Raw genomic sequence first — 288,358 nt, 5'->3', positions numbered from 1 at the left:
ATATTTTTGAAAATCAAAGCTAAGGACTGTCCAACATAAACAAGACAGGTTCGGGGTCAAGCTCATCTCTACATGTGTCCTTGTCACTCCTAGTGAAGACATCAGTCTGCAGCACACAAAATATCCACATGCACCGGCACCGAACTGCCCCCACATGTCAAACTATCCCTTTAAAAACAAGATCAGCAACAGGTCAGCAGTCAGGAAAGGCAAGTGTCCGTACGTGGGCAGGTATAAGGAAATATACTGAGTGGCTTATTAGGGGAATGAAGGACAGGTTGTGGGCAGGCGATGATCAGGCCACTGACAAACAGTGGGAAGAGCCGAGGACACCTGCAAACTGGGTAAGGAATGGAAGAGTCTGGACTGAAAGGGATAAAAATTAACAAGAATAATAAACTTGTCTATAAATATGGTAGGTAATTTGCACTGACTTCTCAGGCAATATGCAGATGATGCCATCTAAACGGTTTGTGCAGAGACTTCATAAAGGCTTGTATCAGGCTTCAGCCGGAGAGAAAGCTGCATGCTAATGTGCACACGCAACCACTTTCAATGTTGGACACAGGCACACAGGCCTTTCGGACAGTGGATGTGCAGAGTGTGTGTACACTGTGTAAAATCCATATGTGTGGACTAATAAATGGACCTGCTGAGGACAGTTACACAGTCCCCTTGTTGCCTCTCTCTGCGAGATAGCCTTGTTAAAAGCCACTGTGGAGGCTAAGTGGCAGGGTCATTTGCGACACACAGCTTTATAGACTGCTGTGAGGACACTTAAACTTTATTCAGTCCATGATGTAGCCTAGTTTTTAAATAATGTTCCCTGACTCACTGGGAAGATTGCACATGCAGCTCTTAAGTGAATCCTGAATTAAAGAAAGGCAAATGGATCTGAATGGTTTAGCAGGCTAGTAAGCTGCATTTTAAAAATCCTGGTAGTCACAAAGTGAAGATGCAGCAAAGACTCATTACCATGTGGAGTAAAATTTGCTCTGTGGATGCGGACCCATCCACCATGTGCTCTGATATTTTGCACATCTGTGCAAGCTAGAAACAGTGTGATCTGACCTGCAGAATGCTGCACTGATCATATGAACTGTATTGCTTTTAAAGGCTCTTTGCACGCTCCTCGTACCACTTAGCATCCGCCTTGCTATAGTGTTCTTCAGCATGACGCTAGCATTGTAAGGATGCTGTTCTGCACTGATCCTGTGGTGTGAGCTTCCTGTGCACAGGAGCTAGCAAAAAAAGAGCCTCTCCTTCAGGGATCAATAAACTGCACAGTTATTTTATCGCGCTATTATTAGCGATGCATCATTATAAGCATTTAATTAACAATTATCAAGGGAATTTTCGAGGATGACTTGTCGTGGCAGGTGAGAGTGCAGCGTCCTGCTGAAGGACACTGAGCGATTCGCTGCAGGAAACGAACCTGTGACTTTCTGGTTATGGCACCGTGTCTCTAACCACTGGGCGCTCCTGTTGGTCACAGATATCGCCTGTGGTCAGTCAGGAGCCTTGAGCTGATTCTCTGTAGAGCATTACTTGACCTGGCTGTTGGGAGAAAGGACAGACGTAAGCTTAAAATATCTCCCAGGCTTGACACAGCACTGCTCCAGCTGCACTCTGTAATTACCAGCAGTGTAATCAGCAGACTTGTTAATTTCCCCTGACTGACAGCCGCTGACGGCTCAATTGCAGAAAATGCACTGGTACAACTTCATAAGTAAATGGAACTGACGTCCTGAAGCATTCTTCAGCCAGGGAGGCTGCGCTTAGAAAAGTGCATACTGTTATGAGCACATGGAGACATACATCATCTTATATAACATGTTTACAGTGTCATGACAGCTGATGCTGAGAATGGAAGCACTCTCTGGTTCTGCAGAAGTATTGATTTAAGTGTAAACCAGGGCGAAGCGGTCCAGAATAGACATTCCACGGGAAAAGTAATTGGGGTGAACGAGCCAGCAGAACTGGCCAAGACAGATAGGTCACTTAATAAGTTGTTTATGGCAGCGATTTGACATGAAGCATGAGAGAAGAGGCGGTGCAGGGGTGCAACTCAAGCCTCGGCATAGCACAGGTGCAGCTGCTAAAATAGAGAACAAAAGAAAATGCTCAAGTGGAATAATTTATTTCTAAATATATAAGGCACGTATTTTTTGAGCGGAGCAAGGCTATATCTGACGTGGGCGCACCTTTAGAAATTTTTTAGAATCATAATGAATGCTACAGCATCAATTCACACTGAGGTTATTTCTCTCTTTCACTCTGCTCTAATAACTCTGCCGAGCCATCTAGGTTATTCATTTCTTTTCTCCTCCTCACTTCCACCTGGTGTCGGTCTGCTCTTCTATGGCCTTTCACTGAAAAGAACGTTTTTGGTAAAGTAAATCTTGTCATGCTTTTAAGTGAAATGCGAACATCTGCGTGCTAACGTGCTCATGGTGACAATGCCAGTGTGCTGATGTTATGCAGGTATGATGTATACCATGTTCAATGTTTTAGCCTTTTGTGTTAGCATGCTAACATTCGCTAATTAGCAGTAAATACAAAGTACAGGTGAGGCTCATGGGTGCTGGACGAATGGAAATTTTGACCTGATGATGGAGCTAGGTTAAAAGTTACAGGGTCCCCAAAGTTAGTTACGATTCATCCTGAAATGGAAATCCCTCCAATAGACATTTCATTCAAAACCATAGATGTCACCTAATGGTGGTGCTAATGAAATACTGAAGTAAGTCTGTATCTCTTTTAAATAGTTGTTGAGCTATATCAATCTGGACCAAAGTGGTGGACTGACTGAGCAGCTGCCAGCCTTAGATCCATGCCACTAGCATGATTAGAAATATAATGATAGGTCCAATATTTGGATGTTCGTTTTCTCTTTTTTTGATAAAGATACAAGAGAAATATTTATGGCTGTATAGTAATGGTAACAAAATATTATGCTGATAAAGGTTTGTTTTTTCTTTGTTCTTCCCTCAGCTGTCAAAGGGCAACAGCCAAGGGCATCAAGCATGAGCCTGCTTGATAATACACTTATCAACAGCCATGAACTTTAAATGGGCGAGGGGAGCGCATCCACTGAGGAGGCACCAGAAATGTTTCTCCATCACTCATGCCATTTTTATTTGGTTTAGGGTGTGTAAAACAAAACACAGACAAAAACCAGAATAAGTGATAAAAGTGATGAGGTCTGAATCTGTCTTGCAAGAACAGGTCCCCAAAGGCAGCGCTCAGACATGGAGACAGAGGTGGTGGGATATCAACAATGATGTTTTAATGACCAATTAAAGAATGTGCAACAGCTGATTTCAGATGATGAAACAGGTAAACAGGTAGGCACCAAGCAAGCAGAGCAAACTCTCACACTGACAGACAAATTTACCACGTTGCATAACAGATGATTCAACAAACACTGGCAGGAGTGGTGCTAATTTACAACAGGTGAGTCTTGATTGATGATCAAGTCAGGTGAGCTCAGGAGGTGAGCAGGTGGAGTGAGTGGGCGGAGCAGAACTGCTACCTGCAGAAGACACCCTCAAGACCCAAACGGGCAAAGGGAACCCAACACACGAGGAAATGAAAAGGGAGTGCAGGCAACTGATCCTAACACATCCGAAATACCAAAAAAATCAGCCTCTCACCCAGATCCTCAGATGTTGTATCTGGAATCTGCTGGAGCCCCTCCAGTTTGGAGTCACACTCCCAAAAGCTCCTATTACCACTGGGACCACTTTGGACTTCACCTTCCACATCTGTTCCAGATGTTCCTCCAGCCCCTTGTACTTCTCAGTCTTTGGTACCTTCTCTCTGTTGTTACTGTCCTTGTCAACCAACACAGCATTTGGTTGGTTAGCCAGCAGCTGCTTGTTAGTCTGGAACATGAGGTCTCAGAGGATCTTGGCTCTGTCGTCGTCAGATACTTTCAGCCCACTGGGACTTGGTCTAATCCATACTTGGCACAGATGTTCCTGTACACAGTCCCAATCACTTGGTTATACCTCTCAGTGTACACGGCCCCAGCTTGTATCTCACACCCTGCTATTATGTGCTGAACTGTCTCGGGGGCATCTTTGAACAGCCTGCACCTTCGGTCTTGTCTGGTGTGGTAGAAGACCCCTGCCTCTATCAGACCCTCGCGATCCCCAGGCTTAGACTCCTAATGCCTACCTCGAAACATGAGCAAGAGTAACTAAAGCCATGTCGGCTCAGATGTCCCTCAGATTAACAAGGTCTGCCTCAGATATTGGTGGACCAAGACATGCTTGTATGCTTTTTCCATCTTTGTGTTTTTTTCCTGTGTGTGTGTGTGTGTGTGTGTGTGTGTCTTTTTCCACCAGCAAATCCTTTTCTGCCTCACAGTCCACAGTCCGGTTTTTAAGCACCACTGTGGCCGTTACTATGTCTAATGTTATTGCTATAAAGGAGTTTGACATTTTAGAAACCACAATTATTCCCTTTCTTACCCAGAATTAGACAAAATGATTGACAACACTTGAGCCAGCAGGTGATTTGCTTAGCTAAGCATGCCTCAGGCTAGCTGTGTCAAGCCTAAGGTCCAAACTGTAAAAAAAATATTAATAATAATCTGCCATCATAACCTCTAAAGCTCACTATTTACAATTGGTGGAGAACTTTCTTCCTGTCAAGGGCTGTTTCAATTTTTATCCCTCAGGGGCCATCCTCAATGGGGCCCCCAGAATTTTTTTCACAGGGGTGGCACACACACTCTAACCTCTGCAATGGCTGGCGCTGCTTCTTTTCAGCGAGGCGTCTGATGTCAGATGGTAGCGATGATGATTAAGCTTTTGTTTACTTCTCTTGTCCTGAAACCTCTCGCCAAGTGCCTGAAGGAGTTTTCACACTCAGCAGCATATTCACAGATGTCGTAGCAGTTTTTGTTCTTGCAGAGTAGGACAATGCCCAGTGTTACTTCTTTCCAGTTGCACTTGCTTTAATTTCACGTTTGAGAGCAGAGAGCTGAGAAGCTTGCTGGAGCTCGAGGTTCTTGGCAATGTCCACCATGAAGTTTTAATAATTAAATTTAATCACACAGACACCTGCTATCAATGACTTCCCAAGTTTCCCTCCATCTCTATGAATTATTTCAGACAAATTGACACTTTAAAACAATTTTACTTTGTCCTTTGCCACAATTCTCATTCTGAGTGAGATTTCAGCTTCTTAGCTGTTAACTCGCACACCACAAATCTTGCCTGCAGAACACTGTCTCTGTCAGAATGTGGTTTTATGAAAGCTGCTTTTTGAGCATCCAGACTCCACCGAAGAAGAGTGATAACTTTTTGTCCTCGCAGCTGTTACGACTCAGGAAGTCAGTTTTTACTCTCGCTTGAGGTACATCTGCACTGAGAACACGGTAAGAATGGAGCTTGGTCCGTTGTGCACCATTTGCAAATGAGTAATGAAATGTTTCTGGCGGTTACAAACGTGAGTTAAGTACGTTATGTAGTGAACATTGTGAAACGGTTGCAGTTTGGTAGGGTTAGGGCACCAAAACGACTTGGTTAGGCTGAAGATCGTGGTTAAGCACAAGCTGAACAAAGACTAAAAGGGGAGCCCACATAGAGAGGAGGTTGGGGTTTGTTTTGACTACCATTATTTCTTTCTCCTTTCCACCTTTCTTACATATCTACAATACAATTCACATTTCTTTTGCATACTAATTGGGTTGAGTTCACATGTTCTCACCATGGAACACAGCCACAAACACGGCTCCCTTGCTTGCAGTCTTAATGCTAAGCTAAGCTAATTATCTTCTGGCCCAGGCTTTATATTTAATCGAGAGTGGCATTGAACTACTCTTTTAATATCTGACGCACACACACTGAAGCATCAAGCATCATGAACACACTTTGTCTTTGAACATGTGACACCTGTGACTTTGTGTATTTGTGTGTGTGTGTGTGTGTGTGTGTGTGTGTGTTTGGACAAACATTTCCATGGAAATGAACACCGCCGATGACCGACCAACCACATGACTGCGTTCATCATTGCGAGTGACGGAGGTGACATTTACGCTGTGACAGGAAATGTGATGAGCTATCAATCTCCCATGCATGTACATGTGCATATGCGCACACATGCTATGAATGACTGTGATGTTCTCCGCTGTTGGCCATACTTGACACAGGCTACACATTCGTGCGCAGCCGAGGAAGATTTGATCACCTTGAGGAAACCAGAACTGTACTGCTTTCCATCTGATGCGGAGTCCATCTATTTTGTTTTGGAGAAGCTCATCAATCAGTAAAACAGATGATAAAGAAATGAAACCATTTGAACAGTTCTACAAAACACTATAAATCCATTCCAGAAAAAGGAGGAAATACATTACTGGAGATTCATCACCTGATATATGAAAAAATGTAAAGGAGCCAGCCTTTGAAATAGTTGTCATTTTGTAAACTAAAACTCAGGAGGTTTCCTCCTTAGGTAATTATTTTTTATGATTAGTTTTAAATATTGGACAATAAATCACTTTTACAGGGTGGTAGTCATTGTTTCCGGATATTTTATTTTTGAAATAAGCTTGTCACGTTAAGCTTTGGGCACACATCCTGTGCCATACGCTGCAAATAGTGACGCTGCTTCCACTCATTTCCGTAAGAAATTCCATGAGGGAAATCTCAGGGAGCTACAGGGACCTACTACTGTGTTGAAGCTCTGCAGTAAGGTGATGATGCTTTAGTTGATTGCATGTTACTGATTCACACTGTAAATGAACTAAAACTAGACAGTGAGCCTTTAAGAATGTGTCTATAGGCCTTACAGGGGTTGCTGCATTTTATTATTAAGAGTAAATACTAATAAACATCGGGAAACATCCATCTATAATGTACAAGAAGTTGCTCCTTGTGACATTCCTACAGAGAATTATCACATTATCTGCAGTTTTTCTCAGCATTATGGAGCATTTTAGCATTTTTTTCAGCTAATTGCTCTGGTTTTACAGCCCGCAACTTTACTGTTTTAATTAACTCACAGCTGCAGCTGTTTTCAGCCGGAGAGCCACATATTCTCCTCACAACTCCAAATGAAGGCTGGGGTCGGATTGGCTATTGTTAGCTAACATGTTCAGCATGTGAACTGTGCGAGGTGACAAACGTTCTGTACTCCTTTCAGAAGCAAACTGACTTGCTCCTTTAGCCAATTTACGACAGATCTACAGAAACATTATTGCCGACTGTTTTCAAAGCAATGCCAATCATTTTTGAGACTGATTTCCTGCTTGAAGAGGATGCTTGAAAGAATTTCCCTGATCAAAAGCTGGCCTCGATAAATATTACACAGATCGGAATATTATTCCCCAAGCAGCCTGTTTTTGGTGAGCAGTGATCTTCATTCAGCAATGTAGATTTATTTCCTACCTTCCAGGCAGCTATTCATTTCTATTCATTTCAGTAAATGACCTTGCAGAAACTGGAACTTTCTTGATGTAGGAAATCAATCAGAGCAAAGAAGTTTTTTTTTTTTTTTTTTGGCAGATAGTGTTTTAGCTTTCTTCCTGCATCTGGGTAGCTGATACGAAGACTCGGCTCTCAGCAGCTGAACAGTGACCTTATTCAGCCAAAAACAAACAAAGAAAAAAAAAATCACATTCACATAATCCTTTCTTATAACATTGGTGGTTTATTCTGGGTTTGATATTCTGACAACTTGCTTCTGAATGCGATGCCGTTTGGCAGCTCTCAAATGTCACTTGAACACGCTGAGAAGGGAGGTTAATGCTGCGTACCACGTGACGACAACGTTACATCGACATAAAAGATGACTAAATATCCACTGTGACTAATTATCTCAAGCAAATTTTGAGTCTCTGCAAAAACAAAGCAACAAATGCAAGGATGAATTGATTACCCTTTAAACGATTATACAACTGTCAGTGTAACACTCAGATACGTGATTGTCAAGCATCCACCCTCAGACTCCCTCTCCGCTTCCAATATGAATAGATAATTATACTGCGTCATTCATCTTTTTGCAGGTTTGCAATGTTTTAAAGCTCATCCCACGTCCCTGACAGAGTGTGAGTCAGTGTGGCCCAGCGCTGTGTTACACAGAACCAAGCAACCCTTTCTTTTTCTGGTGTTGATTCAGGCCCTCTTGAGTATTTCAACATCTCAAACACTGACACAAAAGACACGGGAAAATCCATTTGTCATGTCCCTCACACTACAATTCATTATGGATGGTGCACTGAAGCACTACAAAAGCAGCAATTGCTTTAAAGGGTCCGCTTTTCAGTGTTTTCTGAGAAACCAATTTCAGAACATAATTAATCTTCAGGGAGAGATGTTTTGTGCTGGTTGGTAAAGGTGAAACTCTGTCCTTACTGTTGTGGAAAGTAATTGAGAATGGATGAAGCCTACAAAACAAAGAACTCAAAAACTGGCCTTTTCAGTTCACCGTACCTCCAAAACATTTGAGGACAGCACAGTGTCCTTGGCCAAAATAAATAAGATACAAAACAAAGCTAAGATGACATGGAAATATTCCAACTGGAATATTGTAAACGATAAAATTGGTGGAGCGTGGGTGGAAGTGAGGTGGGCTGAATGAAGCCTGGTTGCTGACCCCTAGCTGCTAGCTGTCACTCAAAGCAGCCAAGCCCATACTTACGCATAACTTTAAACCTGAATATCATTTAAATGAGTAACTTTTATAAAAATACAACCCTGTACAGGTGTAATAGGGAAATTATATTATACCTGGCTGTAAGCATGTTTATTTGTGATGTAAAGTTGGGCATTTTAATATGGGGGTCTATGGGGATTGACTCCCCTTTGGGGCCAGCCCCAAGTGGCCACTCGAGGAATTACAGTTTGTTTGCACTTCTGCATTCATTTTGTATCGCCAGAGGTTGCTGCTTGGACAAATGCCATCCACAAATACCTGGTACTAACACACACATGCACAAGATTTAACATCCTGCTATTGAATTAAAGCACAAGTCGAGATGGACATTTTTATAGAGTGCCTTCCTGGCCAGGCATGCCACTGATTCCTGGCGGCCAGCAGCACTTCAACTCGACTGAGGGGAAGGAACGTCTCTCAAGATCAAAATGGAGAGGATAAAAAAATAAGCAGAGTCACTGGAAAAGCACACACAGAAACTTGAAATTGAACTGAAATTGAAATTCATTTTTGCTTAGAAATTCAAATATATATCATTGATGTTTTATTCATATATGGCGAATGTATGGAGGCACATTTCCGCCAAGTCATGAAAAAAAGGATTCTGCAAGTCATTTTATTGAGAAACATTCTCAAAATAATGACTTAATAAGTAATGTAATGAGAAGTAATGACAATAATGAGAATGATTTTCATTCTTTTGAGAAACTTTCTCACTATAATGACTTAAAGGATCTTTTTCAAATCACATGGGCAGAAATGGGCTTCCATACAATTGTGTCCTCCAGGCGGCCTGAATTTGGTTGGTTGGTTCAGGGTGACGTTGTTGGTGTAGATCATTTGTTTGGTGCAATATCTGTGTTGGCAAGCGCTAAAATTTGCTATTACCACTTAAGCTCAGCCTAGCATAGCAACACAGGCAGCTAACACCTCCTTGTAATGCTGATCATGTCTGCAGATATGTAAAAAGAAAAGTTTTTATCCCCTCTGGAAAAACAAAACAATAGCTCCAGCATCATCATAGCTATACTTCATGACAGGAATAATGAGGACAGGGCAACTTTGACTTTGAAATGATTAGTCTTGAATATTCACCGTCTCTCACTGGTGCACACACTGTACAGAATGAGTCCTTTCCAGCCTGTTCAGTGTAAAAATTTAGTGACGGGGCCTGCAGGTGCTGAGCAGCACATTACGATGCAGAACACAGAAGTGGGGAAGATTAATGTCACTGTCCTGGCCCGTTAGACAAACACTCTCATTTCTGGATATTCTCTCATCCTCCCACTGATCAATTACCAACACCGCTGAGATCCAGGCTAAGTGCTGCTGCTGCTGCTGCTGTGTTTATCTGCCAGTGCAGTTACCAGAGTGTGAATCTGGAGGACATTTCTGACGGCTCAACACATTAAAAACACCCCGTAAGTTGGATTTTTATGTTGCTGTCAGGAAGTAAAATTTGCATCAGATTCAGCCGCTTCACGATTTATGTTCCGAACAAGCGGCTCTTCGAGGGGGCCTGTAGCGGCCATGTGGTCCGCCAAATGCGGCCGCAGAGATCAGACGGGGGCTCCAGAAAACTTGTGTCTGTGCGAGACAAATTGCCAAACAGACAGCAGGAGCAGGAGAGAGAGTGTATGATGAGAGGAGCGAGCGGAGGGGACGTGGGCCCATTCATCTCCTCGCTCCGAGCAGGCAGGTACAGAGGTATGGCAGCCTTACAAGGTCAATATTTTACTTTGGCTTGTGCGCTCTAATTAAATTACAGGCAACGTGCCCCAGGAGAGCACACAGAGATATAGCCCCTGCGACCCCCCCCAATCCCTCGCACAACTCCGCAAGCCAAACAATTTGTAGCACGGGCCGAGATGCTGGCGTGTTTAGTCATCACCACACGGCTGATTTGAAGCAATTTCAGCACGTTTCAGGAGACCAGGGGTGTGCTGAGGCACAGTGGAGCAGCTGGGTTGGAACTGGAGATAAGAGCTCTGTAAGAGTGAAATTCTGTCCCTGTCCAAATTGAAGTAGTTAAATAGACCAGGGCTGCTCACAAACCATGAGCTTAATGTGCAAACTTGTCTTCTGGCTGTGTTTTTTTTTTTTTTCTGATCTGACCTTGACCAACAAGTGTCTCATGCGACAAACAGTAATAGCCCATGCATGTCAACACGTGTTTGTCTTCAGAGGGGACATCAAGCTTCAGACAAGAGCTGTTGATGAGCCTGACTGACGTAAAATAATCTCCTTTGTTTATAGCAGGGCCCGAGGGGCAGGGACATGAAGCACTGACGGTCTGTCAGCCTGATTGTCACTAATAAGAGGAGCGATGTCACAAATCCACTGACTGTAGAATAATGACAGTTTGAATGAGAAACAGTTTGCATTTTTCATTTTTGTCGGTGAAAAATAAAACAACTGACATGTGCAATAATTTCAGTGCCACAGGACTAATTCCTGCTGAAAGGTAAAGTGAATCTTCTTTAAGAGAAATGAAAACATCCAGAAGGCAGAGGTTAGAATAAAGCAGCTCTGCCATTGGCTGAGCGCACCAGGAAGTCCAGCCGCCCGCTGCTGTCAGCTGACTGTGACGCAGGCGCCTCTCAGCTTCCCGAAAGTCAACAGCAACAGCGGAAAAGCTCAACATGGCTCCTAAACTTGAACTTCCGAACGCCGCGGCGATCTTCTGGCTGATGTTTCTCTCTCTGATCCCCGCGGCGGAGGCTTACGATGCGGGGGACGCGTTGGCGATGCTCCTGGGCACCGTCCTGACCGTGGTGGGTTTCTGCGCCTGTCTCGGCTGGTACGCGCGGAGGCGGAACGGACAGCTGTGAAAGAGACGACCGTGATCGTGCGCCTGTCCCGTTTTGTTATCATCCACCGCATTATTACCACCTCCATGAGCTCACACGGACCTTCTGGCACAAGGTTTGTGGAGGAGCGACTGGCGAGAAACGTGCCTTATTGGGATTAACGCGTCAAGCGCGATGGAAACCACGTGAGGGAAACATCCAGGAAGTCCAAAACCAGGAACTGTTGTTTGTTGCACTGCTGAGATTAAAGACCAAACCCTGTTGCCTTCAACATGAAAAGACTGCTGCACTTACCCTGCCCTCTCCTATGGATGCTTGCATTGCATATTGCGCATATTTTCCACGCTTTGGAGCGGTGTTCACTGTGATTTCCTGATGCGTTTGTGTCTGCAATGTGCAACACAGCATTGCCATTGTTATAGGCACAATATCTGAAGTGTGGTGACATGACTTGAGTGAAGCTGGTGCGATTTCCGCAGTTTAAGTATGTTACAGTGGCTTTGAGAATAATAAATTGATTCATCTGATGCTCTTCACAGCTCCAGGTTTGCGTGATATTTGAGTGATCTGCCGCACAGTCACATTTCCCCACTCGCCTCTCAGTTTGAGTGCTCTCCTGCCCAGACGTGGAACAGATCACCTGCGAACGGAACACTTGCAAACAATACACACAAAACGGTGGAGGAAGAAGTAGATCTTCGACTGTAAAAATACTCCATTACAAACAGAAGTTGTGCCGTCAAACACCTGCTTATTAAAAGCATAGAAGTATCATCAGTGATTTGCACATTCAGATTGTCAAACACTGCTGTATAAACTCTGCAAACATGTAACTTTTGTTGCTGGTCGAGGTGAAGATGAGTTTGATTATTTACATTACAGTCGGGTAGATTAGGGTCAGGCCCCTTCAGAGGGTCATATGATGAATCTGAGGAGTTGTGAGATGATTATAAAAGTTCTACACCAGCGTTTGGATTTCTTTTTTCATATATTAAGCATTCTGTGTGAAATATTGGAAATTATGACCCTTGAAGTTGTGAGGGGTCACAAGACAAAACGATTGGGATCTAGTTGAATCTTTTTTGTGTCTGAATCTGCAAACTAACCAGCTGTGAGATGAATCCAGTGGATTGTACATAATTCCAGCACTTGAATAAATCTACTCAGCTAATTCCACCACTGAAGCTAACAAAATATTTAGACTTTTTTAAAACCAATATTCTTTTAAAATGAAACTCTCACGTGTGCAGTAAAAAACTTTATCAGCTCATATAATTGAAGATTAAAAATCATTATATAACCCTGGGATGACGATACATCAAAATGTTTACAAGGTCTGTGCCAAAATGACGGATTGTTCATTAGAGAATATTGGGACATGCACAAAATCATGAAGGCCTTTGCTTTAATTTTGCTGGAGGGCAGTAACAGTTTCTCTTGGAGTAATCACTCAGTCTCTAGGTCACCACGTCTGGGATATTTGGTCTGGCTGCACACGTTAAGCTCTGAGCAACGTTCGTTTTTTAATCATAAAACATAGAAATCTGCACAGTTCACGTTGTTCACTACTGTCACAGTTCTAGAAACACATCTCCTACATGTATGATCATAATTCATTCATGCTTAATAGCACAAGTGGACATAAAGCAACCTTTCAGTGTGTGTGTGTGTGTGTGTGTGTGTGTGTGTGTGTGTGTGTGTGTCTGAATTCACTTGTTACACTGCTCATGACATCACGGCTCTTCATACATGTTTGAGAAATCAGATCCGATGAATTTCTCATGCTGCCCAGGCAGAGGGAACAACAGCGCGCAAAGTGCTTGTCAATTATGCATATACAGTACAGGGGAAGTCATTCTACCCTGAGGTGAACTAGGCTGCCTGATTTAACCCTTCGCTTTGTACATAATGGTCGACATTTCTGCAGAGTGAAACATGTATGAGCTCAGTGAAGGGCGGACAGAGAGCTATTGCACAGGGTATAAAAAAGGCTATAGCTGAATAAATGGAATGAGGGCACCATTAGCAAGCAGAAGGTGAGATACAATCAGCCTGCACTGAACCTCATTTAGTTTTTGTATAATTTAAATACTATTTGAATGATAGTGTGGTTTTAAAAAGAATAACAAACTTTAAAGAAGCAGGTCTCAATTAATGTGTAACAGTAAGGAGAACTATAAATATATCTGTTATTATCTGTTCTCTACGCAAAGCTGCTGTTTTTTTCTAAGTAATCCGTTACTCGTTACCGGGTGGAGCGATGAGTACTGCTGTAACGCGTTACCGGCCAGCGGCGGCCCCGTTGAGCACATGTTACCGTGAGAGAGAGGGAGCCGCTGCCGCCGCCGCCGCCGCTGCTGCTGCAACAAGAGACAAGACGCGTCTTGGATCACAAATAGGGATGCAGGGCGCATGCGCACTGGGCTCCGTTTACTGTAGGATATTCACCGTGGAGGAAAAAGGGGGCAGGCGACAAATGAAGCTTTTTAAAACAGCAAAAACCCGACTTGTGCATTGTAAATAAGGTCCGGGAGGAAAACGAAATCGGATTATCAACAGGTAGGATTTTGATTGATCTTGTGATCGGCTCTCTCTCTCTCGCTCGCTCTCTCTCTCTCTTTTCTTTTTTTCTTTTTTTTTTTTTTGGCCTTGTCTTGTGTGGCGGCTGCGATTCCGCGCAATTCATAGCGGGGACTTGGAAATTATTCTAGTCTAATGGACGCACGGATCCATCCAAGCGATCGGGACGCAAGGACGACGCTTTTAACCCGCCGTATGTTTTTTTGACCGAAACCCTCTCGGATTCACAAACGCGCGTAAAAAAAGAAATACTCGGCTGAGAATCGGGAGGACGCATTTAAAACACGTAAGTAGACCCACATACGCCAGCACCAGTGACAGCAGATATCACCACAGGCTACATGTAATTGTCCAAACAATTAAAAAAAAGGGGGGATGTCGAGCAGAACATCCCATAATATTACCACCAGCAGGCTTGTTATTGTCACTTCCAGCCATCCTTTCCAGTCCTGATAATCACACCCGCGCATTAACAAGCAGAATGATGTCGAAATGCGGCTTCAGTGTCAGTATTACAGTCTGTCCGCTCAACTCTTCCTAATGACTAATGTAAGAGATGATGTGGGGAATGGATGCTGGCTCAATGAACGCCCTAATGAGAACACTGCTTATTAACGTTAAGACCCGTAATCCAGTTAACCTTTAATCAGGCAAAAACACAGATGCTTTGTTGTGTACGCGCCCCGCCGTCGATTTTTCACAACGCACGAAGGCTGGGCGAGTTTATTCGGAGAGCCGTCCTCTGTTCTGCAGGGCGCAGGGTGTGATCAAGAAGAGCTTATTTTGGGCTGCAATTCTCTTCATGTTTCACAGTGCGCTGAAAATGTCCACATTAATCCCAAACCAAGCCTTTTTTTATAGAGGAGGGGTCTAACCCGGGTCTTTCCGAGAGAGACGGCAAAACAAAAAATGCGTCGTTTCTTAATGAAGGCTGGACTGCTTTTTTTTTTTTTGTGCCGTCAGTGCTTTTGTTCTGGGAATTCTCCATCACTGTAACAGATGAATGCTTTCGTCTCATCCAGCTCCACCACCGCCTGCGTGTCTGTCTGCGCGGAGACCAAGTCCTCCAGCTGAGGCAGAGCTCCGCACTGAGCCGCTCTCCAAACGTTCAAATGTAACGCAAATAAATAAATAAACAGAAGGCAGGCAGAGGCGAATTGCTGCTTTTCTCACATTCTGCCTTGTAGCATTGAAAACAATGCAGCTGTTGTTTGGGACTGAATGTTGATGGGTGGATGATATTTTTCAGGGATTTATTTTATTTATTTATTTTTTTAGGTGTGATGAGACAAAGGAACAAAGGATGCCTTAGAGGAGAGGTCGCCTATATGCCTGGAAACATCTTCAAAGCACACCGCCAAATGGATCTAACGCCTCCCCCCGCCACCTCTAGATCATGATACTTGGCTGAAGCTATTCCGCTATCTTTATGATCCCTCCTCCATCTATGGCGAACTATAGCCATGCAGGGGACCACACCATCTTGCAGAATGTCTCTCCTCTCGCCACGTTCCTCAAACTGACCTCTCTGGGTTTCATCATTGGAGTCGGTGTGGTTGGAAACCTCCTGATCTCCATCCTGCTGGTCAAAGACAAGAGCCTGCACAGAGCGCCCTACTACTTCCTGTTGGACCTGTGCGCCTCTGATATCCTCCGCTCCGCCATCTGCTTCCCCTTCGTCTTCACCTCGGTCAAGAATGGATCTGCCTGGACCTATGGCACGCTGACCTGTAAGGTGATCGCCTTTCTGGGGGTCCTCTCCTGTTTCCACACGGCGTTTATGCTGTTCTGCGTCAGTGTCACGCGCTACCTGGCCATCGCACATCACCGTTTCTACACCAAGAGGCTGACCTTCTGGACCTGTCTCGCCGTCATCTGCATGGTGTGGACGTTGTCAGTGGCTATGGCATTTCCGCCGGTGCTAGACGTGGGGACGTACTCTTTCATCCGCGAGGAGGACCAGTGCACGTTCCAGCACCGTTCCTTCAGGGCGAACGATTCGCTGGGCTTCATGCTCCTGCTGGCGCTCATCCTCCTGGCCACACAGCTGGTTTACCTCAAGCTCATCTTCTTCGTCCACGACCGTCGAAAGATGAAGCCTGTCCAGTTCGTGCCTGCCGTCAGCCAGAACTGGACCTTCCACGGGCCAGGCGCCAGCGGGCAGGCGGCGGCCAACTGGCTGGCGGGATTCGGTCGAGGCCCCACCCCGCCTACTTTGCTGGGCATCCGGCAGAACAGCAACGCTGCGGGCCGCAGGCGTCTGCTGGTATTGGATGAATTCAAAACAGAGAAGAGGATTAGTAGGATGTTCTACATCATGACGTTTTTCTTCCTGGCACTGTGGGGGCCCTATCTGGTCGCCTGCTACTGGCGGGTGTTTGCAAGGGGCCCCGTGGTCCCCGGGGGCTACCTGACGGCAGCCGTGTGGATGAGCTTTGCCCAGGCTGGGGTCAATCCTTTCATCTGCATCTTCTCCAACAGGGAGCTGCGGCGCTGCTTCAGCACCACACTCCTCTACTGCAGAAAATCCAGGTTACCAAGGGAACCCTACTGCGTTATATGAAGGTTTTTCCTGTGGGTTTTTTTCTCAACTATGTCTCTATTTCCCTGATTGATCTTGATCTGGGCTCGTTCCCATTGTACAGCGCACTCTCTCTCTTCTATCCCTCTTCTCTTCATCCTCCAGTTTTCCTCCTGTTCCTCCTTCTCCTAACCCTTCTTTTCAGAGGTGGAGGGTGGACTTCCAATCATGAGGCTCCGCCGGGGTGATTGAATACGAAACGCGTCAAACGTGGAGGCTGAAGGGGATGGGAATGCACAGGAGGTCTGGATCCCCCTCCTGTGTTTATGTTCTAGTAAACAGACGTTGTGGAAGGCCATGCCAATGCAGAGCAGCAAAAAGTTGAAAAGAGAAAAAAAAAGAAAAAAGAATTGACAAAACAATAAAAACAAAACCTCTTGCTTTGGATATTTTGAAGACGGTTATTCTGTGAGGTGTGAAATACGTACATATGAAAAGAAAAAGAAAAAAGAACAAAAAACAAAGAAATGATACCTCTCAAGGAATCACTGGAAATGTTTTACATTTAAAGAGTTGCACTAAAAAGAAGATGTAAAGATGCTTTTTTTGGTCAACAGTTGCCAGCTGCATTGCAAGGACAACTTTTTCTCCCACCCCCTCCCCTTTTTTTCCAAACTAAACAATGAATGCTTTAATTTGCAACAGACTACACAATCGCTGTAAGTAAAGCAAAACTTGGTGACTGTTGGAATACACCATCACAAGAGGATAAAATGGTTTTAATGTAAGTGATACCTTTTTCATTTACCGGGCGGGGGCTTAACGGTGGGGATTTACAATGTGTGGTTTTGAAGTTGCAACTTAAAACTAGAACTTATTTCTTGTAGTTTTACGATCCATATGTCCCTAGTGTCTGGCATTGTTATTTTCTTATCACCTTTTACAAAAAAAAAAAAGGGAAAAAAAAAGATGAAATGATGTTTGGATTTTAAAAAGAAGTTGCTTTTAAGAACAACCTTGTGCTTAAAAAAGACATTGAAGAAGTAGTTAAATGTTTCATCATATCCATGTACCTAAACACTATCATATTGTTACAGTATTGCTGATGCCACTCCAGGTGTTCTTGCCTTAATGGTTATGATATTGTCATGTTTCTTGGTTGTTGGGTTCTATTTTTTTTACTTTCATTCACTCCTAAAAAGTCATTTTTTTTAGATGCAAGGGGAGTTTTTTGTTTTAGTTTTTCTTTATCACATCAATGTGAAGTGCATGTCCATTTTTAAAAGCTGGTCCACTCCCATGAGCATCACAGGCCATACACTGAGCAGTCCATTTTTATTCCGCGATGGTTTGCTACACCCCACAGAGTGCTCAGAGCACAGGGAGTGTGTGTGTGTGTGTGTGTGTGTGCGTGCGTGTGTGTGTGCGCGTTTCAGGGCGTGCGTGCTGTGTGGATCAGACAACAGTCACTTCAAGACCAGAGCCTTAGTATGAAATCTTGCACAATTTGTAAAAAATGTAAAAGGAAAAAAAAAACAAAGAAAAAAAAGACATTTAAGGCACACCGTCTTGTTTCTACTTTCCCTACATTTGCTCTCTACTGATTGTTTTCAATGACTTACTTTTTTCTCTTGTGGCCATTTTAATATTTATTATGTATTCTTTTTTGTATATTATAGATAGATTGTGTGTAAGTATGTGAGTCTTTCATTTTGAAGTCCCGAATGTGAGTACAGTTTCAGTTAGGATTGCATTTGCTGAAAGTTAACTGTGTAATCTGTTGCTTTTTGAAAATAAAAAGTTTCCATTTTACAACATTTGTTTTTTATCCCTCTCATTGGGTGGACATCGTGCCACGCGTGGCCACGCTAAACAGCTGGACAGCACCTGCAGAGGCCCTCGGAATGGGCGCAGTCATGGTCGTGTTTTGCATGGTCAGGCGATTTACCAACATCTTCACCCCTGCAGGTTTAAAGATGCACATTTTTTACCTCGAAAATGTCTTTTCTCTCACCTGACCTCATGAAGCTTCATAAGAAAACGCCCAAAACAATCCACGCTGGGATAAAATCTTTACTTTGTGAGAAATATCTTCAAGCCGCTACTTTAATGTGCATATTTTGTACTCAAACAACGAATGGTTGGTGTTTCTACGAGGATTTTCTATGTGTCATTTATGGTCATGCTAGCAGGCTCTGTATGTGTGGAATGTGTCTTTTCTGGAACACAATCTTTTTCTGTCATTTGAGTCCTTGGGACAGCTCGTCGGAACAGAATGTATGCTAAACCTTGTCAGTGAATGTGAAGTGTGTTTGACATTTAATGGGCATAATCTCCATGAATATATCCATGGGCGCACTCACCCTTGCGGTTTTTCATTCCGTGTTAAAGGGGAATACCACTGAATTTCAGATGTAATATATGCGGCTCCCATGTGGAATCACGGCAGACCACTCTGGATTAATGAATACCCTGTAGCCACAAATGACATAGCGGTTTGTCCCTTTCCCTCACTTTTTAAGGTCACGCTGATGTGCAGCTGCACTGGAAATGAATTAGTGGGGGAAAAAAATGGAAATGAGAACTGCGGAAATGTGAACAAATGAATAAACATTCTCAAATGCGCACCCATTTAGGAGGAAGTTCGCCTCTTGCGCACTTCCATAAAACATAATATCACCAAAGTTTTCTAAAATTCTTCCTACCTTGCGTGAAAGGATTCATCGGCTCATTCAGGGATAAAGAATGGACAAATTTGCCAACATAAACAGTGGAATGTCAAAAAAACTTAAGCCGTTAGAGCTCCTCTTGAGTTTAACCCTCACGTTCATAAAAACCGTGAGGTCAGAGCACGCTTGCTCTTAAATTGAGTGGTATTTCTCTGGAAATGACTGTGATTGCCACAATGACAATGTTTGGAAGCTCATATGTGCATCTGCTAGAATAGAGTGTGAACTGAATAATACGTTTTGTAACTGACAGTTTTTTTTGTATGATTCATTGTAGCGTTTTGCTTTTTAACCACAAAAAACGTGTTCCGCTGTCGTATTTTACCCCCCCCCCCCCTCTCTAAAAATCATTTAATGAAGTAATGGCCTCAGCCTGTGTGCCTGAAAACACAAAATATGATGCTGAAATGGCTTGTAAACACTCCAGGTAATTGCATGCCGGGCTGCAGGTTCCGCTGATGAGAAATATCTATTAGGGATCCATTTTCATTACGAGGTTGGCAATTACTGTTTTATTTTGGACATTGATCATTCCAGTGTGGACCCAGAAGGGCCCAGTCAGATGTTGTGAAAGCATTTATTGAAATTTAAAGGAATGGTTAGATATCATGGTTTAGTTTTTAATCCTCTTCTTTCTTTTTGCCCATTATGCTGTCATGGAATCTGTACAATGCTTCTGAATGCTTGGGAAATAGATGGCAGTTGTTCGGATGGAACAAAAAAGCAACAAAAAAAGAGATTTTGTGGGGTTTAAACTTGAAACTGGGGCTGAAACTGTGCTATTTGAGAGCGGAGCGGGGGTGAATATCTCGCTTATGTATATTTTAGCCTCATTCAGCATATGCAAAAACCACAAACGGTGTCACTTGTGAGCGCTGGCCCATTTTCTCGCGTGTTCATTTGAGCGCCCCAGTAATTCTGTTTCCCTCCACGTCTGAGGCGAGACGACAGGCAGAGGTGGTCGGCTTGAAAGCGGTTCATTCTGGCAGACAAGCTCTCGCACTGAACTCCTGAGAAACATCGAGAAACATATTGTTCATAATCAAAGCAATTAGGGTGCTGTAGTCTACTGTACCATCTGACTGGGATTGGTTCTTTTGCACTCGTGTTTAGATCATGGAAGAAAGGGGGGGGGGGAAAAAGAAGCTGCTCTTTTTTGTGAGGCAATTATCCTGCTTTGCTGGAGATATTTTTCATTTAACGATCAGAAGACTTTTTCTATTGGATTTTGGCTGGCGATGAATCGCACAACCATCCCTAATTCCGTGTCACTCTCCTTGTATCTCAGTGGATTTGCGCACACAATTTCTGTTTTCTAATGGACTGCCAATGGGCTCTGAAAAAAAGCATCTCACCCTAGCCCTCATTTGCTGTCTATAATTTGAGTAAATACCATCTGTTGCCTGAGAAACATTGTTTTTTTCTAAAATGTGGGAGTGGGGGGGGGGGGCTTTGTGCACTCTTAAACATTTTCTATTTGTATAATGCACACCAAACCTTAATTAAAGTGCAGTAAGGGTCTGTGCCAAGAAGCACTCAGATATGAAAAGCTGCCTTGAATGGGATGGAGTGGACGACTCAATCTTCTGACAAGCTACTCAGGAAAAAAGGAAGAATTGCTTTCCGCCTCGGCGTCACCCTACTCTGCATATTTGTTTGATTGTGTGACCGCTTGAGGACGGAGCTGGAAATATAATGGTTCAATATGCTTTGCGTAATTTCTCCAGGGCATTCATCTTGTTTGCTGAAATGACATTTACTTACGTGGAGTTTTCCTTGGGATGTTTGGTCAAATGTTGTTGTTTTTTTTCCCCCCTCCATGCTCTTTGTGTGCGAATGTGCGTGTTTGTGCAGGAGTGTGGTTCAATGACCCCGTGACGGCGTGCGTGGACTTCGTGGCTGTTTTCGTGCATTGCAGCATGTTTGTCCTCACTTGTTCTGGGCTGCAGACTACATGGTTAACAGTCATCAAAGAGCAGAGCTGCAGTAGTTTCTCTCTAATCTCTCCGGTCTCTTTAATGGCTTTGCAGCGTCATGGCTAATGTGCCACAGCAAATTGGTAATGGTCAAATGAATGATAACGTGAGGATCACAAATGTGTGACTGTGTGTCTGTGTGTGTAGGTGTTGCCTTAAATTTCGCTATTTTTTGTTTGTTTTGTTGTTTTTGGCTGCTGTTAGTATTTAACTCAGTCCTGCGCTCTGTCCATTCACAACCCATTGTTTCCTTTATGAATGCCTGTCATTTTCCAAAGCTATTAGACAGAAGAGCAAGAGGCCTGCCTGTCACTAAAACATCTGGGACAATGTAAGCAAATCCTTTTACAAACAAGAGGTTTGTAATTTGGGCAAATGCACGTGCAGAATTTGACACAACACACATTTAGCCACTTCCCAGCTCATGTGAACAAAATCCAAACATGTGTGAACCCCCAGCTGCACATCCACACATGATAATGAAGAATAAGATGTTGTTCGGTAAAGATGCAGGAGGGTAGAAGGTCATAAAAGGCAGCGTAATGATGATTTCTATGCCCTGGAGGGAGGGGGGGTGGGCGGCCCCGGGGAAAAAAAATGTTGCTGCATTTATTGTCTGACAAGCTATTATAGGCAGCGCAGGCCTCTGAATACCAATGATCAACGGGAAGCCTGATAAAAATTTGCAAGTGGATAAAGATTCTTCCACATAATGTCCCAGCCTTCATGTCTTCATTTCCAAAAACCACCCCCTCACTCCTTCAGCCCCATCATGCAAATGCCTTATATAAAGAATATCCCTGCTTTAAATATTAACTGATTAAATTGCGGATGGAGCTTCAAAGGTTCCGTCCTGCATATTTAAACAGTATTTTTTTTCTCGCTCCTGTAATGTGAGATTCAGTGGTTGGATCATTTCTCTGGAAATTTGCTGGGAGCAAGTTTTTAGAAGGAGGACTTAGTTCTATCTTTGGCGTCACACCTGTGCGCACTGGAAGGCAGCTCTGGGCGACGCTGAGGTTTCTTCACATGTCCTGTGCATTAAATGTGACAGATGGCAGTTCATGGGATTATTTGGATGATGCTGTCTCTGCAGAATTGCTAGACTAAGGGTGCCATGTGGTAGACTTCTCTGAGAAATGTGGAAAGTATTTGTGCTGTTGTCGAACGAACAAGAATGCACCGTTTCGAGATTGCACTGTTTGGTTCTAGAAATGCTCTTTTTCCACTTTCTTGCCAAGAGTTAGATGAGAAGATTGATACCACTCTCATGTCTGTACTCTAAACATGACGCTACCACCAGCAGCTGGCTACATTAGCTTAGCACAAAGACTGGTAATAGGGGGAAATAGCTAGCCTGGCTCTGTCCAAAGGTAACAAAATCCACCTACAACCGCCTTTGAAGCTCACTTAGTATCTCATTTGTTTTATTTGCACAAAAACAATGGCTTATGTGGGGGACTATTTCTTGGCCCAGATGAGTAACTTCCTAGAGTCTCATGGTTGCCTAGCAACTAGTCCCAGCCAAGAAACAGTCCAGAATACAATGTGTTGGTTATTGAACTTTAGAGGCTGTGGTACTTGTGTTCTGTTACCTTTGGACAGAGCCAGGCTAGCTGTTTCCTCCTGTTCGCAGCCTTTATGCTAAGCTAAACTAACAGCTGCTTTCCGTTTGCTATACATGCATGAAAGCAGAATCAGTCTTCTCATCTAACTCTCAGCAAGAAAAGAAAGTGGCATATTTCCCAAAATGTCGAACCATTCCTTAAAGCTGAACAAAAACCTTGGTAACGGCTGCTCCGCTGCTACCGCTGTGTTGTGAAAATGCTGCGGGGTCACAAGTGGCTTGCATGTGTGTGGTTATTCCTGCAAACGTGGTTATCGTGGCTGCACAGCAACGGCAAAGAAAGCTTTGATATCTGTGGGCGCATTGTGTTGTGCAGAACAAACCTTGCAGGATTGAGCCGTTCACAGGAATGTACATGCATAATGTCATTACGCTGTGAATGGATGGTTTGGAGTCACAAAAACTGCCGCTGCAGTGTGTTTTGAGTACAGGTCAGGCTGTAAGCTTCTGTTTTTTTGCTCTTAAATCCTCTTGGTTGCGGTGGGAGTCAAGAGTAAACACGTCCCCTTCGCCGCTAAGACTCTGGATGAGTGACGGCGCCGCGGATAGATCACGATTGGTGGGTTAGTACTTAAGCACATGTACACCAAAGTTGGAATATGCGAGGAGAGAGTACTGGTCGGGAGTAATCCTCCAACAAGGATTACCCGTGTCTTTCATGCTAGATTAAAGGGTCCCATGATACCCTGCTGCGCCGTCCAAGTCCTGACGGGGAATCACTGCACTGGATGACAAATTATCAGCGTCATCATCTTTGTCATCTTTTGTTATCGTCGTCTGCTTGATAATGAGCGCGATTTGATTCGCTCTTGTGCGGGAATTCTTCAGTACTCCGGATTTGGGGAGGCTGACCAATCGCGAGCCAAGTGGTCTCTCGCAGTCTGTGTCTCTGTGCAAGCGTGTTGAGATAATCATCTTATCCACCAGGCGCTGCACACAGATGCACACACATGCACCCGGAGTCTGAAACGAGGAGATGTGGATGACGTACCTACAGTAGTCAGCAGAAAGGAAGAGAAATATTTGGGTCACATGGAAATTGAATAGAGTGTTGTGATAATTTGGGCTGCTGGTGGTGGTAAAACGCCTCTCCACCAATGAGCTAGGCCTTTTATTCCGCCTTTACTGTACTCAAATTAGAGCAAGCTTGTAGGATAAAACTGACAAAACTAGCAGGCACTGCAAACATTTTCCTAACAGCCTAAAATATTCAGAAGCTGCTATCTGGCTTATAGGGGCTTTCAGAGCATTATGATTCGCGGCAAGGAGGCTGAGGCGACCATATTCTCGTAGCGCTGCGTTTGCGGAGGGCAATCTGTCGTGATGAAAAGCCAAACATGTACGTTGTGGTGCCTATTTACAACATGCAACCAGCTGCTTACATCTGCTCGCAGCGGGACACATCTGCCCCCGGAGGAGCAAAGAAAATGAATATTAAAGAGACAGAAGCCAATTTTGATGTCCCTTTCAAGCTTGGATCCTTCGCCGTTTCCAGCTCTTGATAGCCCTGTTCCGAGGATGGCATCATTATTTATTTATTTATCCGGTTTTCTTGCGTCACGGCAATTGGGGAAAGTGTTTAGGGGTGTTTATACAGGCGATTTGTTCCCACTAATTCAGCATGTTTTGTGATGAATCCAAGGGCTTTTGGAAAAGGGAGGAGGGTGGGACGAGGGGGGGTGGGGGTGGGAGAGGGAGTTAATCCACTCGTTTTCTTGTGTTCCAGCCTGTTCAGCACATTCTCCCCCCCTCCCTCTCGCTCTAACTCCCTCCCTCCTTTATTTTTGGAAACATCTCATTCTCGTGAGTCAGGCCCGTCATGCTCGCAGAGGCTTGGTCTAGCGAGCTCCCGCCGCCGCCGCCTCCTCCTCCTCCTCCTCCTCCTCCTCTCTGCCCGCGTCTCTGCCGTTTAACGATGCTAGACGAGAAGAGAGGAGGAACAGAGCGGGGCTCTTCGCCTCCTCCCTCTCAGACCAGGAGGGAGAGGGGAGAACTAGCGCTTTGCGAGCTTTTAATTCACCGCATTCACGTAGTCGACAGGTAACGGGTGGATGTGTTCGCGGGCGGCGCTGCAATAACAGGCTGATATGGGCCTTGAGAAGGTGACGCGCAGCAATTTCTAACCTGAGACTGCTCATTTAAAACTTGCTGCGTTTATGCTCCATTTGGGGGGGGGGGGTCAATGTGATGATGCAACCACATTTTTGGCATCCATCTTAATTTGCAGGGCAGCGCTGATGGCCTCGCTGATTGATGACACCTGACTTGACTGATAGTTGTGTCACCTGCACTCCTGTTGTCCATTTGTTGTCTCCTCCGCATACATACATACATATTTACTCTTTTTTTAACAGCAGTGGCTCCGAAGGGACAGGCTCATTAGCATGTTTGCAATGCAGTGTCACTGCTTTGAAGAGTTTTCTCGCAAATGAGGCAGATCACTTCCAGGGAAATCTGCTAAATGAAGTTGCCTTGGAAACACCAAATTATACAACACTTACATCATCCTACTGGCTGAGTTTGGGCTCTGAAAACAGGATTAAACAGCTCCTTGAGATGGCCATTTTATTTTTATTTTTTTGCTTGTTTTGCGCTTCCCATCATGTGCAGAAGGGTGTATTTGACTCAGACAATGTTTCTGTTATCTTTTATTGCGTGTGGGAAAGGGATGATTCATCTTTTTGGTGCTAATTATAGAGATAACCTGCTGTAACAAATCAAACATTTTCTGCACCGCACACACACAAAAAATAATAATAACAGGGACTTTTGTTGTGTTGGATAAGGATTTAATTTGGCCACAGGCAAGAGAACAATGTTAAACCGTTATTTGAATGGGTTGATTTTTTTTTGCGGTTGCTGAGCTGTTGTTGCCTCTGCAAATAACCTTATGATCAAGAGAACGAGCCTCTATAGGTGAGCCTCTATTCCCCTTGGGACTCTTTATATAAACTTTCTATGGATGCATATCTGCAGGCATCATCCCGAAATCCGTGCTACACCCTCCAGGTGGTGCAGGAAGGGGAAATAAGTTGCATTTGTGTCAAAGTTTTCTGTGTGTTTTTCATTGCGATCACAAACCTCTAACGTGATGTTGTGGAACAAAGTGGTCCAGCAGCTTGCCTGGAAAATGTTTCTTTCTACTGTAAACATGGTCACCGCAGTGAAGAAGTAATTTTCTACCTTCTGTGCCCAATTTTCCTCATGAAGAATTGTATTTGTGACATAGATATAATAGCTTTCTTCTCAGACGCTGATTACACAGTTGGTTTTTGCACAATTCATAGGCTTACCGTTCTCTGGTTCACACACAGTGCATGCTGTATAAGTCAATGCTTCATAGCGTGGTTTATTGTGTATTTACCTTTGATGTGTGCTTAATTTGCATTATTCACAAACATCTATTTGCCGTGGTCTGTGGATCATAGATGGCAAAATCTACCACACGTTCGCTGCGGTGTGGTGCCCGCGCACTGAACAGCCCCTGATGCATTTTGCATTTTTGTATGGTGTTCGGAGAGCGGTGAAATAGTCTTGTAGCAGAAAAAAGCCCCAGAGCAAAAGCAGCGCGGAGCCATCGTCATTAGTCATCAACAGCGCATGGCCCCCTCAAAGCGCAGTGCTGTGAAAGTTTCCTTCTGAGTCACTGCAGCCATTCCTGCAGCCGCTCGGTCCCAGGCCTCTATGGGGCAAAATGCTTTCAGACACTTCGTGCAGTGCCACAGAAAAACCCGCAACCCGGATAAATCGCTGCAGTGCTAGATCTGCTTCGGTTGTTTACATGATGTGTGTGTGAACAGGGATCCAGGGTTGTAATGATATTCAGCTGATATTGATTGAATCAGCCTCTGCTTGTGTGAGCTGCCTTAGCACCTGAAATCGAATATACTGTGAATATTTCTCTTGTTTGTATGTGATACGCGGATTATTCTGGTTGTATGTTGCTGTTTTTTTTTAATTATGCAATTCTATAATTGGATTATATTGTAAATGTGGCCCATAAAAATGTTAAGTGCAGTCTCTGCAACCTTTTAAAATCCCAGCCACGCGATGCAGGCAGATATGAGCTGTCATCTGTTTTGACCTGCGCTGCCCCAGGATGAACATCCATTTATCAACATGATTTTTAAGGTTTAAGTACGGTGAACTGCAAGTCACCTCCCTTGTGATCTGTTTTTATAGCAAATGTATCATCCGCTTGAGTGTAAATTTTGTTCTGTCTCCCTGCTCAGCCTCTCCCAATCCACACCGCCCCGAGAAACACCAGAAGGGGGTCATTTTTGGTCTCTTGATGTAAGAAGATAAACCTTACATGGCTTTCCCCCAAATCTTAATAATGCATGAAGACACAGAGCTGTGAACTATATGATCATTCTGGCGGACCAGCTCTTCACGTCTCCCTCATTACTCCTTCAGTCTGAGATTAGTTCTTCGAAGATGCTGCTTTACAATTTTGCCCCAAGCTCAGGAGAGGAGCAGCTTAAAACAGCAAATGCTCAACCGCAGCTAAATCCTCTGCAGCCAGGCTGCACGGCCTTTCGTGTGTAACATTTATGAACTTTGCGTGATGTTTCAGGAACGACTCCTAAAAGGGTTTTCTTGCCAGGATTTCCTTCCCCCGCTTACATCTCACAGCTTCCTGGTTAGCACACGAGTTAGCATAGCAGCCACTTAACGCACTGGGAATGCATCTTTAAGCGATGAGATCACTCGTCTGTAATTACGCATTATATAACCCGTGTTACAGAGCCACGCATGCATGGACGGGTGTGTCATAAATAAAAGCACATCATTGCGCTGGGTATACATGTATAGCACTTGAAAGAGCATGCCTGGATAGACCACAGCCTCCTGACCTAAAATATGAAACATCTATAGGAAATAGATGGATTAATATACTTAATCATTACAGTCTTTTCATAGCTGGAAGTAAATACATGCATCTCTTTCTGACAGATCGGGTCAAGCTTCTTTGTGTCTGATATTATATTTTTCATTTGGTAATCAGTTACGCTGGCCTCTTAATGTGTAGGACCTATTGTGTGCTTCCCTCTCTGCCTAGGGATGCTGTAATGGTTGGTATTACAAAACACTGTGGCCATTATTTAAGGAAAATCATCCAGTGTTCATAAAAAATAAATTACAGACTGAACAAGCACAGTCATTATGTCAGCAATGACTCCCATCTTTGTTTTTTAATCATTTTTAACTTGTTGCTGTTATAAATCACAGCACAGTCATCTTATGTTTATTCAGCTTATTTCAACCTAAATCAGACCTGACGTCTATGGAGACCCAAGTAATTAATCACACAGACATACTTAATAAATATAGAATGAAATGATCACATGAATATATGTATAAGACTATAATGTAACACACAGTAAGAATTTATTTCAGTATTTTTTCCAGCAGTTTACATTCTGTGTCCTTTTTACAACGGCTGCTTTATTTCATAATGCCACTTTTCATGACTAAGCTTTCTGTCAATCAAGCTAAGTGATTGGCTGGCTGGCTGGCTGGCCTGACAGCAAGAGGACTGCAATAAAAATGACCTGCAAAAAGAAGAAAAGAATCCAGAAGAAATAACTTTTCATATGAGTTCAACTAATTTACCAGATTATCTCACAATTTCATGATTATCTTGGATATTTGTCTGTATTTACTCATATGATTATTTCATTCATTACATCTTTTTATTTCATGTTGAACACTTTGGGTCTCCATGATGTGAACACATACTGGTATATCCTACACCACCACAGTTCTACAGTGCTGCTAAAGTGTTTGTTAACTGATATTCATGCAGGGTATAAAATATATGGAGGCCATTAAAAGAGCAGACACAGCATGTCAGTCAAAAGAAGTAAGAAATATGCTCAAGTTAAAACATATCAGTGCAAGTCAACTGAAAATATCCAGGCTTCTTTTTGGTTGCAAATCTGCCATTTTGCCAGTGACAACATGCCGAATTTGATTTCATCCAGAACATAATGCAGGTCAAAATGTCAGGGTCAGTTGGTAACTGCCTGGATCAAAATGCATACATTTTGCATTATGGATCACAGCAAATTTTGCCCACCTCTGGATGAGGATCCAAGCAAAACCATGACATCTGCAATGCCCCTCAACACACCTTCTATTAAGCCTGTTCTTGGTGTGTATTTCTGCTCTTAACTCACTTAAAACTTACTAGAAATGAACAAGAATGACTTTTTTGTTTTCTGTCCTTATAGGTTTAAAAATAAATGAACTGAAATTTCTCTTCGTGACTTTGAAGCGTGATGAAGAATCCCACTATGGTTTAGAATTGCTGGACCATTTCAAACCGAGCGCAGCTACATTTCTTCCAAGAGGCCTTTTTTTATTAGCTCTTCCCTCGCCAGCTAACTGAGCTGTCTCCATGGGTGCAAAGAGGCGCTGCAGCCTCACTGCATCTCCAGGGTCAAGAGCTCTCCCTGGATAAATTAGATCAGAAATTCTGATCACTCACTCCAATTATTTCAGCGAACGCTGGGTCACATCGGGCCACGTAGCCTGCAAAAAGCCAATGTAAGATTCATTTCGGTGAAACTAAAAGGGAGAGCAGGGTGAACAACTGAAGATTGGCCTTTGTGTGGATTGTTATTTTTTTTACAAACCATGATCATCCTATACGCTTCTAGGAATTGGCCTTTTTTAACATGTTGTGTACTGTGCTGGTGGAGGCTAATGATGGCACTGCCAGCCAGCCGGTGCGTCTGTTTATGCTACAATGCGGTCAAGAGCGAGACGTTTCGTCGCTCAGTGTCAAGGTGGAATTGAAATTGCACATGATGCTGAACAAATTAGCTGAAAGCATTAGCAATTTGCGCGTTCCCTCTAATTGTTTCATATCGCGGACCATAATAAACATATTCCTGTGTAGAATTGCTGCATTCCAGCCATGTGCTTGGATAACAGAAACACGTGATGATCAGCAAAAGTTTCCCAAAGTGAAGTCAGCGGACTCGTATGTATGAGATTAGTTGGGAAGCATTACATAAAATACTGAGGGGTTGCGGTGTTAATATAATCAGTTCCATCAGCAGCTTTGCTCGGCAGCTGAGGGCTGTGGCGTGTCACTGATATGATTACCTACTCATCCAGAGCTCTGATCTCATTGTTCCCTGACATGGAGGTGACTGGATAATACATGCATAATAATGTGGGAGTGTCCTCAGATAAAGCCTCCGTGGTGGCAGTGAAAACATCTGAGAAACGTCTGATCTGGCGCATTAATTCATTTCATTTCACATACTTGCCACTGGACCTACAAAGAGGATTTATAACCAGTGTATGAGAGAGAAGTTGGTAGTTTGAATCCCTGAGGACATCTGGCTGGTTGAAGCGAATAAGCAGGTGTGTTTAAACCCTTAATGGCTAATATTCACCTAAGCAACACAATAAGCTTCTTTGGTCCACAAGGGACCTGTTTTTAAGCTAACAGCACCAAACAGGGGAAGTGCTGGTCTTGGCTCTTGTTGTTGCTTAGCAACAATTAAAAACCAGTTTGAAGCGTGCCATCTTTTTTGTTGAAATTCGAAATATTTTTATCTTCAAAGCACCACGCACTGTTGGAAATGCACAACAGCACATCCTTTCAATTGCACACATGAGATAAAGGGGTCAGCGTGGTGGAGACAGATTCCTCAGTGATGTGTAACCTAATTGTCCCAGTGGTGTTGTGCAGTGGCTAGTGAGAGACAAGTGCTGCTCAGCTGGGAAGCTTCCAGATACAAATATGCATTTGCATGGCCTATTGTTGCTGGAATTATGCCTGGCCTTGGTAAATCAGCCTAAGATGAGGGCAAAGGAACACATGTTGGTACAAATTGGTGTCACGCCAGTTCGAATTTGCAAACATTCCCACTTTGTTTCTCTGAGAGTGAGCTGAAACTGCGGAAAGATGAGTTAAACTTTTTATGGAAAATGATGAGCACTGATCTAAATCTGATCAACCTGCATAGCTGTGGCCTTTATATTCTACAAAGAAACACCCAAGTGAAACATATTCACCTACCTGTCACACTCTGGTAACAGAGGCAGCAACAGGCAGGTTTTTCGCCGCACTCTTGCTTGATTTTGCACCAAACTGAAACCTTTTGGGAAAACTTTCTCTCTACTAAACAGGTGTGTCAGGCAGCAGATCAGTAGCTGTATTTGTTTCACCAAGACAGACATGTGAAAAAACTCTAATAGCATACGTCATTCTAGTTTAATCAAAGGAACAGTGCATAGTAATGGGTCATTATAATGGTGATTATGGGTAATAACTTTAAACTTTGCTTTCATTAGCAGCTCTTGCACTTAAATTGGCCCATCTGGCTCAGTTGCATTGGAAAGCTAGCTCCCAGTAGAACGTCTCTACAGTGTTGCCTGCGTGTCACATCAGTTTTCCCCAAGCCAAGTCGAATAAACTGAGCTTAAAGAACCTTGACACAGAACCAGAGCTACACAGCTTTGGTTTATTCTACAGTATACTGTACAGGGATTGCACAGATAATGAACCCTGGGCTAAAAAGGGGGAGATTCCTCTCAAGGCGATTATACTTGCTTGCTTCTGTCTGGGAACACTGAAGTGGTTCAATGAGGCATCAGCACTGTCAGTTCATTCTATGCTTTCTGATTGTAAGCCATCTGCCCTTACTCGAACCCAATGAGCAAACACTGAAAATAAAGCCCATGCATAATTGAGTCATCTGGACTGAAATAACAAATAACCAATTCAATGAAAAAAAAAAAAAAATTCTCAGAGGAACTGCGAATGCGATCACGGAGCATGGACAAAGGGAGATGTCATGTTGGCTTTCGATGTGATAACTCTGGCTTTCAAAACATGGTGTGGAGCGAAACCAAATTATGTTTGTGACAATTCAGTCACAGGGCAGGGTAATCAAAGCAAGGAGAAAAGTGTTGGAGTAAATATGTGAATCTCAAAGGCCTCAGGGATGGTTTTCTGTTCATTTGCTACTGGGGTTTTCATTAGGAGAGTGGGGTTGATACTCAAGCAGGCAGTGGCTGATAATGCACATTGGCACATTGGCACACAATGGCTTTGAAAATGAAACTGTCAGGCTGAGGTAGTGTGCCGATCAGCGGGAGAGAGCTTGAGCATTTCTGACTAGTCTCATCTGGTTTCTCTCCCTCTCCATCTTTCTCTCCCCACCCCACCAGCCCACCCCCTCCTCAGACAGACATATTCTCATCTGCAGTCTCACTGCATTGTGTTGTGCAAGCTATAAGCTGAGGCTGCTTCAGTGTCTCTGTGGACTTTTCCTCTTCTGACTCTGCCTCACTTTCTCTTTTCTTGCTGGGCTGCCTCTCCAGCGTCAGGCCAGGTCCAGAAGCTGGCCTGTACTTCATGAGCACAAAGCGACCCATAGGCCTCCTCTGTCAGGGTTGTGTGATACATGCAAGTCTGGCCTCTTGTGATCTTGTTGCGTCCTGGTGTGTTGCCACTCTCATATCACTGGGGTTATCTATGCTTTTCATTTGGTCGTTTGGTATTTAGTTATGAGGCTCCCCATGTGACCCATTGCTCATCATTGTCCCCTTAATTAGTGTTGCTTCATCTCATCTGTTGCTAAGCTAACTGTTTTGATTTGTCATTACACAATATATGCACCTAACACTGCGAATGGTGCCAGATTTACCACTTGAAATGCTTCAGATGTAGATGTAGAAGCACGTTTAGCCATGCGATTTTATCTGCTCTAGCGAGCTAGCCAGCTAACATTAGCTCCACGCTCCATGAGTTGGTTGAGAATGCTAACGATGGATCTGGTGAGAACCTAGTTCCATTGTTGTCCAGTGACTTCAACATAAATTCAATCTGGAGCGTAACGCCCGCGTAACTTGACAACGCCTCCGTTTCAGAAGCGTTCTCCTGCTCCGTGGAGAATATGCTCTGAGTCCATTTCTGATCAATATGAACAGAGCAGATCAAGCCAGACAGGAAGCCAGACACAGGAATGGTGTAGAGAATCTGGTACATCTTCAAAATAAAACACCCTGTGCAGAATCGCGATCGCACATTAACAAAATAAGGCAGGTAATGCACCCCATGGAGGACGGAGATGAAAGGCGTTGTGTATACGACGTCACGGAGATGTGCCCGGCAGAACGTCTGCTTAAGACTATATGCCCCTGGCAAAAGGTCAGCATCTCCACCTGGGGATGATCCGCGTAGAAGACGTGGAAATAAAGTAGCAGCATTGCTCTCGCACTGCTTGTTAGCCGCAGCGTTGCAGTTCATTAGTTTGGGAAAAAGTAGCGCATTACAGTGTAGCAGGTCTAAATGTTATTCTGTTCTCACACAACCCTGTTTGGATGCTTAATCATGACAAGACGTGGACAGTTAGACTGGTTTTATGCTTCATTGTTCCTATTTTCACGGGCTATATTTCACTTTTACAAGGCTTTTATGATGAGGACTAACTGATGAGTTTGGCAATGTAACACTTCGTTGAGTAATGAGTTTGGCTAACAGAACAGCAAACATTACCCCACAGAGAGAGGCTTACAGTCCTGGACTTTTTTTACACATAAAAAAAAAAATATAGTCTTAGTAAGGCAGTTAGCTGGGGATGCTAATGTTTGCAGCTCATGTTAGAACAGCTAAACACAAATTACACTTTCACTTTGATACTATATATATATATATATATATATATATATATATATATATATATATATATATATCGCTCCTGGGCTGTTACGATGCAGGAAAGGGTTTTAGTGAATGGTCAATTCTGAAAGGAGGTTACTCAAAGAAAACTAAAATATTGCTGATTTTGAATTTGCATAGACTATATTTAAACAGACCTTGTTAAATGAATGTCCAACTACAAGCCTGAAGCCCGCCTTAGGGAAATACAGGCACAACTTTGAAAGCAGCACTTTAGTGAATTTTCTACATCCAGATATGAGAAGGAATTAATCCTGCATCCATAGCTGTGATGGTATTCACCACAGTGCAACACTATTCTGGTAAACTATACCTGCAGGCTCCAAAAAACCTTCCCTTGGCTTTTCAAACAAACCGTGCCTTTAAAGAGGCCTGTAAGGCTGCCTACACAGCTGTGTGATCCCGATCCGATCCATCGAGCGCAAAGAGGAAGCTGTTTGATTGTGGAGCAGGCTCCATCCATTCCCACCCTGACCACAGACACACAGGTTACAGTGTCCCTGTCTGCCTTATCTCCCGGTGCACCGGCTCGGCTTCAGACCCACGGCTCCGGCCCGGCCCCTGCTCAAGATAAAGCCCAAAATAGACCACTCTCGCTGACAGCGAGGCAGCGCTAGATAAGACTGTTGTGTCCACAGCTTTGAGCTAGAAATGGGGAGGGAGGGGAGGGAAGAGACGGTGTGCAGGAAAGACACCGTAAGCAAAACAGTGTTGTGGTGAATGCGGGGTTTTGTTGCCGGTGCTCGCCCTTTGACCCTCTTATTCAACCACAGATAAGAGAAGTCATGGTTATAGAAATGCGCAAATCTGTTTCCCCCACCTCTCTTCTCTCACAGTTGAGGCCATTGATTGTGCTTATTGACCCACGTAGTTGAAGCCCAAGCCAATTTGGTCATCATGGCTTACAGCGATAAGAAAATTACCTAGCACCGTGCGCACACCTATACGCGTGTGCGTGCGTGTGCTCGTGCTCGTATGTGTGCGCCCTTTAATGCTCGCCTATAGCTTATTATTCAGCCTCTGCCAGACGGCAAACTGCAAAAGTGCATCTAAAAAGGTTTTCCTCTGTTGGCATGCAGAGGCCAATCAATAGCTGTGTGTCTTAGTAAATTAGATCATGTAGACAAGAGGCAGTAGTCAGCAGAGCCATCCCAAAGTAACCCCTTGCCTGGTTAGTTCATTCTCCATTAGACAACGGCCTGGAGTAATTGAATTGGCCTGTACAATCTCAGGGCTTGGCCTTCGCTTTTTCGCCTTTGACAGCATATATTCAGGTCTGATAACTTTATACTCCAGCCAAGAGCCGATGTAGAAGTATTTTTATGTGTCTAGAGATAGTGTAGTGGTTAAAACCCTTACAACTGGAACCACAAGTGCCCTGGCTACCCTTAAGACAAAAAAAGAAAAAAAAACCTTGGAAAGGGGCCTGAATATGATGTTGCAAGAAAATAACCTTTATACAACCTTAATCTAAACACCTCCAAAGCCCGTTTATTCATGCATGTATCACCTTCTGTGATACATGCATGAATAAACGTGTTAAACGATTTGACAAATAAATGACAGACCTCGAGCTCTGTGGGCTGCCAAACTTCATGAGACATGTCTGTCTTCTCTTGTCCAATAAGTCGCTGTGGCAACGATAAGATGCGAGCAGATTATCTGCTCCGAGCCAATCAATGACCAAGCCGTGCGTCCATATAGAAAGAGCATTCGAGTCGGAGAAAGAGGGAGGGAGCGGGAGGGAAAGGAGCCCTCCCTCATATGGAAAATATGCACATGAAGAATTTTTTAAAAGGAGTGCTGATGAAGAGTTTTGGGGCCTCTCGGTTCACATACTTATTCACTAATATTAAGCATTCAAAGCACAGAGGCTAATTAGGACGCCATTAATATACCCCTGTCTGCTCCCCACCCCCCCGCCCCTCCAGCCTCATTATTCCATAACTTATGTATCTGTTGCTGGCAGGCCAAAAATGCCATTTATCCATTTTTTTATCCATTACATGGTGGTTACTCTACTGAAGTACTTAGATTTACATAATTACAGAAATGCAGGACAAGCACAGGCTTGAAAACTCTCCCTCTGAAACCTCATATTGTCCTATAATCAAACACTACACTACAACCTGTATTGCTACGGCATTGCAGCAAATGGTTTTATTTCTATCCTCGCATGCATTAATGCTGTTGTCAGTGCTTGCACCACATTCAAGCAGATCTCCCCTCTCCACCTGGCCCAGCGTAACTATAGTCCTCTCCAGGTTCACAACGACCAACTGCATGAGAGAGCGTTGGCGAGCAGAAGCTAACAGAAGTGTCTGAAGAACGTTTCTCGTCATCTTTCCCCTCGCAAACTTTTCAAGCTGCCAGCCTTTCAGTCAGGAGGACATGCACTGTTTATTTTTTTGTTCCACTCGTCTTTTTTTTCCCCCCTACTTGTGAGCGAGGCTTGTGTACTTGTAGTTGCACTGAGGTAGGGTTGATGCAAGCCCAGATGGAAAACAAGCGAGTGTTTCGTTAGGAGAAAGCATGATGAAGTATTCAGGCCTTTTTTTCTGTGGACTGAATCTGTGAGTGAAGCTTTGTGAGTGGGCTTTTTCATGGTCTAGCATGCAAGCTGCATTCCAACTTCGCATTTCCATCCATCCGTTTACATCTTGAGCTTCCTTTGCAGACAGTTGCAACAGTTACCTGCTGTTGTTTGGAAGTGGTCTTTAATTTCTAAACAAGGATTGCAAAGAGTTCCTGTCTATATCTTCTAACTTGCATGTTTCTACAGTATTTATCTTTCTAGCTCTTTACTCATCGTTGTCCCTAAAGATATAAATCAGTGTATCAAAGCACTAGAGTTGTTTGAACCCAAAAACCAAGGATCAGGTGGCCTATTTCTTTCTGTTATATAATCACATAGTGGAAATTTCCATCATGCAACATAATTGCTTCAGGAGTGTCCCATCACGCAGCTCTAAAACGGGAACAACAAAATCTGCTGTCTCAACATGCAAACCAGGGAAAAGTATGAGCTGAGTATTTTTCTTCGGCAACTGTGAGTGTATTTCTGCGACAAAAACATCCAGTGGTGTATGTGGCCATAATCCCATGTGACATGGGCAGTCAAGGGGAAGGGATTGGAGGGCTCGGAGAAAAAGACAGAGGATGGCAACTCTGAACAAGAGAGGGAGTGGGGGGGGGGCAGACAGAAAAAGAAAGAGAGACTTCCCCTGTCCTTTTTCCTTGCAGAAAGACACTTGTGTCGGATTCAAGCGAGTGCTCCCATTTATATCTCCCTTTAAAAGGCCCCTGAAAAGACGCACCAAGTCGAGGGCTCGGCCAAAATTCCTCTAATTTATTCCACTCTCCATTTGATCCACTTTGCTCAGTGGCAAGCCGCTACCTGAACTCGCAGAGACAGTTGGCCAAACACAGATTAAAGCGGAGCACCGCGAGGGAACACGGCTAATACTGGAGCCTCTCTCTGTCAAAGCGGCTGCGTGGGAGTTCGGTTTATCGCGTCTGGGAAAGTGGTTCAGTGTGTGCAGACAGCAAAGTGTGATGATGGAGCCGTGGTAGCTTGAGGTCAGGATAAGCACATACAGTATCATTTCGGATCCTCTCCAAAGCCTCCATATAGCCCAGCTGTCATACAGTAACTCTGTGGGAAGGAGCTGAGTTTGTTGCATTTATCATTCATAATTACCCCAAATTGTTGCTTTTCAGTAAAAAGAATTCACTTAGATCAAACACTTACCGCAATAATAAAATAAAATGTTATGGGTTTAATATTGATCTCTTTCTTTTGGCATTCTCTCCTTTGATTCTAGTTTTTCTCCCATTCCAGTATCTAATAATCCATTTTCTCTCCCTCTCGCCCTCAATCCTGCTGCCCTCCATCCTTTGGTCTCTCTTGCTGTCATCCTTTATACCTGAGCCACTCTTTTGTTTATCCCTCCACCCCCCCCCCCTCTTCTCCTTCCATTTCTCTTTGATAATGGCGTCCACAGTGCGGGAATCTGCCGCCATCCATTCCAAGCAGCAGGTAATGGATTGAGCATGGGACCTGATCTGGCTATGGATGAGCCAGCCCGTAGGTGTCTGAGTGGGCGTTCAAATGGATTCGGAGAAGCTCGCCTAGAATAACACACTTTGTCACCGCGAGCTTTGTCTTCACAGATCTTCCATGTTCACTGTCAGCGCCGCCCTCCCCCACCCCGCTCCACCCTATCCCAATCCCTCCCTTCAAAGACAAAAAAACTCTTTAAAACAAGACAGCGTTGTGCCAGCATCCCTCTGTCTGGCTGGTTAAGGGACATTTTGATATCGTCAGGATGCGTCTCCTTCTCCCAGCAATGTCGCACAAGCACACGGCCCCACTTCTCACTTTGATCTCCGCTTTTTAACAAAGGGACAAAGAAACAGATGAAGAGGATTGCAGAACTGACGCCAGTGTCACGCTGCTAATGCTGAAAATCATAAATTGTCCAAACAAGAATGTTCTCAGTGGTGATTCTGGCAGCTCATACATATTGTGCTGCAAGCGGTTGTGCGCCGTCACCGAGGAGCAGAGTAAATGACTCCGAAAACCACAGGGATGTTGCAATCTCCACAGAGTCCTTGCAGATACCTGGAAACCAATATAAACCAACATCTGGTAATGAATTATGGATGGAGATGAAATGCATGTACTCGTCCAGGCTCTCTACAGGGGATGTTATTTACAGTCTCATAGAAATACGCTTCCCATCATGGCTGGTGGAATTTGCTACATGACGCGTGGTATTGTGCGCTGTGATATACGGTTATGGATTCTTCTGAAGCCATAAAATACATAAACTGAGTTGATATGCTCTGAAGGAATATTTCTAGTCACATCCTAACATTTATAAAACTTGATTATGGCCTAATATATCTTTTTCTTCTAATATAACTGCATATGTTTATTTCCTCTGCGACAGGAGCCCAGGTAATTAAAATGTGTTTATCTGTTGGAATAACCTTTGTTGCCAGAAAAATATGGCCTCGTGCCAGACGGAGAAATATGTTTATGAGTACTTGTGTAGAGGTGTGTGCATGCATGCATGTTTACATATTTGCATATGGGTGTGCATACTGGCAGTGCTCCTAATTTGTGTGAGTGGGCATGTGTTGGAGCATGTGTGTGTGCGTGTGCATGTGTGTGTGTGTGTGTGTGAGAGGGAGAGATGATGGAAGCGCGGTGGCTCTGCCTGGAGGCAGCAGCCACCCCATTGTGGGGGGTGAACACGAGTCCAGACACCTGTTTTTCCCAAAATGAATTATGGAACGAAGCCAAGCGCGTGTTATTCTCCACACAACTGACAACAGAGGCCAAGGCCAAAGACCTGCGGAGAGACAGAATGAGGCTGGCATTACAGAGAATGCTGAACAATAAGACATCCAGAGGAAGAAGGCACGAAGGTTATGAGTCCTTGTTTACTTTAATAGACTCTCTTATAATGGGGAATGGAATTCTAATAGACTCTTGCATTGCGTACTTTGCTTTGTGGCTGATGCAACTCAATTAAAATTGCTGGAAGGCCATTTAAATCTTATGAAATATTCATTGTTTATAGGCGGCTCGGTTCAGACAACTCACGAAGCAAACATCATATTGATGACGGAGCTGTTGTTGTGATATATCATGAGTCATATATGCTTTGTTCCACGTTCGCTTTCCGACCTTTCCACAGCAGCCACCTTCAACATGAATACACACACACCTCCAGCACAACGCGATCGATGAATCAGCATCAGAGGATTTTCCAAACAAATTAGCTTCTGGCGGGAAAGTAGCATCACAACAGCCGCAGATTGGCTCTATCAGACTGACAGCTCACCTTTTCTTGTGTCATGCAGGGAGTGGATCCATTTATTTGGCATTATCTTTTCACACCTGCACCCTTCTGTTCATGTTCCTGTTGTCGTCTGATTTCCTAACTGTATTTGTACAGTCGCCTAACCTTGTCAGGCGGCAACGACTTGTGTAAAATTGAGCCACAGCTCCTGAAATGAACAGGAGAGAGAGAGAGACAGACAGAGAGAACATTTGGCTTTTACTGCAGTGTGTGGGCAGCTGTCGACTGCACCCATGCACTAACCTGTGCCCGTCGATGTCGCGCACACCACCCAAACGTTGTGTCAGCCTCCAAGATGCCACTCTGATAAGCTGGTGAACAGCGAGCCTTCTGTGCTGCAGAGGGTGTTTAGTCATTAAGTCTGATTTTTGGTCATTCCATTTTTCTTAGGACTTAGTACAATGCTCTGCGAAATGTGGTGTGATAGTCCCTCTTCTGACCATGTGATGACTCTGGAAATTTAGCTGATTTGCAAATCAGCTGTTTGAAATTACTGCATGCTCCTCACATGTCAAAGCGTTTTAAGAAATCTTGATTTGAGTGGAGACATACAATAGGCATCCACATAAACACACACCGTACACACATTTATTCACATATAAATCCTCCATAGAGACAACAGACCCTTCACTAAGCCCCGCCCCCCTTAGTTACTGTTGCTACGTGTCTACTGACCATAAGTGTAGGCCTACAACTGTGAAAACTGTGGCAGATTTACCACTCAAAATGTAAAATTTCACACAGAAGTAAACAGAAGCAGGTTTCTCATTTCTAACCGGAAACCACTGAACAGCTAAACTGTTGTTTAGCAGATTAAACTGATTTTATGGGTTGTATTTAGCTAGCTAATTCATGCTAATTCAACTTTGTGAGTTGGGTTAAAGAAACCAAACCAGGGTTGTTTCCAGCTGACTTAAAGCCCAGAAACTGACAATATAACAAATTGGTCTCATATTGAGAACAGACACAAAAGATATTTGCTTGGCTAACAAGCTTGTCTCTCATTCTGTTTTGAGCAACATTAGCTTGGTTTGGGGGCTAACGATTGAAAAATATTCTTGGACAGCAACACTGAGTTAGAAAACAGTGTGTTCCACTTTCACAAGAGAAAAGGGCTTTGACGATGAGGACTAACTGATATTTTTGGCAAATGTAGCGCTAGCTCTGGTAACAAGTTGGGCCCAAGTTGCTGAAGTAGGCTAAACTTTCCCAAACCGTAAAGAACAGGAACGATTGCTTAATTATACAGTAGCATCTTAGCTCTCAGACAGTCCAACTTGGGTTTTTCTCCTGTAACCCTAAAAAATACAGTAGTTAGCTTCAGTGTTGGGCAAGCTACTTGGAAAGTGTGGAGAGCTAAGCTACCAGCTATTTTATATTAAATGAAGCTACACTACACCGAAGCTCCCCCCAGAGAAATGAAGCAAGCTAAGCTACAGCAACATGCCAAAAGTAGTTTACTCCATCGAAGCAATTTTTTTGTTTGAACCAACTTCATTGCGAGTCAGTGCTATCTCAGTAATCAATAAAGCTGTCAGTCACACAGATTGGCAGGCGAAAAAGTTCAGTTGCTAATTAAACAATAAGCTGTGCTCTCTGCTCTCACTGCTCCAAACCAATATGGCAACAAGAGCAAACAAAGAACGTGCAGCACAGAAAAACAAAAAGCAGGTGTCGAGAGTGTGAGTATGTTCATCTGTGTGTGTGTGTGTGTGCGTGCGCACCTGTGCTTGCACAGGTATGCTCAATTTAGACTCAACTACAGGACAAAAAATAAATTTAATAACTCAAAAAATCCAGACTCGAGAATCAATTCCTCTTACCCTCTGCAATATACCCATCAAGTAAACTCCAGCTCAGGTGTCTGTGTTGCCCTGCAGCAGAGGCGTTGGAGGCATGAGCCCGGAGATTGGTGTCACCGTCATATGGAAGTGCTTCTGTCAGCTACGCTTATACGTCCGGGTCTGGCCGTGGTGTCACTTACTGATCCTTAGCAGTTTTATTTCAGACTGCGGCAGAAAACGCCACTGCGCTTGAGCTTCAGAAATGCATTGGAGGTAACGGTAGGTTGCTCCTATAGGTAGTAAGCAAAATTACAATCATCATTACAAAAATGGTGAGGAATGACAAACTTAAGACATGTATATTTTGAAGCGCGGCTTGTCATAGAAAGATTCCCCAAGCAGTCAAAGTGGATCACATCACTAATGGATCCCTGAGGATGTGGGTATGAAGTGATTTCTCTTTGCAACCATGCCAACTGCTGTATAGAGAGGGTTACACGGCGAGGATGTTAAGCTGTACCATCAGGAGAATGTCTGTGGGTGGATGCCTATGGATGCAGCGTGTGGTAACAGTATGGGATATGAAGCTCTTACTGAGTAAGCTTGGGGTCAATTTGCAGCAGATAATCTTGAGTGGAATGAATGATGATCCAGCGACTGGGTCTACATGTCAGGAGTCATAAACGATCAACACGTGACAGCTGTCTCAGTGAAACTGAAATGCATCGCAGGATTTTATCTTTAAAATGCACTGTCTACATGCTTTGTCACTTTATGACAGACATGTCTGATCCCGCCTGAGGTATGACCCAAGTGTTCAGGAGAATTTTGTTTTGTAGAGTAATTTGTTCCATCCAGGGTACAAGGATGTCAGGCTCTCAGGGAGGTGAGCGCTGTCCCTCTAAATACCATCGTTCACACCTGGAGGTCATAGGCTCCGCACTGTCTACTCAGAGCACATCACAAGGAGAGACGGCAGCTCAAAATACCATTAGTATTTCATCATTAAGTCTATTATATACGCAGAAATGTCAATTTGCATAGAGTGTCATGGCCAGCCGGAGGGTGGAGGAGCGTCTGTCTCCCTGCGTATTTGTCTGAAGACAGAAGTGGTTGACATACTCAGGAGGTGTGAATTTCCTACCCGTGATTAATCTAGCCCTTCCTGTGGCGGCAGCCTGCCATGAACGTTTCCTGGGCTCAATTTAAGTCTGATCAACACGTTCACTGTGAATGCCATCTGGTGATTCGATTCTGACAAATTACCCCAGTGTTGTGCTTGATGACGCCTCGAATCCAGCGTGTTTATTTTCCTTTGGTGGTTTTTCATTGTGTAAGTGGGGGGAAAATATTGACCCGCTGAGCCGACGGTAAAGTGAAACCGGATAGGAAGCAATGCTAAATAAGTTTGTCGCTCCCAGTTGCCCACTCCTGGAAGGATTTGCGCTTGATTTGAGGTGCCGATGGTGCTGAAACTTCACCAGCTTTGTAGCTCCTCACCTGAAGGTTTCCCCACCCGCACGAGTCAGGCTGGATTGGAGTTGCGCGACGAGGAGTGGTGCTGAGTTTCAGCCAGGCGAAGCCTCGAGTGGCACTGCTACGTCGGCCCCTGCCCGTGTCAAGCAGCACCAGCATCCGAGCCTTCGAGCCACCAAGTTCAGCCCTCCTCCCTTCTCATGTCGCTGTGCTCTTTGAAGAACGAGGAGTATTTGCCTCGCGGAGAAAAACGCTCTGAGGAAACATACAAACACGCGTGGGCAAGACCGTACGGATGCGCTCATATAGTTCACAAAGCGTGCATACACACAAAGATGCGCCCAGGCTGAGTAAATTGGCAGTGGTGTGCTTTCCAGGCAAAGCTGAAATGAGAATATTCTCTGTGCATTTGTGTACAGACCACAGTAACTTCACCGAAGGAAATCACCAATTGAGAAAGAAGGCACTGCTAGCATTGCATCCTGGTCCCTAACAAATGCCTGTGGGGAGTTAAAATGCAATATCTTTCGCTGTAATGATAAAACATTACAGACTGTGTGTGTGCATGGCTGTTAATTTTACCACCAACCCTCCGCACACCAGTCAGGCCACGCATGGTTGGCTTCCCGCTCCTCATGCATGGGCTACCTATGTTTAATTTCCACTCTCCTGCAGCACTGGCTGCCCTGCAAATCAATTATTAATGTCCACTGGCAGCAGCGGTAGTTCATTTTTGAAGCTCTGTATTTGTGTTGGTTGAAAAAAAGAAACCAACTGAGATAAGAAGGCATAAAGAGAGACAGAGAGAGAGGGGGGGGGGGGGCGAGGAGAGGCAATGCGAAGGGAGGCGATAGAAAATGAGAGGTTTGAGATGAGGGGAAGGGGGAGTCATCTGGGCTGTTTGTCATGCATGATAAACCAACACGGGGGGACAGGAGGGGAACTTCTGCTCATTTCAGCATAACACAGAGACGGCGGCAGAAGAGGTGACAGAGTGGCAGACGAGCGGGGAAGAGAAAGAGAGGTTACCCGAGAGGTAACCGAACAGGGGAGCAAACCCTGACATCCGCGTTATTAACGCCACACTCTGCTTCAGGTGGGCTCCTGCAGGTCAGGACAGAACACCTCCTCCACACACACGCCTCCCCTGCCTCCACCGCCTCTCTGAAGGGAAATGTTATATTTAGCTGAGACCAGTATTTTGTTTGTTCACTGGAAGCAACACTGCCCTTGGAAAGCAGCCAGAACACTGCAGCAAGGCCTCCTCTGCCTCCTCTGTCCCTCTCCTCTCCTCTTTCCCTCCGTCAACCTATTCTCTCTCCATCCCCCTTCTCCCTCCGATCCTCCTTTTCTCTGTCGTGAGCACAGCACGGCATAAACAAGTCCAGTGCCACAGCGAGAAGCCGGCAGAACAACCTCCTCCTGCAGCGCACGGGAGGAGGGCGGTGGGGGTGAGATTTATTGTAACGCTGTTCGGAGATGTTGACAAGAAAATTAAAAATTAAAAATGGTCTTTTCTCCTTTCCTAAAGCAGTTAGAGATCAGGAGGTTGCAGAAATGAAACACGGTTGTGGTGTTTTGTGTTGTTTTCTAATCAATAAGCTACATGACGCGTGCATTCCGTACTTGCTCGTGTCTTGAAAAACTTCAATGCAGAGGCGATCAAAACTTTTTTTTTTCTGCCGGAGCCGAAAATATTTTCAGCTGCTCTTGTTTTCCCTGTCTTGCGTTTTTTTTTTTTTTTTTTTTTTTAAATCTTTCTCTGATTCATCACCTCGGCAACAAAGTGATCGTGATGGGAGAGTGGGAGTCGTAATTTGGAGCGCTTGGTATAAAAGCTCAATATTATAAAAGAGCGTAAATGTGTTACTGACCTATATTCTCAGCCCGCATATAGAAACCCATCCTATGAACCAGATCCCTCCTGTATCAGCCCATCCATCTGCTGTAAGTCCTTCTCCCCAGAGCCCAGTGGGAGGTAATGCTGCGCTGTGACAGGTGGAGCCAGACTGTAACTTGATTCATGGATAAATTGTCTCAAAGTGATTCTCTGCGCCTCCCCGAATCTCCCTCAGGTATTGCGCCATGCGTACATATGTGTGTGTTTGCATGTGCCTCTGTGGGTCTGTGTGAGCGTCCACATGTGTGGCTTTGTCTCAGACACAAACCATCAACATAATTACATTCAGAACAAATGGCTCTGAACAGTGTCAGTCCCCATAACTGCAACCACTGTGATTCACAGTGAGATCGAGGTAAAATCCGCAAACAGCCGCACCAACATCTAGGTAAAGAGACTTCAAAGTGGGTCAGAAGAAACTTCAAATGTTCAACTTAATAACCTCAAAGATTCTTCAGAATACCTTTAGGCAAAAGTTTGTTTTTTGAAAAACATGTTGGTCTTTTCTTCCAACAGAATTCCCCAAACCAGGAGAGGTAAATATTGTGAATAGTGAAAGCATGAAATGATTCAATATTGGATTTATGTGACCATTAAATTTTTTATTTTCTTTTTTAACTTAGAGATGTAGCTTATCAAAGCTTTTTGGGACAGTCTTTACTGCAGTGTTCCAGCTTTAAACTGCGTCATGGTTAACTTTATAAGAACAGTCACTGAAGTGCACATCATTGGATTTCCCACATAACCGTTATCTGAAAGAAGTGACATCTTGTTTTATGAAGTAGCTGAAGTACAAAGTAATATCCCCACAGTAGCCGGTGTTAAATTATTGCAAACCTGGAATGAGAAATTAGCCAGATAATCAGACAAAATTACCATTTAATTTCACTTTACTTTTTCAATGTGATGTTGTCTTCGCATTGCAAATCAGTGAGAAGTGACAAACGTCCCGCCAACATTATTTTCAACACATTCTCCCTCCCAACTCGTCAAATACGTGTACACATATCCGCTTGATCAGGGCCCCTTGGTGTAATTTTTCAAGGTGCTGGGTACCCATTTAGTGTCATTTTTCAACATGCAGGACTCTGCGGTTAAATTCGCAATAATAAATATGCAACAGCTGGTTAGACTTTCAAAATAAAGCTTGCTACATGGTTGACGTGAAATGGTCATGGTTTTGGTTAAGAAAAGTATCTGTTACACACAGTAAGCTGCTTCACTTACAAAAGAAGTCAACCTTCACTTTTGGACGCAAACCCCATTCTCCTGAATGAAAGTCCTGTGCCCATCGCACTGCCTCACCTTCCCCCGAAGGCGGACTTTTCTCGTTTATACGATACTACGCCCTTTGATAGGTTGGGAGTGAGAACGGGCTGTCTGTGGGAGTCTATCGGACTACCTTTCACATTTAAAAATGACGCTGAAAGGGTACGTAGTGCCTTAAAAAGCGATGACAAGGGTGCATGTGTGTTGAGTTGGGAGTGAGGACGGGTTGCATTCACTGGTAGCTGAGGTAGTGGTAGCAAGTTCACAAAGAAATATGTCAATTTTAACATCCATTATCTTTGTATGTGTGCAACATGACAACTAAAACCACAAAGTGGGGAAGTTACAGCTTTTTGCTCATCCAAGACCACGTTATCATGGCGTGAAGCAGAGCTGCAGCTAACAATGATGTCCTCGGTCCCTGTGCTCTTGGAGGAGCCGGTTTTACCAACGTGAGGAGCAGTAGGCCAAAGAGCAAGTCATAAAACCAATTCACTTAAATCTGACTACTTGAAACGCTTTGAAACAAAACAGACCTTTATGCCGGGAAATAACTACAGTAACGCAAGGCAAACAAAGCTAAAGTTAGCGTGATTTGGACAAGCTAGCGCTTTGTAGCTCAGTTAAACAGTCTAATAACAGAGCTAAGAGCAGCTTCAGCAGCCAAAAACAGTGTACATCAAACATGGTCCTGCATTCGGTGCAAATGTGCAGAACCTAAAAACTCCTCAGTTCACAGGAATTAAGCGGGCGCATTATTTTTCATTCAAAACAGCAAATTTACAGGAAGATGGCGAGATCGCAGCTATGATTTATGCATCCATGGAAATTGCAGTATAGTCCAATATATCTTTTGTCTATTTCTTTATGGATTATCTAAGCCTCTAATTTCCAAGGTACGAACACAAAACTAAAAGGTGAATCCAGCCTACCTATAGCGATCCAAATACTTTACCTGTAAAGGTCAACTCATAAATTTACAGTTTCTTGAGGATAATTATCTCTAAACTGGATTTTTGTGGAAATCTCTAAAATTGTACATATTTGTCAGCTTCCTAGCACCTGTTTGATATGCATCTTTATATTTAACAGCAGAACATAGCTGGACTGTACTCTTATGAGTCAGTGTGCTACAAGGTCATACAGTGGATGAATATGGCTTTTTCATATTTTCATCCTGAACCTCCAGTGGACTGAATTTTAAAGCCCCGTCAAACAGGATCCTTCACACTGCAAAGGCATCTAATGATGAACTTTAATAAAGAACTTCTCACGGTGGGCATAAAGCTTCTTGCATTGGAACATCATTTGCATTTGAAGCTGCAGCACAGTTTCCTCAGGCTCGTCAGAACCACCTGCCACCGCTCTTCCCTGATGACTTCGAAGCACAATGGGGAATAAATGTTTGCAACAGCAAAGGCACTGTTTGAACACACAGGTTGATAATACTCAAATTACATGGACATAAACACACGCATCAGCAAAATATGTTACGTGCCTGGATCCAATATCTGGTCAGATGACTTCCCCTCAGTGGAAGAGCCAGTTGCGGAGTCAATGATGATGACTTGTACTTGGAAAGCAAATAAAACAGCTGGCAGGAGGACGGCATCATAGATAAAATGGACACATTTCTCTATAGCCACCATGCAAATGGAATCTCCTATTTATTAAAATGAGTGATGAGAATTTGATTTCACTTCCAGTCTCTGGCAGGATCTCGTGTATTTTTAACAGCACACATTCAGTGACACAGTGCCAGTCCCATATGTTCCACACATATAATCATTGAAAAGAAAGCCAGCAAAAACATTTGTCGCCATCTCCATCCTGTTCTCTTATCACTATTACTGACATAGAACATTTTCTGAACAGTTGGTAATTGAGTTTGGTGGACTTGTGGCCTCCAGTGCACACTCAATAGATGCAGTCCAAAACCATTATTCAGATTTTCTGGAAATGAACCATCTATGAACATGGCCAAAGGATAAAAAAAAATGGATTCAGAGCTTTTAAGGAAATTCCTCCCTCCCTCTCTCTTCCTCTTTTGGTTTCTTTTCAGAGAAAAAGAGCTGGCCTCAACCTACGAGCTGCAAGCTTGGTAGTTTGGTGGTGGTATGATGCTGCAGAGCCAACAGGATTTCACTGTGTCTCTTTAACCCAAATGTTTTTTGTTCTGCTGAACTCTGCCTGAGCATGCTGAGTTATTTCCTCTCCCTCAACCCCGGGGCACTGGCCAGCACTAAAGCAAATAGAAAGTCTAAAACTAGATGTGAGTGAGATGGCATAGCACTGCAGGCATGGACGAAGATGAATACACAAGCAGGTTAAAGCACATTTTTTGTACCTTGAGACCATTGTGGAGGCCTGAAATAGCTCTAATTCTTTATAATTATAGGCAAGTCTCTCCTAGTATACTTACAGTTAGTCATAAGCCATGTTTCCATCAATGTATGGAAGCATCACATTAGAAAATGTTGATTGAAACAGCAAAATTTAAGTCTTGTTCTGCTTTAACAACAGTTGACTCACATGACGGATCAGATGTTTGAGCTCCAAGAGAAGAAAAAGAAGATGTTTCAACAGAATAAACCATCTCCTCATTAATCCACAATCCACAAATCCAAATTTTCTACATTTTTGAGGTTCAACTGGCGTTCTTTTAATTTCGTCATCTTGCTGCACCCTCTTTTTCTGCTAACTTTTGCCACCACCCACTGTTTATCTTGATGAAACAACTCCTACAATGCGATGCATTTCGATGGAAACCCAAATACACACAGTGTGTTTCCACTTTACACATAGCTTTCTTTTAAAGGAATAGTTTGCTTCTTCACTTTTTGCAGAGAGTAAGATGAGAAGCTCAGTGCCAATAATGTTTGTCTAACTCTCGGCCAGTAATTATGCCTTTAACATGCAATAACAACACAGCTATCTCAACTGAGTCACAAGCCTTTGAATCAGCTTCTGGGTTTGTGGCTCGTTACGGATTTGAACGCAATGCAAAAAGAGATGCACACACGTGTACAGCCCACACACACATTATCGCACTCTTCTTTTTTTTCCTCAACTATGAGAAACAAGACTTGACATAACAACATCAGCCTGTGGTGGTGAAGGGAACGCGGAGCAGAACTGCTCCATCCTTTATGTCCGGGCTCTGTTCAGCTGGCTCTGGGGTCTTCCACCTAAACATGCTTATCGCAGTCAACAGACAGAAAAGACTGTGACACATGCTTTTGTCTCAGCCCACGTCCACCACTCCTACCACTCTCCCTCTCATCCCCCGCCCCCCTCCTTTTGAATTCACTTTTATTATCGCGGACGCTTCCAGAACAAACAAACGTGGTATCCACCAATTAGTGCTGTCAGCCCGTGCCCTCTGTGAACCTTCCCGTTTGCTATAAAATATATCTGCTTTAACAATGTGACAAGAAAGGGCTGGCATTCTGGAGCTGCCATGCTCGCCGCAAAAAATGCCCAGATCCAGAACATCAGTGCGGCAGCGTAGCCTGGGAAACGGCCCATGCCGTTCCTGAAGCTACACATGAGCCGCGATACCAGAACTTCAGGCTATCAGAGCTAAGGGATCTGGATTGAGCACTCGGGGAGTGGTTTGTTAGTTTGCCTGCTCCAGCCTGGTCCAGTGAGATCACTGCAGAGTGCCTGCCCTGAGACCGACTTAATGCAGCCTTCTGCAGTCTGAGACATGCAGCAGATCCTCTCCAGCATTATTGTTTCCTCCCCTTTCTGCCTCTCGCGGTTTACTCCTCACACACAGCTTTTAGAGCTGCAAATTTGATTAATGACATGCTAATACCGATTTCTATACATGTGTTTAATGTATGGCTCATTGTGCGCCGTCGTCATTAACAGAGTCTTGGTGTGCCACCTAACATACGAGTCAAGACTTCCTGTCCTCCCCCTAAATGAAGATGTATAATCACATATGGAAATTAAATGAAGGTTCTAACCCTTATCTGGCTGCTTCCCCCTAACACACTCATCAGGCATGCTACTGAGCTGTCTTCCCACAGTCTGCTGAGGAAAGCCATCTGATTTGATACCATGTTTTGGAAATTAGCTGCTTAAAAAAGACCATTATGCTTAAAAGGTTCCACAATTTTGATTAATTTGGTGTTATCCATCAATTTCTAAAAGCAAATCTCACCTTTTTTTCTAATTTTTGACAAAATCATACTGAATGTATCTAACAATGCAGGGGATTTTTATAATAGCCTCCTCTCTACCGCGCTGATTGATGACTCCTGAGACTAAACCTGCACTGTAGCTGACTTGCAGCATTTCCTTATGTACTGTACAGCCGTAGTTTGAGTTGTTTATGACTACCAGCTGGTATGTCTGCATTGGGACAGTTGGTCTATTTATCACTGTTTGCACGCAACAGAAAGGAAGCGGTTCATCATAATAAATGTGTAGACATAAAGCAAAATACTGCAAATTCATCGGAGAAAATCGTGCAGGAGCGACATAAAAATTGAAGGTGGCGGCAGAAGCAGCAGCAGGGTAGCGGTGATAGTCTGGTGGCTTGCGGGGTTCTGAGGGATGGCGTACATTTTTTGCTGTATTTGGTTAAACTCCCACAGTGTGAGCCCACCCACGGGCGAGTAAACAATCTTGAGGCATTTTGAAGTAATTATAATACTATTAGTACCATAACAATCTGGTGTGAGCAGCAGCTACATCAGAAGTGACAGAGAGCAGATGACCATTAGCGGTTGTCAGTTCTAATGCAGAGATCAGAACAATATCTCAACAGGGCCATGTGGCATCCTGTCCTCGTCTTTGTCCTGCTCTCTAGCACCTCAGATATGTAAGAGGGACCAGCAGCTTTGAAATAGTCTGCTGTCTAAATCTCTTACCATGCAGTAGCCATACCAGCATTGAAATGTGCTAAACTGGCGATAGTACATGGCTTTCCCTCTCAACCTTCTCTTCGTTTCAGGCTCATCTTTATCGCCATCACAGCTGGGCATAGCAGTCCTGCTTTCACTATATCTTCTCCTCAGCCCTTTCTCACTTCCCATCATGCTTCATTTCCCTCTTGATAGCCCCTACACACACTCCTCTGCATCGCAGTTATCCACTTTTGAAGCCATTGTCTCTGCCAATGTTGGGCTTATGTCCTATTTTACCCACGAGCCCCTACAGGAGGATTCTCGCATAAAGGACCCGCTTTTTCCGAGCGGATTATTCCTCCAGATATTCCTCAAAGTATCTGTATAGAATTAGAGTAGACGCCCATATGTGCCATACTCTCAGAAAAAGATATTCTCAAGTTCCCAGCAACACATGGCTGGTTTTGGTTCTGATGTGTTCCAGTTTTAATGCACGCCAGCAGGGAATCCAGCTTCCTCCATGTCTCTTCGTATATTCCTAGGCACTGCATTTAATCATGACTTATCGGAAGCCACAAATTCAAAATTATGAGCGAGAGTAGCCGGAGTCGCACCCTGCTCCACTAAGTCACCTAATTTCAATATCACACCACGAGAAAGAGCACAGTTTGACAGCCTCAGACAGTTCTTTATTGGGAACTGGGGCACTGCGGGGGGAGAAAAAGTGTATTTCTCCAAGCCATCTGTGGGTGAGTCATGACCAGAGTACATTACAGATTGATATGTCATTATCAAACACTGGCCTTCTGGCTGCGAAGAAGAAGAGAGGGATGGGCGGACGGGTGCCAGGGATGGAGAGAAACTAGGATGATGGAGGGGGTGAGGGCAGTTGGAAGGATGAAGAAGCGCAGAGGGGAAGCAGGAAAAGATGGAGCTCGGTAGAAAATTCTAAATTCGCCAGAGTTTTGGTCGCGGGGCCAAAATGCAGACAGCAGGATATCATTCAAATCCTTTTTATATCTGTGCCAACACATACGCGAGTTGTACTTTTCTCCATCGCTCATCTTGCCGCAAAAATAAACAGCCTCGGGCGAAATATTACTTGAAAAATATGATTACCTTTCTCATTATAAATTACTAATTGAAAAAGCAATTGCATTACTTTACTAATAACTCAACAGCGAAGCAATTAGTCAACGCAACATGCGACTTTCCACATTCATTTTGTTACTCAGCACAGCTCCATCAAAGGGCCCTTTAAACAACAGGCCTTTTTCACAGCAGACATTTATACTGGTCCCAGTAGGAAAACGCAGGTGCTACTAATAGCATTAACGATGGCTCTGCTGGATTCAAGTGTCCTCTGAAAGCAAAGCAATCAGGTGGAACTGAGCCACCCTCAGTGTTATTATTGACACCTGCGACATGTTTCCATGAAAAAGACACCGAAGCCTCACATGTTCCATCTTTAGCAAACGGAGAAAGAGAAAGTGTGATGTTGCCAGCCGACTGGCCATCAACAGCTTGCATTTGCTTTGCTCCATAAGCACTTTTCTCACAACAGCGATTCCTGAACGTAGGTTTAGCGGTGGCGAACATAACCAAGACTGAGGCTAAGAAGACAGAACATTACAGTTACCAAGAAGTGCATTTCCCCGCAATTTAAGCTTGCCAGCAACATTAATATTAAGACTGCATGTATTTTGCATTTTACTGCTGTTGATGTTTAAGTTTGAGGTCATTTTAATGACTTTATGCACTGTTGGGTTACAGCAATGCATCATATTCTATAAGATGACCGTATGTTTGCTGAGAGAGAGCTACGTATCTCATATCTCTCAGAAAAACAACGCTGTTTTCAGCTTTGTGACAATGATTTTCCAGCCAAATCCAGCGTGTTCAATAGTAAATAGTTCAAACTTGAGAAAGAAAGAAATGAAGAAACACTTCATCATTCAGTTTATCACATTGAAATTCAAAATCACCCAATTTGGAGATACATGGTTTCCACTGGACAGGGAGATTGCAATCTGGAAAGTAACAAGTAACTTCTAGCTGTCAGACAAATGTAGTTGAGTAAAAAATACAATATTTGCCTCTGAGATACAATAGAGTAGAAGTATAAAGTTGTTAATATATAGTATGTAAAAAATCTGAGGTACTTGTACAAGTACATTAGTCATAGCACAAAGCAGCTTTAAAAGAACTTTGTCTTTCATAAAAGTATACATTTCGTAAATTCATTAATTAAATCAGGAAATATCTAATCAAAGAAAGGGACCAAGGCAGAGGAAAAAATAAGAATCCTGCCAAGAGTTTGATGCCAATGTTCAGTACTGAGACAGTTTTTGATAAGCCTTTTTCAGCAGGTGCCCAAAAAATTGTTTACGATGAAGACCGTGCCAACCGCTGGAGATGAGGCAGCCGCGGGACCCCCGGCCGTTTGTGTGAACAAGTTTCATTGATAAATTCATAATGAAACTTTCATACCATTGCTCGTATCAGTCAGCGAGGCAGCATCTAATGCTTATATTACTTTTCACGGACGGGCTCGTGGAGCTTGCTGTTGCTGGTTCATTATACGGAGAGCTATCTCCACATAAAAAGCGAGAGAGCGGGGTCTGAATAAACACCGTGCTGGTTTTTACGACTGAAAACTCGGCAGCAGATGAACCGTGCCGGCGATGGCTCTGCCGGGAAATGTGGAGACGGAGGGAAACAAAAGGAGAGAGACGGCGCTGAATAATGGCGAGGCTCGGTTTTACTGTGTTTCACCCTTCCAGAAAAGACTTTTCACAAGGGGCTGTTAATGCCACCTCTCTTTCTCAAAGCACCCAAACACACACACACACACACCTTTTCAATTTTTATGCAGACACGAATTTGCTTTGTGCCTTTTTCTGAACGCTCCGACTCAGCAATACAGTCGAATGTAATATTCAAAGTACCTTCAGCGTATGAGGTAATACACCAAGCGTTCTATTTTAACTGCAGTTTCTTATTTGCTCACTGGGGTTGGACTTTGTAATAAATCCTCATATAGCTTCGGGGCTTGTCATATATTTTTCTTTCATTTCTTTGCTTTTCATTTCTTCCAGACGCCCCCATCCCTCTCTTTTCTCTCACACTCTGGCAAAATCCCTGTTCTCTTTCAAGTGCTCTGCTAATCTAGTTTAAGAGAAGTGATCTCGCCGTTGACACACAAAAAATGTTTCTTCCCTCTCTCGCTCTCCATCCTCCTCCTCCTGCCTTTTTTAAAAAAAAATCCCTCCGCCTCTTGTTATTAACGACGACTAAAACACATGCTTAATCACACAATATCACAACAACTGTTCCGAGAAGGTTTTTTCGTGATGGAAGGTTGCTGTGGCGACAGCTCGACAGGTCGCTCTCCCTCTCCGTCTGCGGTGATTGGCGTCCCTTTTCTAATGCCACTCGAAGCTCGGAAAAGAGAATGACTCAGGACAATTTCGCGTGTCGCTGCAAATGGCTGTGACAGCACATCCGAGCGTTTATGATGTGCTGGTGACTCAGGGGAGTTCGGAGAAAAGGAGGTCACGCGGAGGTCCAAAGGAGGCCTTCAGATTATGCATGTAGCACTTGGGTGAATGCGTGCAGCTGATATCAGTTCAAGCCGAAATTAGAATGACAGAGGCATTGATGGCTCAATGAAAGTCAAACTGTGTGGTTTTTAATCCGCAGGGCAGCGAATCAATCCCAGAGAGGAGCGCAGCAGTGAGAGCGCATGGAGAACATCTTGCGTTTGTTTACAACCCAATGTCTGTCTGCAGATCATAGCTACATAATGCATCAGACTGCACACGTCTCGTAATTTGGCTACTTTAAAATGCGAGTCCCTCTTATGAAATGATTACACTCGGTAGCCCGTTGCCAAGCCTAATTACCTTATTTAGCATTCTCTCTGAATCTCCATGATGTAAGGGCAGCCTACACTGAGCAGTGAGCATTTTCGTCTTGATGTCTATAATGACTTTCCGCAAAAAGTGGAAGAAAATTATGCACTATATGCATGTGTGTGAATATTTAGACTCAGCAAAGAGGACTGAACTCCCTTGATACAAGTCAACTTGTATTAATCTTGTTTTTAAAAGTAATCGCTCACTGACATGTCTGCTGCAAAGCACGTCTGGAATTCAGAGAATTACGCACAAGCTCATTTTCGTCAGCGCTGTAGGATCAGAGCAATGCTGATGGAAAAGCTGGACGGACGTATTAAACCTACGCACCTTTTGAGTAAATAGCTATTATTTGCCGTGTTTTTCAAATGCTAGCCTGATATTTCAGGATGTTACATTCCTGACGGTGTGTTTTACCTGAGAGTGCAAGCGCCTGGCTGTCAGCTCCTGCAGTCAGAAGGGCTGACATTAAATACATAAAGTAATACATTTGTGATCCTACCTGGGATATATAAAGTATCAAGCTGCCACAGAGTGTGGTGTTTACGCAACTGTCTATTACCAGGTGGCTGAGAAGTTCAGCATCTAGCTATGAACGAGTATCAAGTAGATTCAACATCACTTTTTGCACTTTTTCTCTAAATATTTCAACAAGATCGTGTAAACTGGGAGACTTATTCAGTGCGTACTGAGATTAAGATGATAATCGGCAGCAAAAGAAGATACAACTGTCCGCAAATGATGACTTTAATGGCATTTAACAGCATTGTTTACAGAATTGGGACCAGGTAATCGAATGATGTAGCTGTACATCAGTGGTCGTGTCTCAGGCTGAATAGCTCAGTTTATCAGTGATTTGATGGGACTTGATGTTGCATGGCTACAGCAGAGAGGACTATTTCTGGACCGGAGCAGATCACAGGTGCTGTCTACATTTCTGTCTAGGTTTTAGAGTTTGTGTGTGTGCTGGACTGTGCCAGGTACAGTATCAGGTGGTTGGTAAGCTCATTTTTGGAACTGGGCAATTGTGGTGAAAACTGCAATACGAGTTGCAATAAAAAAAAAAAGCAACTTTTAAAAAATGCATGCGACAATCAGCTTATGTAACGTCCAAGCTATAATTCATCACGCAGGCTGCTAAAAGGATGTGAGGATACATCATGTTGACTCGTCAAAGCAGGACAAGCAGGGGTGTACATTTATGATTGCTCAGTGTGTCAGTAACCTAATGACATCATCATTTCCCAAGTGCTCTGTTTTACACGTACACATGGGGTTTTGAAAAATCAGCACTTTAGAAGGCATTTTTAAAAAACTCTCTGTTTTAGTGACTGAAAATGTGGTTTTGCGTGTGAGCAAGAGGCCCAAACAGAGGATAAAGTTTGTTTTCAAATGTGTGTCTGTGGGGAAATGTCAGCACATAGCCTTGACCACGCCGAACCCTGAATATCTTGTTATGTGTTGTGTTTGCTGTGTTGCGCAAAAGGATAAATCTGATTCGTTCACGACGGCAGAGCTTGTGAAAAATTGCTAATGCTACAAGCAGCCAAGAGAGGCAGCTGCCGCCACGGCTGCAACATCAATATACAATATAAACCTTGAAATTTGAGATCCAAGCAGACACATTCAAGCTAATTTTGAGCAGGAAAAGATGTTTTTACACACATTGAATTGTGTATTGGTCTAAAAATCACCTGTATTAGAAAGAGATACCAAAGATGCTATTATTTGCAGTTCAATGTTTTATGTAACTTAAAAATATAAATCAGAGTTCGCTATTTCACATATCACAAAGTGTTTGACATTTCCCCAATAATAATCCATTGAGCAAAACACGTTTTAGAAATTATTTTCAGACCAATCAGGCGTGTCTCTTGTTCCCCCTGTGCTGCTACCACTGCTCTAATGGTGCATGAAAGTGCTCAACTCGCTCACCTATACGTTGCGTAAGCTCGTGCGTGCATGTGACCCATTTTGAAGCTGGAGAGAGAGCGAGCAAACGATCTGAAGAGCAAGATGCGAGGGAGAGGAGGAGTGACACAGAAATGGCAGGAGTGACACAATGAAGGAGAGAGAGACAGGGAGATGATGATGTGTGCTGCAAGTGTCTTCTGTGAGGCTGCACTCGGGGAAGTGAATCATCAGCTAGTGCACAGAAGGCGTCCAAACCCCAGCGCTCCCACTAGTTGCGGATGACACATTTACAGCAGCGTTTTCATGGCATTTCATTTGCACAGAAAACCAGCAATGCTAACGATAAAGTCCTGTTGTCTTCGGTCATTATGTTTGCAGATGATGTGTTCCAGTGGTTTGGTTGTTGCCACGCACAGACAGGGATCACGTTCAGCAACGGTCCTGAAAATGACGCCACCCTCGTCACACCGAGCAAATTCCCGCCGGTGTGTCAACACTTTGCCAGTTCTCTGTCTCTGAATATGATCAGCCATTGCTCAGTTATCGCACTTCAGATGATCGGCGAGCAGCATTTCCTGTAAGGTTTTGCCGAACTGTCGCACAACAGAACGAAGAGGCTACAGCCATGCTAGCAGCTCTGTGAGGCTGTGTGGAGGGACAGCCGAAAGCTAGCAACAGCATACTAACATCCTCACAGTGATATTGGTACCATGCTGATGTTTAGCAGGTATGATGTTTACCATGTTCGCCATTTTAGTCCTGCTTTTTAGCATGCTAGCATTTGCTAATTAGCACCAGGGCTGAAGCGATTAGGCTATGAATTAGTCACTCTACAAAAAATAATCAACTGTTATATACACACATAATCGAGTACACTGCCTTGTTGTAGCTTAACTAAAGATGAAGATGTTGAGCAAACAAAACAAGCTACCTGAAGGCATCACCTTCAGCTTCTGGGAAATTGTGATAACATGATGTAGTTTTTCTGAGGCTTTATTGACGAAACAGTTTTTTGATGAAATACTAATTGATAATTGTGGCGGCAGCCAACACAAAGCACAAGCACCAAACCAAAGTACTGGGCAAGTTGAAATTCTGACCTGATGATGGCGCTACAAGAAAAGTTAAGGAAGCATCAAAGTCATTTTGATTTATCCTCCAGGGACCATGAAAGTCTGGACAAGATTTTTCCTGGCAACCCATCCAACGGTTGTTGAAGTGTTTCAACCTGGTCCATTGTTGTTCTAGAGAGCCACTATTATGGCGAAAAATAAAAAGCTAAATCAAGATAGGCCAGATAGAATCACTCCTAGGCCAAAGGTAATAGTCAGACAAATGGTACCTCAACCAGCATTCATGCTGTAGCCTAAATTTCAGCAAATAACATTTGAGCCCAGCTCTCAGCCCCCTCTCCTCCTCCATCTCTGTTATCTAGGTTGGAGTCAGTGGGTTTTTGGCTGGCAGACCGGCCAACAGATGCTGATTTGTTAAACCTGAGAGAGCACAGTTAGACTCCTGAACGCTGCCCCATTCTCTGGCATATTTTCCTCTACAAGCCCACTTTGTGCCGGTGTGGGTGTGGAATATGGAGGGAAATCAAGTGACCAAATCTTTGCCTCAGATCCATCTGCCGAGGGGAGGCGAGCGCAACTGGACTGCGTTCACACTCGACAAACCGCTGACTAATCCAGGCCAATTACAACACAAGCACATTACAGCGCGGCGATAGAGATGGAAGTCGAATCCCCCATTTGTGAAACCGTGTGTGTTTAATGAACAATGCCATTATCATCAGCGCCGTTGATCACAGGCCGAGAATCCATTCGGTGGAGGTGCGCAGTCGACTTTACAGGAGCGTACAGCATTTCTCACAATGGCACAAACAGATTCATTATTCAAGTCTTAATTTCCCCCCCGTCGGCACAATTAATGAATCAGACTTTTCTTCGTCACAGCTCAGTGGGACTGAACAGGTCGGGTTATTAAAAAGTCATTGCCGCTTCACTTGGTGATCTCAGGCAAAGGACTAAATTAGATTGGTAATGTGTGATTGCCCTCAACTGGTCATTATATTCGAAGTTCATGTTCATGGGGGAGCAGAATGTCTGTACTTTTCAGGTGTGAGCTGTGTATCAAGATGAGAAATGTCCATAGAGAGCTACTTCTGTTCTTTTAAAAAACAACTTTCCCCCTTTCCCACTTTTTTTTTTTTTTTACACGAAATCCTGCTTCACCCAAACAATTTCCTCATATGCTGCAACCGTGACATGAAGAACGTCTTCTCCGGGCCTCTCATCTTCAGCGCTGGCATCGTGTCTGCACCGCTGACAGGGGATAAAGCAGCGTAATAGCTGTTTGAATTGATCCCCGCAAAATGGCACAACGTCTTGGCAGATGAGGCATTGTACTTGTCCCGCGAAGATGGTTTGCTTTTTGAGCAGGAAGTGACTGTGAGTGGTGGATTTCACTTCCTTTCAACATTAATCAGCGGAAGGGGGGGATTTATTTTTACATCCTCTCTGTGCGATACTGAGAGCTTCCTGTCCTTATATCCCATGAAATAAAAAAAAAGGCACAGGCCCTTATGAATAATGCTGTCGGCGAAGGAAAATTAGTATAATATTCTCAGATAGTGACTTTTTGTCTCCTCGTTCCTCTCCTCTCCTTGTCTCCCTCGTAATGTCCTTGCCATCTGATGAAACTTTATCTTTGAATCTGTTTAAAAGGAAAGGGCATTTCTCCTGAAGGAGAACAAAAAGTCAACAAGTCTTGCAGCCTTATCTGCTCATATCCCTCTGTTCTTTCTGTCTGTCCCTAATCAACCTCTCCCCTTCCTTTCTGCCTAACTCAAGTCACAGGCCTTTTTTTTTTCCCCGAAATTCATTTCAGCCTTGATGGATATACTAAGCACCGACGGCTTTTGATTTAGGCTTCTGATGCTGTCTGCCTCTCCTAACATCCACTTTGGGTGCAGCGCTCCATCACATTGATTTCTCTGAAGATGAGACTCTGATTGAAAAGACCTCTCCCGGCGGCCGAGGGCCCCCGCGTGTGTCTTGCGCTGTTACAGCATATGAAAGATGACGAGCCCGACCGCCTGGCTGGATAACGACGCGAGGCCAACAGCCGGCGCACCTTATACTGTACGACCTACATTTAAATATGACTCTTTCATGTAAAATGAGTTCTGTCTCTGTTCCTCTGAACCAAACTCTGCGCTGTCAGGACAAAGGATGCAGAAAAGTAATGTGCAATTAAATGACTATATCTGAGACATTTGCTCAGTGATGCTTACAAAGTCTCCTAGATAAAACCCCAAGTGACCCAAAGAGTGGATATACATTTTTTTTTTAAGCCTCTCTTGTAAGGCTTTTTAAATCACACCTCATGTTTTCACACAGGACTCTTTGTACATGGATGATAGACTGTATCCGCATGTTTTCCTCTAATGTTCTGCTGTGTTACAGGTAGCAAGTCACATAAACATAGGAAACCTGACAAATCTTGATCATTTTAAAGCTTCCTGATTGATCAGCAACTGAAAAGAGAATGGATAATGAAAATCCAGAGTGACATCGGCCCATAATTCATAGTAAAACAAAACAATTAGCCACCGTTTGAGAGCAACTTGATTACATCAAGTTCATTTTACTCACCAGGCTTAAAGACATGCATCAATATGTCAGAATTAAGTAACACCTTTCTTATCATATTGTATAACACTACAGTAATGCTAGCAAGGCAGTGGTTGAACGCTAATGTCAGCTGTTGTCAAACGGTACTTGTTTTACCTTGAAATATGGTCCCATATTCGCCATCCATGCTCTTTTCGGTTGCTGATCAATCAGGAAAATGGTAACGAGTTGTCAGAATCCCAACACCAATGCGGTGTCCAACCTGAAACACAGCAGCATGACATTATTCTTTTGATAACAGCATCTGAGCTTCCCACCATGAGCGTAACATCAGAGGAGAATGGCCGCCTTCTGAATGTGGTCCATGATTCTGCAGCACACGATTTACCCCCAATGCCAACGTTCACTGCCAAGGCAGGAAGCAGTGTGCTGTCTATATAATGAAGCAGAAGTGAAGGGTGTCGAGGTCGGGATGCTGGATGTGTGTAGTGCGTTTGACCTTCACAGCAGAGCCCAGAATACACATCCGATCTCACACCAAATGTTGTTTTTTAATCACAATCTTTCCAAAAGTCGTCACCTTCCCCATGCAGTAAAGTTTCTGGATACTGGCTTGGCATTAACACCAATGCAAATCAATATTCGGAGCTCAGGCTAGCCTCAGTGTGTGCACGCATGTTATGGTGCACGTGCATGAATTTCCCAGTCTTGTGCAGTCATGTTGTGTGGATGTGTGTCTGACATTAGAATGAAGGTAGCCTCTGCATAATTCAGATGAACCTGTCTCCTTTAGTCTCCAATATCCCTCTGTTCTCCCTCCTCTCTCTCTCACTGCTAACCCTCCCCACTTTGAATGTAACTCTCACTTTGTTTCTCTGTGTGCATTCTGTCTTTTTGTTTTCCCGAAGGTCTTTCAGCGCCCTCGCCTTCATGAGATCATAATATATCTGCAGCACCATTCGGGAGTTCTGATCAGGTGACATGCCCTTCTTCTTAATGATGGCTCATTATACCAGGCCTGTGCACGCACCACAGTTTTGGGAAATTATTTGATCACTGGATTCTTTAATTATGCATAAATGCAACGATGAGGCACTAATTAAATAAATGTGGTGACTTCTTCAGTGTATTACTTATCTTGTTCTTTCTGCAGAAATAAATGGATGTTAGAAGGCATTAACAGCAGCTCTAATGGCCTCTTGGTCATCATCAACAGAAAGCTTCATTTATAAGTAGCTGCCTTATCCTCATGAGGAAAGCTTCTCCTTGTGGGATGTTATCCTCTGCTCTTTATCTCAGTGGACAAGCATATATACACACACACTCTAGACCTTTTCTTTTGTGAATAAAGTTGCAACTGCTGGCGCATGTTCACAGTTCAGTAGATTTTTTTGTAGTCTTGGGACCAAAGGGACTACATTTCCAGGTTACCAACAGGCGCAGTACTGTAATACTGCATCCTTTATAAAAGGGCTTGGATTAGGATCAATCTATCAGCCCCACTCTTATTCTCTTTAAAAGCATCAGAGGCATACAAAGTTCTATAGCTGCACAAAAAAAGCCTTTCTGAAGAGGAAAACGATGTTGTTGTGCAGGATGCTGCACTCTTTAAAAGCACAATTGTTCTGCGTGGCACCATTTTTAACCATTTTCTCCTCATGGTAATGTGAACTGACAGTAGCTGGTGTCACTGAGTTGGCTGAAACATCAATATCAAAGCCATGCAGAAATCTGTCATACATAAATAGGGTTTCTTAACTGCACTGTGCCATCTGATTTGTATTACAGTATTATTTTGATTCCAGTATTTGCCTCCCCTGCCCATTTCTGTGTGTCAAAATTCATTTCTCTGGTCAATTAAAATTTAAAGATGCTTGCTTAGAACAAATGTATCATTGTACATGTCAGTGTTTACGTCGTGCTCTCGGTCATAAACATTGTATGAAAAGAGGGCTGTATGTGTAAGCAGTCGAGGGGGCGAAGCACTGTGTGTTCCCAGTTGTGCCTTATGTCACCATCTGATCAAAGCAGCACGCTCTCTCTGTCTCCCTCACATACACACACACATACATACACACACACACTCAGAAAAAAACAAGCATAAAAAAATGCACACACATGCATGCACTGGGTTGCTTTAGTATACCCTCAGGGGACTGAGTAATCCTGCTTCTTGATGTTCCCCTGATCGTTACATTTATCACATTGCATCAGTAGAAAATCCTAAATAAACCTTTTAACGGGCTTCTCCTCAGTAATGCAGTAAATAGGCTTCTTATCCTAGAGGCCAATGGGTTTATCTTGGTCTACAAAGCTCATGATACAGACTTTTGTGTAGCAAGTTGCAGAATTGGAGCAAGTAAAAGGTTTTTCAGCAGCATAAATAGTCCGAAATTTACAACAGTCACAAGCAGGAATTTTGCTCTTGTGGACTTTTTAGAGCCAGTTTCATCCAGATGTTAGGATTATTTCACTGTGATGGGTTTCAAAGCTTCATCCACAAAAATTAATTTCAGACAGTATGATTTTACAACAGAAGTCATGCAAAAAAAGACAACGTCCAGCTCCTCATGTAATCATGCAGTCATGCGTGACGTGTGTTGATTCATGAATATTGTATTGCCTTCAGAAATCCATGGGGTTTCATAATCAAAAACAATCATAATCATATTTTTTTTTAAATCTCAATTTGAAGAACCTTTGCATATATATACTTTGCAATCTGTCCAAAACTTGAGGCTCTCTGGCATAAACATTAATTATTTTTACTGTAGCAGTAGAAAGAGCACAGGTGTAATTAATAACACTGATTATTGCTGCATTTCACTGGCTACTGTGCCTCCTGGCTCACTGAGAGTCAGTATAGCAAAAAATTAGGAACTCCAATCAAAATCCTTCCTCACAATTACAGCACCTTTCTTTGATTATATATATATATATATATATATACTCTCTGATATGGTTTTATAATACACTCGGTATTTAATTTGGGGGTTTTAGTCTCATAAACTATCAAGATACAGGCTTTCTTTAAGTTCTGTCATCTCAGTGTGAACTTTCACCGGCTGTTGAAAGCCCACCTAACACCTAAAAGAGAATAGCTTTGTTCAGGAAGTTTCAGGCAGCTTATTAGGAGATGGCAAATGCAAACTGACAAGGTGAAAGGAACTTAAGTTTTTTGTTTGTTTGTTTAAAGACATAATAATGCTAAGACTGGTCAATGTTATATCAATGCTGCGCATTTTATTTTTCATATTATAACGTTTACACAAGTTTAAGAAATGGAAATTAACGGTGAAAATGAATTAAAGTAGCTTATCCCATACGCAGATATGTCTGCATTCATGTATTCATTTAATTGTAAATATTTTGTATTTGTATTTACATTTTTCTTTCACGTTTAGATGTTTTGGTCACGTGACGTTTTCGAGGACGACTGTGCAGTTTTATGACGATTGTCCCTGAAAAGCGAAACGCATTGTTTTGACACTCGCTAGACGCCGTACTTTGGAATCCGGAAGCAGAGCTGCTGTCACCCAAACAAACAACATGCAAGCAACATTTTGACGATAAAGGCATTACCTACCATTAATTTTCAAATCGCTCGCTCTGGCGTTTGTGGGAGGGGGAGCTCCTGCTTGTTGCGTTGACGGCCGAAGAGACAGCGGCGCGAAGCAGCGAGTTAGCTAACCGTCAACTCAGCTGCGGCTATGTAAGTTAGCAAACTTCCCGGCGGTGGTGCCACATCGTCACTAACTGACAGCAGGGCCGCAGTCAGTGTTATAATCTGTTGATATGTTGCCAAGCTTTTGACACGTTTATCTCGACTGTTTAGCTGCTTACCACTGAGTGTCAACCACATTATGATAATTAGATCTGGTAAATCATACTGTACCTTATTCTTAGCCATTATATCCTCCTGTCAATCGATTTTATAAGGTAAGAAACGTGTAAGTGGCAATAAAACTTTTTATAGACTAAGGAAGCTCACGTACGCATTAACTAATGAGTGTTTGGCGTTACTAAGTCCTCTGAACATGAGTAACTAAAAGATGCCTAACAAACGGATAATACACTGATATTTACTCATTTGAGTAACACTGCTGTTTGAATTGCTCACAGGGGTTGATTTTGGAGGATGACATCAAGAGGCCTCTGTTTGCAACCCTTCTGTGCAAGTCGAGAGAAGGCGACCGGTGGAAACTGACTGACTTCCACTGCGTTTGTACGAGTCGTTTTCAAGCCAGCCATGGCTCGGGAGGAAGAGGAAGAGGGGCTGACGGCGGATGGAGCCAAGGAGGTGGACATGTTTACATCAGTGCGCTGCCTGGGTTACCTGTCCAGCATCAACCTCCTCGTGGCGGTATGCGTTGGCATGTACGTACGCTGGGAGGTGACGAGCGAGCCAATGATTCTAGTCATCTTCATCCTCGGCCTCTTTGTCCTGGGGATAGCCAGCATCCTCCATTACTACTTTGCCATGGAGAAAGCCAGCCTCAGCCTGTTCCATTTGTGGTTTGGCTTCTTGCTCGGCCTTCTGTGCTTCCTCAACAGCCCCGCCTTGGATTCTAATGTCAAGGAACTGGTTGCCAACTATCTCCTCTTAGCCAGCGTAGTCATGAAAACAGTATGGGCTGTAACTGAGCGAATATGCAGCTCCATCCGTTACAAACCAACCTTGCTAACATCAGCTGAGCTGCTAGAGCTCCTGGGATTTGGCATTGCCAGCACTACCATGCTTCTCCACAAGTCAGTGGCCATAATAGGCTTGGTAGTGGCCCTGGGGGCTCTCATTGTGGACCTGAGGATGAAATCCCTTCTGGCTTTGCCCAACCTGGCCAGTTTTGCCTTGGTTACCTCTCTTGTGTTTTTCCAGGCCTTGGACATTACAGCCAACCCTTATGCCTTAGGCTGCTACCTGGGCAGGCAGCTGTGTGAGCCAGTGCTGGATGTGTACTTCAGTGGGCTGGGGTCCAGCGAGCGCTGGACACCAGTACTCTCCATGGGGAAGGTGTGGAGGAGGCTGTCCCTGCTGCCTCTGAGTCTGACTGAGCTGGCCTTCTTTGTCCTGGCTGCCCTAAAGGTACACTCAGCATTTTGCAAAAATTGTGTTGTCAGAAAATTGACATTTCCATTATGTGAGTCTTTCGGGCTTCTGTGTGACTTTAAGAATTTTTTCGCATTCACGACCCTTATGAAGCAGGTGTTCTTGAATAATGACACAGCATTTTGCATAGTTTAGACATGTAACTTAAGGCTGTTTTTAATGACACTTTTCTCTTGCCTTGCATAGCTTGGTCGCTTGGAGCTGTGGTATCTGGTGATCCCAGGCTTCTGCCTGTTTGGCCTTTTCTGGTCCATCTGCCACATCATTCTGCTGATCACAATATGGGGCTTCCACACCAAGTTGAGTGAGTGTCAGAACGCTTGGCGGGCCCAGCGATCCAGTAGCCGGAGTCTCGACCAAGTCATGGCCTCCAGGGGCATCCGACACTTCTGCCTCATTTCAGAGCGTCTGGTGTTCTTTAGTATGCTGTCAACGGTCATACTGGGAGCTGTGTCCTGGCAGGTAGGACACACAAGACAGATTACTGCTACTGAAGTCATATCAGAAATATTGCCATCATCAGAAATTATTATAGCCAGGTTTGTAAAGCATCTAAAGATAAAAGGTATACTTCTTCCTCTTGCAGCTCCAACACTTTCATGACAATGCCTCTATAAACATCACACACACCCATGTTACAAACTCTGGAGAGAGATGCTGGTGGCGGTGTGTCGTTCGTAGTTGCTCCCCAAGCTGAGGCGCTTCTGCTCTGATGCGGAACCAATTTAATTAGCACTTTAATATCCCTATCTACTTGCATAAAGAGCAGCAATAACTTATTTAGCCTTATTAGACGTTTACCCTGTAAGAGTCTCATGGGCCTGAGTCCTAATTTGAGATCTGCACATTGTTGATGCCAGTTGCAAATTTGCCTGAGAAAGTGGGAGCTGTCTGCACTCGCATATGAGGAAGTTAGCGTTAAGCTCTTCTTGTGTGTGTGTGTGTTTGTGTGTGTGTGTGTGTGTGTGTGTTTTACAGCTTTTTATTTGCCTGTGCTGTTGAAATACAGTAATATATGGTCAGCCACTTAAATCCACGCGCCTCTTGCGCACGCACACACACACACAATAACAGGAGCGTTGGTACAATCTAATGCAGTCTCAGCAATAAATGCAGCCTTTGTAAAATGAGGAATATTCAGAGAGGTGTTGATCCAACTCTATGTAAATGTTTAAGGGTGTTACATTGGATTCAGAAGAAAAAAAATAGTAAATATAAAAATAAAGGCAAATAAATTTGCCTGTTCAAAGACATTATTATCCATATTCTATGTATTATATCTTCCTTTCAAACGTGGAAGTGTGATTGACTGAAAAGCAGACTCACGCTTTTGTGCAACTGTATTGAAATGACTTCCCTAATCAGAAGTCGGCTTGTGAGTGCAGTGCTGTTAAGCGCCGAGCTGCTCATGAGCATCCCCCCAACTCTCAGACTTTGGGGTTGACTGCAGCAAATCGGTTATCACTCTGGGAGAACCACTTCTGGATTGCATTATAATTATAAAGTCTTCCTTTACACTGTGTTGTGCTTCCTTATTATATTATTTTATTATATTTATTTATTATTATACCACATTTAGGCCCTGGAGAATGTATTATTGTACATTTCAGGGGTATACGACTTCATGAAAGTTCAGTGAATGAGTGTAACACATTTTTCAACTTGGGCATACGCAAAGGCAGTTCAATATATTCTGCAAGCTCAAGCGTGGCTCCACTTAACCATGCAGGTATTGATTTGCATCCTCAGATACATTGCCGTGCTATGAAATCAAGGTGGCTTTTTGAGGACGCTAAATAGCATTGCATTATACCATCACAATGACTCAAGAAATTGATTGCACTTAAAGCAGTGCTCTGTAGCACAAGACCTGCTTTATGTCACTACATGGAGTTATGTATCAGTGTGTGAATATTGAGGGTATATGCAATTATGTGTGTGGTTAGTGGACTTTTAAGCATTAAAATCTAGAAAAAAGAAGCTTCAAGTAGGTGATGAATTAATACTTGTTTTTATCTTTGTTGTACACAACATCCCAACTTTTTTGTGATGGGGTTGTCCAGACTCGAGGCTACACAGAAAGTACAGCAATTATTCTTGCAGTGGATCCTTGTAATGTATGTTTAGTCTGCTGTCATACACTGATTTGTGTCTCCATTTAGTTTGGTCCTGTCATGTTTTGTCCTGCAATAATAACACCGTGTCAGTCACAAACTGTATCACTGTCTTGCAAAGTGTCACCATCAATTAAGTGCGTCTGATTGCTTCAGTCCAGGCTCTAAGTGGTGAGTAAAAGTGACTCTGATTCTTTTGCTTTTTTTGCAGCCCTCCAACGGTCTCTTTCTCAGCGCTCTGCTGGTGGTGCTGCCTTTGGAGTCTCTCACCCACGGCTTGTTCCACGAGCTGGGCAGCTGCCTGGGGGGGACCTGTGTTGGCTACGCCCTGGTCATACCTACTGCTTACTGCAGGTACTGGAGAGGAGACGCATGCATGCAGACTTCCACAGACAAACTTGCGTGGGCTTTAGCTAGAATTTGCAGAAGCAGCAAGTTGACAGCGTAGGTTTTAGGTGAATGCTGTGGCAGCAGGAATGCAGCAAAAGAGTGACGAGTGTGTTGGATGTATAATACAGTGAGAAGAGTATGACGTGCGAGTGTGACGGTGATTTGACATAAGCTGGGGTTTTTTTTGGTTGTTTTTTTTGAGTGCGTGCCAAAATTTCTCAAACTTAAGGCAACATCTTTGAATTGCTTGTTTTGTCTGAACCCAGAGATATTAAATTTATAATGGCACAAAACAGCAAGAAGCAGAGAGGAAAAAATCTGACATTTTTTACCTGATGAATGACTTGAACAATCAGTTTAATTTTCTTTTACTTAGGGCTGCAACTGCTGTTTAGTTTTTCTTGTAATCGCTTCATCATTAAATATATGAAATAATGGCCGTCACAATTTCATAAAGGTGTTGTCCTCAACCCAAAAATACATTTAATATTACGTAAGACAAAGAAAAGATAAATCATCACAAATAACAAGGTGCAACCAGAGGACATTTGGTGTTTTTGTTGAAAAAAATGACTTCAGCAACGAATCGATTGCAGATTAGTTTTCCGTCAGTCTACTAAGCACTTAATCTATTCATTGTTTCAACACTGCTCTTAATTAACTTCATTGTTTCAGTAGATTTTTTTTACATTTCATATTTATTTTAGGTCTCTGCCATGAATAGGTAAATGCACTCTTACTATAGTTGCAGCAGTTAAGCGTGACTTTGTTTGACAGTCTGCATACGCAACCAATCATAACCTACGCTGAGGCAAAACACACACAGGACTGACTTTGCCCCACGTCGAAGCCTTTCTTGGCTTCACAGGCGCTGGTAAATATGATCACTCATTCCAACTCCCTCCTCAGTTAACACAAAAACCAACTGGATAAATAGGCCAATAACTATGCATAAACATGCCGCTAATGTTTGGGCCCTTAAGGGATCATTCCTGTGCTCCCTCCGCAGCATACTAAGTTGCTCAGATGGAGCAGTTAGCCATTAGCTGCAGCTGCCTCTCGCAGTGCCCCTCTCAGTCGGCCAAGTGTTTTATTTTATAGTGAAATAGCCCAGTTAGTTTTGATGATGCCGACACGTCTTCTCAAAAACAGCTGAAGCTAGCCATCGGTTATAAGTTAGCGTTTTCATCTTCCTGAGCCCCTCAGAGGCGTTGAAATCCAGCCTCTGGAGAGCTTTGGCTGGTATACATATTTCTGACTACTCGCTGTATATTGAGTTTTAGTTTTCTAGCATTCAGATGGGATGCCAGGTACTGATGTTTAACTCTCCAGGTGATTTTGGATGCAGGCCCATGTCCTGTTGGAGCGCTCTGTATGCAAGGCTGCGTGTGCAGGGTCCATAGGGAGGACCGAGAGCATGATGAGAATGCAGCAGTGTATAATCGGCTGTTTGATGGCTGCAGATCATGTTTTCACAATGACAAGAGCCCCACAGGGAGATTAGAGAGATAGGGGTGAGAGGGGGAGGCGCGCAGGGTAAAACGGGGAGGGCGAGACGATGGTAAGAAAACACAAGGAGAGGACTGAGGTTGTGAGGGAGGGGCGGCGGTGAAAGCAGGGAAAAAAAGGGACGGCAAAGGAAGGAGAGGGATTGTGAAAGAGGGGAGGGACGGGTGGAGTTCTGAGAGAGCTGTGGAGAAAAGGACAGGATTTTTTTTTCAGGATGAAAGAGAGAGTCTAACGGGGGAAGATGTGCTCTGAATCTCAAACTAAAAGACTTGACTACTGTGGGCGCCGCCAGATCTGAAAAGATCAGACGGGTTCAGGTGAACGGCGAGCTCGTGAAGCCACGCAAAGGTCACAGCATGCCACTTTTTAACCGAGTGTAGTTTGTGTATGTTTTATATATTTGTAAATGTGGTCGCAGGCTGAAAACGCTGTTGTCTTTCCTTCAAAATATGAAGAAAATTGTTTGCTAAATTCTCAAAAAGCACACAGAAGAATGTGAAACGGAAGCTGAGCCAGCATAACACAAGGAGTGTCCACATGACATAAAGATAAACTTTCTCCTGATCTTGTCAAGTTGAGGTTGAAGGTGATAATATGGGCACAGGGTGTAATATAACGGCAGAGTGATACAGATGTCTATAAGAGTGAAGTATGACTTTGCCGTTCGCTTGGCCATGAATTACATCAAGTCCAGAGATGGATAGAAAATATATGACTACGCTGAATAGCTGCTAGCCTTGACCGTGTGTGTGTGTGTGTGTGGCCCCTTTGTGCTATCATCCACTTGTTATCATCAGGCAGGGCTTTGTGCCACATGCATCCACACGCTTTTCTAAAATCACTTTGCCCTCAGCTATCTTTAACCTCGATTCTTACTCTCATTTCTTGTCACCCCGCTCGATTCTCCTCTCTATACCCCCTCTTTTCTTGCCATTTTTTTTTTATCTTTCCTTTCATTCTTGACTCCCTTTACATCCCCAAGGCTAATGTCATTTCCTTCAGCAGTGATCCACCTCTCCTGCTCCTTCCATATCCTTTTCCCCCATCTCCTCTCATCCTCTGCTCCGTCTGCTCTCTCCCCGGTGCTGCAGACAGCTACTCCACCCTGGTATGTGTCAAACTATCAACTTCTCACTCACTCATCTCTCGTTTGCTTGCGCCCCGTCTCCCTCGCCTCCACCCCTGCTCCTAACAAGCCACCGAACTCGAGTCTCCCTCGGAGCAGACAAAAAGGAAGTCATCCTCACGCCCTCTCATCTCTCTCTTCTGTCCAGCGCTGACGGCCAGCCCACTCTCCTGCCACCTGAGCAGGTGCAGCAGCTGAACCTGCGCTCTACAGCCATGCTGAACAACATGCAGCGCCTCTTCTCCCACCACATGATCCAGACGTTCGGCTGCGACTACTCCACCAGCGGCGTCACGCTGGAGGCCCTGCATACGAAGCTGCGCAACTTTCTGGAGCTGCGTACAGAAGACGGGCCCCGTCATGACACCTATCTGATTTTCTACAGTGGGCACACACACAAAGGCACCGGCGCCTGGTCTCTGGCCGGTGAGAACCCCACATATTTCTCTTTATCATTCTTGGAAAATTCTCAGCCCTCCCAGTTAAATGGCCTCTCATTCATTTAATTTCTGTGAATGTATCTGGGATGCAATCTTGAAAAAAGCATGAAAATGACCAGTGTGTCCCTGATAGTTTTCATTTGACTGCAACACCACCACATGCTTACCATTCTCGGCACAGCAAAAGACAGGCAGTTTTATTCCTATAGAATGTTTTATTACAGTTACCCTCAAGTGCAGTAACATGAGATTGTGATAAATAAAATACAACACTGACAACTAGCCACCATCCAAAGGACACTGACAAACCATTCAACATCTAAAGTACATTTCTACCATCAGTAGACTTATTATTACAGTGATTGCGAACCAGGGGTTTGTTCCCCAGGCACTACTTCTGCAGTTGCCATGGCATTCGTGGAAAGACAGGAACTCATATATGAACTGGAGGCAGTAACAAAAATAATTGCAAGCTCGGCCACTCTCAGCTTCCGCAGCGCTGACGGTTCACTGAAGGGGGAAAAAATCCATTTGCTGTCTGTTAAAGAACAGCCGGTTTGAAACCAAGTTGGATGTTTGGAACATGATGGGTGGTGCTGATGGAGGAGTGCTTGAGTTCATCTGACAGGGCTGTGGAGGTACATAAAAGATGAAAAGGCTTGGGCACCATTCCATTATTATACGATAACAGTGGTATTAGGTGCCAAAATGCTGCTTTATTAATAAGCGTTAGGATTTATTATTGAACAATACACGTTCCAGGTGTCTTTCTTGACTCAAGATAGCGAGTGAACTAACTTTCATGTCGAACAAGAATGATTTATTTAGGCATTTTTAAAGATCTTTGCTGTTGCATTCGCAGCAGGTTTATCTGTGAAAGCTTTCCTGTGGGATGCTGACTGTCAGCATGTTGGCACAAGTGAAAGCAGCCACCAAAAATCACAACGCACAGCAAGTTGGACATCAGTTTTATCTGTTCAGAGTTGGCTAGTAGCTGTCACAGTTGAATACAACAAAACCTGAACACAGAAGTATTCATTGCAGAGCTGTTGTGTCGCATGGCGTTCGGCAGATACTGCATTCTCCCTGCAAACTGGATTTGCATTACGCTCTGACTTCCATTCTTTTCATTTCCGCTCGTCTCGGTCAATCGGAGTCCGATTTGCACAGATCAGACGAACGAGCCGAAAGAGTTGAGATGGACGCTGCGCAGAGGTCTGAGGAGAAGATCCTGTGAAAGTTGCACGAGCCTTCCCTCAACAGAAATGAGAATCGCAGCAGGTTAACACCGTGTCATTACTTGACACATTATCTCTGCGTGCTGCTGCAAACAAGGAGAAAAAAAAAATCCAAATGAAAAGATAATCACTTCCCTGTGTCACCATCCTGAAGGGATGGTTTCAGTCGCCGTTTAGTGGATAATTGTACACATTTTGGAAAAAAAACTGTGCTTGTTTTGGTAGAAATCCAAACTGGGCACAGTTGCTGATTTCAAGTCATATTTTCACTCTGATTCCTCCAGTTATGAAGATTTTTTGTGGCAGCGTTGTCCAGTCCTAAATTATATTGTCATTACTCTGTTGATCACTGTGGATACATGCAAATTGCTTTAGTAATGCAACAGCAGTTTCCCTAAATCGGCTTGTTGTAGATTTTCAGGCGTGTGGAAGGAGCCCAATTTCGTATCCAAATATAAATCACTCGCTCTGTGGCCAGCAGTAGGAGTCATTTTTCTCCTCAGCACTTATTTACTTTGCACTTTCCGACAATAAATGGTTATTTTGAAGTAATGGAAACGATTCGGTACATCTGTCGGCGAGATGCCACAGCCCTGATCTTTGTTTGTTGGATCCGCCATCTGGAAAACGGCATCTTTGTGCAATTTATGTGGTTGTGACAGACAGCCAGACAGTCCTGCAAGTGCCAGTTGACAGGTTTGATCCCTGAAAAGCCGCTGTGTCCATCAGCAGCCACGCGTCTTGTTGAAATGTCCTTGAGCATGACACTGAACCTGTAGCAGCTCGCCGCCACTCTGTATATCTCTGTAAGTGAGTTGGTGAAGAGTTTTAGCGCTAAACATAGCATAGAAAAAACAGGAATACAAATTTATCATTCTCCTTCCTTTTCTCCACGCTCACTTTCCTCCAACTCTTCCTCCTTGCTCACTTCTCTTTTCCTGTCCTTCTCTTCTCCATCCCACTGCTGCAGGAGGTGAGAGCCTCCACCTGGCCCAGTTGCTGGAGCTGTGGAAGGAGAAGAACGCCGGCCACTGCTCCCGTCTCATCCTCGTCCTGGACACTGAAAACTCCCTCCCCTGGGTGAAGGAGGTGCGCAGGATGGAGAGCGTCTATGTAGCCGTGCAGGGGGCCGAGCTGTCCACCGCCAGCGTGGACCCAGAGGCCGGAGACACCCCCTTCCTCGGGGACTTCACCTCCGAGTGGGTGGAGTTCAACTGCAACCCAGACAGCGACACCCAGTGGTCAGACAAGGGAAGGACCGTGATGGCCGTCTACGGCGTGTCCAAACGCTGGAGCGACTACACGCTCCACCTGCCCACTGGAAGTGACGTGGCCAAGCACTGGAAGACCCACTTTCCCAAGGCTACATATCCCATGGTTCACCTCTCCAACTGGTGCTGCGGCCTCAACCTTTTCTGGTTGTGTAGCATGTGTCTGCGCTGCTTCCGGAGGTGTAAACTGGCTTGGTTCCCCCCAGCTGTACTGGACACTGGGCAGGGCATTAAACTGGTACACTCTTAAAAAATGAGGGAAGTCGATTTTGACTCTGGTAGTTTGTGTTTTAACAGCTGGGTATGAAGTATCTATAGATCTGTAATACAATATTACCCAGAATGAGGGAGTGAAAGGCCAAATAAAATAAACTCTTGCATGCTTTTTATGGTTATCTCGAAAAAATGAGATATCACAATTAAAGCAGATAAAACCAAGTATATAACTATGTTTACTTAAAGAAGTGTGAGGGGAAGAAAGACCAAATTGTGTACTTCTCTATGTTTTTATATTCCGGGACTGTGCGTTCTTATGTTTTTTAATTCTATTTTTTCATTACAGCATAATTATTTCTTTTGAAAGGCCTTTTTTTTTTAAACAACATACATTTTTACAGCATCGTGCCTTAAAGTGCCTTGAAAATGGATTTGGGGGTCAGCTTTGATATGGATGGAAATGCATGCATGCACATATACCCTTCCCTTGCCTCTTATTTATATCCAGAGGATTAAGCTCACACTCGCAACATGAACTGTGTTAGCGGGGAGCGTCTCCCTCAAGCCTTTCAACCGCACAGACAGAAATTACGTTGCCGTGGGGATGAACTGGGTGACCCTCAGTGACAGGACGGTCCAACCGAGATGTCACCCTTGCTGTAGCATCTTTTCCTCATCACTTTCGAGCAGCTCAAATACTCATTTCTTCCTGGGTTTGACAAAGAAAGATGTGTCGGCTGTGAGACACGTTTTGTGCCTCATTCTGTTTATCTACATTTACATTAATTCAAGAAGAAGTAGTAATTTTGCGCCGCACAAACACAGTAAATTCGAGCTCAGTCGCTGTTGTCCTCAGCATGCTGTGAAACAGTGACTTCAAATGCAAATCGACAAATCAAGAAGATGCGTTTTATTGGTGCGCTGACCTGAGGAGGTTATCTTCGCCATCCTTTGTTTCCTACGTTATGTGCTGTGTTGGATCTCGTTCCCACACGTCCCTGGACTCTGGAGTGCTGCCTTAAAAGTTTTTGTTTCACTGTGATGTTTCCAGTAGGTCAAGTGGTGTTTTCCACACGTAATTCCCCATGTGCCTCATTTGAGTCATGCTTGAAAATGTCAAAATTAAACCCAATAAACTGACTGCTGTCTGTTGTAGTTTTTTGTGTAATGTAGGGAGAAAATGCGAATACATCTGAGTGGCCAGGCTCGTTCATCATGGCTGGCTTCACAGGCGCTGAACAAATACGGACTCTGGTCTGTGGAAACGCCAGCATCGCCTGGCAAATATTAGGATTGCGAGGCGAAGAAAAAAAACGAGAGAGGGCGTGAAGGGAAAATGAAACAATACATGACACAGTATCTCTGAGGGATTTGCTCAGTGAGCTTTCACCTCCGCTAGTCGCAGTGCCTGGCTGGACATGTGTCCAAGGCGCTGCTGGGTATTTCGCTGGCCTCCGAAATCTGGGCAGAGGCCCGGCTCGTGCCTGAAGGGCGCTGTTAGGCACAGAGCAAGGTTTGGGGAGACCTTGGAAAGATGAAAGCTGACATTAGAAACAACTTTTCACATCAGCTTTCATCCATAACGCACAACCGGCGCAGGGGAGGAAAAATGGCCTGAACCAGAGCAACCTTTCACCGCTCTTAACTCGCTCAGCTTAGGTGCTGTAAATATCAAACCATTAGGCAAGCATGAGCAAAAAGCTGAGTATTCACAGTGCAATTAGTGAAAAAGAGACAAGTACAAATGCTGTCTTGTGTGGGCGTCCCTTTCACCGCCGTAGCCTGCAAGCTGTGGTTATAGCTAAAGTCAGGGGCGCGTGTGTATATGGCGGGAATCATTTATGAGAATATTAGATTACGGGCCGGATTCATCTCCTAAACTGGATTAGGTAATAAAAGAGGCAGCCGCCTCTGAGGCCCGAGTGGATGTGCTGAGTCAGAGCCCGCCGCACACACTCGCGAACACGCACATGGGTATGTGCTCAGATGCGACAGCACACACCAATCCTCTGCTGCCTCTGAGCTCCCGGTTCTCCACAGCCGAGTCTCTCGTCTGTTGGTAATTACAGCCTGTCATGGGGCGTTACCTTCTAATACAGGCAAAGTGATGTGCCTGACGCTTGCCTGCAATTTATTTGGGGAAATAAATGTGCTTTTAAAGCGCAAGTTCAATCTTAGGGCAGGGACTGGTGCAGCAAATACATCAGCTGTTCCTCTCTTTTTGTTTATTTAAATCAGGCTGAAGGCACAGTGGGAGGTGTCCGCTTTATGTCTTTTTCTCGAGCACAATTTTAACCTCCTTCAACCATCTTTTGAGCTAGTTGTTTGGTTTTTAACCACTGGTCTATTCATTATTAGCTTAAAGAATGTCTGAACTCTGCAGGCAAGACTTGGTCTGATAAGTAATAATTGGCTTTTTAGTGGTTTTAAAGCTAAAACGAGCTTAGTTTGTTGCCATTTTTTTTCACTCCTGCACCTCAGTGACATCCAGCAGGCATTCATTCCCAGCTAAATGTACTGGAACCAGATATATACATAAATGCTGAATGTCCTCTTTTCTCCTCCCTTCCTGGAACAGAGGGAGTAATGGGATGAGAGATTACAGATTCAGCAGCACCGCCGGTCCAACTTTTTGTGCCCTGCGTTTCAGGAGGCCTGCTTGCTGTGGCTCGCAGTGTGTCCGACATTGAAATGTCAAAGCCATTATCTCAAATTACAAGGGCTGAGGATGCATTTAGTGGCCGTTTAACCGTGCAGCGCTCCCCACTATGCAGACAATCATTTGGAAGAGGCTGCCAAAACCTGCCTGTTCTCTGGCTTTTCTTTCATCGTGGCACTTTCTCTGAAACCCATATGGTCATTTAATATCAGATAGTATGCATCACACACTACATTATTTGGCAGGACCCTGCACGCCATTAACTTCCTGCCAGGACGATGGGAAAGAAAATGTGGCCGTTTTGGACCCGTATCTGCCTTCTGGGGAGAACAATGTTTGTTCGTGCTTCAAGGAATAGTTACTGAGACATCAGAGATTTTGGGAAATATTCACTTTCTTGCTGAGGGTTAGAAGAATAACATCACCCTTATGCATGTATGGCAAATATGCAAAACAAATAAGAGAACATGCAAATTAGTGAGCTTTAAAGGTGTTGGTTTACCTTCAGACAGAGCCATGCTTGCTTTTCTGCTTGTTTCCAATTAGCGCAAAGCTAAGCTAGCCAGCAGCCGGCTCCAGCCACAGTACGTATTGATCGTACAGACACATGAGTCTATCAATTTTCTCATCTAATTCTCTGCGGGAAAGCGAACAAGCATATTTCCAAAATAAAAATGATGAAGGCTTTTCCAACTGCAGCGTAGACCTGCTTTAACTGGAGGCCGAAAGTTTTTTATCCTCTCGGCATCCACTGCCAAGATAAGAATAACAGCTAGAATGTATAGATTTTCAAACTCGAGGCAGAGATGTGAGGAGATTATTCATGGTACAAGGACTGGAGTTACTCTGGGCGAGGATTTACAAGCTGATGCAGGGGGGTTGGGTGAAGCACACATAGTAGCCACAGTTATTAAACAGAGGCTTTCTTGTAAGCGAAGGTCAAGATTGTGGCAGGATAAAGGAAATATAAGTATTGTGTGGGCAGGCGTGTGGGCCTTCTTGTCTTATTGTCGTCTTGGCTCCATTAACACAGAAAAATCCCCTTACTGTCTTATCCAAATGAAGAAGAAAAACATGCTGAATATAGATGCACAACACTGGAAGCAGAACAGATGCAGAAGAAACGGAGGGCCCGCGACACCTGATCACACAATACAAGGAGCGAGTGGGACCTTTTCCAGGTGTGCCATCAGTATGGATTGCTGATTGTGATCTCGCCCTTAATCAAACGTCGCTGCTCTGGATATTGGCTCGTAAGCAGCCTAATATATTTAGTATGAGCCAGATGACGCCGATACGCTTGATTCAATTAAAAGTGTAAATCGGAGGCTAACAAGACTGTCAGCACCGTGGGATCGGAGGTTTGGTAATTAGCTTTTTTGTCACAGTTGGGTTGAGATGGGACAGGGCTAGGCGGAGCTAGGCTAGTGAAACAGATGAGTTTCCCTTTCTGATCTCACAACTGGGAGCACAGACATCTTCAAAGCTGGCTTCTCCCGCTCAGGGGAAATATCTTTTTGTGTCACCTGGGAGTTCGGTATGGATGGTTGAAAATCTGCAACACTGATTAGAGTTTTCTTAATATACTTGGAAGTAATGTCAAGAATAGTTCTGTACTCTCATAGTTCTCTTACCACGGTGTGAAATTTAGGGAAATTTGCTAATTCACTTTCTCGCCAAGAGTTAGACGAGAAGATCGATATCACCCTCATGTCTGTACGATGTTTATGAAACTGTGGCCTCTACCATCTTAACCTAGCTTAGCATAAAGCATTTTTGGTTTAGCACAGATAAAATAAACAACATAAAAGCGTACACGTTAACTATTGAGCTCTAGAAGTGCTTTTCTTTGTGTCTTAGAGCTAAGTTAGCTGTCTCCACCAGCTTCCAGGCTTTATGCTAAGCTAACAAGCTGCAGCTTCATCTGACTCGTGGCAAGAAAGTGAATCAATCTTATTCCTTTAAAGAAAAAGCTCGACATTTTGGGAAAGTCAGCCTTTGAGGTGGCGGTAGATGAATTTTGTTACCTATGGGGAAAGCCGGCCTTGCTGTTTCCCTGTGTTTCCAGGCGAAGCTGAGCTAACTGGCTCCTGCTACATCTTTACCTTACAGACGTGAGACTGGTTTTAATCTTCTCATTTAATCCTCTGCAAGAAAACGAATACGTGTATTTCCCAGAATGCCTAACTATTCCTTTGAATGCGCTTTTGATCGCTGGGTACCTGTACGTTTTGATCGAGGTAGGCGGACTGAGGTAGAGTGGAGTTCACACTTCACGCTTGAATGTCCTTGTGAAACCCTTTATTGAGCAGAATTTGAAGGCAGACCAGAGGTAGACCAGCTCCCTGTGCTGTCTCGCTACGACTCCCATCCTGCCTTGAAATTCTCTCCCCAGCTAATGCAGTGCTGATGCATGACTCACCTAAGCCCGCTCCTCCGATCTTCAGTCCGTCTGGCTGCCGGTAAGTGGGTTATGGAGCCGCACTGGGGGTCTCTTCTCAACCATGACATAACAACGCACTCAGGCACTGACTGGAGACATACCTGTTTACTGCCCCTAACAAGCAGTCAGCTGGCTTTAAGTGTGGCTCAGGCGCCGAGAAAGCTTGGCTTGAAGGGGGAATAAGGGATGGCTGCTTCACAAGATGATAGATTTACAAGAGGTCTTTTGCTCTACTGCATGTTTATCAGCTTGTGTTTACTTCTGCGCTCATAGGCGAGTGTTTGTCTGCGAGTCTGTGTGTGTGTGTGTGTGTGTGTGTGTGTGTGTGTGTGCGTGCAGCATTTTGCACATTCAGTTTCTATCATTTCAGTGCAAGAGACGTTCAGAATTTATGCCATGACCTTTACCCAGTGGCAGGGAAAATCCTAAAGGTGATTCGAGTGGAGTTTGTACTTAATAAGGGAATCCTATTGTGACAAGAGTCGAAGCCAAATCACTCCCAAAATTATGCACAATTTTGGACAAGGATTCATTATTGGTGCACATATGCTTGTCCCTAACCTGCTGGTTCTGTGATTGTGTGTGGACTTGCATGTGAGAGCGTCCAAAGACATGCACAATTTCTCTCTTTTTGCTCTGTGTGTGTGTGTGTGTGTGTGTGTGTGTGTGTGTGTGTGGTGTCAGCAGAACCCCAGGGGGTCTAGCACGAGCTCGTTTGATTGCAGCCTCACAGCTGGCCCACGATGCTAGCCAGCCAGGCTTCGAGCAAAGCGAAGAAAGAGAGAGGGAAGGGGAGGCAGAAATTTGAGGAATGGAAAGGAAATCGTGGAGAAAAGAGAAGGCAGCTCGTTCGGAGGAGAGAGGTGCAAGAAAAGTAGGGATGGGAGAAAGAGGCAGAGACAAAGAGGAAGGATGGATAACGATAGATGGAGGTGGGGTGAAGGCAGGCAGGTGCGCCCATGGCTGTGTGTCAGAGCGGAGCAGGCGGGAGGAAAGAGTACACCTGTCCTTCAGTGATCAAACACACTTGCATACACCCTTTAATGTGTTCCTCTACACATATTATTTGCATATAGACACATGTGCTGCGAGAAAAAAATGTTTGTCCACACAGATGGCATCGCCAGGGTTTGAGTGTGGGAGTTAAGCCCTGCTCAGCGTAACTGCTGCGGTCAGAGCCTGATGCTGTTGGGCAATTGGGCAACGGCATGGAATAGCCTAATTTAGAGGCAGATGACTGGATGTCCCTGAACAGAGGAAAAATAGACACAGAGAGGCAGGGAGCCACTGTGGAGACCAGGAGATTTTGTGTGCATGGGTGTTGGCATAAAGAGAAAAAAAAGTGAATTGCTGAAGAGAGAAAGAAGAAAATACTCTCATGCAGAGGCAAGAAAAACACACACACACAATCCCATTGAGGACCGCTGTCATCCATCGTTGTGTGCAGCGTGGGAACGTTCCAGACTCATCTGTTTTGTCTGGAGCGCGGCTGCTTCGAGGACAGAAATTCACTTAGAAAGGAGACTGAGGGAAGGGGGTTGAAGGAGGCGGAGCGGCAGGAGGGAGGAGAAGACAGTGAGGAAGAGAGGAAGCAAGACAAAGAGACAGATGAGAGGGAAAACAAAGAGGCAGGAAAGGAGACAGTGTTCTTTGGGCTGTCAGGTGATGTGTTGAGGGGCGAAGGAGAATCTGTTGCTGCACTTCTGGTCCAGCTGTTGCATTTGGATGAAAAATCCTGTTTTCAGTCACTCATCTGTATGTGTGCAGTGTTTATGCAAGTCAATTACATATGCATGTGTTTATTGAGGGTGAAAATGATTCTTAATGATGTCTTTGTCTTCAGGATCTTTAATCGTATCTATAATATAATAAGATTCAGAATCTAATAAGGCTCTAATAAGAATTAATGTGGTCTGAAATTGCATGACATTCAATATAAAATCAAACAGGCAGTTTTACTGTGACTGGGGCAATCTCATAGTAAGACAAGCAGAGGGTCACATGTTTGACAGAAATGTCACATTGACACAATGGATAATCAAACAGTGACAGTGAACTCCCCTCTGTGTATTTGCAGAAGGGTTTCAAACAGATAAGCAAAGATACACAGTTTGATATATTTAAAATTTTAATGCTGTAGTTCTACACTTTGGGAAATAAGTTTATTCGCTTTCTCGCCGAGCTAGCTGAGAAGATTGACGCCACTGTCATGTCTACATATGAACTTTGCTTCCAGAGACAATTAGCTTAGCCTAGCATAAAGGCTGAAAACGGGGGAACAACAATCCTGGCTCTGTCTAAAGCAAACCACTGTAAAACCACAGCTTGTAAATTTCATTATTCATGTATGGATTATAAAAAATTAAATATAACATGTTAATTATCTTTAGAGGTGCTGGTAGGGGGCTTGTAGGCTAGTTGTTTCCCCCTTCTTTCATTCATTATGCTCCAGCTAACACTGCATTCCAGTCGTGTTGTAATTACGAGCCTTCAATTGGAAAAAAAAAAGTTTATGTGAACTTTGTAATTCCAAGGTAGAAATTTCTGACAGCTACAATGTCTTCCACTTGGTGAAAAGAGCAAAATGGCTGCAAAGCTACGATCGCTAGCAGTTACATCTAAACAAAATATAACTTTAACAATAACACATTAAATTCAGCTGATACACTGTTTGTATCCATTTTCTTTTGTAAAGAAACCAGTCCAAATATTAAAGGAAAAATAATAGACCGAGTTAATTTCAGCGGTTTATCTGGTGTACCTTAAAGGCTAGCGGTGGGAGTAGCAGCATAAGCTAACAATCTCGCAGCTATAGCTACCTTCATCTTTACTGCACAGATGTGAGAGTGGTATTCAACCTTCAATCTTCAGTGTATTTTCTAAAATGCTGAACTTTTCTTTCAGGAAAAATTTGATTCATTCTCCAACTGGAACATAGACTGACAATTAAACGCCTTTCTCCTCAGCTACGCTAATATTTCAGCATCCAGATCACTGTAATGCTTTGCTTTCTTCTGTTGAACCTTTAATTGCCACTAAATAAAAATGTAAATAATAATCCTTCTTAAAAAACGCTCAGTTTTTTATTAAAAAAAAACAACAGGCATGCCATGGTGTCACATCGAGAAAGGGAAATGAACAAAAGTAGCTTGTGCGTTAATTGCCCCACTGATCATCATGAATGAAGCATGAGACCAGTCGAACTGTCCCGTCACCTGAAGGGCTCGTTGCATTTTAATGTACAAAATGTGCAATACAAATTAAGTTTGTCTGAATAATTGAATCGTTTCTTATTCCACACAGAGGAAGATTAAAACCTTTCTGAAGTCGCCTTCATGGCAGCGCTCTAACGGTGCCTTCAAGGACACCGTCAGGTTCAAAGTGTTATGTGATCAGTTTATTTTTTATTATTTTCCTGATAGGTCTCTTTGATTACCTTCTTCCCTGACCATTAATCTGCTGCTGGCCCTCCTCTCCTCTTTTCCCTGTAACTGCTGCTTCACCTCCAGTTGCTAAGCTGCTGTTTCAGGTTGAGCTGTTTTAACACCCAGCCGTTGATCATATTTGGTTTAATTGCCTCTGCGTGGTCCGGAGGAGCATTAGAAATCACGACCTGATGCATATTCAATAAATTGACTGAAACAGCAAATGGAAATGGCTGGCCTAGGATGCGTATTCATCTGTGCATTCAGAATTTATGCAAGGATGACCTTCAGATGTGGTCTTCCTCACTTGCAGGCAAAAGAAAACAGAATTCTTATTGATATTAGGTTATTAGTGAAGGAAGGCATATGCATGCCGAGGCCTGCTTGACACGCTATGTTTGTTTGTAGCTGCATGATATTACAGATGGATAAAGGAGCTATAAATAATTCACGCTTGTGCTCGAGCTACATACAGTGGCTTTCACATGTGTAATACCATGTATAAACCCCAGTGGAGTCCTGGGAAGCCATTTTTCATGCATCTCTGCTTTTTTAAGCAGCACTGGAATGCCATATGTCCTGCAGTACTGCAAAAGCAGGAAGCAGAGACTCAAATTAAACATGACAGAATCATCGACAATCGACTACAAGTCGAGATAACCAGATACCTCTTGCGCCAGCGAGCAGGGAACAAAAAAGTTGCGGATCACGAGGGGAGCAAATGTCTCTGAGCTCTTGTTTTCTGAATGTACAGTCGTCTGTATTTCTTTTTAATGCGAAGGCCGAGAGTCTTGCCCGAAAGAAAAATGACAATATAGTCTACCTCACATGACACAAATCCAGAGTTTATGTTTCCAATATTGCCGCAATTCTTCAACACTCCCCTCAGCTTGTCACGATAAGGTGCACATTTGTTACCAATGGCTCGCATTTAATGTCTACTGAGGTAAGGCAGACATGTTTTTATTCTTGTTTTATAATCAGGAGAAGATGAATTAAAGCCGAGCCCCGACCTGCAGAGAGAGGTTGCTCCATGTTTTCTTTATTTACTCATCAATGACGTTTACCAGTGGCTAAGAGATTGAAGTTGCGGCATCGGGGACTGACTTTTATTACCCGGGGGTCCTTTGTATTCCTGGCTGTCCGCTGCGAAAAAGCTTTCTATTGATTGTCTCAGAACAGGGGAAGTGGGATTCGGAAACATGCACAGGCGCTGAAAAGACACGGCTGTGTTAGCAATCTCTGTGGAATTCGAGAAAATCCTTTGCTGGACGTTAATGCAGGATATGACTTAAATGATCGTTTCCTTCCTCTTTTGATTTTCTTTTTTCGTTGTCATCGCTCCTCTTTGCGTCCCCTCCAGCTGTGCACACTGCAGATGTGTGCATGTGTACTGTGTGTGCATGCAGTATGTTTATGGGCTGATGTGCGTTTGTATGCAAGCACAAATCTAATGCATATACACTTCACTCGGGCGAACTGTGTGTGCATTTATTGGCTTGGGCTGCATTACAGAGAATTAACTGAGTGAATAACTTACGCTCTCGCTGTGCTAATTAAAACAGCTTGCACTCAAAGTGATGGTGCAGCCATGGTGAGACTGTAATTAATTTCTGAATGGACGCTTTTTGGACACGACCATGTTCTGAGGACTACCAATGTCAAAACATCCTGTGTAGTTTGGCGAAGGTAGCATTCTTAAAAGTGATTAATTAAAGTCGAACAGAACACAAATTAATTTCTAGCCCAGTCAATACCACTGCAGGCTCAGTGTTTATTGTCCTTTTGCTCAAAGAGAGTGTGTTTGCTAATGAGTGATGAACAGATTTCCCTATTTCAAAGGCAGAAAACATAAAATATCTCTCACAACCATCTCCTATGGCATTCTTTGAAGGCCTGTAAAACGCATTCCCCGCAGTCTCGCAGTGGTAGTTAATTAATTCAGAGGCTATATCATATTCCTGCATAATACGGTGTGGAGGCAAGATGTTGCCAACTAGTTGTCCTTGCCAGCGGCCTTATTATCAGTCAATAATGAATTTAGACGTCTCATGTGATGCTGAACGAATCACTCGCTGAATACACACCGAAAAAACGGTCCTCACAAGGTTAAAGGATTGCTTGAAAGTAAGGACTATGGCTATCAGGTTAAGGCTAGAATCAGGGTTACATTCTGGTTAGGGTAAAGGTTGGGATTCGGCGTGTAGTTGTGATGGTTAGGGTTAGGGTTAGGGGCTAGGGAATGCATTATGTTAACGAGGCCCCTCACAGCTGTATGCATGTATGCCTGTGCCACATGCGTCAGGCAGCGTTAGGAAACGCTGATCCAGAAAGCAGCACAAGGAATGTGAGGCATTACCTTGTCGTGCTCTCCGCACCACCGTTCATTTCCATCAAGACCCGCAATAATGCTTGTGCGCTCGGCTGAAATTGCTTTCTGCCTTTCGGGTCAGTGCAGCCGGACTGCGGGACTGGGAGGGGGGGGTGTTTGTTTCGGTGTAAGTGTTTTCAGGCCTCTCGCCGTTGTTAGCGGCTCGGGCCTGTGGTCAGCCACCATGCTACGGTCATATTAGCGGAGTGATTTATATGTGCAGAAATCGCAGGCAGTCCTCCTAATAGAGGTTTACGACAGCATGATAGAGTGGCCTCTTGGTGGATTGCATTTCCACATTCCCCCTCTTTCCCGTCCTCTTTTTTTCTCTGATACTCTCCTTTTGCCTCGCACAAAGCATTGAATTTATTAGTGCTGTGATGTGATGAATAATGCACTCTGTCATATTTTTTTTCACGGGGTGCTTTTCACTCTGAGCAACAGCGTGACATAGCCGAAAACACTACATCCCTCTCTCTGTCTGAGTAGCCAAACAGTTGTGTTTAGATACGGGAGGGAGATGAACCCCGTGCTCCCTCCAGTGACAGCGGGGCTACAGCAGGGCTACAGCATCTAACAGCGATGGATTTGAAAAAATACCAAACATTAGCTGTTAAAAAAATAAATAAAGAAAAATTCCCCCGTGGCTAATCTGCATGCAAACCTGCACGCCGCGTGATTGGTTGCGAGGTAATTGGTAGCTTTCATTCGACGGCGCGCTGATTGACCCGCCTTGACATTCTCGACAATGTCGCGCCGGCTTGTCAGCCGCTCGGGGTTCTGCTTGAGAAATCACAACCAATCACGCCGAGTTATGCAGAGAGCTCTTGGAAATGTGAAGAGCTGAAACTGTCGGGGAGGCAGCTCGGGATCAGTCAAATCCCAATTATGAAAACTTTGAAATGTTCCTTCCTCTGAGTCCACACTTGAGGCGTGACTGCATTGATTTTCCAAAAGAGCTCGCTGATGGCAGCGGTGCACTTACAGCTCGCGCTCGCACCCCTCAAAGTGCTTTTTGATCACAGCTGAGGGCGAGTGTTCAAACGGGTGATTAAGCAGAAGCTGATTGTCCTCTCCCTTTTGAAATATGTATAGAGAAGCGATGTGCTGTATCAGCGCCCATAACAGCATTGTCATCAACATCTATTTTATCACGAGGGCAAGGCTGCCCTTACGCTGCACTTTACTCGTCGTCTGTACACTGAAAATGGCAGATGGGAGCAGAGGCCAAAGAGCTGTTGAGGAATAGCTTCACAATTTTGGGAAGTAATTGTCTTTCTTGCAGAGACAATCAAGGTGGTTAGCTTAGCTTCGCTTTGCGTAAAGACTGGAAACAGAGGAAACAGCTAGCCTGACTCCACCTACGAGCACCTTTCAGGCTGGTTGTGATGCATTAAACTGTCAAAGTTTGGACACGAGAGTGGTTTCGATCTTCGCGTCTAACTTCTGGCAGTAGAGGGAACAAGCGTATTTTCCCAAAATCCATTCCTGTAAAATACACATCTGAACACCCCCCCCCGCCCTGCAGTTGATTTTCTAGCATGTAAGAAAAAACATCTTCTTGGGATCTCTGGCGGTAATAAACGAGAGGGTAGGTCGGTAGATGAGGTTCAGGCAGGTGAGCGGTGGGCTGTGGACTGGATTCTTGGACGTGGATAGAGGGAGATGCTTGTCATTGAAGCACACCCCCGCAGATGTTTTGAGTTGCTTGATTAGACTCAGGCTGAGTTTGGTCCATTACGTTTGGAACATTTCTGATGCCTAACTGTGCATGTGCTATGAAATCCTAAATTCTGCATTGTCACAAAGAGTGTCTAATCGTCTGGTGGATGAATGAAATTTCAACAGTTGATGAGACAGACCTTCTTCAGGATGGCCTCCATATGCAGCTCCAACACACTGGATGAGTGGGTCTGACGGATGCTGCGTTAATGTTCCTGCAACACTTCTCGTTTCCAATTGCTAGACCAGAAGCGGACATAGCAACAGATCATCTGACTTCATGCATTTTTTTCCATTCATTCAGCTCACACTGGATTTCGTGCTTGTGTACGTGTTTTCTCCATCACGGGAATCATAGAGCCCGAAGCAAGGTCAGCACCAGCACTGTTTTGACCTTGTCTGTGGAGCCACCTGCACACACTCTGATAGCAAACAAAGGAGATAATGGCGTGCACACTGTCATCACAACTAAAAATTCCTCTTTTTTTTTCATTTTTCCCGCCTGCACATCAACTCTGCAAAAAGTTTCTGAATATCTTCACCCTGGAAGGAGAGGTCTGCTTTGAGGGACCTAAAATCTGCGTGTGTGTGTGTGGACAAAAAGCCAAAGTGCATGGAAGAAGCTACATTTTAAAAATACCCGTGTGCGTGTGGACTAGACCTGGACTTCAACAAAACATGAGAGTGATGTAGATGTCAATCAATCAGTCTGTACATGCCCACGCAATCCTGAGGGGAGGCTGAATCGAGACCAATAAATGAAAACATCTGTGTGGCTGCATCATGACTGCGGGAAAAAAAGAAAAAGGGCTTGGTCATAGTTTCATGTGATTCATCCTCTTCTAACACTACCGCGGCTCCAGACCTTGTTATTCCTCACCTGCCCACCAACTGCTCTCAGTGTGCTTCCAGCTCCAACTCATCTCCTGATCCGTCACCTGCCTGCACACCTGCTCCCCATTACTCATCAGCTCCAGCACATATAGCCCCAAAGCCGGGAGAGCCCAGTCGCTCAGGACACTGTTTCTATTTGATATTACGGGCCACTGAGGTCCCCGTCAGATTGGAAATTTGTGAAATGTGATTCAGATATTTGGTACCAAGGTCAAATGATGGCTTTTCTAGCAGCTGCACTGTTATACCTGTGACTACAGGTCACGTTAGGCCAGTCAATAAGGAAACACCACCACCAAACAATCCAGCCTCATGAATTTCAGACAGTCCATCGATGAGTGGCTGCTCTTTTCACCAGTGTTAAAATGCTTCAGGGTGGATTTTTGCCTTTCAACGCAAACTGCAGCTGAATTACATGAGTGTAAACCGAAGGAGACGGTTGCCGCTGGGAAAACTGAATGGGTGTTTCTGCTTCCATTCCCCCAAAAGACTGCACAGACTAGAATATAAGTAGCAAATCTGCTATATCCAGATGCTGTTGAATGTTAGAGCCCTAGCTTTAGTTACTGTGGCTGAGGAAGCTTCTGTGAGCGATGGAAAAGGTCTTCGCTGCAGAGGCTACAGAGTTAGAGCTGTCCTGGGCCACAGGGAGTGGATTGCCTATTTGTTGCATCAGTGGTTCAGCAGTCGCAGAGGCGGGTAGGGGGAGTGGATGCAGGGCCCTGGAGGAAGCCACAGTCTCCAAACTTTTTGGGAACAATTATTGGATTTTTACAAAGTGGCTCTGTGGACACGCGAGACAGTCGTGGAGACAAACAGACGGAAATTGTACCAAAAAAAAAAAAAAAAAAAAACCCTAAGAGGCATGAATTGAAATGGATCATTAAAGTTGTAATTCTTAATATTTCAGTCCTGGTTGATAGGATGACACCTGTGGTCTCTGTGGCAACAGCTTGTGCAGTTTAAGACGCCCTTACGTGAGTGCAGTTGCAGGAAGCGTTGGTGACAGATGCATTGTGCTTCCTGTGGCTGCTTCACAGTAAGAGCCACAACACCTTTCACCATTTAATGTGAAGCGCTGGCAGTAGGGTGTTTGCATTGCCAGTACACGCTGGCGTGCCGGCACACTGGGACAAATCCACAAATTGGTGGGCCGGTGCGGCATCAAAAGAGCCTCATTAGAAGCGGTGTGCAAGCCCCTGTTATCGATTAAAATTCCACGCGAATGGAGAAAGCTGACGAGCCGCCGCTGCCTGAGGAGCTCTGACCACCGGTGCACACAGCTCACCTCCGTGGCCGGCAGCCAGCTTTCATCCGGGCTGCAGCCACAGAAAATCTAATACAGATGACTTCATCATTTTTGCCTAGTGACCTTTCTGGCATCCTTCCCCACTCCGCTCCTCCCTCTCCTCCTCCCCTGCTCCTCCTCCTCCACACACACACACACACACACACGCTCCTCCGACACAACCTTCCCACAGTCCCTGCAGCTCTTTAAACGCCACCCTGCCAGCGTCTATCTCGCTGTATTCCTTTCTCACCTTGCCTCCCCTTCCGCCACACCTCCTCTCATCCACCCCCCCCCCCCCCCCACCCCCCACCCCCCCCCCCCCACCCCCCCCAAGGGCATTATTCATCGTGAGGTTGAACACCGCTTCAAGGTTAAGTGCCAGCGCGTGTGCCGCTGCAAACTCTGCTGAGTTGCACTCGGTGTCGCCGCCGTCGCTGCTCTCATTTGGCAGCTGCACTGATCGCATCTCATCCCAAAACCAATGGGTCCTTGGCCGCCGCTGCAGGGGGGCGTGAGCACGGGCAATCAATAGGTTTCAATATGTCGCCTGCTGGCGACTGTGAATGAAACTCAATTTTATTCTGCAGGATTGTGCATTTATTAGATGAACAGATATTGATGACAGAATTGGCGAGCTACTCTTCTCCAATACGCACACGCGAGCCAGATTATGGTGTGACAGCAAAGGCTGTAATGGTACAGCTGTGGATGGATCAGTGTTTTCATGAGGACATTACCACTGTCCAGCCTTCAGCCAGGTGAAGAGAGGGCTGCTTTCATAAACAGCTGAAATAGTTAATTAGAAATCATGGAAGACCTAAAGCTGTGGATAAAATACTGTAGATTGCTTTAAGCAGTGAGTGCATAGTTGAAATAGTGAAGCTAAAAGACTTTAAATGGTTGAAATAGCTCAAAGTAATGGAAATGGTCTGAAATGAAGAGTTTCTACTATTCAAACTGACCTAAACATTTACAGCTGAACTGTATAATAAAAGCATAACTATAAAAGTATACTTATATTGAAACTATAGCTTCATTTAAGTCTCCAGTTCATGAATGTAAGTCTGTGTAATTTCCCCAAACGTGATGTGAAATGAAGTAACGTACTTACGCTGTGTGTGTGTGTGCGCATGTGTGTGTGTTTGTGCGTGTGTGTGAATGCTGAGCCCAGTCAGGAGTTGAGGCTGTAACAGAGGATCAGGTGTTTTTCTCTCCACTATTTGATTAGGACCACTTCACTGGCTTAGTAATCCACACATATACACACACGCACGCACACACACACACACACACTAAATACACGCCGGGCGAGCAATCCGAACTCGTTTAGTCGAGGCCTCTCGCTCTCCACTCTATCCCTCTTTCCCCTTTTCTGACAGAAATGCGCTCTGAACGGAGATGAATGCATCGCTCTTCTTGACTTCCACCAAAACACACTTGTTTAAATTTACCCAGTGCAGCCTACAACTCTCCCATCTCTGACTCACCTCTCTTTCTCCTCTCTCTCTCTCTCTGTCTCTCTCTCTCACACACACACACACACACACACTCTGTCCTCGTCAGCCCTGGCGATGAGGTCGGGTGATTTCAAGGTTTTTGGGAGCAGATCATCTATGTTTACTGGCCCCACCGTGCCAGGTGTAAGGCTTTACTTACAGCTCCTGAGGCTGATGTCCACTTCAGGGAGGTAGCTTGCGATGAGATTTAGTGGGATTATTCGAGGGAGGGGAGAAGCCACCGGAGCATTTTGGCAGCCGCCGACGAAGTGGAGCCACGCTGAATATTTCTGGAGCAGAAACATGCAAAGACGCGCACACAAACACGCCTCCTACACAACTTCAGCTGCATTTATCACAGCGATTGTGCTGAATTAGGCACAATATGCTTTTGGTCATTCTGCACAGCTTGTGCTCATGACAACACGCTGGGATATGGACACATTACCTGGTTCTGGTAATATTTGATCTTCACTGCAGGTTGCTTTCAATATCATTTCTTATTAGGCTTGCGATTTCAAAGCAGAATGACAGCTGAGAAGCTTGCGGTGTGAGGACTGTCCTGTAAATGCACTGCTGTGTAATTTCACCTGAGCAGAAATGTTGCCAACTCCCTTTTTTTGATGTGTAAATTTCTCATCCTGGCATCCTCGAGAGCTCAACTGTTATCCAACAGCCATCTGTCTTTGGCTGAGATATGTGCGGATCAATTTTATTGAGGCTCATATTCGCCGCTGAGGACAACCTTGAGACCAGCGCGCCTGGCGATGCGATGCTCTAACGAAGGCTCCATCGTCAGCTGAGGACACAAAAGACTGAGTTATTGCTTTCATATGTGGGAGGAGGAAGAGGAGGAGGAATTGAGGGTTGAAATGAGTTACAGACTCAGAACTCTCCTCCTCGTCCTTGCTCATTTTCATCTCCAAATTACCTAGCCCGGCCTCGGCACGCAATAACTGTAAATCACAACATGAGAAGAAATTATTTGGCTATTTCCAAAGGGCACGGAAGCCACGGTGGTGAATAACAAGATGTGGGATCAAAGAGAACCAAAAGACTAATTAGAAAGCATCAATAATGAGTTGTGAGGGTCTCGGGTTCATGGCCACCCGTTCAGAGGTTAATAGATGGAGGGAACCTCGTCCCACTGAAATCCCACTGACACTGATGCTCTTTGTCTCTGAATATGCAACGAGACTCCTTATTCATAAGCTCTCCCTCAATGACAAAGTGGAAACAGCTGATCTGAATCACATTTACAGGCTCCATCATCCTAAAGAGCGGACATGCTTTTTAGCAGGGAGGGGCTCCGTCAGTAAGCAGCCCCTGTTTGATGCCGAGAGTTGTTTTTTCAGGACATCAAACCCGATTCCCCTTGTCAAGAGCTGTTGTCATAGCGACTCATTGACTGGCTGAGAGGGGCGCTCGCTCTCATTGGATGTGGTTAACGTCTCATGACTGAATGAATGAGGCAACGTGACAGCAGAGACTTTTGATTTGGTTCATTATACTCCACAGCCGACATTTCCCGGCACCTGAAATAGCGCACCAGCTGAGTCTTTACTTTGTCAGGGAGCAGATCTTTGTGACTGAAGCACATCCTCCTGGGTTCTTTGGCAGTGAGGGAGAAGCACCTCATCAACCTGATTTTCATAATGTGATTATCCTTGTTGATTTATTCATAAGACACAAGATACGCACCTCGGCTTGTGTATTAGTCAGGGAAGCGCAAATCAATTGGATGTGCAATTGAGTAAACTTTGTTTAAACCTATTTTTCTCTCTCTGTATAGACAAAGTCTTACACTGTGGATTAGAGCAGTTTAGAGGGAATATCTCGCATAATGAGATAGAGAAGATAGATCAGTGTGCTGCTATGATGCAATGAGGTTTTTTTGAGTTTAACATTGTTTCAGCTGCATCAGTACAACATCTCAAAGTGACTGTTGGCCAGTGGTGGTACAAGTATTCACACCCTTTACTTAAACTGGAAAGAGACTAGTTTCTTTGCTTTTGTCATTATGGTAAATGTTGATTGCACAACATAATGACTACAGAATAATCAAAATAAGTAAGTAACAATACCTCACTGAAAATATTCCACTACAAGTAAAAGTCCTGCATCATAATCTTATTTAAGTAAAAGTATATAAGTATTATCAGCTAAGTACGTACTCACTGTGCCGTAAAAAGTTGCCTGTTTTCATTTTAATCGCTTTATATACTGTTGGGTAGTTTAATCTACAGCGATGCATCATATTCTTTAATCATCATATGTTTGTAGCGTCGCTGTCCTGTGAGAACCACGTATCTCTAAAAATTCAGCCTGTTTTCAGCTTTGTGATGATGCACTTTCCTGCTAATCTGAGAAGGTCTTTTAATAGTTTATTTAGCTTCAGAAGAAGGGCGTGAAAAATTCAAATCTGAGGAGTAACTAAAGCTGTCAGACAAATGTTGCAGAGCAGAAGTATAAAGCTGCATAAAATGAAAATACTCATGTACAAGTACCTTGAATTTGTACTTATTGTAAGTGTAGAACTTGTGTAAATATACTCAGCGACATTCCACCACTGCTGCTGGGATTCTCTGGACGTCCAATACACCACATTTCTCTGACTTACCAGTCACACTAACAGCTACAGCCCCTCCCCGACCTCTGCGACAGGTGTGATATGAAACTGACCCTCGTCCTGTTTTGGCTCAGATGAAACTAGAATTACCGCCTTGCTGTTGTCAAGTTGCATCTCACATCCACACTCATGTAATATATGTAGTGAAGACCAGTCTTTACATGGTCAGACGGTGGGTTGAGGTCTGACTGTTGAGGGCTTGCTCGATCCTGTTCACCTACAGTGTATATCTAAACCTGTAACTAGACATATACTCACATATTATTATATTAATGTTATTCTGACAGTACTGTGTAGCATGTGATTCCACTCGCCACACATCTCCAGCCTTTATTTACCATTAGAAGACTTGACATAACCTCCAGTGCTTTTGATTTTAAGCAGTTTATTATTAGTCTTCATACAGTGGCTCATTGGAAGCTTTTGTGTCCAACAAGTCACCGCTGCACAGAAAGGCCTCGCCGTCGCCATGGTAACTCTGCTCCCAGGGCCATGCAAAGGTTCCCATTTCTGCACAACTTCTCAAAACAGCTCATTTGAAAATGTCCAACACGACGTTTCAGTTTGCCTCAGCGTGACAGCGACAGTGCACAAATGCAAACTTCAGCTCCAACTGCACCAAACAATAGTCTTAGACAAAATAAAAGCTCCATCTGCTTGTTTTTCTTTCAGTTAATGCCTTTTATTCTCCCCGCCTGGTGATATAAAGCACCCTGCACTTAAATACTATGATGCAATTAACATTCCAAAAATAATCAGTTATCTGTTTGATTAGCGCAGTCATTAGACCATCATTATATGATTTATAGATGTAGTTAGTGTACAATAGACTGATGCTCGAGTGACACTGATACCACTGCTTATTAGTGTAATACATCTGGTTTAAAGTGTCCTGTGAATTTCCTCTGTATCATTGTCTAATGACTTGTGATAATGACTATTGGCCCTATTTTCTGCAACAGATGTGAGCCGCTGTCTATTAGCATATTTTATTCCCCCCTCCGTCTGCTCCTGAAGCTCAAGATATTGTCAACCAGGAAGTATTTTTCACTGGGCATTATACCGGCGAATACCCTGCACCAATTTAAAGCAGAAAGCAGATCACTGAGGTTGTTATTTGCAACAATTCCTGTTGCTGCAGTTTTTTTTTTTTTTTTAATGTCCATACGCTGTTTGTATTTTAATTTGTTTGTTTAGGCTGGTCTGTGCAAGCACCTGAGATGTGTTATATCAGCTATTTTTTCAGTATAATTGAGAAATTCTTTCACTTTGCATCTTTAAGACTGACACACATGCTGACCCTGGTGCATATTATTTGCTGAGTGTCGTAACATGCTGCTGTGTATTAGCTGCCAGTTATCGAAGTCTGGAGCCCCGAAAAAATAAGTTGTCATTAAAACATTAGAGTTGTCTTCAATTTTCAGCCGTTGGTGGTGAATTTGACGTGTAGCATTACAGGATTGCTACATCCACATTTCTTCTTGTGTGTGTGTGTGTGTGTGTGTGTGTGTGTGTGTGTGTGTGTGCTCTTGGTTTTCTATATTTTTGGGGTCCCAACACCAGACGCCTGCTTATGGTGTCGGGCCTGACAGCTTTGTGGGGACCAGAATGCTGGACTCTAAAACGTAAATCATCATCAGTGGCCCACAAAAAAACAAAAAAAAAAACAAAAAACAAAACAAATCTCCAACTGTCTTCATGACTGAAACCATAACTCAACAAATGTTGAGGATGACTCATTTTTACTCCTGCCACCTAAAAAGAGGCCAAAATTGTTTGGAATTACTATTTTCAAGTTACATAACACAGGCAGGGCGGGAATTTGCTGCGAACAGCTTGAAATCTTGAAAGCTAGTCTTGAAACCTGTTTCTGTTGTACTATGCTGGAGCAGATCTCCCAGAATGAATGCTGCGCTGACAAATCTGCTCCATTTAAATCCATGCCATAATAACCTGGACTGCTCGAATTAAAAATAAAGGAACAAGGCGAGTAAATGCGGTCTTCAGTACTCTGAATTGAATATTCGGCCAACAGAAGAACATTAGATTTCTTGAGGGAATAAAACAGTAGAATAAGCATATATTATGAGTTTACTCCACCTGGTCACTCTGTTCTCCTTTCCTCCTCTTTTCTTCTTCTCTCCCTCTCTGAGCTTCACTCTTCAGAACGTAAGATGTGATTAAATTCATATCTTATTCTCTCACATCTGCTCCTGACACCTCTGCTCCCTTTCCTCCTCCGTTCCTCACTCCTTTTCTTCTCGACACATCTTCATCTCTTGGCCCTCTTTTTTCGTTTTCACGTCTCATTTCCCATTGTCTCCTTTGCCCTTTTCCCCGCTTCCTCTGTCACTCCTGCGTCTGCCGTTCGCTGCCTGTTTTTTCACCACTTGGGGGCAGCAGCAACAAATTAGTAACACAAAACTGACATATTATCATTTCAGTTCACGCAGCAAACTCGTTAGCAAACAGTTACTAATTAACATATCTCGTAGATATGGAACAACATTAGCCTTCATTTTGAGACGTGTTTCTGGTGACCTGTGCAACATTCACTCTCCTTTTTGCTTTGTTTTACTCTCCACCTACACCTGAGGGAAACAGCTTTCTCTCTAGCCGCTAAATGCTTCAAATTACTTATGTTCACTAGCTAGTCTCTAACTTGTCACTTGGTGTTGGGCAGCTAGCGCAGTGGTGGCGCTCCATCAGAACAAACTAGTGGGCCGCAAAACCAAAACAATTGGCTGAAAGAAGCTAAAAACAACATTAAGATGAGTGTCACTGCATAGTCAGGTAATAATTCTGTGTGGATTAATTACTACAAGCAACCCCTTTTTGCACACAAAAAATTAAAAAAATAGTCTGATCAATGCATAGCTTTAACATTACTGTAGTATTTTGCTTTATGTCGACTTTTGTCGAAAATCATTTTGCCTTTCAAGAATTCCTGCATGATAATTTCCTCCTGTGTTTTCATCATGCCCTAATTTAATTTCTATCAGCGTGCACTTCTTCAACCATGGCTTTGCGATTTCTCCCTCTTCATATCTGTCACTGTGTGTATTGGAGAGTTTGATTTGTTGCCTTGTAACGGAGTTGATTGAGTGTGTTGTGTTGTTTTGCTGTTTGCCGCATTCACACTGTTGCCATTCTTGCCTCTCTCTTTTTTTTTTCTTTTGGGAGTAAACAGTGCTCATCTGATTATTTACCCCTTCTGAGTTGATTCCCTCTCTAACCGTGAATGTCATCAAACTTTTTAATTCTATGCTCTGCTTCAGACACTAATTCATCTTGTGTTTCCTGGATTGTCTTGAAACGCTTCAATTTCATGTTTCTCACGACAGCCAGGATTCCAAAAAAGTTAGGACGCTGCATAAAAGCCTCATCATTAGTACTCATGTGGCTTTTGGTTCAAAGAGAAATAACTTAACCTGACCTTGCGGGTAGGTTTTTGCCAGTGAAATGGCAGTTTCCTTCTGTATCTTGCCGTCTCTTTTTTTCTGTTGTTTCTTTGCGGCCGAGTGTACGTGGAATAAGTGCAGAATAATGAGGAGGAATTTGGCTGTGAAATAAATAAGTGGACTCCATCATCCTTCTTGGTGCATGAGGACAGCAAAGCCCAGCAAGCAAGCCAGGCACTGGATGATGCCAAAGACATCTATCCAGGAAGTTACTAAACCGATGCAGATCTTGTAACTGCTTCCGAGAGAGAGATCGGCTAAGATAGAGCTGTGTTTATGTCATAGCAGAAAAAACAGGGTGCTTTCATCAGAGTTCTGTTTTATTGCTTTAAGCACAGCTGTTGTCGACGTTTTTACAACTTAAACTCAACTTTAGTAATGTCAGATGTTGCTTATCCACGTCTTGAAAATCATCTTAAAGCCTTATCACATAGAAAGTGTCAAACAGTTTGGAGATGGAGAAATCATGCAGGTACAAAATCAAGTCAGAAACGTGCGGAATCAGGTAGGCCCGACAATCAAGGCTTTTTGAAGAGAGCTGGAGCGGTTCACTGACTAAAAACAACAAAGGAGTGCTCGAAAAGCCAGTGACACACATCCTGGGAACAGTCCACATCGTTTCACAAACCTTTTACTACTCCGACGGCGAGCGTGGCCATTTTGACATGAGTAAGCTAGTGGAGGCAGTCTCACTTCCTGCCGGGCTCGATCTGCTCCGTGCAGCTTGACGCGGCATCGGTCAAAAAAAAGGCAAGGCGTGGAGGGAGGATCTATATTTATGACAGTGGTGCAATTTCTTCCCTTGAATCATTCTTGGTGTAATTTCTTCCACAGTTTCTATGGGGCGTGTTTCCGCTGTGCACAAGCAAGAGCTTTCTTTCCATGGGGTCTGAATTGATCACTGTGGAGCTGTAAAGTCTGATATGAGGTTATCTGGCCCATCTGCTGGCAGAGTGTTGTGCCTCGAGCTGTAAATCTACATGTACGTGGAAAGAAAGACAACGAGGGTATTAAAGAGACAAAACCTCTAAGATTGTGTGGTGTAGCTTTCTCACATTATTCTGTTGTTTTTTTTTTTTACTTTTCACTTTGAGTACACCACGTCAGGTGACATGTGTCCACCAGTATTCAATTAAACAAGCAAGGGCATCATCATGACAATATCCTCATAAAAACTTCCACTTCCACTTTTTTGATTTCACCGTCTGGAGAGCGACATTTTTAATTTCTTTAGAGAAATGTAATGTCGGCTTTGAATCTTCATTGCACTGCAGGGCAGATGTACTTTTGATAGGCAACAAAGAAGGAAACATTAGAGTGGCCGTGGTTATAGTATACAAGGGATCTCTTTTTTCTATGATGACTGAAACTAGAACATGTTATTGTTGCACAATTCAAAGAAATATAACTTCACCGTCCACCATGCAGCGTTCCACGACTCCACTCGACTTTCAGTCATCCGTGTGCGTCTCACTGGAGATGTTATTGTCATTCTGCTGGATAGGTTTTATTGACTGTTGCCGGCGATGATTGTTCCGCGTGAATGCGAGAGGCACGAACACAGAGAGAGATGTGTGTGTTCACACATTGACTCAGCTTATGGGTGCATTTGATGACGACTGTGATATTCAGTAGGTCAGAGTTTACAGTATAAGAAAGGCCTTTTCTATGAGGGAGTATCTTTTTGAAATGTGTATGAATGACAATCCGCCATTCATAACCCTTACTGTAAGATTTCTGTATCTACAAATTGATGTACATGGCAAACTGAAAAATTCTACAGAACCACACATTAAGTGTACAAGGGGATATTAAAATAAGTCATCCACAGTTGGCCTCTACTCCATTTTTACCCTTAATAACAGAGATTAGTCATGTGCCCATGTGAATGCCAGTTAAGTGCATATGGAGCTGATGGAGGTTGGTCCCCTGGAATTGTGTTCTACAAATGCAATGCAATGTAAATGCGATGCAAATGCATACCCGGGACTATATTATCCTCTGTCTAATTAATTCATTTCATTCAATTAAGCACCCAGCTTCCTGGTATTCCTCAAGCTATTTGTTTTTAACAGTGTTCTGGTGTGTCACAAATGATAAAACTCATTGTTTTTCTGATGGTTTTCCTCAACATTTGCAGGGTCGCTAGAGACCCGAGGTGTGTGAGAGCGTTGCATTTTTTGTTCACGTATGCTGGATGCAAGTGATGCGCGGTAAAGTCTTTGCCTGTTTGGCCTCATGATGGCACTGTTGTTTCACTGTTGCTATCAAGAAATATGGACACAAACAATTAAAAAAATGTGTTTATATTAGCTTACTGTCACAGATCCATGATGGTGCAGCACCTGGGCGTCAGCCTTAGTGCAGAGCAGCAGTTTCTTTGATATTGGAGGGTTTTGACGACAGTAGCTCTGGAATTGAAGATGCACCTAAGGCTATGGAGCATGACAATGGTATCATGCAAGAAGTCCCAAAAAAAGTTGGACTGGCAAGGCAACCTTATATAGTTACCTCAACTACTTCTGACATCTATAAATGTCTGTAAAAAAAAGTGTGTGTGTGTGTTTGTTTACAAGCAATATGATTTTAATGTAGCTACCATATGGCTAAATCTTTGTTATAGTGCTAGCCAAAGCCCCGGATGTTTGACCCATACGTTTAAGGGTTAAAGGAAAAGTCTTCCAGAAACACACCTTCTTGCTGAGAGTTAGATGAGAAATAATATGACTCTGCAGAGTAAAAATGAACTTACACCCAAGAGTCTGTTAGCTTAGCTCAACACAAACACTGGAAACACAGAGAGGGAAGCTAGCTTGGCTCTGTCCAACAATAATAAAAAAAAATTGACCTACAAGCAACTCTAAAGCGCACTAATTGACAAAGGCTTGTTTTTTTAATCCATTCAAAAATCTAAGTGTAGAAATAACACATTTTATGGTGGTTATGTGCTGCTTCTGGGAGTCTTTGTTACTGTTTTGTGTTTAGCTAACCTTAGCAACTGCTAGCAGTAGCTTCATATTGACCGTACAACCAGACAACATGGCATCAATCTTTTCATCTAACTTCTAGCATAAGCACATTATTATTGACTAAAATGTCCCAACTATTAATACGTGGAATAATAAGTGGAATAATGTAATAACCAAACCTAACATTTAGCCTCAAGCTAACCCTCAAGGCACGACAAGCTGACAAAGGAGCATCAAGTTTGTGTCATTGTCCCATAATCGCTGTGTGGTTGAACAGCTAATGGTCACATAATTTCCGTTAGAACATTTCATTCTTGTTTGACCTAATTTTTGAGACTGTGCCGGCTTTCAGGCTTCCACCCTGACATGCTGGAGGGGCAGTTCTGCTCCTGGAATGAACCCATCACATCTTAACTTCAGGTCTTGCTGCACGACAAACGCCAAATTTTGTATTTTGGACAGTTTCTGCTTTTGGCGGCAAGCAAACACGTTGTCAGGAAAAACAACCAGATTTATTTTTGTCAGCATCGCCTGGTGGGAGTACAAGATTGGCAAACCATAAATGCTGAGGACAAAAATACTTGATGATTCACTTTCGATCAGTTGGTAACCACTTTTGTCCAGGAAAAGATGTGATGGGAGGGTGTGTGTCTGGGGGTTTTAAGTGTCTCTGTCGTTCTAATAAAGAAGTTATTATGTGTGCAAAGACAGTGACCTCCTGCACACAACAACACTGTGAGACAGCCAAGAGACATGTTGACTGGGGCTGCCAAAAATGGAAGGTGACAGACAGAGAGACTGGGTTTTCACAGAACAGTGACCTCTCTGCCTCTGTGAAACCCTCTTAACTACATCTGATAGCAAGACTCAGCAGCTGTCTGTGGTCGACCAACCAGACCATCCCTTCGCCTCGTTTCCACTGCATGGTACGGCTCGGCTCAGTTCGGCTCGAGGCCCTTTTGGTGCCGACTCAATGTTGGTGGGATTCTTTAGCCACACGAAACTGCTACGACTTCATCTTCAGCGCCACGCAAACACACAGGAACATTGAGGGATATCCTTTCCTTCTTAGATCCTTTCATCTGCAACCAAACAGAGGAGTGTCTGCACTTCGTCAGTCGACCACGGTGTGGTTTTCTGGGCTACCATTTTTTGACGATTCTCTCTGACTAATCAGTGGCCACTTGGAGGTGATGCACAAAAGGACCAGCTACCAAATACTATCCACAAGTTGGACAACGAAAAACTAGAAGCAATATTATTTATTAAAACTTCAGCACTCATAAACTCAGCGAATGTCTTCAAATTATACTTCAAATGTTCCCACCTGAATGCTGCCCACTTGAAAAGCAAAGAAAAACACACAAATACAACATTCTGTCATGTGAAATGTCAAAAACAGTTCTATCTTCTACACGTTGTTTTGTGTTCATGTGAGACCACATTGCACATAGCAAGCGACTGATTGAGAAAATACGTTCCTTTAATATTCTTACGTACAAAACTTGCAGATACCATTATAAAAAATAAGGAGTGCTGCAGAAGCAGCGATAGTGTTGTTGAAATAATCAGGGGCTCGTCAGAAAACCTCTGTGGTCTGTTATGTCTTGTATTAGGCAGCAAGGATGTTGCTTTTAGCCCAATTTCAGCTGTAAGTACCTTTGCACTAACAAAGCAATCAATTCAGGTCACACTTGCTGACAAATATCCACACAGACACACACAGACACACACACACACACAGGGTGTGGGTGAGTAAAGGAGGCATAATAAATCAGGCATGAAACGCAGCTTGTATATGATTAACATGTTTGTCTGTGCACAGCATGTCTTACCTCTCAGCTGTTAATTCATTGATTGCCTGACAGGTGTGACAGATGACAGGTTGGTTCTTTAATGTTCTCCTTTACAACCATATGTGTGAGATTTGTAGGCACGTTGTATCTATAAAACCAGCATGTTAAAGTTTAATTTCCTGGTGTAACACATGAGAATGTATGGCTGATTCATGGAAGAGCTCCAGTGGGATCTCTTTCTGCACTGGCACAGGAAAAGAAGATCGACAGACACTGACATTACCTGCACAAGTGACAGTGGAACGTTTCCTATTACTAAACCCGGCTTCCTGTCACCGGAGAGGTGAACAGGGAGGTGCAGTAAACACGCACGGGGTGACAGCGCTGATGGAAAGGAAAACAGCTGCCTATAAATAACATCAACGTATTCATTGGCCCCTGTAAAAAATGATGATGGAATACATTTGAACCCTGAATGCCTAGTAAAAGGAGTGACAGATATACAGTGCCCAGCTAAGGGATGATAATTGGCTTCATCTCAGCTTGTTCATTTTTTACTGGAGAAAGCGATAAAGATAAGGTTGCATGTTGAAGGGGGGGGGGGGGGGGGGGGGGGGGGGGGTCAAGTGGAAGGTATGTGCATCACACAGCGGCACACATTGTTTTTTATTGGAATCGTAGGCAGTAATCCAGCAGGCACTGTTTGGTGATTTGCAGGTGGAGAAGACATCTTGTCAGGTTTAAACTGTAGCATTTCTTAAATTAAACCTGCTGCATGTTCATAAATAAGAAAAACAATTGTATGTGTCCTAGCTGTCAATATGCACCTTTTCTCCCCACAAAACAAAGAAGAAGTTGGCTGAACTAGTCACAACTGAAAACAGCCATAAGCACACATTGTTTTGTTTCACAAAAGGTCCAAAAAGGTTGGGAGCTGATAAAGTATAACACTCTATAAAACTATAGATATTTTAAGTTAAAAAAAAAAAGGGAAAGAAAAGAAGTAATCTCAAAACTTTAAATGCATCCTCTGTAAGTTATCAAGGAGACAGTGACTACCTTGAATCAGCGGTTCCCAACCTGAGAACCCCACAGGAAGTCGCAAAATAAATCAAGGGGTTAGAAAATAACTAACAAACATAATTCTGTTGTACTTTTGTTCTCTCTTTTTTTAATTCAGATCAGAGAAAGGACTATTTAAACTGATCGCCACTCATAGATATACTGCGTGAAACGTGTGATGATAGATCACTGCTTTGTTTTAAACAAATAGCTCCACAATTTGGGGATTTTTCCATTTCTTGCAGAAAACAGATGAGAAGATTAATACCACTCTTATATCTGCATCCTAAATACGAAGCTACAGCCAGGAGGCGATTATCTTAGCTTAGCATAAAGTCTGGAAGTAGGAGGAAATAGTCTTTTGCCTGTTTCCAATCTTTTTGCTCTGCTAGGTTAAGCTAATCACCTGCTGGCTGCTTCTTTTGAGGAGTGACAGATGATGAAGGTTGGTTGCTAATGATCATCTATGTGCAGAGCTAACGTACAATAATCATCTTTGATTTGATGTCAGTTGTCATTTTTCAGGATTTGTGCTTTTATCTCTGTTCTTCCAGAGTCGGGGGATGTAAACCGCTATACCATATAGGTACATGGAGATGGAGTCTTTCTTGTGGTGACTGTGGGGGCGGGTTGGGGGGGGGTTGGTTGCTGGAGCAGTCAGCCTTGCACTGAGTGACCTTGTTTAATTCAGCACATACATCGCGGCGCTCACACTCGCACAACCGAACACAGCCAGAGGCGGGAGGCGCGCAAACACACGCGGCCATGCACGCGCTTGCAGTCGTGCACGCCGACACACTACACGGACATGCAAACGCACACGAGCGTGCTCACCCCGAGGCCGAGGACATATTTTGTCATTGGTGCTTATCAACGGATATAAACCACAGACAAGGGAAGTGTCTGTGTGTGCTGCTTATGCTCGCCGGTCTACAGGATTTTTATTCTGTTCTGTGATTATGTCCTCGGCTGCATATGCAGTATATTACCACTGCATACAGCATACATCACTCCCCCATGTGTGTGCTCTTCACCTCATCCTGGGAAAGACTCGCAGAAATCAATATATTCCTGTGATCATTTCTCACTAGAATCATCATTCATATGATAATGTGAATAGTTCTGTACTCTGAGAGCGATCCCACCCCTCCTCGATTCACCTCGGCTGCTACAATAAAGGCAATAAAGGGGAAAAAAAAGAACCTTTATAAAGCTGAGCTAATTAAATAGGATGAGCAGTGTGTGGCGATACGGAGAGTAATGAGAGATCCAGCGGTTGGTGCAGGAGGAGCTGGGGAAACATCCTGAAAAGCCTCCTTTACAGAACCGGCCAATCCAGCTGGTGAGTTCCTACGGTGATGAGCAGAGGCGACCAATCAATTCGCTCATGCTGAGCCTTGGCAACAACCTCCCCGGCAAAGCGAAACAGTCGTGTGATGTGCGAGTGCGCGTGTGGATTGGGTGTTGTCTTCACATCTGTGTGTGTGTGTGTGTATTTGCACGGTCTCACTCCGGAGTGAGCGTGCCGCTCGTATCGCCATCCTATAAAATCTGTCTCCTCTGTATTCAGGTCTTGTGTGGGAGCCGCCGTGTCATGCACACAAACCGCCTCGTCCGTTCTGATCTACTGTGTACATTGAAGACTAAGGCTGAGCCGCTTTCATCCCATGAGTGACAGATTAATTGATGACCTCATGAATTCATTATTACGATCTCCTATAAACACGCAGGACACATGCTGACCTAATACACACAGGCAGGTGTGTGCCTGCATAAATAGGATCGAGCGGAAAATTCACTCAAGTTGGGTCAGGCAGAAATTGATTGTAGAACAGCTGATGTACAGACAGAGGCCCTCAGTGGCAAAACTGAAACCAGCATTAATCCAGCATAAGGCTAATGGGAACTTTTGGATTTCTGAGTCGACTCAGATCAACATCAGACGGACGATTTGATGCAGCCAGGACGGACGTTCCTCCGTCTGTGGGATTATTTCACTCCAGCTTTGGTTTGCCCGCGCATCACTGAAAACCTGCCTTGTCGATGAGTTGAGAGATACAGCGCAAGCACTGTGGCCATGTTCAAAGTAGCTAGATAAGCAGTGAGACTTGCACCGTGGGCCATAACACACACAAATATAACAAAATCACCATAGATACTCCATTTCAAACTTGAGTAAGCGGCTGTTGAGGGATCAAACAAACAGCTCTGGCAGCAGCTGAGGCCGCATGCATGGTTCACATCATCTCCACTGTCTTGTGTTTAACCCTTTATACAGCTGAAATTAGCCTTCATCCTGATTTGCAGATTAGGTTTAAATCATGGAAATGCACATGGAATCCAGGCATAAATGTATCTCAGATAATACAAACTACCAAAATCGAGACCTGACAAGAAATTAGGGTCTAGATACAGACAAAGGTCTCCAGCTGGACTTAACTATTAGCCGACGTGATCAGTATCTTGAACCTGGTCAGGAAGCCCAAAAAATCTATAAATAAAAAAAATTATTTAAAACCATTATTGACGCAACTGACGACATTTATTTTAAATATAAAATATGTGTCAATTCATGCACGACATCTGGACCTTTTGGTCATCTTCTTTTGTTTTCTTTTTAAAAAAACAGTCAACATTTTGAGCCCACGAGTTAGATGAGAGAGCCGATACCACTTCCTGTGGCATCTCTGTGGTAAAGATGAAGCTAAAGCCAGCAGCCAGCCAGCTAGCTAGCTAGCTGGCGCAGCACTAAACAGCGGTGAGAAGTGTCTGGCCAAGAATGTGTCTTGCACATGATCCCCCGTAAAACCACAACTCGATGCCGATGTCTTGTTTGTTCAGTCCCTTCAGAAACCTGGTAAATAAAAAGCTAGAGCCAGGAGAAGGCTAGCTAAGCTTAGCGTAAAGACTGAAAACAGGGCGAAGCAGCTAGCCTGGCTCTGTCTATGAATACAATGTCATCCAACCAGAGCCGCTAAAACTCGCTAACTAAAGTTTTGTTGAAAAAAAAAAACGTTCTAATTTGGGGAAGTAGCTGGGCTAGCTTCACTTAGCTCTTTATAAAATCTGCCTACCAGCGCCCTTAAAGCTAAGCTAGCTGTCTCCTGGCTGTTATATTTAGCATACCCACATGAGAGTGGTATCCATCTTCTTATCTAGCTCTGAGCAATAAAAAAAAAAAAAGGAAGTGTATACCAAAGGCCAGACTAATCCTTTAATTCTCTGCTGAGCTTAACTGTCTCCTAATGCAGAAGTTGGTCAGGGTTAAAAAGACAAAACCGTACTCCAGTTCTTGACTTATTTTAGAGCTCTGCAGGCTGTAGCTTGGTTCTGAGCAGCTGATAGCAGGAGCTAACAGGGAGGGGGACTCTGCTATCTCTTCCCTCCTGTCAACGAGGTGCTGCCTGCGATTCAGGCTATGAGTCAATGCTTTCAAAAGAGGAGATAAAGCCTCGGCCTCCCACATGTGCAGACTCCAGCCTCAGATGCCAAATTCAAGTGTGTATTACCGCTATTGGTTTCGGAGATCTGGGAGGGAAAGGGTCTTTTTCCGTGTGCGGGACTGATGCTGCCGCACACGGGGGGACAGGTGTCGCCCCCTTTGCCGTGGCCTCTTGCCTCCTCTCTGTGGCATCATCCGGCGAACAGTTGTCAGCACTGACGGGGGTCTGCGCTCATCGCTGGCCCACATCACGGAGAGGGAGAAGAGGAGGAGGAGGAGGAGGAGGAGGAGGAGGAAGGGGGGAGTGTGACGGTGCTTGTCTGCGCACGTGTACATATGTGTACTTGTGTGAGTGCACTTGTGTGAGTTGTACAGTAGCGATGAGTCACACAGTGTGGGGGCTACAATGCATCTGCGCCCAGCACGACAAATGTGCACCGCTTGACTCTGTTTCAAGTCTACAACCACATTCCATATGGTGTCAGCTTTGCACACTATGATATAGGGCCTGCTCCGTTTCCCAGGGAGATGAATGAAACGTGCGGGATTCAGTGATCGGGTGTTTTATTGTTGCTGTTTTTCAGCCTTAGGTTAGGTTAGGGTTCAAAGCAGATCTGCTGTCTGAATGACTCAGCTCACACACAATCAGGGGGAACATTATTCGACGGTAAATCAACAGCAATTCTACATTATAACAACCAACGATAAAGTGGTTGTAATTGAAAAATTGACTCATTTGAGAATGTGCATCTCCATATGATTCATTTCATGAGTTAACCTTATAATCCAGACCCAGTGTCATCAGTTCTGCTCAGCTGCAAGTGCAGAGGTGATTACTGTCAATTCAAGTGTTGATACAGCAGACAGCTTAATGGTGAACAACTGCCACCACCTGGCGACGCTTGGAATTACACTCACCTTGACATCATCATTAAACAGACATGGATATGTCATCAGCAACGTAAGCAAAATGAACATAGAGCATGATTGCGTTAGGGCTTTTCCACTGATGTGATTCACAGCTTGTGTTTTTATTTCTCTTATGCTCTTGAAAAAGGTGCAATATAAATGCACTAAAAACATTTCATTAACCTCTCAACAAACAGCACGTAACAATTCCCATCTACTCTTACACTATTAAATAACACATAGTTCAAGTGTTATTGCTAATCGTGTTTTTAATCAGTATACAAGTGCTGTATGTGTTTTCTATTTATTTACTGAGTCAATAATTCGTAAGGCCAGAAAGGCACTGTTTATTATTTCTCCAACTTCTGCGAAGTGCGGGTTTCGGGGAGGTTCGAAAATTGCACATAACCCAGAAGAGGTTGAGTAAATCCTGCTATCAAGTAGGAATTAAATGAATTCTGTATGCAGCAAATCACTCACAGTAGAGTAAACACACTTTGTAATCCTCTCTGAGAGATTCCATCTCACCAAATAGTGCACTAACGCTGACTGAGTGACTGTGCTTTGAAGTATCCTTATCCTACAATGCTAACCTTTAGTGTATTAACTTAAGACGAAGTGGTGCTCACATAAATGTCTTTGCAGCTGGCTGACACACCAATTAAAATCTAATATATCTTCAAGGGCTGTAGTGCACGACTCACAGAGGTTAAAGTCTCTGCATAAAGACATTAGAAAGTATTTCATCTAATGCTGTATGGCATTCATAGTTTGGACCCATTAATTGTACAAGCCAGGTTAAACTAACCCCAGTATATAAACGGTATTTCAGATTTCTGGAATATAATAATAAAAAAAAAATAAGTAACGTGTAATTTGTATTTTGTCATTTTCAGCTTCCATTTGACGAACTGTTGGTCGGATGATAAGGAGGCCCTGCATCATGTCCAACACCACCCAACAGGCGTGAGGGTGTGTGACTTATAGCCTCAGGAGAGGTAAATGAAATCAGCAGGTTGCCACAACAAAACATTTTAAACAAACTTCTCAGGTTAAATTGATGAAGATGAAGGGCCGAAATCTGTATGGAGGTGTAGCATGTGCACTAAAAATCTTTTTTTTGTATTGTTTTTGCTTTTTAACCTTCGACCAAAAACACCACATCATGATTAACAGAATTTATTGTAATATTTTTCTGATTCAGCCCTCCTGACACCTTCGTGTCGATGAGTAGTGAAGAGACAAAAAACACAAAATGGCAATTAGACACAAGATTTGTCCATTCTTTGCTTAATGAAATCATGATCTTTGACCCACACTGCAACGCTGTCTGATCTTCTTTCGTTTGGAGCTTTCTGCCTTACAACCCGTCCATCTTTAATGCCATCTTAGCTTAAAAGACTGCTACTCTGAGGCGTCAGATGCCGTCGTGCTCTCGAGACGCGACCAGAAACTGTAAGCTCTGAATGTGCCAAGATATGAAGAGCCCACGAGACTTTAAAGTGAAAGAAGGCTTCAGGTCACGAGTGTGATTCTATACAACATGAGTCACTATGCATTAAACATGGACCAAGGCACAGACATCGGACGCAAGAAACAGGGCAACTGATATGCACCCAGTGGATGATTTATGGCTCAATATGCTGCACTTTGAAAAACTGCTCATGTCTTCCTCCTGGGCGTCTGCCAGTTTTCTCCTCGTCTTACTTCATAACTAGACACATTAACAATTCTCACTTCCTGCTTCCACTCCTCGCATATAACTTTTGTGCAGATGTGTAAATAATTACCGAGCAAACAAGTCATTTGTTCCCATGGCGACTTTGTGATGTGTTCAATATCTTAAATAATGGAAAACCATCCATCGTCTGTCTCTACGGTGATGCCGCCGCTCAATATCTGATATCCACACCAAGGCCGGGTTAAATAAAACACATGTAGACGGTCAATACAAACACATACAGCGGTTGTCAAGGGTTATCATGTTCCTGCTGTGGCAGTGATTTCCCTCAGTGTGTGTGTGTGTGTGTGTGTGTGTGCTGCACCTACATGGCTACCTAATTATTTCACAGCTGATCTGATACATGATGCTGTTGTCCCAGAGGAGCAAGAGGTAAGTCATCCCACACGCAGGAAAAAAAATCAGTCACGCAAACAAGGCAAAAAGGCAAGTTTTCATCGTCTAAAACCGAAGAAAACGTCATTTTGAGGAATTTCCAGTGTGCCCAAGGAGGTGCCGGAGAGCGAGAGAAATCGTTCTGCTTCTATGTGTGTGCAGCATAATTGCAGCCACGAGAGGCAGCAGCCTTTTTTATCAGTCACAACAACAAACCCCTTGGCGTGTTGGGATGGCGATCACATAACGCTCATCTGGTGACAAAGTGCCACTAATCTCCCCATCCATTTTTCATCTTGATAGCGAGCGTATACGCTTTGCTGCAGGGAGCAACTGGGGCCAAGAAAAGGAGACGTTGGAAAGAGGAGGAGGAGGAGGAGGTGCACAGTTTGTGGGTGGCACACTAGTGTCAACATCAGACATTGCAAACTAATAGGCGGATCTATAGGTGCCGCAGAAGCAGCTGCTGGGACGCCAGAAGCACACGAGTGGAATAAATACATTAACCTGTTTAGCTATTGAAAAGCATCCATCTGGAGGGTGTGTGTTTGTGTGTGGAAGCGGGTCCATCTCCGCCTGTGTGTGTGTGTGTGTGACTGCCACACATGCTCCGTGGTTTGGCTTCGGGCCCTTTTTGCTGCCAATGCATGGCACGATGAATAGAAAGCTGAACTCAACAAGGGATACCTAACCAGCCATGGCAACGACTGGCTGAGAGCGTCTGTGTGCGATGGAAAAGGCTTCCGAGTTCAAATCCGTCACCTCGAAAGGTCAATTGGCTGAAACGAGGAACGCTCATTTCCGTAACAGCAGTGTATCCACCGGGCGACGAACAGTCAGTCGAGGTGCACAGCAGGAGAAGAGATTGCAAGTGCCTGTTCTTTCATTGTTCTGCTCCTCCATACACCCACCCGTCCACTTCCACCCACCGCGGTGACATATCCGATTCTGTTTTGTTCCACATCTACTCTGCACTTTCTCAACTTTCTCAACACAGCAAAAGCTCACTGACAGAGCTGCCGCTCGACCAGCGAGCTGATGGGGCAGTGTCGTAAATTGCGCCGGGCGTATAACGACACACAAACGAAGCTAATTATTGATTGAGCTGAAGATACCTTATCGCATCTCTTCCCCCTGCTTGATCCCCATTTATCCCTCTTAATCGTGTGGCGGCGGTCGTGCTTTGCAAATAACACACTTTGATGAAATATGAATAATAACAACGGTCCAATTCTTTCTCCACATTCGTTTCTACCTGCCTGACTGTACCAAAGATAGGGAGGATCTAATCAAATGATAATGACTATTTACAGAGAAGCTATACATGCTGGGTGAGTTTTTTTCATCCAGAAAATCAGCACTGAGACTAAAATAGTTTTAACTAGCAAGTGTTAAATTCTTAAGCAAACACGGATTAATTGGATTTAAAGCTGCTGCGATCAATAGTTTTAGATTAAAAGTGAATTAAATGATTACTTGTATGAGAGGGGCTGCTAGCAGTGATGAACCCACAGAGAATTACAACAGAGCCTCTCATCCTTTCAGCTCATTGTTGACAGAGCCAAAGTTAGCAACATTAGCAGCTAAATTAGCAGCTAAAATGTTTTCAGGAGTTGGTGTTACAGTGGCACAAGACAGTGGTGGGCTTAAATCACTCGCTGGCCAGAAACAGGATTGCAAATGAATGCTAATGTTGCTCTCAATGTGTGAATAATTACTGTTTGCTAGCAAAGCAGCATTAAAGTACTGTCATATAGTGCCTGTTGTGTGTAAGATTTTGTGTTGCCTCTCACATCACATGAGGCAGTTTTTTATGTCTGCTGAGTCTGAAAATATATTTAAAAAAGGTGGAGTCAGACAGAAGTGACTGTATCAAACCTCTGTAGCCTCCTCCTCATCCCTGCTTGAGGCTAACAGCATTAGCCGCTACTAGCATAGCAAACCAAACTGTCGGCCATCTTGTTGGTAAAGTGGGTTCCAGTTTTTGACACTAAAAACCTTCACTGATTTTAGTTAATTTTTCTTATTCTAAATGTCCATCATGAATCCAACAATGTTGTACAAGAGTGATGCTAAATCTGTACCACTTTAATCATCCTCCAAAAACAATCCATGCTAGTTTGGTTTCATTTTTAATTTTATGGTGTTACTCCACCATCAAGTAGGTCCACAGGGTTAGGAGCACTTGTTCGGGTTGCTGGGAAAGTCGGTGGTGCACGGTGCAGCTTTTTCTCTCCTATCGAGGGATTGAGTTAGCAAATTTTAAAAGGATTTCTTTTGAAGCCCAAATCCTAAAAAATAGCAGTTATGACATGCTTTAACTTGATCCTCCTCGAGCATTGGTTTTGCTGGTTCAGAAACAATCACAGGTCGACCCCTCAGTTTGACTCTCAGGTCGCACAAGAGGAACAGACTCAAGTCACAAGTATTGAGAATAAGTCACCCACCATTGTCAGAGAGTTGCAGACAAGCTGCCCGCAGCTTCCTGTTTTATGGCAGAGACGATGGTCTCATCAGAGAGAGAAGGGGAAGTGACAGAGCACAATTTTACAGCATGCAGTCAGTCCCAGGCACGTTTCCTCTTTCACTGCATCTGCTTCAGCGTCAGGGATTTAATGGTTTAACATAAAATTACTATTTTTACAGAAGTAGTAAACATTATAATTACCTTTAGCAAGAGCTGCAAACTTGAGCTACATGTCTCGTGTGAAGTAATTAAGAGCATATTTAAAGGAAATGTGAAAACTAAATTTTGGGACTTCAGACTGAATATTTTTACAGTGTAAGAGTCATTTCACTGTAGGAAGTCATTAATCCACAAGCACTGAATATCTGATGGACATATTGTAGGGCTCGTTGTCCGTCTCACCATGTTTTCCTGGGGTAAATGGCAGAGAAACTCATCTGTGCTAAAAACAGGACCATCCTCCTGGAGAAAGCTAAAAGACAGGCCATGAAAAATGTATCAGCTCCGTGTTGCTGCTTCCTCCTGCAGGTGACACGGTTTCACCTGAGGTACGAGGCTGCATCGATTGCAGGATGCCCATTTGTGCTCCAAGCCCCTGGATAAGAGGCTAACGTTATTGATGGGACTATTTGTAGCTTTGTGACGTTTACCTTTATCATGCGATACCCGCTGCTGTTATTGAGTATTTTTACTGCTCTGTGAAAGCAGCCGCCTTCGAGTGGGACCTGGGGGAGTAAATGTGCCGTGTTCCATTATTTCCTGCCGCTCCCTGAATAGTTTCACCGGCAAACTTGTATCAGCAACGCAATAGTTCCATCATAGTCATATAGTGCACTGCTCACTCACCCTCACTGTAATGCACCTGTCACTGTGGCTGCAAGATCCTTCACTTTGATGTGTTCAAGTTGCAGTAAAAAAAAAAAAAAAAGATGCTGCCCCCTTTCTTAAAATGACCTTCATACATCTGCCAGGAGTTGAAAGAGAAGCAGAGATTTGCAAAACCCACTTACCAACTCCTCTTCCAGTGAAGCGTCACTTCCCCAAAACCATCTGATATTCAATCAGCTGCCAGTCAAGTACAGCATATCTTGTGTGACAAACAAGCAAAAATTCTTACAGCTTTTCAGTGTTTATTTCACCATCCTTGCCCTTTAGATTACATAACCAATACTAAAAAGACGCTACAATATTCACCAAGGTTCTTCAGAAATAACCTGCTACGGGTTAACAAGGTAGTGCAACTCCACACAAATCCATTAAGGGGTTAGAACAGTCACATGTGTCTTGACATTGCTCTAAACTAAATAGGACTACATGGTGCAAAGACAAATGCTGGATAACTTATAATACATATAATCTTTTTTCTTATTTTTTTTTAAAAAGGCCACATAACGAACAAGAGGAGAAAACAAATATACAGTATATGTACAACACCACTGTTCATGGGTATTAATATTTAAGTTACACACTACACAAAATCTGTTTGAGAATCAAACACTCGCCTCCTGTAGGTTTGAGAGGTGGCAATAAACAGGAAGTTCTGTCCACTACAGAGCAAAGCATCTGCAATAAAGCCTCCTTTCAAGTCTGCAGAGGGTGCGTGCCATTTGATACTCGAGAGATTTCGGGGGAGGATCACGTGAACACGAAGTCGTGACAATTCATCTAAAAAGCAGGGGTGCCCGATAAATAGGTTATTAGTCCAAAAGAAAAAAAAAAAAAAAAAAAACAAAGAAGGAAAAAAAAAGCTAAAACTCTCCCACGTCAACCCTCTTGTCCCTGAACTTGCTCCTGGCCTTGGTCCGAGCCTTGAATGCAGCAGAGTTGTGGAGATGCTGGAAAAGAGAGAGGAGGACAGTTATACTTATTTTGTTTATTGTTTAGTATATTTTCATTTCTGGTATATTTTTAATTGCATTTACGAATATTTTTATTGCATGTTGATTTATTTTATTCTAGTATCTTAATTTTATTTTAGAATCTTTATTATCTTGTTTCTAACATGGGGTTGCAATGCAAATTTGATTAACATAAATAAAGAAATCTTGAATCTTATACAGTAGTATATACACAGGATATACTACAAATGACAAACACATTCTAAAAAACTACAATGTGAATGTTTGAATAACTTGTCCACGTACTCTTTCAAAGCGAGAGATTTTCATGGCCTTCATTGTGGCTGAATCAACCAACATTGGTGGTCCCAGTTCAAACACGTCTCTGATGAATTCGTTACCCTTGTTGAAGAGAAAAAAAAAAAAAAACTTAAGAAAACATTTCTTCCAACCATCAGCACAAAACAATACAAGCATAGTCGAGAATCTGAACAGTTGCTAGCTAATTAAAGATGCTGTTTATAGTGTTGTGGTCTGAAATATGTTCCATTGTCTCATGTTCACTGTTGCAGTTCTCTGTTCGCACTGGCTGCCAGCCAGACTTTCCAAACCAGCTATTGTAATGGTGTAATTTCTACACTACACAACATTATCCTAAATCAAGTAAGTGTTTTTGTTGTTGTGAAGAGTTGTTTCACCGCATCACGCAGGCCTACTATCTTCCATTGTGTTCATGCTCCTGTTACACGACACCCAACCCAACCTCATGATTCTGCAGTGCAATTAAATTTTTAAAGGCTACTTGCACGCATTTGACGTCAGCTTGTCATTGAATCATACGTTCAGGGTTTCGTACAAACTTTTGAGTAAATTCAAGCACTTTTAAACCAGGAATTTCCTTTACCTTGGTCATCCCTTGTAACTTGTTGCTATAAATCAGTGTGGACAATAAAGTTTAAAGAATTTCACTAAACGGTTAATAGGAATGAATATATGTCACTTTATTTTACCAGATTTCCAAATTATCGAGACTTTGTATGAAGCTATTGAGAGATACCTGTAGGTGGTAGTTCATCCCAGAGCCCACAAACTCTCTGAAGGCATCATATGTCCTCTTTCTGACCCAGCTGTCAATGGTCATGCGCTCTGTCCCAAAGCGAATGGTCTCAGTCTGGAAGTCACCCTCCTGCAGGAATATAGACAGAGGGGAGAATGACTAAAATGTAAATTAAAACCAGACAAACCAAGGTGCTGTCAACCGACTCAGAACACCCACCTCAACAGCCTTGAGAACGTCCCTGAACACAGACCGCTGCTTCCTTTTGTCTGTCTTTGCTCTGTGCTTGTTACAGTCAGTTGCCAATGCGTTCAGCTTGTCACACAGCTCATCCCAGTCCTGAAACTCAAACTCCTGAAAGCACACAGAATGAAATGCTTGTTGCATTTTGCATCGGACAACAGCAATTTAGGACCAATTTCAGTCCCAACAGTTGACTGCACTGTACTACAGGAATGAAGGAATCCAAGTTATTAAACTCAGCACAGCTTTGAACTCACAGAGTCCATGTCTCTGGCCAGCTCAAAGAGCAGGGCAATGGTCTCCCCTACAGCAATTCTCATGTTGACATCCTCACTTTCCAGCAACGTTGGCAGTTTAGGCAGGTGTCTGCAAAACAATACGCATGCAATCATTTATTTATTTATTTTTTTAATATGTGTATCCATTCTTACTTTTTCCAGTACTTATCTGGTTCTGGGTTGCAGTAAAACAAAAATAATTGTGGTTGAGGTAAACATAAAAGCAAGCTTTTGACAATGGGTCTTACTTGCGCAAGATGTCTTTGACCTGGCTGGCAGTGCAGATGGTGAGCAGCAGTGCCCAGGACAGCAGGGCGTTGGTGTGGAGCTGGCTTGTCTGGGGGTTGATCAAAGGGCAAGTACCATCCACCCTAGCATAGGACCGGGTAAACAGGTTCTCAAAGCACTCCATGGTAGCATGCACGTCCTAAAGCAGGAAGTAGCAAGCATAATATGAAGACTGGAGTTTGCAATAAAAGAATTAAAAAGTGTGAAACTGTTTCCAACTGTTTACAAACACTTCATGAAACAACTGTCATCAGATCACATGTTTATGACTTTAATTACTTGAGGCACGTTTTGAGTCCAGCTGCCAGTGCTGCTGACATCACAAATGTTAAGAGTGAATGAGGCACAATGTCACAAGCGATAATGAGCACGAATAAACGACTGACAAAAGGTTGTAGGAGAGACAACACTGCAGCCTGCCCTCAAGCCCAGAGGTGTCAAACCACAGAAAGACACCAAAAGTGATCAAGGACTTACCAAAATGTCATCCTCCGCAACTAAAGTACAGAGGCCCAGGCTTGTCGCCACCTATTAGAGAAACAAAGATTTGTTCAGTTGACTTTCCACAGTATATCCACTTTCAGAAAAATCCAGACACCACATGGCAGAAGGTATAGTGTGGCTGCTGTTCCACTACATAAGAATAATACGATCAGGTACTCACTGCCTGTCTAGCTTGTATGTTGGCTGATCCATCTGCCAGGATGTTTTTGAAGATGGGTTTCAGGGTCTTGAACACCTCCTCGCTTTCAATGCCTGAGCCCAGCTGGATACACAGCAGGCAGGCTAAAGAAGCCGCGGCTCGCTGCTCCTCACCTTTGCCTGATAGAGTGAAAGGGGTGGGTATTAACTTTCCCCTTTAATTCAGGGGGGAAATGTCATTTGTAGACTTCAACATATAAAAGTTGAGGTATCGTACTTGACTTGAAATATCGAACAGATCCTATCCAAATAAAATGACATTTTAATGATGTTTTCTGGTACCTTTCTTTAGGCAGCGTTCGATGCTGTCTGTGATGGTCATCCTTCTCTCAGAGATGAACTCATACAGGATACGTGTGGCCATAGCCGTCTTAAGCCCATCCAGTGCCCCTTGTCTGGTCTTAGCACTGAGGAAACAGGTACATGAACATTATAAACATTGTTTAAGTTTGATTATCCCTTTCTCCTTCAATATCAACCTCGATTAAGAGTGATTCACGACAGTGAAGTGTCAGGGGGTGGGACTACTTTCATGCGCACTTTTGCATGAAGGAACTAGCCTATGTAAAGAGCATGAGCTAAACACCCACTGCTTTGACCAATAACTTGCATGAAGCCCTGAGTTAAATGACTAAAACATGCGAACAATTAGATCAATTACAAATGAAGAGTTTATTGTTTTTCTCAGTGCTTTATGCCCTTAATTTTACATGCACACAAAAAGAAATGTTTGACCACCACCTGAAAGGTTAACTGTGTTAATCATTGTCATCAAATGATCAAAAATATCTATGTCTATAATATTCACTCTTAAAATTTAATTTCCATATGGCCCTGGCAGTGACGTGGCACTGCTGCATCCCTACTTTAATATCAGCACGTTCATGGCCCGTGGTGACAAGCCTTTTTGGGGATGAGGTCTATTTTTAGCGCGACTGGGCTGCAAACCTCACCGATACCTGTCCCCTGTGATTGACAGTGGCACTGTGAACTCGGACAATCCTTCCCAGAAATAAGCCTTTTAAACCCCATTAGTTCCAGCTACTTAAAACGCATGTTGCTGGAAGCTCGTTGTCAATATTTCAAGGGTATTATTCGCCAACACTGTACATCTGTTTTTGTTCAATGATTTATTTCCTCAGTGGGCAAAAGAATTCTAAATTATCAAAAGCCAAAATGTTTTCCTCCCCCCTCATCAAACTTTGCTTTCATGCAGCATTCTTAGTAGAATAAAGGTCACTTTCTTTCCAATATATCCCATGTTACAGTAATAGCCTTCATGCAAAGATCAGATAACATGTGTACATGGACAGCTGAAATCAGGCAGGACTTTTACCTCTTATCCACAGTGCTGTCTATGAACCCCTTCAGCTTGTACTGGAAATCCTCCTGGGCTGCGTCCTCGCTGGCCTCTCCACCTGACAACACAACAAGGTATGCCTTGGAGTATTGATACGGGTGACAGGACACTGGAAGAATTGAAGAACTTTGCATGGAGTGTACACAGACTGCGAACCCTGATCCATGCAGACACACCCACTGACAGCACAGCTGGCATGCAAACTCTCAACTTCAAACAAAGACTGAAGCACATGCTTATGCACACAGTTGCAAACTTAGGCGTACACACAAACCTACCTTCATCTGCTACACTGGTGGTGTCACTGAAGCTGCTGCAATGACTGAGGGTCTCAATGGAGGCATCCTCATCACTGAAAGGCTGCACATGTCCATGCTGCCCTCCTGGAGAAAAAGCACAGAAATTATCATTTAGTCCAATCAAATCAAATGCATGAGCACAGTGCAGCAGGTTTGTGTGAATTCCTTATGTAATACAGGCTCCACACAGGTACTGTGGCGAATACTGCAGTTATCTAATCTGTTTTACGCCCTCTACACGCCCCATCCTGCTGTACCTCCATTATCTCATGTGAAAATGCACCATGTTGTCAGAGTCAAGGGCAGCCCACACTTGTGTTGACTATGTCAACACGACATTATGTTCAGGTTGGAGGGACAGGGGTCATGACGCGACAGAAGCTCTGACAATCTGCCATGGAGATTACTCTCAGCTGCCAAACTACTGTCCAGGATAAACACCTGTAGATTTTCAAAAAACACAACAGCGGGCATGCACGTGTCACTGAGGGCAAGGAGGAAGCACATTCAATCCACACCAGATTATCAATGCAGAAGGGGGACTTTTCATTGAAAATGTTAATTGGCATAAAAGCCTGCTGACACTAGGCATACATGCATAGTTTCTAGTTTGTGGTTTGTATTTTAAAAGGTCTTTCTGAATCATGAGTGTGGGAGAGTCGTGAAAATTCACAACTACAAAAAAGTGTTGAAATCTTTAGTGTGTTCATTTTTCAAAAGCAAAAAGCTTTAGTTGTATTAATCACAAAAACTTCCAATAAAAACTATATAAAGTACAGGAAATTACTTCCTCAATATCTCAGATTCAACAGGCGTCTCTGGCCTGACCTGAATTCACCTCTGGAAGACATCTTGGTTTGTTTACGACTGCAGTACCACGCCGTATTTAAGTCGCAAACAATGTGCTTGATTATTCCAGCCATGACACGTGCTAAATGATGCACTGTCAGTTGTCTTTTAAACGGCTATTTTTCCCCACTTAATAGATGCTATTTCTATGTGTTGACGTGGACTCTTCCCCCCGCGACAGCTGATTTCTGAGAACCGGGCGCCGCCTCTTTTCCACGCCGCTCTCTGGAGTCCAAAATGTCCGCCTTCTGTCGCGAAACAATAACAACCCAGCAAAAGCCAACATATACAACAGTTATCAGACCGACATACTAGTTTAACGTCACTCAACGTTAGTCTGGATGAATATCAGTAGTAAAAAAAATTGGCTCAAGATTAATTGAGGCCAGTCTGCAGAGAAAACGACCTCACTTTACAGAGTTCGAGCTAGCGTTTTGTCTTTGTTATGTAGACCCACAAATGACAAAAAGTTATTCATTCGTATATCGTAGCCATAACCATGGTAAAAGCAGTCAAGTTGTCATGTCAGTTTGTGTATTTCAATAAAGTTTACCCAGCAACCAAAGCTGTGTCTTGCTAGTGTGGATCTGACACTAACGGTTAGCCATTTTTAGCTCGTAAAGTCCGATTATTAAGGGCTCTTGTGAAATATAAAATCAATTTGTGATCATTAAACAAGTGCGTTAATAAATATTTAGCAAAAGCATAATGTCGTATACCGGCACGTTTTGGCAGCAACGCCGATGCTTTGTGTGAGCACGGCTAGTTAGCTCGGTGTTTTGACATAGGCCAGCCTCTGTCGTTTGTAGTCCTTCCTGTGAACAAGTTCAATTCCACTCAACGGACTCACCAACACAACAAGAACTACAACTACCGTGAGCACAGACAAGTCACATAAGCAAGGCCACAGCAATGTGGCCGCCCGCTCACTTACCCCTGCTGTTCTTCTTCTTGGTCCTTGGCATTTTCGTGCAAGCAAATGTACAATTTGATCAAAAATCAGCCAATACACGACCAGCTTTTATTGTATTGTCTCGTAAAATGAAAATATTCCCGTGGCACAGTAGATAAAAAGGAATTGAAAGCGATCTTGGAGATAGTCTGTTGGCCGAGACGATACATTTTCCCTCATAAACCAGGGCTGCGTTAGAACAGGGTGGCTCGAGGTATTTATACCGGCTGGCATATCACGAGGAGATTTCCCGGTTTCGCCGACCAATCCGGGAATAGGAACAAGTGTCGCGTGTGTTAGCGCGTGACGCAGTGAACAGAAACGTGGCCACTATGCGTCTGTTGTAAATAGTGTATAGGTGAATGGTTAAAATTCACATATGATCTTTCATAAAAGCAACAAAAAACAACAGCAGGTGCTTAAAAAAACACTTTATTCTGCATCATTCTGCATCATTCTGCATCATGAGTACTTTCACTTTTGATAGTTGCACAACATTCTGATAACCTTAATAGTACTGTACTGTACTTTTATGTACCTAAATAAAATGCAGAACTTTTACTTGTAACATACTATTTGCATGTAGGTATTGCTCAGATTACTTAAGTAAAGGGTTTACCTTTACACAAGTGTCTGTGATACACTATGGATCTTCACGGATTAGATAAATAAATCATAATAATGACAATAAATACTGTGATTATGATCCTCTGAGATACAGTGCATCATGCTGTTTGATTTACCAAGCAGAATATACACTAATGTATGTTCTGGCCATGATAAGGTAGACAAAATGACAGAAACATGTTACCAAAGGGCAGCCACGCAGTAATTATTAATTTTATGATTGAACCTCTCAGAGGTTCACTTAAAGCCCATTTTTTAATCGTGTTGTTTTACAAATATGTAGTCTTAAGTGTCTTTTAGTCTCTGCTAGAGTCAGACTGTGGCAGCTATTCTTATGTGCCTTTCCCAAGCTTGTGTTTTTTTGGCACATGTTGTTATTATTTTTGAGGCTCCATGCAGGAAGCAACAGCTCTCTCTCTACTGTGGCAGTTGCACAAATAATATGAATTAGCATTGAACAAGGGATGGACACAGTGGAAGGAAATTCAGTGTAAAAACACTTCAGTGCTCGTGCTGTATGATCATTGTCCTGAATGAGATGGATTCGGTCTCTGTCTTTTCCTCCCTGGAGGAAAGCAATTGATAAGAACTATTTATAGGTGACAGTTTTCTTATTTCGGCGTGGTGTGAGTGAAGGGAAATGCAACCATTAACATCTGTTCATCAGTGAAATGGTGCGAAACTGAGAGGGAAGTGATACAAGGCCGTTTTTTGCAAACCCAGCGCTGCTTCAGTCTCATTGCTTCCTTTACGGGCCTACAAAGAATATGGATTTTTCTCAGACAAACATTGTGAGATAGAATCAATTGCAGCCAGCAGAATGCTGTTTCACTCACCTACTGCAGTTAGTGGCAATTGCAGTAGACATCAGATCTCAGGAATGAATGCATTGTATCCATCCACTGAGCTCAACAACAAAGTTCTGGAGTTTAAAAATCATGATAATGGTTAATCGAAAGCAGAAATGTTTATTCTGCAAAAACAGAATTATTTCTGACTGACAGCTCAGTTTTGCACACAGGTGCCTGCTCATATCCCATTCCTATGGTCCACTAACTGGGGAAGATACATATAACTGTTCATTTTACATCTCGCTAAACCTCTTTAGTGTTTCACTGAAAATAAGACCAGCTAGTGATATTGATAATAATCACAGATTATTCACTTTAATGCAGTAATCCAGCCAGGTGGGAAATGGTACATTTCCTCAACTGTGTGGAACAATGTGTATCAGTGACACATAAGCTTCCTGAACAGTAAAAAGGCAGGCACGTGGCCAATGCCTGCACTCCAGCAGCCACGTTGGAGTTTCCTGGTCTGGATTTGAGTCTTTCTTTTCAGATTTGAGTCTTTCTTTTCATGCAGTTGTTTGATGACATGTTGCTTGTGAGATATATTGTATATTGTAGAGTTCAGAGGTCAAGCAGGACAGCATCTGCTGACCGTCGTCTCTGCTAAACTGCAGCCTAACATCCTATTGAACATGCATCGCACTCTGGCCTGATGCAGAGCTGGCACTGAACCATTCCAGTTAATTATCTTTTCTGGCTTTTATCACTTCAGTCGCTCCGCATTTTGCTTGACATGACAGAAATAGTTCACTCTTTCTTCCACAAGTGGAAAATCTCACAGATGCAGCCTCCTTGCTGCCATTCCCACGGCCCAACTGTCAACAGTGTTCTTGCCAGCTCAGACCTGACAAACATCAGAATATAGGCTCGCAGGATTCAAAGCTGACTTTCATTTTTCATGCACCTCGTGTTCGACTACTGGGAGGTTTCCAGAGCCGCTTCCTCGAACACACACGTACACCTACACATTGATCATGATCGTCAGTTTTCGCCTCTTTAAATCCAGGTAATTAATGAGGCGGATTTTTAGCTTGTAGTTGTCAGTTTAGATCTATTTTCTTTGGAGAAAGCGAATGCCTTGATTCACATGCACTCTGAAGACGTGGGTGGACTCAAAATCACATCCAGTAAGTTCTTCAATCTTTACTTAACAGAAGAGTCCTGCCAAAAGATCTCTCTACACATCCTGCCAAGACAGTAACATCAGACGAAAAACACATTACCATGTACAGCAATTCACATAGAAAAGAGTAAATGCTATACCTGCTTAATCACTTCAGCAGGCAGGAGCCACTGGCAGCAGGACGGAACAGCTGAAATCTTGATTCAACAAAGCACAGGCACCCACATAATCCATCATCATGGGGTGAAATACAGAAAGACATATTTGGCTTTACCTGTGTGAGTTTCACGAAACAGTGCACCCCTAAAGTGAGCAGGTTTGCACAAAAATGCATTCGCAATAACTCAGGGAAATATTGTTTTATTTCACTATAACTGCTATTATTTGGTCACAAGGTGCTTTATAAATTAAGATTTTTGCACACAAAGCATGCAAAGAGGGCGAGACCTTTTCAAATGTGTGGATTTGCGGCTTTTCCTTTTAAAAGATTTAAATAATTTGAATGCATTTGTCATCATTTTGAGGTTTGGACTGTTGGTTGGACCAAACAAGCCCTGTGATAGTTTCACTTTGCTGGGACAGGATTTCTTTCTTTCAGTGACCACCAGTCAATTAATGGAAAAACTAATCAGCAGATGAATCCATAATGACAATAATCTTTACACACTGTCCTGGACAAAAAAGTTCAAACTGTTCAAAATTCAGGACTTTTACTTGTAACAGAGTACTTGTACAATGTGTTAAATTTAGGTTGCAGACAAAAACACACCCAACTTTTATCTTTAAACACTGCTGACAATCAATCATCCTCCTTTGCAAACCAACTCTGACATTAAACACATGAGCGGTATAGCGGTACTATATGCATAAGTACATGTGGCCTTGAATGCCTTGAATATTTGAGGTGACTCACACTTTTCACTCTCAAGATGGCCCACAACACTGCATTCATAACCAGGAGAGGCTCTGTGCAGCCCTTAGGGCACAGTGCACGGACAGAGCAGCAGCATCGAGCTTGAATAATTCATTATGTGTGAAGCTGGGGTCTGTTAAGTGGGCACAATAACACATAGTGTGAGGTTAAATGGGAAGCATTCCACGATATGGTAGATTTTGGGCTAAATGATTAATTAAGATGAATTCCTTGATGTTTTTAAGTAACCCCAAATCTCCAAATGTGCTCAAAGCTCACGGTTGGGTTTGGGCAATGTCGGAAAATCAGAGTGTATAACTGTGGATGCACTGTGAGGTTGTCAGTGCAGGTATGTAAAAAGGTTCTATTTTATTGTATCTGACCAAAAAAGCTGCCAAGTGGTTTTGGTGATTGAAAAAATTAACACCCAGCTTGACTTTATAATGGTCTTTGGCACTAGGGGGAGCCATTCTGTTTGAAATTCAAGGGCACACTGCTCTCACTGCAACACAGCAAAGGAAACTCTAAAGATGTTTTTTTTTCTTTTTCTGATGCATAATTTATTGTGTCTGTGAACCACGCTCACTGCCGAGCTGTGTCTTGCTTTAAACGTTTAATGGGCTGGAGCGTGCAACGCAAATATCAAGCAACCAAACCGGTTAGGGCGACCGCAAAAAGCTGCATTTCAAAATGTATACTGAGTGATGTAAAAAAAAAAAAAAAGGGTAGTGGGAACTGGTTTGGGCGAGCTTAAGCAATGTGTAGTGGAAAAGAGAGAGAAATCACCTGCCAGTAAACCAGTGTGGGAGTAAGAAAAACAGAGCAGCCCAGTCTAACCCCGCTCAGCATGCCTGGCACGTTGCATCAATGGGCGAAAGCTCTGACCAACCTAATGCCACAGGAATACAGATCATTAGCAAAATAACAGATAGCAGGGCGAGAGGGGGAGCAATAGAGGGAGAGAGCTGACAGCAGATAATAGAAAATGTTTGAATATTAATTCCATGTGCAATAATTCTGTTTTTAAATAATTCATAAATGGCATGGCCTTGAGCAATGTGGTGAGGCTGCACGGGTGAAGCCTGCAGGGGAGGGAGCGAGGTTAGGAGACGCGGACATTTAGCAGAGGTGATCTTCGGAAAGCAGCTCTCGTTCGCATTTAGCGCCGTTCTCTCTCTCTCCCCTCATCGTTTGTTGCAGGCAGGACTCGGGAGACCTCGAGGTGAAGAGGCTCTCACTAGTTTGACTCCCTGACAGTAACAATTGGCAGTAAGAATTTCAACCAAGCAAAGTCTCACCAAGTGTTCACATCTGTATAATCTGTAGTTTGACTTTTAGGTGTGCAGCTATTAATGCACTTATCCAGCATTTATTCAGTACATGCTACGTCAGCATATAGGTTGACAGGAATAGTTCCCTTATTTGCTTTCATGCTGACAGTTAGATGAGAAGCCAGCAGCTGGTTAGCTTAGCTTAGCACAAAGACTGGAAGCTGGGGGAAACAGCTAGCTTGGCTCCATCCGCAGGTCGCAAAATCTTCAGATACCTACCAGCACCTCTCCTGATGCCACAGATGAAACACATGCCATGTAAAGTGTTAATTGATGGGCTTCAGAGCTTCTATGGGTTTGTTACTTTTTGGCAGAGCCAGGCTAGCTGTTTCCCCCTGTTTCCAGCCATTATGCTAAGCTAAGATAGCTCAGACATACGTGTAAACGCAATCTTCACAGTCTGCAAGAAAGCGAGTGACTGAATTTCCAAAAATGTCAAACAATGCCTTTAATTTGAATGTGATGTGATAATAAATGCGATGACGTGTAAATTCCTCAGTCGTACAAATAGAAAACAAATAAAAGATTTCAGTTTCTCTGCATTCATGGCATGGATCATGGCATTTTAATTTTTCCATACCTGCCACTCTAAATTAATGTGACCTGTATAAAAAAAAAAAAACTGTACTCATGTGGCATCAATTCCGCTTGGCTTGGACGTACCATTCAGATCCATATTATCTGTCCAATAATTAGCCCTATTCAGGAATAAAAACAACTGCTGGCTGATAGAGGCAGGGTGCTCAAATTAGAGCATCCAGCTCCTAATTACAGTCTCTTAGTCACTGGCTGAACCCCATATTCTTTCCCCTCATTTTCTGCCTTTGAGAGGAGTTTAGTACTTCATCAGACTGCTTAGCATGACAGCTAGGCTACGCTTCTGTCACTGTAATTACCTCTCCGTCCCCGCACACGTTTGTCTTACTGGCTCATATTTTGCATCTCTCAGCCTCAATCCATTAATCTTTTTAAGAGCGGGAGAGAGGGAGGGAGAGGTTCCTTTGTTCTGAAGATGTGGTGTGCTGCACCCTCACCAGGATCCCTAACATGGATTTTAATTGATCAAAAGATCAAAAAAAAAAAAAAAAGAGAGAGTTGGGAGAAGGTCAAGGCAAAAACACCTGCATGCCCAAACTCATTCCAGCTTCAAACCTGATCATGCTGGGAGCAGAAAGTCGCTGTTTCGCAGCCTCTCTTTGAATAGCCGTTTGCAAATTGCATCAGGGTATGAAAATGCCACTGCTCGTGCTGGCTCCGCCGCAATGACAAGTTGCTTCTGTTGACTCCAAGTGTTAATTTAAGGCGAGCTTTACCTTGTATCTTGCTCGAAAGGCGCGATCATCAATTTGTGGCAGAATCTCAATAAGAATCTGCAATGAAAGCGTTTCGCACTCCGTACAGCACGGGCTTATCTGAGCGCTGGGAAAAATCCATTAAGTCCGGCAAGCAACAAGCACACACGTTCGCTCGGGGCACACACGCACACACAAATGCGCGCACACAGGAAGATGATAAGGTAATGTCATTGTCATCTGGCCATCTGATTAAGTGGATTAAAAACACATTTACTGGCTGGTTGTGGCTCTGATGGCTTTGCGTGGAGGGTAAATGGCGCCCTCAGACTCCCTGCTCTGTCCTCATTACCTGCAGGAGGCCGCCATTTTCCACCTACAGCTGGGGTACGAACACTGGAAACACCAGCAAAACCAAAGCAATGACCAACAGGCAGCATTCTGCTCTAAGACCCATAACTCGCAGGTACCCAGACGTACTTCCACCTGTTGTAAAGCACAAACATTTTCTTTAATTGTGTGCTCATTTGGCCGACTCAGGGAAACTGGCTCGGGTGTGAGGTCCATTCTGCAGGTTTCCACAGACAGGAGAGCCCTGGGTATTGAATCAATAGCGCGCTGAGCTACTAGACAGCTTGTTCAATTCCATTTCCTCAGACAAGCCCCTTTCCTTTTACGGGAATTTCCTCCTATTTTCTCCCTCCCTCCACCGAGGGAGAGATCGTGGAGGAGGTTGGCAGGAAAGTACCTGAAATAAATCCTATCTAAACGTTGATGCGAGAGGCAGCCAGTTTGTGGCGAGCTGTTTGAACCCGTTTGAAGTTAAAAGACTGTTCAGCAATGAACTTGAAACTATTAGACTAATTTCAAATGACAGCCGTCTTCCCCAGATACCCGAAGGTGGAAATCTGAGTTATGATACATATTATGTCAGTTCTCCCGTTAATTCTGCTTGGCAGCCTCGCAGTTCACACACACATCGCCCCTAACAAAATAAGACGTCCTCTTAAAGAAAGTAGTGGAGGCAATCATGGATGCTGCTGGAGTCTGTGTGTGTCTGGGCAGGCAGCAGCCTCCCAGACAATGGAGTCCCATCTAAAGAGGACACTATACCCAAAGGCTATTAAAACAGGCAGACTATCTGTTGGGGAATCTCTCGCTCTTCAGCTTGCCTCAGCGGATGACTACACCTCATTGTTATATCCGAGCTTTCTATTTCCCCCCTCCCGCCTCTCTCTGCATCACTTCTTTTCATTCTCACAAGCACACAAACATCTCTCTCCTCGCTCCCCGTCTCTTTTTCTCTCCTTCTTCCAGCCTGTCGGTCTAGATGCAGATGAAACGCGTCAGAGTTTGGTCTTTGCGGCAACTTCATCCATGTGTCCAAGCACCAGAGAAGTTCACTCGACTTTTCAAGCTTCACTCTCCGCTTCAGTCACGTAAAATGTTATTTCTTACGAGGTGCACTGTGAATGAAACATTAATATTTCACAGTCGGCTCCTGGCTCGTGTTTAACGTGGCACAAGCTCAGCCTGTGTGCGTCTGTGCGATTTCGCGTCCACTCAGGGCTGTGAGGGCTGCCTGTGTTCACCACGCTGTGCTCACGCAAGCGCGCTCGTCCACACAGAGGACGCCTAGTGTGAATTCATTTTTAAGTCCATAATAATCCATTTTGAAGGAGGGACACTGAATGGATTGTCCAGTCATGGAGCCCTGCAACCCAGTCCGCAGCAAAGTCATCAGGGTGTGATCACAGTGTAGCAGCATTGAGATATCAGGGTGTGATCACAGTGTAGCAGCATTGAGATATTTGGAAAAAGAAATGGACAAACTGGATCATTCATGGCAGTTACAGTGGAAATGGACAAGCATCACACAGAATTATATGGAGCTAAGCTAGTTTAAGCTAATGTAGGGAAGTTATATGATTTGTATGAAGACATTACATTTCCCTGTAGAGCAAAATGTATACCAAGTTCTATACTTAAGAAATATATAATTCAATAACAAAATAACTCATTGTTTTCAGTTATTTCACCACCTGGAGTCCCATCCTAGTTTCACCAAAACTGTCTGCGTCCATCTTGGTTGCCATGTGGAGCATGATCACATTTGAATGAAGCTCTATTTATTTCACTCCTCTCACACATGCTCATTCATAACTTCTTTGCCATCATAGTCTGGGGCTGTGGATTGAGATATCAGCTGTTCTCATCAGCTGGACGCATCTATCCAATAGCACGGCGGCACACCCTCTCCGTCAGCCTATCATCTCGCTGCCGTCTTTTTAAACGTGATTCTCTCTCTCTGCCTTAGTTCTTTCATGCTGCCGTCTTTAATTCAGTCACTTGTCTCTCCTCATTGAAATGCATTTGTGAGTATGTGTTTTGTATGTCCAAGTCAGTGTAACAGCAGGAAAAACCCTCGCGGTGTGTTCAGGGTTTTCCTCATCTGGATTTCAGACTTGAAATCTTTCACAGAACGTCTGTGGTATGAACTGGGGGCCATGGAGGTTGTGTTGGCAAATATATGAAAGGTCAAATGAAAGAGACCCTTGAGTTGTGTTATGGGAAACGTAGGATCAAGAGTTCTGGGAGACACAAACCAGGAAATAAAAGTCACGCCATGTCAGACTCTGCTGCTTCAATTTGGACCATTCGTTTTTTAAATCTCTCCAACTTCATGTGTGCAAATTATTTATGCGCAACAATAAATCAAGTACAAGCACTTTAACTGGGAATCTTCCATCTGACTGCTCGCTGACCCCGATGATTCATGTTCACCTTTTTCTTTCTATAAAAACAAATCTATATTTGTTGTAGTCACGTCCGTGTGACTAAGAATGACCGCACGACTCAAACCTTCCAGCAAATTCTGCACTTTCAACTCGATGATGTCGCACATCCGACTAGCTGCAGTCTGTCTTGTGTTTTTCCTCGGTGGCATCGCTCATCTGCTAATCACAAATCATCCAGCTACGCGGCGGCCGAATCGGACATGCTGCGGCTCACAAAATGGTTGACTTTAGTCTGTCAGCGCTGACGAAAAAGGTTGGCAGAGACGAGGAAGAGCAGCTCCAAAGAGACAAGACTTCAAAGCAGACACAAATATCTATATGGGTCCAAGATCCTTTGGCCGTGTCTGTCCAGGAAGTGAGTTGGGAAACTCCGCGCTGTCATCTGGTGTCCAGTGAAGTTTCTGTTCTTCTTCTCTTTTTCAGACTTCTCCTTTTGGCAGCATCATTAGCTTAGGTAAACACAAATAACAGAGCCGGGTAACCTCGTCCACCTCTGAGGCACGACACTCAGAGTGAGAACAGGTGATTAAAAGGAGTAGGGTGTGTGTGTACTCGCGCGTGTGTGTGTGTGTGAGAGAGAGAGTGCCACAAAAGGTTGCAGGGACGCAGCCAGGCAGACGTTCTTGGAGTTGCCTGGCAACCCTCTATCCACAAAGAGGGGGAAGTGTGGTGCTTGTTATGACGCCTTATGTAACTGCAGGCATGAGTCTGAGGAGAGGGAATGAAATAATCCGCTCCTACAACTTATTAGAACAATATCTGGACAAACTAAACTGAGAGGAATGACGTATAAAAGAGGCTGGATTGCATTCTATGAGGTCGTAATATTAAGTACAATTTCCCCTCTTTTATAAGCCTGAAAGCCACTGAAGCGCCATCAGCATCTCACAACTCAAAAGTGTCCACAAATTGTTTTGTAGACTCACAGTAAATGATGTTTTCTCTTCTGTAGGTCAGCACCAACTGTGCGCTGCAGGGTGGCATGCAGTGAAGCCATGAGAACCTCCGGTGATCCTGCGGTGAGGCTTGGTGGGGGGATTCTTCTCTCCCCCGCCTGCCTGCCTGTGGAGCCTGAAGCCTGGGATAAACACAGCCCATGGGTACCCTGAGCTAGACCTGCCAGCAGTGTGGAAGATTATAACACGGGGGTAGAGAGGGAAGAAAAGAAGGGGGGGAATGAGGATGGAGAGAGGAGGGAATCTGGAGAAAAAAGGAAACCACAGAGAACTGGGGAGAACTGGGGAGAGATGGTGGGCAGCAGCTGGAGATGATTACGACTCCCGGGCTGAATCCCTCGCCATGCTCCAATTCCCTCGTTCGCCTGTTCACTTGATCACTCGTTCACTCACTCACACCTTATCCACTGCAGATGGATACCTGCGGTGCTCTGGCATCCACACGGCTCTTTCCATTAAACCAGATGAGACATTTATGAAGCAGCGAGCGAGTGAGCGATACAAACAGCCCTCAATAAAGTCGGCTGCATCAGGCTCACGACTGCAGAGAGCGCATTCACCACTCAGAAATGCAACGTAATGAAGGCCCCAGCGCAGCCGAACAATGCATTATAACCACGAGACATGTCGCTCGTAGTGACAAACCAACAGGGAATTATCACCCGACTCTGCAATTCCTCCCAGCTCGACGCAGCATTGTAGCTTCTTTAAGCTCATTGTTTTGGTTTTACTGTTTTGGTTGGGTCTCACCGCACTTATTAATCTTGGTTCCAGCTGTTTTGAAGGCTCTGATAAAACCTGCATAATACCTGCACTGCAACAAAACAGCAGGCAGAAAAAAAGTTTAGCAGCATTTAGCGGTGAAAAAGCTAGAAATTTCCCTAAAGAGCTGGTGGAGACCAAAACAGAGATAAAAGGAAAGCAAATATTGGACTTTAATTCTTCAGGTGGGCACAAAATGACTCAAAATAATGTGATAATATGTCAGCGCTGAGCCCACAACAGGCTAAAAACATAATTAATGCTATATATTAAACATAAATGACAGCATGAAATAATAGCTGAAATAAATGAGCTCGTCATTTTTCTTGAAACGTTTCTACAGCAGCAGCAGCACAGTATGTGTTCGAAAGAAGTGCCACGATTTCACATTTGCTCCATAATATATATCAGCCAGGAGCTGATGAACAGAATCTGTGCAGAATATCTCAATCCAAAGAAATATCTCATTATGTCGTACAGTACAGACTGACGGATGGCGTGAAAAAAGCAAGACCTTATATGTGTGCATGAGGAGTGCAAAACATACAAAAGAAACTAGACTGTACATGTATTATACATGTCACTCTGACACATTCATTCAGTATTCAGTCAGTATGTGCATCCAGGCATCTTGATGGCATACTAATTTCCTACACTGACACAGCCCTCGCCGTGATCTCTGTCTGAGCTCTAACATTATTGCCAGGGGCCACAAACAAAGATAAGTAAATCAGAGCTTCCTGGCATCCCGGCAACTCACCCCTGAGCTCCGAGGATTGAGCGAACAGATAAACAGTGAGAGTATGAGAGAGGGGTTGGAGAAATGAAAGAAGCTGGGCTCAAATAATTATTGGAAAGTGAAGGAGTAAAAACAAAAAAACAACAAAAAAAGACTGAACGTAGAAGGAGTCAGGGCAGGAAGCATGGAGAGGTCAAGTGAGCAAAGCAGGGGAGAGATAATGATAGAGACAGAGAAATATAGTAATGGCTGTGGGCAGTATTTAAATGAGTCTGTGTGGCGGTCCAGTGCACAGATTGACTGTGAATTATTACCACTGTGTGCTCACTGGAACTGCTTGCCTGCTAGGCCAGTGGGCACTCAGTAATTCAGAGAGGCAGAAACAAAGAAAGGAGGGCAAAGAGTTAGAAACCCCCTGAACAATCTGAGTACACCATGTCAAATTACAGATGAACACTTTCCTTTGAGGTAATTTATTACTTTGTGACTCGTCGGCCTCGTAGCGGACAGGCTGAAGTCCCTTCAAGTCGAGTTCAGCAGCGCGGCATCATGCAGCGCTTCGATGGGCTTTACTGGCTCACCACAGCAGCAGCGCGAGCCAACGCTCTCAAAGAAGACAATGAAAAACTCCTCAAAACAAGCTCACACGCAGGAATTCAAACGAGAGATGGCTCGAGGTGCAGTTGGAGCTGCGAATGAGGATGGCAGATGTGAGCCTACGTGGAAAACTGCAACAGTTTCACCAAACACGCAAACTGACTAATGAGAATATATAAACAGATGAGACGATCGTGCATTCTCGTCTGGCCCTGCCTCACTATTTTCCTGCCCCCTGTTGTCTCTCTCTCTTTAGTTTCCCAAATGAGAAAGAGGGTGGGAGGGGGAGAGAGAGAGAGAGAGAGAGAGTGTGTGTGTGTGTGTGTGTGTGGTGTGTGGAGAAAAAGAGCTTAGATCTCTGGCAGAGTAGATCAGTGAGGCCGTGGGCAATGGCAGGGCACTGGACCCCTGAGTCCCAAAACCATCCCCTATACTGCTGCCCTCAGCCAAAACCACACACTCACACACACACACACACACACACACACACACACACGGTCATGTTTCCATCACTTTTGGGGACGTTACATTCAGTTCTTGCCCTAACATTAACCATAATCACTACCTCCCGAAGCTTTACCCTTCCCCTAACCTTAGATCAAGTCTTGACCCTAAAATTTACTCATTTACGTGATGGGGACCTGCATTTCATTCCAAATCGGAAGAGTCCCCACAAAGTGACTGTGTAAAAAGCTTTATGCCCTCACAACGTGAGCAACACACATCCACACAACTTGAGAACACACATATCGGTGTGTGTGTGTGTGTGTGTGTGTGTGTGTGTGTGTGTGTGTGTTTTGCGCGTGTGTTTGCTTGTATTATGGATTATGTTAATATGCATCATATATCATATATATTTTCTATACTGAATCTACTATGACATAAAAAAATGGTTAATTATTGCTGGAGTTGTCTGGCTGAAACTTGACGACTATATGTTTTTTAGCGTTTTCCTGTACAACTTCAACACAGTCTGCTATTTAAAAAAATCAGTTCAAGCCTGTATGTAATAAAACTTAAAGAGGTTAGAGGTTCTGATCAGAGGGTTTGCATTTATTGCTCAAAAGCACTTTGACAGGGCAGAAGCTTCCTGCTTCAGGAGCCTGAAGGCAGCTGCAGTTGGCCTCTGTAACCATTACACCACCCTGACATAATCCTAATAAAACATTGTTTTTCTTATTGCATCAAACAGCACAGCTTTTAGGGATGCAGAGTTCCAAACATTGCTCAACTTGCCTGTTTGTGTGGATCAGAATATTAATGCCATTGTATACATAGGTGGAAAGGACTCTGCACAAGCGGTATGCAGTCCAGTTGTTTATTATTTGCTTTTGTCTTGGTTGTCTTCTGTTTTTTTTTTCTTTCTTCTGGGATATTCTGAAATGCATCTTGTTTTGTAACCATATCTCCACAGCTTCTTCAATTCCACCTCCTTCATTTCAACCCAAATGCGATACAATTGCACTTCCGTATGTTCTGTATCAGTGTTCAAACAAATGTAACCTTGACATCGCATTCGATAGCATTTGTATATTGCTTGTAATCCATCTCAATTTCCAGTCAGTGTCACATGAGGGGTAACAAAAAATAAAAATCGTCCAAAGCTCAGGCAGCTCATCTTCCTGTTTAGTTTGGTCTGCAGGCGCCAAACTGCGTTTGGGCTGAATAGTGGAAGCTCTTGTGTTTGCTGGGGAGTAAACAGCTGGCCAAGGAAGCTTTGTCGTCTCCCACCTGGATGCTTTGTTAGCTGTCTGGCTGCTACCAGCTGAAGGAAACTCTGTGAAACAGTCCTGGCATCGAGTCAGCATGGCTTCCCTGAAAAAAAAAAAAGAAGCTCAGTTATGCACGTGATTTTTTTTCCTTGTGTGCTTGAGCACTCTGTTTCTCCCTTTATCTACAGTATGCTTAAATCTATACTGCTGCCTCTCTGTCTGGCTCTCACACTATCTCTCTCTCTCCCCACGAGTCTGTTTCCTTCCTCCACGTATTGATTCTGATTACTGCACTAACACAATGTTCAAGGGAGTGTGACTTCCAGCTGTGGCAGGTGTTTGTTTGTGTGCACGTGCTTTACCGTATATGTGTTTGCCTGTGTGTGGACCCCCTCTGTCCCTGCTTAGGCAACAGAAAGAGACAAGATACTTGTCGCTTGTTGACATTAATCCCTGCCAGTGTCTTTGAGCTGTCTTGTTGTGCTAAGCTACAGTGAGTGGTTCAGAAACAAGGCTGGAAAATCTGCCTTTTAAGCTATTAACACCATTTAATATCATCTGTCATACTGTATATATCTGCACTTGCGAAATATTTCTGAACAAATGGCAACATTTTGGCATTGGGATTTCACTGGAATTATTGATATCTAACTGTTAACATTTTGCTTTCACTGCTAAACTACATCTTTCACAGAAAAATGACAACCACAGATCCAATCCACCCCCCAACCTGCCTCATGTATTATAAATCCCTCGCTCTCTCCAGAGAATTACCAGAGAATTCATAATTTTCCAGCTTTCTCCTCCTCCAAGGTGCTTTTACCACAAATCCAACCTTGTAATATATGCAGCCAGCGCAGAGATCAAAGATGCGTGGATCATATTTTGGTGTGTGCATTCGTACATGTATGTGAGCTGATAACAGGCATGTATGCGTATCTTCAAAAGCACCGTGACTAGGCCCGAGGCAAGAGGGCAAGGAACGCGGGTTTTGATGTCAGATGCCTCCACAGTCCGTGCTGCCTTCATGCAGTCACATTATGCAGCTCCAGCATGAAGGTGAATCACCGACTGCGATGCCTCGAAACCCTGCCAGTTTGTGCCTACTGACCTTAAGTAAATACAATTCTGCAGAGCATGTTGGGAGTCCTGCTAACACGCCGCTACAAGCCTCCGGCTTCAAAATAAGTAGAATGCACGGCTTTATCGCACACAGTGTATATGTGTATTTAATGAAATTGTTTGACATTTTGGGGATGAAGCTTACATCAGTGCTACTCCCATTTCAATACGCTAAATATGAAGCGACTGCCAGCAGCTGGTAGCTTAGCATAAAGACTGGAAACAGAAAAACAGCAGGTCTGGCTCTGTTCAAAGGATAAAAAAAATCTGCTTCCCTCTAAAACTCAATAATCAACACATTATATTTCCCTTGTTAATCTGAACAGAAACAAAGTGAAACACTACAACTTGTGGTGCCACGCAGGGTCATGTGTAGGATTATACCTGAGACTTTTGGTGTCATCGTGACCAGCAAAGACTCCAGGAAGTCATTGCTCCCAGCCAAGAACCACTGTGGCACGTATCCCCTCATAAGACTGCAACATTTGGAATTATGCTTATTAGACAATATCAACATCAAGAGCCTTGGGGGGGAACTTGGCTTCCTATGGTAAGCCAGAAGATAGCTTGTGTCAGATCTATGCTGAAATGTATGCCAGTGCCCTGAAAGAAAGAAAGATAGAGAAAGCCAGGACGCCGGATCAACTTAAAGGGTTAGCATTGCTGAGATTTGGGAGCTGTGCGCATTGGCTCCTCTGCGAGCCTCTGCAACCTAGAATTACCCATAATACACCTCTCTGCATATTTAAACCTGATACGTCGTATTACTTAGACTGTCTTGGCAGCGCACAGGCAGATTTTGCTACCTTTGGACAGAGCAGGGTTATCTGTTTCCACTTTTTATGTTAAGCTGAGCTGACTGGCTGATGGCTGCGGACGAGTATGAGTGTCATCCATCAAAAGAAAGCAAATAAGCGTTTTTCTGACAATGCTGAACTACTACACTGGAGAACATTTTCCCAACACAAATACACCTGATGGGTGTAAATCAAACATTTTCTCGAGCTAGTTCTTCAGTTTTAGCTTTATCATTGTCAGTACTTTATTACCAGAGCGATATTAAGGTGCATTACACCATTTCCTGGCGCTGCACTGCACTCAATCTATTGATTTGGTCTTCATTTCAGAGCACCACATGTCATGTCCGGTTAATAATAGAGTGGGCTGAGTATTCTGTGAAAAATCACCACAATCATGGCTGGGAGCTGTTTGGAAACAGGCTGATGTAAGAAACCTAGTCAAAGGGCTTTTAAAGGTTATGTCATGGTTTGTGACAGTTGGAGGAGAAAAGAATATCCGCCGGGACCGGGCTCCCTCCGTCAGGCCAGAGATGGGGGAGGCAGATAGCGAGAGACACAGAGAAAGAGACGCAAATGTGTTTGAGTGAAATAAGAAGGTCTAATAAAGGCAATGATCGGCACAATAAAAGAGCTGAAAATGTTGCTCTTTATCTCCTGGATTAAAGGTTGGACTGTCATCCACGCTCTGCACAGGTTGGGCTGAGTCATTATATTTGAGTTTAGAAGGGTCTCGAGGGCCACGAAACAGCAGTACAGAAATAAATTGAAGCCCTGCTCACCTAACTGCAGCCATGTTGTACACAATCTATTTACTCCCTCCTCTCGGGGATGTGAGAACAGAGATTGGTCATCTGGATTAGACATACACTACCTGAGGTGATAAATCATAATCATAGGAACACAGTTGCTGCTTTGTTCCCACTGTAAATGTCTCCAGGTGCCAGTCTGTCTGCCTTTCTGTCACACCTAACCTCTCGTGCATCGGTTCATCCACAGATAAACTGCCATCCCCTCCGCCGTGTCCTTGCCTTGCAGCTTCAGCTGCAACTATTCGCCGCAGAAAGGCCCTTGTTGCAGAAGATACCTGACAGCGAAGGTTTAAGGGCAGCAAATCAAACCAGGAGGTGCAGACGAGCCTGACTCAGAAGCACAGGCAGGCCCGGTATCCAGCTGCCCTGACATTTGGAAGAGAAGGCTTTCTGATGTGGGAGGCAGAATGGAGCTGTGTTTGTTTTCCCTGTCTCTCTGCTTCTTCAAATCTGTCCAGAGCTGTCTCTCTCTCCCCGCCCCTCACTGCATGTCTGTCTTTGTTTGAGTCGGTTTCATAATTTCGCTCCTTTTCTCTCTTTTCGCTTTTTTCTTGCCTTGCCTGCCCCTATCCTGTGTTGGCATTTTTTGATGTTTCTGTACGCTCGAAATAGTCCCCGTGTGTGAGTGTTGCTTGTGGATATCTCTGCATTGCACTCCTGTGATTCGCAGCTCCCCTCACCTCACTGTCACAGGGTTATCAGAGGAAAGCCTGATGCGTCTCCCACTGAGCCAGGAGCCACAGATCTTCCTTCCACCGGCTTTTATCTGTGCCTTAATGCAACCGCGCTAAAGCCACAAACACACACGTATTATTTATTTACAGAGGTTTCCCACTGTCACATTAATTTGCTACCCCATTTTCTCCCACTTGTAACCCCTAGTCTAACCACCGACTTGAGTCATCTTTCTGTTCCCTTCGATGCTCAAAGTCTCACACGAGAGCAAAACTTCCAGCAATAACGAATGTGGATTTTTCAGTGACAATTATTTGGTACTGACAAGTGCTGATCAGGGTGTTGTTTGCTCACTGCCACAGCCGATACAGCCCTGGGTTGAGCGTTTGAAAACGATCAGAAAAAAGCGTCCACCTGACTCTGACAGTGCAGACGCCGTCAACCAAAGTGCTGAATTTGCATTCTTAGTTAAATTAGCATTGATTGTTTCATCGGGTTAACATGCGCACAGAAAAACACTGAATGCTACTGTCGGGGCATTGAAAAAAACACATTCTTCATGCTGTGTAAAACTCATAAATCCATGATTTCCATTCATATTATGTCGCTCTGTTGTTTATGGCTGCGCAGCACAAAGACCTGTAAATGATATGTGTATACAACATGTGAGACAGTATTCCTGATTGAGCTTCCCAGAGCAGTAAATCCAGACTGTTTCACATCCTGCTGTGATTTATAATTCTGTTGACTTATCTGTCCGGATGAGTCTTTCCTGCTTCTGGTTTTGCTGACAGGCCAAAGCCACATTAGAACAGCTATAAGGCTTTAATTCGTGCAGTGTCCTCCAAAACAGTTTGAAGCTTGCGTGCAAATAAAAACTAAGCAAATAGTCAGTGCAGACTGGCAGCAGTTGTCAAACACATTGATGATTGTCTTTCTTTAGCCACTAATTTAGAAACCCCGGAAGATGTCAGACCCTCCCACTTGCATATGTAACGACTAAGATAATCGCATAATGTCGGAAATTCCAGATCTTGATCACCACCAAAATTTAATTAACCGATCCGTTGACCTTGAGTTATCTGCCCAACAAATGTCAGTTAAATAAAATCAAGAACAGCAACCTAAGATAAGTGTATTATGCAAAGTTTTAATTCAGAATAATACATAAATGCCATGGAAACATTCAAACACGTACAGTTAGCACATAAGCATGCTCTCACATAGCTTTTCAAACACCACGCTCCATATTCACTCTGATCACAGGTGACATAATAATCTGTATAATGTGAGCAAAGCAATATGGAAATTCATATTTTCTATGGGTATTACCTCTCTCTGCAGCCATGTTTTTACCAGAGATAACCTGCGGACTTTCAGCTCAATCAAAGCATTGGCAATTTCAGTATTTAATTCCAGGCCCTCAGGTTGGTAGCACGGTGTGCTGTCACAGGTGTCACAGGCTGCAGTTAAACATGTCAGCATGTTTTTTTGTTATCGGCGCATGTAAACACACCGCCATGGTAATCACAGCCCTCGTGGCACTGCTATGCACCGAGGGCCTAATGCATCAGAAAAGCAGAAATTATCAGCTCACCCGCTAGTGAATCTTATACACCACCTCTTTATGCGGATTACAGGATGTAGGTGGGGCGGTTACACTCATCGCAGCACAGACTGCTCCTCACACCAACACCCACAGACCAACCGGCTGGTAGAACAGCTAAACACCGACTCGAAAAGAGCAAACAGCACTTAGCTGGGAGCCGGTCGGGCTATTGCCAGTCTGTGGTTTTGCAGATATGAGTAAGACACATGACTAAGCAGAGAAACAAAAGATTGCATGTTTGAGCACTGCTAAACTTGGACTCCTTACATGTTATTTAATGTGGTGATGAATCTTTAATTTGAATCATAGTCAAAACAAGTGAATCAAACCAGGAAACTGTGCAGCTTCACTCTAGCTTGACTTTCCTCTCCATAAATCTGCCCTTTACTTACTTTCTTTTTGTTGGATTTTCTGTCAGTACAGAGTTTTGCTGTGCTCCTGTTTTCTTATTGCGTCTGTGCTTTCACTAAATATCCAGTTCTGCTTCTGTTTTCCTAATAATCCAATTTTAGTACATAAAGTGTTGTCACTTCCTTGTATGTTCTAAACATTTTCATGGGAAAGCCCATTGCTGATGCAGAAACAGCAAATGTTGATGCATTCATGACCTAGTACTGTGTGTGCAATCACTGCTGTAACTTCGTTTCCAAACACTTCTTAGCTGATTCGTTGGATGAATGCATTGTCTCTAGCTGACTTTTAGATTTTTCAAGCTAACTTGTATTACAACAGAAACCTTTTAAGGGAAGTTAAGTACTTGATGGCGACATACGTCATATCATGCTAATAATACTCAAAAGCTACATGTTCCTGGCAAAAAGTTAGCATCCTCAGAATTTCCATGTAAGATGTGGAAATGAAGAAACTATTATATTGCATTGTAGAGCTAGGTAGTCCTAGTATTACAAGTTTGATAAAGAAACATATGACTACTGTGTAATTCCACGGAGCCAAAACTAATGCTAACTTACTTACTTAAAACATAACATTAGCTTACTACGAACGGAGATGCTATGTAGTTAGCCAGACATGCTAACCTTTGCAGCTTACACATTAATGCAAGCAAACACACTGTCTTTGAAAGGCCGAATAAAAACCTCCAACCTCTATAAATTAAAGATATTTCTCTCTCTCTCTCTCTCTCTCTCTCTCTCTCTCTCTCTCTCTGTGTGTGTGTGTGTGTGTGTGTGTGTGTGTGTGTGTGTGTGTGTGTTTGTGACTGTGCTGCCAGCTGATGAGATGAAACATGTATGTGGGTCGGTGGGTAGGTGTTGGGAGGGGACACATTGCCTCAGATTGCTTTCAACTTGCTAACAGATACAGCCATTTATGACAGCCATCTGTCCAGCATAGCTGTGTGTGTGTGTGTGTGTGTGTGTGTGTGTCTGTGTGTGTGGTTACATACACTCGCAGGCACAATTATGTTTTCGCTGGTGGGCGTCGGGGTCCAGGTGGCCGTATACTGTAATATTGCACCCACAGTGTGCAACAGCATGGGGGGACGTGGAAGCCCAGCAGCGCATGTTAGGTTAGAAGCCACATATGGGATATAGACTTACACACCGTGATCAGTTTAAGAGTGTAAAACAAATATTCATACTTGGCATTGTGTGCAGAAACTGATGGGAAGCATTGAGTGATGGCAGGTTTGCAGGACATACAATAATCTTTAAAACTATGGTGTGATTTGGAAAGCGCTTAGCAGTGATGTAAGGCAATTTACATGACTTAATCTTAATCTAAAAGAGCTATACACATTGGGCTCTGCAAGATCTGTATTTTAGAGTTACCATACAGTTAAAAAACCTAATGTGATTGTGGACTACAGGACCACTAACAATCACTCACAATCACACAGCACAGCGGAACAAACATATCAATGAAAATGCCTTGATTGTTACCAGGGTGGCCGGAGAACCTGTCTGTTCAGAGGCTTCCTGCAGGCAGAGTGGATGAAAAAGACCACTTCATAGGCTACAGCAGATACAGAAGACTGAGCTGCTCCCTTTAACTCCACTTGTTGGTATCCTGAAATAAGAGCAGGGTTCAGATCCCATGAGCATCAAAGATCTTTGGGAAGATGTTGAAAACCGAAACGCTTTCTGCCTGAAGGAGCAAGGATTTCTTTTCAAAGGAAAAAAAAAAAAAATCAGCTGGGATCAGCATTAGCTGAATATGAAAAATAATAGTAGCCCATCTTTTACCTTGTTGATAGTAGATGTTTTGGGTGAATCACAGAGGCGGTAAGCTAGATCAGAGAGAACATGGGGGGGTAGAACACTGTACTTCTCAGTCTTTTGATTCCCACGGTGAACACTTGCAGGTGACAGCATCCATTCCCGCACTGCAAATCATATTTCAACGCTTCTGAGCGCGGTTTTGCACATCAAACCAATGAAAAATCATTCATAGTGGGTTCCTTGTTGATGCTAAGGAGGGAGACGGAGGAGGTCTATTTTTACATCCAGCCAAAACAAGGTTTGAAGCGAGGGCCCAGCGGAGAGGAGGAAAAAAGTTGAGCTGATACGCTGCTCTCATCCGGAGTCTGTAGGATCTGTGGATGCTGCTCTATCATTCATGTTCTTCAGATGGAGTCTCAACTTTTGGATGGTTTGCCATGATATTTTGTACACGTTCATGTTCCCCTGAGGATGCAATGTTATAACTTTTGTCATCCTTGAACCTTTAATCTAGCACAAGCATCATGTCAAAAATGTGCCAAATAACCCCCAATACCACCAAATACCTAATCTGATGACATTCCAGTCAGTCGTTCCAGCTGTACTGTGTGTTTAGTGCCAATTAGCGAGTGTTAGCATGCTAACATGCTAAATTAGGATGATAGACAGTGTATCTGCTAAACATCAGCATATTAGCATTGTCACTGTGTGCATGTTTAGCATACTGGTGTTAGCATTTAGCTCAAAGCCGCTAACATGGCTGAAAATTCTTGTTTCCTCGTCCTCAGTTGAACGTTTAGGGTTGCAATGAATTTTCTTTTCTTCCCCATTTTGTTTTATTCTGAATGTTTTTGCGTATTAAAATAAGACAACATGCACAGCATTTCTTGTACATGCTGATTGAAGTTTTTCAAGGTGATCTCACTCTCACTCTCTTTCACAGTGCTTTGTTTTGTTTGCAGGTCTGCACAGTATTGTATTCAAAGATCCACACATGTCACAGGAATATGTGTGAAATGAATGTGTTTCTCCCATGTGCCGATGTGTGTGTGTGGGTGGGTGTATACAAGCACATGTGTGTACTCCCTGAGAAGGCATTACACATGAAATAGAAAGACAAAATGTCTAATTTTCTTTCGAAGCTGCAGTGAACATGTCAGCACTGTAAATGTTCTGTAAGGAAAACCAAAGTAATTAAAGCCAACATTTCTATATGAAGAGCCCTCATCAGAGGAACTGGGATGTGAAATTCAGTCTTCATATGGCATAATGTACAGAGAGGAGTGTTTTTCTTGTAAGGCACAGCCTATTTTCATGGCTATATTTAGAGGCCTGTTTCTACTGGAGGTGAGGATATTGCCTGCTGTGCGTGAGCTGAGGGAGGCATATGTTTCTTCCCCCATCTGACCTACACTTCCTGGTGTGAATTAAATCAAAGCTGAGAAGAGGTGATAGGCAGTGGTCTCTTGAGATAAGCCGGTGTCATTTTGATCCAACCGGCCGGCAAAGTAAACCAGCCTTGTGTGGTCTCAGTTTTTGACAAGTAAACTGATTGTAGTTACAATGATTTGATGCCCGAAGGGAGGGTCTGTAAGCAAGGGGGGAAAAGAAACCAGGGTTGTCCCTAAATGAAACCTGAAAGCTCTACTATGGCTCTAAAACGCATCACTAAACATGTCATCTTTCATTTCCTGTCTAGGATACAACTTGTTTATGTTCCAAAAGCAGTGGAGACCTGGCCGATGCTAAAGCAAAGCACAAATCTCGTCTCTTCTCCTCACCCTAGCCATTTTGATTTATGCGTCACAGATGTTGCGTTTATTTGTGGCCATGGGCCAGAGATGAAAAGAGGCTGGTGGTCGAGCGGCGGAAACGCTGAGCAATCTTCAGAGCCCATCTGGGCTAGTGGAACTGTCAGCGGCAATGAGCAACTCCATCTTCCCTCCATCATCTTCAGTCGTACTCCCAACTATGACGCCCTGCAGGTAACATATGGGTCCCACTGATGAAACTCAGAGCAAACGTGAAGAAAAGGATGAATGCTGGGATTGGAGGAGAGGGAAGAAGAGATTTAAAGATGCAGGGACGGAGAAAGAAAGGAAATCCAGCACCTAAAGAGAAAGCTGGGTGAGTCAACCTGTCCTCAGTCCACCTTAACAATCCTTTTACAGTGTGGTCAGGGACCAGATGTGCCACCTCTGATCCTTCTCCTTCCTTTTTTTTTATATCTTCAGCCCCTCAGCTGCCACTTCATCATCTTTTGTCAGTCTGAGGTTTACAGTGTCACATGGTTTCACATCACAGATGCTTAAAAGATGGTAAACTTGTGGCTAAATACACTGAAGATGAGTATTTTCAGACACGCTGGCAGCGTGGCTCTAGGGATGGCAATGCCGATTGGTGGGCCTGTCCACCACATTGATCCAGATTGATACATCTCAACAACTATTGGATGAAATGCCTTCAAATTTTGAACAGACAATCATGGTACCCGAGGATGAACCTTGGTGATCATCTGACTTTTCATCTATTGTCATCATCAAGTCAAGTTTTTGATTTGCCAAATGCTTTGAAGTTAGTATTGATCGACAAATGTTAGCAGGCTAACTTGCTAAACTCAGATGGTTAACATGGTGACATTGCCTGTTAAATACCAGCATGTCAGCATTATCACTGTAAGCATGTTAGCATGCTGATGATAGCATTTAACTAAAACACCATTGTGCCTAAGTGCAGAATCACAAAGCTGCTATCCAAATATTTCATCCTGTAAATGAACTCTTCCTTCGGAAGGTGAGGTACAGCGATAGGAAAATACATACTCCTGTTTTGTATGAAACTCAGTGGGACAGAAGTCTGACAATAAAACACATCATTTCAGTCGGGTCACATTTAGCTGTAGGCAGTCAGCAGCTCAGTCTGTCTTATCTGTCCCGTCCCGGTTTTCTTGTTTGCCTTCCCGTAGTTCTTCACCTCTATCACGACCAAACTGTGATGGTAGCTGAAGTTTACGCTGTGATTCACTGATGTAGAACACAGTCTAGTTTCCACTTTCTAAAAGAGCACACTGGCTCCAATCTCCTGTCCTCGCAGGGATGAATCCATTGGGTTTCTGTCTTACTTCGCTCCCCGGCTTATGATTTATTCATATGTAGAGTAGAACATTCCGACAATCCCCCATACCATACCCCCAACCCCCACCTCTCCAATCAGAAGTATTGAAGGAGGCTGTATGGGGATGAAGCAGCGCAACATGGAAGCACACTGTAAAATTAATCCAGCTCTATCTGCTAGTCTGCTTTTTAATTAAATGTATTATTTCATGGCATTTACTCTACAAACTACATTGTTTGTGTACAGTGAGAGAAACGCATCAGAAAAGAGGACAACATGCGACCCATGATGCCCTAAGCACACTGTATGTACTTGAACCTACAAAGCCAGCAGTGAGCCTCGGGTTGCTTGCTTTTTCATGGCACACCCATTCATAATTCACCATGTAAACTACAAAGGTGGATGGGTAAGTGGACATGCAAACCAGTGATGAGACTGAAAGAAAAAGGAGGCACATTTGACACTTCAAAGCATTTTAATGCACCATTTGCAGCATGGGAAATGAACATGCATTAGAATGGCTTTTTACAAAAATCCTTTGTACTCAAACACAACACCAGCTACACCCAGAGAGATGATGGGAGTCCGTAGGGGAATGGAAGAGAGGGGGAGGACAGTGCATGGGTGCAATGGATGTACGAGATGGTCGGGACAGTCATCTCATAAAAAATGTGTGACATTGGGTGAACGTGCACTCACCCTGCATGCATCATAGGCATGTACAAACTCACTCTGGCATGCACACACACACACACACACACACACACACACACACAAATACATGCACACACACACAGAACTCTTTTTGGCTGTGGAAGTCCCTCCAGTTCTCTTCTCATTCAGTAGTCTCATGTATTTTTCATGCACTAGTTGTCCCAGTAGAAGGTCTAGTGTGTCCGAGAGAGGACTCTCCACTGCTACAAGGTCATGTTCTTAACTAATACCGTGGAACTGAGGGTCTAATTTCTCATGTGAATAATGAGTTCATCTCTCTTTCTTTCTTTCTTAGTTTCTTTCTAATAAGCTCACTGCTCACAGAAAGTCCGAAAACAAAAGAATACCCAGATGGCTGTAGAGATGCTATGGATAATGGGATCTGCATGTTCTCGTTGACGTCAGTGGGTTCTACTACAAGTCCCAGAATGCATTGCTCCTGTTTTCTCGCTGCGCTGGCGATGCCGCTGCATTCAAGTGCTCCTCGGGAGTTCTTCAATCCGATATTGTAAATCTCAGCTGCCGCTTGTAAACACAAGTAGTTGCGATAAAACTCAAAAAAATAATAAAACTCAGGTTGGACATTTTAGTATATCCTCTATATTTGGAGCAATGAGGCAGTCTATTACTTTGCAGTGCCATGGCAGAATGAAGAGGTCTAATGTAAGTTTATTTTCTAACTTGTTTGGATTAAGAAAAAAATAAAATGTCGCTGTGTTTTTGGTAACTGTACATTTGGTGACAGCTGTGGTTTTGGACGTCGTCACATGTGTCTTGTCAATAGGCTGGGCTGCATGCCTATCTCAGTTACTTGGGAAGTAAAACATAGAGTTTGTGTATAAATTGCAAATATTAGTCTGCCAGAAATCAATCAAATTAAGATGGAAAACTTATTTGCAAAAATCAAAATAGGATGGAAATGTTATTTGCAAAAACTGTGGAGACAAGCTAGCATGTCTGAAGTAGAAGCATTTGTGTTTTCTGTGTGTCAGTAGTCCTGCTGTAGCACATTTTTCAGAAAGAAAAATAGCTAGTGTTGTGTTGTCTTTAAACACATAGCTTACTAGCTCATCTTTTCCTGTCAAAAATAGGCTAATGTAGTGAAAGTAGCCCTTTATGCTACTTGCGCTTTAGCATCAACTTGGCTAGTTACAGCAATTCACTGAATTGTATGTATTGGCTTACTTCGTTATTTTTATTGTAAAAGCAGCTTCATGTCAGTCACATATAAAAATGTCACATAATTCTTGGTGTTGTTGCCTGGCATGTGTCAGGACTGGGCTAGCTTAAATGTGTGCTGTTCGTGGGAATGGCAAACTGCTAACTTAGCACCAACGAAAACTATCAGAGCGGCTAGCGAAAAGCTAATGATAAAAGAAAATGTAGAATATGCAGCCTATAAACTCAGTATTCGGTCATGTAGCAGCTTAAAGTGTAGGTGCTTTTGTGCTGAAAGAGCTGGAAAACAAAAGTTAAATGGACAGCAAATATTACAACTTCAACAAAAATATTTAAAATACATTATAATTAAATATCAGCTATAGGTACAGCGTTCATGTCCGCCTCCCCTTCGTGTCACTAAGATGGGAAATGACAGACAACCCAGTTCAATCCGAGTGCGCTGACCTCGCACTTGCCACATTTCCTACAGCACGGGAAGGCAGCACGTCTCCGTACCACTACGAGCAGCGGCAGCAGCAGCAGCGCTTTCTCCCTCCGTAACCTAAACAATGACTCCTACTACAGACCGGAGGAAAGCACACCAATAGAATGCGTTACACAGCACCAAAACCCTGCATTTCGCTGCTATTCCGACCACTCACTTAAATGTGCCCACCGTAAACATGTGGATACCTACAGAGCATGAGAAATACGGCGTCGGTAAGTTAATTGCCTTTATGTTTTTTTAAAACTGCTATCCTCTGCGTCCACTCACGTTCAGCTGTAGGGCATGTGTGGACAGGTTTCAGGAGGCGATCCGGCTCTGCGAATGATGCGGATTGTTATATTGAGAGTTTCTTATTTTTATTCTAAGGCAGCATCAGCCCTCTTCCAAACAGCCCGTGGTGAGAGCTTGCTTTTCATCTGACTGCCACATTGCGAGGCACAGGGTTGTCGCTCTGACCCCCCCATGGTTTGCCAAATGCACGGCCACATTTGGATTTTTTTACCCCTCTCTCTACTCGTGCTTTGCCCTATTTCCCCTTTGCATTGTCCGGGAATAAACTAGTGGGCTCTCTTGGCTCAGAGGTGGCTTGTATTTGCTGTGTTGTGTCTGTTTGAATGGGGGGGAAAAATCAGCTGCTTATCACAGCCAGTCGCTGTCTGTGTGTTCCGCTCCACCTCTTTCAATTCTTCGAAAGAAACGCAAATCTGGGGGAAAATGAAGATGTGTTTTAGTGTGTCTGGGATCCAGATCGCCGTGGACCCTGCGAGGTCCAGGAGATGTGTGTACCCTTCATTGCATTGTTCCAGGCTGCCGGGGATGGGGATGGGGATGGGAGGGGGGGAGCTCTGGATCAAACACTGAAGTGAGACAAACAAGCCACAACAACGCAACCGATGCCAAATGTAGGAGAGAGAGAGAGAGAAAATATCCCACACAGACTTTGTCTTGTTGGTGTTGTAGGAATTTCTCCTTTGCGTGTCCGCACCCGCAAAAAAAAAGGGGCTCATTGAGATGCGGCCGCTGAGAGGCGGCTTAATTGTCTCATAATTATATTCCCCAGAGATACTGGTCTCCTCTGTGTGTGATGCTCTGGTCCCTACATGATCCCACAGCCCCGGTGAAAACGAGCCAATAATCATTTTGTAATCTCTGCGAGGGGAAAGTGGCCAGTAAAAGCCTCTCTAAACTACTGTAAGGGATTGCACATTTTCCCTTCTTGTGCTCTCTGTCCTGTGTGCAGCCCCTGTGGTTGCATAATAAGGCAGGCTCCCAGGCTCCTGTGAATGTCGCTCGCTGTCCAAAAAAGATGCCACCTTGCCACCGTGACCTGAAATCAGTGAAGCACAGTGAGGCAGAAACTCGCCTTTGGCCTCTCTGTGTCACGCTCTGTGGTCTGGTCACTTGATCGAGCTGCTAAATTTTCCCCTGGTGCAGACTTGTTTCCCTTCTCTCTCCACGTAAGCGCTAAAAACCTGACCTGAGTCACCGTGTGCAGTTATATTATACTTAATCCTGTGCAAGGCAGGGTCCCCCTAGAGCCCAGAGCTTCCATATTTGATAGTGTGGAATAGATTTAGTCCTCAAACCCATTCCCTTCTGTCAAAGTTCACATGGCTGCATGAAAGGAAGCCATTTATTTTGAAGGCTAAATAGTTGCCATTGTCCCCAAACTGCTAGAGGGGGCCCTGTTAATTGGATTAAGGCACTTTATCCCATTTTTTCCCCCCTCAAGAACAGCACTAAGACTCATTTAATTGGCTGTGATTTATTTTTTTAGACATGTTTTGGCAGCGGTGCACGTCTTTGTGGCCGGGTCCTTTTTGAGGAAGGAACTGGGATGTTTTCCTGTTGTGAAATTTCAAGTTTCATGATGCGTACACATACACACGAAGATGTTACTTTAACGTCTCAGCTTGAGCCGCCTCAGTGGGGTTTTTTTTTTCAGTCTGATGTTCAGAAAGGTTGATGTGCTTTCGGTCTTTGGTTTTGTTTGCACTGTGCATTCGCTCTTAGTGTCTGCAGAGAATGTCATTCATTCTGTGAGTGAAGTGGATCAGTGGAGACTTTAGAGAGACTATTGAGTGCTTTTAGGGGTGTCACAAGGCGCTGGGTTATCCTCCATAAGAGCGAGTATGCACGACATGTTGTTTGACCACATCGCAAAGCAAAAGACACTGGAAGTCGAGGTGAAAAGCCAGCCATCATAGAGATGGTAGAGACGTGATGATCGTTTAAACATGAGGATTACAGCTCCCCCCTAGGTCCTATGTCCAAAGGATGTGAGGGGAGTGTTTTTCCAAAGCCGTTCGACCTTCTGACAAACACTTCTGATGATGTATACTGTAGCCTTAAATCTCACCACAAAACCTTCCTAGTAGCTCTGCATAAATAATTGAATACTCACCAGATAATCCCACTGAAATGAAAGGCTTTACATTGCTAAAATGCAAATGTTCCCACTCATGACAAGGCGAAATGTCCCATCAGCTGTTCACTTACTTTGCAGGGGAAAAGGATAACCAAATGTTTATCCTTGCTTCAAAATAACCTCGCGCCAGTAATGACCGCTGATCCCCAGATGGAATCTCATCTTTAATTATTCATGCCGGGAGGAACAGCTGTTACTTTTCTACAGGTCCCCACAACTTATAGCAAAGCAGTACCTGGAATGGTCCTGAGCTAAATCACGCCTCAGTTGAATTTAACATCATTGATCCACATCTGTTATCTCTTTTCTGCTCAGCCCTGCTGGGTCTTTCTTGAGTATCCGTGCTGTGGAATCGCTGTGATATCTAAATATTGGTACAAGAAAGTCCCTACCTCAGCCATTTTAAATGTGATCTCCTCCAGGTGCTTTCAGCGAGCATTTTATCCCCTTTTGACAGGGAGGCTGGCTTGGAAAATCTTGGATCCTTGCAGGAGCATTTGATCTCGGGCCAAATCGAGATGAGATAAGAACGCCTCGCTGTCTAATTGGAAGGTTGTGGCGTTTGATGTCGATTCGCCTTACCAGTGAAGCGGGGCCCTGGGAGGACGGGGGGCCACTGCCATTAATGAAATATGAATGGACTCTTGGCGAGTTGATGTTAAGGTGCCCATTAACCCACCAGTGGAGTGATTACTGGTTCTTAACCTGAAGTAAGAAGGTTGGAAGATTGATGAGATGATGTTAATGTCTGACTCCTAAATGGACTTGGGATATGGAGACATTAAATTAAGCCAAGAGGGAGAATATGAAAGTCGTGTTTTTGAACACAAAGATGGGTGAGGTTGGTAGTAAAAATGATGAGATCAGGAAACAGAGGATAAGAGGAGGCATGGTTGAGATAGCTGAGTGTTGGATGACCGAGGTACCCAATAATGTCGTTCCAATGCTCCATAAGTGCATGATGGATAATCTGTCACTGAAGACGGACACAGTTTGACTTGAACGCACTCGAGGCTGCATTGTGTCATGTTGAGAGTCGACGTGGAGTTAATGCCGTAGACAGACAGAGATTGAGGCCGTTCTCCTCATTAAAGCCCTTTGATACAACCAATCAAGCATGTCATTGCTCATCATAATGTAGGCACATAATTAAACCATTTTAACGAGATGGTTCGCATCCGTGTGCGCGCAAGCTGGGTTCTCTAACCGACGGCTGGAGAAGCTTGATTTAGCATGCGGTCCCGATCTTTGAGTGGCGAGGAAAAAGCAAATAGTAGCATGAGATGAAGACAGAGCGGCGCAGCGGCCTGATTGAATGTTCCTGCTCGAGGCCTGGCTGCGATGGAGAGCCAGTGTCGGGCCTGGGGGTCTCCTGCTCTCCCGTGGCTGACATCGCTGCTTCCTCCCTTGGGGGGATGTCGCTGTGGTTGATGGGGGGTGGAGGGTGCCGGCGCGTGTCAGGGGTGGACTCATTGTCGGGGCGTCCGACCTGCCCTGTTACCCCCGAATTCACCCCCCTCCCTTACCCTCCCACTCCACAGGGGATTAGCAGGTTGTTTTGGAGGGGGCCCTGAGGCCCATTCCACCATTATACCCATGATTCTCTAATGCAGCAAGCCCCAGGGCGATGTATGGTTAAGGGTGGGGGGAGGGGGCGTGGTGAGGTGAAGCCTACCAGCTTGTAATTGCTTCCTCGCCCGCTGCCTCGTCTCCATCAGCAGAGATAGCGCCCCGTGTGTGCGCACACATTTGCACACGTACTCGCCCAATGCAATCATTAAACACGGAAGGAGACCGTAGGAGGCTCCCCTGTGAATTGAACAGATGCAGAAATAAATAAAAAAAAAAATAGAGAAGAAGAGAATTAGCCACCCAACCTCCCACTATACACAAGCTGTTCCCCTGTGTGTGCACGTAAGAGTTAAATTAATCTACATGGACATGTGACATATGACGGGCCCAGTGAGCGGTTTATTCATTGCTGATTCACCCTGACAATAATAGCCTTTGTAGCACAAACATGGCCCGAGACGTGAGGGCAGAGTTGGAGAAATTCCACCGCTGGTTCGTTCGTGTTGCTCAATTAACTCATGCTCTATTTATTACGGAGCCCTCAATTATGAAAGAAAACACCCAAACTGCACAAACATTGCCTGCTTGCTCAGCGACACTCAGCACAGGCAAAGGACGTGGTTGTGTCAGACCCCGTTGTATTTTCTGGAATTGAGAATATTCCACCTCCTTCCAGATTTTCATCACCACGCTCACTCTGGGGACACCCATGTGAATCCCGATGGAAGCGGTGACACAAACAAACCAATACGCTGTAATCATCTGTCCACATCCATGTTTAATGTCAAGATCGGCAGCTGCGGGGAGCTTTCGTGCATTTCCACTCCAGTGGCGGGCTACCGCGCTCGCTGAAGGGAGATGACGCTCTGAGATGGACCACTGGTTTCCAGTTTACCAGAATGCATATGGCCTTTATAATGGCCATTATTTCCCATTGGCTTGACGTGAATTATTGTTTTCAAATGCCTGTCTGTCTGGTAATTGCCCAAATCCTTCTTAGAGGCTTGCTTGTGGACTGATTTATTTATTTTTTGCCAACTTATTGTTTATCGGGTACCAACATTTTCAGCATGCAATCTGCAGTTTACATCCATTCTTCTTCTGTGCACTCCGTTTAGAGCTGAAATGATTGTAATTGATTAGCCGATTAAAACAAAATGAATCACCGACTGTTTTGATACTTAATGATTCATGTAGTCGCTGTCATTTTTCAAGTAAAAGTTCAAAAACATCAATGATTGCAAAGTGAGTTTCTTGCGATGAGATTTTCTTTCTGTTCAAGATCCCGAATGAAATTTGCGGCTTTTAATCAAATCCTTCCATCTTCTTGGCCAGCTCGGCTGTTATGGGATACTCTGCCTTTGTAGCAGGTCTGTTGTGGTGCAGTACGCTTGCGGTTCCCCTTCCTCGATATCAATCCTTGAGCCCTGTGTGAGAGAGAGGTTAATGGGATATGTCCTATTAGGAATTCAGCAGCTTAACTGATCTGTGGCACTGCTGTAGTGTGTGTTTGCGTGTGTGTGTGTGTGTGTGTGTGTGTGTGTGTGTGTGCGTGTGTGTCATCTGTGTGGGTCGGGGGGCGGGGGGAATGATTGACATGCCATTTTCATAAACGAAGGGCGTCTGCCGGTGACAATCACTGTGATTGGCGGGTGAGAAGAGCTGCTTATGCATCAAGAGACACTTGTTTTTTGTGCTCATTTGCGGCAGAAAAGTGATTGCCGGCACTGGTCCAGCATCAGTTATCTGTGCGCCGTGGCTGTAATCCAGGCTGGCGTGTATTGACCATAAAGGAAGTGTGCATTGATTTGTGTGCCCGCTTGTGTGACTGACCCAGTGCATCGTAATGACCTCAAGGCTTCCATTTTCCCATAAACCTCACTTTCGTTATAGCCGGCTCTGCTCAGCCTCAAGTTACTAAAACCACTGTGCTTAATTAATTGTTAACATGCTAATAAAAAGGAATAGTTGTCGTCTATTCAGGATAAATCTTATAACGTTAATGCATTATTGATGGCTGATAAAGTGTCGAGGCTTCCTTAAAGGATATATGCATAATTTAAGAATGTGAAGAGCTAATGGTCGTGGTTGTCTCTGTCTTCAATTACCCTGTTAATCCTTGAATATAGACTTGGCCTCTAACACACTCATTCACACAGTCACAGTGGGGGATGTGTAACCAGAGGGAGGACTCATACAGATGGCTCCGGTCCAGTTCTCTGTTTTGGTCTGCGGTGTGATCTATTTCTCTGTGGGATGATTGACCCACATCAGGCCAGATCTGCAGTTTGGGGCAGCTTTTCCTCAGAGCATATTTCTTCTGCATCCTGCCCTTTTGGTTTTGTGACATCACTGAGGACACGTTCACACCGATGCAGACATTTGGAAACTGTGCATGTCTGCACTGAATTGCCAAAAAAAACAAACAAACAAACACAGAAATGATCACGGCTGTTCTTTTTTCTCATCTTATATTTCTTGATGATTGGCAAACAACAAACTGGTCTGCCACTGGTGTTGTTGGGACGCTTTTGACATGACCAGTGACACGCTTCACTGTATTTGGCTCAGTCTTGTGTCAGTTGTGTGTGTCAGTATACAGTAGCTGATCACATGGTATATAGATCCTTCCATTAATTCATGCATGTGTAAAGGGCTGGTATCATATATACATGAGCATTTTCTAAAAGCTTACAGGGTGAAAACGCCATTAAAAACATTTCTATACACCCACTTTGCAGTGGAGAGCGTTTTCTCATAGATCAAATTTAATTTGTATAAATCACCATCTTAATGTGGATCGAATATCACAATGGGGGGACTGAAGATGCATTTGCGGACGTGGCTGAATTTCATCTAAGTGCCCAGAAACTTCTAACAAAATTATCCCTCAACAAGTGCAGCTCATCTCTCCTCGTTTCCTCTGGCAAGCGTCACGGTCCAGCTCAGGTCACTGAGGACACTCTCCGGAGTTTATCAGTGGGCTGACGGTCAGGATTAATGTCAGCCAGAGAGACAGAGACAGAGGAAGAGGGTCAAAGGTCGGAAAGCTTAGAGGCCATCGCCTGGCCTTGACTGGGCGTTCACCCACAGTCCTGTCCACACGTCGCTGGCCTCATCTGTTCCCTCTCTCCTCTGCTTTTGTCTTGTAGGGCTTTAATGAATGGAAATGCTTCTGTATTTCTGTTGTCTTGAGTTGGCTCCTTTTGCTTCCTGTTTCCCCTCTTGTACCCTTCCCTCAGCTCATTCCCGCTGAGTGAACTGTTTCCAGAGACAGCAGGTCACACTGTGATGACCCTTATCTCACTTTCTGCCTTTTTCTTCTCATCTGTCTCTCACTCTTTCCTTTTCTGTCTGGCTTTTTTTTCCTATTCCTTTCTGCTAGCAGCCCACTTCCCTCTATCTGTGCTGCACCTTTATCTCTCTTCCACATGTGTCTCCCCCCCTTCCCTTCTCCTGATCCATTCTCACCTGTCCTAGATATCCCCAAACACTGTGTGTTTGCCTCTTGTGTATTAAAGGTTGCATATTCAAGGATACCTGCATATTTGTGGCTGTGCTTTTCTGTGCGCTTCTAATGTTGCATAGGTGCATCTTTATGCTTGTGTGCTCGTTTGTATGTTGTCTTTCATGGTGTGTGTTTGCAGCAGCCTCAGTGGACTGCAAGGCTGAACATGATGAAGCACTACAGATGCCCAACAGGCTTTGGAATAGAGCTGTAGCTACAGACGTTATACATCTCTGTTGTGCTATATAGTCCCCTCTATAGTAAATCCTATTCAGCATCTTTGCCTTTCATGGAAGCGCATCATTCAAAAATTTTAAGTTATTGCTACTGACTCGATGCTACTTTTTACTGAAATTGATTAATTCAATTGTTACCACAAGGCTAGATCCGGTCAGCGTTTTCTGACTGGCCATAAGCTCTGGGCTCTAAGTGCCTAGCCTCAATGACTAAAAAGCAATACAGTATCCTTATTTTATGCCATGACATTGGCAAAGACTTTGCATTTACTGTCAAGCAAATTAGAGGGGCTGTTTTCACCCTCAAAGAGGTGGGAGCACGATGCAAGGGCAAAGGACCCGGATGTGTTGCTGTCATCTATAAATGGATACGTAAGCTCTACCTGTCATAAGTTGTTTTGAAGTGCATGCAGCAGGCAAACAGATGGTATGCTCGTTTTTCTCAGGGTTTGTTTTCTATCTCATTGTCTCTGTTCTCTTTATAGCCTCTGTACCTGTTTTATCAGTGGTTTCTTAATGAAGGAGGCAGCTGTTTTCATGCTGCCCAGTGGCTACCATCCAGAAGCGACATGAGAGTGACCCTTCGTCCTCGCTCTACTGTTGATTAGACCTGTCTCTATAAAAAGCGGTAGTGTGAATTTATTTGTCTTCTCTTGCCTCTCTATTTATTCGTCTTCCTTTTTTTCTTCCTGCTTCTGTCCTGCGCACACGCATTCGAAGCAGAGCAGGTTTTAGCGATGATCATTTCAGAGTTGACCGTGAAAATCTCCTGGGCAAGTAGAGATGCTTGCACGCACACACCACAGGTGTGCCATACTAGTAGTGCATATTGACTGTACGAGCTGTGGCGGGCATATTGATCGGTTTAGATTCCTCTCAGTCCTCTCTGAGATTGAACTGTTTTCCAGCCTCCTTCGCTCTCTCTCTCTGTAAAGATCACATTGGGAGGATCAGCTTCCGCCTGGCTGATTTCTGGCCTCTCCAACCTTGGCTGCCGTTAGCGACCTTATCACCTGCTCAGTGTGTGCGTCTGTGTGCGTACACCTCCTCTGCGGTTGTTATAGTGTACACACGATCTTTACATTCGATCTTTGTCCCCTTTGAGGCTCACATGTGTGCGAGCGACCTGTTTCCTGCCCTCGCTGTGCCGCGGAGGTGACGGCCTGGCTCTCCTCTGCATGTCACCCCGCTGCATGCGAGGCGCTGGCTCGCCGCCTGCCCTCCTCACCGCTCTTCTGTCAGCTCCCCTCACTTTCTCTCTCTGCCCGCGTACAGAAAAGCCAGTTTAATGTCAGGTTGACTTTCAAAAGGGCTTTTCATCGCAGCCCGCTGCCGCTCGCTCGCTCGCCTTCGTCACGGCGTCTCTTTTTCAGTCAATTTGACACTGAAATGTTGAGGCCGATTGCAATTGATTTTCGGCACGCAAGACTGGCCTGATTGAAATAGCTTCATTCTATAGAGGGAGAAGGTATAGGATGTATAGTACTCTGCATGTGAGGTTTTTCTTAATTTCGATTTGTGGTGCAAAAGAACAGAGGAATTACGACTTTGCAAATGAGATTAACTCCAATCTCGCGGACAAAGCTCCAAAATACTTTGAAACTGACTGGTTCTCCCCAGCTGAACGATTCCTATGAATTCCTAAATTAATTGTGTGGGTGTTGTAGAGTGTTATTGCCTCAGAGAGTCTGTTTAATTCATCAGGTTGACTAAACCTCCAACTGCGACCCAGTTCACTTCTTACGTCTCCTCTTTTCAACCCGGCCCCTCTTCAGGGACTGTTCCTATTTCGAATGTTTATCCCATTAAAGAGGAAAGCCTTCAAAACACGCAGAGACAGAAACAGTTTTCTTAGTTAAATACTTGCCTTGAATTAATAAGCCCCTCAAATATCTGAGCCGCTGGAACATTTGAAGTTTTGTTTGTCTGAGGGGAGAAGACCAAGTGTCTTCCCGCTTCCTGCCTCTCATCGTTGATTGAATGGGGCCTTTTCAGCCTTCTTCTTGCAACTCCAAAGGTTGGCATCGCAGTGCATTGTAAGGTTTGCTTTGTTTGTGCTCCTATTCTGGAACTTGCACAGAGGATTCCTTCTGTTTATTCAGCAGGCTGGGCATTTCTTCTCCTGCCATTTAAGAGAGAACCACAAAGAGATGGAGGGGATATTTAATGTGTTTTCATGTTGCTAAAGGAATAGTTTGACATTTCTGGAAAAAAAAGCTTGTTGGCTTTATTGCTGGGAGTCAGGTGAGAAGATTTATACCGAAATATGGAGCAGCAGCCTGCAGGTGGTTAGCTTAACGCTAACTGAAAGCATGGGAAATAAGCTAGCCTAGCTCATTCCAGCACCTTTAAAGTTTCTGAATGATCTTGTTTGTGTAATCTGCATAAAAACCAGCATTAATAAACACGAAAAGTCAGCTGTTTCCAGTCTTTTTGCTAAGCTAAGCTAACCAGCTGCTGATGTAGCTTCTACTGTGCTGACATTAGAGTGGCATCCATCTTCTCATCTAACTCTATGAAAGTGAATAAGCACGCTTCCTAAAATATTGCACAAGAACCCAAATTCACAAATGCACAGCATTCAACCAGGCACCAGGGTCACTCTAGGCATTGGTATCAGTTTCATTTCCTCCCTCCAGGCTTTACCAAAAAAAGGCAGCCCTCCACCACCGTGGGATTGGCTTGAAGTTGCTCTGTTTGCCACAGGCCTAACCTCTCTCTAAGCATCCACCTGGTGTCTTTATTTTCCTCCTTCAACCAGTCGCACCCTCAGGGGAGGGAGTCTGAAGAGCTAAAAGCGGAAAGTGGCGCTGCTAAAAGTGGTTGAAATGGATCCCCTTTGTGAGGGGGTGAGAGGGGAAATACGAAGGAAAACCCCCCACTGTGGGAGCCTTTGTGAGTGGAGTACAAGCACTCGGCCTGGGCGATGATGGCGGATGCACACCTCCGGCAGTTGGTTCAGTCCAGCACGGCAGATGACAGGAGCGAAGAATTATTGTGTGTATGTATGCTGGCTATGTACACAACACGAGCACAAACCCTGATCCTATAGCAGCTCCCCACCCAGTGGATGGTTCTCATACCTTTTGAAGGCCCCTGTCTATTCTTGCTAACAAGCAATTTGTGCAGAGAGCTGGCCTCAGATGAAATATACAGACGCTGGCATGGAAAGAGTACACAAGCTCGGATGCCAGTGAGAAAAATGCTCACATTTACTGGTATTTATTTCAAAAGATCCCTTTTTGACTGCAGATGGTTTGTCAAGGGATACATTGAGATCGTGCTGGTTTGTTTTTCATTCCCAAGGGCACCTAGGTTTTAAAATAGCATCACAGCCCAACTATTTCCCATCGAGTAATCTCTGCTGTTAATGGATCAATAATGGAAATATCTTTGTGGATCTTGTATCCCCTTGCCTATTTATCTAGAGCCTAATGACCTGTCATGGGTTCCATTTTGACCTTGATGGTCATTACAAAGCCCAGTATCGTCTTTCAGCCTTTGAGCACCTTGAGCTTTTGAAGAAAGATGCTTTCATGTTGTTTCAATAGTCTAACTTGAAAGAGCGGTAAGAGGGATCGCGTAGCATCGGTGATTTACGGCTCTTGTCATGAATCCCATCCTCTTGACTTTGACTTTTTATTAACGCGGCACCTCGAGGGACCACCGGTACGCAGCTACAGCAGTGAAACGAGGCGTTATTTGTTTTCCATCGCCCTCCAAAGTAAACTTAATTGGAGGAGCGAAAAGCGAAACACATTCTTCACAGCCAGGATACATGTTAGTGGCTGGCGTTGCCGGAGCAGACGCCCGAGTCGAGGCAGAACCGCGCACTGTCTTCCTTCCTGTCTCGCTCCCGGTTCACTCGGACCAGCTCGGCCCCTCTGCTGTGCCTCACTGACATAATGAGCATGGGGATGCTAAAAATACTGATGCACAAATGGAGCATGCTGCACTGCATGCATTTATCACGTATGTTTTAGCGTAGCTGCTGATGCTGCTGTGTCTCGTGAAGCAGAAAAGGAAGGAACTTCTTTGCTTGCGGTTCAACAGCGCAGCTGTTCGCCTCTGAGCCGATCAGTGGACAGTAACCTGGACGACACATATTCATGATTCATTTGCCTCTTTATGTTAAAATATCGGCAGGTAGGAGGATGCGCCCGATCTGACATTCTGTAGCATTCTGCGGCTGCATTTCCTCCAGCTTGTGTTGAGTTCAAAGGTTAGTGTGGTAATGGTAGCGATTGAATGGGCGCTTGGAAGCAGGCCATTGATTTGTAGGGGAATGTTTCCAGGCATCATCAGTGGTGATGCGTCACCCATCAGCTCCCCCAGGACCCTCATCTGGACTGCAGCCATAATCCTCTTTGCACAGGCTGTCCTAATGCACCAGTCACCTTACTGCCACCACCACCTATAGGAATGCAAACTGCGCAGCAACGGCCAGCTGTGACTAAGCTTGTTTGGTTTAATTGCAACATGCAGCCACACTGTTCAATGAGTAGATGTTTATTAGGCCAGTCTCCAATATTATTTCACCTCATTACAGATGTTAATGGCAATCTGACATTTTTTATTACTGGCTCTGAAAAATAAACGGCACACTATGGTATTTTAAAACAGAAACATTGCCATTCTAGGTCTCAACAATACTTAACTTTGTTTTAGTGATACAATATAGGCTGCGTCATGTGTTATATAACTCTAGCTGTGAATGAAAAAAAAAACACAGCTTTGCCCTGTTTTGATCTTCACTGTCAAAGCATCCTGACAGTCTGAGTGTAAATCCGTCCTCCCCTGCAAGCATTTGCATCCCATAAAGCCTAACCTCATCTTTAACCATATGTAAAAAAAAAAAAAATCAAACCTTAACAAAATCGTCTTATTGGTGGAGCTTTTTCAGGGTCCCTTTCTTGTGCACAGTGCTAAGTCCATACAAGTTGTCATTAAATACTACGAAATGAGGTTTTGAGGTTTGATGTATTATGCAGTTGATTGCATTAAACATCAAGCGCAGTATTTTATTTTTTAATGTCTTGCATGTACGGCCGCAAGTACCGATTGCTTTCATTATTGATCATTCTGCAGATTATTTTGCAAATTTATTAATGAATCGTAGGGTTTGTAAAATTTAAGAAAATAGTGAAGTGTCCATCACATGTTCCTGCAAACTAAAGTGATGTGTTGAGATGTCTTGTTTCGTCCAGCCAACAGCCCAAAACCCAATGATATTCAGTTTACACTGATATACAACAGATAAAATCAGGAAATTCTTGTAATTGGGAAGCAGGAACTGCAGAATGTTTGGCAATTTTGCTAGAAAAATAATGACTTATCTAAATATCTGCCAGTTAACGTCATGCAACTCAACATCAACTAACTGATTAATTGTTGCAGCTCTTCATACATTTTGGATATTGTGACATTTTAAGAAAATATTATAAATGTTGTGGCATTTGGTGCACAACAGGATACAACTAACGTGGATGAATGATCTCACTGATCTTGGCATAATTATTGTTTATGTTGGAACAGGCAAGATGCACCTTTAAAGCTGGTATTGGCTGATAGTCACCTGTGCATCCCCTGTGCTGTACACTGTCTCAAGCATGATCTGCCAGGCTTCACCGAGTACCGCAGCAGAGGAAGTGATGAGAAAACGAAGGGAGAGAGAAAAGGCAAAAGAGAGGTGGCTGTGAGCGCGGTGGAGGAGGAGACACGGCGAGGCGGAGAGAATCAGACGTGTGATGGGCTGTCAATTGTCGGTCCACGTGGACTTCCTCCTCGGAGCTGAGCTGCCGAGGCTCGCGGAGCGCCCTCCCAGCGTGTCTCTATCTGCCGGTTTGTGTTTCAGGAACTCTCTCTGTAGCTCATTAGAATCTTTATACTTTCTGCCCCCGGGGGAACACCAGGCGTCGAACGGGCACACAAATGAGGCTACCTTTCTGCTTTGTGTAATGGTGCTCACTCGCATCAGAGGGAGGAGAAAAACAAAGATGAAATTAATCACACTAGCCTCGTCCCTCCCCCCTCTCTCATCCCTCTTTCCCCCCCTTTAAGTTCAGAGCTCCTCCAGACTTTTTAACTAGTTTTATTTAATTACAGACAGCATTAGGGTGCACACAACTCCCGTTGACCTAAATCAGGAAAGTGGGGCGTTTTTTTTTTTTCCCCTCGCCCCCTCCAACTTCTTACTCCACTCTATTGATTTTGTCTGTGTGGACAACGAATTAGCTGAGCGCAGCCCTCAGTTTGACACTCGCTCAGTGTCCGTCTCTCTGCCTGCATCTGAATCAGCCCCGCCTCAGCTCCCTCTCCTCCCTGTTTAATCTGGAGGATATGTCGGGGACCTGGGAATCTCGTCCACTCGGGGGTCCCTGGCGGAACCCGGAGGCGTTATGAAACAAATTGGAGAGCGGCCTCTTTGTTCACACCGATGTTGTCGAAGTAATGGACGAGATTAAGGCAACGTGTGAAGCACCTCCTCGAGCTGAAGCGAAATTCAAAGCAGGCACGAGGGATTTTCTTATGTGACAGCTGAGTATCGGTTAATTATTTTTACGGCGCGCGATGCCTTGAGTGGGACTCTCTCCCTCTCACTCTCTCTCGCTCAGTGTAGCTCTTGGCTGTGTCGTTTCCTACGTGGTTTGCTTGGAGAAACACAGCGCCGATCCTCACTCGCTCTTGCCCGAGTTTTGATTCCTGGAAGAAAGCGTTCCAAACCATAGTGGCTCTCTCTCTCTATTGCTCTGCCCCCCCCCCCCCCAACTCCATCTCTCGGAGCCCAAAGTTCTCCGACCCCGGGAGTAATCCTCCTTGATCCACCAATGGCATGCGGCGCACAGGAAAGTAGCCCCGACGACAGCTGAACCCCCTAGCCCCGCAGGAATGTGCGCGCACACACACGCACACACACACACACACACACACACACAGGCCATACATTCAAGCACAGTGCAGCACAGTGCGGGGCAGAACAGAGCGCCTCATTCTAAAGATGGCTGTTTTGGAATCAGCTGCAACCGGCCAGCCCACCCTTGTTTACATTCGTCCACTCCGGATGAACATGAAAGCAAATTTGGAGAACGAGTCACCTCTCGGATTTTTTTCTTTTTCAGGACCGCTGCCTTTCTCGACAGAAAGTGCCATGCGAGCTAACCGCAGCACGTAGAGGGAAGGACACTCATTTCCTACTGAGAGCCATTAGACATTGTAACACAAATGAGTTATCTGATATATATTTCAATACACCAAGTTTGTACATGAGAGCTTCTAGTAAATTGGTGTTTTCTGAAATGCGTCTGTCAGAACTTTATTTACTGATCTGCCCCATTACTTCCCCATATTTCTGCGTGTGTGTGTGTGTGTTACATCCATTATTGATCTGCGTAAGTTATAGCAGATGTCAGAAGGACTGGCACGCTAACAAGCCACGGAATCCAACCCTCATTTTTCAGTTTTCAGTGTGCAAGGCTCTCTTCATAGGAAAGAATGAGAGTCGGTGCCAATATAGACACGGACACACACTCATGCGCGCACTCATTCATTCTCCGTTTCTTGTGGAAAGCGGAATGCATATCACATGAAAACATTTTATTTTTATTCTGAGGCTTGGGCTGGATGACAGATTCCGTACTTGTCATATTTCTTGGTTCGGTCACCCCTCATCGCCGTCGCTGTCTTGTCTTTGTTAGTTCAGCTCTATTGTACTCAGATGGCCTCCTCTGCTCTTACTCCTCTGTTGAGCTTGGATGGACTTGTGGCAGAGCTTACAGACTCGCTTAGAATTGCCTGATACCCGGTGGTACACCCTGTGCTGGAAAACTGCCACCGCTGAATGGCTCTTTGTTTGGATACCAGACTGTATTGGTAACAGATTTGCAGATTACATTCTGAATCAGACAGTGTGGAGTTAGCTATGCACCTTAACTCACAATAAAAGACTCCATTCAGAGGCAGAAACACAAGAGAAAACATGATTTAGGGATTTAGCGGCGTTTATGATGATGCTGATTGTTCTGACGTCCCTGTTATCCCTCACATTTCCATGTGAGATCATTAGAAACATGCTAAACCAGAGTTGGCTGTGTGTGTTTTGCACTGTGATTTATATCGTATTAATGTTTAATAATAATTAATTTTATATATATATATAATGTATTCTGTATTTTAATGCGGTTTTGTGTGGATAAATATATATAAAAACTGAAATGGACACATGCTCCCACAAACAGTGCTGACTGTGCAGCAAACGTCTCACTGCTCTGCACACACACTGCTTGTGTCTTTATCATTAAACAAGTCATCCATCCATCCATCACACATCCCTCCAGTCATGTGTCACTCTTGTCTCTCTGCTGCTTCCCAGGTTTCCCTTTAAGTTGTTAGCTTAGCTGCTCTTTTCCCATTTGAAGGGATGCAGACATTCAGAGCTGCAGATTGGTTCCTATTGTGAAGCAGTGGCTTGCTAGCTGACTGGCTTAGCCGATAATAAGACATGCTCCAGTGGCTTGTGTTTGTGTAGCACCTGCCATCTGTGCGTGTCCTTGACTGGAGTCTTGTTTATGTGTACGTGTGTGTGTGTGTGTGTGTGTGTCTCCATGTTGCTGCCACTTCCTGTGAAGTCTTCTTCAGTTGCCCTGGCTGCGTTCTGAGGCCATCTCCGTCTGCCAGCGCGCCGTTTGCCGAGCACATCACGCTCGTCCGCATGTCGTGTTCGTGCGACCGTGCACGTTTTAGTCTGCGCCTCTCTCCCATGTCTCGACCCCAACCCCACGCCGTGGATCTGAGCGCACATCCGACACCCCAACCGGAGCCCAGCGGCCCTTCGGCTAAGCGCAGACGAGCCACACTGTGGTCTTTTCACTCACTCTGGTGCTTTCATACACTCCCTGGTGACTCAAATCACTCACTGATGCTCCGGCGCTCGCTCCTCTCTTATACAGCCTCTGTCTCTCTGCTTTTCACTGAGCTCTTTGTTTTATCTCCTCGGGAGGGGAGCAGAATGCAGGCTACTAGGCCAGGATGTGAAGTGAACATATAAAATAACTACTACACAGCATTTGGGGTACTCGTCCAGTGGGGTTTTGTCTCTCTCGTTTGTTTGTGACGTGACTTTTATTCTCCCCCTTTTCATGTTTTATCTTGTTTGCAACAAACTGGGCTAAATAAGACTCTTGGTGGTTGGCGGCAGGATTGCCAACTTTTTAGCAGACATGGAAACACGTAATATAATTGCTTGGATTGTCTTCAACTCTATAATTAGCTTCGGCCGTATCATCAACATTGTCATTTTCCCTCCTCCCCACTCTCTTTGTCTTTCTTTTTCTTTGCACTCTAGTTGAATCACCGCATCTTCTGGGAGGCTTAGCATTTAGCGGTAGCAGCATGGGGTCATTACTCCGTAACTCGCTGATATGGTGCTTCAAAGGGGAACTTGTACGGTCAGCCTCATCACTAATGGAAGACTTATGGTCAGCAGGGGGATTAGATGAAAATGGATGCAGAGGTTGGAGTCAATATTAACCCTTTTCTTGCCATCCACTCTGTTCACATCAGCTTTAAAAATCTTTCTCACCCAACCAAAGTTATATTTTAATCCCTTTTCCCTCCTCCTCTTTCTTCTAGCACTTAATTTTCATTTGTTCATCAACCCTTGTGTCAGGCTGACCTTTCTCCTCGTCCTTCCCTTCTCTCTGTATGTGTCCCTTGAGCTGAGGGCTGAAGCCTCTTGTTTCAGCTTGTTCAGATGCCACTGGCGCACACATACAGATACGTATTGTAGGCGCATTAAGATGCCACATAGATACCAAGGTATGTGTGTTTATAGCAAGAGGCCGAGCTGTGGTTTTTCTCAGAAATGAAGCTGTGAAATCCTCTCTTCATTTCCTCGCTGCCCCCGGCACCATAGCCCTGTACCCTAGAGAGCATTACTGCCCTTTTGTTGCCACGCACGCATGATAGAATTACCCTTTAAGCACATTTATGTGTTTGTCTGCTCCTATTTAGTGGCAGGAAAGTGAGGAATGCTGAACAATAGTTTTAATTTTAGCTCAGAGGAGGTCTTTGTGCGCGCTGTTGAGTTGCTAGAAGTTCATCCATCGTCTGTGAGCTTTTGTGTGACGGCTCGCACCCTACAATTGAGAGTGCGGCGGTGATGTTGCGGCGGCATGTTGCCTTAACAACAAATCGACGTTCAAAACAGCCTGCATCTGTGTCTAATAAAATGCATAACTTGCTCCCAGGCTACTGTCGCGCAACAGTCCAGCGGGTTTAACTAAGAAGAAAACCTCCATATGGTCGTTCATGGCTCAGCGCGGATTCAGAGATGGCGGGCTAGGCCCACTCACCACGCTAACAACGTGCACGTGGGTGTGTTTGTGCATGTGTCGTGTGCGATCTCATGCATGTGTGCCCGCTGAGATGCTGCATGTGTGCAGAACAACATGCTTTCCGTCAGAGTGGGGCAGGCAAAGATTTTTTTAATGAGGTGATAAGCGCCAGCTGTCCGGTATGATACGACAGAATCGAATGGTATGATACCAGCACATTAACACAGTAACACATGCTGAGTGCACAGATGAGAGGCATCTATCAAATGCTGAGCTGCACAGCTCGTGCATCGTCCTCGGGCTTGAAAACCTCAAGCTTCAAGGTCCAACTCATTCATTCAAAAATGCATGAAAACGACCAGTCCTCCTGCACTTAGAAATCAACTTGAATGAGAGATGTGTACAAAAAGGACTGAAAATGAATGAACTTTAAAATATACACGCAAGATGAAATCTAAAATGAAAGAGTAGTGATACGAGGGCAGGAATCATGTCCTCCTGCAAATATCTTGCTGTTCTGTCTTTGTTTCCAGGGGGATGAAGGAGAAATGCTCCTGCACTAGACCTCCTGATGATCATTAGACAATATGACAACTTCTTAATCATTGTCTCGATTAAGAAGCAAGAGCACCTCAGGAAGGATATGCAGAGCAAATCTATTTCAGAGTGAATGATAGCATCTTATTTACTGCTTCTGGAGCAAACGGATGTGTAAAATTATCCAAAGGTCGGCTGGTTCATAAATTCTACCTCTAGAGGATGATGTCTTACATAATCCCACAGAACATCTTGTATAACTGATCATAGGTTGAGTTAGCTCAGGTTCAGACAGAAAACAGCCTGTTTTACAACAGCTCAGGGTGCTGCATAGGTGGGGGTGTGCTGTTCAAGGTGGGACAATGAAATCTGATCCAGGAAGTCCAGTTGGAGTAATAGATTAATGCATTTAAAGGCTTATCAGACACCAAAAGACTGCATTGCAGTTTCTAATCCTCACAGATGGGATTTTACAACTGGAAAGATATTACCGTGACATTTATCTTTCATGGCGATGATGATGAGGCAAACTGTAGAACTGTGGCTTCCTCCATATAAAGTAATGTAGCGGGAATGTGCTCTTGCATTTATTTGATTTGACGTCATGTTGCATTTCAGCAGAAGCTGAACCAGTTTCAACTTCTACCACATTGTTCAGCTGGGTTGAGATTAGGTGGCTGTGAAGGTTTTTCCTTTAATGTGTCATCTCTCTGTATGTTTTTGCAATCACACAAGGGTTGACTTTGAGCAACCTGCCGTTGCCCTGACGATGTCTCTGTCTCAGTCTCTCTCACATGTAACTGTTGCTGTTATCTAACAAACTGGAGCTTTGCTATTTTCTGATCTGTTCCGCTGCTTTAATGTCATTCTTTGCCAGAGTCTAAACCTTTCATCACGCAACAAGTTACCTCTCGGTAACTACGCTTTCAGCTGTTTTTTTTTTTTTGTACATTCTGTGCCTGAACCAGCCGTCACAGTGAAAAACCTTGGAGGTGATGAATACATTCAGTTTTAAAGATGAGGTGGGAAATGATTATTTCACTGTGTACACGACGTCCATGCCTGCAGAGTTTAGGCGGAGATGCATTAAATTGTACACGTAACACTGCAATCAGCAACTTTCCCTGTGTTGAAATTGCAGGTCTGACAGAGCATCTAGCAAAGTATTTGTGAAATTATGTGTGATGGCGTGTGGATTATCAACCAGGCAGGTGGAGTATGGAGAGCTTCTCCGACCTCAGCAACTGACTGCTCTTTCAGCCCCGTCCCAGAACAGTCCAGTCATAGCTTAGCACCTGTAACTAGCCTTGACAGGCTAGTTTTTGCCGGGTGTATTTTTGCTTGCGTGCATGCAATTAGCTGGTTTGCACCTTGTCATCAATCTTGAATTTCTCCCGCTTAATTCACCAACAAAATTCATGACTTCACATACCCAGCTCCCTGCTCCGGTCCGCACCTCCCTCCGCCGGCCCCGCCATTGGCGTGTGCATGTTTGAGAGCCGACAGGGAGCGTCCCTCTTCCCCTCAAGCTGACACACTACAGTGCTGGGGCAAACAAAGTGAAGTGAGACGCACAAGAACTGACAGCTACTTATCTCTCTCACGTCCTGTCTCTCTTCTCTCCTATTGTCTCCCTCCACCGCATTGTTTGCCAATCTCACTGTTCTAATGTCTTTAGCTGTCCTTCACCTTCTCTCTTTCTGCCTGTCTTCACCCAGACTCCGTCCTCCTGCTTCCCAGTCAACGCAAATCCCACAGGTGTCTGTGCATCAGGCTCGAGGCTGTGGCTGTAGGCTACGCCGCGCCGTCTCTCCCATTACAACACCAATAAAAATTTAAACTAAGCAATTGCAGCAGTTTTATCTGCTCAGCTTATAAAATGCAATTGATTTAGCTTCACCTTGGGGCACCGTTTTCCCTTTCTCTTCCTTTTTAGAAATGCCACACCTTCAGCGTTTGATTTTTTTTGGCCAACCAGAGCTGCGAGATATAAAACCACAGATGCTGTTTTTGTTGGATTTTATTTCATCACTTTTTCATCACAGTTTCCCCATCCTCGATGTGGACCTGACTGCTGTTTGGGTTGCTGTAGCCTAGAGCAATGAAATCGAGTGTGTGTGTTTTATTTTCCAGCGGTGGCCGAGGATCTATTGCTGATGTCATGTCAGTGAGATGTGATGTCAGAGGCTGTTTAGGCCAACAGCGCTGCATACAGCGAAACACACAACCTGCCCGTCCATGCGGACTGAGAACATGTGTGTGCGCTCACAAAGGTCGCACTCACAGGTACAGTGTGCTCGTTCTCAGGCCCCACACTCACGTGTTCACTCGCGTGCTGATTTCCTGTCAGCTTTTGGTAAGCGAGCCTGTTTATATCTGCATGTGCCTGTGCAGCACAAGTGCACAATTTGTCGTAATTTGATTCAAGGGAGCATGAAGTGCAGATAGAGGTCAGTCGCACCTCCTCTTGCCTGAAAGAGAGCGCGTTGAGGGACGGTGTAGAATCGAAAGGGAGCTTGCAGTGAGTCAGAATGAGAGGAAAACGATTGATGCAATAGGTTTCATTCGACACTCCCACTTTTAACCGTTATACCTGAAGGAAGGGAAGCAGATGCTTGTCTGTTTATCTTTCTTCTTTTTCTGTTCCATCTGTCAGTGGGAGATGCAGCCTACTCTCCACTTATCTATCTCCGTCCCTCCGATCCTCCCTCGGTCACCCTCTACAATCTCTCTTTGGCTGCGTAAATCTTTATCTTTTGCTGCTTTATCACCAGCCACACCCACACCCTTCATTTCCCTCCTCTCCCTCCGTATATTTGCCTTATTTCCTCCACTCTCCATCTATCTTTCTGCAGAGTGGGAGGATGTGTAGGCGCCAGTGTCGGTGTGACTTCAGCTGCTGCTGAAAACGAACACTCTTTAAAGCTGCAGCTCTCAGCGTTTGCATCTGGACTGTTGAGAGTATGAGAGAGAGAGAAGATGCTTTCATATGCGAGTGTGGTGTCGTGTGGTTTTTCGGAAAACTCAAGTAACCACAGTGTGATTTAAAGGATAATTTTGGCTTATCACAGCTTGGGTCATATTTTTGTCATTTGACCACGATTGTATGCTAACATTGCACCCACGGAGCGAATAGCTGAGATCTGGGATTGCGGAAACATCCATTAAAAGAAGAACAAACTAGGAAAAATAAGCAGTCTGATCATCAGACAAGTTTAAAGTGCCAGATTAGTCAAACCTATTTGAAAGATAACACACAGGCCAACTGGGAAATTAGAAACCAAACGGTCCTGTGTAAGCAACCAGCACAGTTGCTAGTTTAACTGTGACCTAACGTGCTTGCCTGAGTGGTGTGCACCCACATGTTTCCTGTGTAACGAGAGATTTTTACTGACATTTCGGGTGTGCCACTTTCAGTCCGACCTTCAAATACAGTGTTTTAGATAATGCTGCTCAGTTGTCAGTGTGTTATGTTGTCGGTGTTACTGGTGTTGGTGTTATTTGTGGACAGACACACGACAGATGACCGCTCGTGTTTGCGCTGTGTAAATAGCTTCTTTGCTAACACAGGAGCCACAGCAGCTTTATTAGATAATGTTTCGATGTTGGATTTAGAATTTGCTGCACTTCCTGCAAGTTGCCTAAAAAGCTTTAAATATGCAAAATATCCGATGAAGATTTGTTGCTCACTCTGGAGTTTTTATTTACAGACATTAAAACACTCCAGTTGAGTTCTGGTAGCACCTCAACAGGCGTCCTCGTCTCCTCCAGTGAGAGCTGGCGCCCGATCGCTTCCCAATGAAATCCGGGCTGGTGTGCTATTGGCAAGAAGGCCAGTCAACCCAGTCTCAGGAAGTATCCCTTATGTTGTCACGCACCTCATTGGCTGTGATGAGCTGTCCCAAGGTGTGAAAGAGACAAACTACAGGAAAGTGAGATGGGATCGGACAGGACAGGGAAGTCCTCTTCAAAATACTTGCTCCTTTTGTTACCCTTACGTCATTGTGAGCTCCTACGTAGACCTCACCATGTCAAAAACAGAAATAGTGATGTCATACTCCTCACTGACAAATCCAACAGAAGGAGGAGAAAATGACAAATTTATGCAGGTGAGATAAAACCTTCCAAGAGGATTATAATAATCATCTCATCTCAACTTTGGCATCAGTGGGCTATCTAATGCATGCATTTAGCTAGCTTTGAAACAACACACACACACACACACAGTCAGATTAATGCCTGGGAATGAGGTGAGGTTTTAGCGCACTGACCTATATTTCTGTTTAATCTGAGTCATTTATGATTTTTCCTGCACAGGCCAGTAAGACAGAATGTTGCTGCTGTCGCTCTCTGGTTTCCTCGCTCTTTGCAACTCGGGTCACACTCAAAGCCGGTGACGCTTTAGTGGGTAATGACGCTCATGAAGAAGGAGGAGTTAGAGGAGATGTGGAGGAGAAAGGCAGCAGGAGTTCAGAGAGGACACTGTCTCTGTTTATTCTTTCATGCATCAGATACTGTAGGTATAAGATTTCGCATCATCTCAGACACTTAGGCCAGTGCTGAAGTGATATTGAGCACTGAGCTGCACTTTTTTTTGGGCCGTGCAGCCATTACAAAAAAAGTAATAACACACAACTCTGCCTTGAAAGCCTCTGCTCCAGCAGCGGGATTTCAGCGAAGGTTTATTGTTGCTAGCGAGCAGTTTTTTTTCGGCGGCGGTTAGGTTGCTATCTCCACACACAAAAGCAGCGAAAGGAACCTGGCGGCCCATCAATGGGGAAAGCGAAATGAAAGCCGTTCCTCCTGGGTGATTCTGCCTGCCCGGCTTTTGTCTGCGCCGCCTATCAGACCTCCGTGTCTGCACATGTGTGCTATTTTGTCTGTTTCTGCGCACAGCAGCTGCCAAGTTGAGTCCCGTTCAAGGCCTTCTCAGCGGCGGCACTTTCAGACGTCTGCCCGCTCTCTACACCCGCTGCCGACCCCTGTTGGTTCCCCTGCTTTAAAATGCATGATGCCTCTTCCCGGCATTCCAGGCTCAAGCTGAGAAATCACCTTTTTGCAGATGCACCCGAGTGCACACACACACACGCGCTGACTTAATCTGCCTCTAGCTCACGCTAAAGCTGTCAGATACCGCTCCTGCGCTGTCACGCCCATGTAAGTTTGTGTCTGTGTGTGCCTGCAAGTGTTGTGTATATATGCATAAACACGTCTTTGTGGTTTGGATTTTCTTACTGCACATGATCCCTGGGTATGTCCTTGTGCGTTGTTAACCGCATTCACAGACTCATTGCCTTGAATCCTCGAAGCAGTGGGACATTTTCAGTGTTTTGACATGATGCAGAGGCATTTTAGCCCCCTTCAGCTCACCACATAGAAAGATAAATGCTTGGAGCCTTTGATTAGGAACACAGTGTGCATGGAGTTGGCCAAGACAAAGCATAGCTGAGCTAGTTTTGGTCTGAGTAGGAATGTTTTAGTCACATTGTTGGAATAAAAGGCACTTTTGGTTTGGCAGATGCAGCCCTGACAGCGTTATGCTTTCGGACAGTGGACGTGCAGAGAGCAATATGTGCTCAGCGAGGAAGTGAGGAGGTTTATTGGTGTAGTTAACTTTCAGTTCTGTGTGTTGCTCTCACTGGAGGTACTCTTTAAATGTGTAAGAAAGAGGATGGAAACGAGCATTGCTTCCACATTGTGGACACCACTCTTCCCTTCTCCAGGATCAACTCTTTAACCTAATGTGTGTTTCATTTTTTTTAAAATTATAAATGTGTGTTTGCACGTGTACGTTTCATAAGGCTCACACTTATATTCCCACACAGAAATCAAATATTCATGATCCTTACATTTGGCAGCAATAGAGAGCAGTGGAGTGCCACCAGTTGCTGTGTTGTCGAATTAGCATATTAATGATATAAATGCTGTATAATTAACATGTGGGGGTGGATTATGCACGTGAATCATTGTCAGTCGGGGAGAAGAAAGGGTCAGGCTAATGAGGTTAAAAAGCACATTAACGAGCGCTTGGAATGAAATTTGCCATGTGAGTTAGTGCAAAAAAAAAAAAGAAAAAGCCAGTAAAAGCTGTGGGCTGGGACAGAAATCAGTAGCTTCTTCACGCTTTATTTTCCCCCCACTTTAATGGTGGAATCTCTCTATAATTGAGTCTAGCAGCAACATGATATCGAGCTTTGATCACCGACGGTATACCTGCCCCTTTCAGTCATCGCTCTTTTCGAAAGAGCTCTGGCTTTTTTTGAGCGCCGGTGTTCTTCTTACTCAGGGCCTGTGGCAGTGTTTGTGCGTCTAAGGGGCTTAGACAGAGCAATGAGCAAACCAAATGTAACGTGGTTTGACAGGCCTTGACTCCAAGTGGCAGCCTAAAACACATGCGCGCCTAATCTGAGCCGCTAGGCTTTCTAGGGATCTCGACTTACTCAGCAGAATGCACTTGCAAACCGGCAGACGCAGATAAAGTCCTAATGGATTAAGGCGAGGTGGAGGCGCATTAAAGAGATCAAAATGCAACCTCTGACTTCCGGATCCTAGTGGACACAGTTAACGAGTAGATTATTCGCTTTCAGCGCAACTTTGTTTGGTCGTATATGTGAGGCAGGGCTGCAAGTAATGATTATTTTCATTATTGATGAAGCCAGCTCGAGTTCCCAAACGCCCAAGGTGACATTTTAAGAAGTTTTGATTTGTCTGACCAACAATCCAAAAGTCAAACATGTTCAGTTTGGAATCATTTAGAATAAATCCTCACATTTCGAAAAACTAGAATTTTTGTTGATTGAATAGCTGAGTCGTTGATTAATTGTATTAGCCTTAATTTGGGTAGAAATGCACATTATAACTGAACAAGGCTAAAAGTGGCACTGCAGTCAAACCAGCAGTGCCGTGAGACCACTGAGGAACAGTGCTTTGAGCAAAATGCTAGCATCAGCATGCTAACATGCTCGCTATAACAATGCCAGCATGCTAATGTTTAGCTGGTGTGACCACCAACATCTTTGTATCGCGTGTTAGCATGCTAACTTTAGCTTTAACATTCACAGTAAATGCAAAGTGCAGCCGAGGCTGAGGGGAATGTCGTTTTACGGGTATTTGATCATTAAACAAATTGAAAATATTGTCCTGACGATGACACCATATGAAAAGTTCCCAGATCAGCGAAGTCGACCCGAACAGATCCGAACAGGGCGAGAACACTGGCCTCAGTGCCTCCACTAAATGAGCAGCTGCAGTAGAAAGAGTCATTTTTCCTGCAGCTTATAGTTCTTGCTCCCTTCATGGAGTCCACTTGGATCGTAAACATATTGACACACTAACCTGGCACACCAAAGAGAATACAAGGGGACCCTGGTTAGACTGGATCAGACTGACTATATGGACCATGTCCCGGATCAGGCTGCAGTCTGAGTATAATCTCTAGTTATCTTTGATTTTAGCAAGCTTTGACCTTTTCACCTTTCTCCATGTTTCATTACATTCCCTCAGCATCTCTCTCTTTATGACCTTCACATATGCTGAAAGTCCCACAGTGACGTGTGAAGTGGTGCGGTGGGGGCGAGTGCTGCCACATTAGCCCCGTGAAGACACGATGACACACCGCATCAGCGTTAAACCACCAGCTCTCCACCAGAGACCCTCTGAATTTTATCTCAGCCCCTACGTTCGCTCTCCGTCCCTCTGTTGATGCATTTGTCAGCCTCGATTCCATCACCTCTCGCGTTTACTCTCGAGACGACTGACAATAGGCAAACTTTCTCCTTCCCTGTCTGTTTGCTGCTGTTGTTTCTGTTTGTTTATCCATGTGCGCATGGCTCTTCCAGGCTTCCATCTTCGCGTAATGTCTAGTTTGGGGATGATGGTTTTGGTCGAGAATAGAAGCGTCCTCGCCGTGACCCGGTGGGCCTGGTGTCACACAGAATCAGACCGTGCGTGTTTGGGTGTGTCCGAAAGGATCAGAGTTTGCCTTTTGGCGGCCGAAACGCTGGTCATCGCAGGCCATCTGGAAACTGGGTCTGAAGGGTTCAATAGACAGACGATGTGTGTGTGTTTGTGTCATATCTGAGCATCAGCAGGTCTGCTTTTGTTCCGTTTATGCAATAGGATATTCATGCGCCAGTGGCATCCACTTAGACATGCTATGTTTGTGTGTGTGTGCATTGGTCATTGGTGCATAGGCCTGTTCTTGTACTCTGCGGCAGCTGTGTGGTCGAACAGCCATGAACGGCATCCCCCACCCCCCCCTCTCCGTTCGTACTCGCTGTCCTCTTTTCCTGTCGTAATAAAACCCAATCCCAGCAAATGGGACAAAACAACAACACATCAATTCCCTGCAGTGTAAGCACCTTTCCTGTCTCCTCAGTGCATCATTTGGTGGTTAGCCAGCCCAGACAGTTGACAGACAGGCAGGCAGAGGCAGACGGATGACAGACAGTTAGAGACAGACGGACAGACAGCAGCTGGCTTGTGGATCGACAGGCGGGAAGCTTTCATTTCACAGCAGAAAAAAAAAACACGGCGACTTGAAACTGAATAATTTAGCCGAGTGCAGCTGGGAAAGTCACTTGGATAATTCATGCATTGGGCACACTTTGTGAGTGTAAGTGTGTTTGCAGTGATTGCCTCTGTGTCTGTGTGTGTGTGTGTGTGTGTGTGTGAGTGATTGGGCTTTGAATGAATTACAAAAAGTAGGCAAGTTTTGGGTATCTCTGCGTGTGTGTGTGTGTGTATATGTGTGCGTGCAAAAGCGGCTGGTCTTTGAATGAATTACAAAGTCAGATGTGCACTTGTGACAAATCCCTTGTAAAGATCGTGTTTCTGCAGCTCGAGGGATAACAAGGAGCTGGCGAAGCTTCAGCATGAAATGCACAAGGACACAGACTAACACAGACACACACACACTGTAAGAGACAGAGCAGAGTGTCTGGCTTCTGTTTGATTTCATCAGCAGACTTGATCTAAATGTCAACATGATGGAGTGGGTGGATGTAATTCAGCTGAATCCTCTCTTGGGTCGTGGGCTACTCTGCCAGAAAAAAAAGCCTAAAAATAAGAATGTAAACACCTCTGGCAGTCGTCCTCTGATCTGCCGCTGATATTTCTCTTTGAGTTCAGCTTAGTCTAATAGTAAAGTTCACCGTATTTCGTTTTTGCCAATTTCCATTAAAAACAAGCAAACAACACATTTTTCAAAAGGTTCGAGGTGATTTTCATTTGAACTTTAATCCCCAACACATCCAAAAGTTGTGTTTTCTTTCAGCAGCGTGACGCTACAGGAAATCAGCTCCTCTTGCAACGAGATGTTCAGAAAATGCTTCTGCTGTGGAAAGCAAAGGAAAGATGCAAAATTTGCACTTCAAAATGCACTTTTAGAATGAATTATTGTATCTTTTACCAGATTTGGGATTTCCCAAACAATAAATTCATGGATTGAAGCCAGCTCAACTAGATCTTTGCAGCTTTTTGTGTTTACTGAACGGTAACACAGCCTCCATGCGGCATTACCTGTGTGGCCACCATGTTTGCAGTCTAGATCTTTGGGTGCGACTTTCTGTGTCTTTAAAGTGGGCTGGATTATATATAATCCCTCTCCAGTGGGGGAAATTCTCTCATTGCTGTTTGCACGGTGTGTTCAGGTGCACTGACCGAGCTCTGCGGGCCAAACACTTTAGCTGTGGCGGGATCCCTCTCAGTTCTGCATGGCAGGGACTCTTGTTATACATTTCCACTCCAAATCCCACTGAAGCTGTCTTTTTTTCCTCCCTATGCGTGTGTCCGTGTATGAATGTGTGCCTGTTTGCGTGTGCGCTCACATGCATCGCTGTCTGAATAGGCTGCTTGTGTGCCAGTGTAAGAGCAACATCTCTGCAGGTAGTGCGTGCACGGATTTGTCAGCGTTTGCATTTCTGTGTGTGTATGAACGTACTGTAAGTGTGGAGTGGTTGACATATCTGTGCGTGCATGCAGGCGTATGTGTGTGGGTTAATTTATTTGAATGTGTGTGTGTGTGTGTGAGCCAGCGGTACACAGCTCTCTTTTTAAAGAGCTGGTTGAAGAGCTGTCAACTGACACTCTGCTGCTACGCTCTCGCTCTCACAGCAGCGCTCGCTGCTCATGAACCATCAGCATGCCTCTACCTTTTTACTTATCCTCCTTTTTGTACTGTTTCAAAACATGTTCAAACTAAAATCTCAACACAATATGTTCATTATATCACCCCAAAACAGTATTCAAACTCATTTGCTTCAGAACTCCTCTGCATTTCATCGAGACGTTATAAACTTCTCCACTTTCGACACCCCTCCATCTGTTAAATCCATGATTTCTCTCTCTACCTCCTAACTTCTCCTGAACGGGGTATTCAGAGAGTTTAGTATTACAAAAGACAGATTATGAAAGTAATGGTCTTGCAAAGGTAGAGAAAGCCTGTCTTTTAGTCCCCAGTATGGGTAAAGCTTCCAAAACCCTGGATCGTGTGAACCGTCATGCACCTCTGTTAGTCCTGTTATCAGATGCACTGTGCCTGGTAAATAGCAGCAGCATTCGAACTCGCACGCACAGTTTGTAATGCAGGCTTTTTTGTTAAGTCTTCAGGCCCTCTTCAGACGTGTAAAAACTTTCTGTATGTTTGACCCTGGAAGATAACACTATTCCTCTGCTTGTCTGTGTCCACTCTCAGAGCTTTCAGCACATACATATGTGATGTTGTTTGACCACCTCCACGTGTCTCTGAGGTCGTCTGCTGGTCAGTCTCGAATGAGCGAGCGCTCGGGATTGGTTGGCGCTGCAGCACTGCAAATGTCTGCAATTTTAGACGGCTCGATATATTCTGTGTTACGCATGATGTAATTTATGTAAGTTTGCTTTGTGTGTCGCTATTTTGAGTTTTGTGCAGAAATACAGATTTTATAAGCTTTGATTTTATTTCACCTACACAGATATTGATTGCGCCTCCTCTCGCTTTTCCAGAAGGTTTTTGTTCTGTGTTGCTCTGCTTTTGTCTCAGGACCTTTTTCTAACTCTGCATAACTAAGCTCAAGCATGAAAAAAGAAAAACTCACGTGGGTGTTTTCTGTCTCTTTTTGCTTTGTAGTGCTGGCCAGTTTCCGAGGGACTGTCCAGCATGGCCTCCCACTGGAAATTGGAGACACAGTGCAGATCCTGGAGAAATGTGAAGGTACGGTGCACACGGTTCACAGTTTAGTACTATTCTGTTTCATGCACACTCAGTATGAAACACAGTCGTGCATGGAAGGAGAGCAATTGCTTTTGCTTAATTTGTAAAGTGAATGCATGCACCTCCAAAATATTTGGACCACTCCCTTTTTTCATTAAATATACTGATCATCCATGTGGACGCTGTTACACTTCATTTCCCTTATTAAACCTATCAAACAATAAGCAGTAAAGGTATGCACACTCTGTATTGTATATACACACTTGCATCAATCCACAGATTTGTTCAGCAAACAGCCCCAGAAACAGGCACATATTTGGCACAAAGGAACACATGCTTTTAAGTTTGTCGAGAATGTTCGCCCGGTGGATACCACACTTCTCATGTGTCTTCTTGAGGGATGTCGTGGTGCATGCTACGAAAAGAGCAGCATCATGTCTGTGATGGATGGCTGTGGAAATTCATGTTCGCTACTGTTTCCTGCACCACAGACTGGCTGCTTTTCCCACCTTCCTGCCCACGCTGAGTCTGTTTTTCTCCTCTACTCGCTTTCTCTTCCACTCTGTCTCTCCCTTTCTTGGTTAATGTTTATACCTCCTGCGTTCTCTTCCCCTCTTTCTCTTTCCTTAGATGTTTTTTTTCTCCCATTTCCAGAATAATATGAAATCACCTAACCACAGCAAAGCCACACTTTAATGCGCACCTTGACACAAATAACCAGCTTTGCACAAACAAGTACACACCTCTCTCTTCCGGAGTTCTCGACACACACTGGTTCACTTCCTGTTGGGAGACTGAAGCGCACGCTTGCACTGAGAGAGTCAGCCAGTTCTGCAGCCAGCCAACCCAGCGAGAGGGATGTGATGTTGCGGTAAAAGGCCCAGAGGAAGTAGACAATAGCACGGCCAGCAGACTGCTCGGTCCAGAATGGAGGAACAAAATCTAAATTCTGCCTGCAGCTCGGCGGCTGAGAGACGTCTTACTGACAGCGGAGGAGACAGACTAATGGCTCTGCCTCATGTCGAGTCTTTTGACACATGAAAACACAGGAGCTTACCGTGTGGAAGTATCTTCACTGACATGTGGCTCCTGGCTGAAAAAGCGCCGCCTCAGTTATTGATTTTTGACTTGCCACGTCGAGTTCCTGACAGCAGTGACCACATTAGGCTGAGTGCAGGGTAGCAAGTTGAACTGTGATGTTAAACAGTTTCAAGCTGCTTTTACGTACCCCCACAGCCTCAGGCGAGCTCAAGCACCCCTTCATAGGCGCCACCTAATGTATCATGCTCCAAATGTTAAATTATTTAAAAGTCGATGTTAGTTATATTCACATAATAGTGGATGATGTCAGATTGGTCAGATGTCCCAACTAGTCCACGTTGTGTGCCGCGCAGTCAGCCTGGCGTTACCGTGACAATAACTTTCCTAAAGATCAACATCACAGACATTTGGAATCCAATTTGGCTGTTTATTTTCCTCTCTAACACAAATATATGGATGTATTTAAAAATCAGCTGAGCTGCTTTAATCCTTACGTAACCCCTGGCTGTGCAGTAGGCGATCTCAAGCACCCCTGGTTGATAATCACTGATTAAAACCATTGATCAGTCACATGCTGCTAATCTTTTACAGATGTGTTGCGATCCTTCACTGACATGTAACTTTGCAGAAAGCTGTCACTGTGCTTGACCTCTGCGACCGAAGAAATGACTCATCTAGGAAACACTGAGCATGTGTTTCACAGCGCAGACCGAGGAGTTGCTCGGTACTCTTCTCACCGTGCACGCCCGAAACAAATCAGGGCGAGAATGCTACCTAAGTGACAGATGCTCTGGCGAAACCCAACAGTGATTAGAATAATCTAATACATTTACATTTAAGCTATTTAGCTAATGCTCTTATCTGGAGGGACTTACAATGACTGCAACAGTGGAATGGGCTTAAATCGTCAGTTTGGAGGAGAACACCAGCTGAAAGCCTCCGATGTAAATGCATAAAATTGTTTCTATCAGTGGCGGGATTTGCAAAAGCATCAAGCACGTTGTAGTTTGGCTTGAGCTCAGATTGGAGTGTGTCACCGATGTGAGAAGAGTGTGAGCGTTTGCAAGCCGCAGCTTCGTCACCTCATTCTCTGTCTCTGCTTCTTTTTTTTTTGTGCACCTGCTGGGATAAGTCATAGTGAGGCTTGACTGGGTTTTTTAGTGGCTTCGCGTGTTGCAGGTTTCGCTGTGCTGCATTAGCCTGCGGTCACTGAGAAAACACGTTAAAAAAAGACACCTTCCCGCAGTGCAGTTGAGTGCTGTTAATAGACATTATTACTGGCAGTGGAAAGTTATTCAGTTGGCAGTTCAGAGATCTGCTACTGTCTCAGCCCCATTTTCACACGGCATTGAAGAAGAATAAGAATAAATGCCTGGTGGGCTTGCTGCGACATTTTTTGTACACACAGCTGTCAGAATGATTGGATCATTTTCACGAAATCACACACACACATATCCTCTCTTTCTCTTTCTCTGTCTCTCTCTCTCTCTCACACACATGCATCTCCTTTCATATCCTTCTTATATTAAATGTACAGCATTCTGTATTTCTCCTCTTCCTCTTTCTTGCGTGCGCTGCATTCTAAACCAGATATAAAGCGTAATATTTACAGCGACGCGCCGCAAATTAAAATGCTGCTTTCTCTCTGCAGGCTGGTACCGAGGATTCATCCTGAAGAACCCAAATGTCAAGGTGAGCAACTTTCTTGGAGCGTGTGCATGTTTTTTTTGTCTTTGCTTAACTTAGAACTCATTTGCACCCTCGCTCCTCCCCTGAAGCCCTCTCTCATGAAGTTTTTTTTTTTTTTTTAATTGAATGCCGTCGACTGACAGAGCAGGGTTGTCACATTTAAACCTCCCCCAGGCTAATGCTTGTTAGCCGCAGCTAGCCGTTTCACCAGCTGAGACTCTCAGACTCGTCAGCTGTGCTTTTACTGTTAGCAAAATATTTCATTCTGTCAGTTGGTCAGAGTAAACATTTGTGTGGTGAAAGTGCTCGTACTCCATGTGGTTAGCTGCTGCCCCTTCAGCAGATCCCTACACACCTGTGGCCCATCCACATGGGCGTTTTACATTGTGCTCTTTTGATGGTGCTCTTCATCAGTCCTCTCCCTCTCCTTTTAGTTTCGTTGCACCTGTTAGCAGGGGCACCGCTTTAGACCTTATATATATATAAATATGCATATATATGTATAATAGCTTCCCTCCATGAAGGCTCACCACCGTCAAAGCCCTGTTTTTGTGCATGACAGTGAAACCATTGTTAGTGTCATCAATTACCTTTGTGCTTTTGCGGCTACGTAAAATGTCTGCAGTGGAAAAGGTTAAGCGACATCACATAATTTCCTGTCCAACTTCGCCCTAGTCACATCAGCCACAATAAGTGAAAACACCTGTGTGGGTGTGCGGGGCCTGCGACGGAAAATAGACTCTCTAAAGCAACTTGCTTGATATTATGCCTTTTTCACAGGAGGCACTTTGATGTCACAGCAGGGAAGGTGTAGGTGTAAATGATAAAATGAATGTTGGCTGAATTCCATTTAGCTGCTTGTGGCTCACTGTCACACTGTCACGGCTTCCTGGGACACTTGAATAGAAGAGAGCCGTTGTTAATGATATCATAAAAGCTTTGCTTTTCCTTTTGTGACAAACATTCAGTAACATCTCAAGGCCAATAGCAGCTTATAGCAACTTCCAGGTGCTACCAGACACTGGCAGGAGCCAAACCACAACACCACCGTTGTGCTCAAACTTCAATCAAATAGATTATATCTACTGGTTTTATATAATTCTATGGGTGCTGTATGAAGACAGCATCCAATAATAGATAGCTGACGCTTATGCTAACATTTTATCAGTTTTCAAAGTTAGAAGCTTGTATGCTTGTATCACAACAAAAATCTGAGACCATGTGACAGCAACAAGTCCTCGTCTGATCATCGTCTGAAAAGGAAAAGCCCATCCTTTCTCAACACCGACCACTTAAACCAAGCTGGACCGTTACCGTTAATTGAGCTCCAGATGCTGCTGAGAACACTGGTGCAGGAGAACAAATGTCGGGAGTAAAGCAAAGTTAGGTGTGTGTTCAGAGTCTCTGTGTGCACGAGTGTGTTGCATTTATCCTCAGATACTTAAACATAAGTTCTGCTTTGATCTCCCCGAGTCAATGGGGAGCAACTTGCAGTTTATTAGCGTCAAACAGGGTGCGCACACACACAAGCACACACTTTTCATCTTTTTTGTCTCCTAATTCCCATTGCTCCTTGCTTTTATCTTCCATCTTCCTCCCTCCCTCCGCTCCCCTTCTTTCAGCCCACAAACACACTTAGCACTGTATTGATTACGTGCATGCGAGCACTTAAATGCTGATGGAACGACTTGCTGAGCATCAGAAGGGCTTCTCATTAACCTGTTTATGTTTTGCCCAAAGGGGATCTTCCCATCCAGCTACATCCACTTGAAGAATGCCCACGTCAAGAATAAAGGGTAAGTATTGTTTTTGCTCTCGCTCTTGTTCCTGTGTGTGCAGATCTCTGTGGAGGTTTGAATCTCTTATGTGCGTGTTTGTAGGCAATTTGAGACGGTCATCCCCGTTGAAGACTCCGTCATCACAGAGATGACATCGACGTTGCGAGACTGGGGGGCCATGTGGAAACAACTCTATGTGGTATGACTCCACACACACACACACGCCGTTTGTTTCGATTTAAATATCGCTCCCGCCAAAGCAAAGCTGCCTTTTTCGGTTTCTCATGAAGGGAATTTGTTTGGCCCTGGGTAATTCAAAAGCCGCGCAGAGTCAAAGCTTTTTTCATACACATTCATTAGTTGGATTGATTGTGTTTGTGGCCTATTAAGCTATCTGGGGTGCTGATTAAATTGAGCTGATGAATACTCGCAGATCAAAGTGCATAAATTTGCGGCAAAAAGCAGCAGGACACTGAGGCTAATTTGCACAAATCCATTTTAAGTCCCTCTGTCTGCTCCTCTCTACGGGTCGCCCTCTTCCTCCCAGTGTCGATTTGGCTCTCTAATGTTTGTTCTCAGACTTCGTTTTCGCTTTTTGGGTGTCTCAGTGCAGCTGTATTTTTTTCATCTTCTTATCTGTGTCTTCCCCTCTGTCTGTCATCCTCATTCTGTCTTTTCCTTCTTGTCAATTTCACTTTCATTCCTCCCCTTTGACTCGCTCACCGTGTCACTCCCTCGACTAATTTCTTCCTCCTCCATCTTTCCCCACCATTTCCTGCCTCCACAGAAGAATGAGGGGGATTTGTTCCACCGACTCTGGCATGTGATGAATGAAATCCTGGACCTGAGGAGGCAGGTGCTGGTGGGCCACCTCACCCATGACCGCATGAGGGACGTCAAGCAGCACATCACGGCGAGATTGGACTGGGGCAACGAGTGAGTAGAGGACGGGCAGAGATGAGAGGGACCACTCTTTCTTAAATGTCCAAATACAGCTTCAGGGGCAGTTGTTTTTATTGTTCCCTCTCAAAGGACCATATCTATGTTGTTGTGTTTGTTTGTTTTTTGTGTTTCAGGTTATCTATTATTCATCAGTTAAACTCTGCTGCTACTTTTAAGATTGATTTTCTGCTCTCTGCACAGCCATTGGGCTCCATTCGCTCTATAACGCATATATGTAAATCAAATAACAGTGACTAGAGGCTTTCTGGAGAGCAGCAATCCATCACATGGACCACTCAGGCGGCTTTATTTTTTTGTAAAAGTTATGTTTTTATTGCACGGTGATGCACTTAGAAACCAGAACCATGTTAGATTTTGTTGGTTGCTGAGCTGCAGTCTTTTAATGCGAGGCACTTCTAAATTATTGTGTTGCCTTTCTATTTTGTGTCTTTGCACCCATAGCAGGAACCTTTTAAGGACCTCATGAACCCTTTTAGCCGCTCAGGGAACTTGACCTGTGTTCAGACTGGAGAGACCAGGAACTCAAACTGTAGTTCTAATGCCGTAGTTCCTGGAACCAAAAAAGTCCCTGTCTGGTGACCCAGGAGCTACTGAGGCAGAGTTTGCAGTACTGAACATGACTCACTGATCAAAAACAGTGGCAGCTGCAACATATAGTTGCTGTAAATAAAGTTGTATTGAGTTGAACTGAGTTACAGCTTGTGCACGGCTTTATTTCACCCACACAGTGAGCAAGCCATCGTTGCCGCTGGTATCGTTAGGGCGAGGGGTGGAGAAGCGAAACTCAATCTGCCGTTTGTTTCAGTGCAGTTGCATTATAGAGGAGAGATATACGACCATTAAACCCACATGTTGGAGACAGGTCATCTGGAGTCTCTCTCATCACCTCTTCATGTCTCCTTTGCATCCACTTTTTGACATTTAATGGAAACAAAAGCAAACAAGGATACACAGCAGGGACTTTTGTTCCTGATTTGGTTCCTGGGTGCAGTTCCTTGTTGGGACGTGCCGATAAACATTTTCTCTCCTGATACCAGATTAGGGTATAGGCAGAGTATCAGAGTCTCTTTTCCCGCTGTGTCAGGTGACAGTGATTGCTATGGCACTGAAAACTGATTCGGCAGCCCACCATGACTGAAAAGATTTAACTGATCACAGAACCACAGAATCCTAGAATACATAAAAACTGTATTTTATATGGATCGGCCATGTCATTGCTATATGCATGATTTTCTAAAAAAAACCTCCTTTGCTCTTCAACAACTGACTCTAAAATCTCTGAGTTTCTGTGAATGCACCCTGATGAATCGTTCTCAGTCCCTGCTCACATCTGCACCACATATGAATCATGACAACATATGAATCTTCTACAAAATAAATGGAGAAATAAATCCAGCTTTATGTTCACAGTGAGGGTTCACTGTTAAGATCTTCTGTAATCGCAAGTTGCTTCACATTTCTTCACATATTTTAGGAAAAAGAGGAAATTGTAATAATACCCAATATGTGAATCATTTGCTTTTATATTCTGTCTTCGGGCTTCCTCGAGCTTTGTGCAACTCTCTAACTCATCTTTCCTTCTTTCTTCTCTCTTTGCTCCTCTGTCTTTTGTTGTCACCTTCTATCCCTGTGGGCACACTCCTCCTCAATCAGGTCTTTTTTCCCCTCCTCACACAGACAGCACTCTCTCCATCATTCCTCCCTCTCTCTCTCTCTTCTCTTTCGATGCCATGGGGGTGATGTGAAAAAAAAAGAAGCTCCCAGCTTCTGTCGTTCTCTCTGTCCTTACCCTTCACTCTTGTTCATTTCCCTACTGAGGGCACTCCCCAAACACGCACACACACACCTCCTTACTGAGGAGATGGGTGGACAGTCCCTCGCTGTGGACTGCTGTATGGTTGACCAGGCCCGTCTCTTTTATTGCTGACAAGGAGGCACACTATAGCGTGCGGTTTTGGTCCACTGAAAGGGGCCTGGAGGAGGGTGAGAGGAAGAGAAGGAGAAAGTGAGGGTGAGCTGTCCGTGGAAACCGATGAGGACATGATGGAGCAGAGAGGGTTAAGGGATGGACGGAGGGAGGGATGAAGGGGAGCAGTTTGAAGGATAAAGAGGACATAGCAGAGGGCTGAAGGGAGAGGACACTTTTCTCTCGTCTGTTTAGAGAGAAGGACGATCTGTCAGGTTTATTTAGACGGCTGACACGGCTGATCTGACAGCGCTGGTTCATGAGTGTACGTGTCACTTGTGGGTCTATATGTGTTTGATGCTCACTTCAACCTTGTCTGTTTAGCCTGCCGCAGAGTAGGATGTAAAATAAGTATGAATGCGTGTGTGATATGTCTGATCTGTGTGTAATTCATCGTGTGAATCTTTGTGTTACAGACAGCTGGGCTTGGACCTGGTCCCCAGGCGAGAGTTCAGCATGGTGGACCCAGATGAAATCAGTGTCACAGAGCTTTACAGACTGGTGAGTGTTCTTGCAACTGCTTTGTTCTCAAACTAACACCAGCACTCCTCGAGTGCACTCTGTTTTTATTTCCGTTTTACACAGCGTCCTAACTTTTTTGGATTCTTGGGTGTATAACAGCATACATGGGTCTTGATAATGGATGGAGGGATGGATGGATCGGCATGTAATACTGTGTCTACTCTCAAAATTGTTAGTCACAGGTTTGCAGCTTCATGCTAGCTGCTTCAAACAACACGTTCTTCAACTGGTAGCAACAGACAGTTGAAGGGTGTTTTACTGGTTTGTTCTTTCAGTACTTTGTCTGATCCAGCTGACCTCTGAGGTGACGTGAGGGGCTGTCCATCACTCCTCCAGTTCTTCCTCAAAACTGGCGGGTGGAGGAGGCGGTGGTGTGAACAGGCAGATCAAACCGTGCCAAGCACACCTTCAGCTGTGGAGAGTTGGGATTAACGTCACAGTTTTTGGTCTCATAAAAAGTCTTATTGTCTTATCTTTGTGAATGCAAAACAGTCTCACCTTTAAGGGTACCTCAGGGACCTTCTGAATTGTAGACATTCAAATTTCCACCTCCTCCGAGCACTTTGAGGACTTTTCATCCATGGCTAAAAGCTTAATGTTTAAAAGTGTCTGGAAGTTGGGATTGGTAGTTCACTCTTGACCCCCGAAACAGCAGTTGGCCAAACGGAACCATTCAGTAGCTGTTCTGGAGCTTTCAGTCGTGTCACACAGTCTCTCTCTGTTTTCCTCAGCGCTTTCGGGACTTGTCGTCCACCGTCTACTTCAGAGTTTACACCGAAACACTCAATAGGCTTCTGTCATCATGTAGAAAAAGGTGGTTGAATGTCTGAATTTCTTCCTCCTCCATCTGTCTCTGTACCTCCTCTCGCCTTCCTTCCCCTACTGTTTGCTCCCTGCTTCCCCTTCCCATTTTCTCCAAGCCCCAACCGCTGTTACCATGGCAACCACTTCTCTGCCCTGATACAGCGCAGGGAGAATTGTATCACACACACACACACGCGCACACACACACACACACACTATGACGGCTTTCCTTTCGCAGGGGTAATTGAAGCTCTTAATCCATCTGTTTCTTTTTTTTTTGTTTGTCAAAACAAAAAGCAGGCGTAGCAGGATGAAAGCTTAATACACCTCTATTAAATGGTGCACAAAATGAGCAAATGACTGCAATTCCCCAATACGGAGACAAGATAAAGGGACGGGCATTCACCGCCGGCATCCACATACGTACATAAACACACAGCGCAGCGTCACATCACGTCCAAATGACATCAGTATTGTTCAGCAAGGTCTTTGTGTGTGAGAACGGCTTCTTTGTTTCTGTCTTGTGCTGTGCTGCTGTGCTGTGGCTTAATTAAATTGAGATGGGGATTACCTGGTGTGTGTGTGCGTGTGTGTGTGTGTGTGTGTGTGTGTGTGTGTGTGTGTGTGTGTGCTGAAATGGCAGTGGGGTGTTACTGTGGGAAAATGTAGCCTGGCTGCTACATTGTGTCAAGGAATTGTGTGATATCCATCCAGAGGAATAAAGAGGATACTGAGAAGGATAAAGGAAAGACAATCAGTGTGTTCAATGAGAGATAATTCATACAGGCACTGCATAGACTGCAGTGAGTTTGATTCCAGCTGCAATAATCAATATTTTTGTTTTAACAATGGATCTAATTAGTCTCTCTATTGTGAAATGTGGCTACGTAGCTATTATTTTATGTTTTCTTGGCCTACTGTAGCACCTTTTAGCTCATTGTTTTGGTTTTACTGCATAAAATATGAGAGCCTCCTGAGAAAGAAAGGTGAATATCTTGTTTTGGTGCCTCTCCTGGTTCAGTGTGTAGCACATTTTAAATGTTGTAAAATGTAAAATTTTAATTCCTAAATGCAGCGGCCTGGGTTCGACTTTGGCCCTGGTCCTTTGCTGCATGTCATCCCTTCTCTCTCTCTCTCTCTCCCCTGCCTCTCTCTCTCTCTCTCTCTCTCTCTCTCTCTCTCTCTCTCTCCAGCTGTTGTAACATAAAGCAGTACTTGCAAAAAAAAAAAGCTTGGTCGCTGTGCATAGCATGGGGGCAAGTTCTGAGAAGACATATTCCAGGGATGTCCCTTCCAGTGTAGTTGAAGTTTTTCTATGCAGACTGAGGCCTGATTTTTAGTCGACTTATTTGACTTGACTTCTGAAAACAGACCCCCTTTGAAACATTTTATTTGGAACCAGCCTCAAAGGGAGAAACCCTTTGTCAAATCCCTAATTGGCTCCCCAGCCTCACGTTAAGCCTGCTCAGTTAAAGCACAAAGAAAAAATGGCTTCAAACTTCCCGTTTTTTCCTCGGCGGGCGAGTTCAGCGCTGCGCGCGGGGAGAGCAGACCGGGGTTGAGATCCCAGAGCGATGGATTCATTAACGGCGGCAGATCAGACAGCGGCGACGGATGGCTCAGGCCTGGTCTTGGACGTGTGGTAGTCAGATTTCCTCTGTGACTTCAGTCATCGCTAAACATGCTTAAAAACTACACACACACACATACGTCTTGCTTCCTGCTTGTGTCACACAGGTCTTCCTCCTACAATCTTAAAAGAGGCATGAAGAGAGGCTAAAGCGTTGTCAAAGTTAGTGATGAGAGCCACCTCTGATGGAGGGATGGAGAAAGAACTAGAGGTTTTCTCCTTGGCCTCAGTTTGACCCCTCTCTTCTTTTCAAAATCCCCCTGCAGTTCGACAGTCACTCCACTTGGTGCTGCTTCATGCTGTTCAAGAAAAGATGACCGAGTGAACAATAGTAAGACGGGTGGCCAAGCACACACCCGGCCACGCTCGGCTCGGTCTCGCTCTTCCTCGTTGCCCGCAGCGTTTGGTGTTGCCGGCAGGGCCGCCGCGCTGTCGCGTCTGCCCCTTTGTGTCTAGTCATGCTGAAGCTGTCGTATAACCGCACACCGCCCCAGCCGGGCAGTTCAAATGACACACCGGACATAACCTCGTAATAAAATCCCGCAGCATAAATTAGGCCTCCCTAGACTGAGCCGTTCGGTGTCAAAACACAGGAGCTCAGCCCTATTGTGGAGAGAATAACTAATCTGTTAAAAAAAAACAAAAAAAAAACAGTGTTGGTGCCCCATTGTTCGATCATTCTGCAGCGTGTTTTCTTCTGGGATCTCAGATAGGGCAGAGCGGTCCCGACAAAACAAAACATATTCATCATTTTGACAGATATTGCAATTGTAAAATGATTTGTGCTGTGATTTTCAAGCATGTTAAGTCTCAGAGGAGCATCTTTGTGGTGTTTTATGTGTTGGTATTTATAGTACAGTACAACTGTTTTCCAAATCATGTCATACATTTTAGATTGATTTCTTACCCTGTAGGCAGACACTGCTTATTTCCTACTACTTTCAGACACTTAAACCTTCTCTGACATGCTGTAGCTTAGCATTTTGTTGCCTTTAGTTTTTGTCACAGCGCTATTGTTATGACGTGGTAACGCACTCTTGGGTGTGTTCAAACCATTGCAACATCAGTGTCTTTACAATCAACAGCTGAACAGCATATTTATAATGTAGGAAAAAAGCGCTTTCAACTGTACAACTGTGGTTTCCACATCATCCATGTTTGGGCTTCAAGGTTTGTCTTTTTAACAGTATATAGTCCCCCCAGAAACCTAAACTATTCTATAATTCTACATTGAATAGTCAGATTCAGACCAGAAAGATAAGCCGAAGGCAAAAATCAATCCTCAACCTCAGCTGTCCGACTTCCTTGCAGAGAGGTTATCGCCTCTGGGACTTTATGTACCCCAAAAAAATTGTTTTCTCCAGCAGTGGTAGCTTCCAGGTTGTATATTTAACCCAACAAGCACAGCAAAAAGAGTTAAATTTCACGATATCTTCCCACAACCTTGCATTTTTAAAGTCACGACAGGTTTTTACCCCCAAAATTAAGAAAATATATGCCAATTTTTCATAAAAACTGCTGGAAATTCACCAACTTCTGGCCACAATAACTGCACATGAGACGATTGATACCACAGGGTCTGTACGATAAATATGTGGCTGGAGCCAGCAGCTGGTTAGCTTAGCATAGCATATAGACTAGAAACAACTCACCTGACCAGGCAACTGGTGAGGCTAGGAAGTTACTGGTCACAGCCAAGAAACAGTCTGTAATGGCATGTTTTTTAGTGAGCTTTAGAGCTGCTGGAAGATGTATTTTGTTTCCAGTCTTTATGCTAAGCTAAGCTAACCCGCCGCTGGCTCCAGCAACATATTGCCTGTAAAGACATGAAGAGGTTTTCTATCTTCTTATTTTACTGGACTGTGCATGTTTCCCGAAATGTTGACCTCTTCCTTTAAGAGGATTCCAACATGGCTAATAATAGGTAGCAGTTTCTGCCTCATGCGTCTGAATCTTCATCCTCATTGATGCTCCTCTGTGGTTTTACTGCGCTTCGTCCTTGTATTTACTTTCTTCTTTTTCTTTTCTCCTCTCTCCTCATCCTCCCGTTTACCCCTCCTCGTCTCTTTACTTCCTACTACAGAAGTGAATGTGGAGCGCAATTTGGCAGTGGCTCGACTGGCCATCTGGTGCACTGTGTGTGTGTGTGTGTGCGTGTGTGTGTGTGTTTGTCCTTGTATTTTTCGATGTTGACAGCAGATTAGGATGAGCCTCTCATAAACAGAGCTGTAGTGTGTATGTGTGTGTGTGTGTGTGCGTGTGTGTGTGCGTGCACGTGTGTTGATATGAAAGGTATTTACACCGTGCACCGTGCTCTGTGAGACGTTATTGATCTTTTATTGTTCAAGATTGACTTAATATCTCCTGTAATATCAGACATTGAGAATCTTGCCGCTCTGCTTGACTGCCTGCATTTGCATTCAGTGTGAATTTCAGCGCTTCGGTGTCTATTGCTCTAAGATTAAACAACCAGTTGAAAGGTATGCAAATCACAAACACCATCAATTGTTTGTGTCAAGAAAATAATTAGCCCGCATGAAGATAAATGCTTGAGGTAAATAAATCAGATAGTGTACAAGTTTTGCTGCTTTTACACCTCATGGTAAATGTGTCTTCCTGAGTGAAAGGGCTATAATGAATTTCTGTGAGAGCAGAATAAATCTTCAAGTACTTTTTTAAGGTTGTTTATGTGCATATCTTTATTGTATGTAGGATTGCAACCAAGAAACAGTCAGACAATAGAGCTTGAAGTCTCATGTCGTAGCCTCCGGTGCTGTTCACAGTCTGCGATGTCACACGCTATATTAACTCTGAGTCTGTATCAGCAAAATCTATATCTTTAGCCTGGCTTTTACTGCCCTCTAATATGTGTGCAAATCTGCTACAAAGCTCCTCCCAACGTGTCTCAGACACATTTATCTTCGACCAGGAAACTCAACACTAAATACAGCATCTCTTGAATGCGATTGGCCGGTATTAAAAACATGTTGTTTTTTCTCTGGTATTAACTGTATTTGATAAGCTTTGATCCTGCATTTGAGGATCTTTCAGGATTTAGAGCTCATGGATTTACTGTTTTTCTAACCTTTCCAAATCCATCTCTTCAGTCCTACATCAGAGCAGCACAATGTATTTTTATCAGCGTTCTTTACTTTTGCAGATTAAGTCCAAAATGTAGAGTTTCCTGCTCAGAGTGGCAGTACGAAGTCGACTGGCGCTGATCCCGTTCTCTCCTCTCCTCTGCAGATGGAACATCGGCATCGTAAGAAGGAGACCGCCGCGGCCGCCAGCACCCATCACTTGTTCGTCCACATGAAGAGTCTGATGAGCGCCAATCTGGGGGAGGAGCTGGAAGTCTTCTTCCACATTTATGATGGACGGGAGAACCGGCCACTCAGGTAGACACTTGAGAGAAATAATTCTGGAAAATGCATCACTTTTGGATACTAGTCATGATATTTTGCTTCATTATTTTTTCCATATATATTTCCATATAATAAACGCTTGCATAGTTGCATAGTTCTTACATTTGCTTTTTTGGAGGCTCTGTCCATAGCAATATAACCGAAGTGGATTGGTGATTGCAGGGTGAATGGCTCCCCTTCTGATGTCAAGACGTCTTCTCTAACTACGTTCATGAAGATTTATTAAATGAAGCAGGTTGTTAAAGTGCACGTGGGCACATAAAAGTGGGCAAGGCCGTGGTATTTTCTTATATAAAAAGTGTCCGTGCTGTCCACATGAAAGCGCCCATCGACCTGGGAGTCTGCAGACGTCACTTGCACGCACATCAACGCACACACGTGGTGTCTCCTGGTGGGGCGTCGGCCAGATGCAACACTGTGTTTAAACTCCCTGGTTTCATAGTTCAAAGCGAAGAAATCCCATTTCATGTCACAAACAAGTAGATTCGTCAGGCAAGGAAAATGAGTGGGTTGAAGAATGAGCACGGCAATGCTGAAACTGCTTTTGATAAGTCATGCTTGTGTCTGACGCTCCTCTCCGCCCTGCAGGGTCACATCAGAGGAACAAGGGTGACATTGATGAGGCTCATTTTGTTTCAGCACACGCACTTAACTCCACTGTTTCCCAATGAAATCCACTTCATTATTCGTCACGCGGCTGGCACAGAATCAAACTGTTGTGCAAACTTTGTCGACTTACGTTGCCTTAAGCCGCGTGTTGAGAATCTGTGGTTTCCCCCTGACGTCGCGTGAATTATGCCGTACAGGAAAAGAGGTTCTATTTTTGCAAGAAGTGCGCAAGGTTTTATGGTTTTCATGATGTGGTTCATCTGTGAGAAAGATGAGATTCTGAACAAGAAAGATGTGCATGTGTACACACAGGCACTCACACACAATGTATCAGTGGATCTGAGGCACTTTTAGTTACTCTGGTATATTTAGATTCGCTCTCTTGTCTCCTTTTAACTCACGCGTCCACAGTCATGATGTACGGTAAAAGGTTTGGCAAAAATTAAGGTCCACTTTTCGACTGTTCCTAACCCGCACTTTGTCTTGAAGTGGGTAATTAGCGTCCAGCGGTATCATATTAAGATCCACTTGGAGCACTTTCTCTATTACTGTCATTATCTGTCGCTTTATTTCTGTCTTGCTGTCTGTCTTTCTCTCTCTGTCTCCCTCCCGCTTTGACAGATTGAGCACCTTAGCTAGGTGTAAGCTATGAGTTCTGTCACGCATTTAAAGTGGATTTACAGCTGATTCTCTGAAACAGAATGAAGTCGGCTTTAGCTGTGGCGCCAAAATGCTTGTCAGAAATGTATACTATGAAAACAGGAAACGGCAGCTTCAGAAAGTCAACATACAGCGCAGATCTTTTATCCAAACTGAATGCAGCAGATGACATAATAACAAACAGATACAAAGCTCTGTGTTTCTCGCAGTTTCTCTTGCGTCCTGAATCAGCCAGTTCCAATTTTTGTATCAGTTTTTGGGGGGTAGAGGCAGTCAGAGGCTTTCACCACTGTGCCTTTGTGGTTCTGTCTTCGAGGAAAATCTCACAATGGCAGCTCGCCAACGTTGTCTCTCACTGTCTGGTCACACACATAAACAGTGAGACACACACACACACACGTTTACGCAAAGATACCTGGCATTGAGCCATTTCGATGCATCCCTCCGTGCTGGTAGTTTCAGCACGTGTGTGTGTGGGTGGGCATGCATGCATGTGTGTGTGTGTGTGTGTGTCAGAGACCAGATGGGGGTCCGACCCGTTGTCTCAGTACCATGCCAACACCAGCAGCCCCTGTATATCATGGCAGCTTCTTTGTGTTCAATACAGGCTCCTTGTCTGGCTTTTCAGCAGGACACACACACACACACATACACACACACACACACACCATGCTCACACATGATCCTGTTGCTCTTTCTTCTCCAGATCAAACATTTATGACAACGATGTGAAGACCCTTCGTACTGCCTCAATCTGTCTCAGTACATCCTCACACTTCCCTCCTCCTGCTAACAAGGTCACTCGTGGATGACTGGACATGTGCGACTGTGTGTGTGCATGCTTTTCTGCTTGTTGTGTGTGAACTGCAGAGGCCTGGTGTGTGTTTTTTGGACAAAGGGATGCAGGTAGTTAGCAGATCTGGCCTTGAGTGTCCTCTAGCTGTTCCCCTCACTGTCTTGTCTAGCTGCTTTCTCGTCTATCCACGTGGCCTCTTGGGGTAGATTTAGGTTTTTCAGCGAGGGGGAGTGGGAGGCATCAGTGGCAGTTAATTTATCCAATGTTTCACACGCTCACTATCCTACCCCTGCCCCCCCCACCCACCCTTCCTCTCATTGGGTGAGAGCACTGTTCCTAATGCAATCATCGATATCAGGAGAGGGAATAGCAAGCGCCATGCGGGCCCAGAGGGGAGGGGAAATCGTCCATTCATGTTATGTTAATGCGAGCAGTGATAGAGGGAGATAAGGTCCCGCTGGGGGACACTGGTCCTCTTAGCTCGGGTGATCAACACGCTGCAGCTGTGAGGGAGAAGAGTCGCCGTCAGGGGAGGACGTGGAAGAGGCTTGTGTTTGTGTGTCTGCTCACAGGAGTGGTTGTTAATTGGCAGTTGGGGTTTCAACAATAGAGCGCTAATTAGGGTACGGGAGAACGTGCGAGTGCGAGTCTCATGTCTAATGCATAGGAATCCGTCTCCATATGGCCAGATAAATGGTCTGGAAAGTTGCAGAGAGCAGCTAATGAGGATCAACTGCATCTAAATCACGCTGGCTCTCAACTGGTTTATTTGATAAAAAGGAAACATTTTACTGAAGGAATACATGTATGAAAAATCATAAGCATGTGCATAATTAATAATCAGAATTCTAATTAATTCAAACACGAGTGCCCACTGCCCTACATACACAAAACACTGAATTACAGTGCAAGAGGCAGCCTCTTATTTACATCATGGAAGCGGCGTGGCAAGTTTTAAGCTTGTAAGAAGAGCTTTTAATAGCTCAGACTATTATAAAACATCCTAATCCATTGTAGCTGTATGCAGCATGAAGTCAAGTTATATAGGATCTGTTGGGGTATATTCTGCTCTTGTGTGAATGGGCTTTACTGTAGCTTGCGCCTGCTAGCCGTGCCAGCGACTTGGCTCATTGTCAGGCGCTGGTGCATTACAAGGTTTTCTCTCTGCTTATCGGTGGACTGTGAAAGTCACCTAACTGGATTAGCCCTCAGCTCGCCAGCCAGGATGAGACGGGCCCAGCAGGATGCTTCCACTGCCTCTCTGTGAGCGTGTGTGTGAGATAGAGAGCGAGAGGACGGAGTACAAAGGGAATGAAAATGCGATCTGTCTCCGTCCTTTCTGTTTTTGTCCGACATGCACTTCATTTCCCGCCTGCACGAAAAGGTGGGGGCGTGGGGCATCCGAGGCCAGAGTTGTTACTTCGAGACAGTTCGTCCTGCCGTGTGAAGCTCTTGAATTTCAGATTTTAAAGTTGTGCTATGTATGTGTATGTGCATGCTGTCAATACTATGTATGATTCAGCGTTGTTTAGACAGGAAGTCAAACAAAGAACTTTTTCACTTGTCTCAGTGTAGCTGCTTATAGTTTATTTTTAGCTGTGTTAGCATCATAGCTCAAGGCAGGGCAATGTTACTGGTCTTACTGTTGGCTGGTCCAGACTGACTTATCTAAATAATATAGACAGATTGTCATGAAATATTTACAGATGTTCATCATCCCCGGAGGATGGATCCTAATAATTTGACTTTTCCACTATATTTTGCCACCAGTTCATTAACTTATGGATTGTCAGTCATGTTTGAATCATTAAACTGAAACAACATTCAGTTCCACCATCAGGTCAAAATTAAAATTCACCCTGTACTTTGGTTCATGGATTGGCTCAAAAAAAATAATCACATTCCCGTCACTCAGTTGTAGTTTATGTTCAATGCTAATTAGGTACTTGCCACAAAATGCTCAAAGTGCTCAAAAATGCTAAACATGAGCATGTGTGCATGTCTTTGTGAGCGTGTTAGCGTGCTGGCATAGCATTTAGCTCAAAGCACCATTGTGCGCAGTTACAGCCTCACAGAGCTGTTTTGTTGACAGGTCAGTAGGTCTGCATTTTTGTCTTCTTTTCCTGTCTGTACTTTGTTTTTCAAATTTCCTACACAACACTTTTGCTTTAGTGTAGTTTTGTCTTCTTTTAGTGTAGTAGCGTGGCTGTAGACTTGCTTTCATGGACTAGCATTAGCATAGCAGTTATGCTAAGTGATGTCAGACCAAACAACTCATTAGTGACTGAACTGTTCCTTGTAATGCAGCAGCATCGTGACTCATGTAATTGCTGTATATTTTTCCTTTAAACATACAGCACAGTATCTTTGACATTTACCAGCACTTAGCAGGTTAATTGTTTCACTTTCTCTCTGTATTACCTGCGCTAGCAATGGTCTCACTGAAGCCCTGTCACAACCAGATGATTTATGACAGCCAGCTTGGAAGTTATCATACTGAGGTTGTGCATTTTCCGTTGTAACCCATCACCATTTTTGCTGACGGCGCAGCATCTGTGCTAAAACATGTCGGAGAGGAACAACACTGTGAATATTTTATTCAGCCGTGGAGGAGCCGCGCACTTGTTGTCGGATATGTTACAGACATCCTGTGTTGGGGATTTGGTTCAGCAATTCAAGCTTTGTGTATGTTTTCCATTCCCTCTACCCATCTGTCTTCCTCCTGCCTGGCGCTCTCTTTCAGTTTGAAGCTCCAACTTTGAAGCCTTCTCTCCAGTGCCCGCCGCTCAGCGCTCGACGTTTCTGACACTCCTTCTAATCTGTATCCCTTCCTGTTAGCAGCGGCTTGGATGCAGTTGTTTTATGACGACACCCAGCCGTCGCTCCTGACCCCATTCATCTCAACATGTGTTCCCTGCCTCTGTCTCTCCTTTTTGTACAGCGAAAGGTTCTTTGTCAAGCTGAATAAGAGCGGCTTGCCCAAGTCGCCGGAGAAGACAGAAAGACAGTGCACTCTGTTTGTGGTGAGTAGTGAACATGACTTTGTGCTTACGAAGAATTATTGCGAGCAATTTATGGCTGTTTAAAGTTGACCTAAGTCATGTTCCATTAGCCTGAAAACAAAAAGCTAAGTCAGTGCTCTGCAGCTTGTTTACAATGATTGAATCTGATGCTAAAGTATGTTTTCCTGTTTTATCAGGATTTGGGAAGCAGCGATCTACGGAAAGATGTCTACATCGTTGTACACATCATAAGAATCGGTGGGAGTTTTGTTGCTGCTTCTCTATTCTACTGAGCACGACATGCCTTTTAAATCTCTTGGGCATTCGCAGCAGTGCTGTTGTGACTGTGGATGCTTCTTTGTGTGTGTGTGTGTGTGTGTGTGTGTGCAGGGAGAATGGGAGCAGGGGAGAAGAAGAATCTGTGCAGTGTGCAGTACAGACGGCCGTTTGGCTGCGCTGTCGTCAGCATCGCTGATCTGCTCACTGCTGACTCCAAGGATGACCACCTGCTCAAGGTTTATGCGTAAGTCGCTGCACACAACCAGTGTTGAAGTCCTTTCTGCATAATGTTACGAATAATATTACCAGCATCTCTAAAGCTCCCTAAGTAACTTGTTAAAACTTGTTTAATTTAAATAATGTGCAAGAACATTTAGTTGAGGTCTTCCCCCTGTACCCCATGTTCCTTATCTTAGCTAGGCTAACTGTTTCCTGGCTCTAGCCTTTTTAACAGGCACATCTGCAAGTTGTGCACTGCAGATCGCGGCATCTTTCAGAAAGCATATAAAAGCACATTTCCCAAAACTATTCGTCAAATCTGGTCACTTGGCTACAAGGGAAGTTTTTATCCTAAATAGAGTTTTCTTTAATGAAGCTGCATAGCAATTCAGTTCAAGTCATCAGCTTTACAACAAAAATGCACATTTTCCTGGTGTACTTCAGGGGCTTTGTGCTTTTTTTTTTGTTTTACCAACAGTGCCAGTGCAAGGACGTTGTGGTCCAACCTAGTGTACACAATGTCCTGAGGGATAGAAAAGGCGACCGTTGACACAGTAGTCTGACCTAAATTATAGCTGGATCAGACCGACTGGCCAAATACACTTAGCTCAGAAGAACATACAGCCACTTTCTCTCTACCTGCAGTAACACCAGAGAGGGTTTAGTGGGATTAGCTTTAGAGTTCTGAGCGAAATGTTTTCAGAATTAGGTCCAGACAAGACGTCAGTGGAAATACTACAAGAATATGTTTTGTCTTGACCTTCCCTAGTTAAATGTTAGAAACTGATGATATATAATCGGTCTTGATTGTAGTCATGGTAACTTTTTACTTGCACCTGTGATTCATATAGCATTAGATGTGCGACTCATGCTACAGTGAGTCTTGAAATAAGTACATGTTGGAAAAGGAGCATGAAGACTGAAAGGTCAGGTCAGCTTCACCAATTTTCACAATTTTACAAAATATTGTTCTTTCGTTTTGGAGAGGCTTTGTCAAGTCTGGGAATAAAAAAAAAAAGCCTCTGGAGAAAAAAATGTAAAACTGATAGCAGAAAGAGCTGCTTTAAGAAAAGATGCTTTTGTTGCAGTATGAGAAATGTAGGATCCATCATTTGGTGTTTGGTGTTTGGTGGAGTTTGGCTGAACTTTCTAATATCTTGACCATATGTCAACCATTCTGTCCTTGTGAGTTCCCCTACTTCATCCAATGGAAGCACTTATTTTCTCTTCCTCTCTCATCGTTCCATCTCAGGTGTAACACTGAGAGTGAGTGGTACCAGATCCATGAGAACATCATCAAAAAGGCGAATTCCAGGTACAACCTGTCAGGATCCAACACCGGTAAGAACCGCATCATTTTCATTTTTAATTCATTTTGCTTCGTCACATCTCGGTTTGAGACGTGAAACAAGCTGCCTCCTTAACTGGTGTGTGATTTTGTGATTGTGTGATTAAGTGGATGTACTGGTTCTTTTTTTTTGGTTTTGGTTTTTGTTTCATGCTTTTGAAGTCAGGGAACAACTTTCAAAGCTGTCACTTCAATAGTGCGTTGATAATCAGACTTACTTCTTTCACAAAACCTTCATTTTGCATGGGTGACAAACTTAGCTGCTCACTTGCATCATCAGTGTCTTACCGTGCCATCGTCAGTTTCCGGTCAGTCTGAGGAGGATTTATGTGGAAGTGAAGTTCCTCTTCAGGGGAGGGGATCAGTCTTCGTATGGCTGTGTCTGCAGGAAGCCTGCTGTTGCAAATGCATTCAGATGATTTTTATAAATAGCTACATTCGCATCATGCTGAACAACTGCATCAGCAGTTTCCCATAGCAACAGGTCGGTGGAGAATGTGAACATTCAGTTCAGTTCTTCAAACGTCAAAGAAATGTCATGTGACATTTGAAGAGGTTTGTTCTGCATTGAGATCCAAACTTCATTTCTGTGGATTATACAACCCCAATTTCATCAAAAGCTTGGAGCCTGTGGAAAATATAAATGAAACAGAATGTTTTTTTTTTTTTTTATTTGCTAATCCTTTTTAGGGTATACTCAATTGGAAACAGTGCAAACGCAATATGCAGTATTTACAGGGCCAGTGTGTAGGATAATACACGCCAGTGTTTGGTTTGTCTGTTCTGGGCTATCGTAGAAACATGGTGGGCTTTGCGGAAGGACCTGCTCCTTACGTAGATATAGAGCTCATTCTAAGGTAGAAAAAACAGAGTGACCCTTATTTTTCAGTAATGATACACTCAGGAAAACTTTCTATTTCTGCCTATCGAAACCCTAAAATCATACACACTTGATCCTTAATGCTTTGCATTGCTTCATTGATTTTTGTAAATATTTGCTTATTCTGAATTTGATGCAGCAACACATTTCAAACAAGTTGGGACAGGAGCAACAAAAGACAGGAGAGGAAAGTTGTGGAATGCTCCAAAAACACCTGTTTGGAACATTCCACAGGTAAACAGGTTGATTGGTAACAGGTGATAGCATCACATTGTGAACACATGATTGGCTCAGGATCACTTCAGAAGACCGTAGTCAGTAAACACTGTTTGTTTGCAAATGATTGCATTCTGTTTGTATTTACATTTACACAGCATCAAAACTTCCTACACAAAGAATCTTACAGATGCTGCTGAGAGATCAAATTAGCACGAAATGATAAGGCTTTGAAATATAATCTGCCATGAAAGAAGTTCAAACGGGGTGCGGAGTGGAAAGTGAGAAGACATAATCGGGAATTAAACAGTGTTGGTTAGTTTGCAGCTGTTTGCATCAAGGGGCAAATGTCCAATCAACAGTAAGCAATCAGCAACAGTTCATCAGAAGTTTGTCTTAAAGCTGATTTACATAAACGTCTTTGTGAAATGTTGCTGCAAACTTGCTTCAGGCTGTTATTTTCATAATGGCAATAGTCAGTTTGTGTGTTAATAGCGCTCATTGTCCTCTTACATCTCCCTCATGTATTCTTAGAGCAACACCATCGCCTGCTGCACAGAAAAGACGGATAATTGTTTGAGGACTACCAGCATGCAAACTGCAGAAATGGGAGAAAAGATTATAGGAAACAATCTGCGGGACTGATCTGCTGACTCAGCTCCTCTTTCCACCTTCCCTCACAAGACCAATAATTACTGGAGAAGTCGTACAACTCAGGGGTTTGAAGTGATCACGAATAATCTTGCACAAGCGTGAAGGATTGCAGTGATTAAACCGAATGACATAAGGCCATTTAGCACACGCTGCGTTATCCGAGCGGCATCTCTGCACTGCTTTGGTTTCGATGCAAAGCCACAGCATCCAGCTGAAGTTCAGTGTGACGGTGCTGCTGTTGAATAGATAGAGATGTAGGCGTTGCATAGCTGTGCTGATAAGTGCAAGAAAACTCGAAATTCGCCTCTGAAGCAGGAATGACACTAAAATATGAATATTACGCAACCACAAAAATCTTAATCAAGTTCTTCTATGAGCTTTATTTACTATTCACTGCTGACTGGCTGTATTATCAGATAACACACAGCTCAGCGTTATCAGGGTTAATTACAGATGAAGCATACAGATAATGTGGCGCATTGTTGATGTCAAACCATCAAGACCTTTGGCAGATAGCGCTGCAGACATGTGACTTACTCAGTGTTTCATGCCGGATGACGGCCGCATCTTTAAGATAAGCAATTCTGTAATCAAAAACACTCGCACTGATTTAAGTAAGCAGCGTTCCTGGCAGAAGACAGCACGCTGCCTTTGTTCACAGTATGTTCTCAGCTCACGAGTGTTTTCTTCAGGCTTTCGTTTGGCACACATCATGAACGTATGTAAGTGAGTTATTTTAAAGAGTTACAGCCGTCTCTAGCTGCTACGTGCAGTTTATCATAAACACTTGGACGTCAGCTATCGAGCGGCTGTCAGCTGGAGACATTGATCCGGCCGTACGCCTGATTTGCCTCGCTGCTTTCTCTTTCAGAGTGCGTTAGAATGAGAGGAGCGCTCAGAGTCTTTTGTCACGGTACCCTGGCGTGCATAATTCGAGCAAGTTTGTTCCAAGACTGCATTTCCACCACTTAAGTGAATTTGACATTGAGCCTGGAAAGAAAAACGCTTTAATCACAAAAGCAGAGGTAATAATTTCAATTTTTAAGATAATGAGCACTGAATATTAGGTTTCATTAATGTATTCCATTCATCTGTCTGGACCAAATGGATTTATTATCATTGCATTCACTCTGACATTTTGACTTTGCAAGGACTGTGCTCTTATTGCCTCTTTATGACTTGTTTTATCTCTTTAATTACGTGTCTCTCACTCACATACACACCTCCTCTTTGTCTAATAGCACTGTAGCAACACAAGTAGCAGCGGCCGGATCATCATGACCACATTATCCACGTTCACAACAAGTTTCATTTCAACCAATGCAGACTTTTAGGTTGCCTCTTCACATCCCTGTACCTTAACGTTTCCCTGCTCACGCTGCATCCAGAACAGCTTATGCACAAAATCACTTGCAGGACATTTTTACCGGGCACATCCTCATCTGAAAAAAGTCAGTTGCTCCCAAAGGGAAATTATTCTGCACGCTGTAGAGAATATTTCATCTTTAGCAAACAGGGTCGGTGCCTCTTCTCCAGTTTGTCCCTGTAAGAATGTCCGCGCAGGAGTTATGGAACACCATGCATAATTTAAGGGCCGCAATTTATTACACTTAGTGTCAGGAGGGCAATTAAAACAAGTGTGCAGCAGAGTGAGATAACGTCATGTGCATTTGCGTGCGTACTGTATGTGTGCATGTTTAAATATGTGTGCACTTATGCGATCGTTGCGTGCGTACTGTATGTGTGTCTGACGTTGTTTCGCTGTGTGGTTCTCCCTTTAAACAGACCTGGCAGCGTGCCAGAAGTCTCTTATTAGCAGCCAATTAGCAGGGTAGAGATGAATGCACTGCTCTTAAAGTATAAAGAACACTGGGCTGTTTTGGTAATAAAGAGGCAGAGAGGGTGGAGGTCCAGGTGGAGAGACGGTTATTTTGTTCACATGTAGCCTAATGACTATCTCATTTTTCTTCACCTGTGTGTTTCAGGGTCACAGGGGGCTTTTAGGGGTAATCAGATTCGAAAGATGAGAGAGGGGCCTGATGGGAGGAGACGGTGCTTTTGTTTACATGCAACCCACTGCTCCATAAAAGGGATTTCATAAGAATCTGGCGCTGTGTGAGTCAGGTCAGGTAGATAATTCAGCTCCCACCTCCGTGCGAGCGTAGGCAGTGACAGAAGAGGCTGCGACAACTGCACTGTTTTGTTTTGGAGTTTGTGTTTTTCTCTTGTTTTGTTGAGTTTGTGCAGAGGCAGGCCGGGTGGGCTGAGGGCAGCCGAGGTTCAGGGTGTTTTTGTCAACGTCAGCTGCATATACCAGGCAGAATAGTAATGAAGCTGGTTTGCCTAATTGTAGCCCTGCAGTAGCTTTTAGAGCCTGTCTCGGTGTGTGTGTGTGTGTGTGTGTGTGTGTGCGTGCGTGCGTGCGTGCGTGCGTGCGTGCGTGCGTGTGTGTGTGTGTGTTCGTGTATATGTGTATAAAGCCGAAGGCTTGATCCACGTTATGGGGCGGGCAGATTAGGCCCTGCTGGAAAAAAATCTCCCCTGAACCTAATGGGACTCTCCTTTCATATCCCACCAGGCCTTTGTGCCAGGTTGAGCACACTGTTGATGTACTGTGTGTGTTACCTTTGAATTATTTAGACAAGATGACTGTTGTGTAGTGTGTCTGTCACCCCTCATGCCCTATGTGTGTGTGTTTGTTTGAGTCTTGGGAGATGTGGCCAAACACAGTTACTACACATGTGGTCTAAATTTTTGATTGGTTCTACCAAAAAAAAGAAATGTTATTTAAACTTTACAGTGACTACAAAATAGAGGCTAAAATGAAGCCAAGTCGCAGTAATTTACACTGTGTAGTAACTGCGTTCTCGGTTGGTATTGCTGCCAATACTGTAGTAAACTGCAGAGAAACAACCAACTACACAGCTAAAGCAAGAGCGCTATATCAAGTGAAAGCTAGCTACTGAGCTAGCCTTAGCTGAGCCTAAACGTAAAATTCTGTTTTTCCTCGCTGTTGTCTGTAATTGAAAGATATCCTCTTCAGTTAAACGATATCTTGGTAATTCAGTTTGTTTTTTCCACACAAGCAAATAAGGCAGCAGCTAAATCCCATCATGGCATCCAAAAAAACCAGCTAAACTCCTGCTAAAAGGTAGCTATCTTAACGTTAGCATGGTAGCAGTAACCCCAGTCTGAGACTCTTGTGGATTTCATGTGATTTGGAGTGTCTAAACTACCTTTAAATCACATATTTAATTATTTTAAGTGTAAATGTATTAATATATGTTCATATATATAATGTATAATATATTGATTTATATGTAGATATTGCTAATAGACAGACAGACGGCTAGAAAAACTGAGATGTAGTTAATTCCCATGAACTATGGGACGTCAATCATCAAAATAAGGTTTATTTTCTTGAACAAAGTTGTTAAAAGGCTAAAATAATGCAGTTTGTTCGCAGATTCTTTATTTTCCACTCTGAGCCTCATATTTGCATTTTTGTTTATGAAGTATTCAGGTTGTCTGTCCTTTTTGGGGCAAAATAATCAGCCTAAAAAGGCACAAAATTAAGGCTTTACAACCTTTTTCCGATACACAATTTGATGGGTAGCCTTTAAACCCTTTTTTCCCCTCAGCCTCGCTGCCTTGTACTGCTCTGTGCCTTTGCAATGCAGCATATTTTGGCATATTGCTAGCAGGTTTGCAAACAAGTCACGTCGCTTAGCTGACGCCCTGTGACTGAAACCTCTTGCAGCTAATGAACCATTTCACCACTGCCTCCCAACTTTCTTGAAAAAATCTGCAACAATAATAACAATCATCATCATCATCTTGTCTCTTGCACACTCCCTTACCATTAAGCTGTTTGTGCATCTGCCTCTCATCGTCGTGAGCGCGGACAGGTACATACACACACAGTAAAGATGAAGCATTTTGAGCTCTAAATACAAGTCAGTGCTTTAATTTCGCTGTGCTGACATTTGGAGTTATTGCATAAGGATATTGATTTGAGACGACAGCCTTCATGTAGGATTTCCTGTTAATAATAAAGTGCTGGGGGTGACTCACAGAGTGTTTGCATTTTGTTTATGTATGTGGAGGTGTATGCTTGGGTTCCATACACACAGTCTTGCTGTTGGCAGGTATAACTATAGTTCTGCGGTTCTCCAGTCCATGCAGCTGCAATAAAACTGAAAATATGACCCTGTGAATATTATTTTTCTGAGCTCACAGTACCAGATTGTTTATAGTGTTCGGAATAGGGATATGATATATTTAGAACTTTTTATTGAGTGGCTTTGGGAAGGGATGAGGGAGGGAAAATCCAGGCCATGTCGTGGCTGTATTCAATGATATATTCAGATTTTGAATTTGGTATTGCTTTTTCTTAGGTCTGGCAGTGGCTCTCCAGCTTCTCCACGGGGACATAGAGCAGCTGAGACGAGAGTACATGGTCCTCTTTACTCGGGGTGTGTCCATCACCAGGAAACTGGGCTTCTCTGATGTCATCATGCCAGGTAGGACACCACAAGCACACTCACATGCACAGGTAACAGGGTGCCCGGTTGATTTTCAGCCATTACCGTCCTTCAGTATGCTCAAGAGCTTGACCAATCCAGTTGGTTTTTGATCATCATGGATGTCAGCTGGCTTTGCTATTGCTCAACATGCACAACTCTGCATTTTATTCCTCCACACTGCTAAGTTAAGAAGCTAGCTTGCTAGCTAGCTTTAGATTTGATAACATCGAGGCCATGTTGAGTTGATTTTATGACTCCTGGCTGCATTAAATGAATAGAAGACCCAATCAAATGAGAAATTTAACTTCCAGGAAAACAGAATATCTTGAGTGGTAATCTCATTGTGCACTGGTAACAAAATTCTCAATCCTTCCGCAATCCTGCCCTTCTAGTTATAATATATATTTTTTTCCCCCAACTGATTCCCCAAACTGATACCCCCAGATTTATTTGTCCCTGATTTTCTGTTGAAGTTACAAAGGCCCCAGCTGCAGCTTGGGCCTTACCTAGTCCTTCGCATATTTATTCCCCATAAACTCCTGTTACTGCTGCTGGAGACATAAAACATATCATTTTCTATGCATGAGATGGGTATACCCAGGAAAGACTTAGCAGGCAGCAGGTGTAAAGATACTGTAATAAACTGGTGATTCAGACTTTTGTGTGATATCAATCAGTAAGACTAATAAAACATTGATTTCTATGTAAAATGTCAGTTACAGCTTTTGAGGCCATAAACTTAATATTGTCTTTCTTTTTGTGTGATACTTTGGTCTGCTGTCTATTGTAGTTGCCTTGGGAACACTTGACATCCCTACCTGCTGTATTACATGAGGCTGATATTTGAATTCCACCTAAGGGCGCCCTCAGAAAGATGAAATATTCAGGCTGTTTCAGGTAGATAGGCATCACTTAGATAGCTGCTTCACTAAATGACACAGACACCCCGCCGAGACCCTCAGGCATTAGCTGGATGGGGTCTAGTTGCCGTGGTAACAAATGTACAACCGCTTGAATGTAAGATGGAATGGGCGAAGAAAAAAATGCACATGTTTATATTTACATATGTGAAAAGAGTGCGGGAGGGAAGGCGTCTGAATTAGCTTTCTGACTCTTTGTCTGCTCATTCATTTATGAGATCTGGATGTCGGGGGACTTTTTTTTTTGTATCCACAGAAGAGCTGTTCTTTTAAATAAGTGAGGTGTGCTGTCTGGTCACACAGATAAAGTGGAACCACAGACTTTGGGTCCCCCAGCGCCTCACTAACACAGATTTATGTTCCACTGTCTCTTTCTTTGTCTTTGTCTGACTACAAACCCTTAACGCTGAGTGCTCTCACCCTTTCCGCCTGTGTAAGTCTGCCCTTGGGCTTAGGAAACTGTCTCTCCCTCTTTTTCTGTCTCTCTTTTCTCGATTTGTATCCGACTGGATCGCTCTCTCCTCATTTTCTTTCTTCAGCTGCTCTAGCCCCACCCTCTCCACTTCCCTTTTTCCTATTGTACATTAAGAAACTGCCCTCGAGTATGTCTGCCTTCCTGCGCTCTTTGAGTGTGTGTGTGTGTGTGTGTGTGTAAGAAGCGGGTGTACAGTATGGGTGTATATAGAATGGCTTGCTTTGCCATGGTTACTGTTGTTAAGCGCAGAAAATCAATGTTGACCCTAGAGATAGAGATATGATGAGAGCACACACACACTCAGAGAGGTTATATAGGGAACCTATTTCGCAATGTGTCTGACCACAGCTCGGCTGCAGAGGAAATGGGCCAATCCCCCCTTCTTACCCAGAGCGCTTTGCACCATTTTGACTTCCCCTGCAGAAGGAAATAAATGTGTGCCTGGCCCAGTCATTGTACACTCAGCTGCAGTTCTAACAAAAAAAAACATGTAGAATATTACTTCCTGGGATTATTTTTACTTTAGTGCTTTGGCAGATGGCAGCACAAGCCTGAAGGAAAGGCTGCGTTATAGGTTGGGATGTTTGTTTTCATGAATCACACTCTATTCATTGTTACCGCACTTTAATTTACCAGGTTATTCTACAACGAATGTGCAGGAAGGGACTGGATTTTATTCATTTTAAGGATTAATGGTTTTGATGCTTGTTTTGGCTCGTTGAAGTCTGTGACTCCTTGTTATCTTCACTACTATGTGTGACTTTATCACTGGGTATCGCCAACCTCACTGACTTTGATATGATGTGCAAGTGTCAAAAAAAAAATCATGGTTTAGGTTTAAGAAAATGGATTCAGGCTGCACAGTCTGCTTGCAGCTGATATTAAATCTTGTGTTCTCTGGTGGTCAAAGGTCACAGCTCAAGCTTACATTTCCCGTCAGCACAAAATCTATCATTATTTGCTGCTAATGTAGACGCTGTCCACCCCTGTCATGAAGCATTACGCTAAAAGTTGCCGTCAAGCTCCTGAGAGGCCATTAATAATGCTCGCTCATATGCATAATCAATGCTTTGTTGCCTCTTTTACCTTCCTGTTCCTGCAGGAGAGATGAGGAATGACCTTTACATCACACTGGAGAAAGGCGAGTTTGAAAAGGGAGGGAAGAGCGTAGCCAGGAATGTGGAGATCACCGTCTATGTGCTGGACATCGATGGACAGATCCTCAAGGTAAAAGCCCCAAAAAACTCAGTCGTTGCATCTCCGTTGCAAGAACCCTACTTGTCATTGAGAAAATACATAATTTTTAAGGACTACACACTGTATGAGAACACTAAATGCCTTATTTAAGTGCTTAGTTTACTCGTTGTTTTTCTCAGTAGGGGGTGTTTTATTTTGGAGCAAAACTCTTCATTTAAATATCGCTGACCCAGATGAGAGCTCGGTGTCTCTCCAGTGTGTTTCCCATTTCTGGTGCAGCGCTGTGACAGGCTGCCTCTGTGGTTTCCTGCGCTGCCTCGGCCTTGAACAGAAAATAGACTCAAATATAACCCTGCTGCCGCCGCACGGCACGCAACCCTCTAACACACATAAACACACACACATGTAAACCATGTCATTCTCACTTTATTGGCGTTCACGGTGCGTGGGCGGTTTTCAATACATTCCTATCTTTTCTGACTCATTAATCTATCGTGTCCCTCAAACCTGCCCGTTACCTCATCCTCAAGCCCGGCCTCTCATTTCCTGTCTTCACTTCCTGTTCTTTCTTTTGTTCTTCCCCTCCGCCTCTGCCTTTGCTCACTCTCCTCGCTCTCTGTCTTTCAGAGTCACGTGGCGGCTGGCTCTGGTGAACCGGGCGGAGATGAGTACCACTCCTTGGTGCTGTACCACAACAACAGCCCCCGCTGGGCTGAGCAGATCAAGCTGCCCATCCCGGTCGACATGTTCCGGGGGTCGCACGTCCGGTTTGAGTTCCGGCACTGCTCCAGTGAGTGGGAACACATCGTGGATAACCTTTATTTATGTAGAAGCGGTTAAGCGAGCGCACTTTTCTGGGCTTTCACACATTTCCAGGCACCGGCTGTGCACGTGTGAAAGCCAGAGGTGCTGGTTTCTTGTCAGTTGATCATCCAGGGGGGTTGAAGAGGTGTTGCTGTGGAGAGAGAAGAGCACAATAAGTGTTCACCTTCCTGCCCGCTTGAATCTACCAGCCCTCCAGCCTCAAGTCCCGAGGCGAGTGCCATCCGCAAATACACAACGTCCAAGTGTATAAGCGTGCATTTGTTTGAACATTTTTATAATGAGGCTAGTTTGTCCAAGTTCTCACCTAATGAGACAAAAGTTACTTACAACTAATTATGACCAAAATATTACTCTCACTCTCTCCCCCTCTCTCTGGGCTGCAGGGGGAAGGCAGAGTCTCCTCTCTCATAACAAGCTGATATTATTATGCCTTTTGCAGCCAAGCTGGGAGGCTGTGTGTCTGTGTGCAGTAGATACAGTCGCCTTATTACTGCTGGCAGTGCTGGCATTGCTACCCCAAGGGCTGCCTATTAAGAGCCCAATTTAAGCCTGTGGTGACACCCAAAAACTGAGCAGACCATAATACATGTAATAGTAGGGCTCTCAAACTCTGGGACAACCTGCTTGAATGAATATGATTCCCAGGCACTCTCATTTTCAATTAATTCAGAAGAGAAAGCTCATTTTTCACGAATTTGCTTTTAAATGCTATCTTGTTTTTGCACTCATTATGCAGGAGTGGTAATTGTTAATTTGTTTCTGGGGAGACCAGTGTTGTTCCTAAATGGTGCTAAAGGGGAGTGTAAGGACTTGTCTGCTGCAGCAGTGCAATACTTTGTTTTATTAGAGCTGCTTGTTTATTGATTATTTTAAAAAATTGAAGTGATTTGCAATAGAACTTGTACTTTGTTATGATAACGCTGCTGCTGCTGCTGTAGGAGCAGTTTCTTCTCTTACTAGACAGCATAAAGACACACAGTTTTTCCACGTTTACAGTTTAAATTTGTAATAAGCCCCCAAACCATTCACTTCCATTATAATAGCATAGTGTATTTGGTAGAGTGGTTTCAAGATATAACATACTTCACTCTATACCTGGTCTGCCGAGCTCCGACGGTACCAGCTAATCTTTCTTAATCTCCCCGTGCCCAAGGCCATGAGGTTTTATAGATGAGGAAAAATTCAGTTTTCATTCCTGAGTCTTGTAAGCAATAACTTTCCTGGTGTAAAAACCTAATCACAGCAAAGCAAGACAGGAAGAAAATCGCCGTGGAGCAGTACCGATTTTAAAAGTTCAACACAGTGCAACTTGTGCTTCTCCTGGGAGAGAGAGCACGCACGCGCGCGCGCTCACACACACACACACACACAAACAGAGGGCTGGTAGACGCTGCCTAAATGAATCACTGGTGTTGCAATGAAAGGGAAAAGAAACACTACATTTCTCACTTCCCGCTGTGCGCACATTAGCACTTTATTGCTAAAGCAGCAGATAAATCAGATTACATGTGTTCACAATGTAAATTATGCCCAGAGCTTTCAGAAAGCCTCTTAAAAACACAGCGGCCCACTTTAATCAGGCCCTTGAAGAGTAATTTAACAGAATCCAAATATGTTGTTGTTGCTTTGTGCCGGTTGGGTTGGGTACGTAGGGAGACTTGGCTTTCCGGCTATCAAACAGCTCCTCAGCTTTCGGATATGTTTTAGACGTGGTTCCCTGGCCAGCTTTGCAGTTTGCATTAAAAATATTGCAGTGACTGTTGTCTGGATCGAGTCAAAAAAGTGTAGGCAAACTGGCAGCCGGTTTTGGCTCATCTTTGCCCTGACTCACTGTAACTTGGGTGATGTTGTCTTGCTGTCTCTCTTTTTCTTTTTCTCCATAATCAAAGTTACTCTTTCACCCCGATGCTCTCAGGTACAGAAATTTGGCAGTGATTTATTTAACTGAACAACAGTGATGCTAAACCATGTTTTCCTGTGAAGGTACACCTGTATGTCTGGATTTAGTGCGTTATGTGCATCATGGAGGCCTAACAAACTTAACCTGCAAAGTTAACTTTTTAAAAGTGAAAGACTTGTTTGCATCCATGTCTTCTCCTCTGCCTCCTCTCCTCTTTCATTGTAATGCAAAACCATCAGCAGTGATGTGCAGTGTCACAAATGCTTCTCAGCTTTAGATTGCCATTTTAAGTAGAAAAAAACGCACTGAAGGCTGAGCGTCGGCTGCACTTGTTCACCTTATTCATAACATTGCATAACCGGTTTCATAATATGAGTTGTGTTTTGTTTATTTTCTCGCAGCCTGTGCTGGTGTGTTTTGGACTCAATATCATGTCCATGTGTTGTTGTTTGACAGCTAAAGACAAGGGAGAGAAGAAACTGTTTGGCTACTCCTTTGTTCCTCTGATGCAGGAGGATGGCAGGACTCTGCCAGATGGCACCCATGAGCTCATTATCCACAAGGTAATAACTGCGTACCCTCACCACCAAGGTCTCCACTGAACAACATGGCATCAAACCGGCCGTGTGTTGTGCAGGATATTCTTTGGCACCTGCACAGTATTTAATATTCACCTTGATGTGTAATCCCATCCAAGACTGAGGCTTATTTTGAATCAATCTATAGGAAGTGGTCATTTCAGTTTTCAATGCATTTTCACTTATTGTCAGAAATTTCTTATCATCTCAATAACAGGGGCTTGATCTGCTTCGTATGCTAATTGAAGCTGCTTGGCTTCCGCTCCTCGCACGACACGTTTGACGTGGCATTTAAAGTACAATTTAAAAACAAAAGATCTCAGTGAACAGAAAGATAAAAAGTTCATGGTCATCCTGTTCATTGGTAGATTGCAGCTCAGAGATTCTCTGAAGCGAAAGCACTCGCTGTTTTGCTTCACACAGGTGTCGCCAAGGCTACGGAGGGGATTACATACTGTATATGATTATGTGAATCATTCGCTCTGAATGGCAAAATGCGGTCATCCTGTTATCACACTGTTTGGTGCCACGGGCTGACAAACAGCTCACATCACTCCATTACAAGCTGACGAGCCAATGAGTAATGCCCACTTACGCAACACTGTCATGCTGTGGGGTTGATTTTAACTGCGAGCGAGCGCTAGTGGATGTGCGTTTGTGTAACGGTGCTCAACCGGTTGCACAAACAACATTTCCTTTGAGTCGACTCTGTCTCCATGTCCACTTTCTTAAGAGAGAGACTCGCACTCGTCTTTTCACACATTTCGGTTTTGACACATCAAAAGACTACAGCAAATAAAATGGCCAGCATCCCCAGTTAAGAGCTACTGCGAGACCGTCTCGGGTATAATTCAGAATAATTGCAGACTACATGCTTTTCCTCTGCTGCAGGCGAAGGGTGTGTGCATAAACCTCAGGCTCTTGCAAAGGATGGAAAAGCATGGAGTGCATTCATACATTTTATTGGAAGTGAGGCAAAAATGCAACCAAAAGCATGATTATTTATTTTACTGTTAGCCATGTAGTCTTTAAAACAAAAACTCCTGCTTTCATTGTCCTCTTTCTCTGTCTGGTGGCCAGATTTAGTCCAACCAGACGTCTCTAACCTGAGCATGCCAGTTCGAGAGGACAACTCTGGTAGCCTTGTGTGTGTGTTCCCACCGTTGCGAGGGGAAAAGGCCCACTCTAATGCCAGATGGAAGTTGCTGAAAAGCTCAATGAAACTGGCATGGCCTAGTTTCTGCTCAGACCCAAAATAGACACAGTAGAATCAGTACAAACTATGCGGTAGCTTCAGAGCTCGAGCGGCCTCAGCTGTGCATTAAGGCTGCACATGCCCAAAAATAACAACAGAGTTCTGTGATTGATTATCTTCAGCTTTACATGTGTCTCCATCCTGACTGATACACAGCCCACAGCCAATGAAATGTCTTAACAAATTGGCATGGAACTGGAGCAGAACTATCACATTCTTGCGCTCCTTTCCTAAAAATCTCCCGTGCCAGTTCACAAAATGTGTGCTTTTGTTCCTGTTTCTTTCCAGTGTGAGGAGAATACCAGCTTGGCAGACTGTTCGCGTTACCTGAAGCTGCCTTTCTCCAAAGCCAACCTCCCGTCCAACAACCAGACCCTGAAAGGCACCAAGGAGTCTTTCTGGATCACCAGCTTTCTCTGCTCCACCAAGCTCACACAGAACGGTAAACTCGACTCTGTGATTGACATTTTGGCCACTCGCCCGGTGACATGTTTTTGTTTTTTCTTTCTTTTTGTGGATGCTACGCTCCAACCCTTGTCACTTTTGTTATTGGAGTTCGTTTGTACCTTAATACACTACCTGGTCCTGTGCAGCTCAGTGGGCAGAAGACACAACCGTTAGCTGCCAAAGATAGCGATCGACACTTCACAAGAGGCTAACAAAACGGTTCAACACCGTATGTTTAAGAGAAAAAAAAAAACAGAGGGAGGGACAAGTGTGCAAGAGAGATAGTGACATCTCCATCCAAACCCTCCAAGTGTGTGAAAAAACCTGTGAATATGCAGGATGGTGGGAATAGCGTCCAGTTTGCATTGCTCACTAATGAGCTAATAAATCCTTACGCCCTCAGAAATCCGCATGCAGTGTGGGATTCAGGATTTTTTCAGCAGGTGTAGCTCGTCGCTGATATGTTTGCCCTCATTTATGCTGTAAACAATAGCAACAATAATCACATAAAGAGTGCAGCAAAGGAGACGTTTGTTTTTCTGCCCTGAGCCACTGATGCATTCCAGACTTCACCAGCCGCTGTCACGTTTTACCAGACACCACAAAAACAGTTTTCACACAAAAACACTGAATGATGAATGATTTTTTTTTTTACCTTGTTACGTTGATGGCAGAATATATAAGCATAAAAAGCTACAGGCACAATTTACCTGCAAAGGCTGTTAATTTCCCGAGTACATTTGACGTTGTCTGTGAATTGATTATAGAAGAAATGCACAGTTTCTGGTGACTAAGTATGCATGACAAATAGGTGCAGTCATGCACGCACACACACACACAAGACACAAAATTCACACATAAAGTTGCAAAAAAGACGTACTTCAGGTTGAACAGAATCCGAAGAGACAGCTAAAAGACTTTCTTCTCGAGCTTTATGTTTTATTCATGCGTATGTCTGGGGACCCCGGCTCAGGAAAATGACTTTTTATCTCCTTCATCCCATTGCACTTGAAAATGTCATCAGTTGTTTGGATTCGGAGGAGTTTTTGGGCCTGTAATTGAAGGGTGTGGTGATGTTTTGTGATCTGAGGTGCACACCGCTCTCATAATCCTGCGTTCCCTCACCAACAAACAAAAGATGCATCTTGTTCTTTTGTGCTTGTCATTTTTTTGTTCATATCTCCTTCATTTACTGTTGTATCTCTCTATGCCTCCCCCTTTTTGTCCTCTCTCCAGGTGACATGCTGGACCTGTTGAAGTGGCGAGCCCACCCTGAAAGGATCAACGACAGCCTCTCTAAGCTGAAGGAGATCGATGGCTCGGAGATTGTCAAAGTAGGCCCGCCATCAGATTCTCTGAATTGCTCCCACAAGCCTGGCATTCGTCGTATTGATTGTTTTCTGATTTGATTTCACTCCTGGAGTTTTTCAAGTTCAAGCTGAGAGCATGAGGATGTTCAAAAAGTGAAGTTAATTTGATGCCCCAGCTCACACGTACAAACTCCCCTTTGTTCTGCTCCCTACCACAGTTCCTCCAGGACACCCTGGACACTCTCTTTGGTATTCTGGATGAAAGCTCTCAAAGATATGGACTCAAGGTGTTTGATTCACTGGTAAGTAAGTTGTCCTGGCGATTTCCACCCATTGTTGCCTCCCTCATATGTCAAGCCCAATCTCACTGTGTTTGAGTCAGAAAACAGAAACACAAGCTAGCTGCCGGAGAAAGGTCGGGTGATGTAACGCTACAGAGCTCGCTGAACCAATCTAACCCTGGTGATGCTGCACTGCGCTGATAGAGCGAGTGATTGATCTCTCTCGCTCCCTCCCTCTCCATCAGTCTCACACTGACACATGAACACACTCTCACCTCTCAGCGTGGCGTTATCAGTGATGAAAAGGTCTAGCGAGCCGGGGCAGTCGTCAGGTTTCCTTTTTGTGGTTTCGAGATCAATCTAACGTGCTTGACAAGTGGACTTATGGTCTGTGGTCGGACAAATTCTGTGCATTCCACAACAACCTGCGCACAAGAGAAACATGGAGTAATGCCTGTAGCCACTGCCAGAATGAGTTCAGCTGGGTTGTTTTGTTATAGTTTTAGACTGTCTCTAGATGTTAATTCTCTTTTTCCCTCATAAATCTTCTATTTGATACCTTTTGTCTCTTGCTCACTATTTATTTTGTTAGATGTTTTTAGCACTTTGCTAACAAATCAGCATCACTTCAAATGGTATTTTTTGATGAGCTTAGATGTCGAGGAATGGACAGTGGACATTATTACCTTTCAAACTTTACACTGTGTTCAGTTAGCTAAACTCAAGCTGTGGAGCTAAACGTTGTTCAAACTCAAATAACTTTATTTTAACTAGATTTTATTTTACAGACACCAAATTTGTGATTGAAGTTTTGAGAAATGCATACACAGTCAGTCAAAAGACATGTAGAATATTTCCATATGATAGAAGTTTTCCCTCAGTGTAAACATCATGTAGCTTAATTGGAACAAGCTGACACAGAATATATATGATAGATATATAGTGGGAAGGGAAAAGAGGGGGAAACTATTCTATAGAGTAAAAAAAGAAACATAGAGTACAGAAACTCTATGTTAAAGAATGCTTTTGGATAAAAGGTCTTCTCTGTTTATATCCAGGTCCATATCATCAACCTCCTCCAGGACAGCAAATTCCAGCACTTCAAACCAGTCATGGACACCTACATCGAGAGCCACTTTGCTGGAGCTTTGTCCTACAGGTATGTGACGTTTCAGCTTCTGACCTCTTTAGCCTTCCAGCGTACGATGGCGCAGCCATGTATTGTATTCTAATGACATACTGTATCACATGGGCAGGCACTCAGAGAACCTGCGTCAGTGCAGAGAGGCAGCTCGACTCAGCTCTGCTCTGAGATTTATTCACTAGACGTGTGAACGAAATGCTTCTGCTGCCCCCTGGCTGATGTAATGTGAAACTGTGCTTTGCTTCCTACCTCCTCGCCTCCTCCTCCTCCTCTCTATCAAATGCATACACACACATTCACACACATATTCACAACCTGCTGTTCTCGCCGGCTGTCTTCTTCACACTCCCTGTACCTGCTAAGATACTGTGCTGGTGCTGTCTTCTTCTCTGTTTTTTTTTTTCGTCTTTTTGCATGCACCCACTCACACACACACACACACACACACACACACACACACACACACACACACACCCAATGCTGTTGCGACATCCATCTGCTTTAAACTCTTTATACCTGTGATACTTCATTAGAAGTGTCACACTTTAATTAACACAAAAACGGTGTATGCATATCACTATTTTTCCTCATTAGAACTATCTTTAGTTATTATTAAGGAACCAGGGGTCATTCCAGTCCTGATTACATTTATCACTGCCTGCCTTCTTTGTCACAAGCTTACTGCAGCGGCAAGGGGATGCCTCTCTTTAAATATCTGCCCAGATTTGAGTTTTCTTCTGAACTCCACCAGCTTACAGTAAATACTGAAGCATTGAGTTTGTGGGTCATCCTCGGGTCATTATTCAAAACACAAAAACAGTTTAAAGTTAAACCAGGCGTATTTATGAAAAGCTACTAAGAGTGGTCTCTGAAATTGATTTAAACTTTGTGTGATTAAGTATTTCATGGAAAAACACTGCATTGCCTCATCTGTGTTTGCTAAATCCAGTGAGAGAAGCTATGTGCGATGTAGCTAGAGGTTAGTGGTGATACTGTGTGTGTGTGTGTGTGTGTGTGTGTGTGTGTGTGTGTGTGTGTGTGTCTCTTCTCTAGGGACCTGATCAAAGTGCTGAAGTGGTACGTGGACCGCATTGTTGACGCAGAACATCAGGATCACATACAGCAGGTGCTCAAGGTGAGGCGTTTGCTCCAATGCGGCACACAGACACACACAGGACACAAAGTTACGTGCGAGCGCACAGACACACACACACACACACACTCACACCATCAATACAGATACATCCAGAAATGCAAACAAACAAACGTTCACTCCTGCTAATTTATCCCCCCATCAGCAGTGAAAACATCGCACCATCATCCATTATTCCCCTCCTCAATCTATTACGACGCGTGCAATTTTAATCAGCAGAAATGCAATGCCTCTGGTGTTGGGAATCCACATCACATTATTCTAATGACTCATGCCGGCGCGCCGTCAGAGAAGCACATTTCTTCTGCAGTGTGCTTTCCCCATTTATCATTCACGGAGTACATTCTGCACCAGAAGTAAATGTTACTCTGTCATGCAGTAAATAATAAATAAGTGAAACCCTGCAGATGTGTTTGCAGGGTTTCCTCCTGTGAGGGACCTATAGAATGTCTTTCATGAGGTTTTCTTTAAAGCACCACCTTCAGGCAGGTTACATTTTATACCAAAAGTATGAGGCTGGTTGTCTTTAGAAAATTTTGAAAGATGAAGTCTGCAATATATGAGTTAAATAATATTTGTCAATGTGTGGTTTAAAAGTAGTGGTTATACCTATTTAATTAAACAAACTGTCTACACATGGGCCAGAGCTAATTATGTCTTTCATTAGCTCGAAATTGTCTATAACTTGCAAGAAAATCCTGAAAAATGCTCATCACAAGCTACAAGAGCCCAGTGCTCACATTTCTTATAACCACTGGCTTTACAAAGATGTAAAAGACAAAAAAAAATCTGCAAATCTGTACGTTTTAGAAGCTAAAGTGAGGAAATATTTGGCATTTTTGCTTAAGAAGTGGCTTACATTTGTATTTGCGTTCTGATAGATTAAGTCATAAGAGTCAGGCATATGAAAAATTATGTCAGGCAGAATTTTATGTCCCATCATCCTTTAACCATTTTCACTGGAAGGGAAACCTGACTTGGAGGGCTCAGATGATACAGGATGATTGTTCTCTCCGTCCTGCAGGCCAGCGAGTACATCTTCAAGTACATTATCCAGTCCCGCCGGCTCTTCTCACTGGCTACGGGGGGCCAGAACGAGGAGGAGTTCCGAGTCTGCATCCACGAGCTCTTCATGTCCATCCGCTTCTTCCTCTCGCAGGAAAACAAAGGCACCAGCCCCGTCGCGCAAACACAGGTGTGTGTGTGTGTGTCAAATCCTCTGTGCCTCCAGTGTCACAAGTGTGCATCTCTGTGGGTAAATCTGCGCCTGTCCGGGCTTGTGCGCCGTGCTCTGTTTTCCTTTCTCGCAGACTCTTGTTAATGCAGTTGTGATAGGTGAGAAATTGTCTGTAATTGAATTTCACGCTGCCAGAGGCGTGTGCAGCCGGAGTAGGAATTTCTGTGGCAGCTTTTCCTTCTCCTCTGGGAGGTCTGCACAGCAGGTTAGCCGCCTTCACTGATTTTGAAACAAGACCAAAACAAATAAGCTAAAGACACTAAAGATAATCCTAATTACACACCAGGATCAGGAACAGCTGCTTGTGTGGTTGTGTGTGTCTTATTTTTACCTCTGCAGGACCTGTGTGTGGATCTGTGTGTCCCTTGTTGTTCTCTCGTGTTTTCACTCACCCCTTTCTTCTGATCACTTCTCCTTAGTCCATTAGAGCGGCATGCCCTTTCAGTTGGCTAAATCCCAGGTCGCTCTCAGCACTTACGTTAGACTGCGTGTTAAGAAGTTCTTCCCTTTATTGCTTTGTTTGCTTCACCCATGTAAATCCTGAACACGTTTTTATTCCTGCATCTGGGAAAAATATGTTCAAATCAGGTTTTCTTTTCACAGCTCAGTTGAACAGTTAGATCTGCTCAAGAGACCGACGCAAAGAGTTCAGTTATCAAAACCAGCAGTGTTTTAAACCCTCCACTCCACTGTCATAATTTCACCTGGGTATAACATTAGCTACTGCGGTTGTGCCCTCCCCACACCACCTGAAAAGCTCCACTCCAGCCCTCCGCTGATTTCTGATCCAGACTAATCTGTATTCTCATCACAACAATAGCTGTGGGGGAGATGCACGCTGGGCTAATGCTAATCCCAGTTAATCTGTGACACGCGGGCACACACACACTGGACAATACACAGAAACGCATAAACAGTAACGCCTTGTACGCACCATTTAGCACCTGATGTAGTTTTCATCACAGGATGACGGAACAGCTGACGTGTTGAGATGTAAATGGATTACAAAACAAAATAATGTAATTAGAAGATCTTTGATGTATTTCTGCTACTTCAGAACTAAAGTAAGCGTTATGAAAGCTGTATTATCGATCGTCTGTCAAAAACAAACACCTGTGACAGTCAGAGTGTTGCTGAAAAATGTCTCAGATCCTCTGCCAGGCTTTCCTGAAAATATGACTGAGACATGGTGACACACCCGTTTAGATTTTAGTAATCTTCATTTTTCAATCGTACGGTGAGAATCTGACAGATCTTGACAGGAATAAATAGCATGAGACTACAAACAGGCGGCAGACAGCAATCCCACTGGAGTAGTCCTCCAGTCGAATCCACATAATCCCTGACTGCCAGAGTTCCAACCAAACCCAGGCGGGGCCAGTGATGCACAGCACAACAGTAAATATATGCTTTCCCAACAAAACATCCATCCATAAATAAGAGCATTGAGTGTTATGGTTGCCCCTTCCTATACATCACAGGCCCCTGAGCTACTGTGTTATTGCCTGCTTTGGGCTTGACAGGAACTCCACATCACCCCTTACAAAGTTGATATACAGTATGTAATCTGATATAGTGTAAAACGTATTGAAATTACTGAACAAACACTATGAAGAAAACATGCATAGTCATATCTTGAAATGCTCTGTTCAGTCTAATTTGCAGCATGAATGCTTTTGGCTGTCAGCTCTCAACAAAGTGATTCCAGTCTCTGAAGGGAAAAAAAAAAAAAAATGATTCACAGTGTCCCTTCAATTCAGCCTCCAAGTGATTGAGCATTGCCTCGTTCTGCCTAGGCGGTGTTCCTGCGCACGTTCCCGGCAGTTTATGGCGAGCTGCTGAAGATCTTCACGGTGCGGGAGGTGGCCGGCTTCGTCAGGGAGACGCTGGGCAGCCTGCCCACCACCGTCCACGCCGACTGTCCCCTGGAGGCCGTCAAACTGCAGTGCATTGCCAAGACGGTGGAAAGCCAGCTTTACATTAACCCAGGTAAAGACTTGTTCACACAAACAGATGAGCAGTTTATCTACACTTTGATAAGAGTACATAATTGTTTTCTTGTAAACGCGTGGTGGAAAAAAAAAACAATCCATTTGTGAGCAAATAACACAAACGCAACAAAGCCTTGCATGCGGATTATGAACACACAGGAAAAGCAAACAGCGCAGAGGGAAACAAACAGATTTGAACACGTAGACTCATCCACAAAATGCAGAAAATAATCAGTTGCACTGTGTTTGTCTTGCATCATGTACAAACAGGCTATTAATCCATATTATACTGATTGGTTGTGCACTCCTGCAGTGCAGTCATTTGAGAACACCTACAGTGTACCTAACGCCGTGTCATTAAATTGTTCTTAATAAAGGCTGCACACCGAGGCAAATTACTCAGTGTTTTATTTCCAGCATGCTCCCAAAGGCTACATGTTGCAGGAACAACATCCCCCATGCAAATCACATTAATGTTACACAACAGACTGCTTAGCAGACTGGCTGAGAACACCAGCTCTGCCCTGCGGTGCCCCCTCGACCCAGTGAAGGTGGTGGGAGAAAGGAGGATGACGGAGGGGCTGTCATCCCTGACGGAAACCATGTCCCGCCCCATGCAGGACGCTCTGACAGCGCTGGGCAGCTCCGTCAGTGGCAGTTCCTGCTGCTGTCAGACTTCACCATCAGCACAGCTCCCAGTAGACAACACACACCGAAACTGACAAACACACTCATGTGCAACATCAGTTTATTAATTTATTATTATTTTTAACTGGGCCATATCAATATTCTCTGTGTGCATTCAATCACTGTCTGTTTTGCTTATTATTTTGTTTACTTATTTATCATATCTTGCTTTTTTCTGATGCTTGTTACTCTTGCACTATCCCCTTTGCTGCTGTAACCGGAGTAAAGGATTATGTTCTTATTTTATGAAAGAATCAAGTTAAGATGTAGTCAATTATATTTATGTGTGTGTGTGTGTGTGTGTGTGTGTGTGTGTGTGTGTGTGTGTGTGTGTGTGTGTGTCTGTTGCAGAGTCACGGTGCATCCTATTGCCGGTGGTGCTCCGGGTCCTCCAGGCGCACATGCAGGAGCAGAGAGACCTGGTCATGTGTGCCCGCATCCTCACCAGCATGCTGTCCCTCATCAAGAAGGAGGAAAACGGCACCGCGGTGAGCACTGCGTCGCCATTACACAAACCCGCCTCGTTCTTAAGGGAATAGTTTGACATTTTTGGAAACAGGAGAGCTAGATGAGAGGATTGATACCACACTCATGTCTTGTGTGATAGATGTGATGCTACTGCTAGGAGCTAGGTAGCTTAGCACAACACAAACACGGGAAACAGGGGGAAACAGCTAGCTTGCTCACTAATTAACTCATTAACTCATGTTTCATTTGTTTCAATCTGCACAAGTGTAAAGCAGCAAATTAAGGTTTTATTCGGGGGGTTTGCAGCATTCCATGTCATCCTGGAGCGACTGTAATTTTTCCAGAAGCTCTGACATATCTAACGTGACAAACATGATAGCGAAATGGCTGGAGACCATACAAATATGGACGCCTCACACCAGCCAAAATCCATCGTTCAAGATAATTAAACCTAAATAAAATGGATGTAGTGTTTTAGTGTCTGTGCACAAAATGTTAATCCACACACAGCTTTTGACAGAGCGTGGCTAGGGTACACATATGTAATTGCTATCAGTCTTGCTGTTGAAATTCAGCGTCAAAACCTTAGAGAACCTGAGAGACACAAAGCAAATTTAGATGTAGAAAAAAAACTTTTACATTTTATTATGTATGAAGTGACTTTAAACCCAGACATTATCGTGTACAGGGGAAATGAATTTACTTATGGTATGCTACAAGACCGTACAAGGGAATTACCACCATAATAACTGGAAAATAACTTAAAAGGACGTCAAAGCTAGAGGAATAAGTCTCACTGCAATTTCCTCGCCAATACATTGCAATAGCAGATTGCTTTGTTGTGTGTATATGGTCAATTAGTCTTGGTAACAAGGGCATTGGCGGCCGCGCAGTCCAGTAATGAGACCCATCAATTTAGCTGTGCCCATTGTCGAAGTGGCAGTCACTTCGAGCTGTGTGTGTGTGTGTGTGTGTGTGTGTGTGTGTGTGTGTGTGCTTCTGATTTGCGCGCGAGTGTGTAGCAGCTTGGGATGCCTGGCTTGAGCTGATCGCTGCCAGAGGGGCAGCTAGTGGTAAAGGCGCCCAGTAGGACACACACACACACACACACACACACACACACAAAGACTGGCACCACATCTAAAGCAAAGTGACAGCAGTGGCAGCCAATGTGCCAGTCTGAAGCTCCTTCTCATTATCGCTCTGTCCAAGACCTGTCTGTCTTGTCAGGGGCAGAGACTAGTGGGAGACGCACACACACACACACACACACACACTCACACACACCCATCGGTTTATCCTCCACTCTCTTCGAGTTGTTTTTAATCTTTAACTTTCTCTTTCTCCTTTGTGTTCCACCTACTTTTATTCTCTTCTGCTCTCCTCCTTCTCTGCTAAATTAGTTTCAAAATGTTGCTCTTTGCCTTGAAACTTTGTATTAGTCTCCACACTTACTGGTTCAAGACTCATTAAAACTGCCATGAAAGTAAAATTATAGGGTAAGGACTCGAGAGCAGACTCTGAGGCAGAAAGACGTCAGCTGTCGATCGCGATTCAAGGTTGTGCTGGCGTGAAGATGCAAGTAAAATCTGTCAATATAACTTCAAGTGACATTTCAGCTTAATTTTTTAGCCAGAAAGAGTCTCTTTTCTTTTCTTGAATCTGTCGATAAAATGAATGCAGTTACCTGTAATTCACATGCATGTGTTTTGTCCTTTTGTAGGAGCCGGTGGTCTCAGAGGAGGTGGAGCTAATTGTAGAGAGCCTGCTGGGAGTTTTGCTGAGGACCATCCTGGAAATTAGCAACCGGCCCCAGCCTGCTGGACCTGCCATGAGACTCCAGTTCCAGGATGTCACTGTATGTGAGCTTTACTTTGGACAGCGTGTGTGTGTGTGTGTGTGTGTGTGTGTGTGTGTTTGTGTGTGTGTGTGCGCTTGCTAGTTTAAATTGTTTTGGGATTTAACACAATGTGCAAGAGTAATTATAGATTTTAATTTGAGTTGCGGCTGTGGTGACTATGATTCCACTAACATTATTAACATTAATGGCAATAATTAAGATTTATGATATAACACAACACAAAAGGGGAATAGTGAAGTGGATAATAATGACATCATCATCATCATCATCATTGTGTGATGATGGAGGATCAACAAAGGCTGGAGGGTTGTTCTACTTGTAATAGAGCTACAGTTCTTACCGGTTGCCAATAGAGGTTAATAAAGGGCGTACTTGAAATTCAATACAACAAAGTGCTTCCTTTCCTGTTTCCTGTCACAAAAGGATACCAAAGCGGATCGTTTATGCAAAAGTTCAGTTTGTTCTGAACTAACTTCTCAAAAAAGGATAGATTTGTTCAAGTAAAAAAGTTTCACATCCAGCATTTCTGCTTCTCCTTTGTCACTACTTCCTACATAAATGTTTTAAACCACAATAGTGCAACTATTCAAGAAATTATCTCTCTCTCTCTCTCTCTCTCTCTCTCTCTCTCTCTCTCTCTCGTTGTGTTTTACCCTGTCAGGGCGAGTTTGTGGCATGTTTGTTGGCCCTTCTGCGACAGATGAGCGACAGACACTACCAGCAGCTGCTGCAGGCGTTCAGCAGTAAAGACAACCTGAGGGTGAGCCCACCACATCCATCTCTCTCTCTTACTTTCTACCCCAGAATGGTGTCCATATGTGACCCTGAAAGTTAGCGAAATAACGAAATTAATGGCAATGGGTGGATATTAGACTCCCACCTGCACTGCTCAATGCCAAGTTGCTAACAAAGTTACCCCAGTGCCACTGATTAAATATGAACTGCAGCATTGACAGCAAGCGTCATTTTAATTATCTTACAGTAGGCAGAGTAATTATGCTGGTTAGTTTCTGTCATTTAGCGCGTGACAGTTGCTGGGTAGCAAGCTTACAGGTGTAAAAAGGTAAATAAGGCAGAGTGGTACTTAAAGCAATGAGATAGGAGTGCTAATTGGATTCATTGGTGTTTAATAAAATGCTTGCCAGCCAATTACAGTGTAGGTTCAGACCTAAGCTCATACTGAGAATGTATTGGTGTTTTTTTTATACTATGCAATTATCTTTTTCTAGCCCCATTGCTTTATATTTAGCCATTAATTGGCCTATGTGTGTATTGGCATACGCATATTGAGTCGAGAATGAGAGAACAATTGCCATATTTTTATATTGTTTCTGTTATTCTAGTGTGATCTCTTCCGTCAAGCATTTGTTTTAAATCCTGCCCTCTTTGAGTGGCTCTCTTTCTAAATCATCCCAGTTTCAAAGTGACTCACTCACTGCACCTGCAGACAAGTGCATGGACACATACTTGCCTCTTCATATAGTGTACCCATAGGTATTCATGTCCTCTGTGTGCTGTACTGCAAGGTCAGCGTTGGCAGGTTACACAGTGAAGAAGAAGAGCCAGAGAGAGACAGGAGCACAGAGGAAGAGAGACAGAGAAAGCTAATGAGGTCATAAGTTCATGCTAGTGAGAAATATCAATTCGCTGAATGTCAGAAAAAGGTCATCTGCTCCTGTTAGCTCGAGAGCTCTTATTTGAAAAAGACAATTTCTCTATTTTAGTTTGAGTACTTTTATTACAAGTATCCAGAGTAAGTGTCTGGAACAGATTTAGCAGCCACTGGGCTTGAAGCTATTGTTTCAGCACCATGGAGAGAGACATACAGCGACCGCCTTTGACTCCATGCTACACCACTCATCCTTACATTTTAAGTATGTAAGTACATTTCAAAAAATACAATTATGCACAAACAGCTATGTTTCTCCTAAAATTTTCTTTCAGTGGATTCAAACATGTAGTATCCACAGAAAGTTCACAGTGCAGGTCTTCACCTCCGCTCCCGTGATAACAGACATGGAAATGACAGACAGGCAGCAAAACACCTGTCAGAGTGATGGAAAAAGGATCAATAAGTGTCTCAAATACTTAAATCTAATAGTCAGAATTAAGTATTGAGTGTTCATCATGAAGCGAATAGGAAATGAGAATGTTATTAAATGTTTAAGCACCATTGCGACAGAGATTTTTAAAAGCTGCTCAAACTTGAAATTTAGGGCCAAGCCTGACCAAACTGAATTGAGTTTCAACTGATAACATGTCTGCTTTGTGTCTGTGTCTGTGTGTGATGTGTTTATGTGTTCCAGGACTTTCTCCTTCAAATCTTCACAGTCTTCAGGATCCTAATCCGACCAGAAATGTTCCCCAAAGACTGGACTGTCATGCGGTTGGTCACCAACAAGTAAGAGCACACATATGAATGTACACGTGTGTCAAGATAAATAAGACAGAATAAAATGAAATGACAGGAAAAGACACAGTCAGGAGAACGATTGCAACAAGGGGTAAATCAGAGTCTAAGTTAGAATCAGACGGGGCTGTTCCATGTTATGCATCTTCGACCATCAGGCCCCGAGGACACTCCAGACATGCACATTTAAGCATCATTTGGGCAATTTGTTAAATTGGAGATCTCCCATCTGCTGAAAGTGCACGCAGAGCTTCCTCCATGTTCCACCTCTCTACAGTCTCTTTTATCCGGGGTAATCAGCAATCCAAGGTGACTATTCAGTATACATGACTCTAGTAACCGGCAACGAAGTGGAGGTACAGATACAAGTGAAACGTTTAGCCAAACTCTCAACATCCTAAAACTGGAAGTTGTTAGTGGCGGTAGAGGTAGCTGAATTTCGATGAAGTGCTCTCTTGAGAGTGAATCCGATGCTAATGCACCGTGTCACTTTGGAGGGCATTATCAAACCCAGCGCACAGAGGACCTGATATGGGAATGTCATTGAAAGAGCTTGTATCTACTTCGCAATGTGTTTCGAGAGGAAAAAGCACCACGGCCTGGAAAAGATCACACTGACTCCTTATTCCTAAAAATACAATGCTCCTACTCACCTGGTACATGGTTATGAAAATGAACATCCGACAGAATATGTATGTTGTCATATTTGGAAAAGCTGTGGAATATTAGTATGCTTTACTCTTTTTGTGCATCTGGTTCATTCTTGGGTTTTTACATCTGGCCTTCTTCAATCTGGCATGTGATTGCAAGTGTTTCTTTATGTATTTTGTCATCGTGTCTTATCTCTTCACCTCTGCACTATTACTCGACAAATGGGCCGTTTGAATAGCATTTAGCTTGTTCACGGTGATGCGTTTGGCTCCAAGGTAGCACAGCAGCCCTCCCCACCTCCTCCTCCTCTCTTTCTCTTGCTCTTTTAGTGTCATCATCACGACTGTCCTCTACCTTTCTGACGCTCTGAGGAAAAACTTCCTCAATGACAAGTTCGACTACAAGGTATGGGAGTTGTGTGTGTGCGTGTGTGTAGATCTGAACAATGCTACAGTGCTGCAAAGCTTCACCCCAGGTATTTCTAATAAAAGCCATTCCTTTATTTATTTCCGTGCACCTCTATTCAAAACAAAAGCCTTCACAGAGACATAGACATAAAACTGAGCTAATTATATTCCTGAGAAGCTTAAAGCAGACAATGAAATTAGCTAAAAAAAACAAAGCAGAACAGAACAGCAGTAAAAACACCACAAGAGATGAGTTAATTAAACGGGAAAGAGGCTTTTCTTTTTCCTGTACAGTAATACAGCAGATTTCCAAGTGTCAATATTTAGTGTATTTAGAGATTAATGTGTGTTTGAAGTGGGCTCAACTTGTTTGTGATTTCAATTAACAGCTGTTCGGTTTATACCACAGCATACCACTGAAAACTCAACAATCCATGGATACCAGTAGCAACTTTTCTATGTTTTTCTTAATATTTTGCCTGAATTTCTGAAAACTGAAGTTGGAGGAGGAACTTTTTCACCCGGCTTTGACATGTTGCTGTTTTTTGCTGTCATTTCCAGGTGTGGGACTCCTACTTCTATCTGTCTGTAATATTTATCAACCAGCCCTGTCTTCAGCTGGAGTCCTTCTCTCCCTCTAAGAGGAAGAAGATCCTGGAAAAGTGAGTTCGGTCTGTTTGCTCGCTCGCTAAGGATGACCTGTAATGAGCCACGTGCTCCCTCCATCACACCCTTCTCCCGTTGTCTGTCAAACTTTAAACCAGTCACACACACAAACCAGACTGCGGGCCATGCGCGCTGTAATGAGCAGCTTCTCTCAGTGTTTGCCTGCAGCAAGCACACACGTCTAACCGTGGTATTATCATGCAGGTATGGAGACATGAGGGTGATGATGGGCTGTGAGATCTTCAGCATGTGGCAGAATTTAGGTAAGACTATGCATCTCAGTGCACATTGTACGCATGGGCTGCTTTATTTCTGACTGTAAGAGACTCCTGTCGAACTTATTCTGAGCGGTGCTGCAAATAAAGCACAGTAAAGGCAGCAATCGTAAATATCTCCATATTTATTTCTCCTCTCATGCAAGAGTGGTTTTTCTTGAAGCCCGTTGAAGGACTGTCAGAGAAAGAAAAGGCGAATCTATTCTCTAGTATTTCTTTGTATTTGAGCTGATGGGGAACTAAACAAACTCAAAGCCTTTTTTTCTGTATCACCATGGCAACCAGCTGAAGGCCTCTCTCTGTTTTGTGTGGATGTTTTTGTTCTATTCTGTGTGATGGACCTAGAAAATTTGGGGGTTTTATAGTAATTTCTTGTGTTTTTATTTGTGTTCAAGTGTGTTTATGCACAATTTGAAATGCATTTTCAAGTCACTTTATTTTTGTTTTATTTGATGTCAGTATGAATGGCAAGATTCTGAGTTTTAAGTCTGTGATTCGAGTGCTCTGTGCACTAAATTATCAGAGCAGCCTGTGTTTTGGCTGAAATTTCTGAAGAGAACGCTTTCCAGAGTTTGCCAAAGTGCCTCTGACATAAACAACGTGCTGGGTTCAGGGATGAAGTCAGAGTCTGACCTCCACGTTGATCCCTGTCTCTCCTCCAGGGGAGCACAAGCTGAACTTCATCCCGGCGATGATTGGTCCATTCCTGGAGGTGACGCTGGTGCCTCAGCCTGATCTGAGGAATGTCATGATCCCCATCTTCCACGACATGATGGACTGGGAGCAGAGACGCAGTGGCAATTTCAAACAGGTACACAGCTGCTAGAAATGCATACGCTCATCATAAAAACGTCACTTTTAAACTTTTGTAAAGTCTATTTGTCTGGGGTAAAAGATAAAGATGCAAGTGTCTGGCTATGTAAAGTAAAAGGCAGTAGGTGAGTGGTGATGTGAATGACAGTTAAATGAGAACATGTCAGCGGCAGTCGCCGTGCTTTTGTACATGACTGACTTTGACGTGACGTGCAGCGATTCGATCGAACAGGCTGTTCAGTTTGAAACTCTAAACCATCCATGCTGCTCGTCCTCGCAGGTGGAGGCCAAGCTGATCGACAAGCTGGACAGCCTGATGTCCGAGGGCAAAGGAGATGAGACGTACAGGGAGCTCTTCAACAGCATGTGAGTTGGAGAAAGGAGCAGCAGCAGAAATAAACAAATACAGGGACGAGGGCTGAGTGGGCTTGTATAATTAGCCTGGGTTATAAATGAAAAGGGAGCTCAAGTAGCTTAACAGCAAAATCACAGTAAAGGCCTAAATAAAGAGGCCAGTTCCTGATACAAGGACACTTCTACAGACAGATCAAATAGGCGTTTATTGAGTCTAATTCCCTTAAATGATGCGGCCCACGCGAGGCTTCATCAGGTAAATGCAGCTCGCAGGTCGTTTGCCTCAGCAAATGGCTGCTTTATCTGTAAGTGTCTGGAAGTATTCCGCTTTTGAAAATGAGCTTCCAACCCTGGAAACCAAAGCGCACAGAGAGCAGCGGCATTAAGCCCAGAGAATGCTCCTTTACCTGAATAAACACCGCTGTCAAGAACACGCCGCTGATCAGGTTTCATGTTTGCTTTACAAAATTCACAAACCTGCGGCTGGTATGAAAGAGCAGGCAGAGGGTTGTTCTTTATTTGAAACTGTTAATAGCAGATTGATAGAATAACAATGCGAGGTAAGTGAGTGTTCATCTCCAGTCACCTTCATCTTCACTCACGCCTCCTCTGTGGCCAGTCCTCGTCCACTCTGTCCTCGTGTTTCCAGGTTTGTGCTCCCGCATGCTTTAGTGTACAGGCTCGCGCTAATGTGTGTGTTTGCGTGTGTGTGTGTGTGTGTGTCCCTGCTTCTTTCTGCGCCTGTTCATATTTATATGTCCCACTTTGCAAAAGATTGCTATATTTTAACTTAGCCTCCAAACGCATTATTAAACGAAGTCATCTTTCCGATTCGCACACATACTGTACGTCTTTTTTACTATCACGTAGCCGTGAATCCAAGTGTAATCTTGATAAGTATTTTATCAATATGCATCTACTGTAATTGTCCCTTTGTCTTTCATAGTCATTCTCTTTCCCACCATTTTCATATGTGAAACATTGCAGAAAACTGTAATATTGCTGCATATTATTAAATCTATATATCTATAGCTATTGTGCAATGCAATATAATGATGAAGTAAAATCACTGCTATTAGAAATGCTTTTAAATTGTTAGTTTTATGCTTATGACTATGATTTTAGCCTACTTTTATCTTTTCTTGCTTAATTTATTGTTTTGATTTAGTTTCTTAATTGATTTTCCTCCTACTAACTCCACTAACCCCCAAACTAACCTGAGTGCGTGTGTGCTGATATTAATCGTATTAATATTAATTTATTCCGCCTATGCTTCCCGCCTGGAGTAGAATTCCTCTGTTTGGTCCGTACCCTAGGTAAGACGCTCTCCTCTTTGTTCTCTCTGTGTCGTCTGTGTGAGGGGGAACGGCGGCGAGGGTTGACGTAGCCACAAGCTAACGGCAATGCGATGTGTTTTGCTCTTCTTTACCAGCCAAGTTGGGATAATCAATTTTAAAATCAATTCTAAAAATCTTTTTAGTTCAGTTATTGTGATTTTTCTTTTTTTATTTAAGCCACCTTGGGTGTTTTATTTTGTTAACTCCCACAGGCAGGCCAACAAGCATAGGTGACACTGGTGTGACTGAGATTGATTTCCTCTGTGCTTCGCCTCCCTTTCTTTTGCAGTAATTTCTTCTCCCCCCCTCCTCCCCACCTCCACCGCTCCTCTCCCATTTGCTCTCTTTTACCTCTTGTCTCCTTTGGTCTTTACGTCTCTCCACTTTGTCCTCCAGCCTGCTGAAGAAGATTGAGAGAGAGACCTGGAGGGAGAGTGGGATCTCTCTGATCGCTACCGTCACTCGCTTAATGGAGAGACTGCTCGACTACAGGTGAGAGTGCGCGCACACACACACACACACACACACACACTCTGAAAGCAGGCATACATGCTTTTTAAGTTTGAATTATGTTCAGAAATCTTTTTTTTTTTTTCTTCCTGTCGGCACTTATCTTAATCATGTTTCTGTCGCAGGGACTGTATGAAGCTGGGAGAAGTGGATGGGAAAAAGATTGGATGTACTGTCAGTTTACTGGTGAGTAGCGGTTAGTCCAGGAGTCTGAAGTGTGCGTTGTTTAAAATCGCAAAAGCTTTTAGAATCACTAGTAACTGATGTCAGACTTTGGCTGTTTAATATTGACTCAATGAGTGCATCGACCTTAACAAAGCTCAGCATGTTGCATGTCATCAGTACGCTGAATCTGAAGCTGCAGCTGCTAGTTAGCCTGGACTTAGCCTAGCTCCATGCAAGGGTAAAGAAATCTCTCTCCCAGTGCCTCTGAAGCTAACTTATTAGCATGTTTTATCAGGTTTTTAGCTCATAATCCCCTGTGAAACCACAACCTATCATTTTAACACATTTTACTTCAAAATAGCTGAACAGATTGACAAGCTTCATATGTTTTTTTGGTCTTTGATCAGAGCTACTTTAGCCCTGCTTCCACTGTTTATGCTATGCTAAGCTTCATATTTTACACAAGCATAAGAGTAGTATCAATCTTATTGAAGTCTTGGCAAGAAAGAGATTGAGTGTGTTCCCCAAAATATCAAAGTATTCCTTTAATATTTGCATAATGTTGAAGACTTTGTAATGAGGGTTTAAGTCTCTTCAGTAGGTCCTTACCTTCTTAAACTCTGAGAGCAATCCTCATGTGTGCTAAAGAGAACAGAATATAGTAACGTAATTCATGTTTTATATTCTACTGAATCCATGAAGTTTTCATCCTTTTGTTGATAAAGAATTACCCAAAAATCTAAATATGTTGCTATTTTCTTCGATTCAGGCTCTTACGCATAATTTTATTGCTTTTTTTAATACTTGTGGATTTTGTAAGACACATAATTAGTCTCTCTGATTAATGGTGTGAAAATACAAATTCACGCTTAACATTATAAAGTGTCTTTCATCTCCTTCGCTCGTAGACAGAACAAATCAGCGTTTTCTTTCATTTTTTCCTCTGTTGTCAGTCCTTCTGCCTACAAGGTCTCCCTTATGTAACTGCAGCCATCTGTAAGAGCACCTGTGAGTGTAGGCAGATGGATCAGAAGTCACTGCTGAAATATATTGTTGCTCTTCTACCTCAGAACAATCTGCTGTCACTTTTAAATTTTGTCCTCATTTGCATCCCCGACTCTGTCTTTAATTTTCATAACCCCCCCGCCTCTCTCTCTCGTGATTCTTTTTGTCGTCATTCATCACCGAACCACCCGCTGCTCCTGTCAGAACTTCTACAAAACTGAGCTGAACAAAGAGGAGATGTACATCCGCTACATTCACAAACTGTACGACCTGCACCTGAAAGCACAAAACTACACAGGTACGCCTAAAGGAATGACCCTAACATGCAGTCTGTGTGAGTGTGTGAGGGGGATACATTACAGTGCAGGTGCATGAAAATGTTTTTACCCTTACGCCACTGATTTGCTACCGAATGCGTTGTTCTGAACTGCTCCCATGAGTCATATTGTCTTACTTACTGCTGCTTTAACATGTATGTCATCTGCCGTCTGCGTGTGTGTGTCACAGAGGCATCGTACACCCTGCTGCTGTACGATGAGTTATTGGAATGGTCCGACAGGCCCCTTAGAGAGTTCCTCAACTACCCCATGCAGAGCGAGTGGCAAAGAAAAGAGTATCTGCATCTCACTATCGTCCAGAACTTCGACAGGGGGAAGGTGAGCCCCGCATTCTTCCTTCCTCTACATTACTTTCTACATTAAGAAGCTAAAATCTTCCATTGCCTTTATGTAAAGAAACATCATGACAAAATGTCAAGCTGCTGCCTCCTGGATCTCAATTTTGCGTGCAAAAAAATGAATCAAATAATCTGTTTTTAGTGACACTAACCTGGAGAAACACTGGACATATGAGCTCCAGAACCAGCAGGACACGTGGTTTCTTAACACAGCCAAGGCCAGTGAATCTGCCACGCTACTGTGGAGGCAGCAGCATGTTCCAGTCTAATTCAGAGTGCTTTCTGCCGCGCTAACACAGAGCAGCATGCCAGCTTCTCATGCATATTCTGAAATGTAACTAATTCATACCTGGCGTTGAGAAAGAAGCGCAGCCACATTATAAATGCTTCATTTAGAAGGAATAAATACACAGATCCTAACCTGATAAACATCAACAGATTCATGAACCATTAATGCTCTGCTGAAATGCAGCAGCAGCAGGACGGAGGATGAGAGAAGTGGAGTTCCCCGCTTGTTGTAGTGGTGACATGATTTGCACGAAATGAAATCTCTGTATGGAACAACAAAAGTACATGTCACTCGCGGTCAGACATTTAATTTCTACTCTTTGTGAACTGTGGCAGCGGCTCCAGGCGTCAGCACTTCCCCCATTTAATCAGAAGAATCGCTGGCGGCTGTAATTAAAGCAGGCTCCGTATCGTCCCACAATATCCTACACCATTGCTTTAAGAGATATTGTGGGAGATGATGACGGCAAGACTGACAGGTGGAGCGTGACTTGCATCGCTGTGCTGGTTTTAGGCCTCAGTTAAACACTGAGATTGGCAGCTTAAGCAGCTGATTCGGGATGCAGCGGCATTTGAAAAGTAGCTTCCACACTTTCCAGGATGCACATTTCCCCTTCTTCCTCCCGCTACTCCTCTCTACCGATTCTGCCTCTTTATCCTAACTACCTTTGCCATCATGCTGTGCACTCGCAGAGAAAAGTGGCATCATGGAAACCCTCCAAAATTACACACACGGAAAAAAAAAGAAACTTCAGCATCCCTGATGAAATAACATCGCTCTGCGGAATCATTAAAACTGCTCCCCTCGTTACTCATAGTCCAATTTTCCTTCACATTCATGAGCTATGCCATCTGCCAGTGCTGCCGCGCAGGGATTGGAAGGCAGCAGGAAAGGAAAGCTTTTCATTTAATTAGCAAGATGGCTGGGTGCTGCGTGTACCTGCATGAAGGGGTTATATTTGACTCTTTGCATTGTTGACTCACCAGTGCCACCCAGTGGGGGACATGCAGCTTAGCAGCACTAGTGCAGAGCGAGTGACTCAGTTTTATTAAGCTTTCTTTTCATGTACTAGTCTAAATGAACAGGCATGAGGGTCCCTGATTTTTGCTTCCACTGTGTTTTGAGGCAGGACTCATGAAGATTAATACGTGTTTTTATTTCCTCAGTGTTGGGAGAATGGCATCATCCTGTGCAGAGAGCTGGCTGACCAATATGAGTCTTACTACGACTACAGGAACTTGAGCAAGATGAGGGTGAGTTGTTCACAATAGAAAAAGCAAAAGAGACACTTCCTGAAGACAGATTTTCAGTTCAAATCCTGCTCTCACCAAGCACTTAGTAATCAATCTGTTTTTAAAATAACTACACTTTCAGTCCCTTCAAATCCCTTATTTGTTGCACACAAATAAGGTTGGTTTATATTCAGTATTGTCCTTTATTTCCATTCCTAGATGATGGAAGCCTCTCTCTACGACAAGATCATGGACCAGCAAAGACTAGAACCCGAATTCTTTAGAGTGGGTTTCTATGGAAAGAAGTTCCCTTTCTTCTTACGGGTAAAGAAATCTCCTCATTCCCTCTGTGTCATGAATATTAAGTCAAACAGAATAATACTTTTGCCCTCTTTAAAAAAGAAAAAGACCTGCAGAAAGAATTAACTTTTCTTATATAAGACTCCTCCAGTGTGAGGTGACATTCAGCAACTCTTATTCAATGCCATTTAATGATGTAACAGGCCTCGTCCTTGGTGGGGTCTGCATAGAGGCTGCAGTTGCAGTCTGCGACCACTAGATGTCAAGCTAACCCCACGCTGTCTTCTGCTCACCCCCCCACCCTCTGCAGAATAAGGAGTTTGTGTGCCGCGGCCATGACTACGAGAGGCTGGAGGCTTTCCAGCAGCGGATGCTTAACGAGTTCCCCCACGCCATCGCCATGCAGCACGTCAACCAGCCAGACCAGACCATATACCAGGCAGATGCACAGTGTATCCTTGGCTAGAGGAACATACAAAATGCACTCGCACAAGCGTGGACACATGCATCCATGCTAAGCAGTGCATTTGCCACACGGACACATTTGTGGGAAATGCATAAAAGCATCACAGTGTACATAAATATGTGCACACATACCCAGAGGCGCACAAACACACCTTCTTTGTGTTTACATACACACAATTACCTGTAATGAGGCTCCATGCCTCCCCCTTTCTCTCCCACACTTTGTCTTGTCATTATCAAAGGCCCATTCACAGGAAAGTGCACATACTGTATTGCATATTATGTGCAGTGTGCAGCTTGTCATACAAGAAAGTACATCAGACTCACGATGATTATACGTCTGCTTAAACACAAACCGAAGAGACAAATTTCCACTGGGGGCAGACTGTTTTTTTTTTTTTTCAATTATAAAGTTTCAGTGCATTTACCCACTGAAATCTCTCTAGTCCACTTGCTCGCTGTACTCAGACGAGAGAAGCTCTAAAGTGATAAAAATGTTGATACTACAGTCGTCTGGGTTGCCTCAATATTTCAATGCTCTCACAGCAATAAGCTTTAACCTTAGGTTCCTTAAGGACTTTTTTTAACCTGGGTTTAGTCTGCCAGGCTGCCTTTTGATTTCTGCAGAAAAGAGGTTTATCCAACAGGATGTATCTTATGATACTAAACATGACTTTAAGAAGGGTTATGACATATATAATAATACAGTAATTTACATAAGCTTTCTTATTTCTGAGTTAGACCGCCATTGTTATGAAAAACACATTAACAAATTTGCCGGCCACGACTGCAGTTCAAGGTTTTGAACATTAATTGCTACAGTGTGCATTTTCGTGCGGTGGTGCAGCTCTGCTCATGTGACGCAGCAGCGTTTGAACATGGACGTGACTTCTGAGCCCGAACTTCAGTGAGGCTCTCATTCTCCGCCTACCTACACCCGCACACAAACCAAACCAAGTCACCCACCCGCTGTACCGTTCATCTCCAGGCAGTGTGTTCAAACGAAGCCGCACAATATGGGAGCCTTTTAATTATTCACACGAATGTATGGGACAACTGTTGGCCTATATAGAGGGAGAGAGACGCAGAGACTTAGTGACATAATGACACAAAGGCACTAAAAGAAAGAGGACAGAGATGTTTAAGTTGTACAACAAATACAACAAAACACACTGGAACACACAGTTTGACGCGTGTGCATAGACACAACATGTATACTGATGGAAATACATGTCAGTAATCACCTCTTGGGTCACAAACACAAGCTTTTTCCCAGTATTGCAGGAATGTATCAACCCATAGATGTGGCGCAGAAGTCTCCCTCTCCATACTTTGAACATTAGTCGCAATATTCATCCAGTGAGTCTTTGTTGGAGGTTCGGCCTGCTAATAGTATCTTCAATAGATATTTGTCTTGCACCGATAAATGAGCTGAGATATCGCCCAAACAGACTGTAGACAAAGAGCTGTCAGCGCCGGCGCCAAAAATGTTCTGTCTTGCTTGTATTGCTTCCTGCCGATATGACCGGATGGCTGAGCTGTCGACGCCTTCCCATCTCACCTGTCTGTGCACGACATAACGTGGAGGTTATAAAACATTTAATCAAATTCCGCCAGCAGAATTCTCTCCGAAGACCCGAACGGGTGGAGAGCAAATATTCAGTCAGCCTTCCTTTGAAATGACAAGCCCACATTCTTCCTCCTGTGTTAGTCTGACCTTATTTGTTGAATGTTTCTTTAGGAAGTATGATTTTAAAACCAGTTTTCTCTTATTCTTACTTTTATATATGTCATTAAATATGTCAAGTACTGTGTATTTCCTGAAAGCTATCCAATCGTCCCTTTTTTTTTTTCTTTTTCTGTATGCATGTAATGTGTTTGCCTGTGTGTGCATCCCCTGCTGGGCAGGAAAGCATTCGTCTGCATGAATTAGCACGCCGCTTCGTTGTTTTCATAAGACGCTAATCAATGGCTTCTCTCTCTCAGATTACTCAGCCCTCTGTACATCCTTGTTGCAAATACGCATTTGCAAGTCACTTCCTGCCTCTCTGTCCTCCTCCACCGCTCACAGTGACAAGTCGTGTCTTTTTTTTTCCACTGCTCAGTTCTTCTGTTTCTGTGCTCTTCTTTTGTGGCGTCAGTGCACTGATTGTGTGTGAATGACGTGTGATGTGTTTGTCCTTTTGGGATTGTCTGTATATGTGGGGTTCTTAATTAGCAATTATTGGTTGTTAAGAAACCAGGAAATAGCAGATTTTGGGACCATTTGTTTCCTTCATGTGTAGTATCACGAGGCATCTGTGGTGTAGGTCCAGGTATTATTTTGCTCCCTATTAATATATCCTTGGCAGGGTATTGTTTCCATGTGGATGTAAATAAACGTGTGTGGTCACTGGCATGAAACAAAAGATATTGCAGGAGAGATGTATTTTCCTCAAACACACACTTTACTGTCCAGTAAACCCCCGCCTATGTGTGTCCTTGTCTTATGTGAGCCTACCCGCGAGTTTCCGTGTTCTTTCAGGTCACTGAAGAATTCCTGTCTGTTTTAATGTGCGGCGCTTTCTATTGTCACGCTCTCTGGAGCTTTCCTTAACTTCCGGTGCTTTCAGACCTGCAGATCTATGCTGTAACCCCCATCCCAGAGAGTCAGGATGTGCTGCAGAGAGACGGAGTGCCTGACAACATCAAAAGCTTCTACAAGTTCAATCACATCTGGAGGTTCAGATACGACCGGCCCTTTCACAAGGGCACCAAAGACAAGGAGAATGAGTTCAAGGTACGCAGGAAAGAAAGATAAATTCACTAGAAAGACGGCTGATGATGACAGGCAGCCTCTGACACATGAAGCCAAAGAAGTAGACGCATGTGCACCACACACACACTGAGAGGGCAGTGTGATGCACATTTCTCTGCATTTATCTAATTTCATTCGTGTTTCACTTCTGCAGAGGGGGAAAAAAAAATTTCTTCTTTGAATCTCTCAGAATTTAAAAAGATATATTTCTGATCATTAGCAATTTTTACTGATGGCTGATGTGAAACAGCTTCTTTTTCTACTCCGCGCAAGTATTAGTCTGTGTGTAGCACACATTTTAATCATCCTGTATCACTCAATATGCATGTGCTGTATGCGCTCTAAACACACACACACACATCACACAGACGCTCATATTAGGCTCATAAATATTCAGTATTAACACACTCATGCACAAGGTTCATGCAGTCATTTCATCTCTGTTCCATCGAAGCTATTTGGCTAAATTTAATCATGCATTTTCATCAGAGCTCGATATCCCTGGCCCCCTCAGGGGGAATAATGTTTATAATAAACTTTTGCATGTTCTCAAGAGCATCCAGCAGCCAGGATGTGGTCTGATCAGTCATAATAAACTAGTGAAGAAAAAATCAACAAAGAGGTTCCTATCTGCAGAAAAAAAAACAGTTTGCAGAAAGGTCAAGACTTTTAGATTTGCCAGATTTTCCTTTCAACTTCCTGCTCTTAAACTGTAATACGTGTTTTTTTTTTAAAGAGACATTCAGGTGGGTTTCTTGGCCTTAAACAGCAGAAAATCAATATAGGGGAACAGGGTTGTGTAGTGAGTCGGAAGACCCTTATTCAACCTGAGGACAATGGATCGATACTGCATGTCAGCACTCATCTGCTCTGCTGGAGTGTCCTTGAGCAAGACACCGGCTTCTAAACTAAGCTTGAAATAAATGAAGCTGTGCAGCAGCAGCACCTTGGTGTCACCTGGCTGTGCAGTGAGCCCAGCAGAAAACTAAATCTCTGCACTGGGACCAAAAATATTGTGACATCATAATGTTCCAGAAAATGACTACATGCTTGCAAAACTTGCAAAGCTGTACTTATTTCTGTGTGGAATTAGCAAATATCAGCATGCTAAAATCCCAAACTAGCATGTAAACAAGGCCAACTTTATACCTGCTTAAAATCTGCATGTTGGCGTTGTTACTGTGAGCATGTTAGCACGCTGATATTAGCATTTAGCTCAGAGCACCGATGTGGCTAATTACAGCCTCAGAGAGACTCTTACTTTTGCTTAGATTTTAAGTCAGAACTAAATCCTGACCTTGGAGACAGGAGCGTGAGAACAAAAGACAAAATAAAGCTCCAGAAAACACGAGGAAGTGGACCTTGAGTTAAAATTTTTTGCCAAGCTAAATTATGAGTTGATATTAAAAATACAGCACATAAAATCCACTGTAGCGTGAATCTATTATGTTTATAGCCGCAGTGGATGCTAGAGTTTCCATAGTTTGCTCTCAGAATGACCTTGTGAGATGTTGGCGTATTGACAAGCATGCTGGCTGACAGGGTAAGTGGTGCAACATGAATGATGGTATGAGATATAAGATATGACACCTGACCTACACCTACAAGTTGGTGTTTGGCAGTAGGTGTACTCAACATGTTTTCCTCAAACTACATGTCTGTAATTAAATTGTGTGCGCTCTGCCAGAGATGGAGCACGTGTGTGCATCAGGCATAAGTAGCTATGGATTTTTTTTTTTCAAATGTGTATCGCAATCAGCTCATGCTCACACATGTGTCGTGTGTTAATGCAGAGCCTCTGGGTGGAGAGGACGACCCTGACTCTGGTCCAGAGTCTTCCAGGCATCTCCCGCTGGTTTGAGGTGGACAAGAGAGAGCTGGTGAGTGTGCCGAAATGACCATGAAGATAACTAAAACACACAGTCATGTCACACAGGGGACACTGTAATGCGCTTACATTTAGCAGGTTGCAATATTAGTGCTGCAGCCAATACCCAAGTATTGATCCGAGTCATTACATTGAACAGCGATGATGACCTAGGTCATGTGTTTGGGGCTATTGGACACATTTTATTTAAACCGCTGGATTGGGTAGATATCATGCCAAAAATCAACTTGTATCGGGAAATATTTTTGCAGCGCTTATTCTGTGTTTTTCGCCTGGAATCACTATCATATTTAATACAAGTCCGTTGCTACACTGTTACACATAAATCCCCTCAAAAGCTTTCCGTCTTGGATGTTCCCATTCAGATCTCTGGGGAGTGGGAGGATTTTAAATGCTGTTTTGTCCAGTGTATGCAAAACATAACACAGTGTCTGTCTCTGTTGGTCTAAGCGCATATTCTTTAGCACAGAGCTGCTGAGCGTGGTGTGAAATTGTGGATTGTGAGCCCAGTGTTGTTCTATGATGGCTATGCAGTGCAATAGCATATAAAATATAGACCTGGCAAAAGCTCTATTAGCAGGAGGATTAAGCTTTGTGTGAGACAGAGGAAGAAAAAGAAAGAGGAAAAGAACTGCACGATGAAGGGAAAAACATTTTTTATGTATCCATGAGTATACGCAAAAGTGACCATATACTAATTGTTTGTTAGGTTGCAATAATACAGTGCATGCCTTAGAATTAAAGATGCCGTAAAGATTATTTTAATGGGACAAATTGCAACGTTTATCTGAAAGGTGTCGCTGGTAGTGTAATAATCACCAAGTTATGCCGTTCCTATAAGTACTGTTCAGCATTTTAGCATCTTTTGGCTCATTGTTGTGGTTTTTACGACTTGCAGCTTCACTGTTTTGGTTCAGGCTGCACTCATCAACTTAGTTTCCCGATGCAGCAGGCAGCACTTTTCAGTGAAGAAGCTCTAAAGATCCACGGTACACTACCTGCCTGATACCATATTTAAGCCAGACAAAGTTAGCAACTAGCTGTTGAACACATTGGCACATTTAGTAGCTAATAACTAGCCACATATTTCCCTCAGGAGATGGTGGAGACCAAAAAAGGAGCTAAAAGGAGAGTGAATCTTGGACTGAAATGTACATCAAATGGCAGGAACATGACTGTAATTTTGCTGAATGTGTAAATAAGTCATTGTTAGGTAACAGCTTGAAGAATGGTCCAAAAAGGATGGAGCCTTCACTTCCCATAATGCACCTCAGTAGCATCTTTTGTTTGTAATGCAGTCTTTCTTATATAAATTTGTCGTTTCCAAGCCCGAACAGAGAGGGGGTATTGCCTTCTAGCTCTCAGACTAAGAATGCTCCATTAATAGCTGCAGAAGAATTTGCCCCTTAAAGCATTTGCTCACCACCTCCCCCTTCACAGGTGGAGGTTAGCCCGCTGGAGAACGCCATCGAGGTGATTGAGAACAAGAACTTACAACTGCGCACATTGATCACCCGGTGTCAGAGCCGGCAGATGCAGAACATCAACCCCCTCACCATGTGCCTCAACGGGGTCATCGACGCCGCTGTCAACGGGGGGCTGGCCCGCTACCAAGAGGTATGGATGGATAGATGGAGGATAAGGTTGGAGGGTTTTAGAGACAGAGGCAGTGCTGAGGAGCGCTGACATATGGATTGCCTAATGATGCATGAAGGTGGGTTTTAGTGGAGAGATGTATGGACAGGCAGCGTTTTGCGGAAGGAGGAGCCCATGAGCAGATGGATGGTTGGATGGATGCATGAATGGCTGAGCGAAGGTTTGACTGATATAGAATGATGGAATAGATGGATGAGTGGAGAGCAAGAGGGGGTGGAAGCGAGAAAAGGAGATGGAAGGGGGATGTAGGAACGGGTGGATGAATGGGGGGTTCGGCCAGTGGATGGATGGATGTCGGGAGAGAAAGGGTCAGGTCACGAAATGGCAGAAAGAGGAGTGGGAGGAAGGATTATGAAGAGATGGATGGCTAATAATAGCTGAATGAATGAGATGGGAGTGTTTATACAGCTGCTATATCATACACTGAAGCAGTAATAGACAGACACACCGATTGGTCGAGAAAAACTGAAACACGGGGGTCAATCCCACTGGCAAACATTTGAATCTAATGCTTCTCCAAATCTCCCACGTAGCAGACAGCTGCAGTACAGCAGCTCAGCACAATGTGTTAACCAGGTGGAGCACAGCTGAAGAAAAAGACGTCCACAAATCCACTCAAGAAAACGTTCCTTTACCCTCGACAAACTGAGTGGACTCTGCGACTTGCTCTGTGTCGCATAGCAACCACCCTTCTCCACTGGGAGCGCGTATGTGGGGGTGCATTTTCCCGCTCGTGCATGCACGTGTGCGGGCACAGACCGCATGTGTGTGTTTGTGAGTGTATGTTGGGCTTGTGCAGAAGAGCGTGCCTCTGTGTAGAGGTGGCCTATTAAGGCTTGTAGGATACTTGATAGAGTCACGGAGGCAAGGGTCGCTGAAGTGCTTTCCGCGCTCACTGCCATTATGTTGTTTGAAGCAGGATAGCATGTGGAATGATTCTCAGCTTCCAATCTACGTAAAGAGCAACACCTTGCTTGTATGCCTTTCTCTGATAAATAAATGTTAAATCGTGTTTCTCTGGGTAAAAATCGATCGCTTTCTTCCCTCATTTAAAATTTTTATTTTCATATCCTATATGGTCCAAAGTGACACATATTTCAGTTATTTTGCATGAGGTGGACACAGATGGGGCTGTTTCTGCTGCTGTCGACGCTCATTTTTCTTAGCAGAATATTGCATGCGGCACACCGCGGAACGTGCCATAAATCTATTAATTTCCTGTTGTAATGCCGATTGACAGCTGTGGAGGTTTGCTTCGCTACAAATGAAGGAGAAATTGTCATTATTAATATTCAGATTTATTGCTTTAGTTTGAGTTGAAGGCCTAGAGGGGGAATGCTGTCTGATTTATTTCCCCTCCCCTCAGCGTTCCATCTCTAATTGGACTTTTCTAATGATTAACTGAGCCACTCCATGGCGAGGCCTCACTCCCTGCTGCCCGACGAGGAATTTCCATCATTCGCTGAAGATTATTGATTATTTTTCACTGCTCCTTCCGCCGGTCCTTGGTTGGAATTTCCTGCTGAAGGCAGCACTTCTCTCTTTAGAATGACTACCTTGGCACTGTATGTACTTTACATTACATTGACTACATAACTGCATAACGTTTATGCAATAAAATACTTTCAATTTCTCCCACCTCTATGTTGCATGGTTAATAATCAAGGAAGGTGATATCATGTACAATGCATACTCATGTATGCTGTCTTGCCATCTGAGGTTGTTTGTCTGGAGGAAAAAAATTCCTTGTTTTGTTGAGGATGCTGGTGTTTATATGTGTGACATGTCTGAAGCAGCATTGAGCATCTTCCCTCTTTGACTGTCGTCTTGCTCTGTCTCTTTGGAGATAAACAGCTGTGTCCTTGGGAGAGGCAGCATGCTGATCTTTTTTGTGAACTCCCCCTTTACCTCTCAGTCCCCCTTTTTGTGTGAGTGTGTGTGTGTGTGTTTGTGTGTGTGTGTGTGTGTGTGTGTGTGCACGTCTCCCTCCGTGGCAGATTTGAAAGCAGATTATGAGCCGGGTCTTTCATCGGCTCGCTGTCTCTCTCCTCTTTGTGTACTCTGATGCAGATTGAAACGGATTAACCATAATCTGTAGACACATCACAAGTGTTGATGGCATTGTAAACAGCGAGGAACTGGCACTTTAATGTATGCATCATTCAAAGCGGACCGGGGCTTTTTTCATCTTATCTGTTCCTCCTTTGAGGTTTCTTTCTTTTTTTTTTTTTGAAGTAAAAAGAAAGAAAGCGTATAGAAAGCTCAGTCTGTGAGCCACAATCAAGAAGTGTGATGTTTCTAACATGATCTATAACAGGAAGCAGTGACACGAACAAATGCAATTTGAAAAAAAAAGCTTTTAAATCTGAGACCACATTGGCCCCTAAATCAAACTAAAATCAATTCTTTGATTCCACTAACATCCATTTGGCTGAGTGGTTTTCTTTCACTATTTTAAGTCGGCGCGTTCTTTTATTCTCATCCCTGAACTTGATATTAATATCACTACACAGAAACACAGACGGGAGTGTTACACCCCATTTGAGCTGCATGTTAGTTTTCTCTGCTTGGTTGTTTGCTCGGTTTGTTTGTGAATGTTTTTTAAGGATTCAACAAAAACGTGCGGACGCTAATTCAGTGTGTCAGCCCAGCGGGGATTCAGGTAACTCTGCAGTGCAGAAAGCCTACTGCCGCAGCTCCCGGTGTGTGCATAACAGATGTTCTGCATTTTGTCTCCACGCAGGCCTTTTTCGTGAAGGACTACATTATGAATCACCCTGAGGACGGCGAGAAGATCGGGCGACTGAGAGAGCTCATGTTTGAACAGGTTCGTAATAAGAGATAAACAAGCCTGAAACCTTGGAAAGACCTCGGAAACAGCATGTGACAAAACACTCGTAAGAACATGCGAGGAAGCGGACCTTGAGTTGTCCTGTCAGTTTTCACTCCTATTTATAATGTGTTTTAATTTAGTAAAAATTCTTTTTCTCTTTTTAAAAAGCAAATGTCAGATGTCAGCGGGGATAGGCAGGCTCTCTCTTCTTTCAATGCAAAACAACTTGTTCAGCAGTTGAACCTGATACTTGATTTTTAAGCCTGATATGTGTCTGAGAAAAAAAGATCAGATAATGATAAACTGACAACTTATTGATACTGTTTGAAATAACGTCACACATATTTATGGCATTTCTGTACTGAGGTCAACAAATACACTGACACCGATATGTCTGATAAGTTAATGTCAGCCATTATATCTGCCCAGGCGATTAATGGGTCCGGCTCCAGTACCTTTATCAGGTGAGCTTAACTTGGTGTTGCTAATATAACCCGTTTTATTTCCAGATATTCACTGTAAATCACTATATTCACAAAGTAGTTAAAAATTGCTGATAATAAGAGTAAAGAGGTGCAATAAATGTTGCAAACATATAGATAAAAAAGTATTTCACCATTGCAAAAATGTTGTTTTCATAAAAGTGGGCTTTCTATGCAGTAGAAAGATGCAAATGTTTTTTAAATTGGTGCTACATGACAGAGAAAAACAGAAGAAGGGATGTGGAATTCCCTTTTTTCATAAAGGTAAAAAAAAAAAAAAAAGACCCTGCAACAACCAGAATGCACTGCACCGCCCAGGGCCACAAACGCTCCCACGGTGGGTGATAGTTTGATCTGAGTTTAATGAGCTCTCGATCCGACTTTCTGTGGAGGCGGACGTAAAAAAAATGCGGAAGTACAATCTATAGTTCCAGCAGCAGCCCTGTAGCCGGCAACAGTCACTGGCAAATGAGGGAAGTTTAACATTGCTCACGTGCATGTGCTGCACACACTGTGATGATACAAACCTGGTTGAAAATTGGCAAAGTTACTTACTTTAACTTAATCGATGGTTAAATGTGAATGTGTCAAACTGCAGATGTGTTTTAACCAAGCACATCTGGAACTTGTCAGATTTGGCCAGTTGAGATGCTAACCGGCTCGTGTTTTGCAGGCACACATTCTGGAGTACGGCCTCGCCGTGCATGAGAAATTTGTCCCCCAGGACATGAGACCTCTCCACAAGAAGTTAGTGGACCAGTTTCATCTGATGAAGTCCAGTCTTGGCATACAGGTAGGTCAGAAGACAACACATGGTAATACATCTTAAAGGCTGCACATTTGTAAATTAATGAGGGATTCCAATATCAAGTTAAACAGAACTTATTTTGGTTAATGACGGAGCAATCTATTCTGGAGATTAAAGCAATCCCACTTGTGTTAATGTTTTTTCTTCAAATCATTAAGTCCCCTTAAGTCCTTTACGGAAGCACAAGAACAGAAACCAACCGCTGTGTTCAGACTTCCGAGTGAATGACCCCGTTAGTCCTCCGAGAAGAAGGCCACCCCTCATTAAACACACTTCCTCTATCTGCATTTGTTTGTATTTTATTTTACATACCTCCCGCTGGCACGGAGAAACAGTTAATCACGTGCACTTCCTCTTCTCCACCTTCAACACCCCAGGAGTTTCCAGCTTACGTGCGTGCGAGCCCAGTGCACTTCACCAACGGGAGCCCGCGAACATGCCGGAACTCCGTGCCCAACATCATCAGCCCCGACGGTGGCAGAGGGGTCGCCAGGCGGAGGTGACGACCCCTTTTGTCTAATGTTGTCTGATTCAGTTTTCGGATTCTATTGAATGTGTTGTTGATGTGTCTGCAGCCTTTCTTTGTTCCGCCTTCCTTATTTCTGTTGTAAAAGAAATTTACTTCAGTCGGTGTGCCGCCCTTCCCTGCAGGTCTCTCTCTTTTCATCTTACCTGCTTATTTTTACTTTTCTGTGTCCCCACCTCACCTCAAACACCACGCTCTGTGCCTTTGCTCCCTCCTTCCTCCTGTTCCTTACCGGTGTGGGCATACAATAGGTGGGGGCGACTGGCTGGCACCCACAGAGATATTTCTGTGTGGCTGCTGCCAGGCCAGCAGGCAGGCTGTGTGAGTGTGTGTGTGTGTGTTTTGATGCGTTCACTGACCCTGCCACTCTGTCTACCTGCGACATTCTGCCTCGACAGTCCGATCCCAGGGGGCACAGCCACACAGGAAGACACAGACGCACACATCACCTCTATCTCCCACTGACATTTTGCATTTAACTTCTTGAGTTTTGATTCCTTTCTTGTTCTCTGTTTGCCAACACCAGGTTGCATCTGTGTTGTTTATTTTACTTATTTTTTGCAACGGCTTCTGCTTTAACCTTCCTTTAAATCGCCTGTTGTGTTTGCTCTCTCACCTTTCTTTGAAACGTTTGCCTTTTGGTGGCCAAGTGCTTGATGAAATGCTGTGATCGCTGCATCGATTAACTTCTCGTAATCTGACATTTTCTGTCTCTGTTTGTCGTCTTCCCTCCCTGCCCGCCTTTCGCCGGCGCTCATGCTGAATTTTCCGGTGAGTGAAAACCTCCAAGCGCTAACGAAACAAAACACCAAAACCTGCCTTTGTCGAAAGCCACCGTGACCACCTCTCTCTGGGTTTCTCTCACCTTCAGACCGCTCAGCTACCCTGCGGTGAACCGCTACTCCTCGTCCTCTCTGTCATCTCAGGCCTCCAACGAAGTCAGTAACATCACAGGGCAGTCTGAGAGCTCGGATGAAGTCTTCAACATGCAGGTAACCTCTCTCGCTCTCTCTCTCTCATGCACACAAACCTCTTATGCCTTCCCACAAAGGCTCTTGAGGTAGTAGAGTCTACATCCCAACATGTTCATTACCCTCGTGCTCCCTACAGATTTCACTTGCAATTCTTTTTAATCCGCCTCACTCCACTCCACCCTCATCTCTCCTCTCCAGTGACCCTTCCTTTCTTCAGCCCTCTCCGTTCGCTGCCTTGTCTGGTCAAGAAAATTGTCGTGATTATATCAAATAAGGACACGGTGCTTTGTGCGGTCGGTCCAGGGAGCTCGCTGGAGTTGGGCAGTAATCTAAACAAGATTTTGCCAGTTGAGGAAGCTGCCGACAACTCCTGGCAAGCTGTCTGCGGCACCTGGCAGGCCTGGAATAACAGGAAGAGGAGAAAAAAGCTGTTGTCATGGGTCTGACTGAACCTATTACAATATTACGTTTGAGCATCGAAGCTTTTATTCTATAGATCAAGTACAATTCACTGAAGGGTGATCTAAAAGACAAGTATTGTTCCAGAACAGAAGTGCACTAAGCCTTTAAACCCCATTCTGCTGCAGACACACACATTAAAGGTGTCAGTTTCAGACTTTGTGATGGATTGTCCGTGGATTTATTTTAACAACGGGGTTTTTGTTTAATGACCACAGTGACGGAAGGCTAGACAGATCTCGTCTCATCTGTCAACCATCTCTGTGTGTATATGTAAAGATAAAATGTTGACAATTATGACCACAGTCTACTAAGATCCATTATGTGAAACTCTAGTTATATGCACTTGGGAACTTTAGCCGAGGCATTAATTTCTCGGGTTGTCCGTCCATCCGTCCCGTTGTCCTGAATGCAGTATCTCAGGAACGCCTTGAGGGAATTTCCTCTAATTTGGCACAAATGTCCACTTTCACTCCAGGATGAACTGATTAGATTTTGGTGGTGACAAATGTCTGAATAAAATTACAAAATGCTGACATTTTATATCCAAATGTGTCAAAAGTAACTTCACTGTGACATCACAGGCATACAACCATAATGCAGTATTCTATTTTTAAATTATTACAGTTTTTAGTCTTGTCAGAATAACACAATAATATACAATAATAATTGTCAAAGCGAGTGATAATAAAAAAGCTATTTATATGTTATTATATCATTCTTGTTATCCTGATGAAGGCCACAAGAGAAGAGAAAGCTCTTGAACATTTCTTGTATGTGCCAGGAATTTTTGTCAGAAGTACTTGAAATTTTTTTAGCGGAAATAATTTGACGTTTCGGGAAATAAGCTTCTTGACTTCGATGATAAGATCACAAACCACTTGACTTTCCAGTAAATATGAAGCTATCAGCAGCAGCTGTTTCGCTTGGTCTTGTCATCGCTGAGAGGTTGCCAGGCAACATGTGTGGACTCCAGGAAGTCGCTGCCCCCAGCCAAGAGTAATCCAGCACAGAGCCACCGTAAAACCACAACATGTTTGTTGTTAGTCTTTGGTTTTTGTGCAGATTAAACAGACAAGATTGTTAATTAGTGAGTTTTAAAAGGTGCTGGTCTGTGGATGTTGCTACCTTTGGACAGGCTAGCTGTTTCTTCCCAGCTTTGATGCTATGCTAAGCTAAGCTAAGTGGCTTCAGGCTACGGCTTCATATTTACCATACAGACAAACAAAGCAAATATGTATGTCTCAAAATCTCAGACTATTCCTTTAAATCAAGCCTACAATGCAAATATCATATTAACAGTAAAGTAGCATTTTGAGCCTGTGTCTTCAGTTATCTTCAATCATTATTTATCTGTGAAATAAAATAATAATTTCATACGTCCATATGTGGTAGGTCCTTAGGGCCACAGTCATTTTGTACTTCTTACAAAGCACTTTTTTGGAACAGAGCAAAAGTACAACATATCCGACTTTGATGTCCCCCCCAGTGGAAACATCAAAGAAAAATCAGAAAAATGCAAAACACTCCATAATCACATAAAAAATTGATGCATAGCGGCTTTAAGTGAAGTCGTGAATTTCTCAATCCTGTATCACAAAGTAAGCTGATGTATTTCATATATAAGAGGTAATTAATGTTCGTAATGTTGTCGATCATCATAATGATATATTTGTTGTTCTTGTCATCCCACCTGCAGCCCAGTCCGTCTACCTCAAGCCTCAGCTCCAACCATTCTGCCTCGCCCAATGTCACCAGCTCAGCCCCCTCCAGTGCCAGAGGTGAGACCGGCACTCATTTTATAATGCTATACACTGTAGGCTTTTAGCCGATACTTCAATCCAGAGTGACTCACACAGAGGAAGCAGACAGAGGTTCAGCTGGACACGCCGCACACGGGGACCGCACCTTTGACCTTTCGGTGACACGGTGTTCTCTCAAACCGCCGCGGCATCCTGTCTGGAGAGGTTAGCGAGGTTAGACAACAGCCTGGGATACACGTAGGAGAGGGAGGTGAGGTAAAAAAAAAAAAAAAAGAGAGAGAGAGCAGTTAGGAGAGAGGATTGAGACTGAAAAATAGAGAGAATACAAAATGAGCTAAGATGAAAAATGAAATGGGCTGAGACGTGGAGACAAATGCTGTTGAAAGAAACATGGAGCGAGGGAAAATGCAAGAGAGAGTAAGAGATGATTACAGCTCTATGGACTATCCCTCTTGGACCTCAATACAATCTCCAGTCCAGCCCGGGCCAAGCCTCCTCTACAGTGGAGTGTGAATATCTAATGCCTTCTCTTATCTCGCCGTGTCCAAATGTGCAAACGTGTTCCTGCCTGATCCACATCATAAAAAGTAAGAATATATGAAGACGTTTATGGAAGCGTATGCACTCCCCTTTGGCAAGCTGCTGGCAGCGGGCGGCGCCCTTATAAAAGTGGCCTCTGTCTACCCATAAAGCCTGGGGAGAATTATTGCTCGTGTGTTATCTGAATGAGAGCCAGCGATGGCGATCTCATACTCATATGATAGCCTTTCAAGTGGTATCACACACGCTAATGGATCAAGATCTACAGATCTACATCTGTGTTAGCGCTACATATGTCTCTGTGTTAAGGTTTTGCATGTGTCCCTGTCTGGTGTGATTGTCCAGTCTAACTGAGGAGGTGAGGTGTGTGTGTGTATGTGTGTGTTGGGGGGGGTTTGGGGGGAGGCGGGCAGGCCATTTATCATGTTGTGGAGCCAGTGAGGCTGAAAGAATGGTGGAGAGACTTGGAGGGACAAAGAGAGATTGGCCTTTCCTGATTGCCAGTATTTGTGGGTAATAGTCTAACACCTTGCTGCTATTTGGTCCCTTATGTGTCGCGCATGCTCTCGGGCGTGTGTGTGTGTGTGTTTGTGTGTGTGAGACCACTCTAACATCTTATACCATTCCAGGTTCACCCCAGATGGCAGAGAAACATAAGCATTCAAGAGAAAATGCCTGCCTGTCTCCCCGAGAGAGACCAGTCAGCGCCATCTTCCCAAACCCCCTGGACCCTGCACAGGTTAACACACACACACACACACACACTTATCTACATGTACACTAAGGAGTGGGTTCTAAAACCAGAATGAATGGCACAGTAAAGCCATTTAAATGATCCAGCTACCAAGTCAATGCGGCTGTCATGCATGTTAACATATGATTATAGGTCGCCCTGTCAAGTTCAATAAAAGGATATTTGCAAAGAAAAAGTGGCTAAAAACATAGAACACAGACAAATAAGCTTTTGACCTTGAACAATGAGGAAATATGTCTGCTAGTACGAGGGGAGTTTGAGAATGTGCTGCTGATCTCACATAAGTAGTTCTGGATTTGTTTTTGGAGGAAAAAAAAGGCACATGAAGACATTGTTTCCTGAGGCTCTGATTGTTCACTGGGCTAATGATAAGCCAGCAATAGAAGCACACGCCGTGTATCTAAAGCCCTCTGTGAGACGAGGTACTGGGGGAAAAAAATTCAGTTTGCCAATTAAAATTTAAATGTTATTATTCCATGTGCAGTGTCATGGAGGCATTTAGCATATTAGCATACCCAAAGAATCACAATAGAGTTACGACCAGGAGGAGCATTGGATTCTACGGGCATGAAACTCTCCAGCTTGAGTCATCAGATAGAAAACATCTGGTTCTTTGACAAACAGTTGAAGGTACAACACCGTGTGCATTAAGACATAACGGGAGAAGCTAATCATGAATTCCAAGATGCAAGAAACATCCAATCACCAAGCCAGCACGGAGGGTGGAAGCTAAAGATTACAGTGCTGAGGAAACTGATAACACATTTAGCAATTGTGATCCGAACTGCAGCAAAGGAGCCGTCTGAATTCACTGTAGCTCTTCTTCTTCATAGCAACACGGCTCACGGCTTTTGCCAAACAGATGGAGAAAATGTGGTTTCTCAGAGAAGCTGAAATAATCGAAACTTTTAGGATTGTAACGTTATCAGGTAAAGTCCTGTTTTTCTATGAGAAATACAAAATTGGGGAAAACACGTCCTCCACCACTTTGCAGCTCCATACTGTAAGCAGACGGACATATCTGCTGTTTTTTTGATGATGGAGGAGGAACAGCTATTTGTCTCTCTCCGATGGTTGTGTTCTCTTTGGCCAGGATAGCTTTGCTCCACCTGTTTTCCAAGTGTGTGATTGAGGATAAGACAAAATATACAATCACACTTATATTAAGGTATACATATTAGTAGCATATTGGCTTTTTGTTAGTCATTATAAAGCACTTATTAATGCCTTATTCTGCAAGTTAGGGTATAAATAATTGTTTTATAAGGACTAATAAATAGCCACTATGCTACTAGTATGGAGGCTAATAAGCAGCTAGTTAATGATGAATATCTGTACCTTGATGCTTTTTACCCCCATAAGGTGTATACTGGGGCAGAAAACAAGGGTCACCTCTGTATTGTACAAAACGGGGTGACCTCTGTCCTCCACAACGCCACTTTGAGCTGAGAATTGCGTTTTTTTAGAGCAACCGACAGCGATATTTCATTGAAGTCAGACAGTCGAGCTTTGGCTCGTTTTCTGATAACGAAAGCAAGCTAATGTTACCATGAGAGCAAGCAGCCAACGAGAACAACATGATATCGCAGTTTCCTCTCCAGCTGAAGGGCAGCACGCCACGCCGCCACAGACTCGGTGACAAAGCCGCGGCGACAGAAAAATCCTGTGTTTGTTTTTCAAGGCTCTTTAATTTGTTAGTCAGTGCCGGTGGTACTGGCACGGCTCACCCTGTTAGTGTCGAATCAAAAGAATCATTTCAAGTCTACAGATGAATAGATAACGGGAGGCCTAATAATTATTTCCAACCTGACAGCAGTGAAGGACCCCCTATTAGCTGCTAATAGGGTATTGATTATTAGGAACATTGATCCCTTGTGTCATTTACTGTAATTAGTGCAGCGGGGTAAGAAAAAGCCATTCCCATAATTGTGAAGATGGTGTTCATCCACTCCTACAAATACCAAATATCGAAAGTTAAAGCTGGCATTTACCCGCGTTATCTCAAATACACTCTTTCACGCTGCGTGTGCTCGACAGTAATTTCGGACTGTTTCTTCTACGTGCAGAGAGCTCCTCCTCATCAGATAGGTGACACCACTTTACCAAGGAGTGACCCCAACCTCTCAGCGCCAGACAAAGGTAAAGCACCACCTTCTGCATATTATTTTACAGCCTTTGCTGGAAATACACTCTCACTGCAGGGGGTCCCCTCCAGCAGAATAATAATGCCAGCATGTGTCGACACTTTTTATTAAACCTTTACTAAGATATGTGTTTAGTATTATTTTTATTGTTTTGTGCACTTATTGTTATTTAAAAGAGCCTTTAGTCTAAGTGTCCAGGCATGTGTCCATTAATCATAATTCCTGCAGAATTTCTTAACAGAGGCTTTCTTCAGTGGAGCGCAATAATGCCGCAACAGTAACATCTTCTCCGTGACTCATTGAAGTAATAGCCGCGGTCATCTGTCCAGACATGCAATGTGTGTGTGTGTGTGTGTGTGTGTGTGTATGAGACAGCTGATCATAGAGTGACTGGAGGCATCTGTCTTCACACAGCTGCTTCAGGGAGCTCCTCTGGACACACACACGCACACACATGCACGCGCGCTGGGCTCCATTTTCCTCCGACTTGTAACCAGACACACCGTCTAGATCACAGCATTTCATCTTCCCTCATCCTGAAAGAGTAATGAAATGGCAGGTACTATCCCTGCGATGCTGATGGACGTGTGTGACATTCATATGTATGACTGCATATCTATTAGTTAAGCCCCCTGGTTGTCATTTTGCTCAGCATAGTCTAGGTGAAATGCATATTTCTTGCATTTTCAGGGAAAAAATATGCCAGTGGATTGAGACTGAAAGCTGACCCCCCATGTGTAATTAAAAAAAACAGAACAGTTAGATTGCTTTTTTTTTCCTGAACTTCTGCAAAGCTCCGATTATAAAATGAACATGTGAAATTTATTTCCTTCCACCGGCAGAAAAAAAAAAGGAGCTGCTTTTCCGAAAGCTGTGAAATAATTAGGGAGGATTGCGGACGAGACACCTTAAAAATAGAGCGAGGGGTGTGGATGCGATAGCTTCCTCGTGACTCACACACAAACACGCACCTTTCTGTGCGATTTAAGTGCGATCTGTAAATAATGCAGCGAGAGGTAGATGAACTGCCGCAATATGGAGACGTGACACCTTTATGCATACGACGATGACGAAAAGGTGCCAGGATTTGCACCAAAGCTGTGATTGTGGAAAAGTGTGGTTTGTCGCATCTCCTGCCTTTAATCTTAAACTATAACTCCAGATGGCAAACAGAGTGACTCCAGTTTGCAGTGAAATGAAATGAGAAACGGCCTCCTGAGGTCTGGTCAGTAGCTGCGGCCCTGAACTGCGATTTCAATTCTAGTGTCTGATTACATTTTAGTTTCACAGAAACGTCTGCACTCAAAGTAGCTAGAAAGTACTTTATTAATCCTTCATTGGGGGAATTCACTAAAGTACTTTCTAGCTACGTGCAGACGTTTCTGTAGCTATTTCAGGAGCTTAAAGTTTGATTGAATGTGACCTATAAACCTGAAGACTAAACAGGAACAGTGTGAGATGTCTAGCAAAAATAGTGTCAGTGAAGAGAAGAGTATTTGCAATTTATAGTTTATTCTGGTTTATATGAAATCTATATTTAGGTCTTTAGCCTGTTTTCACACCAAATGCAAGTGTTGCATTCCAGAATGATTATTTTTCTTTCCTCTTTCTATCAATGGATATTTTCTCACAATAAAAACAACACTAAAACTAAATAAATAGTAGCATTGAAAACAAAAACCACGATGAAATGCATTCAAATGCTTGTCAGTGAATGAAAACTCATTTGAAAGGCGGACAAATTGAAATATGAAGTAATTATTGTTTAATGCAAACTCTGACCCTGCCACCCAATTGGTTAAAAAATAAAAAATGTCCTCCACTGCCCACAAGTCGCTTCTTCAGAGGTTTGTTTCGCCGCTTGACCTTAACGTCATGTCTCTGCCAGTAATGTTAGTAAATGTTGCTGTTTGTGGGAAGGAAGTTACAGAATAAAATCATGGACGGTCCCTCTGAAAAGAGCACGAAAGACAGGACAAGAAGTAAGACAAAAGGTACCAACACAACAGCGGCCACTCATGAAAGATTTAGACACGCCTCTGGATTCCAGGAAGACGCAACCATTAAAAATGTAGAGCAAGATATTTGACAAAGACTAGAATAGAGTCCTTAAAACAAAGCTCATTAAGTTTATTAATTTCTAAGAGTTGCTGCCATCTGATTCTGCTTCAAATATTGCTTAATCCTGATTGGTGCATGCAAGTGTGGAAAATACAGAAATCAGTCATATGAGATAACAAAAAATGTTCTATTCTACTGAATTGAGCAGGAGAAAGTGTGTTGATCATCAAGAAGCTGAGAAAATCCATCTTTAGGCTCTTAAATACACTTCATCCCAGGCTGTGTCAATGTATACACGGCTGGTGTGAAACCAGTATAACCCCAGTTTCCCTGTTCTGAGGACACGACAACACACCAATCATTCATAATTAGTTTCCAGTTTTCACACCATCTTTGTTCTCCATGTTGTCTCGTGTGCTCCCACAACCTGCTGAGTGACTTGTGATGTTTCTGTGTGCTGTAAGTGAGACCCACGCCCAGTAGCTGGAGCCTTGACAGTGTCAAAGAGGGCGCTCCATCCTTCTCTGACTCTGTCGGCAAATTGCTATGCCCTCCAGTACCTCCTAGGCCACCGTACTCAGGTAAACAGTCCGATCCCGACGAGTGAGGAATGAGGAATGGTACTAATTTTCCGCTCCGACTTTTGACACCCGGCACTTCTTCCGCCTCCTCCTGCTATGACATTTTCCCATCTGAGGCTCTCCAGCTGACTGTTTCCTGGCTTGCTGCTGCCTAATATCATCCACATGCGTACATGAGCGCAACAGCGTTTCCTTTACTAACTGGCTTAAAATGCTGATATGTTCTGGGATGTTCCAGTATTCCAGAAATTCCCGTCAATTCCCGGATTCATGTTTTTTTTTTCCCCCTTTCAGGCCCCCCTTAGAAATACATGTCATTGCATTTAAACAATTTTCTCCATCAACTCAAACTGTTTTATTTACTTACAGATGCAACAGACTTGACTTATTCCCCAGTGCTTTCTGATATATCGTACTGCCCAGCAGCGTAATAAGCAGATGGACTGCCACCCCACCCCCCCACCCTCCGCCTCACTTTTTTTCTGCCCTCCTTGCATAAAGCAGTAACAGCTGTTGGATGTAGAAACAGCTTAAGGCAGCCTAAAGGACCTGCAGAACATCAGCGCTTATTTGACTCATTGATGCTTTAAGCCACTGGCCCTCTCAGCTCTGTGTGTGTATGTTTGCATGACTCATGCTGTGTCATCATGATGAATGGGAGAAAACGCTCCTCTAATTTGAATTTGCCCTCTTTTCTTCTCCCTCTCGTCCGGTTGTCAGCAGGCTCCTCGGCTAAAAACATGAGGTCGCAGTCCCCCGTCTCCGCGTCCAGATCGCCGCAAAAGGTTGGTTCCGCCTCTGTCACTCACTTCCTCTGTCCGTCTGGTCCTCTGTCCCCCCCCGCCCCCCCCCCCCCCCCCCCTGTCTCTTTTCCCTGAGACAGCCCGACCTTGCTTGGCGACAGCCTCAGGGGGCCTTTATCCTGCGCTGCTAGCATCTTAGCAGCCAGCTCCAGGGTCTTTATCCTACTCTGTGTCAGCCCCAGGCCCGGGAGCTTTGCATTACTGCTCGCTGAAGCCGCTAACTGCTCCGCTGCTGCTGAATTTGTACTTTTTATGACGCCGCTTTCCGAGCGAGGAACCAAAACGAGACTGGCTGGAGGGCATTCATCGCATTAGCGAAATGTACACCTGGTGGACAGTTCAAGCTCTGAGTGGATGTCACCTGGACTTCCTGCCAAGGATGTGCACCACTAGATTGATTTAGTCGACCTCACTACGTGTACCTGTCAGTTTATTGAAACTTCAAAGACTGAGCCGTGTTTATTATGCTGAGACCTCGACTGAAAACTGAATGCTCCCTTCTCTCAGCTGAGATGTGTTAAAACAAGTTTGTTTTGTTTTTTTACCTCAAGTGTTTTAATGTTTATCTACAGTTAAACTGATTACTCTCGCTTTCTCTCCAAGCTCTCATTTATTGTTAATGAGCCTCGTGCTAGTTAATAGTCTCCAGACGCAGCGGAGGTCCGGGAAAGGTTAGCGAAGTGCCAAAAGAGCTCTTAATGAGGGTAAAGTTGTTTTGAAGCGCCGGCGAACCGAAGCTTGTCTCCTGCTAACTGTTATCTTCTTTGTGGGCTTGTCACAAGCAGCAGCGCTAAGCTTCCAGCTTTGTTGCGGGCGCGATGTCTCCTTACATGTGACAAGTACCAAGAATGCGGCTGTTTGTGCGTGTTAGTGTGGTCTGTGTGTGTGTGTGTGAGGCGGAAAGAGAGAGAACAACTCTGGAAACCAAAGTGTGAGTGACAGCTTGGCGCTCAGCATGCTCTGTCAATCACATTCGGGCGTGTGTGTGGTTTGGTGCGTGCACGCGCGCCCGTCTGTGTTGTTTGCGAGAGCGCGAGGAGGCCCGGAGCGAAGTACCGAGCTGCCCATCACAGCACAGCCAGAGACGGCTCCTCCGCGGACCACCAGCAGGCCCCATTATCTGGCACAAGAGCGCACACGCGCCAAACACGCACACACACACACACACACACGCCGGTCGGTGCAGCCAGGGGCCCATTACCAGACCAACAAACCCCAGGACAGCAGCGAACCTGCAGAAACACATGGTGCCAGTCTGACAGGGCTGCACTGCCTCATCTCCAGAGGTAGAAATGATATTTAGCGGTCGCCTCTCTCTGAAAAACTGGGTTTGACTGAGTTTAAAGTGCTTGTCGGCACCGGATTAACATACAGCTTTACGTCACGCTCGGCCCAGATGTGAAAAGGATCGTCCACTCGTGCATGTCAGATGGATACCTCTCTTTCTGCGTGCCCCCTGTAGCATGAGCGATACAACCAATGATCAATTGTATACTCCACTAGATCCAATTAAATTTGAGCAGATATAATGGCAGCACGGTGTAATTGCTCAGAAAAAACATTTCGTTGAGCGATCGGATTTTTGAGCGGGGAAGTGCGGCATATTGTATTCTCTCGTCTCGATGCACACGGCCAGCTGATGGAGTGGAAAAACCTGGCCCTCTCAGTCTGTTCACTGACTCTCCTTTTTTTAGTATTTGTCGTTGGCTGCGTCAGCACACGTGTTGGACGCAGCGAATAGAGGCTGCATGATTCCCGTAGCTGGCTCATTATGTTAACTTAAACGCAATGTCCTGCTTTGTTACGTCTTTACCGTTCACATTCAAGCTAAGCTAATGGTAACTACAGGATGCGCTATACCAATGGTTTCCAACCTAGAGGTCACGAGACCCCAGAGGGTCCCTAGATTCATATAAGGGGTCACATGATTTTTGCCTTTTTCTTGACAAACACTGAACAACAAACACAAAAAATCCTTTAAATGAACCAAACTGAGATAAAAGAACTTTGCTTTAGGGCTGCTGCTAACAATCATTTTCATTATCAATTGATCTTTGGATTATTTTCTCTCCTAATTGATCAATTGTTTGGTCTAAACAAACAGAAAATGGCGATAAATGCCTATTTCTGGAGCCCAAGACCTCTTGGAATTGCCGGCTTTGCTGTCAAAAGCCCAAAGATAGTGACTAATTTGCAATCAGTCAATTAATTGATTAGTCGCTCTTTTGATAACTGTTTAATCATCACATTTGCCATATATTATCTAGTTTTGGCTTCTGAAATGGAGCATTTGCTGCTTTTCAGATTATCTGGGCTTTGGTTTGTTGGTGGGACAAAACAAAACGTCAGCTTGAGGTCTCAGACTGCGTGACGGCCGTTTTTCACGACTCCATAGACTAATCCATTCATCAGCTCATCAAAAAGTCATTACAGAGTGGTCAATAATTAAATTAACTGTTATTTGCAGCCCTAGTTTGCTAGTTTACTATAAGACCATGAAAAGCGGGAAATCATTTTGATTGAGAAGTTGACATTTATGCTCTGAAAATAATTTAAAGAGCAGCTTAAAACCAGGCTGAAAAGCATCGTTTCCCTCTGGTTGAAAGTTTGTTGTGTGTGTTGTCACTGATACAGCAGGTGTGGATGTGTCCCTCTTTCTCTCCCTCCAGACCACAGTGCCACCTTTCACCCCTTCGCCCACTGAGTGCCAGTCCACCAGCCTGGTCTCCAACTCCCCCGTCCTCTCCGGCAGCTACAGCAGCGGCATCTCCTCCCTCAGCCGCTGCAGCGTGTCGGAAGCTTCGGGCACGGAGCTGCCCGCGGGCGACCACCCGCCCCACCCGCTGCCTCCCCCCGCCACCCTGCCGAACTCCGTCTCCAGCAGCTCGGACGAGCCGATCCGCCGGGAGAACAAGACCCCGCCCCCCTACAGCGTGTACGAGAGGAACAACCCCCGCAGGCCCGTGCCGCTGCCCCACAGTCTCTCCATCCCCCCGCAGACGGACCCCCCGGCCCTGCCGCCCAAGCCTCACCAGCTCCGCACAGGCAGTATGAAGCTGGACGGGACCTCCGACCCTCGAGTGCCCAGACCGAGGCCTCTGCCCAGGAAGGTGTCCCAGCTATAGGTGCTGGGTCCAGGTCTGGAGCTTGAAGAAACACACTGGCGTATTTTGCACTTTTCTACTGGGCACTAACTTGTTTTTTGTGATCTTCAGTTTGGCATTCCTGACCTACACTCCAATAAAAGACACAGGCCTATAGATTAACAGGCAGTCAAAAAAAAAAAAAAAAAAACTGAAGAAACTGTCAAACAATGGAAGTTTCTCTTTTGTATTGGCTGGAGGGCATTGCATTGACTTTGACTCGGTCATTCCGCACTTTTAGCTCTAGTACGTACAATAGGTCACCACAGTCAGTCGCAGCATATGTTTACCAGAACGGTGTAGAGAGACACAGTTTTGATAGATGTAATAATCTGAAATATATGTATATTGGTATATATGAGAATTGTTTTTGCCTTAAGTATTGGAACAGAGTCTTTTATCCGTGAGTCTTGCACGTTTTTTTTTTTTTTTTAAACAACTCTGTACATTTGTATGCTGTATGGCTAAAAAGGTGCTAGAGGCCTTGAGTATGCATTTCAGTGAAGTGTAGTAGACAAGGTCGTGTTCCCATGGTGATATCCACGCAAGCAATGGCACCAAAAAGCAGACTCACGCTAACAAAAATGTACAATTAATTGAGAAAAAAAAAACATGGCGTCATACTTGCATTTCTGCAGACAAACGTGATGGCCATGCTTGTTCTAATCTCCCTCTCCACACTTTGCGAAAACTGCCCCCGTTAGCTGAGAATCATGAGCGTGGACCAAACACACTGCCAAACCTCGGTGCAAGTGCATGCTTAAAAGCTGGACGTCGACCATTGCCATTGATGTGAACATTTCTGTGAACACACCCTATCCCTCCTGCATGATGTACATGACAACAGATCTTTAGAGAGGGGGGGGTGGGGGGTGACCAAGTATTGTGCCAAAGGAAAATGTACAATGTGCTGTAAAGATTTCTTTTTTTTAAACTGGGACCTGGAATCAAGAAGCTCAGCTGAAGAGGCGTTTTAAAGACAGAATTTTTAAAGTGATTTTACCCCCCATAAAAAAATTCAAATTAAACTGTAATCTGCTGATCAGATGTAACTCAACAAGCACAAACAAGACTTTATCATGCGTATTATGACCAGTACTGTTAATTGCGACTCTCTATTTGACAAAGCAGCAATTGGAGCAGAGTTTCACTGTCAGCAGTCACCTTAAAGCACATAAGGACTGACACGCTGTCAGCAGGAATATTTACAAACTAATCATTGTCAAATATTTGTACAGTTGAGATTTACTTTGTGTGTCATTAGGACGGGCGTGAGTCGACTGCACTCTGAACAGTTGCTCAGTTCAATCACGTTGCATTGCTGCGGTGAAGTAAGTGTCCTGTGGCAGGCAGATTTCACATTGTTTTGTAAAATAGAGATCATTTTGGCATAAAATATTCATCAATCTTAAATCTGTACAATTTTTTTTTTTGGGCAGGGGGGAGATTAGCTTTAGTATCGTTTGTACGTTTAATTTTTTGTATGGATGATTTCCTTGTTGATTTGTTGTGAATTTTCTGAGATTAAATATTCACATTAATCAGTACTTGAGAGCCTGTAAATTATATGATGAGATTAATGTAAGTATGCCAAATATAAAATTTGTGTATTACAATTAATGTAAATACTGTGTTTTTAACAAAATGTAGCTATAACAATTTACAGCTTTGAATGTAATGTTGAAGCAGCAAATTATTATTATAAATGTTCAAACTTTTATGGTTTTGTGAGTGTAGAAAAACTTAAGGTCATGCATAATGACACCTAACACATTTACAAGTTCAATAAACTGCCCTATGTAATACGAATGGATTGATTTTTATGTGTTATTGAGGTTTCGCAGAGGCAAAACACTCGTCCAGTGCTGCAGAGATCCGAGCTGATTGGCCATCAATGGCTGCTTCTGGCATGACATGCATCCCATATTTATTTTCAATAAACCTCATAACAATTTTATATAATCCAGCAACTTGACTAAAATTGAAATCAGCTGAATGAACTGCAAGCATTCAGAGCTCCTTCTTGCAATCTGTGAACCCAAAAATCAAATCAGCATTTTCGCTGTTTTCATGACTAAAGGCTCCACTGAGGTTAAGACATAATGCACCCCAGGGGTGAACCCAGATGGCCACACCTTGGCTCACTTCCTACTCCGGAAGGAAGCAGGAAGTGATTTAGGGAGGAAGAAGGACGAGCATTACTTGGCTGGAAACAAGTGAAATGTAAATCTTTTCCCACCCGAATGCTCAGTTAGTTAGTGGAATGATTTTTTTTTTATCCTTCAAACGTGAGGACTTAGCACTGCATTCAGGCCTGCTGAGGTGAAATACTGTTTGGGTGGAATGGCCTTTTTCTTTGGATTTCCTTGGGACTAACTTAAAAGATATTGACCCACTGATCAGGTAAGATCATTTATTTTCTCTGTGCTCCATGAAAGGTGGTTATACACTTTGCCTTTGGGACTTTTAAAAGACAACTGATCTTTTTTTTGGGAAACTTGCTGAATGTTTTTCTGCTGAAGCTTTACCTTTCAGGATTAGCTAACTTCACGTTGGACTTTTTCATGTCAAATGACACACAAGCTGTGTATTTCACTCACCACTTGACACTATTAACATTATTAAATTACTTTTTATTCAGAATGAAAGGTTAACATAACTTTCTGAAAGTTTAAATTCTTATAAGCAGCAGTTACTAGCTGCTACAGGCTAACCTCTGTAAGCTAGCTTTGAGCTATCCACCTTTATTAAAATACAACATACTGTAGATATATCCATGGACATATTTTTGGAACATCAATTATTTTTTTTACATTTTGTCACACACATGCCAAGCTAATGACATTTCTATCAGCCTCAAAGTACTGTTAGTTATCAAATAAGCATGCTAATGCGCTTAACCGGTGGTTAAAGTGGTGAATCATTTAGCATGCTAGCAGCATCATTGTTGGCATGTTAGCAAGCTGAAGTTTAGCATGACTGTGCAGCCTCGCATAGCAGCTAGTGTGGACATGTGACATGTGTAAGGAAAAAATGGAGGACCACAGCAAGAGTTTAAAGGTACATATAAAGTGGAAATGATTTAATTATTATGTTGGCCTTCATATGCTGTAAATTCGTGACCAATTCCGCTCTAAAAATCACTTTACACCATCATAAATCTACTTTGTCTAGTCTCTAAACCCATGGAGGACAACTCATACGTCAGCATGCTCAATGTGCTTCGCTGCACCAACGGCAGCACTATCGACCCACAGAATTTCAAAATCTTGCTGTACACCTTTGCAGAAACAAGTGCGGCCTGCTCAGGCCATAGTTTCCTGCCCCTGCTTTCAAATGGCAGCACTCAGATTGACACGAAGCTCCCATTTACATACGTATAATTGGCTGAGCTGCTCATCCGCCCTCCTCCATAAATCATACATGCTCGGGCATCCTCGCCCGTGCAGAAATCTCCCTCCGGCCCGTGGGGCTCAGAGGCCGCGGATGAGTGATAACGGACGACACGTTCACACAAGGGAGCGAGTTCCCTGTTCGCTGCAAAGCATCTAATTACCCGGCCGCCGCGGTGGATGCCAAGGCTGCTCTCGCTCCACAGTCAGCACAACAGTTGTGCGCTGATGGAACTGTGCTGCTTGACTGAGGGACCTTGACCGATTGCGAATCGTGCTGGTGTGTGTAAACCGCGTGCATTCCCTCACTCCCTCGCCGATAAACTCGCGGCTGCACGGCTGGGAGACGAGCACACTTCACCTGTCAGCGCTCATCATAACTGTTGGCAGTCGGCTGTAATTTGACAGCAATTATCACGTCAGGAATGAATTCCCAGCTAATCGCAGAGTCTCCTTGCAACAGGGGGGGGCGTGTGCTGCGGCGACCGGGGAAACATCCCTCATCCCTCGCCATTCAGCGAGCCTGGGAGAAATGTTGTCGGTTACAAACCTCCACGGGCTCGTCAATCTGCCCACTATTGAGAAAAGGATCTGCATTCTGCTTGTAGTTTGCAGCAAACAAAGCCCGTCCTGCTTAAAGGACAGGAAAGAGTTAAGCAGGCGACACATTTCTGCTCATCCCAGACGTTGACATTTTGCATTTGTGGGCACAGATAGCTTCCTTCCAACAAAAGGAACCATGGCTGGAAGGCACGAGCTGTAATAGCATGTAAATATTATGAACCTGCAGAGCTCCCCGTAATTGTTCACACGTTCAGCACATTTCTAAAAGATGCAGCACTCATTATATCCAGCGCAGGGTTTTTTGCATAACAGTTTAGCCCGATTATAAAAGCACTAAACATCCTTCATTTATAGCATTCATGGGTGATGATACGTAATTATCAGGGGAGAGAGGCAGTGCTAGGTATTAATTTAAAGTTGCCTGGGGCGAATTTTGGAGAACACACAGCCGCGGAGAAACCCAAGGTGTTTGTCTCGCTCGGCAAACGTCTCCAGGGAGCGGAGGAGCTGGAGCAGCTCTGCAGGGAGCAAAGAACCTCCATCTCGGAGGCGCGCCGGAGACAAGTTTCAAAGGGAGACTCGCACAGAATAGATGGCGCCTTTTATCTTCCTGCTCCACTCCTGTATCTGCTCTGTTGTGTTCTGCAGCTTATGGGGGATTTTCACCTGACGGGCTTCAAATACTCCAGCTTGTTTTTAATGGCTCGATGAGTGAAGCCTAATTTTTTGACTCGCGCTGTCCTCAGAGGAGGCCTCGGCTGAATGGGTAGTTGACTGTTACTTTTTTTGAGTGCTTTGTGTTCTGGAGAGGCGTGCGAGGCGAGAGGGAATGAGGGTGTGTGTGTTTGCATGTGTGTGTGTACACTTGGAGGAGACGCACCGCATATATCCCTGCTGACTGATGCAGCATTTTTCTGAAAACACCGCAGGAAGGTGTCCAGGGTTCAACCGCTGCGTTAACATGAACGAGGAAAATTACTCCACTGCTTAAAGCATTCATCTGTTATCACACTCAGTGGAAAATTTAGTTAGGGTGCAGAGTCAATAGTTTGAAAAAAGGCCTTTAAGTTGATAAACAAATAATTCAATTCTATTCCATTTGACAGCGTTATAAATCCACAGACAGGAAACTTGTTTGGTCGCATAGCAACAAATAACATGAGGTGTCAACAAGTGATGCACCTAAAAACCAGAGCATGAAAGCGACTGTGCGTGCGGGATAAAACCTTAGAAATCAGAAAGCAAGCAAATGTCACGTCATCAAGTTTCACAGCGTCAACGACGTCCTGGATCCTGGAGTTGCTGAAACATGGAAGCGAGCAGAAAACTCTGAATTAAAGTATACATTGAACCAGCTGCTGTCGAATACACAGCAGAATTTTCAGTTTTCTCAAAATATCTTTAGTCCCTCCGAGCTTAAAGGTTGGAAGTTACTAGAAAAGAGGGATTCTGAAGGCTTGTCCTGTGTCCTGCTCATACCTTTGTCCACTATAAGGCAGCAGTATACGATCATCTGGAGTTCGAGGTGAACGCAGGGATTTTTTTTTGTTTGATGTATATGGCAGTTTGTGCTTAAGCTCTGCACAGAAGGAGCTAATATATATGTGAGATAGTGCCAGACAATGTGCAGAAGCGATTACTCAAAGCGGCTTAAATCTGTAGCTGGGGGAAATCATGAAAGGTGGACGTTAAGGGGTTAAGTTGTGGGAACGTCTTAACTGTGGCAGCAGTTCACCCAAAAATGACTCAAATAATTAACTTTGCTCAGTATGCGGCGCCCATGCCTCATGCCTCTGGAGACCCTCTAATCCAGCACTTTAACCACACTGCTGCAGTCCTCTCATTATCATACGGCCCTATCCTTTCCAGTGAGTCATCCTCCGAAGGTCAGCGGGCGGCGACCCTGTTTACTGAGCTTTCGTGCCCAGCGAGGTCTCCTCGATCGGGGCTTCCACTCCGGCCCCTGTGGTCCGGCAGTCTGCACGGCAGGACCAGAGGGCAGCTGCATCAGGACTCGCATCAGGTCAGCCACGCTAAAAAACACTCCTTTGCCCTCATCTAACCCCCCGCTGTCACCCGCCCTCATTCTCCGGGGGGGGGGCGTATATTAAATTAAACGTTAAACTCTCTCTGTCTCCGCTCTCTCGGGTGATCGCCTTACTTCTGCCCGGCTAGTTGAGCTGCGAAGAGGCCTTCTGTGTTTCTCCTACACACATGAATTAACATAAGGTCAGGCGAGATTTTGAAGTCTTGTCACTGCAGGGGTTAACCATTGAGTTAAAAACCAGCCAAGGGTAGTGTAATGCATAAAAATGTTTCCGGGAGGGACATTTTTATGCATTACAACGACATTAACAGTCATTCAGTTTATTATCCGATATATATAAAATATCTCATTTTAAAGTGGGTGGTCTCACCGAGCCTGGTTTATTCTGTCTATAGTATATTAAATGGATAGGTATGAACACAGTTCAGACAACTTGATTTACCCTCTTCAATAACTTGTTATTGAGTGAAATATACGCAATGCTGAACAAAATGCAACAGTTGGGAGAAAATGGAGAGAAGCTCTGCTGCTTAAGATCTGACCTGAGATCAGGTGGTTTCACCTGTCTCTCCTGCTGTTTTTACTCTGTTTTAAGGGCTATGAATTGTGGTTTGATTTGAACAAGGGCAAAGGGCAACAAGCTAATGCTAACTGGAAAGAGCGTTCAGAACCGCTGGTGCTACAGTAATGCTAACACACAAAAACAAATGTGAATGGGCATAGCTGAGCATTTTCAACCACTGCAGAGAAAATCTTTTGGGAGCAGCTGTATGCTGAGTGGTGAGGTCCATCCATATTTGAGGCGGGGAACAGTGAAGAAGAGCTGCAGGAGGAGGAAGCTGAAAAATTGAGAACCAGCACCACATGGGAATACAAAAAAGCATTAGAGGTCTCGTCAGAGGGTTCATATACCAGAATGCAAACTTTGCAGTGTACATTGTGATCACCTGTAGATGGAAAAAAGAAAAGCATCCTTTTTGCCAACAGTGGGCGTTTTCTTAAGATATGTTGTTTCCATAAATACGAGTAACATTCAAGATTTCTATACACTCTGATCCAACATTGGCGTTTGTAGCATACAGACCCTAAACTAGAGCTTGGCATCAGAGCAAACGGCAGCTGGAGAGCTAGTAGCCGCTTGCGTCTCCCTCGGATTTACAAAGCGGTTATGACTCCTTCGCAGAGTTCGGCAAAAGCAGCGAGCAGGCCGCCCTTCTGCTAACTTTTTATTTGGACGCTCGCTTTCGACTGCCCTCGGATTGCAAGCGGCGTTTCAGAAGAAAAAGGCTGTCAGATGTTGCTGTCCGTGCTCGTGACGAGGCGGGGGCTGGTGGCGGGCGGGGTGTGAGCCACGGGAAGGATAATGCACTGCTCGAGCACGCACGGTTTGATTCCTGCAGGAGAATGACTTTACTGGGCTATTACCGCTTCAGCTAGACAGCACTGAATTGTTCTTTTGTTCTGGCAGCGAAGCTCTGAGGGGGTTTCTCACAATGAATTCCTATTGATTTTTCTGGTCATGTCATCAAATTGTATGTGGCTTGCATCGTGACTACTGTTTTCTCATCTGTTCCCTGAGGTTCCCCTCCTCTATTAACTTTTTATCCTATTTGGATGGGGCAGGACCAAACAAAAGACGGCAGAATGAAAGCTGCTGCGAGAACTGGAAAATAGAAGTAAACACAATGAGCGGACCTGCCGTGCGAGCCACTCGCTCAATGAAGTTCCAGCACATATGATGAATGTTAATCCTCATCCGTGTTTTTCGCTCCCATTCTCGTAAACAGGCTGCAAATCATTTAAAGATGGAGCTTTGATGTGGCCGGTTAGACGATGCAGCTCTACTATACAATCCTCCTCCACAAGTGAAAAGCAATAAAACAAACTGTTGCTAAGTTCAGTACTTTATTTCACACTCTTTCCGGTGTGATATGTAGCTTATGGTTGCTAACAATAGCCAATATGAGCAAAGCCCAAACGGAATAATGGGAAACTATAAGCAAACATTGCTTTGTAACTGACATTACTGTCAGTTTCCTGACTTTATGGCTCTTCTTTACTTGTGGTACTGTTATATTATGTTTTAGTATGTCATAAGCTAACCTTAAAGTCTTCATAATAAAGCTAGAAGGCGAGGCAGGTTTACTTCTATGGCACCTTTTTAACAACAAGGCAATTCAAAGTGCTTTACATGAGACATAAAATGTATAAAAGAAATACACAGCAATGTGAAAAGACACATATGAATCCGGCGCAAATTAGTTCTATTAAATTGAAGGTGACAGTAAGCTACAACAACAGCAAAAACAGAAGGATAAGTGCAATCACAGTGCAGCGCAAGACTGTAGAATAATAAAAATGATGCAGTAACATGCAGTGGCAAATGGAACAGCTATAAACCGTGCGTGTAAAAGAGCTAAGAGTTGCAGCAGGCATCAATTTTTCAGCATGTTTTTTTTCCAGCTATTTGGTGCATGCAAACTGGTCCGGGAGCAGTGAGCAGGCCGGCTTTAGGTCACCGGTGAGGCCTTCATAGCTCACGACATAGCAGCCAACCAGTAGTGTGTTTTGGCCCTCAACCACGCGGCGCTTCATAAACAAGCAGCAGCACACTTTTAATCACGTAAGGACACGCTACAGTAGTCGAGCCCGCACATTAGACCTTTAAGTCTTGTTGTATTTTTAATGTGAGGCCACAGCAGTCTGGTTTTCTAATTGCCCGATAGAACGAGGAACACGCGGCTGCTTTGTTAGTCGTTACCGTATTAACACGTCTTTAAAGCAAATGACTCAATAGATTTTTTGGAAATTAAGGGTAATTCAATGTGCCGTTATCCTGTAATAGCACAATTACAGCCAAAGCATCAATCTGCGTAAACCCTGAAAAAAACGCAGCAATTTTCAGTGCTACACAGAAAAGTACAGGCTGACTTTAAATGTCCACGCCTTCTGAAGTCTCTTCCCCATACATTGTGTCGCAGAGCAAGCAACTACTGCATGCTCTGGTAAGGCCGTCCGGTATGCTATACCGTGCACGCCAGGCACCTTCACTCCCCCTCGCTCGCAGCGTGACGCTGCGGCCATCTGTTAATGTGCTGCGGTCTTAATTATGTTCTCATCACACCAAGGCGATCAGAGACGCGCCTGAGCCGACTGTAACACCTAGCAGGGACTTTACTGATCGATAAACTCCTCCCAGGGCTACTGTAGTGCACGCTGGCTGGGCCCTCCCGGTCGTTTATAGGGCTTTTCCATTGGCACTTTAAAAACCACGCAGCGTTATTTTGCATTTCCAAAGCTGCGCCTGTTGCACCGACACAAGCCTTTTTATCTCCAGTTTCTTTTTTCTGAAGTGAAGTGAAGTGATGTCTTCCATCAGCCGGCCTTGTCGCATGATTTTGCACGGCCGTGTGTGATGTTTTCACGGCCTCTAAATTGGCAGCAGCGGCAGAATACATTATCTGCAGGTAATGCAAATTGCTGCTGAAGCCGAGCTGTGGTGGTGGCAGCGGAGCCGGCGCTAACCAACAAAAAGCGTATTTAAAAATAATGAGCTGCGTGGGTTGTCAGAGTGCCAGCAAAATAAGCTACTTATATGATGAACCTCAACACAGATTAACATAGGTTATCTCAGAAAGGTGATATTTCAGTTCAACATTAAGACCCAGCAGCCTACGGACAAAACAAATCTGTGCTTCCCTGAACATTAAGTTCCTCTCCAGTAATCTGAAGGGAAACACTGGTTCTTATAGCATGTTACGAATAAGAAAAGCATCTCACTGATGCTTTCCAATTGGCTCATTTACAGTTTTTTTTTATATAAGTGTCAAATATACATATTTCCATTCTTTTCTGCAAGATGAATAAGTGCTGCTTTTTATAGGTCCTGACTTTTTCTGTGTTGCGCAGCAGAAGATGCATCGTGTAACACAGCAGGACTGCATGAGAAATGTAATGTCTCTTACCAATCGTAACTTGTAGGCCAACTGTCCGTTGTTTGGACAGCATCCGCCCATGAAGCAAACAAGAGGTTTTTAGAGAAAGACAAACATCACACCCAACACAGCTATACTGCACCGTGCCACCTGGGGGTTCTGTTACATCAGTGGAAACACACAAGGGCGTTTATGGCCGACTGCATCCGTTTGCTGGAGGCCGTGATGTGCTCTTGAAATTAACCTTGTCGTGTGTTTCACTGCTGGTAGCTCCGCGCCTAAAATGATTTAATACACGGGGCGCTGTTCATTTCCATGCCGGTAGCTTTCACGATCTCTCTAAAAATGCTGGTGCGCCTCCGTGTGCCGCTCCGGCCCGCCACTGACACCCAGCCGACCTCATTCCATATCACTCCTGGTTCAAAAGTTCACGTGAAGAGGCGCCTGTGTACTGAGCATTCGTTCTCTGCCCAGTCTGCTCCCTCTCCCTCAGTGGGCTATCAGGGCTCCATTGGAGGCTTGGCTCTAATCTGCCGGCTCGGGGGTGTGTTTCCTGCGTCGGGGCTGTGGCCCAATCCATCTGTCTTCATCACTGAGCCGGGGCGGCTGTGGGCCTGGGCCAGCAGGACCCCGCTAAGCACCAGCTGCTAGCTGCCTTTTACACTGATTCCCACCAAGAGGGACATATTTACAGTACAGCAAGCAGCCCGGTAAGATTGGAGGACCTTTCAGCTCTTAGCGCCTGGATTTTTCTTCCTTCTCTTCTTTGTTCTGCCTGTTAGACTCTCGACACCCTCCGCAGCCTGTGCTTTATGTGCCTATTTATCAATCTCTGTGTCATTTCGTCTGCCTTTGTGCCTCCACATTTCATATTTCAGAGTATAGAGGTTAACGTGAGTGCATAAAGGTTGTGCTCGTCGGTTCGTTGTTGGTCCTTGACACTAGAAAAGGCTTTCGACAGTGTGCGATGGATGGAACATGTAGCTGTGGGTTTAATAATGCTATTTATTTACTTAGACTGCCAAAGATTTCTCTCAAAGTCTCTCACTGTTCAGCTTGCCTCCACTCACACCGTAGATATGAAATAATTGTGTTTTCCGTTGTCATCCCAACCATTATCGCTGTTGCCATGGCTTCAGTGTATGATAGAGAGGCTCATACTTTTTTCCCCGTCTTCCGCCTGCCTGTGCCGTTCTTTGCTTATTCATCCACTCATCCATCCATCTGTGCACATTCTACCACACTTTCACTATAATCATGGCAACTCACCACTTGGGTCAACAGCTTCTGCGAATCCCTCCCCGGAATAAAGGAAAGGTTTTGTTGACAGCTCCTCAGAATGAAAAAGAAAGAGCTTCACCATCAGTAGTTCAGCAAACATATTGCTTGAGTGCAACTATTCGGTTGTAAAAATGACTCAAAATACCGCCTGCTGCTACTTCCTCTCCAGTCACTGTGACCCCATCGAGTGGGTCACAGTGACTGGATTGATTTTGGAGGGGCTGCTACTTAGCATGGCGAGACACTAAGCTAATTACCTCCCTTATAAACACCAACGTGGCCTTTAGCTCCTATTGAATAAGGCCAGGGGCTCTGAACGATGGCACTGGGCTGGGTTCTTCCCATGGAAATCAATTTTGGTCTAAATGGCAATGAGGTTAGCGTGCTACTGATCTGATCCCACTCCCCGACATGCTCCCCTTCCTGTTTCAGCTGCCCTGGAGTATTGTCATGTGAGCAAATGCAGATTAAGGAGTGTGTCTTCATCAGACAGGAGGAGCAGGGGAAATGTCACTTGAAAGCGCATCAGCAATCAGGTTTCTTTTATTTCTTTTTTTTAGGGATGCTAGCAGCTTGGCCGTCTCAGTCAGTTAGTCCACACCCTAAAAACAACTGGATGGATTAGCTGGCTAGGTGGTGATGTTTCAGTGCTAATTAGCAAATGTTACCATGTCAACATGCAAGATGTTCAACATGCTAAACATTAAACCTGCTACACATCAGCATGTTAGCATTATTATTATGAGCATAGCACTTTGCTCAGAGCACCGCTAATGCAGTCCCACAGAGCTACAAGCATAGCTGGCCATGCTAAAATTGTTTAACTGTGATATTTATTAGCTTTTTTCCAAAAGAGACAATGGCATAAAATAGTTAATATGGGAACATGTAGCATGACAAAATAAGTGGAATAGGTAAAAGATTTCTGTGCCTATTTAAAACAACACTCTTCATGCAGCATTTTTTGAGTAGTACTAAGACACTGTGTCCAAATGGCAGCTTTGCTAAAGTCTAAAGTAGATGGGGACATGAATGAGTATCCATAGCATATGTACCTCAACACAATCTATATAGCACGAACATGCAGCCTCACAGCAACAGTATTCATCTCGTATCTACAGGAAGATAAAGCAGTCTTCACTGAGACACATCCCACAGTATGGCGCACATGTGATTCTTTCCTCCGTGCATTTACCTGACAAAGATGGAGATTATATGTCCTTTGTGGTTGCAGCAAGAGCCATCAACGGCGTATCTCTCCTGGAGCGTATGCAGTTGACGCTTCTGGGAACAATGAAATGTACCTGCTGCCGTACCTTCATGTGCCGGTCTGGTCTTGATGTTTTCAACAGCGAGGGACGAGGGTAATGCACTCTAGCGTTGGCAGTCACGCTACAATAAACCACGATGTGTGACAACAGCAGAGGTCCAATTGATGCTGATAGCACAATGACATTTCTTGGCAGGCCAATAAAAGAAAATGTCCTGCCCGCCATCTCGAGCACCTCTCATCCTGTACAGTAGCGGTATGATCCCATGGCTGGGTTGGTATGTGTATGTGGTACAGTATAATGTGATTGCAGGACATTTTCATAATGGTGTGTGTGAAATGAAAGCGTTAGTGTACGTCTGTGCTCTTGTGTGTGAGCTAATTGGCAGTATTGCCAGCCATATAGCGTGGAGGCGGTGCCACTTTACGGTGCCCATGAGGCACTTGTGGTATTTTGTAGCGAACTCTCTATTTATGTTTCATGCACATCAACCAAACTCAAGTGCAAGTGACAAGTCTTGTAAATATATGCATGACTTAGTGAAGTGCCTATTAAACTATGATTTATTCTGACTGCCGTGGACACGTTTAATTTTTTAGGGGTTTTTTTTGTGTGCACGTGTCGATAGAGACGGCGCGAATCAAAGAGATGTCGCAGAGGGAATTGAGGCCTCTGCAACCATCTGAGCAGGTTCTGCAATATGTACAGCGGGGGAGAGGTGGCGTCATGTGGGAATAGTCGGCTCTCTGCCTGGAAGAGAACAAAAGACAGGTGCTACCTCAGGTCTCGTTCTCACACATGAGATATGAGATGACACATCGGCTTCTCTTCTGCCCACCCCCGTTTCTCTGGGGTTGTGGTGCTGTGACAGCGAGCAACGGAGGCTAATTGTGTTGAATGTAGCCAGACAGAAAATTTGCATGGGCCTCTGTTTGTCTGCCTTTTTAGCATAGTTGTTTTTTGGGTTTTTTTTTTATTATTGGACCCACTCTTGTCATCACTTGATTGAAGTCTGATTTTTTTTTTTTTTGCTCTTTACCTATGCTGAAACACAGCCGAAACGCTGCCTTCCTGCAGCATGTTACTCAGTTTTTCATCATTTTCTCATAATCTTACTCTTTTTTTTCCCTCTCTCTGAGGGATTATCCCTGAACCTTAAGCTCGTGTTCCATCCTAACTGTGTCAAACTCGTAAGATATGCAGTAAACAACGCTGGCATCGCTGGCAAAAGCGGACTGGAATAGTGACTATGCCATATGCACTGTGCTGGGGACAACATGCATGTTTCTCTACGGAGACGCCAACCTTTAAAATGTTAATTGTTGTGCTGCGCTTAATCAAGGGAGAGAACCTACCTCCTAAATATAGTGCGCTTCCTGTCCGCGCTCACTCAAATAGAACAAGGCTGATTTATATTGCATAGGGACGTCATTAAAGACAGCTTCCCACTGAATTCTGTCAACATTTTCAGGCCAATGTTGAGCTAAAAGCTGTTCAGGAAGTGTCATGTTGTGTGGACAGTGTGAGACAGCGTATCGAGCATAAAGGCCTTTTGTGAGCTTTTGTCACATTTTTCTATCATACTCTTTTATTTTTCTTGTTTTTTGCTTCCAAATCTCAGTGGTTCTACACCTGCACCTCTCATTTCCACTTCCATCTTGCTCAAAAACCTCACATGCCCCCTGACCCCCTCCCCAGCCCTCTCTCTCTCCGACTCTCTTCCAGCAGTTGATTTATTATGCCCGTTATTCAGTGAAGGCATCATAGTGCCGCTGAAAGCAGCATGCTGTTTGCAGGGCACCAGCGGCGCCTTTGTCTGCGAGGCACGCTGCTACCAGCAGGCCTTGGGATGCTTGTTGCCATTTCCACTCTCAAATTTGATTGCTGAAGAGAAATGAAAGCCATATCATATCACACCCCACGTGGGGCGCAGAAATGAATATTTCCTTTCCTTTATTCACAGCCTGGCTCGTCTCTCTTTTTCGAAGACTGGTGAACTCCAGTAATATCAGATGGAGTTTGTCTCTGTGTCCAGGTCATGCTGTGAGTGGTTAGCGTCAATGGTCTTGATTTCACAGTATGTCACATTTCATAGGCTCTGAGTCATTTCTTAAATTCCTGCACTATTATCCGTGTGCGCCACTTAAACACCACTGATGCGTGATAAATTGTGATACTTTTTTTTTTTTTTTACATTCTCTTTAATTTGAATGAATGAAAAAATCTGAAAGAAATTGGAAAGAAATTACTGGGCTGATTTTGTAGATGCCGCAGCCGTTACCTTTGCAAAGGAGCAGGAATCGTGAAAGAATGAAACTTAATCATTTAGCTTGGTGTCTGCATCAAAAGGGCCTGATTGCTTTGAATGTAGCGTCCTGTAATGCTTCCCATTCATAAGCCTCTCTTTGTTGGCAAAGGAACAGATAAACAATATTCTTCACAATAGAATCCAAGCGTATGAGTCACTCTGTTCTGTTCTATTCACTACACAAAATCACAGTCTTATCAATTGGATTTTGTCTACAATTGAGCCCTAAATACTCCCAGTGTAGCAAGATTTAGATTTAGATACATTTTCACCTATTTCAAATAGATCTGAACTTGTTTTAAGAAATTAATGTATGAGCAGTAACGAATGACTGATGGACTGATGATTCACTGCTGAACCTCAAAGCACTGACTACTGACTAGCAAGGCGGCATTGACTGTCCTTTCACATTGAGACGGAGAACACAGCAGAGTCAGAGAACATTCACAATTATGCATCGTCAAAGTAATCTGACACCCAGAAGAGCGACACAATTAAATGGAATAGGTTGCTCCTCGTAAGAGATCTGGAGACGTATTGTTTTCTCGGCTCACGCATCAGGATCGAGGGGAGCCACAGCACACTGACCCCATCAGAGAAGACAGCTTGTTTGTTCTAATTAGAGACACTGAGGACACAGAGTCAGCTGCAGACATGAAAGTGAAAGCTCTCACCGATCTTCATCACTATTTCTCGGTTTAGAAAATGCAGTAATTCCTGTTGTTTATGAGGACAAACAAACCTGCCTCATGCCAGCCTGTTTTTATTTGTATGACGGAGCAATTCCTCCCGGACTTTACGTTGGTTTCTAGTGATGGGTGACCAATTAATGTAGTCTGCAGCTGCGGGCAAATGTGCTGTCAGAGCAGCTGTTTGTTGTGGACCTTGTTATCTTCACTATAATAAGTTAAACCTCCAAGAATTGGTAAACTTTTAGGAAATTAAATCACGAACATGACAAGCAAAACTCACATGTGTAACAACAGAACACAAACCTTCGCTCACAGCAAAAATCGATGATGCAGGTTTGCAGAATAGAGTCAACGTTTAAAAATGATGCGGCTCTGCAGCTTACTTTGTAAACAAAGCGAGAAGTAATGCATACAGGGAATTAGTTGAGTTAAACAGCACTCACACTCGCAGTGTTATTTGCACTGTGTGGTACTTTGATGCATATTCATTATCTGTAAGATTTCTCCTAGTTTGTATGTGTTAGAAGGGATTCACACTCTCTGTCTCCCCCCTACAGGTGTTGTTTACCTTTGGGGAGCTGAAAACGGGGCTGTTAATTAACTCGCTGCCTATCCGACACTGGCGGCTCTCTGTCAACACTTCCTTTGCAGGAATAATCTAAATGGTCTGGGAAGTCACAAGTTCACACTTCTGCGTGCATGTGCGAGCAGTTGTGTGTGTGTGTGTGTGTGTCCACATTATGCGGTCTAAAAACACTGTATTCACATGAAGAAGTTTCCATTTTTGTGGAGTCCTCTGTTCTCAATGAAACGCCTGAAACGGCAAAATCTCCTGTTAATCGCCCTCTTCTCAGTTGGCAAACAACAAAGCGGCATCGGGGCCAACATCCGTTAAGAAGTGGGACGCACAGCCCAGCTGACCGAATCTTTATTTCATCATCGCGAGTGTGAAATGGTTATTTAATCACGGCCCATAACCACTTCATGTTAACCAGGAGCCACTCCAGTGCTGTGCTTGTTTTATAGGGTCATCTGACAAAATTAAGGTGAAACCTGTTTGACAACAGCTCAGCTGTGTATTCAGCTACATTAACATTTAGAATGAACGACCGCAGAGAAAGAAGGTGAATAAAGGTTGTCTTTACTATACTGCCACACAGTCCCTGAACCTCTCTGGGCTGGCTTAGGTCACCGATTTGAAAAAGCTCAGTTCAGCCCGTACACACCAAGCCCGACTTTACTGTGTGTGTAAATTTCAGTTATGTCTCAATATTGAGTGATTATTTAACTGGTTATATGTTCATTTTTTCACTTCGACTCAGCTCTGTTTATTGTGATTGGAAAAAGTGTGTGTGTTCAGTATATATGGGCAAAGGTGTGTGTTGCATTGTTGCAGTGGAAGGTACTGCAAGGTTAATAATGGCCGTAGAGGATTTTTTCTTCTACTTTTGTGAGGGAGCTCTGTGTGCACTGTATGTTAAAGGTCTATAAATAAAATATACTGAAAATCTCTGTGCTCTGTACCTTTAGTGGGTGTAGTGCTCCATTAGTGACCTCTTCTAGTAAGGCTAAAAGACTCAGAAGCTGGAACTTAGTTTATATGAATTTGTGGATGTGGATGAGCGATTTGTCCCGCCTTTATTGCACGAGTAAGACACTGACAGAAAAGTCAAAGACTGTTGTTGTCCGTCGGAGTCAGCTGTATGCTTTCTCCTGTCTGCTTCAGATGTAACTGGCTGCCCTTCCAGTGCTGCTCTGACTCAAAAAAGAGTGCAAGTTCCACTTTGCACCGCGTTATTTGGCTCCAGTCCCAAGAAGCATTGTTTGAAATGAAAGTCTGTTTGGGTGGAGCCCTAAAGGTAGCAACTCGGAGAGATTCACTGTGAAGTTCAGTCATCAGAGAGCGGATGGATGCGAGGAGACAGCTGGAGTGATGCAAGCACACACACACACACACACACAAACACACACGCACACACAAGGGTCCTCAGGGATTGAATGCACTGTGCCAGGTAGGACAAACACACAATTCACGCATGCGCACTTGTGTGCACATATCCACAAACAGGGCCCCTTAGGCTGACATACAGAGAGCCAGGGCTAGTTCAGCTGGGGATGAGTACAGACGGAGCTGAGACAAGAAATGCAAGGACAGAGAGAGAGACAGTGGGCAGGCAGACGGGCAAACTAATGTATAGTTTGTAAGACACGGGCTTGAAAGGAAAACGTGGTATAAAATACGCTAATCAGCCAAGTTGTGGTAAATTCATCTACATTTAAGGGGTATAAGACCCACATGCATGGATGCATACAGCATATGATTAGATTAGAATCAAACAGTTTCTACCCATGCATTAATTCAATTAATTTTTATACCTGGTTGTCGCTATTCAGGCTCACAGGGGCATTGGGCATAAAAATTATACAATTTAAACGATCACAAAACCCTCATTCTTGCAGGAATTTATTATCTCTTCACTTGTGTAAATTCTGATTTAAGTCCGCATGACAGCTGAAAATACCATTTTATTCACAAACATGCAAAACATACAGGACATATGCAGGTTTTTTATCTTAGATTTCTCATGACATAAGATCAGAATTCTACATAGATGGAAAAACCGCATCAAAGCTGTTGATATTTGGTCCTCCCAGGTATCCAGTGGACTCCTGTCATCATTATCCAAACAAGACAGAGCCAGCGGTTTCCCTTTCTTCCTTGTTCAAATGATTGTCATCCAATAGGCTTGATCTACTCCCAGGAGCATTTATCCAATGAACCCTTCCAGAAAATATCCGTTCTCTGCTCTGCATGTTTATAGATGAGGCTAAGTCGGGACGCGCTCATGTAGGACGCATCTCTTAACACCCAATACCCGTTCCTAACGCAGCATGATGCCAGGAAGCAAACAAGCATGTATTGAATTACCTTCAGTGCTCTCAATCAAACTGTCCTAACCATCTCATGCATCAGCAGGCAAGCCAAGAGATGTTTTGCTCGCCTGAAAAATTGGACTTTCACTCTATTTTCGCAGCATCTCACACACTTCACCTCCAAGCTTTCCGAAACCAACGACGCACATCAGTCCAACCTGACCTGCCACAACATTTACAGACACTTGACTGCTTAACCCGTGGACATTGTTAAACTGGTGAACACCTTTCTTTCAAGGGAGTATGACAGTCCACGAAGTGGCAGAAAACACTCCTTTTCTGCTTGGAACCGGGAGACGCTCTAAAAAACACTTGAAACCACTCCTCTCCACAGGAACCATGAAATTGGAAAACGGAAGCACTCCAAGCTGGAAAACACTCCAGCAGCCGTAGAAACTGAAGGATTATGTTGATAAGTCATTTGACAATCTGGTTTAGTGAATAACATTTTCAGAAGTCGTATAGTATTACAAGTAGAAGTACTGACAAATGACTATCTGTAGGCAAAACTGAAGAAACCCAAGGCACTTTGTGTCTCACGTCAAGGTCCATTTATTCGCTGTTCTGGGGTTCCCGATGCTATCATGTGATCTTCACTGACAGCTGGAGTTTCAGCAGTTGTCATGGGATTGCAGATGTTTAAATTTCTGTTAAAAAATGATTTATTTGTCCTGGTAGGCGGTATGAGTTTACTGCCATTGTTTTGTCTTGGCAATGAAACTAACAGGGTGTGTACCGTCAGTGCTGGAAACATGTTCTGAGGAGGCGTGAACCACAGCCTCCTCAGACATCACCGTCTGACGGTGCCTGACTCCACCTAACTCCCAGCTAATCCAAAAATGGGCAAAGAGTTGGGGCATGGGTGGAGCTGAGGCGGGCTGAATGAAGCGTGGTTGCTGAAACCTAGTGGTTAGCTGTCACTCAAAGCAGCCACACCTATAGTTATGCACAATTTTGAACTTTAAATTGAGTTAAACAAAGGAGTTCTATAAAAATTCAACCCTGTACAGTTGTCATGAATGAGGAAATTAGCTAAGAGAGCAAAATAGTTTTTTTTGCCCCAGGTTATAGACATGTTCATTTTAATATGGGGGTCTATGGGGATTGACTCGCGTGTGGCGCAGCTTCAAGTGGCCATTCAAGGAACTGCAGTTTTTGGTAGCCTTGGCTTCATTTTGCAGTCCCGGTGTTGCTGCCTGGGTTGGCCTTGATTTGTTAAACAAGAACCTGGCAAATATAACCGAGAGTCCCATCGTGAATTCTGAATGGTTATTAGGGTTTAGACTTCCACTCTTTTTTTTTTTTTTTTTTGCTGGAAGACACAGTATTAACGACCAAGACTCCTTCCCACACTGACTAACTATAGCACACTGCCTCTGAGGGATTGTAATTTGTCCACTCAAAACAATGAATCACTTCCCTCCAACAGGTCCCCCAGGGCTCAGTCAGTAGCACCGTCACCTTTTAGACTCCATTCTTGCATTGGATTATTCTCCACCGATGAGCCTCAGCTGTTTTTGCTAACTTGCAGTGTACAAGCTTATGCGCCGGATGTGAGACAATTGATGGTGAATGAAAATCTTGTCTTATTGGGCTACAAAACTCTCTGAAACCGCTCTGAACAGCTTAATGCATGTTCAATTTCATTCAAGTAGCTAGTTGAAGATCCCGGCATTTCTTTGACCCTGAATTCTCCTTTATATAAAATCACATTTACAGTAAAAGCTTCCAGGGCATCATTGTTCCATCTCTGTAATAAGCTGCCAAGTTAAGAAACATATATAATAATATTAACATTAGGTTATGCTCAAAAAAAGGAGCAACACACACACAGACACACACATGCACACGCACACACACACACACACACACACACACACAAGCTTGGCCCATATCAGAGCATTTGTGAAAAGCTTGCTCTCTCTTGTTTTCAGACCTCTTTTCATCTTTATTCATGACCTCTGTTCTTTGTGAAGCACTTAGCGGAAAAACCCGTGTTAAGAGCACTTTATGAATAAATTTAACTGTAGTTAACAAGCACATCCACTCCTTTTAACTGCACTAACCTTTCGTCTTTCTGTTCTCCCTCCATACATACCTTGTTAGAAAGGTTGTGTCAAAGGTCCAGAAGTAATACGAGGGAGACATTGCCCCAGTTACCCTCATCACCGATCCTGCGCTCTGCAGCGTTCCCATCCTTCCTCAAGCTTTTAAGAAACTCCTCCATAACTTTGTGAGATTCAGTTTTTTTTGATTCCCTGTGGCAGAATCCACACAAACATTGAGCATCAGGTGAGGTATATTAGCAGATCATGGGTAGACAGTGTCATAACATTGCTAAATACCTTCAGATACTTCCGTTGAATGACAGGTTGGGTCAAAGAGTTTATGTATGAGGGAAATGAATGTGTACTGGAGTCAGACTTCGAAATGTCATGCTAATCAAACACCAGGTGTATTTGTTTGGTGCTCAAATCAGTTTCAGTCTCTAGTGGCTTCACAACAACAACATTCAGGAGTAATAAATGAAAATGGAGGAGCTCGGATGACATTTTGAGAACCACAGCTGGTTTAAGGTCTTTCTCAGACCGTTGACCTTCCTCACAATTAAACCATCATCATCCATAATTCTCGCCATTCGGGGCTGCAAACTCGTCACCTTCAGAAGTTCTGTTTCAGTTGCTGCGAGTCGACATGGCTGTTTAACGAAGCTAGAGTAATAGTACATTGTCCAAAGTGAGTTTACTTTGGCTTTGTATGGCCCAGCGACAGCGTGGTGCAGGCAGTTTGTACACTTAAAGGTGCAATGTGACAGAAATGGCCAGAAGTTTAGTTTAAAGCCTTCAAAGAATGAACTAACACTGTCAACAGATGGTGAAGAAGTAACGAAGCTACAGCAAAGAGCAGCAGTTAGCGGTTACTCTGGAAACATGCTGCCCTCTATCCACCTTCATCAGGTGGCCAAATGTTTACACACTATACCTTTAAGGTATTGTCGCCGGCGCCACATGATGCACGTCAAAACACTGCTGCTATTTAAAACCCTGGGTACTAGCTCTGCCTTAACATGTGCCAACTTTCAGAACACGAGTGCAACTGGTGCAACACCGTATGTGTTGGACTGAAAGGCAGAAGAATAGTTAAGCAGTGAGAATATTCAAATGTTGCTTATGGCCTGCAGACAGAAAAAAAAGATTAGGGCTCACACTAATGATTATTTTCACCGCAAATTTAAAAAATCAGTCAATTACTTTTGTGCTAAATTGTTTTTGTCTACAGAATGGCAGATAATGGTTAAAATGGCCTCCAGAATTTAGTCCAAGATGGCGTCTTTAAATTACTTTTGTTTGGCGAGAGTCCAAAACCCATGCGTATTCAATTTACAGATGCAAAACTGCAGTAAATCCTCACATTTGAGAAGCTGAAAGCAGCACATGTTTATCAAAGCAGCTGTTGAATGACAGTCCTGTTTTTTTCCCTGTCAAACACCTTGCTAAAAAGACACTCTAAATCTTTTGTTCATCACAGAACCAGGGAACATTGATTCTTCTAGACCACTGTGAATCTAGATAAATCATTAAAAGAAACCACTGTTTAAATTGTTGAAGGTATACATCATCTCCATTACCAGCCCAGAGGGGGCAGTGTGTCACTGTGAGGGGTATGTTGAGCCTGAGGTCAGGGGGAAACTGCAACATTTATCCCCTCTTACATCACCTCTCATCCTGACAAAGTGCACCGAGCGCTTCGGGGGCATACTAATTCGCCTGATGTGTATTAGCTCCCCATATCTGCCATTCAACACAATGACAGTAATTTGGCAGAAAGGTGAAAATAAGTCTGGACTCAATCACAGACATCCAGTCAGCACAGAAGCTGATAGCTCAGAAAGGACAAAACTCTTTTTTTTTTCATTGCTTTTTCATGCAAACTTGTAAGAGGGCTGTTAGACATTTACTTGTGTGTTTACAGGCTACTGAAAGCAGAGTGCACGATTTTCTGAAATGACATTACATCAAATACTGAGCACAATTTGTAATCAGCGTTAGCGGGCGGAGCTCCAGGGGTTCGATCCCTTTGTCACAAAGGCAGATGCACCGTTTTTCCGAGAAACTCTGTGTGTGAACAAGTGTCTTATTCAGCATTTCAATTTCAAACATGTTTGTTTCTAGCGCAGAGTCTAATTCCCACACATCATTGATATTCACTCTTGAAAGCAAATAGTTCAAGGAAACATTTTGGGTCCGCAGAGAAATGCCTTACTTACTGAATACCCTTCATTTTCAAGAGGCGGCATCTGACTCAGAAAAACGCCCCGTCACCGGTCCCCTCATGAGCCCATATGGGGCTCGGCGCCTCTCTTAGACTTTTTGTCATGCCTGCAGCAGGGGCCATTACAAACCTGATTTATTCGGCATGCTGCTGTGAGCACACCCATCTGTGAGCCGCCTGTAAAACTGATTCGTGCAAAGGATCAATTTCCATCTGATGGTTCTATTCCTCTGTAAACCTGCACGCTAAGAATAAGTGTTGCAAGAAATGTGAAATGAGATCTCATTTTCCGCATGGATCCATCATATGCTGCATGCGTTGGCATGATTTAGTATCATTATTGTACATCAGCCATCTAATTTTAGCTACGTCTCTCTAGCAAAACACAAATCGTTTCTTCTGCATCGCTGCATGGCGTCTCGCCCCCAACCGCAGACACATTTTCAGGATTTTTCTTATTTGTTTTCTTTTTCAGATGAAATATTCACTGCACAGATATTTATGCGTGAGCAATGGAGAACCAAGCAAACAAACTTTAAAAGACCAAGGCAGGATGGTTCATTCAAGTTCCATTTGCAGCCATCTTGGTGTATTAGCATCCTTCAAATGCAGGCTGTGTCTCTGCTTTTGTCTTTTGTCTTGCTCGCTCCCTCCTCTCCAGTGGCAGCTTGAGACTGCCGGAGCCCACATGCAACACCGAGAAAAAACTAAAACCAAGATGTCTGGTTTATTTTTGCTCTCTGAACATGACAGATGAAAAATAGAGGGGGGGAGAAAACATTCTAGGCAGTGGCGACAGCTTTGAAACCTTGGAGAGCCCACCGCAACCAATCTCGGCTTCGCAGGCGCGCAGCGGTGCACTGTGGGAAGTCAGGGCGGCGCACTGTTGTGTTTCAGGAGGAGGAGAGGGGGAATGAGAGAAAATGGCAGCAAATGAAGTTGGCGGGCTGTGTAGTATTGTTCCCTCCTGCTCGCAGTAATGAACAGGCCTTCCGGAACAGACTGGGGAAATTGGTCCCCGGTGGGCCCCGAGCCTCCTCTCTCTCGTCTGTCAGGTGTGCTCGCCACACGTGGAAACACACACATGCATGCGTGGAGATAGCCCGCACGCGCTGGCATACTCTCAAACATTCGCATTTTTAAAGAGGCCTTAGTCCACAACTAGGTGGTCCCCCTTTCACTCCCTTGTGTCTGTGTATTAGGGGATGTCCAGCACATCTTCACATTCAATTGCAATGCCCTCACACTAGTCTTGCCGTTTGCTGCAGATGGAGATGGATGATGGTACACAAGATCGGCTATTAGGGCCGAGGTTCAAACCTAACCATCCATGATATGCCCGGCTCTCACCTCATTCATTTGTGCATCCGACGTCTAAACAGCAGTGTTGACCACAGCTACTTGCTGCTGAGAGTTTGTTCAATGCTCATCCATGAAGAGTAATATAGAAGCCAGGGTATGTATTGTTATCTCTAAAAGGTGCGTGATTTGATTAGACAACATGAGTTCATGAATACCTAATGTTTTCAAATATTCATCCATTCTATCTATTTATTTGTACTGGAGCAGAAAATGTAATATTAATGACATGGTTGCTCGAATATAAATTGTGCAGTCATGGTAATAAGGATGTTCTCTTAATCTCGTAGCGTTGACCAAGTTCAAGTCTCACGGTCCAAGGCTTGAGCTGTTTATTTCACACAGGGTGGGTCATTAGGTACCATTAAACAGCTGATATGGTGAATGTATCAGATGTGCTTGTGAGTTCCCATGCTGTGCTCGGCCCATAAGGGGCTAAATGGATGTCTGATCCACTGACACAGCTAGCTAGCCTGGAGATACTGAATAACAAGCCATAACTGGGTAGCGCAGCATTGGACTGGCTGTTGATGATGAATAATTAAATGGTGTTTTGTGGCCCACTTTGATAAATTGTTATCTAACTCGGGGAAATCTGTTTCAAAACATGAGATGTTAGCATGTCTGGCTAAGTAGCTTACTATTTTACAGTTGTAACCTGGTGTTATTACTAAAAGCAAGTGACATATTGTTAGCTAACAGCATTATTTTGCGGGGTCACAGGTCCATGTTTTTCTATAATAATCACACAAACCATCCAATGGTTATATTAGAACAATATTAAAGTAAATTTTCATTTAGAATACAGGACTGTAAGGCTATAGCTCTACCCTGCAATATATGCTCTTTATCAAAAGCTGGTGAGGATGCTAACTTTTTGTCTGGGACATGTAGCTTTAGCCTCATTATTTTAGCCTTTTATCAGTTTTTATGTGCATTCAAGACCCCTTTTAGAGGCGTCTCCTTGTAAAATGAATTAGCTGGAAACTTTTTTTCATTAGCATTAGCTTGCGTTAGCCAACTGCTGCTCATTCAATCAGCTGGCGACAGTCGTCACTTCGGCTGACATTTGTCCCGGTTTGTGCAAGAACAGTCAGCTCGCTTGTTGCAACAGTAATTTAGCGAACAGTCGATCGGGCCCGAGCCAGTCACTTTCTTTCAGGAGTCAGTCTGACACATAAGCAACATTCAAACCGTGGCCAGCTTTAATACGTTGTGGCTCCTGTGTTATTATTCCTGTTCATCGCTGTATTTATTCATGAGTCTTACTGTACTCTTGAACGAAAGGGAGTTTCAACCATGGTTTGAGACTGACAGTGACGACAGGAGAAGGAGATTTTGCCTCTGAGGTGCCCGTTTATAACAAGAAAATGAGAAAAAAAAGCACTTTAATAAGATGATCATTGAGGATGGTGGGGCAGAGCCATGTTTCTTAATATATGGACGGGGATTGGGCAGTAACTGAAGTGGCTTTCTACAACTCTTGATCTTCTGATTGCAGTAATTAAATTGGCCAATGGAGGAATGAGAGCTTGGCCTTCATTTCCAGCGCTGTAATGTCTGCCCCCTTTAACATGGCAAGTGTTATGAGTCATAGGCCCTCATTACAAACAAGGCCAGCCCCTAATGTGTAAAATTAAAGAAGCGTTCTCACTTCAAGTATGCACTGACCTCTAAACCTCTATTACTGTAGCAACAGGATGAGCAGAATCCAGATCCACTGTGTTGCTTTGTGTCTACAGTATCTTCATCTATCCCTCTCTCTTCCCCTCTGTCTTCCACTCTTTTTCTCTTTTCCCCTCTTTTGCCCTTCCTCTCTGCCTGACTCAGCTTCACATCAATCACAGCAGTGTTTATTGTCAATGAAATATTTAGTATGAGAGGGCCTGTGTGCACACATTGCAGATTTCATCTCACCCCGAAACAACAGATGATACGTGTGCCCCTGATTCAGATGCAGGACCTCGATGCCAAGAATCTAAGATCGGTTTGTGTGCTATTTCAGTGATTGCTCTGCGTTATTATAGATTCACATCTCAACATTCATCTGAGAGTGCTGTCAGCACGTAAATAACATGCCTGGAGGTGTTAGCGTGTGTTGGTTATGGATACTGAAGAGGTGGACCTGTGCGCCGTGCAAGTACAGAAATAAAAATGCCCAGAACCAAACATGAAAGACCCTTTTTTGCAAATCTGTCATTGAGAATAGAATGAAGTTTTGCAAGTCTTGCCATGTTTTGATCTTCCTCAGAACACATTATTTTAATTATTATTTTACTTGGTGAAAGCATATTTCCAAGACATCAGACTGTGTGCAAGTATCGCAGAGCTCACAACAGGCTGGCAAAGATTGGAGGTTGGTATTATGGCAGGATGTACAGTGTCCCCGCTAGCTTTCACAATGGCTATGGAGGTAATTATTAGGGCTTCCAAGTGGGTCGTAGGTGGAGAGAGACGGCAGAATGGAATGCGTCTTCCACCAATTAGGGCTTATATGGATGATATGACACTGCTAACTTCAACAGTGCCATGTACAAGGAGGTTGTTAGATAAAGTCAATCAGAATCTCAAGTGGGCTAGTATGAAGATTAAGCCTAGTAAGTCAAGGAGTATTTCAATATACAGAGGGAAAGTAAGTGATAGAAAGTTTGCTATAGATGGTGAGGAAATCCCAACAATTAGGGAGAAATCAGTTAAGAGTCTAGGACGGTGGTACAATGTGGACCTGAATGATGTTGAACAGGTTGTGCAATTTAGAAAGGATGTTGCAGAAGGGCTGGAGAGAATAGATAAATCAGGGCTCCCAGGAAAACTGAGGTTGTGGTGCTTGCAGTTTGGCTTGTATCCTAGGTTAATGTGGCCAATGTCAGTATATGAAGTCCCATTATCTGTAGCAGAGAGAATGGAAAGGCTAGTTAGCTCTTATATTAGAAAATGGTTGGGTGCTCCCAGGTGCTTAAGCAATGTAGCTTTGTATGGGAAAGGAATGCTTCAGCTGCCAGTATCCAGTCTAACAGAGGAGTTTAAATGCACTAAGGTTAGGACAGAACTTTTATTATCTGGGAGTAAGGACATGTTAGTTAGTAATGTGGTTCCGAATCCTTCTGGGGGGAGGAAATGGAACCCAAGGGCAGCAGTGCAGGAGGCAGAGGCAGCTCTTAGGCATGCAGAAATAGTAGGAAATGTTCAATTTGGCCGGGGAGGCTTGGGGCTTGGCCCAGGCAAACCAGTGTGGAATAAAGCAGGTCTAAAGGAGAAAAGAAAGCTTGTAGTGGAACAGGTGCGTAGGCAGGAGGAGTTGTTAAGAGGGGCAAAAGCAGTTGGTCAAGCCAAACAGGGACAATGGTTGAATTGGGAAGGTGTTGAGAAGAGGAAACTTAGTTGGAGGGACCTGTGGAATATGGAGGAAGGCCGTATTAAATTTCTGATAGGGGCGACATACGATGTGTTGCCAACCCCGCAGAACCTAAGTCTCTGGGTACAGGGCGATCAATCGTGCCCACTCTGCTCAGGTACAGCAAGTTTAAAGCACATTTTGTCAGGTTGTAGAATTAGCTTATCACAAGGCCGGTATACATGGCGGCATAATCAGGTGCTGAGAAGCTTAGCCGCAGGCATTGAGGAGAGAAGGAAGCAGGTGAATTCTGGAAGTTCTAGAAAGGAGAGGTTAGATGTGCAGTTTGTTCGAGAGGGGGAGAAAAATAAAGCTGCTAAGTCAGGGAGAAAGCAGGGAGGTGGCTGCCTGGTAGGGGCTGATGATTGGCAAATGCAGGTCGACTTGGGAGGACAGCTAGTTGTGCCCCAGGAAATAGTTTATAGTAATCTGAGGCCAGACATTGTCTTATGGTCCATGAGTAAAAAGACTGTGTATTTTATTGAGTTAACAGTCCCTTGGGAAAATTCAGTGGAGGCAGCTTATGAAAGGAAGAAGACTAAGTATGCAGATTTAAAGACAGAATCTGAGCAGAGGGGATGGAAGACCAGGGTCTGTCCGGTTGAAGTGGGGTGTAGAGGTTTTGTTGCAGGGTCAGCTGTTTCACTGTTGAGGGAGCTGGGAGTGCATGGGCAAAATTTAAGAAAGACAGTGAGGGAGATGTCAGATGAGGCTGCTAGGTCTAGTCAGTGGATATGGATCAGGAGAAATAATAGTAGTTGGGGGGTGAAATAGGGACAGTGGGGGGGCAGGCAGAGGACATGCATGCCTAACCCGGCAAGAGAAGAGGTTAAAGTCTGAACAAGACACCTCTCCTCTGCTCTGCTTTCCCCGCCCCATCTTCTCGCTCTGCCAATAGGAAGAGAACCAGGAAGTTTAGATAAGGTGGGGGGTGTGGCCAGCTAGAGTCTCTCTTTGGGACCATGCGGCCTGTTCAGGTGAGTTTGCGTGGTAAGACACAGAGTTGGCTTGTTTTTTGATCTTTTTGGTTGTTTTCCTGTTTTGTCTGCTTCTTGAAGGAAATGTTAGGGTTTGTTTTCCTGCTCTGTTTGCTTTTTGAAGGAAATGGTAGGGTTTGCTGCTTCTTGAAGGAAATGTTAGAAGAGGCTGTTAAATCTAGTCTGTGGTTTAGGCCTCCACCTTCAGCACCTTCTAAATTTTCCACCCCCTACCCGAACAAGGGTCTGTATCCAATCCCTACTTTCATCTTTTGACTCTACCTCTTTATTTTCTGTCCCCTACCCGAACCAGGGTTTGTATTCCCACCCCGCTTTTTTCTTGGTGCAGTTGGTGAGAGGCAGGGGTAGATGATGGTAGTGTGGCAATCGGCAGTTACATGTGGCATCTAGGCCTGTGGTAGCATTGTAGCAGCTAACAATAGCTAAAGCGGTGAGAGTATGATAGTATCTTAGCAGTTAGTATTGGTAGCTAGCAATTAACATTAACAGTATAGGTGAATCTAGCGTTATTGTCTTCTTCTGTTCCTCTTAGCAGGTAGCGGTTAGCACATAACATTAGCTAAATGGTAGCATCGGAACTGTATTGTCTTCTTCTGTTCTTCCTAGCGGTTAGCAGTAGCATTAGCAATAGTTAAATGGTAGCATCGGTACTGGCCACTACCTGGAGCATCTCTGGGTCAGTTGAACGTGGCGGTGCTGTTTGGATTGTGTAGGAGCAGTGTGAACTGGCACTAGGGGGGGTGACTCTGGGACGCCGGAGTTCACTGCCTAACCTCCTGGAGGTGTAGTGGGACTAAGTAGGCGAAACACTGTTGAAGGGAGGTTTCCACCTGATGACCCCCAGAGACGTGTTAGGAATCACTGCTCTTTGGCAGGTATAGAGGCAGATTAGAGCTCCAAGGTTCTTCACTGAGAATGAATCCTCTTTTTGAGCACAAGTATCTTGTGTTTAAATTAACTCACAACTAGCTTGGCTAGTGACTGTTGTGAATAGAGCAGCTGACAACATGGGAAAGACCATGTGACTGCTTGGAAAGACAGCTGACAGGAGGGAAAAGACCCCACAGGTGCTGGTATGGGCTAGCAACCCATGGCAGCAGTGGCAAGCCTTAACCTTGCTACAACCAGACTTAGCTACAACCAATATAAGGAAAATACCCCAAGAGTCAGCGAGAGCAGGGGTGGAAGATGACTCACAGGTGGATTGCATGGTAACGAACAGGATAACGGATATGACTATGCCTTGGATACATGACTCAGTGAGGGATGGGGGCACGGACCCATCTCTTAGGGCCAGAGGTAGCAGTACTCAGGTGACAGGGAAGGCAACTAAGGAGAGCAAAAGTTGTGCAGCAGAGGATAAGAAGCTTCAAGTTTGCCCATGTGGCTGGCAGAAAATAACATCAATCCGAGGCCTTAGAACTCATCAGGGAAGGAGGAAGTGTTTAGCGGTGGAAGGGCAGAGTGGCCGCATCGACCAGTATTTCTTGAGAAGTCAGTCGAATCAGTCGGATGAAGTCCAGCGACAGGTAGAAAACCACAGTTCGCAGGATATCAGTAACACTATCCCTGGAGAGGAGGAGGTACGGAGAGGGGATGCAGTTGGTGTTGAGGGCAACAGGCCAGCCAAGGAGAGAAGCATGGAGCAGAAAGCTAGAGTTAAGTGGCCGAGGGCTAATGATAGCAAAGAGTGGGAGGCAGTTGATAGAGATTTATCAGTCATATTAAGCAGGCTTAGAGGAGATGTAGTGGAGAAATTGGATAAAATTGGAGATGTGATCTACTCCTATGGTCGAGAGAGATTTGGGGTGCTTGTCAAAAGGAAAGGCGAGAGGGTGCAGGTCGGCAAGTCTAGGCGGCAAAGAGAAATAGAGAAGTTAGTAAAGGAAAGGAGGCAGTTAAGAAAGCAGTGGAGGAAGGCGACAGAAGAAGAAAGGGAGGGAATTAAGGTGTTGCAGGAGGAACTGAGAAGCAGGTTAGCAGTACTCAGAAGGGCAGAACACCTTAGGGAGAAGAGAAAGAAGAAGGAACGTGCAAGGTCAGCATTTTTTAGGAACCCCTTTAATTTTGTGAAAGGCTTGTTTAATCAAGAAAAAGGAGGGCAACTTAAGGCAACGAAATCAGAGATTGAACAGTATTTGAAGTCGACGTATTCAGATTCAAAGGAGAATAGGAACATAGGTCTTCCACCTGACATGCCACCATTAGGGGAAGTGGAGCAGGAGATGGATGTGAGCCCACCTAGGTGGAGAGAAGTGGTGGAGGTGGTTAGGCGTGCAAAGGCTTCTTCGGCCCCAGGGCCTAATGGAGTCCCCTACCGTGTCTATAAGAGTGCACCTGGCATCTTAAGGACACTATGGAGATACCTGAGAATAGTTTGGGAGAAACAAAGTATTCCAAGAGCATGGCGCAGGGCAGGAGGTGTCTTCATCCCTAAGGAGAAGGAGTCATCGGACCTTAGCCAGTTTCGGATGATTTCTCTCCTAAATGTTGAGGGAAAGATTTTCTTTAGTATCGTAGCACAGAGGCTGGCTAAATACTTAGAAAGGAATGGTATGATAGATACGACAGTGCAAAAAGCAGGGATACCAGGATTTGCGGGATGCTTAGAGCATACTAGCATGATTTGGCATCAGATTCAGACAGCTAAGAGGGAGAAAAGAGACTTGAATGTTGTATTTTTAGATCTGGCTAATGCGTTTGGGTCAGTGCCACATAACCTTATTTGGAGTTCCTTTGACTACTTTAAAGTGCCGGAGATAGTTGTTAACTTGGTGAAAGCATATTTCCAAGACATCAGACTGTGTGCAAGTATCGCAGAGCTCACAACAGGCTGGCAAAGATTGGAGGTTGGTATTATGGCAGGATGTACAGTGTCCCCGCTAGCTTTCACAATGGCTATGGAGGTAATTATTAGGGCTTCCAAGTGGGTCGTAGGTGGAGAGAGACGGCAGAATGGAATGCGTCTTCCACCAATTAGGGCTTATATGGATGATATGACACTGCTAACTTCAACAGTGCCATGTACAAGGAGGTTGTTAGATAAAGTCAATCAGAATCTCAAGTGGGCTAGTATGAAGATTAAGCCTAGTAAGTCAAGGAGTATTTCAATATACAGAGGGAAAGTAAGTGATAGAAAGTTTGCTATAGATGGTGAGGAAATCCCAACAATTAGGGAGAAATCAGTTAAGAGTCTAGGACGGTGGTACAATGTGGACCTGAATGATGTTGAACAGGTTGTGCAATTTAGAAAGGATGTTGCAGAAGGGCTGGAGAGAATAGATAAATCAGGGCTCCCAGGAAAACTGAGGTTGTGGTGCTTGCAGTTTGGCTTGTATCCTAGGTTAATGTGGCCAATGTCAGTATATGAAGTCCCATTATCTGTAGCAGAGAGAATGGAAAGGCTAGTTAGCTCTTATATTAGAAAATGGTTGGGTGCTCCCAGGTGCTTAAGCAATGTAGCTTTGTATGGGAAAGGAATGCTTCAGCTGCCAGTATCCAGTCTAACAGAGGAGTTTAAATGCACTAAGGTTAGGACAGAACTTTTATTATCTGGGAGTAAGGACATGTTAGTTAGTAATGTGGTTCCGAATCCTTCTGGGGGGAGGAAATGGAACCCAAGGGCAGCAGTGCAGGAGGCAGAGGCAGCTCTTAGGCATGCAGAAATAGTAGGAAATGTTCAATTTGGCCGGGGAGGCTTGGGGCTTGGCCCAGGCAAACCAGTGTGGAATAAAGCAGGTCTAAAGGAGAAAAGAAAGCTTGTAGTGGAACAGGTGCGTAGGCAGGAGGAGTTGTTAAGAGGGGCAAAAGCAGTTGGTCAAGCCAAACAGGGACAATGGTTGAATTGGGAAGGTGTTGAGAAGAGGAAACTTAGTTGGAGGGACCTGTGGAATATGGAGGAAGGCCGTATTAAATTTCTGATAGGGGCGACATACGATGTGTTGCCAACCCCGCAGAACCTAAGTCTCTGGGTACAGGGCGATCAATCGTGCCCACTCTGCTCAGGTACAGCAAGTTTAAAGCACATTTTGTCAGGTTGTAGAATTAGCTTATCACAAGGCCGGTATACATGGCGGCATAATCAGGTGCTGAGAAGCTTAGCCGCAGGCATTGAGGAGAGAAGGAAGCAGGTGAATTCTGGAAGTTCTAGAAAGGAGAGGTTAGATGTGCAGTTTGTTCGAGAGGGGGAGAAAAATAAAGCTGCTAAGTCAGGGAGAAAGCAGGGAGGTGGCTGCCTGGTAGGGGCTGATGATTGGCAAATGCAGGTCGACTTGGGAGGACAGCTAGTTGTGCCCCAGGAAATAGTTTATAGTAATCTGAGGCCAGACATTGTCTTATGGTCCATGAGTAAAAAGACTGTGTATTTTATTGAGTTAACAGTCCCTTGGGAAAATTCAGTGGAGGCAGCTTATGAAAGGAAGAAGACTAAGTATGCAGATTTAAAGACAGAATCTGAGCAGAGGGGATGGAAGACCAGGGTCTGTCCGGTTGAAGTGGGGTGTAGAGGTTTTGTTGCAGGGTCAGCTGTTTCACTGTTG

General features: G+C 44.0%; 5 protein-coding genes across 5 annotated transcripts; 4 read left to right on the top strand and 1 right to left on the bottom strand.

The window, feature by feature from the left end:
* Positions 1-11,242: 11,242 nt before the first annotated feature.
* On the top strand, positions 11,243-12,013 carry LOC121625890 (small integral membrane protein 30-like). The gene has a single exon (XM_041964207.1). The coding sequence runs from the start codon at positions 11,310-11,312 to the stop codon at positions 11,496-11,498; it is 189 nt and encodes a 62-aa protein (XP_041820141.1). The 5' UTR covers positions 11,243-11,309; the 3' UTR covers positions 11,499-12,013.
* Positions 12,014-15,486: 3,473 nt separating this feature from the next.
* On the top strand, positions 15,487-16,620 carry gpr85 (G protein-coupled receptor 85). Its single transcript, XM_041964250.1, has one exon. The coding sequence runs from the start codon at positions 15,487-15,489 to the stop codon at positions 16,618-16,620; it is 1,134 nt and encodes a 377-aa protein (XP_041820184.1).
* Positions 16,621-63,759: 47,139 nt separating this feature from the next.
* tmem168a (transmembrane protein 168a) lies at positions 63,760-74,796 on the top strand. Its single transcript, XM_041963959.1, has 6 exons — positions 63,760-63,957; positions 64,368-65,328; positions 65,539-65,814; positions 67,678-67,820; positions 70,640-70,917; positions 73,140-74,796. The coding sequence occupies exons 2-6, from the start codon at positions 64,495-64,497 to the stop codon at positions 73,688-73,690; spliced, it is 2,082 nt and encodes a 693-aa protein (XP_041819893.1). The 5' UTR covers positions 63,760-63,957; positions 64,368-64,494; the 3' UTR covers positions 73,691-74,796.
* Positions 74,797-111,925: 37,129 nt separating this feature from the next.
* On the bottom strand, positions 111,926-118,855 carry ifrd1 (interferon-related developmental regulator 1). The gene is made up of 12 exons (XM_041963859.1): positions 118,657-118,855; positions 116,853-116,957; positions 116,551-116,632; positions 115,497-115,621; positions 115,177-115,334; positions 114,990-115,040; positions 114,473-114,651; positions 114,204-114,312; positions 113,923-114,057; positions 113,704-113,832; positions 112,953-113,048; positions 111,926-112,643 (listed from the first exon to the last, which is right to left on the bottom strand). Exons 1-12 carry the CDS (start codon positions 118,685-118,687, stop codon positions 112,557-112,559), a joined length of 1,287 nt encoding a protein of 428 aa, XP_041819793.1. The 5' UTR covers positions 118,688-118,855; the 3' UTR covers positions 111,926-112,556.
* Positions 118,856-145,110: 26,255 nt separating this feature from the next.
* dock4b (dedicator of cytokinesis 4b) lies at positions 145,111-257,178 on the top strand. Its single transcript, XM_041963654.1, has 52 exons — positions 145,111-145,279; positions 174,787-174,870; positions 177,563-177,603; positions 179,341-179,396; positions 179,481-179,577; positions 180,166-180,314; positions 182,724-182,808; positions 188,510-188,661; positions 193,695-193,776; positions 193,953-194,013; positions 194,146-194,278; positions 195,506-195,594; positions 201,749-201,874; positions 204,375-204,499; positions 205,097-205,259; positions 207,651-207,757; positions 209,316-209,469; positions 210,711-210,808; positions 211,003-211,086; positions 212,124-212,224; positions 213,263-213,344; positions 214,387-214,557; positions 216,396-216,588; positions 217,629-217,765; positions 219,469-219,603; positions 220,268-220,366; positions 221,913-222,007; positions 222,997-223,072; positions 223,636-223,736; positions 223,945-224,003; positions 224,678-224,826; positions 225,109-225,194; positions 226,916-227,011; positions 227,155-227,215; positions 228,404-228,497; positions 228,707-228,855; positions 230,331-230,417; positions 230,616-230,720; positions 231,007-231,148; positions 233,774-233,940; positions 235,752-235,838; positions 237,287-237,463; positions 240,246-240,329; positions 241,491-241,610; positions 242,003-242,124; positions 243,032-243,143; positions 245,284-245,365; positions 246,517-246,626; positions 248,708-248,780; positions 251,311-251,427; positions 252,151-252,212; positions 254,900-257,178. The coding sequence occupies exons 1-52, from the start codon at positions 145,243-145,245 to the stop codon at positions 255,353-255,355; spliced, it is 5,910 nt and encodes a 1,969-aa protein (XP_041819588.1). The 5' UTR covers positions 145,111-145,242; the 3' UTR covers positions 255,356-257,178.
* The last annotated feature ends 31,180 nt before the right edge of the window (positions 257,179-288,358 follow it).

This window comes from Chelmon rostratus, chromosome 22, assembly GCF_017976325.1.
Source record: "Chelmon rostratus isolate fCheRos1 chromosome 22, fCheRos1.pri, whole genome shotgun sequence".
NCBI lineage: Eukaryota > Metazoa > Chordata > Actinopteri > Chaetodontiformes > Chaetodontidae > Chelmon > Chelmon rostratus.
This window is presented reverse-complemented; position numbering and strand designations above follow the sequence as displayed.

Bases quoted from the DNA above. Each gene is read 5' to 3' on its own strand.
- LOC121625890 (XM_041964207.1), top strand. From the start codon at position 11,310: ATGGCTCCTAAACTTGAACTTCCGAACGCCGCGGCGATCTTCTGGCTG.
- gpr85 (XM_041964250.1), top strand. From the start codon at position 15,487: ATGATCCCTCCTCCATCTATGGCGAACTATAGCCATGCAGGGGACCAC.
- tmem168a (XM_041963959.1), top strand. From the start codon at position 64,495: ATGGCTCGGGAGGAAGAGGAAGAGGGGCTGACGGCGGATGGAGCCAAG. The intron at 67,821-70,639 runs GTACTGGAGAGG...TCTTCTGTCCAG, and splicing joins ATACCTACTGCTTACTGCAG to CGCTGACGGCCAGCCCACTC. The intron at 70,918-73,139 runs GTGAGAACCCCA...CCACTGCTGCAG, and splicing joins CGGCGCCTGGTCTCTGGCCG to GAGGTGAGAGCCTCCACCTG.
- ifrd1 (XM_041963859.1), bottom strand. From the start codon at position 118,687: ATGCCAAGGACCAAGAAGAAGAACAGCAGGG. The intron at 114,652-114,989 runs GTAAGTCCTTGA...TTCCTGCTTTAG, and splicing joins TTGCGGAGGATGACATTTTG to GACGTGCATGCTACCATGGA. The intron at 114,058-114,203 runs GTGAGTTCAAAG...GTGTGCTTTCAG, and splicing joins TGGCCAGAGACATGGACTCT to GAGTTTGAGTTTCAGGACTG.
- dock4b (XM_041963654.1), top strand. From the start codon at position 145,243: ATGTGGATACCTACAGAGCATGAGAAATACGGCGTCG. The intron at 212,225-213,262 runs GTATGTGACGTT...TCTCTTCTCTAG, and splicing joins GCTGGAGCTTTGTCCTACAG to GGACCTGATCAAAGTGCTGA. The intron at 243,144-245,283 runs GTAACCTCTCTC...TCCCACCTGCAG, and splicing joins ATGAAGTCTTCAACATGCAG to CCCAGTCCGTCTACCTCAAG.